The sequence below is a fragment of the Lutra lutra genome, chromosome 4 (assembly GCF_902655055.1).
Source record: "Lutra lutra chromosome 4, mLutLut1.2, whole genome shotgun sequence".
In the NCBI taxonomy this organism is placed as follows: domain Eukaryota; kingdom Metazoa; phylum Chordata; class Mammalia; order Carnivora; family Mustelidae; genus Lutra; species Lutra lutra.
The window spans coordinates 76,938,766-77,227,123 of NC_062281.1; the positions used below are offsets into that span (position 1 = coordinate 76,938,766).

At 41.2% G+C, this 288,358-nt stretch overlaps 5 protein-coding genes and 1 non-coding gene across 9 annotated transcripts; 4 read left to right on the plus strand and 2 right to left on the minus strand.

The window, feature by feature from the left end:
* The first annotated feature begins 16,861 nt into the window (after positions 1 to 16,861).
* MOS (MOS proto-oncogene, serine/threonine kinase) lies at positions 16,862 to 17,908 on the plus strand. The gene has a single exon (XM_047724883.1). The coding sequence runs from the start codon at positions 16,862 to 16,864 to the stop codon at positions 17,906 to 17,908; it is 1,047 nt and encodes a 348-aa protein (XP_047580839.1).
* A 42,116-nt stretch (positions 17,909 to 60,024) lies between these two features.
* On the plus strand, positions 60,025 to 61,434 carry RPS20 (ribosomal protein S20). Its single transcript, XM_047728154.1, has 4 exons — positions 60,025 to 60,216; positions 60,424 to 60,523; positions 60,825 to 60,898; positions 61,216 to 61,434. Exons 1-4 carry the CDS (start codon positions 60,214 to 60,216, stop codon positions 61,396 to 61,398), a joined length of 360 nt encoding a protein of 119 aa, XP_047584110.1. The 5' UTR covers positions 60,025 to 60,213; the 3' UTR covers positions 61,399 to 61,434.
* Positions 60,691 to 60,757, plus strand: LOC125099587 (small nucleolar RNA U54). Its single transcript, XR_007127294.1, has one exon. It is a non-coding gene; the product is annotated as a small nucleolar RNA U54 (small nucleolar RNA).
* Positions 61,435 to 107,274: 45,840 nt separating the features above from the next.
* Positions 107,275 to 233,115, minus strand: LYN (LYN proto-oncogene, Src family tyrosine kinase). Of its 4 annotated transcripts, none has more exons than XM_047724277.1 (13): positions 232,979 to 233,115; positions 176,111 to 176,184; positions 173,275 to 173,320; positions 172,396 to 172,501; positions 170,776 to 170,874; positions 170,550 to 170,653; positions 169,869 to 170,018; positions 168,879 to 169,031; positions 153,875 to 154,057; positions 151,749 to 151,825; positions 127,107 to 127,260; positions 124,135 to 124,266; positions 107,275 to 108,753 (listed from the first exon to the last, which is right to left on the minus strand). In XM_047724277.1, the coding sequence occupies exons 2-13, from the start codon at positions 176,177 to 176,179 to the stop codon at positions 108,551 to 108,553; spliced, it is 1,476 nt and encodes a 491-aa protein (XP_047580233.1). In that variant the 5' UTR covers positions 176,180 to 176,184; positions 232,979 to 233,115; the 3' UTR covers positions 107,275 to 108,550. The 4 variants fall into 4 exon arrangements, with proteins under 4 accessions (XP_047580233.1, XP_047580230.1, XP_047580234.1 ...); XM_047724274.1 differs by having other exon boundaries at positions 176,048 to 176,184; XM_047724278.1 differs by lacking the exon at positions 232,979 to 233,115 and adding an exon at positions 199,584 to 199,719.
* On the minus strand, positions 226,383 to 226,997 carry LOC125096999 (60S ribosomal protein L17-like). Its single transcript, XM_047724279.1, has one exon. The coding sequence runs from the start codon at positions 226,957 to 226,959 to the stop codon at positions 226,405 to 226,407; it is 555 nt and encodes a 184-aa protein (XP_047580235.1). The 5' UTR covers positions 226,960 to 226,997; the 3' UTR covers positions 226,383 to 226,404.
* LOC125097285 (translation initiation factor IF-2-like) lies at positions 228,080 to 234,287 on the plus strand. The gene is made up of 5 exons (XM_047724884.1): positions 228,080 to 228,134; positions 231,630 to 231,740; positions 232,369 to 232,703; positions 232,765 to 233,478; positions 233,794 to 234,287. The coding sequence occupies exons 1-5, from the start codon at positions 228,080 to 228,082 to the stop codon at positions 233,839 to 233,841; spliced, it is 1,263 nt and encodes a 420-aa protein (XP_047580840.1). The 3' UTR covers positions 233,842 to 234,287.
* The last annotated feature ends 54,071 nt before the right edge of the window (positions 234,288 to 288,358 follow it).

Sequence of the window (288,358 nt, forward strand, 5' to 3'; positions counted from 1 at the left end):
CAAGCAGGGGGAGTGGGAGAGAGAGAAGCAACTCCCTTGCTGAGCAGGGAGCCTGATACAGGGCTTGATCCCAGGAGCCTAGAATCAAGACCTGAGCCAAAGGCAGACGCTTAATGACTGAGCCACCCAGGTGCCCTGAAAATCTATTTCAATATACAATTTGGGCCAGCCAAATCATTAATCACAGGTCAGGATAAAATATATTATCAGAAATGTAGGGACTGAAGAAAATGGATCTCTTGCATACCCTTTCTCAGGAAGTGAGATGTGTTCCACCAAAACAAGAAAATAAACCAGACAAGAGAAACGTGGGGAATGCAAGAAAAAGTGGATCTAAACCAAGAGAGAGGCAAAGATTCTCTTTGCCAAGAGTAGAAATAAAGGGCCAACCCAGGGGCGCCTGGGTGGCTCAGTGGGTTAAAGCCTCTGCCTTCGGCTCGGGTCATGATCCCAGGGCCCTGGATTAGAGCCCCGCATCGAGCCCCGCATCGAACCCCATATTGAGCTCTCTGCTCAGCAGGAAGCCTGCTTCCTCCTCTCTGTCTCTGCCTGCCTCTCTGCCTACTTGTGATCTCTACCTGTCAAATAAATAAATAAAAATCTTTAAAAAAAAAAGGTGGGGGGGAACCCAGAATGGGAAGCTAGTAATAAACTAGAACAACTGCCCACTTGGAAATAGGAAAGCGGCAGAAGTGTGTGCAAGAATAGGTAAATACCCAGATAAACAGCTTGCAAAGTTGGAAGGGGTTGTGTCTGGGTAACAGGTATGAAAGACTAGTGAGCATGGCTCGAATCTCACCAACCTGTAGGGAAATTCTATCTCAATTAGCAGGGGGAATTCCTCACATCCACCATTTCCCCAAAGGTAGCTTATTTACTGCATCATGTAATTTGATGTGTCCAATGCATCTTGCTTCATGCAGAATTAGTTCTAAGAATTCGAACACTGTTACTACATCTGCATCTCTGACCATATCTTTGCTCTGCTTTATTCTGCATTCATTTCTCTCTCAGGTAGAAACTTGTGCTAAAGGTACTAGTTCTTCATTGGTCTAGAAAATTCCTGGAACTGTGACTCATTGAACCAGTCATTTTGGCCAAGAGAAAGAGGATATGATACGATTAGCTAGGCCCAAAGTTCATAATAAGTGTAAAGCCCCCTTTCACCACTGGAACTCATGGAGAAGTGAGAGTCCAAAATGACTTAGTTGTGCAAACATTTCAAGTGGGCCAGACAGGCCTGGTGATACTGTGTTAGTTTTTTCCTTTTCAAGTGTACCATATGGATGCCAAGATTCTCAACAAGATCCTAGCTAATAGGATCCAACAGTACATTAAAAAGGTTACCCACCATCACCAGGTGGGATTTATCCCTGGGATGCAAGGGTGGTTCAACCTTCACAAATCAATCAATGTGATAGAACAAATCAATAAGAGAAGAGAGAAGAACCAAATGGTCCTCTCAATTGATGCAGAAAAAGCTTTTGACAAAATACAGCATCCAATCCTGATTAAAACTCTTTAAAGTATAGTGAAAGAGGGAACATTCTTCAACTTCATAAAATCTAACTATGAAAAACCCACAGCAAATATCATTCTCAATGGGGAAAAGCTGACAGGCTTCTCTTTGAGATCAGGAACATGACAAGGATGCCCACTCTTGCCGCTGTTGTTCAACATAGTACTAGAAGTCCTAGCAACAGCAATCAGACAACAAAAAGAAATAAAAGGTATTCAAACTGGCAAACAAGAAGTCAAACTCTCTCTCTTCACAGATGACATGACACTTTATATGGAAAACTCAAAAGTCTCCACCCCTAAACTACTAGAACTCATACAGCAATTCAGTAATGTGGTAGGATACAAAATCAATGTACAGAAATCAGTTGCTTTCTTATACACTAACAATGAAAATATAGAAAAGGAAATTAGAGAATTGACTCCATTTACTATAGCACCAAGAATCATAAGATACCTAGGAATAAACCTAACCAAAGAGGTAAAGGATCTATACTGAGGAACTACAGAACACTCATGAAAGAAACTGAAGACAGAAAAAGATGGAAAAGCATTCCATGCTAGGGATTGGAAGAATAAACATTGTTAAAATGTCTTTACTACCTAGATCCATCTATACTTTTAATGCCATCCCAATCAAAATTCCATCAGCATTCTTCAAAGTACTGGAACAATCTTAAAATTTGTATGGAAACAGAAAAGACCCCAAATTGCTAAGGAAATGTTGAAAAAGAAAAACAAAACTGGGGGCATCATGTTGCCTGATTTCAAGCTTTACTACAAAGCTGTGATCACCAAGATAGCATGGTACTGGCACAAAAACAGACACATAGATCAGTGGAACAGAGTAGAGAGCCCAGATATGGACCCTCAACTCTATGGTCAAATAATCTTCAACAAAGCAGGAAAAAATATGGAAAACAGCTTTTGGCTGTGCAGCGGAAAACAGACAGTCTCTTCAATAAATGGTTCTGGGAAAGTTGGACAGTTATGTGTAGAAGAATGAAACTTGACCATTTTCTCACATCATACACAAAGATAAACTCGAAATGGATAAAAGACTCAATGTGAGGCAGGAATCTATCAAAATCCTAGAGAACATAAACAGTAACCTCTTTGATATTGGTCACAGCAACTTCTTTCAAGACATGTCTCCAAAGATAAAGGAAACAAAAGCAAAAATGAACTTTTGGGACTTCATCAAAATCAATAGCTTCCGCACAGCAAAGGAAACAGTCAACAAAACAAAGAGGCAACCCATGGAATGGGGGAAGATATTTGCAAATGACACTACAGACAAAGAGCTGATGTCCAAGATCTATAAAGAACTCCTCAAACTCAACACTCAAAAAAACAGATAATCACATCAAAAAATGTACAGAAGACATGAACAGACACTTCTCCAGTGAAGACATAAAAATGGCTAACAGACACATGAAAAAATGTTTATCATCATTAGCCATCAGGGAGATTCAAATCAAAACCACATTGAGATACCACCTTACATCAGTTAGAGTGGCCAAAATTAACAGGACAGTAAACAAATGTTGGAGAGGATGCAAGAAAGGGGAACCCTTTTATACTGTTGGTGGGAATGCAAGTTGGTGCAGCCACTTTGGAAAACAGTGTTTTCCAGTTTTTAAAGATTCCTTAAAAAAATAAAAATAGAGCTACCCTATGATCCTGCAATTGCACTATTGGGTATTTACCCCAAAGATAAAGATACAGTAAAAAGAAGGGCCATATGTACCCCAATGTTCATAGTAGCAATGGCCATAATTGCCAAACTGTGGAAAGATGGAAAGAGCCATGATGCCCTTCAACAGACAAATGGATAAAGAAGATGTGGTCCATATATACAGTGGAATATTAGCCATCAGAAAGGATTAATACTCAACTTTTCTATCAACATGGATGGGACTAGAGGAGATATGCTGAGTGAAGTAAGTCAAGCAGAAAGTCAATTATCATATGGTTTCACTTACTTATGGGGCATAAGGAATAACATGGAGGGCATTAGGAGAAGGAAAGGAAAAGTGAATTGGGGGAAATCGGAGTGGGAGATGAAGGATGAAAGACTGTGGATTCTGAGAAACAAACTGAGAGTTTTGGAATGGAGGAGGGTTGAGGGATAGGTGAGCCTGGTGGTGTGTATTAAGGAGGGCATGTATTGCATGGAGCACTGGGTGTGGTGCATAAACAATGAATCTTGGAACACTGAAAAAATAAAATGAAAAAAAAAGAGAAAGAAAAATATGAAAACACACACACAGAAAAAAAAAAGAGTAGCATAAGAATTGATTTATTATGGTCCTAAAAAAAGGAAACTATCCTTGAAAAGTTTGAATGTGTGGAGAGCACGTTTGAAAGGTACTGATTATGAGGACATGCAAAGCAGGAGTCTTTGGAATCCTCTACCACCACCCAAACTATAAACCTGAAATAGCATGAGGGTTCTTGAGGATGAAAAATCATCACAGCTGAATGCAGGAATTAGAGGCACTCTGGTAGTTCATACCACCACATCCCCCTTAATACCTTGGTTTTTGCCAGAGATCCATCCCCTGGTGAGTATAGAATGTATTTGTCACCTTTTGGCTACAAAATATCCAGTCCTTCTCTACACACTTTGGCTTCCTTTTGAAAAACTGCTTCTCCCCCAATGTTTCATGGTCCTGTTGAAATAGTATATCCAGGCATCTGCTTGCTTCCCACAAATGAAGCCAAAGGGTCATGTCCTCTCTTTCCCTATGCTGGTACAACCAGGAGGACAGAAAAGTGAACCAGATTGACCTTTGTCCTATTCCATCATAAGGCTAAAGAAATGGCTGGGGGACATTCAGTCCAGTGGTTGTGTCCTGGTCATACTTTTCTATCCAGCCTGTTACAGTGGTTCGTGCTTCCTAGTTCTGAACAAATGTCTTGGTTCTTATTCACTTCTGAGGTTCTTCAAACTCCCACTGAGTCTGTGAACCTATAAAATATTTCCAATAAATTTCTTTGTTTAAGGTTGTTTTAGTTGGTTTCTACCATTTTTGGGGGGGGGGGCTAAGAAACCTAACATAATGGTTAACTATGGATTACAGTAAATTTAACGAGGCTGCTCTTGCTGTGTCAATGCTATCCCTAATTTTGTTTCTATATTGAAAGATCACCTTAAAGCCCCCTAATTTTTATAAGCTTTTATGAATCAAGCTAGTGTAGTCTTCCACGTACTTATAACACCTACAAGCAATAATTTGATTTATACACTCCCCAGTTTGTGCCATAATGCAATGCTATGGGATTTAAACTTTTGGCCTAACCTAGATTCAAGAATTTATAATCATCCATTGCATTGATAATACATTGATTAGGGTGGGGGGAGGATGCAAACATGGAAGACAACCCATAGGTTAATAATGCAAAACACAAACCAAACAGTAAAGAAGTGTAAGTTGAGAGCACCGGAAACACAAAGCCATTCAAAATGAAAATTTATAGTTATCTCATATCCTCTAATATGCTTCCCTGACCCGGCTTTCTGACTATAATTGTTGTTGTTTGAAGTTGGAACCACAATTCTGCTTCACCTGGACTAAAGCTTTTACTAATGTGCTAACTCAACACTATTCCTTTCTGTGGAAAAATGACACAAGCTACAGACTGGCTTCCATGGGGTCATCTGGGACAAATTATTGTGTAGCCAACCCCCTTCCTTGGGTTCAGCTGCATGCAGGGACCTATACAGACTCAAATTATTAATAACATCTGGTTACATAATTAAACATTGTCCGTAGGAGAGCTGGGTCATTAGGGATTACACTCAATTGTGGAAGAGACTAAGCTGTTAAGCTGTTCTTTTTTGGTAATTAGTAAATTAAACATTTTTCAAATGTGTCAATAATAATTGGGATCTATGCACCCCAAATCAACCTCCAGTTGACAGGCCTACAGATATAGTTAAAAATTATACAGTAGTAATTTAATAAGTACAAAGCCTAAATCAAATGTTTCTGTGAATAAGGGGATATATATTTCACAAGCGTCCATTGGTCTCCTAGTTCATGCTCCATGGGATCAAAGATTCTACTTATCCCTCCCAGAAGCACCTGCAGCTCCCATATGACATAAGGTTCCTTTCCCACATGCCTCACAGGAGACATGTGGGAAATGTGGGTCTTTACAGGAGACCCTTGTGTGTGTACACGTGCACACACACACACACAAATTCTAAGATGTTCTCAAGTTGCTTAGGTAAATAGGTTGCTGATGTTGCTAAATGTGTTCCATAAAAAAATGATTAAAAGAGCAAATAAAACTTAAAGATTCAAAGACAACCAGGAGGTTAAACCATTGATATGTGTATGCTTTTCTATTTCTTCCTTCTGTGTACAGGTTAGTTTTAAATGACAGAGTCAATTTAAAGTTTGCAGGACACCTGGGTGGCTCAATGGGTTAAAGCCTCTGCCTTCAGCTCAGGTCATGATCTCAGGGTCCTGGGATTAAGCACTGCATCGGGCTCTCTGCTCAGCAGGGAGCCTGTTTCTCCCTCTCTCTGCCTGCTGCTCTACTTGTGATCTCTGTCAAATAAATAAATAAATAAACTCTTTTTTTTTAATTTATTTGTCAGAGAGAGAGAGAGAGAGAGCGCGAGCACACAGGCAGATAGAGTGGCAGGCAGAGGCAGAGGGAGAAGCAGGTTCCCTGCCGAGCAAGGAGACCGATGTGGGACTCAATCCCCGGACGCTGGGATCATGACCTGAGCTGAAGGCAGCTGCTTAACCAACTGAGCCACCCAGGCATCCCAATAAATAAAATCTTTAAAAAAATATTTTCGAGTTTGAGACCATGATTTTTATCTCTGTAAGAATTTGTCATGGTCTGCAGAATCTGTTGCAATAGGGAACCTCAGCTCAGCAAAGGAAGCTGCAGAATCATTCACTTGATGTTTATAAGCCCCTTATTTTCCCCTCTTCATTTGCCCTTTGTTATCCTGTGTTGCCGTGTTTGGACTCCAGTACTCAACTCTGTTTCAGCAACCTCTAGTTTCAGGTAGGAATCAAACATTAAATCTTTTTGCCAAGCCTCTGTTTCTCAAACACACACACACACACACACACACACACACACACACACACTCTCTCTCTCTCTCTCTCTTACTCTCACTCACTCTCTCTCTCTCCTTGTATCTTTCCTGTAACAGCAAATACAAGGATTTAATGGGATTTAATGTCCTGCTTTCTTCCCTAGGCTAGAATGACAAAGCACGGCTACCACCATGTCTAAATGTCAGGAAGGCATGTCCAGCTTTCCTCAGTTACTACTAGACCATTACAGTACATGGTCTGTAAACTGCAATAGGTGTAGTAGAGATGACCCCAAATTTCAATTTCTCCTTTATGAATCCTGGGACTATGATATCTTGAAACATCTGAAGGAAAACCAGGGTAATCACCATGCCAACCAGATTGATTCATGGTGTGTATGGAAGAGGAAATGAGGATCTGACACAAGTTGCCAAGAAAGCAGCTAAAACATCTTTAAAGATGTTGAGAGAAAAACTGAGGGGAACCCCACCAGAAGGTTCTCTTTCCATTGCCTGCCCAAGTATGAGCCACTGAGACTATACCCCAGCCTCCCATCTCAACGACAGCTAAAAGCCTTCTAATAATGAGTTCCTCCTCCTCCACAATCATCCAAAATCTGTGTGGAGTTCCAACAAGTATCCTGATGTTCCGTTTCCAAAGATGTGAGCCAGGGATGCCAGGAACTTCACTATAAAATGCTTTTTAATTTCATGCAAGATTAAGCCTTAAAGTATTAGCACTGAAATCCTCAGCTGGCAAGGAGACACACTCTAGAAATAATTAGAATATTTTTTTGCCCATTAAAGGTAGAACATATGAGTACTTGAGAAGAGATGAAAATGACATAAATCTCTCCTTAGATTAAGTTCAGATTGCCAAAGGCCAGGCGAGAAATGAATTGTTTGTATTTCAAATTTAAAAAGCCTCAGTCTAACTAGAGACATTAAGAAGATATACTATATAGACATAGGTTTTTTTTTTTTTTTTTAAGATTTTATTTATTTATTTGACAGAGAGAAATCACAAGTAAGCAGAGAGGCAGGCAGAGAGAGAGGAGGAAGCAGGCTCCCCGCTGAGCAGAAAGCCCGATGTGGGGCTCGAACCCAGGACCTGGGATCATGACCTGAGCCGAAGGCAGCGGCTCAACCCACTGAGCCACCCAGGCGCCCCAGGTTTTTTTTTTTCTTTTAAGATTTTCTTTTTTGTTTATTTGACAGACATAGATCACAAGTAGGCAGAGAGGCAGGCAGAGAGAGGGAAGCAGGCTCCCCGCTGAGCAGAGAGCCCAATGTGGGGCTCGATCCCAGGACACTGGGATCATGACCTGAGCCAAAGGCAGAGGCTTTAACCCACTGAGCCATCCAGGCGCCCCTAGACATAGGTTTAAGTCTTAAATTTTACAAGTCAAGTAAGGCAATTTTTTAATCAATAAAAGGAGAACTACTAATAGTTCTATATGCAACCTATCTATCCAGACACACGCATAAAACAATTCTCTTTATACCAATTTTAAAAAAAATGCCTCACTTCCAAAAAGCACTAGGGGTGCTGTAATTGTCAAGTGGTCTGCTTGAAAATTTCTAAGGGTTCTGTTGCTTTGATTATATATACAACTTTGTGTTTACTTCTTTGGTTGAACATGTATAAGTATATCTGTATTTGTATAAAGCTAAAATAAGAATGGGCTTTAAGCAAATATAGCTATTTTTTAAAGCATAGCCTTAACCTCAAAAAGAAATATAACTTATCCAAAGGCTTCTTAAAAACTGGAATTCTACACTGTAATTAAAAATTAGGATAATAATAACTATTATGTACAATGTGACATCAGAAACATGACCCAAATAGAGAGGCTCTCAGACAAAATCTTTAAAACTTGTATTTTATTCATGGTGGCCATGAAAATGTGTCTCTCAGATCCCTGAATGCAGAAGGTATGACTGGCCAGTGGCCCCAGAGTAAGCTGTGCTTTTTCCAGAATCCACTATGATGTCTATACTAAATGAAGTCATGTTTCCCTGCACTGCTCCCAGCCAGTAACTCTGTGCAGCAGGGACACAAAAGCCAGTCCATTCCCAGGAGACATGGGATTCCTCTAATGGACAACTTTGACTTGAGGACTCATCCATCACAATGAACCTTCTTTGGACTATACTACAGGGACTACACTGTGGGCTAAAACTCTCCTACCCCGCCTTCCTTTTCTCCCTTCTCTCCTTCACATCATGGGTTAACAGCTCTCCAGCTGCCTCCAGCTCCCTCCTCATTTGTCTTCAGAGATGTTCCCCCTAAGAAGTCTCTTGCACAGCTAATCCTGTCTTGTTATCTGTTCCTCAGAATAGATTTCTCAATAATTTCTTAATTATTTCTAATTTTTCTAAATATTCTAATTAGAAATATTATTTCTTATTATTCTAATCTAAAATTATTTCCAATTATTCTAATCTAAAAATGCTAAGAAAGAATTTCTTAGTTCTTTCTAATTTCTTAATAATATAGAATTCTAAGAAACTATGTACCCATTAAAATCTTCCTAAAGGAAAGTTTTTTTTTTAAAGACTTTATTTATTTATTTGACAGAGATCAAAAGTAGGCAGAGAGGCAGGCAGTCAGAGAGAGAGAGGGGGAAGCAGGCTCCCTGTTGAGCAGAGAGCCCGATGTGGGGCTCAATCCCAGGACCCTGGGATCATGACCTGAGCCAAAGGCAGAGGCTTAACTCACTGAGCCACCCAGGCACCCCATGAAGGAAAGATTTTAAAAGAAGATTAAAATCTTCCTGGACCAAAGATTTTGGTACTGGCTTGTGATAAAACTAAACTAGGGAATCATTTGGATTCTATACATTGTAAGTTTGTGTATAATGTGATATTGAGTTGAAAAATGATGGAAAATTGTTACTTTTTGGAAAATTGGTAGAACAATGTTACCTTTTCTATAAGGAAGCTAAGAAAGAATAATGAATTGTAAAGGTTTTAATATCATCTCATATTTACTAAATTAAATATTAATGGGATATATGAAAACATGTAGGTTCTAATATTGCCAGAAAGTGAACAGAAGACAGAATTAAGCTGCCCAACCAGAACTTGGATGCGTATAATATTACATTTGGTAATATTTAGCCAGTAGCTAAAAGGAACTCTCATACAGAATTTGGGAAATTCATTTGCTTGATTCGCCCTTTACTCCTCATTTATAAGGTTTCTACCATCCTCCAGGGTTTGAAATCACAGAAGAAAACGTCTTGGCCAAAAACTACCACTTTCAAAGAAAATTGCTGATAAACTTCCAGAACTGAAAGCAAATTAAATCATACTAATCACATATTATTCATATATATATATATGTGTGTGTGTGTGTGTGTTATATATATGATATATATTATATATGATACATGCAATTACAAATACATATATCTATTATATATATATGATAGATATATATTATATATGATACATGCAATTACAAAGGCTCAGAATGAATTATTATGAATGACTCTGCCAGAAAATAATTGGGCTGCACATCCTTAGTGGCATTAAGTATAAGGATAAAAATAACTGCAAAAAAAAATCTTAAACTTTATTTAATATTTTTGTAAGACAACATTAGTAAATATATTAATTTTGTTTAGAATCAAGATTTTAAATATAAGGGAAAGGGTAAGGAAATTATCAAAATGTTTTACCTTTTTAAGGACTTTTTATTTATTTATTTGAGAGAGAGAAAGAGAGAAAGAGGACACAAGCAGGGGGAGAGGGAGAAGCAGACTCCCAGCTGAGCAGAAAACCTGACATGGGACTTGATTACTAGGACCCTAGGACCCCATAACCTGAGCCAAAGGCAGACCAACTGAGCCACCTAGGTGCCCCTAATATCTAAATATTTTAATTAGGAACTATAATGTTAGAGCTGAATTAGAAATATCAATAACTGCAAAAAAATTTAAACTTTATTTAATAGTTTTGTCAGATATTAGTAATTATATTAATTTTGTTTGGAATCAAGATTTTAAGTATAAGAGAAAGGGGAAGGATATTATAAAATCAAATGTTTTAATTAGGAACTCTAATGTTAGAACTGAGTTAGAAACATCAATACGAACCCAGGCTTCAAAAAAAAAAAAAAAATGTTTCCCAATTCTGTCAGCTAAAATGAGCTGGGAAGAAAGGCCCAAGAGAATGAAGCTAATGTGTAAACTTCACTATTATGATTTCTATTCCCATCTTTCTAGGATACCCTGGAGAAATGGCTGAATCCATGACTGGGGTAGGGTAGTGTATAAGTCTGGGGCAATTTGTTGTACTAATAGACAAGAAATAATGCAGATCAATGGGATTGTGTCAAAAGAACACAAGTGTTGTAATACCCAGGGGTGCCTCAATTTGAACAATTAAAGACAATAACTGTTGCAGTTGGTTAAATCACACTGAATCCCTGAAAAGTCATGAATCCATAATGATATACAGGAGAAAAACTAGCAAAAAGCTGAATAAAGGTGGTGAAAGGAATAGCCTGTATTACTTTTGAATCCTTTATTCAAATATGATGTTATTTTTATTTGTTTACTTTAGTAATGAAAAATATAGAATTTAATAAATATTAAATACATTAAATTAAATACATTAAAAAGTGTTTTCTGGCTTAAGGGAGGATGCCAATTGAATGCTCCCATAAGTTGTGACTGTAAGTTGGACAAAGACATTCAAGTTCACCAAATCTCAATCAGGTACCATTTCAAATATCCATAAGTGTTTTATGGTCTTAAGAATATGGAAAAATTGCAAGATACCATTAAACTCAGTGATCTTTCAAACCAGTTTGAAAGGCATTTGCAAGGGTCTTAAAATCCTATTAAGTTAAAAAGTAGAGAAGTTAGAAGTTAAGCATTACAGAAGTAAAATATATTTATGTATCTTAAGAGTCAAAATACAAATTCCAAGTACTCGGCCCAGATAAAAGCCACCAACCTCTGTGAATGGACAGAAGCAGGTAGTGTGTGCAGATTTCCACCCAAGGACATGGTCCATGAGATCAACAGCATTACTCTCTGACAAGCGGAACCTGTGTGTATTTCAGATTTTATACACTTGTAACACGTAAGAGAATTTGGCCTATTAGAGTGCTGACTTGTATCTCCAGTTTAAAATGTATAATTCAATAACTTGTTTAGATAGGTGATTTTAAATTAAGATATGGCCATGTACAGTATTCAAACTACTATTAGAAAAAAACAAACAAACAAACAAACTTGAGAGGGTACCTGGGTGCTCAGATGGTTAAGCATCTGCCTTCCACTCAGGTCATGATCTCAGGGTCATGATCTCAGGGTCCTGATTTCAGAGTCCCGTAATCAAGCCCCTCATCCGGCTCCCTGATCAGCAGGGAGTCTGCTTATCCCTCTGCCCCTCACAATGCTCATGCTCTCTCTCTCAGATAAATAAATAGATAATATTTTTTTAAAAAACTTAAGATTCATCCCTTTCATTGTTTAGTTTACTAAATTTATAAGTATTTAATAGTCAGGATAGATTAGGGAGAAAGTAGTGACAGCTTAGCATATATTTAATAAAGCCCATGAACTTTTATTACTGACCCAAATTATGAGAGGCTATATCATAGTCAAATAACCCCTATATGTTCCTTTATTTTCATTTGTATTCTTATACTGTTTTAAGGAAGCAATTTTACAAACAAAAAATACATAAGGTGATAAGTACTACTACTGACCCAAGTTTGTATATGAATGGAAGTATACATAAATATAAAATTAACTAAATCTCTCCACATAGAAGTTTGGCCAAGTTAGTATGGTACTAACCAAGCAATGAATGATGCCCAGTGCAAATGAATGTCCTTTAATCTTTGTGTTAACGAAAAGCTAAATACTAACAGTAAAAATCTGGAGGTCACACCAAATTTTCCGAGGAACGATGTACAGACCCACATATTTCAGCAAAAATAAGATAACGGCCAAATATTTTAGAGAAGTGGCAGTTGTTTTGACTTGCCTTCATCACCAGAACTAAATACCTCATCTTATTCTATGGGATGTGCTGTTTGACTGATACTGAATAGAATTAAATATAAGCAACTTCTCCCTAGTGCTCTACACTCTTACAAATTTTGGATTGATTTAATTTTCCATAAAATAAATCCATAATACTTAAAAAAAATTGCTTGTGCTGATATCAGTTGAAGTTCTACCTCAAATCAATTTTGACAGATTCCTTGTCACATGAAGAAGTATTTTTAAAAAAGGGTATCACCCCCAAATGCAGGGGAATGCAGTATATATATGTGCTGGATATTTTATTCATTAATAAAACTGTTATTTCTCTGAATTTTGTGATGACTCATGTTGTTAGCTTTCCAAAATGTGTAATTTGTTGCGACTGCTCATCTAAGAAATATTCAATTCCATATCTAATTTTTAAATCTTTTTCTTAAAAGGGGTCCCTCTATTTCTGTAAGTTGTAAGCCCCACAAAACCTGGATCTGCCCCTGACCATATTATTTTAGAAAACCCAAGGTAGCTCTCTATGCTTCTGTAATGACACGGAAACAAGTCCATGATAAACTGCTAAGCATAAAATTCAAACTTCGGAATAATATCAATAGTATAATCCCACTTAAATTTTAAAAAAAAATTCAGGTCTGACTCTATAATCTTTATTTTTTAGCAAAGCACGTCTTCGCTTACTAGTTTTTTACTTCAAAAAAAAGCAAAAGTGAATTTTCCACCTTAATTCATGCTTGTAAACCCCAAAACACTTCAACTACTTCCAAACGCCCATTCCTTCCCATTTTAGCATTCTGAAATTGGATTGTAACCTGAGATCGCTGGGAAGCCGTGGTCACGCGGCGCGCATGCGCAGACATGGCCGTGGCCGTTCCGACGTGGTCGTCATCAGTGGGGCTGTGTGCGTAGTCGGTACGACCTTGAGTTTAACGGCCTTTTAAAAATGCCTTCCAGAAGATTACGTGATGATTCTGAATTGAAGTGAAAATGAAATTCGGTGTAGGCAGAGGGGCAGGGAAACACAGCCGCGGGGCGCGCACTCGACCCCGGGCAGCGAGCCGCCTCGGGCGTGACGGCCTGGTCCACGTGCTTCTGGGCACCCCAGGAAGCGCCCTGGCCGACGCAGCCGCGCTGCGGTGCCTGAGGGGCTGCGCGCTGACTTCAGGGCCGGGGAGGCCTCGGGATCGTACGTGGTGGAGGGGAGGCGCTGACGTCGTCGTCCCGGCTGCCTGCACGCGAGCCGCGCGGGGAGAGCGCCCTCCGGAGCCCAGGGCCTGGGAGGGGAGGCGCTGCGGGACGCCGGCGCTGCCCGAGGAGGGCCCGGCCTCGCCACCGGCGCTGACACCCTTTAGGAAGGGAAACCTTACGCGAGCCGCGAGAATCTCTCTCGCGGTCGGGGCCCCTCAGTCTCTCCGACTGAAATCGAATTCAGGGTGCCTTCCAATTCCGCTGTCGGTTGTCACAGCTGGTGATGAGTACGCTGTTGTTTGCCTGATACCGAAGCAGCTCTAAACAGAAATGCTTAGATCGGAGCGGAAAATGTAAAGCCTTTACTCTAAAAATTTGAAAGCTCCTCAGTGGGTGCACCCAGTGTCTTTCTCTCCTTTGTTTCGTTTGCACTTCTAAGGTAGACAGTGTCTACCGTGTTTCAACAAATGTTATTCTTTGCCTTTATTTGGGATGGCAAGATTATTGCATTTGATCAAATTAATGTTAAAGCTCTGCATTTTTAGTATATAACAGTAAGGCAATATGCTCTCATATCTTCAACCTCAAATAAAATTTAAGTTGGAAAAACAGTCAAACTTTAGATTGGTTTAGCTTATAATGAGTTACTTCAGCCCTGGCAGGGTGCATTTTAAACCAATATTAACCGATCTGTTTCTTACTGGCATGAACCCATACACACTTTTTAAAAATGAGTTTCATAAATAATTCGCAATTAGGTATTACTTATCAGGTCCTGATCTAAGTATCTGGAATTCGGTCAGTCCTGACAGTAGTCCTGAGGTAGTCAGATTTCCCTCAACTTGCAGATGAGGAAACTGAGGGACAGTAAGAAACCCAGGCCTTCTGGCCCCAGCGGCTGTTTAAAAATCGATATTCACTGAAATACTCTCTTGAGCGGATTGGAGATGATGGATATAATGAACTTGGGGCTTGTGAATGTAAAGTACCACATTTTCATTGATACCTTATATTCTATGTAAGGAATAAAATCAGCCTTTGGAAAATAAATGGTCTATGCTCTTATCTTTTTAAAAAATATTTTACTTATTTATTTGACAGAGATCACAAGTAGGCAGAGAGGCAGGCAGAGAGAGAGAGAGAGGAGGAGGAAGCAGGCTCCCTGCCAAGCAGAGAGCCCGATGCAGGACTCTATCCCAGGACCCTGAGATCATGACCTGAGCGGATGGCAGAGACTTAACCCGCTGAGCCACCCAGGTGTCCCTTTATGCTCTTATCTTAAAAATAAAGATGATATAATAACAAATCACATCATTTTGCCAAGAAGGTTATGGCATTCTATTATTTGACTAATACTCATTCACAGCATTCCTAATACCACAAAAGTTTCAGAAACCTAAATTATACTGCCATGTGATGACTACTAAATAAATTTTGCAGTATAGACTTACTGTAGAATATAATCTTATTTCTTATTTTACTCTTTTCACTGCTATCCTTTTATATTTTGAGTTTGATTCAACTGCCTTCTACTAAAATGTTTCATAGTGTACATTTTTTAGACTTTAGTTATTCATTTGTATAGGGCTCCCCAACTTCTATTCCAAAATTTAAAAAGCTTAATAATTATTATCCTAATTTCTTAAGTGAAAAAACTGATGCTCAAACAGGTTAAATATTATACACAATATCACATACTAAGGCAGATGGGTAGTATAGACTAGAAATCCTATCCTAGGGCTCAACAGACTTCTAATAGTTTATGTAAATGGCTTGTGTTTATTCACATATCTTCTCAGAACCAATATATCTCAGAAGCATAGACCTATCATGATAAAAATGTGGTTAAACATCACTTATGTACTCTAAGTACAATTCGGAACAGAACTTTACCATTCAATTTTTTTAAAGACATAGATCCTAACACTTTATATGTTTTTTTAATCAACAGGTTAATATTATTGATCTTTCCCCCAAAGATATGGAATGAAAATGAGTGGGAGGTTGGGGAGTTTGTTGTTATAAAAACCAGAAAGGGGAAACTTACAGCTGGATAGCAAGACCCTGACTTAATTTGAACATCTGGTTTTCCATTATATATAGGCAGTGGTGATTCTGTGCCATTTTTATTCAGATTTTTCCTCTCCTAGGATGCTCTCATCTTTGTTATTATCTATAACTCTGATTGTAGCTCTGAATCTGTTTTTTTTCTCCCCCAACTCTGTTTCAAAACTTCTGTAATTCATTTGCTGTGCAGTCTAGACTCTCTCTTGCAAGTGAGCTTACTGGGTGGGCCAACCAGGATTGTTAGGAAGTCAATAGGTTGCTAAGAAGTCTTGCTAATTTGCTATATAAGCTGAATGGAGTGTCAGAGAATTTTCCTTTCCCCTGATGAACTTAGGAGGTGTATGTTTTGACCTGTATCAGTGATTGTATTTGGATCAATTACTTTAAGATTACAATTTTTTATCCATATATGAATGTTGCACCTAATTATCCCTGTAATCAGTTAAACAAATGTCAGCTGTTCGCATTTCAACTTTCTGCCAATAACTGCTGGAAGTGATTTAATGCAGCTGGAGAATAACACTGACAATCATTATAGCCTGCAAAGTGTGAAATAATTTCATTGCACTACTGCGGTCTCTTTGGTGTGAGGACGGATCATGTTCAGGGTATGACACTTGGTGGTGGGGAGCCAGTTTTATTATAATTAAGGAAATAATGGAAAAGGGGGGGTGAGTCTCTGGGTAGCTCAGTGTTGTTTATCTGGTGAACTCTTCTCCGTGGAGGGTTTGTTTTTATAAGTCACTTTAAGTGTTGAAGGGAAATATTTTCATCTAAACAGGAGGATTGTGCTTCATTCAGATTACTTCCCCTCATCTGATAAAAAACCTTGCTGAGTAACAGCACAGATGTGGCTTATTTGGAGGAAAATGAAGGAAGAGGAGAAAAACGCTGGGTGGAGCAAAGGACTAGTCAGCGACTTCCCTTTTTTGCGGGCCCTTTTCTTTTCTTTTCTTTTTTCACTTACCTGAGCCACTCTGGGGTCCACTTTGAAGGCGCGATGCCCTCCCCTCTTCCCTGGTGCAGTTACCTCCCAAGCAAGTTTTCTCCCTCGCTGGACTCTCGGCCCTGCAGCAGCCCTTTGGAGCTCCCAGGTAAGGCAGGGAAGATCTTCCTGGGCACTCCCCCCAGGGCCCCACGGCTACCACGCCGGCTGGCCTGGTGCTCCATCGACTGGGAACAGGTGTGCCTCCTGCAGAGGCTGGGAGCTGGCGGGTTTGGCTCCGTGTACAAGGCGACTTACCATGGTGTGCTGGTGGCCATAAAGCAAGTGAAAAAGTGCACCAAGAACCGACTGGCATCCCAACGCAGTTTCTGGGCTGAGCTCAACGTCGCAGGGCTTCACCATGATAACATCGTGCGGGTGGTGGCTGCCAGCACACACACACCTGCGGGCTTTAACAGCCTAGGCACCATAATCATGGAGTTTGGTGGCAGTGTCACCTTACACCAAGCCATATACGGTGCGGCCAGCTGCCCCGACGAGGAGGATGTGCAGCCTCACTGCTGTGCCGGAGAGCAATTAAATCTGGAAAAGTGTCTCAGGTATTCCCTAGATATTATGAATGGCCTGCTCTTCCTTCACTCGCAAAACATTGTACACTTGGATCTGAAGCCGGCTAACATTCTGATCAGTGAGCAGGGTGTCTGCAAAATTGGTGACTTTGGTTGCTCGGAGAAGCTGGAAGATCTGCTGTGCTTCCGGACTCCTCCTTACCCCCTAGGGGGCACCTACACCCACCGAGCCCCAGAGCTCCTGAAAGGAGAGACCCTAACGCCTAAAGCTGACATCTATTCCTTTGCCATCACTCTCTGGCAAATGGTGACCAAGGAAGCCCCTTACTCAGGGGAGAAGCACTACGTGCTCTACGCCGTGGTGGCCTATAATCTCCGGCCGTCTCTGTCAGCAGCTGTCTTCACTGACTCCATCTCTGGGAAGAGACTTGAAAAGATCATCCAGTGCTGCTGGAGGGCCAGTCCTTTGCAGCGGCCAAGTGCAGAACTCCTCCTGGTTGACCTTAGCTCTTTAAGTGCTGAATTTGACTGACTATTAATCTGTATCGACATAAGCTTTGTCTTTATTTTTATTCGTTTTTAAATTAGTGACTGTGTAGGAAAAAAACATATTTGCAGGACGGATTTTTAGAAAATAAAGTTATTAAAAACTCCTTTTGGTCTAAATACTTTCTCTAAGGCAAATAGCACGGCTACAAATCTAGTAGACAGCTTAATATTGTTAGTAAGTAAACTTATGCCCTCACAGAGTTAAAGGCTTTGCTTTCGCTGCAAGTGTGCTTACTTCAACAGTTCTCTAGTATTGCACTTGTTCTGATTTGTTATTGATGAAGCCAGCTTGTCCAAGACAGAACTGAATTGTAAAATGCCAAGATGTTCTATAAACTCAAATAATAGGCTCCAAACCCACCACCTAAATGTAAACTATCAACAGTTTACTTATTCCCAAACCAAAAAAGTAAAAATTTTTTGAAAAATACTAATTTTTTTTCTGCCCCTCCACCCAAAACTTGTTTGTAATGACCCTCAGACGTAAAATTTACCAACTGAGGTACATTTATTTTTAAAGGAATAATATCTTAAATGATTTCTTGTGATATTTTGAACTTGTACATGCCATGAATAGAAAAATTGTATGCTTCTAAACTGGGTCTCTTTTTCTTATTATTTGGACTCAGAAGTAGATGACAAAGGAAAGACTTATGATATGTGAGGAAAAAAATGACAACCCTGAGGAACAGTAAAATTTAACATTTGGATGGAGATCAGACAAGTAAAACCAGACTCCCCATTCTAGAAAGCAAGACAATGGCTGCCAGTACATAAGATTTAAAAGAATGAGGTGACTGGATTTTGCCATTAGGACCACTGTGACTTCCATTTAGCAACAGTAATTTCTGTGAGTGGTGGAGGGCAAAGCCATTGCAATGGACCAGACTGTTACAGCAAGGACTTGCTGTTGAGGAAAAAGGGGGGAGCAGAAACTTTTAAAAGGGATAAGATACACATGTTCTTGGATTTGGGGTTTGGTTTTGTTGTCTTGGGGTGAAGGAAATGAGTTTATTTGAGTGTGAAGCAAGAAGAGACAAAGATAACTGATAAAATTTAAAAAGTTATAAAAGAAATGAAAAGAAATACCCAGGATAAGAGGCTATAGCTTCACAAGGAAAGAGCATCTCTCCCTAGATGTGAGCATTGGAAGATGGGACAACTGCCATGGAAGATAAGTTTTTACTTAAGAAAAAGAGACACTGGGGAGGTTCACATCTGTGGACTTCTATTTTTTCTGTTAAGAGTGGTTGAGAGTAGGAGGTCTACATGGAAATCATGGTTTGGAACTGTTCTTGAGGGAAGCAAACGGGAGCTGTCCATGGCTACATAAAATACTGGTTCAGTGATGCTAGCTCTGTCCGTGCAGCTTAGAGAACAAACCACCCATATACCAATGACTAATTTCCTCCTCTGTTCATTGTAACAACAGGAGTTCGTGTTGGAAAGTTTAAGATACAATGGCTCACAAACAAAATTACAACAAATCCGTTTGTTCCACCAAGTGTGGTGAAATGAGATTCTAATTCTGATACCTCATAAACAGACTGTCAGTGAGCTACATGAGGATCCTCTATGAAAAGCATTAAGGTCCAGAATTCACTTCCAGAATGAACATGGCCACAGCTTAGATTCAAATATTTTCCCTTCTCCTGAATACCAAAGTGGGAGGTGCTCTGTAAACTCCATAATTGGTGACATGAGAAGAGAGAGAAAGTGTACAGACTCTCTGACATGTATGCAGTGATGCCAGATGACTGGACAGAGCCTGTAAGAAAAGAGTGCACAGAGCAGTGAGAGATAGCTCAGGGGAGGACCTGTCAGTGGCAGATCTCAGAAACTCTTGGCAAACTTAGATGTCCTGATGAACAGATAGACACTGAAGTGCCAAAGGTGAGGAAAAAACTCTTTGAGGACTGGGCTGAGGTCAAACTGAGCAGAGCTTATAGGAGTTGATACAGAAAGAAGGAACAGAGAGTGTTGAGGAGCATCTAGCCAGGACAGAGCTCAGAAAGTGGAGCAAATAGCCCCTTCTGGGAGCTCCTGGGTGGCTCAGTCCTTAAGCGTCTGCCTTCAGCTCCGATCATGATCACAGGGTCCTGGGATGGAGCTCTACATCGGGCTCCCTGCTCACCGAGGAGCCTGCTTCTCCCTCTCCTCCCCACTGATGCTCTCTCTTGCTATCTCTGTCACTGTCTCAAAGAAACAAATAAAATTTAAAAGAAAGAAAGAAAGAAAGAAAGAAAGAAAGAAAGAAAGAAAGAAAAGCTCCTTCTACACAGGAGACAGTCAGTCTGTGGGTGGGGCCAGGCAACGTGAGACAGGCACAGAAGCCTCCTAAGAGAGAGAAAAAGGTGTGGTTGCCTGAAGAAACCCACAGAAACGCCATACTTGAAGGAAACAAATATGGTCTTTGGGGTCACAGAGAAAGGAAGTCTTTGAGCTGTGGGAAGACTGCTCTGATGGGAGGTAGAGTAAGCACGTGGGCTGCTTCACCTGTAATAGTTAATAGTCAAAGGCAATTATTTAAAGTAGACAAATCAAGTCAGAGGTAAAGGCATATTTAATAGTACAAAGATAAGTATTAAATATATACTATGGACTTAAATTGGGGCAGAGGAGGAGAGAGGAAAAGGGATATAAGCTGTCAATATTATTTATTCATAGAAGTAAACTCATAGATATCATCTAGGATTAAGGAAATTATATACAGTTAAATAATTGTACAAAGATTCAAAGACACCCTTCCTCAAAATCAGAATTACCAAAACAAAATAAAAAGGCTAAAGAACCAAGCACAGAATGCAAGACAACAACATACACTATAGAAACAAAATAACATAAAATATGAGAGTTAAGATCAAACTCATCTGTCATTATCAATAAATATGAGTGGCTTCTCACCTTTTAAAGAAAATCTTTGTCCTGTAAGATATAGTTCTTTTTTTAAAGTATGGACAAAAATAAGCAACTAAATGCAAGCCAAAAATAGGAGCCAAAATTTTACGAGAGAAAATGGAATTGAAGCCAAAGAAGGATATTGAACAATGTCAAAGAATATAATTCACACTAAAGAAACAAAAGTTACAAATAACTGTGAACCAAATATCTGTTTTCACAGACCAGAAATAACAAGCAGTGTAAGAACAAATTGAAACATTATCCATAGAAGACTAACAGATTAGATGGGCACAAAATAAGGTATGATGTAGAAGGCATTGAGGATTAATAGAATACATTTGGTTGTAACACTGACATTCAAGACCGTAAAAAATAAAGATATCTCTTTTAAAGTACCTGTGGAAAACTAATCTATACCATTTAGTACAAATTCCAAAACCTAAAAATAGTAAAGTCAAATAAAATTGAATTTTTTTTTTGAGAGAGAGAATGAGTGAGAGAGAGAGAGAGAGAGCATGAGAGGGGAAAGGAGAGGGTTAGAGGGAGAAGCAGACCCCCGCTGAGCAGGGAACCCAATGCAGGACTCAATCCCAGGACTCTGGGATTATTACCTGAGATGAAGGCAGTCATTTAACCAACTGGGCCCCCCAGGCACCCTTAAAATTGAAATTTTAACAAAATTTAAAATGCTCCTTTTTCTAGAAATTTTAATACTCTTAAGTAACTGTGCATCTGAAAGAAATGCTAGTCAAAATTTCAGGAACTCCAGAGAGCAACAATAATGAAAACACATATATTAGAACCAAAGGAAAACAATAAAGTCAAAGAAAATTTGTAGTCTCAAGTAGTTAAATTATAATGCCCAGAAGAATATACAATATTTTAGAAAACTACAATTTACCAAATCTGACACCAGTGAAGATAGAAAATCTAAACAGGTCAATTTCTACAGAATAGAGAAGGTTGTCCAATCATTCCCCTCCCCACCCCACAAGGCATAAGACCCAAAGTCCACTGACTTCTAGAAAACCTTAAGAACCAGGTAATCTTGATGAAACTTAAATTAGAAGAAAAACTTCCAAATTCTTTTTGAGAATAACACACTGAAGCCTGATAAAGATTGCTTTAAAAAGAAACAGACCAACCTCATTTATAACTAGCAGTGTAAAGGTTCTAAATTAAAACATTAGCAAACAGAATCCAACAGCTAATTTTATTTGTATTTATTTATTTGGGAGGAGGGGACAGAGGGAAAAGGAGAGAAAAAGATTTTAATCAGGCTCCATGCCCAGGGCAGAGCCTGATGTGGGTCTCAATCTCACAATCCTGAGATCATGACCTGAGCTGAAATCCAGAGGCAGATGCTTAACCAACTGAGCCACCCAGGCACCCCAACAACAGTTAATTTTAAAAACCATGCACATACACATGATAAACATACATGATAAATAAACATAGATTTATTCCAAGATGGAAGGATGGCTCAATATTTAAAAATCTATTAATTCATTATATTCATTGGTCAAAAGAAAAAAAAAAGTATACTGAGAAGACATTTGACAAAATTAGATGTTCATTCCCAATTTTTTTTTAAGATTTTATTTATTTATTTGACAGAGAGAAATCACAAGTAAGCAGAGAGGCAGGCAGAGAGAGAGGAGGAAGCAGGCTCCCTGCTGAGCAGAAAGCCCGATGTGGGGCTCGAACCCAGGACCTGGGATCATGACCTGAGCCGAAGGCAGCGGCTTAACCCACTGAGCCACCCAGGCGCCCCTCATTCCCAATTTTTAAAAAGAGACTAAAAAAAGAGGACTCCTTAATATTTTTAAAAACACTCTACATACCAATGTTAATTTCTTAGTGTTTATAAATGTATCATGGTTACATAACATGTTAACATTAAGGGAGGCTGGGTGAAGGGCATACAAGAATTGTCTGTACTATCTTTGAAACTTCTATATTTCTAAACTTATTTCAAAAGAAAGAGTTAAATATCATAAAACACACACACACACACACTTCAGCCCAAGCGTCATTGTCTTAAGGTGGAGGCATTCCCACTAAAGTCAAGAATAGGGGTGCCTGGGAGGCTCAGTTGGTTAAGCAGGTCATGATCCTGGGGTCCTGAGCTCAAGCCTCGCATTGGGCTCCCTGCTCAGTGGGAAGCCGGCTTCTCCGTCTCCCACTACTCCACTTGTGTTCCCTCTCTCTCGCTGCCTCTCTCATTATGTATATCATTACCCTACTATTTAACACTCTATTTGTCAATTAAATTAGAAAAATGCAGGAAACTTAGGGTTTAATAATTGTAAAGACAGAAGGAAAACTAACTCTGTTTACAGATTCTATTTTCAGGATGTGTAACTGAAAATAAAAAGAATTAACAGAAAAACTTATAAGCAATGAAAATACTGTGTATAGTAGCACTATATAAAATTACCATGAAGTATGTCAACTGTATTTCAATAATAAAAAAATTAACATGAGTCAATAGACTTCAAATACGTAAACAGTTAAAAAAATACCAGAATTTATAGAAGAGGATTCCTTTTTCAATAGCAATGAAAAAGAGAAAATATCCTTTCTGACACTTCCATGGCCTGCTTGGTTGGTGATACTAGGACCAGAAGTTGGGTTATTTGGCCAGTATGGGAGGAATATTAGTTGTATACCTGGGGGCTGAAGAAGTAAACATATTGAAGATAATGGGAATCATGCTTCACAACTGTTGGAGAAGGGGGCTATAGGTACAGAAAGGAGGAAGTCTGTAATAAATTGTATTCTGCTGGATTGAAATAAGAGGTATCAGTGTGAACTCACTTGTTAATATAGATAGATGGATACAGAAATAGACAAATGTGTATATGTGTTATATGCACATACATGTATTTCCTAGCTCTGTCCTTTGAGAGGATCTAAAATAATGATTTTTTGAAGCAGACTTTAGCACCAGATCTTATTTTGTGAATTCTGAGTTTTAGTTTTTAACTTCTTAATTATTCACAATAGAAGGAATCCAGGGCTTCTTAGAAAAATGACTGATTCTAGAGCAGGAAAACACAAAATGGACCTAGAACATCTTACGCCCCAAATAAGAAAGTGCTCCGGGAATGAGAGGTACATGTCAAAAGGACACAGGACAGGTCTCCACTGGCCAAACCTAAGGCTATGTGAGCATTAAAAAAACAATAGCAAGAAAAGCAGGAACAAATAATCATAGTGAATGAAATAGGATTTCATACTAATATGAATAATTAACTAAATAAGGGAGAAAGTAAAGTCCTACCTTTCAACAGAATTGCTAATTAGTATAAAATACTTATTATTATTATTTTTTTTTATTTATTTGTCAGAGAGAGAGGGAGAGAGAGCTAGCACAGGCGGACAGAATGGCAGGCAGAGGCAGAGGGAGAAGCAGGCTCCCCGCCAAGCAAGGAGCCCGATGTGGGACTCGATCCCAGGACGCTGGGATCATGACCTGAGCCAAAGGCAGCTGCTTAACCAACTGAGCCACCCAGGCGTCCCTAAAATACTTATTTTTTTAAATTTTTAAATTTATTTTCAGCGTAACAGTATTCATTGTTTTTGCACCACACCCAGTGCTCCATGCAATCCATGCCCTCTCCAATACCCACCACCTGGTTCCCCCAACTCCCACCCCCACCCCTTCAAAACCCTTAGATTGTTTTTCAGAGTCCATAGTCTCTCATGGTTCACCTCCCCTTCCAATTTCCCTCAACTCCCTTCTCTTCTCTAACTCCCCTTGTCCTCCATGCTATTTGTTATGCTCCACAAATAAGTGAAACCATATGATAATTGACTCTCTCTGCTTGACCTATTTCACTCAGCATAATCTCTTCCAGTCCTGTCCATGTTGCTACAAAAGTTGGGTATTCATCCTTTTTGATGGAGGCATAATACTCCATAGTGTATATGGACCACATCTTCCTTATCCATTCATCCGTTGAAGAGCATCTTGGTTCTTTCCACATTTTGGCGACCGTGGCCATTGCTGCTATAAACATTGGGGTACAGATGGCCCTTCTTTTCACTACATCTGTATCATACTTATTAATTACTACCCTTAGAGTGGAGAAGACCTGCTGACACTATTTTACAAGTGATATAGATAGATATAAGCTACTTTAATCAAGTTAATATCACCAGCAATGGGATAAATTGACATTATGTGCCTCCTGATATGGTGCACAGAAAAAAGCATAGTACCATATCTGTGATATTCCTGAGAAAGATATATAACCTGATTCAAATCAAGGAACAACATACAAACCCAAACTGGCCAGTGTAGTTCAAAACTATCAAGCAGAAACTGAGAAGGACATGACAATCCAATATAACACATAATCTTGAATTGGATTATGGTCCCATAAAGGACATTATTAGGACAATTGGCAAAATTTGAATGGAGTCTCTGGATTAGATGCTCGTGTCATATCAATTCCTTGATTTCCATGGTTATACTGCAGTTATATTAGAGTGTGTCCTTGTTTTTAGGAAATACTTGCTGAGATACTAAAAGGGTAATGAGGTGTCCATGTCTATAACTTACTCTCAATTGGTTCAGAATAAAAAACAATTGTTTCAGAATAAAGAGAATGATAAGGTAAATGTGCAAATTTAACAATTGGGGGAATGTTGGTTGAAGAGAATTTGGGAGGCTTTTGTGTCATTCTTGCAATTTTTCTGTAAGTTAGAATTATTTCAAAATAAAACAATTAAAATAAAGGGGAAAATGTAGGTGTAAGTTTAATAAAAATTGTGCAAAATCTTTATGGGGAAGACTTTAAAACACTTAACATAAGAGGCATCCAACAAAATGAAGACTTACTACGAAGGTGGCTATTCTTCCTAAATTAACTTATAATATTAAAATGATTCCAAATTTCAATATATGTGTGTGTTTATCTCCAACTGAAAATCAGACAAGCTGACTGTAAAATTTATATAAAAAATAAAAAAACAAAAAGAGCCAGAAAAATTCAGAAATAGATAAACAATAAGGAAGAACTAACCCCACTAAACATTAATATCTAGTATAAAATCTAAGTAATAAAAATATTGTGGTACGATGTATGAATACACAGATCATTCAAACAGAAAGAATGTCCAAACACCTATGGGAATTTGATACACGATAAAGATGGTTTTTTAAATCTGTGGAGAAAAGATGAACTTTTCAATGAAATTATGTTGGGACACCTATGTGGCCAACTGAAACCAAAATTAGGACTAGATCTCACAACAAGCAGATACATTTTCAATGAGTCAAAGCTTTAGAGTGAAAAATGAACTAATGAGAACTATGGGGCGGTGGGGGAGGGGGTGAGTAAATTTCTTTATAACATTAGAATAAGAAAGTCTTTCCAAAGTCATGAAAGGAATAGATGGCATTCTCAACTACAAAAAGAAGGAACATATCTACATGGGAAAAAATCAACAATATAGATAAGGTCAAAAGAGAAATAACAAACTGGGGGAAAAGTATTTGTACTTCAAATCACAGCAAAGAGCTAATCTCCCTAACATAAAAGATGTGCTTAGAATTTGATAAGGAAAAAAACAAAACAAACAAACGATGAACAATCAGTTCACAGAAATAGAAACATGAATAGTCCTTAAACATATGAGAATTCCTAATTAAAGCTACTCTGAGATACCATTTTCCGTTACAGAAATTGAAAATAGATCACTATGATGTAAAAAATTGGCAAGTATCGTTGGTGAGGCATAGGGAACTAGGTCCTCTTAGCTATTGCTAGTGGAAGTACAAATTGCAATAAACTGTGGAAAGTAATTTGGTTACATCTATTAAAATTACAAAATCATTTCCCTATGATCCAGTAATCCTACTCCTGGAAATGTATCCTGTTGATATACTCATAGATATATGAACAAACTTATTCATTATAGGATTTTTATAATAGCAAAAGATTAGAAGCAAGTCAAGCCCCTTTCAATAAGAACTGGTTAGATTATGATACATCCATATACTAAAACACTCTGCTTGTGAACAAAAAGAATAAACCTTTTACTGTTACTGAGAAATCTGCATAGTGTATTTTTAAATTCAAAGCAAGGTGTAAGACACTAACAAAGGCAATATGGCATGCTATGCTTCCTTTTGTGAAAGAAAGAAGGAAAATAAGAATACATATTCATATTTCTTTGTAATTAGAACTCTAGAAGGAAAAACAAAATAAAAGTTATTCTCTGTGGTAGGAAAAGAGATGGATGGAGCAAGAATGGTAATGAGAGTTTTTGCTGCAATTCCATTCTATTAATTTAATATTTGAACTATATGAATGCATTGCCTATTCAAAAATAGTACCACTTAATAGTAACAATAAACTTTATTTTTTTTTAAGATTTTTTTTACTTTATTTTGTCAGAGAGAGAGAGAAAGAGAGAGAGTGAGAGCGCACAGGCAGAGTGGCAGGCAGAGGCAGAGAGAGGCAGGCTTCCCGCCAAGCAAGGAGCCTGATGTGGGACTCGATCCCAGGACGCTGAGATCATGACCTGAGCCAAAGGCAGCCACTCAACCAACTGAGCCACCCAGGCGTCCCAACAATAAACTTTAAAAATAAAGTCAAACGTTAATCTGTACAAGTTTGCCTTAAACCACCTTGAATCCTCTCACCTAATTGCTCCCTTCATCCAGCTTCCCTTGAGCCAATGAAATCATGGTAAACATGCTTTTAAGTGTATCAGGAAATTCATTTCTTTCTGACCTTTCTCAGATTCAAAGCAGACAGCAGCTTCCAGGGCCACGGCCTCTGAAGGAAAAAGACTAAAGCTCACCCAGGTGAAGTTACATCCTCTGATAAACATTCCCATCACACTCTGCATCTCCACAGCACCCACCACTCTTATAATTACTATCTTTACGGCTCAGAAGAATCATCAACATCAGAGCTAAACTCTATTGAGAGCATTATGTATCAGGAACTGTAAAGTGCTTTACATAGATATCAAATTAAATCCTCACAACTACTCTTAACATATTTACTACTATTATTTCCTATATTTACTGCTATTTTCTTGTTAAATATTGAGGAGACAGACACAGAGAGATTAAGAACTTATCTAGGGTCATACAGCTAAAGGACAGGGCCAGAAGCCATGTCCTTAACCATTTCACTCCAGCACCTGGGATGGCGGTAGGGGCAGGAAATACCCTACTCTTCGTGTCATTATCTCAAATGTTTCAACAATTTGTTTTATCTAATTCACAGAAATCAACCAAGAAAATTACTATTTAAGGCATTCCTTTGTACAAATAGTAGAACAGTGCACTTGAGGATAATTTTTAAAAGGAAACAGAAAAGACATCTAGAAGTATATGGTGCCCAAGGTTGAAGAAAAGAAAAGAAAATGGTTATAGTCTGTACTTATTCCTTTCCTTCACATAAATCTGCTCATAAAAATCATTCTTACCCATGTATTCACATATTCAGCAAGGCTATATTTCATCATCCAAAATATCCTAGCAGGCACTGCATGAGAAAACCCAGGCACAAAGACAGACGCAGGATTTGATATTATGTTCCAGCTGAAGAGGTCATGCAACACTATATTTAAATTAAGATTTTTGTGGATACTGACTTCATTATTGGTATATTAAACACATTTCCAAAATTTAAAACTGCCTGACCATCCTGGAAATTTTGGAACTTCCAATGAATGATAAAGGGCAAAACATACTCATTTATCTCTCTCTTCTCCTTCCTAGAGCAACGAATTGGCAGCCGATGAATTTTTTAAAGAATGAGTTCATAAGGGCAAAGAGAATGAGAGAACAAATTACAGAAACAAAATCTTGGAAGCTGGAAAGTTCAGTATGCCCCAGAAAGCTTAATCCTGAGCCATTAGGAGAGGAAACTGAGATACAACCTGAGTTGTAGCATAGAATGCCCAAAGGTCTTAGCACTGGTTAAGTTCGCAGAATCTGGCAACTGAGCTAATACTCCGTAGGCAAAGAAATATGAATAATCCAACAGTGGAGGTTCCCCAGTAAAACAGCCAGAATAACCTATGGTGAGGCTTTCATTCTTAAAGGTCCATCCACATGTACAGAGTTACCAGGCAGCTTTTTGGTGCCCTACTATTAAATAGGAGAAGATAGTTCAGCATTTTTTTTTCTTGGAAGCTCAGCTTATTTTTAAAAAGAGTCTTGAATATAAAAGAGTAATATCAAAAAACCTTAACTATCCTCAAAAACATATATATAAAAGAAGCTATTAGAAAAATTAAAAAAAAATTAGGGTTTTATTTAAAAAAAAACCTGGAAAATAGTAAAGAGTGCTTGGAAGTTAAAACTATGTTAACATAAATGAAAAATTCACTAGAAAAACTGATACACAAAGATAAGGAAATCTTTCAGAAAATACAGAAAAACATTAAAAATAGAAAGACAAGACAATGGAGGGTCAGCCTGGAAAGTCTAATATCCAAATAATAGACATCCCAAGAAGAGAAAATATGGAAAACAGGAGAAGATTATCAACACACAATTTAGGAAACAAAAGTTTCCAGACTGAAAAGATGCAGGATTGACTGCCAATACAAGTGAAAACAAACTAAAAAAGGCATATTACCATAGAATTTTAGAACAGTAAGAGCAATGAGAAAGTCCTAAAAGTAACCCCCCACACAAAAATCACATATAAAAGATAAGGGTCCTAAAAGATAACAGAGGCTGCCACCTCCAAACTTCTGATGGAAAACCATTTCCAACTTGGAAATCTATACCCAGCCAAAATATCGAGTGACTGTGCATCTGACTGAAATCCTTTCCAGGCAAGCAAGACCTCAAAAATTTACGCCTGTGTACCCTTTCTCAGGAAACTACTCAAGGAGGTATTCCACCAAAGCACAAGTATAAACTAAAAAAGAAAATATGGGATCCAAGAAATAGTTACAGCCCAGTAGACAAAGGGAATCTCCAAAGATGGTGCTGACTGGAGATCACAAGCTGTCTTGCGATGCAGTGATGCAGATTAGAGCAGATCCAAAGACTCAAGAAGATGAAACTAATGAATATCCGAAAGAACAGTTCCACAGTTTGAGGAGAGTTGGGCGTTAACTGATGAGTATGGAGAAAACAAAGCAAATGAAATGAAAAATTTATTAACCAACACAGGTAGTTGGGCAATACAAGAAAAGCAAATATGGCATAACAAATGGTTCGATTCAAAATAGCCTTATGTAGCTATAATAATGCAACACTCTATGTTGATCTAACCGAAGTTAAAATAATAAAGGAAGGGCCAGTGGAGGGGAATTGGGGAAAACACTAAATCCTGATCTTCTGAAGACAGAAGTCAATAGGTATTTCCTTAAACTAAGGGGAAAAAAATCAAGAAATGTCCACATAAGTACACTACTTCCAGGCACAGACACAGATGCCAAAACCAACACCAAAAGGGAGTCGAAAATGGTTGCAAGACTCCAAGAGTTGGTGTGGCATCCTACAGGCCTTTTTAAAAATTTTTCGCAATGATTTTAGTGCAACTGTTTGACTCTTTAACTGATGTTCATGTATAACTGATGAAAAGTAAAACTAAATTTGAGAAAGAAAAAGAAAATAAGTCTGTGAGTGTGTCTCAGGAAAATGTGGATGATAGGGAAATATTTTACCATGTTTTTCTTATAAACTGAATTTTAAGAAACAAAAAGTAAGCTAAATATTCTCCTTGATTACTTTGATACATGTGAATCAACTTAACTATGTGAAATCCATACTTTCCTTATAATAGCATGATGAAATAGTACAGGCTCCCTCAAAAGGGAAAAAGCCTAAAAAAAGGAACAAGCCACCCATTCAGCTAAGGAAAGCAGAAGCAGCAGACTAAAGTAAAGCAAGACAGCTTCCTGAACACTGCTGAATAGGGCATCAAATTACAAAGAGGGAAAACCTAAAGGTCTATGGAATAATAGAGTACAGCCAGAAGAAATTTAAAGGGAAAGGAGAGAAAAACTTGACAGTATAATGGCAGCCAATGCCAGAAGCAAGTCCCCTTACAGCGGAGTCAAGTTACAGAATTTCCCTGGCTTCAGAACTGGAAGTAGATTTCCCCCCTTTCAGGAATAGTGAATCATATTAGAACACACTGTACAGTCAGTCTGACCAAACATTTGTCAAACATTGAGTAATCTTTACTGAAGTCCTTAAGAAATTGTGATGATGCCACAATCTGAAGAATAAACCACTGGGGAAAAAAAGACAAGAAAATAACCTGTTTTCTCTCCTATCTCTCAAATGAATCTCATGACAGGATCACGCCAGTCTACTATAAGTAGATCACTCATTAATTGTCTACTGAATTTATTGTCCCGTAATTATTTCAGAAATTCCTGCTATTAATTTGAATGAGAATTACCCATCACAAGGACAATTATGTTTCTGTGATAGAGTCGGCTGACTGAATTCAGGCTTGAGTATGTAACTCGCGGATTGTTCAGGATCTGTCTTCTGGATTTCTTGCTGTCTGTATTTTGGCCATTCTGGCACTCCTTAGCACCCTGACTAGGGTGTAAGAGAGAAAATGATGGAAATACATTCTATGTTTTGTTTTTCCTAACAGGTTCTGTTATCCAGCATTGGTTTTAATTAGATTTGAGGACTACTTGTGGATTTCATTTATTTGTATCCTCACCACCTCCTTATTTTATGGATTCCTCCTTAGGCAACAAAAATTCAATTTTAAAGAGTTGGTTGCTCTGGGTTTTGGGATTTTGTTTTTGTTTTTGTTTTTTTAACTCTTTAATGGGATCCCAGAGTCAGATCTGTAGTTGGAACTCACAACTGCAGACATCGGTGAAGGCAAGGGAAGGGCCAGACTGGGATTTTGTTGGTACAAAGCCTCAGAGTCTTCATGGAAGAGATCTCTAAGAAGTTAGGGCCAATAGCGGGTCCCCACCCACAATCCCTCCACCTCACCCTATCAAAAAGATAAAAAGACAACCAGGAAATAATAGTATCTCCTTAGTTGAGGAGGAGTTTGTTCAAATGGAAAAGAAATCTATTCTGAAAACAGTATCAGGGCAAGTAGGTTAGGCAACCTTAGGGACCGAGAAGAAGATCGTTTGAGGTGTCTTCCAGGAAAAATTACCCGTGGGGAGGGTGGACGGTTCTATGAAAAATTGAAATCAGAACAATTAAAATAAAAATGGGCGCTAGGGGGCGATGCTGGCTAACAGCTGGGGTAACCTTTTCCCTGATTATGGGAAGGTAGACTTTTGCAAGAGAGGACAGAGGCAGCAGCCCCTGGGGAGCTGTCATGACACCAGCCAAGGAGACAAGCAGTTGGCGTCTCTGACCAGAGGGAAGGAGGAGGGAACCCATTTTTCCTGACTGTAGCGTGGCTGCTGAAGCCAGAGGAAACAGAGGCTGTGTTTAGTGAGTCTTCTCTCTCGCAAAGTGGAGGAAACCAAAGAGTAAGTCATGCTTTCTGTTTTCAAGGAGCTTTTTAGCCTACCACCACTAGCTTTACTAAAAGTATATATATCTATTTATATATAGATACAGATATTTTAAAGATTTTATTTTATTTGAGAGCGAGACACAGAGAGAACATGAGAGGGCAAAAGGTCAGAGGGAGAAGCTGACACCCCGTGGAGCTGGGTGCCCGATGCAGGACTCTATCCCTGGACTTGATGAGCCGAAGGCAGTCGCTTAACCAACTGAGCCACCCAGGCGCCCCTAAAAGTATATATTTTTTTAAATAAATACTTTACATACCACACACCAAAATCACTTCCAGATGGACTGGAGAGCATCTGTAAGACTGGAGGAAGACAGAACTGAATTGTTAATACATATTCGAAGGAGGAAACAATCTCTAAACTTTTCTACAAGCAAGTGTAAAAACTATAGAGATTGCCACATTTAAATAATAAAAATGATAACTTCTGGATAGTAAAATAAAATAAATAAAATGCAAACAATGAGCTGAGAAAAATATTTGGTCAAAATGTGACTGACAACGGTTAATACTTTTTCTATAACAAACACATAAAAATAAAATGAAATATCACTATGTTCTAATAGGGAAATGTACAAATCTTGAAAAGTCGATTTACATTTAGGAGACAAATACGAAATACAGGAAAATGTTAATCTCACAAGTCCTTAAAGAAATGCAAAGGGGAAATAGGGTGTATTAAAAATAGACAATGCATGATATTTTTAATGGTAATGAAGTTGAAATAAAACAGAATCTTCTATACATTGCTGGTGAGTGTAGAGATTACTGAAATTTTCTGGAAAGCCCTTGCCGTTCACTGACTCACTAATAATGCTTCTGGAACTCCATCATAGCAAATGCTACAAAATAAGTATTTTAATTAATAAAATCTTCACTAAGAGCCATTTATTTTGAGCAAAATTTGAAACAAGGTAAATGTCCAAAATGGTTAAATAAATTACAATACAATAGTTGATTTAAAAATGTTACGGTGTTTATAGCAACATAAAAATAGCTATACTACAGTGTTAAGTGAATGGCGTGGGATAAAAAATTATCAGTTTTTTTATCACTTTTTAAATAAACAAATCATCTTCAAAACATGTAGAAAAAGAATGAAGTTTTTGTTTGGGGCTGGTTGTCTGGGGAACTGTGGCTTTCTCTTTTTTTATTTTTAAAAGCTTTTCTTATTTTCCAATTTCAAAATTCTTTATAATGAAATACTTATTTAAAAATAAATGGCCACCAGAAGATGGTGGAGAAGTAGCAGGCTGAGACTACTTCAGGTAGCGGGAGATCAGCTAGATAGCTTATCTAAAGATTACAAACACCTACAAATCCAACGGGAGATCGAAGAGAAGAAGAACAGCAACTCTAGAAACAGAAAATCAACCACTTTCTGCAAGGTAGGACTGGCAGAGAAGTGAATCCAAAGCAACGGGAAGATAGACCACGGGGGGAGGGGCCGGCTCCCGGCGAGCGGCGGAGCAACGGAGCACAAAATCAGTCTTTTAAAAGTCTGTTCCGCTGAGGGACATCGCTCCAGAGGCTTAACCGGGGTGAAGCCCGCGCGGGGTCAGCGTGGCCTCAGGTCCTGCAGGGTCACAGAAGGATCGGGGGGTGTCTGAGTGTCGCAGAGCTCACAGGTATTAGAACGGGGAAGCCAGCTACAGAGACAGAGCCGAGGAGTGACTCTCAGCTCGAGGTTACCTTGAACCGGTCGCAGGCTCGGTCAGCTCGGAGCGCGGCCAGAGGCCAGGGTGGCGGGAGTCATTGGGCGCTGTTCTCTGGGGGCGCACTGAGAGTGGGGCTCCAGGCTCTTGACTCCTCTGGGCCGGAGACCGGGAGGCCGCCATCTTCATTCCCGCCCTCCGGAACTCTACGGAAAGCGCTCAGGGAACAAAAGCTCCCGAAAGCAAACCCGAGCGGATTACTCAGCCCGCCCCCAGGTAAGGGCGGTGCAACTCTGCCTGGGGCAAAGACGCTTGAGAATCACTACAACAGGCCCCTCCCCCAGAAGATCAACAAGAAACCCAGCCAGGACCAAGTTCACCTACCAAGAAGTGTAGTTTCAATACCAAGGAGAGCGGCGGAATTCCAGAGGAGGAGAAAGCAAAGCACAGAACTCATGGCTTTCTCCCCATGATTCTTTAGCTTTGCAGTTAAATTAATTTTTTTTTCTTTTCTTTTTCAATTTTTTTTTCTTCTTCTGCTAAATTTTTTTAACTTTTACCCTTTTCTTTTTTAACATTTTTTAACTAGTTTATCTAATATATATATATATATATATATATATATATTTTTTTTTTTCCTTTTTATACTTTTTTTTATTGGTTTTCTTTTTTAAATTTTTTTCTTTCTTTCTTTCTGAACCTCTTTTTATCCCCTTTCTCGCCACCCCCCGCGATTTGGGATCTCTTCTGATTTGGCTAAAGCATATTTTCCTGGGACTGTTGCCACCCTTTTAGTATTTTACTTGCTCCTTCATATACTCTTATCTGGACAAAATGACGAGGCGGAAAAATTCACCACAAAAAAAAGAACAAGAGGCAGTACCAAAGGCTAGGGACCTAATCAATACAGACATTGGTAATATGTCAGATCCAGAGTTCAGAATGACGATTCTCAAGGTTCTAGCCGGGCTCGAAAAAGGCATGGAAGATATTAGAGAAACCATCTCGGGAGACATAAAAGCCCTTTCTGGAGAAATAAAAGAACGAAAATCTAACCAAGTTGAAATCAAAAAAGCTATTAATGAGGTGCAAACAAAAATGGAGGCTCTGACGGCTAGGATAAATGAGGCAGAAGAAAGAATTAGCGATATAGAAGACCAAATGACAGAGAATAAAGAAGCTGAACAAAAGAGGGACAAACAGCTACTGGATCACGAGGGGAGAATTCGAGAGATAAGTGACACCATAAGACGAAACAACATTAGAATAATTGGGATTCCAGAAGAAGAGGAAACAGAGAGGGGAGCAGAAGGTGTATTGGAGAGAATTATGGGAGAGAATTTCCCCAATATGGCAAAGGGAACAAGCATCAAAATCCAGGAGGTTCAGAGAACCCCCCTCAAGATCAATAAGAATAGGTCCACACCCCGTCACCTAATAGTAAAATTGACAAGCCTTAGTGACAAAGAGAAGATCCTGAAAGCAGCCAGGGAAAAGAAGTCTGTAACGTACAATGGTAAAAATATTAGATTGGCAGCAGACTTATCTACAGAGACCTGGCAGGCCAGAAAGAGCTGGCATGATATATTCAGAGTACTAAACGAGAAAAACATGCAGCCAAGAATACTATATCCAGCTAGGCTATCATTGAAAATAGAAGGAGAGATTAAAAGCTTCCAGGACAAACAAAAACTGAAAGAATTTGCAAACACCAAACCAGCTCTACAGGAAATATTGAAAGGGGTCCTCTAAGCAAAGAGAAACCCTAAAAGTAGTAGATCAGAAAGAAACAGAGACAATATACAGTAACAGTCACCTTACAGGCAATACAATGGCACAAAATTCATATCTCTCAATACTTACCCTGAATGTTAATGGGCTAAATGCCCCAATCAAAAGACACAGGGTATCAGAATGGATATAAAAGCCAAACCCATCTATATGTTGCCCACAAGAAACTCATTTTAGACCCGAAGACACCTCCAGATTTAAAGTGAGGGGGTGGAAAAGAATTTATCATGCTAATGGACATCAGAAGAAAGCTGGGGTGGCAATCCTTATATCAGATCAATTAGATTTTAAGCCAAAGACTACAATAAGAGATGAGGAAGGACACTATATCATACTCAAAGGAACTATCCAACAAGAAGATCTAACAATTTTAAATATCTATGCCCCTAACGTGGGAGCAGCCAACTATATAAACCAATTAATAACAAAATCAAAGAAACATATTGACAATAATACAATAATAGTAGGGGACTTTAACACTCCCCTCACTGAAATGGACAGATCATCCAAGCAAAAGATCAACAAGGAAATAAAGGCCTTAAATGACACACTGGACCAGATGGACATCACAGATATATTCAGAACATTTCATCCCAAAGCAACAGAATACACATTCTTCTCTAGTGCACATGGAACATTCTCCAGAATAGATCACATTCTTGGTCCTAAATCAGGTCTCAACCGTTATCAAAAGGTTGGAATCATTCCCTGCACATGTTCAGACCACAATGCTCTGAAGCTAGAACTCAATCACAAGAGGAAATTTGGAAAGAACCCAAATACATGGAGACTAAACCGCATCCTTCTAAAGAATGAATGGGTCAACCAGGAAATTAAAGAAGAATTGAAAAAATTCATGGAAACAAATGATAATGAAAACACAACGGTTCAAAATCTGTGGGACACAACAAAGGCAGTCCTGAGAGGAAAATCTATAGTGGTACAAGCCTTTCTCAAGAAACAAGAAAGGTCTCAGGTACACAACCTAACCCTATACCTAAAGGAGCTGGAGAAAGAACAAGAAAGAAACCCTAAACCCAGCAGGAGAAGAGAAATCATTAAGATCAGAGCAGAAATCAATGAAATAGAAACCAAAAAAAACAATAGAACAAATCAACGAAACTAGGAGCTGGTTCTTTGAAAGAATTAATAAGATTGATAAACCCCTGGCCAGACTTATCAAAAAGAAAAGAGAAAGGACCCAAATAAATAAAATCATGAATGAAAGAGGAGAGATCACAACGAACACCAAAGAAATACAGACAATTATAAGAACATACTATGAGCAACTCTACGCCAACAAATTTGACAATCTGGAAGAAATGGATTTATTCCTAGAGACATATAAACTACCACAACTGAACCAGGAAGAAATAGAAAGCCTCAACAGACCCATAAGCAGTAAGGAGATTGAAACAGTCATCAAAAATCTCCAAACAAACAAAAGCCCAGGGCCAGATGGCTTCCCGGGGGAATTCTACCAAACATTTAAAGAAGAACTAATCCCTGTTATCCTGAAACTGTTCCAAAAAATAGAAATGGAAGGAAAACTTCCAAACTCATTTTATGAGGCCAGCATCACCTTGATCCCAAAACCAGACAAGGATCCCATCAAAAAAGAGAACTACAGACCAATATCCTTGATGAACACAGATGCAAAAATTCTTGCCAAAATACTAGTCAATAGGATTCATCAGTACATTAAAAGGATTATTCACCACGACCAAGTGGGATTTATTCCAGGGCTGCAAGGTTGGTTCAACATCCACAAATCAATCAATGTGATACAACACATTAATAAAAGAAAGAACAAGAACCATATGATACTCTCCATAGATGCTGAAAAAGCATTTGACAAAGTACAGCATCCCTTCCTGATCAAAACTCTTCAAAGTGTAGGGACAGAGGGCACATACCTCAATACTATCAAAGCCATCTATGAAAAACCCACCGCAAATATCATTCTCAATGGAGAAAAACGGAAAGCTTTTCCGCTAAGGTCAGGAACACGGCAGGGATGTCCATTATCACCACTGCTATTCAACATAGTACTCGAAGTCCTAGCCTCAGCAATCAGACAACAAAAGGAAATTAAAGGCATCCAAATCAGCAAAGAAGAAGTCAAACTATCACTCTTCGCACATGATAGGATACTATATGTGGAAAACCCAAAAGACTCCACTCCAAAACTGCTAGAACTTGTACAGGAATTCAGTAAAGTGTCAGGATATAAAATCAATGCACAGAAATCAGTTGCATTTCTCTACACCAACAACAAGACAGAAGAAAGAGAAATTAAGGAGTCCATCCCATTTACAATTGCACCCAAAACTATAAGATACCTAGGAATAAACCTAACCAAAGAGACTAAGAATCTATACACAGAAAACTATAAAGTACTCATGAAAGAAATTGAGGAAGACACAAAGAAATGGAAAAATGTTCCATGCTCATGGATTGGAAGAATAAATATTGTGAAAATGTCTATGGTACCTAACGCAATCTACACATTTAATGCAATTCCTATCAAAGTACCATCCATTTTTTTCAAAGAAATGGAACAAATCATCCTAAAATTTATATGGAACCAGAAAAGACCTCGAATAGCCAAAGGAATATTGAAAAAGAAAGCCAAAGTCGGTGGCATCACAGTTCCGGACTTCAAGCTCTACTACAAAGCTGTCATCATCAAGACAGCATGGTACTTTCACAAAAACAGACACATAGATCAATGGAACAGAATAGAGAGCCCAGAAATAGACCCTCAACTCTATGGTCAACTAATCTTTGACAAAGCAGGAAAGAATGTCCAATGGAAAAAAGACAGCCTCTTCAATAAATGGTGTTGGGAAAATTGGACAGCCACATGCAGAAAAATGAGATTGGACCATTTCCTTACACCACACACGAAAATAGACTCAAAATGGATGAAGGACCTCAATGTGAGTCAGGAATGCATCAAAATCCTTGAGGAGATGACAGGCAGCAACCTCTTTGACCTCAGCCGCAACATCTTCCTAGGAACATCGCCAAAGGCAAGGGAAGCAAGGGCAAAAATGAACTATTGGGATTTTATCAAGATCAAAAGCTTTTGCACAGCAAAGGAAACAGTTAACAAAACCAAAAGACAACTGACAGAATGGGAGAAGATATATGCAAATGACATATCAGATAAAGGGCTAGTGTCCAAAATCTATAAAGAACTTAGCAAACTCAACACCCAAAGAACAAATAATCCAATCAAGAAATGGGCAGAGGACATAAACAGACATTTCTGCAAAGAAGACATCCAGATGGCCAACAGACACATGAAAAAGTGCTCCATATCACTCGGCATCAGGGAAATACAAATCAAAACCACCATGAGATATCACCTCACACCAGTCAGAATGGCTAAAATTAACAAGTGAGGAAATGACAGATGCTGGCAAGGATGCGGAGAAAGGGGAACCCTCCTACACTGTTGGTGGGAATGCAAGCTGGTGCAACCACTCTGGAAAACAGCATGGAGGTTCCTCAAAATGTTGAAAATAGAACTACCCTATGACCCAGCAATTGCACGGCTGGGTATTTACCCTAAAGATACAAACGTTGATCCGAAGGGGCACGTGCACCCGAATGTTTATAGCAGCAATGTCTACAATAGCCAAACTATGGAAAGAACCTAGATGTCCATCAACAGATGAATGGATAAAGAAGATGTGGTATATATACACAATGGAATACTATGCAGCCATCAAAAGAAATGAAATCTTGCCATTTGCGACGACGTGGATGGAACTAGAGGGTATCATGCTTAGCGAAATAAGTCAATCGGAGAAAGACAACTATCATATGATCTCCCTGATATGAGGGATAGGAGATGCAACATGGGGGGTTAAGGGGGTAGGAGAAGAGTAAATGAAACAAGATGGAATTGGGAGGGAGACAAACCATAAGTGACTCTTAATCTCACAAAACAAACTGAGGGTTGGTGGGGGGAGGCTGGTTGGGAGGGGGGTGGGATTATGGACACTAGGGAGGGTATGTGCTATGGTGAGTGCTGTTAAGTGTGTAAACCTGGTGATTCACAGACCTGTACCCCTGGGGATAAAAATATATTATATGTTTATAAAAAATAAAATTAATAAAAAAAATAAAAATAAATGGCCACCAAAATCACTTGCATGTGTATATATTAACAATGAACAATATGGAAAGGAAATTAAGAAAACCATTCCAATTTACAATGGTATCAAAAAGAAAATAGGAATAAATCTAGCCAAGGAGGTGAAAGGTTTGTACACTGAAAATGACAAAATAGTGCTGAAAGAAATTAAGGAATAAATAAATGGAAAGACATCTTCTGTTCATTAATTGGAAGACTTTAATATTTTTATGACTGTCCATAGTACCCAAAGCAATCTACAAATTCAGCACAATCCCTATCAAAATCCCAGTGATAATTTTCAGAAAGGGAAAAATTCATTCTAACATTCATATAGAATTTCGAGGGACCCCAAATAACCCAAACAATTTTGATTAAAGCAGAACAAAGTTGAAGGCCTCACAACTTTCTGATTCAAAATGTTTTACAAAGCCACAATAATCCACATCATGCTAATGGCATAGATCGACAAATAGACCAATAGAATAAAATAGCCCAGAACCCTCCCATATATGGTCAAATGATCTTTGACAAGAGTGCCAAGACCACTCAATGAGACAAGAACAATCTCTTCAACAAATGATTTTGAGCAAACTGGATATGCAAAAGAATGAAACTAGACTCTTACCTTACTCTTATGCAAATATTAACTTAAAATGGATTAAGGACCTAAACATAAGACCTAGAAGTATAAAACAAGGAGGAGAAAAGCTTCATAACATTGAACTTGGCAATGATTTCTTGCATATGACACCAAAGGCACAGGCAACAAGAGTAAAAATGGACAAATGAGACTACATCAAACTTAAAAGGACTTGTTAATAAGTACAGAATTTCAAATTTTCAAGATGAAAAAGTTCTGGAGATCCTTTCCTAACAATGTGAATACACATAACACTACTGAACTGTACACTTAATGCTTTAAATGGTAAATTTTATGTTTTTATCACAAAAATTAAGTCAAAAAATATAATAAAATGAAATAAATGGTTTCTGTACCCACATGCTTCCATTTAAAGTAAAAGTTTTTCAAAGAGCAGTCCCCACTTCAAAACTCACTAATACTGTCTTGAAATATCTTGTTATCAAGGTCATGCCACTGCTTCCACTTTGAGAAATCAATGGTCCATTTTCTATCTTGTTTTTTAAAACCAGCCTTGTTAAGATATAATTCACATATACAATTCACCTATTTAAAGTACATAATTAAATGGTTTTGAGTATATTCACAAACATCATCATAAACAATGCGAGAATATTTTCAACATCCCCATACCCATTAGCAGTCACTCCACTTTTCTTCCCCTCTCAAACCTCAGATGAATACTAATCTACTTTCTATCTCTACAAACTTGCTTAATCTTAACATTTCATGTAAGTGGAATCATATACAATGTGGTCTTTTTGACTGGGTTCTTTCGCTTGGCCTCATGTTTTCGAGGTAAATTCCTTTGTAATATGTAACAATACTTAATTTCATTTTATTGCCAAATAACATTATATATATTATACATATACTGCTATATATTATGTTAAAATAACATTATAGACACACACACCATTTTATGTATCTGTTCATCTGTTGTTTCCACTTATTGGCTCTTATGAATGATCCTGCTATGAACATTCACATGCAAGTTTTTGCATGGATATGTTTTCATTTATTTAGGGTATAGATCTAGGAGTGTAATTGCTAAGTCAGATAGTAAATAACCTTTTGAGGAACTGACACACTGTCCTCCAAAGTAGCTGAGCCATTTCACATTCCCACCAGCAGTGTAAGAGGCTCCCAATTTCTCCACATCTTCACTAATACTTGTTATCAATTGTCTTCTTAATTCTTATGTAATTTCATTGATGGCTAATTATGTTGAGCATCTTCATATATTTTTATTGGCCATTTGTATATCTTTAAGAACTTTCTATTCATATTTCAATTGGGTTATTTGTCTTGTATTATTGAATTATAAGATTTCTTTGTACATTCTATATATACCTCCCTTATCAGATTTATGATTTGCAAATATTTTCTCACATTACATTAGGTTATCTTTTCACTTTTTCATAGTGTTCTCTGACGTGCAAGAGTCTTTAATTTTGATGAAGTGTAATTTATCTTTTTTTCCTCTTGTTGAATGTGCTTTTGCTATCATATCTCTGAAACCATTGTCAAATCCAGGGTCACAGACATTTATGTTTTCTTCTAAGAGTTTTAAAGTTTAATCTCTTACATTTTGGCCTTAGATACATTTTGAATTAATTTTCTTGCACATGGTATGAGTAGGGGTCCAATTTCATTCTTTTGCATATGAGTACCCAGCTGTCCCCACACCATTTGTGAAAAGACTATTCCTTCTCCCCATTGAATTGAAAGTCCTCTTTTCCTCCTTCCCCAGCCCTTATTAATCATATTCTAATTTCTATTTCAAAAATCAATTTTCTAATAAGTGAGAGCTTTTTCCCAGATTCTCAATTCTATTCCACTGGGTTATATGTCAGTCCTTATGCCAATACTACACTATCTTGATTACTATCGCTTTGAAGCAAGTTTTTAAATCAAGAAGTGCGAGTCCCCCAACTTTGTTTTGCTTTTTCAAGATATTTTCAAATTTTCATGTGAGTGTCAGGATCAGCCTGACAATTTCTGCAAAGAAGCCAACTGGGATTTTAATAGGAATTACATTGATTTTATATACTGATTTGAGAAGTATTGATGTCCTGATAATATTATCTATTCCAACTCATGAACACTGGATGTATTTACACTTACTTAGGCCTTCCTTAATTTCCTTCAACAATGTTTAAAATTTTCAGATTATAAGTTTTTGACTTCTTTTGTTAAATTTATTTCTGAAAATTTATCCTTTTTCATACAATTAGAAATGGAATCTTTTTGAAATTTCATTTTTGGATTATTTATTGCTTCAGTTTAGAAATACAATTGATTTTCTTATTTTTTTTAATATTTATTTTTATTTTATTTTTTTATAAACATATAATATATTTTTATCCCCAGGGATACAGGTCTGTGAATTGCCAGGTTTACACACTTCACAGCACTCACCATAGCACATACCCTCCCCAATGTCCATAACCCCCCCTACTCTAACCCCCCTCCCCCTAGCAATCCTAGGTTTGTTTTGTGAGATTAAGAGTCATTTATGGTTTGTCTCCTTCCCAATCCCATCTTGTTTCATTTATTCTTCTCCTACCCCCTTAACCCCACATGTTGCATCTCCACTTCCTCACATCAGGGACATCATAAGATAGTTGTCTTTCTCCGATTGACTTATTTCGCTAAGCATGATACCCTCTAGTTCCATCCACGTCGTCGCAAATGGCAAGATTTCATTTCTTTTGATGGCTGCATAGTATTCCATTGTGTATATATACCACATCTTCTTTATCCATTCATCTGGTGATGGACATCTAGGTTCTTTCCATAGTTTGGCTATTGTAGACAATGCTGCTATAAACATTCGGGTGCATGTGCCCCTTCAGATCAACGTTTGTATCTTTAGGGTAAATACCCAGTAGTGCAATTGCTGGGTCATAGGGTAGTTCTATTTTCAACATTTTGAGGAACCTCCATGCTGTTTTCCAGAGTGGTTGCACCAGCTTGCATTCGCACCAACAGTGAAGGAGGGTTCCTCTTTCTCTGCATCCTCACCAGCATCTGTCATTTCCTGACTTGTTAATTTTAGCCATTCTGACTGGTGTGAGGTGATATCTCATGGTGGTTTTGATTTGTATTTCCCTGATGTCGAGTGATATGGAGCACTTTTTCATGTGTCTGTTGGCCATCTGGATGTCTTCTTTGCAGAAATGTCTGTTCATGTCTTCTGCCCATTTCTTGATTGGATTATTTGTTCTTTGGGTGTTGAGTTTGCTAAGTTCTTTATAGATTTTGGACACTAGCCCTTTATCTGATATGTCATTTGCATATATCTTCTCTCATTCTGTCAGTTGTCTTTTGGTTTTGTTAACTGTTTCCTTTGCTGTGCAAAAGCTTTTGATCTTGATAAAATCCCAATAGTTCATTTTTGCCCTTGCTTCCCTTGCCTTTGGCGATGTTCCTAGGAAGATGTTGCGGCTGAGGTCAAAGAGGTTGCTGCCTGTCATCTCCTCAAGGATTTTGATGCATTCCTGACTCACATTGAGGTCCTTCATCCATTTTGAGTCTATTTTCGTGTGTGGTGTAAGGAAATGGTCCAATCTCATTTTTCTGCATGTGGCTGTCCAATTTTCCCAACACCATTTATTGAAGAGGCTGTCTTTTTTCCATTGGACATTCTTTCCTGCTTTGTCAAAGATTAGTTGACCATAGAGTTGAGGGTCTATTTCTGGGCTCTCTATTCTGTTCCATTGATCTATGTGTCTGTTTTTGTGAAAGTACCATGCTGTCTTGATGATGACAGCTTTGTAGTAGAGCTTGAAGTCCGGAACTGTGATGCCACCGACTTTGGCTTTCTTTTTCAATATTCCTTTGGCTATTCGAGGTCTTTTCTGGTTCCATATAAATTTTAGGATGATTTGTTCCATTTCTTTGAAAAAAATGGATGGTACTTTGATAGGAATTGCATTAAATGTGTAGATTGCGTTAGGTACCATAGACATTTTCACAATATTTATTCTTCCAATCCATGAGCATGGAACATTTTTCCATTTCTTTGTGTCTTCCTCAATTTCTTTCATGAGTACTTTATAGTTTTCTGTGTATAGATTCTTAGTCTCTTTGGTTAGGTTTATTCCTAGGTATCTTATAGTTTTGGGTGCAATTGTAAATGGGATGGACTCCTTAATTTCTCTTTCTTCTGTCTTGTTGTTGGTGTAGAGAAATGCAACTGATTTCTGTGCATTGATTTTATATCCTGACACTTTACTGAATTCCTGTACAAGTTCTAGCAGTTTTGGAGTGGAGTCTTTTGGGTTTTCCACATATAGTATCCTATCATGTGCGAAGAGTGATAGTTTGACTTCTCCTTTGCTGATTTGGATGCCTTTATTTTTCCTTTTGTTGTCTGATTGCTGAGGCTAGGACTTCGAGTACTATGTTGAATAGCAGTGGTGATAATGGACATCCCTGCCGTGTTCCTGACCTTAGCGGAAAAGCTTTCCGTTTTTCTCCATTGAGAATGATATTTGCGGTGGGTTTTTCATAGATGGCTTTGATAGTATTGAGGTATGTGCCCTCTGTCCCTACACTTTGAAGAGTTTTGATCAGGAAGGGATGCTGTACTTTGTCAAATGCTTTTTCAGCATCTATGGAGAGTATCATATGGTTCTTGTTCTTTCTTTTATTAATGTGTTGTATCACATTGATTGATTTGTGGATGTTGAACCAACCTTGCAGCCCTGGAATAAATCCCACTTGGTCGTGGTGAATAATCCTTTTAATGTACTGATGAATCCTATTGACTAGTATTTTGGTGAGAATTTTTGCATCTGTGTTCATCAAGGATATTGGTCTGTAGTTCTCTTTTTTGATGGGATCCTTGTCTGGTTTTGGGATCAAGGTGATGCTGGCCTCATAAAATGAGTTTGGAAGTTTTCCTTCCATTTCTATTTTTTGGAACAGTTTCAGGAGACTAGGAATTAGTTCTTCTTTAAATGTTTAGGAGAATTCCCCCAGGAAGCCATCTGGCCCTGGGCTTTTGTTTGGAGATTTTTGATGACTGTTTCAATCTCTTTACTGCTTATGGGTCTGTTGAGGCTTTCTATTTCTTCCTGGTTCAGTTGTGGTAATTTATATGTCTCTAGGAATGCATCCATTTCTTCCAGATTGTCAAATTTGCTGACGTATAGTTGCTCATAATATGTTCTTAAAATTGTTTGTATTTCTTTGGTGTTGGTTGTGATCTCTCCTCTTTCTTTCATGATTTTATTAATTTGGGTCCTTTCTCTTTTCTTTTTGGTAAGTCTGGCCAGGGGTTTATCAATCTTATTAATTTTTTCAAACAACCAGCTCCTAGTTTCATTAACTTGTTCTATTGTTTTTTTGGTTTCTATTTCATTGATTTCTGCTCTGATCTTAATGATTTCTCTTCTCCTGCTGGGTTTAGGGTTTCTTTCTTGTTCTTTCTCCAGCTCCTTTAGGTGTAGGGTTAGGTTGTGTACCTGAGACCTTTCTTGTTTCTTGAGAAAGGCTTGTACCACTATAGATTTTCCTCTCAGGACTGCCTTTGTTGTGTCCCACAGATTTTGAACCGTTGTGTTTTCATTATCATTTGTTTCCATGAATTTTTTCAATTCTTCTTTAATTTCCTGGTTGACCCATTCATTCTTTAGAAGGATGCTGTTTAGTCTCCATGTATTTGGGTTCTTTCCAAATTTCCTCTTGTGATTGAGTTCTAGCTTCAGAGCATTGTGGTCTGAACATGTGCAGGGAATGATTCCAACCTTTTGATAACGGTTGAGACCTGATTTAGGACCGAGGATGTGATCTATTCTGGAGAATGTTCCATGTGCACTAGAGAAGAATGTGTATTTTGTTGCTTTGGGATGAAATGTTCTTCATATATCTGTGATGTCCATCTGGTCCAGTGTGTCATTTAAGGCCTTTATTTCCTTGTTGATCTTTTGCTTGGATGATCTATCCATTTCAGTGAGGGGAGTTAAAGTCCCCTACAATTATTGTATTATTGTTGATGTGTTTCTTTGATTTTGTTATTAATTGGTTTATATAGTTGGCTGCTCCCACGTTAGGGGCATAGATATTTAAAATTGTTAGATCTTCTTGTTGGACAGATCCTTTGAGTATGATATAGTGTCCTTCCTCATCTCTTATTACAGTGTTTGGCTTAAAATCTAATTGATCTGATATAAGGATTGCCACTCCTGCTTTCTTCTGATGTCCATTAGCATGGTAAATTCTTTTCCACCCCCTCACTTTAAATCTGGAGGTGTCTTCGGGTTTAAGATGAGTTTCTTGTAGGCAACATATAGATGGTTTTTTTTTTTTATCCATTCTGATACCCTGTGTCTTTTGATTGGGGCATTTAGCCCATTAACATTCAGGGTAAGTATTGAGAGATATGAATTTAGTGCCATTGTATTGCCTGTAAGGTGACTGTTACTGTATATTGTCTCTGTTCCTTTCTGATCTACTACTTTTAGGGTCTCTCTTTGCTTAGGGGACCCCTTTTAATATTTCCTGTAAAGCTGGTTTGGTGTTTGCAAATTCTTTCAGTTTTTGTTTGTCCTGGAAGCTTTTAATCTCTCCTTCTATTTTCAATGATAGCCTAGCTGGATATAGTATTCTTGGCTGCATGTTTTTCTCGTTTAGTGCTCTGAATATATCATGCCAGCTCTTTCTGGCCTGCCAGGTCTCTGTGGATAAGTCTGCTGCCAATCTAATATTTTTATCATTGTACGTTACAGACTTCTTTTCCCTGGCTGCTTTCAGGATCTTCTCTTTGTCACTAAGGCTTGTCAATTTTACTATTAGGTGATGGGGTGTGGACCTATTCTTATTGATCTTTAGGGGGGGTTCTCTGAACCTCCTTGATTTTGATGCTTCTTCCCTCTGCCATAATTGGGAAATTCTCTCCAATAATTCTCTCCAATATACCTTCTGCTTCCCTCTCTGTTTCCTCTTCTTCTGGAATCCCAATTATTCTAATGTTGTTTCGTCTTATGGTGTCACTTATCTCTCAAATTCTCCCCTCGTGGTCCAGTAGCTGTTTGTCCCTCTTTTGTTCAGCTTCTTTATTCTCTGTTATTTGGTCTTCTATATTGACAATTCTTATATCTGCCTCATTTATCCTAGCAGTGAGAGCCTCCATTTTTGATTGCACCTCATTAATAGCTTTTTTGATTTCAACTTGGTTAGATTTTCGTTCTTTTATTTCTCCAGAAAGGGCTTTTATATCTCCCAAGAGGGTTTCTCTAATATCTTCCATGCCTTTTTCGAGCCCGGCTAGAACCTTGAGAATCGTCATTCTGAACTCTAGATCTGACATATTACCAATGTCTGTATTGATTAGTACTGCCTCTTGTTCTTTTTTTTGTGGTGAATTTTTCCGCCTTGTCATTTTGTCCAGATATGAGTATATGAAAGATCAATTAAAATACTAAAAGGGTGGCAACAACCCCAGGAAAATATGCTTTAACCAATTCAGAAGAGACCCCAAATCGTGAGGGGGGAGAAAGGGGATAAAAAGAGGTTCAGAAAGAAAAAAAAAAAAAAAAGAAACAATTGAAAAAAGAAAAGGAATAAAGAAAAAATATAAAAAAGACAAGAATATATATATATATATATATTAGATAAACTAGCTTAAAATGTTAAAAAAGAAAAGGGTAAAAGTTAAAAAAAATTAGGAGAAGAGAGAAAAAAATTGAAAAAAAAAAAAAAAACAAATTAACTGCAAGACTAAAGAATCATGGGGAGAAAGCCATGAGTTCCGTGCTTTGCTTTCTCCTCCTCTGGAATTCCGATGCTCTCCTTGGTATTGAAACTGCACTCCTTGGAAGGTGAACTTGGTCCTGGCTGGGGTTCTTGTTGATCTTCTGGGGGAGCGGCCTGTTGTAGTGATTCTCAAGTGTCTTTGCCCCAGGCGGAATTGCACCGCCCTTACCAGGGGCCGGGATGAGTAATCCGCTTGGGTTTGCTTTGGGGAGCTCTTGTTCCCTGAGCACTTTCCGTAGAGTTCCGGAGGAGCCGAGAGTCGGGGCCCCACTCCTCAGTGCGCCCTCAGTGAACAGCGCCCATTTACTTCTGTCTGCCTGGTCTCCGGCCGCGCTCCAAGCTCATCGAGCCTGAGACCGGTTCAGGGTAACCCCGAGCTGTGAGCTCACTCCTCGGCTCTGTCTCTGTAGCCGGCTTCCCCGTTCTAATACCTGCAAGCTCTGCGACACTCAGCCACCCCCGATCCTTCTGTGACCCTGAGGGACCTGAGGCCACGCTGACCCACGCTTCACCCTGGTTTAGCCTCTGGAGCGATGTCCTTCAGCGGAACAGACTTTTAAAAGTCCTGATTTTGTGCTCCGTTGCTCCGCCGCTTGCTGGGAGCCAGCCCCTCCCCCCGCAGTCTATCTTCCCATCGCTTTGGATTCACTTCTCTGCCAGTCCTACGTTTCAGAAAGTGGTTGATTTTCTGTTTCTAGAATTGCTGTTCTTCTTCTCTTCAATCTCCCATTGGATTTGTAGGTGTTTGCAATCTTTAGATAAACTATCTAGCTGATCTCCTGCTACCTGAAATAGTCTCAGCCTGCTACTTCTCCGCCATCTTCGATTTTCTTATATTAATCTTGTATTCTGCAATCCTGTTTGTCTTTCATCATTAGGTAGGATGTTGGTTGTGGGTTTTCCATAGAGGTCCTTTATTATGTTGAGTAAGTTACATTCTAGTCCTAGTTTGTTGAGTGTTTTTATCATTAAGGTATGTTGAACTTTGGGCACCTGGGTGGCTCAGTCCTTAAGTCTCTGCTTTTGGCTCAGGTTATGATCCCAGGGTCCTGGGATGGGGTCCGAGCATCGCACTCCCTGCTCAGCGGGAAGCCTGCTTCTCCCTCTCCTGCTTCCACTCCTTGTGTTCCCTCTCTCGCTGTGTCTCTGTCAAATAAATAAATATTAAAAAAAAAAAGTTATGTTGAACGTTGTCATATTTTTCTTCCATTTCTGTTGAAATGATCATGTGGTTTTTGTCCTTTATTCTAGTGATATAATGTAATAGATACATTGATTGATTTTTGGATTCTCTCTCCATTCCTACTTGATCTCCAAGCAACATTAACACAGTTTGAGCACTGCTTTATGAAATACTCTAATTTCTCTTGACTTCATTATTCTATTTTTCTCCTACTTCACAGATTCCTTTCCCTCCGTCCTATTCTAAATGCTGAGTGTCTAGGGCTTTGTCCTGAGCCCTCTTCTCTTCTGTTTGCCTCCTCCTTGCATGATTTTTCCAGAACCATGATCATCTCCAAGCTTATGGCCCCCAATTTATATTTCCAGCCTTGATCCCTTTTTTGAGTTCAGAGCAAGATCCTACTTCCTCCTTCATGTCTTCATTTTCTATTAATGATGCAAACTTGATTTGATTAAAACAAAGTGATTATTTTCCACTGCTTTCCAAGTCTCCTTTAGCTCAGTTAAGGTTTCCAAAATGCACCTATTTGCTAGCCAAGAACTAGAAGTTGTCTTAATTCTTTTTCTCCTCCATCTTCCAAACCCAATCTAGTCATGTCTACTTCAAAATATGTCTCAAATTCAATGACTTCTCATCATCTGTATTGCTAAGGCCCAGTCCAAACCACTAATATCTCTTCTCTGGACAACTATATAGGCTTCCTAATATCTTGCATTCCTATTGTCAATTCTCTATGCAGCAGCCTTGTTTAGGTTTTAAAAGCCTAAATCATATCATACCACGTCCTTACTTAAAAATTTACATTGCCTTCCCATTCCTTCACATAGCTTAAGAGATCCAACATGAACTGGGCCTTGACTACATCTCAAACTTCACTTTTCACCCTTCTCCCATATTTACCATGCCTAGACACAGCATCTTTCATTCTGTCGTGTAATATACTAAGTATCTTCCTGCCTGAAGGAATGGCTAGTTCTTTGTCATCATTCAGAATTCGGCTTAAATGTTTTCTACCTTGAATATTCTATCCATTTTTAAAGATTTTATTTATTTATTTTAGAGAGAGAATGAGAAACAGGATGAGAGCGTAGGTCAGAGGGAGAAGCAGCCTCCCAATGGAGCTGGGAGCCTGAAGCAGGATTTAATCCTGGGACTCTGGGAACATGACCTGAGCTGAACGCAGTCACTTAACCAACTGAGCCACACAGGCACCCTTGAATGTTCTATCTTAAGAAGAAACAGTCACAACTTACTCCCTAGTCACTTCCTACTCTATACCGTTTAACTTTTATTTTCTTTAGGAAAAATAATTATTCTATGAAACCATCCTTTTTATTTGCTTACCTTTCAAAAAATAATCCATCCTCCTTCACTATGTAATCTAATGAATGTAGGCTCCAGGAGAGAAAATGTGACCTCAATAATATCTGCCCTCAAACAGTATCTGACACACAGTAGGTGATCAATTAATATTTGTTGAAAAAATGAATAGGATATGTGAAAGATACAAAAACCATAAAGACAGAGCACCTTTCCCAAAATAACTTGCAGTTTAGACAAAGAAATGTGTATTTACTCATTAAAAGTAGTTCTGAATTCTATTATGTTCAAAACCAGGCATTTTGCTAGGAGTTGGGAACACAAAGCTGTCCCACTATCTTTATCTTAGTTTGGTCCTCATCATTACTTGCTTTAACTTCTAAAATAATCTCAAAATGTTTTTTAATAAACATTTTCAAGCATATACAAAAGTAGAGGGACCAGTATAATCAATCTTCAGACTTAACAATTACCACAGCTTTGCTGAACATGCTTCACTTAGTTATTTTTTCCTACATTTTCTTTGAAGTATCTTAAAGCAAACACAAAAGTCATGTCATTCCATGCCTACATCCTTCAGTAGCATCTCTAAATATATGAACGTTTCTTACATAGCCATATTGCCATTATCACCTTTAATTAATAACTCCTCACAAATATCAAATAATCTGTCAATAATCAAGTTTTCCTAATTGCCTCAAAAATATGTCTTATGATTGTTTTATTTGAATCAGGAATTAAATAAGGTGTAACATTGCATTTAGGTATTCTTTAATCTAGAGAGCCCACCCTCCTTGTTTGTGTATTTTCAGAAACAGGTCAGAGACATTCAATAGAATGTCTCACATACCAGATTTGCCTTGTGGCTTCCTTGTGGTGTCTCTCTCTGCTGTCCTTCATATTGTTTGTAAGTGGAATTTAGTTTTAGAGCCTTACCTAAATTCAGGTTCAAATTCTTGAGGAGGAATACTTCCTATTTGGTGTTGTGTACCTTACCCCAGGAGAAGCACATTACTTTTTCCACCTTTAGAGATTCTAAAATGAATAAGTGGGTTCAGTAAACCTCTCCATTGTGAAGTTCCCCTTGACATTTCTCTCCTGTAATAATTCCATCCATTATATGCTGCCTGATTCAATTATTAAATTTGGAATTTTAAAATGATGCTATCCTAATTTTATCATTTCTATCCTACTTATTACTTGAAAGTTCTGTTTGAAAATAGAACTATTTGGTGGAAATACAGTATGTATAAGAAAGTCAAAATAAATGCTTAATTTTTGTTCCTAATATCCAATTTTCACATGGCATTAGCACCTTCGTTACTTACTAGGCATTCAGTGAGTTCTTAGAGTTGTTTTTCTCTTTTCTGCCCATATGGTCTTGTTCTTTCTCTTTCTCTCTCTCTGTATCTCTCTCTTTCTCTCTCTCTCTCTCTCTCTCTCTCTCTCTCACACACACACACACACACACACACACACACTTTCTTGTTCTCTCTCTTTTGGTATCACTGTACATCTATTTTTCTTTATATATTTCATGTCTATCAACTCTAGTCATTATTATTCTGATGCTCAAATCGCCACATAACTGACTTAATGGAAGCCTCTCCATATTGGCCCTTGTTCTTTTAACGTAATCCATTAATCTTCCTTGCTTTGTGACACAAGTTGTCCCAAGTTCATCTTATAAATTCCTGCCATGTCTAGAATCAGGCATTCCTGCAATGAGCCAGGGATTATTGTAGTGGGGGATGGTATTTAAACATCACAACACAGGCATTAGTTGTGTTCATGGTTATTGGATTGTCATTGCCGGAAATGAGTATTTTTGAAATTAAGAAAAAATTAGTAAACATATGCAGTTTACTGTATGTTAGTTACACGTTAACAAACCTGTTAAAATGAAAAAAAAATGCACATCAATAGGCTTTATTTCCACTGTCTAAGTCTCAACATTGGTAAGATAGAGATAAAAGTACATAGCACATGGCACACTGCTATATACCATTCACAGTTCAGCAAATGAGTGTTAACAAATTATTTTCCATACAAGATGTCTACAACAGAGATCAAGAAATACTAAGTTTATTTAAGTGCAACAACTAAGTACATCTGGAAAAATAATAAATTCACCTAATATCTTAGATCAGAAAAATCTCAGAACGATCAAAGAAATAAACAATGAAACCTCAGAACCATCATTAAAAAGGCATGGGAATTTTTAAAAAGGAAGTTGTGAGAGATAAATATGACCCCAAATCCAAAGGAATAAAAGTGTAATTAATTTGACAACAAAAAATAACATGTCTACATGGTAAAAACCATTATTAGCCAAATTAGAAGACAAATGACAAGCTGAAACATAGTATCTGCAACTCAGATCACAGATGAAGAGCTAATTTGCATAAGAGAGCTCAGACCAAATATCTGAATAAAAATCAATAACCTAATAGAAAATGTGAGTACAGGAAATGAACAGACTATTCACAGAAAATAAAATACTCTAAATGGCTCTAAAATATATGAATTAGGCTTAATTCACCCAAGGCAAAAACAAAAACAAAAACAAAAAAACAAAAAAACCCCACAATTTTAGATGAATGCTAAAAAAGCAAGTAATACCAAAAAATCTTACTAAATCTCTAAATCTTGATCCTTTCCTTTTAATATTCTGTGTGATCAAATTGGAAGTTGACAGAAAGAAAAACCCACTGAGGCATGATGTCTGTTTTGAGGAAAAGCTTGTGAGATTGAATCTCAGCCAGCCTCTTTCTTCATCAAACATCATTTTTACTGGGGAAAAAAAAAAAAAAAAAAAAAAAACAACTTGAAAAACAAACTGTGGTTATGCAGACATGTGTATTTGTTAGACATCTCCTGAGAGATGAACAAAGTGATCCTGTCACTTAAAGGAGAACCATAAACAGCCAATTGCCAATGATAAAATTTGAGATTTTGAGAAAAAATTAGGATTTTGGAAAATTTGTGTCTGCCACCATGGAGTTCAGACCTTCCTAATACTTAAAGGACTTTTCTGACAAACTGAGTAGTGATGATAAATATAATTTTTAAAGTATTATATAGTAGAATATGTCAACATTAGAAGGTCTGCATAAGTCCGTGAACCAATATTTCCCAAATGATGAATGCATGATGTTATAAAATCATGTATGAGTAGGGGTAAAAAAAGTACAAGAAAGACAAATAGATTTTATTATAAGAGTGTACAAAAAGGCCACTGATATGGTTTCAGAGTCTCATTTTACCTAATCTTAAGAAACTCCTACTTAGCCAGTGTAAGTGTATCAAAGAAGAATATCCACAAATATCTAAACAGGTTATTAAAATCCTCTCCCTTTTCCAACTTCTTATCTGTTCTCACACAGAATGTCTACACATACTTCAATGACAACAACATATTGTGACAGATTGAGTCCAGAAGCAGATATGAAAATTGATCTTTCTTCTATTAAGTCAGACATTAAAGAGATTTGTGAACATATAAAAGTAATAAAAATAGCTATTTTAACAAAATATGTTAACAATGAATAAGTTTGTTACTATTTTTAAATATTAACAAATGTTTTCAAACTTCTCATTTTTAGCCTCTAATACAGCAAATACCAATAGACACAGGGTCACACAAACAAAAGCTCTTTGGGTTCTTCAAATACTTTTAAGCATGTAAAGAGTCACTACGAATGAAAAGTTTGAGAATCACTGTTCTAAAGAATTATAAATTGCTAAAATTGATCCCAGAACAGAGATATTAAGGCAAATTAATTACTATTGAAGAAATTATAGTTTATAGTTACCTCTCAATAAGACATACATTCTACTAAGTCTAAGACACACATAACCACTCTACTGTATAAACTTTTCACAGCATGAAGGAAAGCTTCCAAATTTGTTTCTTTGATGCCAGCCCATTAATACACATACAGAGACACAAACATACACACACACACACACATCTTTAAAACAATCTAACTGAGGGGCACCTGGGTGGCTCAGTTGGTTAAGCATCTGCCTGTGGCTCAGGTCATGATCCCAGGGTCCTAGGCTTGAGCCCCATGTCAGGCTCTCTGCTCAGCATGGAGTCTGCTCCCTCTCTCTCTGTCCCTCTCCCTCTGCTTGTCCTCTCTCATATAAATAAAATCTTTTTTAAAAATATGTTTTAAAAAAGTCATTTGTAATATATTTGTCAAGAGATTTTTTTCCAGAAATACAAAAAAGGCTCAATATTAAGAAATTTATTCACCATATTAATAGATTTTTAAAAATCATATGAACACCCACTTAGTTATTACTGCAAAGGCATTTGATAAAATTCTAAATTCATTCCAAAATGAATTCAGAAATTACTAAAAGAAACCATAGGACAATCTAGAAAAATAATTTCAGAACATGGAGGGTCCTTCTTAGCAATCAGTTAACTTTTGATGAGCCCCATCCAGTGGGATATAAACATGGAAAAGTTTTTTCTTCTAAAATTACTGGTTTCAACTACATTGTGTCATTCATCTTTTCCCACCCCTTAATTAAAATCTAGGAAAGAGTCAATGACTTTCCAGTAACTTCAGGTTATTAAAACTCAGTTTAACTCAGTTTGAAACCCTAAATTGATCCAATTCAAAGCTTTGTCCTCGCTATCATCAGGTAGACTTGTGCTTGAGTAAAGAAACTATAACATTTATAATCCAAACTGGAGCACTCTTGAGTGAAAGTTAGCACTAGTAATAATAACATCTTGGTTATGTACTGAGGCTATCATGGCTAAATCAGATGAATGGCCACCTGAGATCAAAGTACTTGAAATGGGGAGAGGGGAGTCTCCTCTGCTATTTCAAGCCTCCTCCCCTGTAGATTCTATAGCTTCTTCGGTGTTGGGGAGCAGAAAGGAGAGACAAAGGAGGCAGAAGCCATCTTGAATGTCTGGTAATATGTTGGTGGTAAAGAGATATTCTTGGATTTGTTTTATTTTTTATCTGTTTATTCTTTCGAAGTGGGAAGATCACATAGTCCAGCACCCTCTTTTTACAATTAGAAAAGTAATGCTCATGTAGATGGGATGACTTCTGAGAGGTGGCCAACCTAGCAGTGGACTTGAGCATGTCCTCACAACCCCCATCAGTGTCCTCTTTGCTGCACTACAGCTGCCTCTCCTACATGTGCCCATCAGAGCCAGGAACAGGTTGCAAGGCCTTGGGAGGTACTCACCTCGGATGTAATATTTAAGGAGTGCCAGTGCTGAGGTATCGTCTGAAAACTCAACCAAGTAGACATCTGCTTCCAAAGTCACATGGTTGTTGGTAGAATTTCAGTTCTTTGGGGGCTGTTGGACTGAAAGCCTCAATTCATGCTGGGTGTTGGCCACAGGTTACCCTCATTTCCTTGGTCCTCTCCCTATAGCAGCTCCCAATATGGCAGCTTGCTTTATCAAAACTAGCAAGGTGGAGGGGCACCTGGATGGCTCAGTTCGTTGGTTAAGCCACTGCCTTCAGCTCAGGTCATGATCCCAGAGTCCTGGAATAGAGTCCCATATTGGGCTTCCCTTGCTCTGCAAGGAGCCTGTTTCTCCCTCTCCCTCTGCCTGGCCACTCCCCCTGCTTGTGCTCTTTCCCTGTCTCTCTCTCTCTCTGTCAAATAAATGAATAAAATCTTAAAAAAAAAAACTAGCAAGGGAGAGAGTCTGCTATAGAATCTTATTTAATCTATTCATGGAAGTGAATTGCAGCACATTTGCCAAATTCTAGCATTTACAGCAAGTCGCACATTTCCACATTCAAGAGAAGACCCCACAGGAGCATGAATAACAGGTAGTGGAGATCACTGTGGGCCATATTTGAGGCTGTCCACCACACAAGCAATGCAGCAGAATTAGTGTGTGGTGAAAGCCATAGTTTCCATTAAGGGAGGCAAATGGTATTTTCTAAAAAGTGATACCAATTCTATATAACATGAAAAGCACAACCTCAGGGAAAAAAATAATTGATGGGTAAATCTATCCCTGGCTCCTTTACATGATATCAGGATCACAAATGTGTGACTATGGGAGTCCTCTGCTAAAACTAGGAAATGGCACTATGTGACAGAAGTAGACTAATTTGTCAGATTGCATTTCAAGAAATGTTAGAATCTCTAGGCCTGCAGGCCTGAGAACAGGAGAAGGAAAGGGGGAAAAGAAGTACTATGAGGTCTAGTGGATAAAACATTCAGTCTCTACCCCTATAGAGAATTCTGTGAGCTCTGCAGTTAAACATGATTGAAAATTACCAACTCAAGGCAAGTTCTATAGGAATCATTCTCAATGAAAAGATCTGTGTCCCCAATTCTGTTCCATTGCTCACTTCAGTTTAACGATTTTAATGAGCAAATAGAGTTAACTGGCCTTGAGTATCTACAGAGCTTCAAACCAAAAAAAGGAAAGAGTTAAAAAATAAGTCCATTTTACAATGGACACATATTAGTAGCTCAATAAAATTTCTAACTTCAACTAAAGTAAAATAGAGAGTGCCCTGCTATGCTATGTTATTTCACAGAATAGGATTTTTTATATCGCGGGTAAGTACAGCTACTAATGATAATGGTAAGACCAAATATATAGTGAGAGACACCATAGGAGAGAGAGTAAGAGTGCAAACTCTGGAGTTAGACTGCAGAGCTTCAAACACCAGCTCTTCCTGTGACATTGGGCAGGCCACCTAACCTCAGTCTTCCCATGCACAAAATACGAATAACAGCACTTACATTCCAGGGTAGATGTGAGGATCAAAAAAATTGATATTAGTACAGTGCTGGCTAATGTTATGTACCCAGTACTGTTCTAAGTCCTCGTATGTAATTCTTGTAAACCACCAGGAATTGCCTCCACATTTCACTTTCCTACCAGTACAACATGAGTAACCATGACAGTAAGTTTTAAACTTCCTGGTTTTTATCCTTAAATTTCAGACTTTATTCTTAAATTTAAACACAGTTATTTAGATCAAAAATTCTGCTAATAAAACTGTGTCTAAACAGACACTTAACACATTCATTTTCTTTACTGTTTTACCAATAGTGTGTACCATGAATTAGGTAGTTTTAAACTTCTGTTAATTTCCTTTTGTAAGTAGTACGATGACACTGTCATTGCAGCAAGAGACCAGTAGATGGCTGTCCACAGACAGGAACAAACACCTATAGTAAGAGTCTACAAGATCATTTTGAAAGAGCTACAAAAATCAGTAAAGGAAGGCTATGGATAGATATGTTGAAAACACAAAGTTTGCAATGGTCCTAAGAATTTTTTTTTTATTTTAAAATGAAACGGATATTTAATTCCACCTTTTCACAGTAAAATCTTCATTAAACTGCTAGAGGAAATACCTATTTGGGTATAACGTTCCCAAAGACCAACTTGGTTAATACCAAAGTACTTATAATCTTATAATATGCATAATTGATCTAAGGCATTAAGGATGGCAACCTGTATTTTCTTCTTTTGGATAAATTGTCAATTTTTACTTTTTCTCCAATATCTTACATTATGTTAGAACATTACCTTTCTAATGAAAACATGGGGCCTACAGGAGCAGTTAACTTTCAAGAGAAAAATAAAAAACAAAATGTCTCAACTAAACACAAATTTGAAAAATAGGCTTTCGTGACATTTTTCTGTTATCTCAACCAGCTGTTTCCTGAGTTCTGGTTACATCTACAATTCTTCCCTTACATGCTGGGCCACAATTAGCCTTTTTCTATACTGAAATTCTTTTCTAAGGTCAAGGAAGTTAATTTGTTCACCATTTTCTCAAGTACTTGAAGGGGACGGGAAACCTAAGAATAAATGTACCAGATTTGTTCCTTTAAAAAAAAAAAAATCACAAACAGTTCTCAAGCATTCCTACTGGTAGCCATAGCAGTAAGCTAAAGCCCTGAGTTATGAAGTCTCATTTAGGTTACACCTAGTAAACTAAGACCACAGATTTTCAGATTTGTTTGCTGCAAATTCTCCCAATAATGGTTTTTACAGTCAGATGACACTTTAGAATAACTGAACTAGAAATACACAAACTTTAATATTTAAATTAACTGGTAAATGGCAGAAAAATCTATATACATATATTTATGAGCCAAAGAAAGCCAGCTATTAGCTATGCCCAATTATCACCAAACAAATAAATTTGTGCTATTAGTTGATAAAAGCTTTAAGTATGATTTCCCTCCAAGGAACAGAAGGGAAAGGCTCAAGAAGGAGCCCTAATGGGAGGGGTCAGAGGTCTGTCCTTCACCAGTTCTGTGTGTCTGAGCACATTTAACTCTTCTGCATTCAGCAGTTCACATGTAAGATAATGAGGTTATTTATTCTTCCTTCTGCCCTGTACCAAAACCAGTCTTACCTATTTCCTTCCACTTAACCACTCTGTCATCCTTAAGTATATGTGTCCTCCTTACGCTCTCTCCTGGCTACCCAAGACAGTTGACCGCTCTTGGTTTTTCCACTGTACTTTGTCCCATAAACTCAGTATAACGGAGATCTTGAAGGGTCTTATCCGATATTACCTTATCCGAACAGAGAGGCGATAGCATGTTTTAGAGTTCGGGAGACGGCCTAGGTCTCCAGGGTGGGCCTCCGGATGCACAGGATAATCCCGGCAGCCAGGCATTTTTGCCCTCAATTTCCTCCGAGGGAAAGAACCCAAGTTCAGTGCTTTCTAGAAACGGATTAGATGGATCTGCCGCTCTGGGAAGCCAGAAGGCGAAATATCCCGAAAATGTGTTTCAGGCTATGAAAAAGGTTTGAAACAACACGACCAGGTGGTCAGTCATTTTCCCCAATATCTACGTGAGTTAAACTCAGAGTAAGTTACCCACCTGCTCATAGAAAGAGTGCTTCGGTTTGTATAGGAAGCAACATTTGCAGTGTAAAAACTACACGAGTCTTTGCAGAGGCCAGGGGTAGGTGCACCAGGAAGAGGAGTTTCTCGGGTTTTAGGTCATAGTCTCCCTGTCATCTCTTCCAGGTGGCCTGAGGACCGTGGTAACTGCAGGGGCGGGGACGCCGCCTCCCGGGGCTCTAAGTCCTCCCGGCCGAAAGGGGGCACCCACAGCCACGCCTTTCCCGCCAACTCCTCGAGTGCTCTAGCCCCGACTCGCGCAGCCGCCTCGAGAGCCCTCAGGGCAATTCCTCTTCCGGGGCAGCGCGGAGGCGCATGCGGGACCCGGATGCAGACGGGAGGGCAGCTATATAAGCGCCACGCAGGCCTCACGGCTTCCTTTTTGAGGAAGACGCGGTCGCAGGTCAAGCGGTGCTTTGGACGCCCCGCTTGTGCTCCTGACTCACCGCTGTTCGCTCTCACCGAGGAACAAGTCGGTCAGGAAGCCGCGCCGCAGTCATGGTGAGGCGGGGGTCGGCACCGCGCGGTTGGGGACGCGGAGGGACACGGTCCCTTCTGGGGACGGATTCTGGGATGGGAGGAAGCGGTGGGAATACGAGCCCCACTTACTCTGTGGAGGAGGTCGTGAGATGGTAGAGGAGCCTGGGAAGTCCCTTTAAGGTCGTTTCCAGGCTTTTAAGAAATCTGTCTTTATTTGTGTAATGATAGGCTTTTAAAGACACTGGGAAGACACCTGTGGAACCGGAGGTGGCGATTCACCGAATTAGAATTACTCTCACCAGCCGCAACGTAAAATCTTTGGAAAAGGGTCAGTATGGTATCTTCACGTTGAGACCTGTGGGCAAAAAATAGAACGAATTTGTTTTTGTTGCTGTACAGGATTGACTCAGGACTCAAGTGACAAGTTGCTTAACTTAGAAAAGGCAAAGGAGAAGGATCTATGCTTAACTGTTCATGTGTTTCTTAAACCCTTGTTGGCGATGAGGAGACGATTACTGTGTTGAACGATGATGATAGTTTTATACGCTATTCTGAGCCAGCATCAGCTAAAATTACTAACGCTCTGACTGTTTTGAAAGAACTGAAAAGATGCTTTTATTTTTCTGTAGTATGTGCTGATTTGATCAGAGGCGCAAAAGAAAAGAATCTCAAAGTGAAAGGACCAGTTCGGATGCCTACCAAGGTGAAGTAAATTGGGGGGGAAGGGAGGAACACAAACTAAAAGAAAAATAGTTGGTAAAACTTGGTTCATGTCCAGTGCCTGATTTTCACAGCTAACTGTGAAACTGTTTCTCTTGGGTGGGGTATGGTGCTTTCATAAGGGCACTGTCTTGGCTGAGGAGAACTAATTTGCGGTCATAAATAGATGGTGATTTCGGTAAAAAGGAATGATGCTCTGGGAAGTATTTACAAATGAAATAAAGAAGTACTAGTTTTGTAGGTGTCCTAGGAATAAGCATAAAACCATAAATGCTTGGTTTCCTTTGTCTTTTGTTGCAGACTCTGAGAATCACTACGAGAAAAACTCCTTGTGGTGAAGGCTCTAAGACTTGGGATCGTTTTCAGATGAGGATCCACAAGCGGCTCATTGATTTGCACAGTCCTTCTGAGATTGTGAAGCAGATTACATCCATCAGTATTGAGCCAGGAGTTGAGGTTGAAGTCACCATTGCAGATGCTTAAATCAACCTTTTTAATAAATTGATAATCCGTTGTTAAGGCTTGTTGACTTTTTCCCTAAGTACCCACGTATTTTAGGAGTACAGAGTTGCACTACAAAATCCTTGTCCACCTTTTGCATAGTGAAAATTAGGTTAATATTCTAGGGATGGGTGGTCTGTCCTGTTTTCATTGTATCTTAAGAGGCCACTAAAGCAATTGGTTCTTGACATCACCTGAAAACTAAGTTGTATTAACTAAATACATGGAGACCTTAGCATTGATGAATGTATACAATGTGGTGGTTCATAACTGGCTGCGTATTAGAGCTTTTCCAAAAGACATCTGGGTTTTAATCCCAAAAATTCTGATTTGTAGGCAGGTAACTAACATGGGAAATACTAAGTTCTGCCAATTAATACATCCTTTCTCTTGACATTACGCTAGAGTTAACTTAGCAAATTGTTAAATATTTTGGAAATATTGGCCTTTATATTAAGCAGTTTTGCAGAGAAGTGTTTTAATTAACAGGTCAAAAAAAGACCCAGTATTTAGGTTATATTTATATAACTATATACAGGCCTTGGAGTTTCTTTTAATGTGGAGCTATACTAATGTGTAGTTTATATATAAACATTTAATAGATGTGTGTTAAGAGAAAAGCGTGTCATTAGTAGAGCAAATTTATTTAGGCGGACCGCTATGACACAGTAATGGATAACATTGTTTAGCTATTAGACTCTATGCTTTTTTTTATTTTTAAAAATTTAGAGAGCAGGACTGCTTGGGGGGCAGGGTAGGGGGAGAATCCCAAGCAGACCCCACTGAATGGAGTCTGACAGGGCTTAATCTTACAACCCCAAGATCTTGACCCGAGGAAAATCAAGAGTCAGACGTTCAGTCACCTGAGTCACCCAGGCAGTCCACTGTTTATGCTTTATTTTCTTAAATGCTGTTCTTGTGCAAATCTGGAAACTGGCTGTGAGGTTTGGCTTGCCTGATGACTGGAGCATTATTAGTAGCATAGATGAGATTTAAATGGGCTCATGGAATGAACATCCTCTTGATGTCCCATAGAAGTATTGAAATTTTTGCTTTTTAGGTTGTATAATCCTCTGGATATCCTCAATAGGCCTAATTCTCTACTAGAGAAAATTTTGTAGAAAAAACAAAATTTTTGCAAATTACAAAGTTGACCAGAAAAAGTCATTGTGATTAGAATTAAGTCATGAAACGCCTTTTTCCTGGGTTTGGACTTAGATCTTCACTTCTCTGTACTATGTTGTCCCCTGTCCTCAGTTACCATGTGTGTTCAGACTTCAGCTGAGATTGCTCTGTACATCTGCTTGTGTACTAGACAGCCTGCACCTCAAGCAGTTCAAACCTGACATTAAGATGAAAATCCTCTTCCCTCCTGCAAACTTGGGTTCTTTCTCAATCCATGGTCAACCACACAGCCACATGGGTCACTCAAACATTGATTTCACATCTATCCAAGTCCTTGATTCTACTTGTTTTAGACTTCAAAAAATAATTCAGACATCAGGGATTTGAGTGGGACTGAATCTGGAAAGAACTATGCCAAGTTGATAAAATCTCAGGTATTTTTTAACTAATTAATTATAATTTAATGAACCAATTAGCTTGGGAAACTAAAAGATTTTACTGTAACCGTTCAATAAACATTGCCATAAGCATAGTACTTGAAAAATTCCACAATATGAGTCTAGTTAAGGTAAGCATATAGATAACCTGTATGAGGTAAGCAGTGATCCATTCTTAGAAGCTAGTGTTCTTGGTTTACACATGAAAGAATTATTAATCAGAAGCCAGGTAGTGAGCTACTGGCCTGTTTTCCAGTTTTCTAGGCTGAAGAGAGCTGTTCAGGTAGTGTTAAAATCATTTTAAAACAAGTACCTGGTATGTGGCCCCCAGATAGAAGTACTTACAAGCTTGTTTTGATGATCCAAATGTACTCCAACACAGAAATCTGGAATACACTCAGTACCCAGAGAACTGCTTGGGAAAATGCCAGTCCTACGAAAACATGGCCACTTAGGACTAAAGAGTAGGGAAAGGGGTGCCTCAGTAAATCAGAAAATGTTGAAGTTTTGTGGCCTTAATAACACTTGTGAATTTTAGCTGATATGTGCCAAAGTAACTAATATATCAGCAATTGTAATTTTCCCCTTCAGATTGTTGGAGTTGTATTTAAGCTATAGGTAATATTTAGAGCTTGTAATAAACCCAAAATATAACACTTAAAATATTAAAACTACTATTTTTGATTCTTCAAACATTTAAGAACTACTTGGAAACAAAAGCCCTGCAGGATCTTGGGATACATAGAAACCAACTAAAGGTAGGTTAAATAGTGCTAATGGTGCCAGTGATTCAGAGTTAGAGGCCAGCTTTTATGGATTAGAGATGTAAAGAAATATTGGAAGTGGGAGGTCTCCAGTCCTCCCCATGGCTGTGCCATTTGCTGATCCCATTTCCTCACCTGACAGGGATACCTAAGTGCAAATGTGCAAGCGCTAGATACAGAGCGAACAGGCAAGAGAAGTAAAAATTCATGGCCATGCTGTCAGATCTGCTCAAAAGGTTATTTGGGTATGTGAGCTTGATACAATACTTCTTTGGGCCTCAGTTCTCCTGTGTAAAATAAAAGTATCTGAGTATATATGCGTGTTCCTTTGTCTGTCTCTGGGACATATTCCTACCAAACCAAGACTAGCTTGCTAGGCATAGGTTTCTCACACCAGGACCTCAGTTCCCACAGGGAAGGGTACACTGCTGGCCGGTGGTATTAGGTCAAATGACATTTGCAGAAGTATACATGAATCCTTGGGGGCATGGCCTTTCTGTGTCCTTCACCCAAAAACTGACCATGTAGGTCTAACTATGCTGGAGAACCTGGCAAAGCCAGTTTTATCTTTTTTTTTTTTCTTAGATTTTATTTATCCATTCGACAGAGATCACAAGCAGACAGAGAGGCAGGCAGAGAGAGAGAGAGGGAAGCAGGCTGCCCGCTGAGCAGAGAGCCCGATGCGGGACTCGATCCCAGGACCCTGAGATCATGACCTGAGCCGAAGGCAGCGGCCCAACCCACTGAGCCACCCAGGTGCCCCGCCAGTTTTATCTTTTGAAAGTAAGTTGAATTATTTCCTTCCTCCTAGGAATAGTATATTTCACTTTTATAGCAAGTTAAACTCTGAGAGAAGTGAATCCTTCCATATATTTTGTTCTATAAACTTTTTCTTTACATAGAACCCAACCTAAGAAATAGTTAATATTGTATTATTTGAAACTTCATATACATAAAAGTAATTATAGTCTTCCTTTAGCTATATGAAATTTGTATCTTTTTAAATATAATTGAGAATATTCATTTTGTAAATTATTTTTATCATTATGTATCTGGGAGATATTTTTATATTTGCACACACTTCATTTCTTTCAGTGAATCTTACATTATATGGATATACTTGATTTAAATAACCAGAATTTATTTAGTAATTAGTTAATTTCAAGAATTAGTCATTTATTTAAGAACATTTACTATATGCAGCTCTTATTCTAGGGTAGATAGAAGAGATTTCATAGAATATCAATTTTCAATTTTAAGATACTAAAATTGATGCCTTACATATTTCTGCCCATTTATATTCCTACCAGTAATGAAAGTGCAATAACATCCATCTGATAAAAAATATTTTATCCCTGCCCTCCATTTGTTTATTTTCTCTTTCTGGTGCTCCTATTGATTGGATGACCTGGAGGTCCTGTATGTCTCTTAGCTTTCTTTCACATGCTCTTTTAGTCTTTTTTCATTATCGAATGTGGGATATTTCCTTGAATTTCTCATCTAGCTCTTTTATTGATTTAATTTTTCATTTTGATACCCTTTTCTATTTTAACTCCATTCTGGAAAATTTCAAACACACCTAGTTGTAGAAGGGATGGTATAATGAACCCACTCAACTTTAAGAATTGTCAACTGATGCCAGTTGACCCAACTTTCACCCTCCCCCCCCAAACAACCTTCAGATTATTTTGAAGTTAATCCCAGACATCATAATATTTCATACACAAATTTTTCAGTGTCTAAATTGAAAAAAAGATAGGACTCTATTTTTTTTTCAGTTTAGTAGTGTTAAGTATGTTCACATTGCTGTGCAACAGATCTCTAGAAATTTTCCATCTTACTTAATAAAATCTATATCCATTGAAAAACTCCTCATTCTCCCCTCCCCCCAGCCCTTGGCAACCACCATTCTAGTTCCTAAAAGTTTGTTTTAAATTTTTAGGAAACTTTTAACAAAGTTTGTTCCTAAACTTTGACAACTTTAGGTACCTCATATAAGTGGAGTCATAGAGTATTTCTTTTTGTGACTGACTGGCTTATTTCATTTAGCATAATGTCCTTACGCTTCATCCTCGTCCCATATAAGATTTCTTTCTTCTTTTTTTTTTTTTTTTTTTTTTAAAGATTTTTTTATTTATTTATCAGAGAGAGAGGGAGAGAGAGCAAGCACAGGCAGACAGAATGGCAGGCAGAGGCAGAGGGAGAAGCAGGCTCCCCGCCAAGCAAGGAGCCCAATGTGGGACTCGATCCCAGGACGCTGGGATCATGACCTGAGCCGAAGGCAGCTGCTTAACCAACTGAGCCACCCAGGCGTCCCAGATTTCTTTCTTCTTGAAGTCTGAATAATATTTCATGTATATGCTACATTTATTCATTCTTTATTCATTTATCCCTCCATGAACATTTGAGTGGCTTCTACCTCTTGACTATTGTGAACAATACTGCAGTGAACCACAGGAGTACTACTATCTCTCAAGACCCAGCTTTCAAATTCTTTTAGGTAAACACCCAGAAGTGGGATTGCTGGATCATATGGTATAACTGTATTTTTAATTTTTTGACTTTTCCATAGTGGCAGCACTATTTTACATTCCCACAAGCATTCCAAAGTTTCTGCCTCCTCAACAACACATTTACTGGGTTTTTTGTTTGTTTTTTTTTGATAGTAAACATCCTAATGAATGTGAGGCAGTATTACATTATGTTTTGATTTGCATTTCTCTAATGATTAGCGAAGTTGAGCACCTTTTCTTAGACTTGTTAGCCATTTCTGTATCTTTTTTGGAGAAATGTCTGTACAAGTTCTTTGCCCATGTTTTCGTCAGGTTATTTTGTTCTTGTTGGGTAGTAGGAGTTCTTTCTATATTCTGAATATTTAACTCATTATTAGATATGTAATTTGCAAATATTTTCTCCCATTCTGTAGGTTGCCTTATCACTGTTGATTGTTTCCTTTGATGCACAGGCTTTTTTAAGTTTGATATAGTCCCATTTGTCTATTTTTGCTTTTGTTTCCTATACTTTTGGTGTCATATCCAAGAAATCATTGCCAAATCCTATGCCATGAAGCTTTTCATTGGTGTTTTCTTCTGGGATTTTTGTTGTTTAGGCATTAGTTTAAGTCTGATCAATTTTGAGTTAGTTTTTGTAAAAAGATATAAGGAAATTTTTGTATATGGCTTCATTCTTTTGCATTTGGTATCCAGTTTTTCCACCACCATTTGTTAAGGAGGCTCTCCTTTCCCCTACTGAAGGGTCTTGGCACCCTGATTGAAAACCATTTGACCCAATATGTGAGGGTCGAGGCATCTTTGCATTCCAGGAAAAAAATCCCACTTTGTCATAGTGTATAATTCTTTTCATGTGCTGATGAACTTGTATTTTGCTGAGGTTTTTGCTGAGGAATTTTGCCAGGTATTGATTCAATTCTGTATAGAGTCTATAGTTTTCTTACAGTGTTTTTAGCTTTGGTATTGGGATGATTCTGTCCTCACAGAAGGAGTCTGGAAGTGTTCAATTCTCCAGTTTTTTAGAGGAGTTTAAGAAGGATTGGTGTTAATTCTTTAAATGTTTGGTAGCATTCCCCAGTGAAGCCGTCTGATCCTGGGGTTTTGTTTGTTGGCAGATTTTTTATTACAGATTCAGTCTCTTTACTAGTCTGTTCAAATTTTTTATTTCTTCATGATTCAGTCTTAGCAGGTTGTATATTTCTAGGAATTGATCCATTTCTTATAGTTCATTCAATTTGTTGGCATATAAGTGTTTGTAGTATTCTCTTACAATCCTTTTCATTTCTGTGGGATTAGTTGTAATGTCCCATATTTCAATTCTAATTTTAGTATTTGAAGTAGTCTCTTTTTTTTCAAGTGATCTAGCTCAGGGTTTTTCAATTTCGTTGATCATTTCAACCATCCAACTTTTAGTTTTATTGATATCCCTATTGTTTTTTTTTTTTTTTCTGTTCTCTATTTTGTTTATTCTCTGATCTTTGGTATTATTTTCCTCATGCTAACTTTGAGTTTCTTCTTCTTTCTCTAGTTGATATAAAATTAGGATACTGATATGAGACTTTCTTATTTCTAAATGTAAGCATTTACACCTATAATATTCCCTGTGGTACTGCATTCACTTCATCTCATAACTTTTGACTTACCGTTTTCCCATTCTCCTTTGTCTCACAATAGTTTCTAATTTCCCCTGTGAATTCCTTGACCAAAGAATTTGGCCAAATTGGTTTTTCTGAATTCCAGAAAGTTGTTGAACTCACAAGTCTGTTTCCATTTTCTATTTTGTTATTTATTTATTCCTTGGTTTTCCTCTATGATAATTTTAGTGAGGTCTCTAGGCAGAGTTGAAGCAACTCTCTTTGCTCAGTCTGCAGTCCTGGCTGAGAGTTAACTGATTCTTAAACTTTCTTGAACATCTATTTTATATAGATAACCCATCTAGGATAGTTCTCGTTAAGAAGAAAGAATAGCGTTGTGCCGAAGGGTAGGGGCTCCTGAACCAGATCATCTGGGTTCCAAATTTGGCTGTGCTCTTTTCTAACTGAGATTTTGAGTATGTTACTTACACTCTTGTATCTTAATTTTCTCATCAGTCAAATGAGAATAAAAATAATAAATGCCTCACACAGTTATTGGAAGGTGAAATGAGTTAATATTATTAATGTGCTTAGGTCAGTGCTTGACATAGCTATTTCAATATTTGGAAATTAATAAATTTGAATTTCAGAAAATGAAATGTATCTGAAAATGTGGCCCCTTGAATTTGTCTCACTCATATCTGCTGCAGAGTACCCTGAATACAATTGCATTTAAAAAAAATTTTTTTCCTGCTTAGGAATCGACTAAAATTCAGTGACCACTTTCACAGTTAAGTAGATAGTTAATAAAAAGCAAATATATAAGTTTAAATGACTGTGTGTATGCCTGACAAGATACACAGGCATCATAGTCACAAGTGAAATAAATTCGTAGAAAGTCCAACTCTTGCCTTAGAGGCAAGAGGAACAACTTGGCAAAAGAAACACTCAAGGAAACAGATTCCAAACATTTGTTTCCTTTTATTTTTATTAATTATTGCATTCTCACAGCAAAGCTTGAGGAGAGTAAGAACTCTACCTAGTTAAAGCCCAACCAAAAGACCATAATAAATAGTGAAAAATATAGTTCTACAAAATTGCAGTATTTTTTAGAAAGAACTTTTGACATTGTTTTCCTATAAGCATTTTGACAGGTGTTTTTAATCATATAATATTCATTATCTGTTCACTTAAAATTTAGCACATTGTACATTATCAAGTCTCAAGTGTTTTCATTTCTTCAAGAGTCAACACCGTGAGCTTAAGTGTTTTCCAAAGGCAAATCCCATTAAACTTTCCTTTAAAGAAAATGAGGGAAGGCCCACAAGAGCAGAAAGTATTTTTGTCTCTTAAAACTGAGAAAGAAGGGGGCACCTGGGTGGCTCAGTGGGTTAAAGCCTCTGCCTTCAGCTCGGGTCATGATCCCGGCGTCTTGGGATCGAGCCCCACGTCGGGCTCTCTGCTCCGAAGGGAGCCTGCTTCCTCCTCTCTCTCTGCCTGCCTCTCTGCCTACTTGTGATCTCTGTCAAATAAATAAATAAAATCTTAAAAAAAAAAAAAAAACTGAGAAAGAAGGAAACCAGTACACTGAAACCAGTAAGCCTGATTTATCACAGTTTAGTCAATAGCTGCCATAATGCCAGAAAATGAGGTGGACATATGATTCCTCGTCTTGTTTTTCTTTTGAAATAATCTCAAACTTACATAAAAGCTACAAGAACAGTACAAAGACCATTTTGCCAACCATTTGGGTAAAAGTCAACAGGACACTCCATCACCCCCAAACATTTCAATGTATTATTTCCCACACAAAAACGCATTCTCCAACACAATCATAATATACCCATCAAAATTAGGATATTCACACTGATACATTAGTTCCATCTAATCCTCATATCTCATTCAAATTTTGTCAGTTGTCCAAGTTTTACAAGGATCCAGAAGAGAATCAGGCACCTCCTCGAGTAAACAGGTCTTGTTAGTCTCATTTAGACCATGACAGTTCCTTGGTGTTCCCTTGACCTTCATGACCTTGATGTTTCTGAAAGTTACAGGCGCTGAAATTTGGATACCTTTCTTACCCAACTCAGCGTACAGCACCACATGCAGAGCTGACTCTACTGAGGACCTCGCACTTGGGCTAGATGCCCTAAGTTGTGCCACTGTTGCCACTGCCACCACAGTGACATTACCTCATCCTGCTTAGGCTTCAACACCCTTGCACTGGGCCCCCCACCCATGCAGGCACCCCTCTCACTCTACTGAGACACTAGTACCTTGCACTTGGATGTCCCACTACAGATACCCACCTCACCCTGCTCAGGCACTGGTACCCTGCAATGGGAGCGTTGCAGCTCCCAATCCCCTGGGTGGGGTGGTCTCACACAAAGACTGAATTGTTCAGGGAGAGAGGGATAATGGGAAAAAGAAGAGGACAGCTTTAGACAGTGTTAAGAAACATGTTTTAGTATCTGTCTAAACGTGTATTGTAGCAGACAAAAATCTGAACCAGTTGATGAGCTGAAGTCATTTTACTAAGCAGAAATCACAAATTTTAAACAAAAATCTTTTAGTTTATATCAGGAATCCCAAAGGATTATTTTGGGATATTAAAATGAGTGGTTACATTTGACTACAATTATTGTAAAAACATGCACAGAGAATTCACTCAGCCTTAAACATTTTACGTGTATACACAAAAAATGATATTCAATCTACTTCGCTCAAACTAAAAAATGAAACCAATAAAAATTATTACATAAAACATTTAAATTAGTATGATATAAAATTTGGTTTCTTATTTTATAATGACATGTTAGTGTTCTCTAGAGAAACAGAACAATAACATATATATTTGAAATTTATTGAAATATATGAAATTTACTGTAAGGAATTGGCTCATGTTATTATGAATGCTAAGAAGTCCCAAGATCTGCTATGTGAGTCAGCAAGCACAGACCCAGGAGAGCCAATGGTTTAGTTCTAGTCTCAGTTCAAAGGCCTGAGAACCAGGAGATTCTATGGTATTAGTTCCAGTCTGTAGGCCAACAGGTTCGAAAATAAGCCAGGAAGAGGCTCAAGTCTGAAGGCAGGAAGAAGACAATGTCCCTGCTCAAAAGCAGTGAGGAGGGAGGAGGTCCTTCTTACTCCCAGGAAGGTCAGCATTTTTGTTCTATTTGGGCATTCCACTGTTGGATGAGGCCCACATATATTGGGGTGAGGGGCAATCTGTTTTACTCAGTGTACTGATTTAAATGTTAATCTCGTTCAAAAACAGCCTTGTAGGGGCGCCTGGGTGGCTCAGTGGGTTAAAGCTTCTGCCTTTGGCTCAGGTCATGATCTCAGGGTCCTGGGATGGAGCCCCACATCGGGCTTTCTGCTCAGCGGGGAGCCTGCTTCCCCCTTTCTCTCTGCCTGCCTCTCTGTCTACTTGTGATCTCTCTGTCAAATAAATAAATAAATGAATAAATAAATAAATAAATAAATAAAATCTTTAAAAACAAGACAAAACAAAACAAAACAAAAAAACAGCCTCGTAGAAGCACCCAGAATAATATTAAGCCAAGTATCTGGGCCCCTCATGGTCCAGTCAAGTTGACATATGAAATTAGCCATCACAGGAACACCTGCTTGTTTCAGTCTGACTCTTGATTTCGGTTCAGTCCCAGTCTCAGGGTTGCAAGATCAAAATTAACCATTAGAAATGGCAACCTGAATGTTCCTACTGGAAGCCCTCTTTCCTACAGGAAACTGCTAGTCCATGCCACCATCACTTCTTTTTTTTTCTCTTGCACCTACAACATAAAATTTAACATCTTCACTGCTTTTAAGTGTACAGCTCAGTAGTGTCAAATATATGCACATTGTGGGGAAGCAGATCTCCAGAACTGTCATTCTGCAAAACTGAAATTCTACACTCCTTAAACAACTCCCCTTTCCCCTACCCCTAACCTCTTGATCACCATGCTACTTTCTGTTGCTCAGAGTATAACGATGTCACATACCTCACAGTAGTGGAATCATAATACTATTTGTCATTTTGTGACTGGCTTATGTCACTTAACAGAATGTCCTCGAGGTCCACCCATGTTGTAGTATTTGACAGGATTTTCTTTCTTGTTAAGACTGGGTAATATTCCACTGCATACATACCACATTTTCCTTATCTGTTTATCTATTAATGGACATTTAGGTTGTTTCCACCTCTTGGCTATGAACATGCATGTTCAAAACCCTACTTTCAATTCTTTGGGGTAAATTTTCAGAAGTGGGATTGCTGGATTGTGTGGTCTATCGTCACTTCTTACCTAGGCTATTGCAAGAGCCTCCCTGCTTTCCCTTTGCCCCAGGCTCATTCTATTTTTTTTCCATATGTGCTAAAATTATCTTTCAAATATTTAAATCAGGTCATGTCATTTTTTTCTGTTTAAATTTCTCCAACAGAGACATCTAGTTTCTGCTTAGAATGTACAGAACTAGAAGAAGTGCCACTCCCAATCTTACAACAATAACAAAGAAAAAAACCTCAAGTTCATGGCTTTTATTGAACTCATGAAGCTGCTGAGGTCTTAACACAACCAGTTATCTAAGGAGAGACAGGCATTTTCTGGGAGAGACCAGATGCAAGCATTTGCTTATCTGGGGGAAGACACAGCTGCTAAGAAGAATCAAATGTTTTTCATCCTTTGTAACTTATCAGTTTCAGAAAAATCTCCTTTAGGGAATATTACATTCTGAAAAATAATTTTACAGATAATTAAAATGTAATGCTTAAGTTATTTTTAAAGATTTTATTTATTTATTTGACAGAGAGAGACAGCCAGAGAGGAGGAAACACAAGGAAGGGAAGTGGGAGAGGAAGAAGCAGGCTTTCTTCCTTCCCGATGCGGGGGGCTGGATCCCAGGACCCTGGGATCATGACCTGAGCCAAAGGCAGATGCTTAACGACTGAGCCACCCAGGCGCCCCTAATGCTTGAATTTCTAAAGCTCTTCTTTTATCCATTTGCAATGAAACCTTTCTAAAATGTGCTCTACTTTACCCCGCTTTATTAAATAGAGTATACATACCATTATCGGTCTTTTTTTAGGCTAGAGGATCACTCTGAAACTCAGCTGTTACATTGTGTCATGTTCTCAAGGTCCATCACATCAGGAGAGGCCCTTGAGTTCATTTAAAGAGATGCTCCTCTAACTGATTTTCTATTCCTTCAGGAAAGTCCTTCAAGGCTGTCCTTTCCACTGGCATAATGCCTACTGAAAAACCTTCTCTTTGGAAAGAGCAAGGCAAATGTCCAATTACCTTAGCTCTCAGATGAAAGCTACCAGTAGACCCAATAGGAATGGAGTGGACTGGAATCTATCTAGGTCCCTAGTCAGTCTTATACCCATATGATTGAACTCACCTGCCCTTTCAAAGCTGTGAGAACATATCTGAGGAGCAACATGCCCACTAAACTCGAGAGTGTGCAAGCCTATCCAGATCTAGTTATAATGCTTTACTAGAATTCACACGAGTTATAATGCTCCCCACACAGTGTCCTTCACCTTTCTTTTCTTCACTAGTATATCATGGGCATCATTTTAGACATTTTATTTTTGTGTTTATGGAACTACACTAATCTTTTTAATGATTATGTGGGATTCTGCTGTGTACCTATACCACAATTTACTTATCTGGCACCCCTTTGATAGATACTTAGATTTTTTTATTCTAGTTTTTGCTGCTGCTGCTGTTGTTGTGAACAATGCAGCACTGTATATCTTTGTACTTTTGACTTTGCATAATGTACCGCAGTGCCTTTTTACTCATTCCCCTCTTACACAGGGCATTCTTATTATCTTTGGGGCATTTTCCAGAATGAAAGGTGAAAATTGTATCTTGTACTTTTGCTTTTTATTTATTCCCTTAAAGATTTCCATATATTTATGGAGTATTTTTATTTGTTTTTCCATGAAATATATGTTTCCATTTACCTCAATAAATATATATTTACAGTCTTAAGTGTTATAAAAGTGAGAAGCCCAGAGTGCTAAGGGCTACAGCCCCTACCCGCCAATGGATATGTAATTTGATCCTACTCTAGAATAAATTACTCATGTCTCTATTTTCACTCCTCAATTTTTTTTTTAAGATTTATTTGAGACAGAGTACACAGGCAAATAAGTGGGGTGGGGGAAGGGCAGGGGAGAGGTAGAGAGAATCTCAAGCGAACTCCCCACCAAGTGCAGAACTTGACGGCAGGACCCCATCTTACAACCCCAAGATCGTGACCTGAGCTGAAATCAAAAGTTGGATGCTCAACCATCTGAGCCACCCAGGTGCCCCCCTTTTCAATTATTTTTTGCAGGATCAGTTAAGGGTAGCTAGAAATCTGATAGAAAAGTCATTGCCAAAAAAGTAATGAGGCACTGGATGCACTGAGTAAATGTGTATTAATATCCAAGGTGACATTTCCGGATATACTGGGAACAGAGGAAATTAGGAGATAAAAATTTCTATAACATGACTTCAACTTAAGTATGAGCCTACTTAAGGAAATATTCATAGTGGTTGCCTATTTCTGTTTTCTTTTTTTAAGGCAAAGAATGCTTTCTTGTACACTTTCATCATTATCTATAGAAAAATAATTTTATGTCCTACACTGAAAACTTACAAAACTTGGAAAAGGTTGTGATTTTTAAATGTAAACTTTGAAGTTTTATTCTTGAGGTAATCTTTCTGCAAGTTTTTGGCAGTTGTACTATTTAATATTTTACTTGATTCTTTGAGAGTATATTAAGAATGTGGCTCCATATGCAGGAGACAGTCAAGCTCTGTGATGAAGGCAATGCTCAGTAGATCATGTTTTTCTGAGAATTTCAATATGGTTTTGATAAAATCATGGTTTCGATTCAAGGAGTATTTGTTTTATTATCTGCACAGCTCTAAGCTAGATGTTTCACCTAACTCACTTGGAGTTTGCCAAGGACGCATTACCAATGCGAAATATAAGTAGGAATATATTACATAGAGGGCCTAGAGGTGGGGCCAAGGAGGTGCCAAGGAAGAGGAATTAAACAGGTAAAGGAGTGTTCTAGGCAGAAGGACCAGCTCATAGGTGAGAAAGAGCCTAGCATGTGAAAGGGTCTGAGAGAAGTTGAGAGTAGATGAAATATCTAGCCAGGGATTCATGTGAGAAGAGAGAGAGAGGGCTGGAGGGGTAAGACAGGTCGGGTCATGCAGGGGCTTTATTCTGTGCTAAGGACTATGGACTATCTTCAGAGAAAGAAGAGAGCATAAGAGGGATCTGGTCAGAGAAGTAAGATGATGAGATACCGTATAAAAATGGATTGGAGGGGAGGGAGAAGCCCAAAGACTGGAAGGCCATTTCAAGAGCCCAGATGAGACATGATTGCAACTTTAACTAAAATAGTGGAAATTGGAATGGAGAGAGTTCTATCACTGTGAGAAGTTTTCAGAAGGTAAAATCTACCATATTTGTAAATAGGGTGAATAGGAGGAAGAAGGTAAGTGAAGAGCGATGTGGAGTCTCCAGCATCAGAGAGCTGATAGAGCTTTTACAAAGAATACTAGAGAAGGCTTGGAGGGCTGAACTGACAGGTTTGAGGCGGCTATGTGACATCCATGTGCAGATACTCGGTAGAGGCTAGATAAAGTGGATTGGAAGATTAACAGAGAAATCTGGAGCGGAGATCAGACATTGGAGCATCAACGCAAAGATAACTGCAGTCATAGAAACAGATAAGATAGCCCAGGGCATGTGTCAAGTGAGATAAGATGGGTTGGATGGAACCCTGGAGATGCCAAATCCTGATCAAGAAAACCAAGGGACTGTGGAATAAGGGAAGCCAAGGAAACACTGTAAGAATGAGGGAGATACCAACTGGGTCAAATAAGATACAAGTCAAATGAGATGAGTCCATTAGATTTAGCAGAAACTTACACAACAATAGCTTCAAAAAGCTAGTGGAAATGGGAGGGAGGTTGGGGGTGGAGGATGAGAAGTGGGAGGAGGGTGAGACAATGGTGGCAGTGAGCACAAATAGTTCTGGAAAGTCTGAACGTAATGGTGATAAAGGTCTAGAGGCCAGCAGCATGTGGTTGAGCAGGCTTTGTGTTCTTCAGGTGAACTTAGGTGTGTTTAAAGACCAATGGGAAGAGAGACAAGAGTTGAACACATGAGAGAAAGAGGCGGCAAGTGAAGGAGAAAGCGGTAAAGGATGACATCATCATGGGAGAAGGCGATGGTGGAGTTCGTGAGAAGGTGGGAGGGATGGAATCCAGAGACAGGTAGAGGGATTAGCTTGAAGAAGAGGAGGGGCACCTTACCCTTTTCTATTGTAAGTAGAAGGAAAGAGGTAAGGACAAGGCCTATTGGCTGCTAAGGGCATTTGTTCAGTACCTGAAGTTCAGTAATTGCTCATACATCAATTCCTAGTGACTCTGGGAATAACAGAAAGAGTCATGAGCACATAAGAAGGAAACTGTGGAATCTAAGACTTGAAGAGAGTGAGGAAAGTATGAGAAAGCTTAAAGGAGACCAGGAGAGAGAGAGAGCCTATCAGAAAACAGAATCTGGACATGGTAAAGCTGATTTTGTAATGGCACCAATTCAAGCCCATTTTATTACTTTTTCTGTAGTTGCATCCTCAAGATTTAGAAATGGGGAAAGCAAATGGTTGTGCTGATCCAGGATTAGGATTTTCCAGAACACAACAATGGTGGGAGATATGACAAGAGACTGGAGAATATTATCAAGAAAATTACCAATAGTAAAAGCACCCCAAAAAATTCCATTAAAAAATAAGCCAAGAACTTAAATAGACATTTTTCCAAAGAGTACATGATCAGCAGGTATATGAAAATATACTCAACATCCTTAATCATCTGGGAAATGTAAGTTAAAACCACAGTAAGATATTATCTCATATCTGTTAGGATGGCTAATGATCAAAAATATCAAAGACACCAGTGTTGGTGAGAGTGTGGAGAATTGATACCTTCATGCACTATTGGTGGGAATGCAAACAGGGAAAGCCACTATGAAAAACAGTATGGAAGCATCTCAAAAAATTAAAAATAGGATTACCATATGATCCAGCAATCCCACTTCTTGATATTTATCTAAAAGAATTGAAATCAGGATCTCAAAGAGATATTGGTACTTACATGTTCATTGTAGCACTGCTTGTAGTAGCCAAGATGAGGAAACATCCTAAATTTTCTTGATGATGAGTGAATGGATTTTTTAAAATGCAGTATATGTACACACAATGGAATATTATTCAGCCTTAAAAAAGAAGGAAATCCTGGGATACGTGACAACATAGATGAATCTTGAGGACGCTGTGCTAAGTGAAATAAGCCAGTCACAGAAGGATAAATACTGTATGATTTCACTTATCCCACACAGTCAAACTTGTTAACAGATACATGAAAAAGTGTTCAAGTTCATTAATCATCAGGGAAATATAAATCAAAACTACAATGAGCTATCACCTCACACCTGTCAGAATGGCAAAAATCAAAAACACAAGGAACAAACAAGTGTTGACAAGGATGTGGAGAAAAGGGAACCCTCGTGCACTGTTGGTGGGAATAGGAACTGGTGCAATTACTGTGAAAAACAGTATGGAGTTTCCTCAAAAAGTCAAAAAATGGAGCCACCTTATGATCCAGCACTCACACTACTGGATATTTACCTAAAAAATCTACAGGAACACTAATTCAAAGGTACCTGCACCCTTTTGTTTAAAGCAGCATTATTTATAATAGGCAAGATAGGGAAGCAGCCCATTAACAAATGGATAAAGAAGATGCAGTATATAAATAATGGAATATTATTTAGCCATAAAAGCATAAAATCTTGCCATTTACAAGGACATGGATGGAGTTAGAGAGTATAATGCTAAGTGAAATAAGTCAGAGAAAGACAACATATGATTTAACTCTGTGGAATTTAAGAAACAAAACAATCAGCAAAGGAAAATAGAGAGAAAGACAAACCAAGCAACAGAATCTTAACTATTGGAGAACAAACTGATGGTTACCAGAGGGGAGGAGGTGGGGGGATGGGGTGAATATGTGATGGGGATTAAAGAGGGTGCTTGTGATGAGCACTGGTGATGTCTGGAAGTGGTGAATCACTATATATTATACGTGAAACTAATATAACACCATATTTTTGTTTGTTTGTTTGTTCTTTAAAGATTTTATTTATTTATTTGACAGAGAGACCACAAGTAGGCAGAGAGAGGAAGGGAAGCAGGCTCCCTGCCGAGCAGAGAGTCTGATGTGGGGCTCGATCCCAGGACCCTGAGATCATGACTTGAGCCGAAGGCAGAGGCTTTAACCCACTGAGCCACCCAGGTGCCCCCACCATATGTTAACTATATTAGAATTAAAATAAAAACTTTAAAAAATTTTAAAAAGGGAAATGCAAATTAAAACCACATAATCTGTCACCTAACACCTGTTAGAATGGCTGTTATCAAAAAGACAAGAAATAACAAGTGTTGGCAAGGTTGTTAGAGCAAAAGAATCCTCATACACTGTTGATGGGAATGTAAATTGGTGTAGCTATTATTCAAAAAATTAAAAATAGAACTACCATATTACCCAGCAATTCCACTTCTGGGTATTTATTCCAAGAGTGCAAAAACATTGAGATGGGAACATGTGCACACCCCCACGTTCACTGCAGCATTATCTACAATAGTCAAGACATGGGAACAGCCTAAATTTCCACTGATGGATGAAAGGATCCTTTCATCCATCAGTGGAAATTTAGGCATATGTTTCCATATATGGAATATATATATATGGAAATTTATATATATGACATATATAATATATATAAGCTATATATAGCTTTTATTTTATTTTATATATATATAATATGTATATACATATTATATATATATACATTCCACAATTGAATATTATTCAGCCATTAAAAAGAATGAAATCTTGGCATTTGGGATAAAATGGACAGAACTTGAGGGCATTATGCTAAGTGAAATAAGTCAGACAGAGAAAGATAAATACCATATGATCTTATTTATATGTGAACATAAGAAACAAAGAAGCAAACAAAAACAAAAACCAAACCTACAGATACAGAGAATAGATTGCTGGTTGCCAGAGGCAGGGGTAGGGAGTGGGCAAAATGGATGAAGTGGTCAAAAGGTACAAACTTCGAGCTATAAAATAAACAAGTCCTGTGAATGTCATGAGCAGCATGTGACTATAGTTAACAAAACTCTATTGTATATTTGAAAGTTGCTAAGAGAGTAGAACTTGCAAGTTCGAATCACAAGAAAAAAAAATTCTTAACTATGTATGATGATGGATATTAATAAGACTTGCTGTGATTAGTTTGAGATATTTACATATATTGAATAATTGTTTCATACACCTGAAACTAATATAATGTTATAGGTTAATTATATGTCAGTGAAAAAAGAAAATACTTTTGGAATAAAATCGACAAATTCAATTAAACCTTACACTTCATCTGTAGAAGGACTTCTAAAATTTTGCCTTCACAAGTCACATGGTTTGTTTTTACATATGCAAAGTTACATATCAAGTCACAAACATCCCATGTGAGGAAATAATTAGTGAAAAATTCTGTTAGAAGAATAAATGGATTTTCATATTTATAGAGGTGACAAAAGAAATAACATCTGAAGAATACAGTGGTTTAAAATGGAGAAGCTAAAAAATGATAAAAATAAAATAAAAAATAAATAAAAATAAAATGGAGCAGCTAGGAGCGCCTGGGTGGCTCAGTCAGTTAAGCGGGGTCCCGGCTCAGTGAAGAGCCTCCTTCTCCCTTGCCCTCTCCTTTTGCAGCTCCTCTGCTTGTGCTCTCTTAAATAAATAAATAAACAAACAAACAAATAAATACAATTTAAAAATGGAAACACTATTCACTCCGCTGAGTAAGAAAGGAGCTCTCTGACCCTTCTTCCTCCCCTGAAACCCTAACCTGCTCTTCTTTCCAAACACCAGTCCCTTACCACCACCCACCCGATCTGTCTCAATAGCCACACATACAAACATACATGCTTCTCCTCTGTGGCAAGTGAGGTCTCAGCTAGGATTCAACTAGGATAGAGGGGGCGGTCTCTCCAGTAGTTTATTTTCATCCACTGCTAAGATGTACCACTAAGGTGGGGGAAGGAGAACCCCATCCAAAATCCAGAGCTGGTGCCAGAGAAAAATGATTTTTAAGTACGGCACAGAATTTGATGCTAAGATTCTCAACTGCCCAGCTTCCTCAAACACCTGGAGTGCAGTGAAAAGGGAGATTGCTATAAAAAGCTGAAGAGAAATCTCAGTAGGACATTAAGAACAAAGGGAAGCCTTGTTTCCTAAAACAGATAACCATTGGGAGTGAGGCGTGCTCCCCACTTGAGGATACAGCTGCCTTAGTGGCAAGCGAGTCCTGCCCATGTGGGTGCCTCTGATTGGCAGCAGCAGCCTTGGCTGTTGCTCAGCACCTGTGCCAAGTTCTGCAGCATCTGCTTACTCACCTGGCGGCACCAGAGGAGGGAAGAATTTGAAAGCACTGCAGGTTGTACAACAGTTGATTGGGAGGACAAAAACATATCTATTATTTTGTTATTGTTGTTTTCATCCTATTTTTTTTTTTCCTGGGCTGGTATATTCTAGGGAACTATGGATTATAAGAACTTCAGACGCCATCCCTTCTATTTCTTTCTCCATGTCACTGCTCAAGACTTCTTGAGCTGTCATTTGGACTATTGCAGTAGCGTCCCAACTGGTCTGCCTGCCTCCCCCATTTCTAACCCACCAAATGCACCTTCACCAGATTGTCTTCCTGACAAATCAGTGTCGCCATGTCACCACATGATCAGATTAAGTACAAACAGCTCCCTGTCTCTCCCTGGTAATTTGGTTGCAGCCCACCTCTCCGCCTTGAGCTCTGAATAAACAGCCTCTTTACCAGGCTCCATGTATCCTACCCCTAAGTCGCTGCCTCTTCCCCATCTGGTTGCATTATGATCCTGATACTTCTTCAAGGTTTGTCTCAAAGAGCACCATGGAGCTCTTCCCAACTCCCAGCATTGCTCTGTTCTCACCCGCTTGCGTCCCCATAGCACATTGCTCACACCTCTCCTCTAGCAATGAGAATTTATAGAGCATCCCCTCTGTGCCAGGCAAGATTGGATAGGAATGACCTCGAGGAGGTTGTGTCTAGAAAAGGAGACAGACACTGCGACAGACGTTATGTATAATGATCTGGTAACTGATGCATCAGAACTGAAACACACTTTTTTTCTTTTTTAAAGATTTTATTTATTTATTTGTCAGAGAAAGAGAGAGGGAGAGAGCAGCTTGGCAGGGTGCCTGAGGCAGGACTCGATTGCCCGACCCCAGGATCACAACCTGAGCTGAAGGCAGATGCCCAACTGACTGAGCCACCCAGACACCGCTGAAACAAACTTTTATCAACACCTGATAACACTTTTAGGTAAATGGCAAATTTAGTCTGGTACTGAGTTATCTGTGTATCTCCCACACCTCCCATCACCAATTGATTGCACTTTGCCTAAGAAGGTTTCTTACTCTGTCTAGATCCAGAGAAGTAATTCATAACTCCTGGCATACAGACATTTTTTTCCCCCATCCAGATGAATTTCAATTTGAAAGAAGAAGCAGAAAGTCTTGTTCATCTCCAGTCCACATCTTTCCGTCATCCTCAATGGATCAGGCCTGGGATACTTACATTCACCTTACTCTCCCAGCAGAAGAAACAATAGAGTTTGACCATTTACAGGGGTACTGAGTAACCTCAACCCCCAACTACATCCCTGCCTAAATTTGAAAAGCCATTATCAAAATCTTCCCTGGAAAGTATTTTCCCCAGTCTCCAATATCTTCAAGGTCTTTGAAATAGGAACAAGAAGCAAAACATAAAACATAGCAAACAAGAAACAAAACTAAATAATTACATCAGAGACAGAACATAACCTATTTAAATTCCAGTGCTGGTATTAAGTAAAATAAGAGGATTATAAAAAAGAGTTAAAATAGTCAAGGTCATGGGAGCAGAGAATTTTGGTAGCTAGGGATGGGAGGATGGGGAAATACAGAATTGCTAATCAATGGGTATAAAAGTTCATTTACACAAGGTAAGTTAGTTCTAGATATCTGTTGTACAACATTGTGTCTATCAATAACAATACTGTGTTGTGCACTTTAAAATCTGATAAGAGGGTTGATCTCATGTTAAGTGCTTTCACTATAATTAAAAGAAATTACCAAGAGCTACATTATGAAATCCATGAATGAAAGGAAAAGTATTAAACAAAAGCAGATTCTGATAATTACATTCTGGCAGAAAGAAAGAAAGTCAAAGTATGGCTGATAATCTCACAGCAGCATTCAAGTTATACACACATGTACACATACACACAGTGTACAGTTGAAAAGGGTACTGGACTCGATGTCAGAAGATGTGGATTCCAATTCCTGTTTGTCCCTCTTTCTTGACCTTGAGCAAGGAATCTGACCTCTCTGGGATTCAGATACCTTCTGTATAAAGGTTTAGACTAAAATGAGCTTAGAAGTCCCCTTCAGCTTTGAAATTCTAGAATTCTGGGATTATATTGAAAAGAAATTATTTTCCCATGATTCTACATGGATGTGATGCTAACTTCCAGCTATGGCTATAAACCACAACTAGTAGGAATGATGTTACACTCCACAATCACTAGAGGACTTTTTGTTGTTTAATTATTTTTTTAAGATTTTATTTATTTATTTGACAGATCACAAGTAGGCGGAGAGACAGGCAGAGAGAGTGGGGGAAGCAGGCTCACTGCTGAGCCGAGAGCCAGATGGGGGGCTCGATCCCAGGACCCTGAGATCATGACCTGAGCCAAAGGTAGAGGCTTAACCCACTGAGCCACCTGGAGCCCCTTTCTGTTGTTTTAATTCAGACTAGAGATCTGAGAATACTGGCATGACAAGTTTAGAGAAGTATGAGGATTTTTATTTTAAAGTGGCTATAGCAAAGACTCTAGTAACATTCCATAACACAAAGTTTTTTGTTCGAAAGGAGTGCTACAAAATAATAACTGCTAACTCATTTTTCATTTTTAAATAAATGCATGCGTCACTGCAAATCCAAGGAGATACGCAAAACTATAAACATAATAAGAAGTCAATGTGAAGAGAAAAAGTAATTATTTTAAACTGATCTCCTGACCTCTATTGTCTTTTATGATATGACTGTGGCTGTTAATAAGGTTATGCATATATCATAGTTTGTCTGGGACAGTCCTGGTTTATATTTTTGTTCTTATGTAATTCAGGGTATTTCTCCCTTTTACTCTCGAAAAAGTCCTAGTTTGGATACCAAGTTACAAGGTCACCCTATTATTAGTAGATTTGTTTCTGCTTTGCTTAATTCCTAAAACCACTTCAAAGATATTCTTCATCTGGTTCTCAAATGTTTCTTCAGATCGGCCTTATGAAAACTGATTGCAGCCAGAAGAGTTGGTTTTCCCCTTTCTTTTTCATTTCCTCACTGCAGCATTATGAAGAGCCACATTTGTCACAGTGATTTAAATTGCTGATGTTATAATGATTTCTCTCTGACATATAAAGAGCTCAGAAGTCATTGCTCCTTGTCTTATGACAAGAAAAAGCTGGTCAAACTGAAAATCAAAGAATTTTCTTGTACCCATCAGAGAACTGAGGTCACAGGGCAAACCACCTCCCTTAAATCTGGAAAGTCATTAACAGCCAGAAAGATACCTGGAGCAGGAGCTGCCAGATGCCAAGCTGGTCAGAATATTTAAACAATAATTTTGGCAAATTTACTGGAGGCTGAGAATAGACTAGCAAGGCAGTGAAAAAACTCCTGGGGCTGCAGTTGTGGAGTGGGGCCCACACACTCACAGGCCTCTCCTCCAGGGACCCCACCAGGTTCTCACAAACAGGATTCCAAAAAGCCCCAAGTGAATTATTAGGAGTAGAGAAAGAGTTGCCACAATGAAACCCTCTCAGGTTCTTCTCCTTGACAAAAGACTGACCTCCAAAGGAAGGACTGAAAAGACAATTCTGAAACCTTATCCTCACTGAAGAAGGAAACGAGCCACTCCCACCTACTGCAGCCTTTCGGTCTCACCTAAGGAAAAACAGGCACAAAAACCCATAGTCAAAAGGGCAGAGGATTTCATGGAAAGTATGGAGATGCTGAAGCCAAGAAAAGAACAGGGGGCAAAGAAGGGGGAGAGCTCGGCTTGGGAGAAAGGAAAGAAACACTTCTGAGTTGCTCCTGAGCTGAGACAACTAAAACATGGAGACTTAATTACAAAATTAGAGAATGCCCTCTTCCCCACAGCCTCTTATGATGTTAACAGCAATAGTAACTGTAGTCATAATGTAGCTGAGAGAGCTTCAGGACATAGCAGGTCAAAAGAAACCCCCAAAAGCAAGAAGGGAGGAAAAGACAAACCCACTAGCAGAATGTGAAACCTCTAGTGTTTATAACTGAAACAAACATTAAACCCCGTCTAAATCCTAGCCAGAGTAACATAGATCCTTACCCAAATAGCCTTTACCTCAGTTCTTATTACCAGATAAAACATACCTAACTTACAAAAAATTTTTTTGAAGATGTGCCAAAAGACAAGAAAAACAGGTATAGAGACAAAGCAAGCATCAGAATCAGACTCAGATAGGACCAATTTTCATAAGGGTAAATAAAAATAATTATGATGAATATGTGAAATGCTCAATAGAAAAAGTAGATAACATGTATGAATGGATGGGTAATGTAGACAGAGATATGGAAACTCTAATGAAAAATCAAAAGGAGGTACCAGAAGTCAAAAGCACAGAAACATAAATAAAGAATGTCTTTGATGGGCTCATTAGTGGACTAAATACAGCTGAGGGAAGAGTGACCTTGCAGGTAGGTCAATGAATAATTCTTAAGCTGAAATTCAAAGAGAAAAAAAAAAAGAAAGAAAAAATAGAGCAGAACATCCAAGAACCATGGGGAAATTGTAAAAGGTGTAAGTAACATGCATAATTGGAATATCAGAGATAAAATTAAAGAGTGGAGTAGAAGAGATATTTGAGGGAATGTCTGACAATTTTCCAAAATTACTGACAGACACCAAAGCACAAATCCAATAATTTCAGGAGACACCGTGTCAGTTAAATACCAAGAAAGACATTTCAGGTATTAGGAAGACATTATCATACTCAAACTGTAGAAAACCAAAAACGAAGAGAAAACTGGAAGACATCATAGTAAGGATAAACGTTTTGCCTCTGGAAGAATAAAGATAAGAATGACAGCTGAGGGACACGTGTGTGGCTCAGTCAGTTAAGCATCTGCCTTTGGCTCAGGTCATGATCCCAGGGTCCTGGGATTGGGCCCCACTTCAGGCTCCCTACTTAACAGGGAGTCTGCTTCTCCCTTTCCCTTTGCAGCTTCCCCTGCTTGTGCTCTCTCTCTCTGTCCAATAAATAAATAGGATCTTTTAAAAAATTAAAGAAAAAAAGAATGACAGCTGACTTCTCCTCAGAAACCATGCAAGCAAGAAGAGAGTGGAGCAAAATCTTTAAAGTGCTGAAGATTGGATTCTACATCCAGAATATGCAAGAATTCTATATCTAGTAAGATTAGCCTTCAAAAATGAAGGAGAAATAAAGACTTGAAGACGAAGAAAAAATGAGGGAACTCACTGCCAACAGGCCTACCCTGTAAAGTCTTCAGGCAGAAGGAAAATGATATAAGTCAGAAACTCAGATCAACAAAAGAAAGGAAGAATATTAGAAAAGGTATAAATAAAGGTAAATAAATCTTTACTTTTTCTTATTTTTAACTGGTCTAAAAAGGAACTGTTTAAAGGAGTTAAAACAACAAGGTGTTGGTTGTTTATAACATATAGATAAGTAAGCTGAATGCTGGTGATGTCATAGGGATGGAGAAAGGACTTGGAATATTCTAATATAAGGTAACCACATTACATGAGGCGATAGAGTATTATATGAGGGTGGACTTAGAGTAATTGTGGGGTTTGTTGCAAAGTCTAGAACCACCACTAAAATGTGTTTAAAAGAGGTATAAATGATATAAGAGATAAAATGGGATCAAATAAAGTACTCAATTAAAACCAGAGAAGGTAAAAAGTGGAAGGGAGAAAAAAAAAGTATAAATGCAGCAAATAGAAAATGTTTACAAAGATGGGAGATTTTCACCCAGCTAAATATTGACAATCAATTTAAATGGGACTGGCCTAAACATACCAGTTAAAAACCAGAGATTGTCAGATTGGATTAAAAAAAAATAAAAAGATCCAACTCAGTTTAAAAATTAGGACTCAGTATATTAACCATGTTTCTAGCTTCAGTAAACTCTGTGTTTTAACATCTGTTCTACATATATATGTTGACATGTCTTTTTCTAGGCAACCCAGTAATACGCTTTAGTTCCTTTCCTTGACTTCCTGCCTCCCACATTGCCCTCTCCCCAGTGGAGTGTGCTTTTCTTTCTTTTGTTTTCTTTCTTTGTTGTTGTTGTTTAAGATTTTGTTTATTTATTTGAGAGAGAGACAGAGAGAGAGAAACAGAGAGAGAGAGAGAGCACAAGCAGGAGAAAGGGAGAAGCAGACTCGAGTCTGATGTGGGGGTTAGTCCCAGGATCTTAGGATCATGACCTGAGCCAAAGGCAGATGCTTAACCAACTGAGTGATCCTGGCATCCCTGGAGTGTGCTTTTCAAATACAAGCTAATCAATCCAGAGTCTATACTCCCAACCACACTGAGTCATTATCCTCTGGCTCGAAACTACCAGAGCTGGGTGCTCCCATGCCTGGGAGCCCACTGGAATTACACAAACTAGCCAACCCTAAGCCTACTTGTCTTTCCTTTTCCATCCTGAAGAAAGCACAATAAAGACTCTTGCCAACAGTTGCCCTCTCTCTCTGCCTCTTGACTGACCCTGATGCTTCCCCATGTGGCCCCCTGTGGCATGGTGTGTCTCCACCTCTTAGAAACTGTGAATAATAAACTATCTTTTTAACGACAATCATCTCCTGATTACTGACCTTACTATACCTCAGGTTTTCTATCAATGCATTATACCTGAAACAATCAGATACAGAAAAAGATGGAGAAAGGTATATCATACTAACACTAATTTTGAAAAAGCTGGAATTACTATAGGAATTTTAGACAAATTGTAGTTACCTTGCAATACAATGACGTTTTCCTAAGCCATTGCACAAGTGCCACAATGTGGCAAGATTTCTGTAATCCCTTGTTATTAAAAAAAAAAAAAAAAAAAAAAAAAACCTTTGTCATTTAAGGTGTCTATCACCAGCATAAGGCATTAGGCTGAAAAGATAATGTGATTCTATTTTGCATTTGGATCTGACAAATGTGCCACACACAGAAGTGTTAAGGGTGAGTGAAGACAGAGACATTTTGTGGACTTGCTCAGAGACTAATGGGCTCTGGAGGACTAATGATGAGAAAGAACAACAGCTGGAGAAAGGTGGGCACCCAACAAATGGATGGCCTGCTGGGCTGGATGGGAACATACTTACTTTCATGTGGAAATAGCTGGTAAAAGCAATCCGCACCTCACCACTTCCACGAACAATGATACAGATATAGAAACAGGATTGGGGATCAGCACCATCATTTCTGTGCTGTTTTATTGTCCTGAAATGCTATTTGACATCAGGCAGGAATCTGAGCCAGGTTAAGAGGATGTCAAAGAAGAAATATTCTCTTTTGGTGGAAGCTACATATAGAGGGAAGTTTTATGACTTAGAACCCAGGAGTTCTGAATCCTTTATAGAAGATCTGTATCTTGGTGCGCCTGGGTGGCTCAGTCATTAGGCATCTGCCTTTAGCTCAGGTCATGATCCCAGGGTGCTGGGATCAAGCCCCGAATCAGGCTCCCTGCTCAGCAGGAAGTCTGCTTCTCCCTCTCCCACTCTCCCTGCTTGTATTCCCTCTCACTGTCTCTCTCTCTCTCTCTTTCTCTATCAAATAAAATATAAAATCTTCAAAAAAAATTATAGAAGGTCTATCCTCTGGACCGGTCCACAAATAACCATGCCATTTGTGATCCATTCCAGTGAGAATAAGAAACTAAACATTTTATATAGTGGGTTGTCAAAAAGAAGATTATGTATGTTATGTACAAGGATACCAGCTGTTGCAATTAATTATTATTCCCATGAAAAATGAGTATTAACCAATGTCTTGACTCCTTACTCCCTTTCCCTTGCATGTGAAGACCCTCAGACTTCTCAGATCTCTCTTTTCTTGACTTGTTTGGCTTTCTCTGCCTCTCTCTTTGATTGACAATGACTAGCTCGGCCACTCTTTGACATGTTTCTATTTTTTTTTTCTACAATTACCCTGAAAAAACTCAATCTTCCTTGAATTGGATCTAAAAATTCTATCATTCATCAGTGGATCCTACTGAATTAATTTGGCCAACACATAGAGGGGCATCAGCACATACTTGCCCTGATAATCTGTAAACTCTATATATGTATAAACACTTAGCATTTTTCATTCTCTTCTTACTCTTCTGTTACTTTTCTTTAAAATATCCCTTTTCTTTTCATTCCCATGTCAGCTTCTCCCTTTTTAAAAAAGACTGGAAAAAAAGTTTATAATTTGTTCTTTCTTTTTCATGAGAACATGGATCTAAAGCACTGAACATGGTACCCGACACTGAATGGATGGACGAGAAACACTGACTTTCATGTCCTTCCCTAGGAAAGAGTCAAACAAACACCCTCTTACTTTCTGGCTTTCTTTATTGATGCCTTATTGGAAGAAGGTGCATCTGTAGGAGTCTGAATGATCTGATTTAATCAAGGGAACCTTCTCTCTCTCTTTTTTTTAGGCCTTCATGTAGTTCCTTACCTTCAGCCCCCAGGTTGAACCCATCTCAGCCCAGGGATGTTTTGTTCTTTTCTGAGGACCCAAGCAGTGGTGCTGAGTATGGGGCCTACGCTGGCTGAGTCTGAAGAAATACTCTTGTTCAGATGACATCACTCTTCTCCTCTCCCCCAGTAGCCCCTCACAGACTTAGTCCTAAGGAAGAATTTTCCTTCCACTCTTTTGGTCCAGGACAAGTCTTTGAAAAAGTGTATTATTTGAAGAAAATTCAAGCTGACATGGGATTTGGGGGAAAACAAACAAATAAACCCAATTTATGTGGTGGGATTTTATTCTCTGCCCTACCACATACACACACCATAATCTCAACCTTATCATGGCTTTCAGTGTCTCTTCCCACCAGTGGCAGACACTTGTGTCAGGACTCTCCCTCCTCATGCTTGGTTGGAAAGGGAGACCTTTAAAAGGCATGATGAAGAAATGTCCAAGTTATGCTATGATAGTCCTAGAAACTCTTCTAGTTGCTTCCTTCTGACAAATATGCAAGACCCCCGTCTACTTTCTGGTGCACAGTAAGGGTACATTACTGACCTTGCAAGATGGTCAGCTGTCAACCTGACCAGAAGGCTTTTGCAGCCACATAGGTGGAGTTGCCAGAAACCCAGTGACTACTGAGGGCAAAAGGGAACCAGGGAGGGACAGGTTAGCCCACAAGATAATTCATCTTCTGAAAGCAAAACAAAAAGTCTTTATGCCACATGATTCCATTTATATGAGATGGTAGAAAGGGTGAACCTATGGTGACAGAAGGTACACTGACAGTTGACTGGGACAGGGGTAGGCGCTGAGGTGCAAAGGAACATGAGGGAACTTTCTGAGATGACAGACATGTTCTACATATTGATTGTGGTGGTAGTTAGATGACGTGTCAAAGCTCATTGAAGTGTACCTTTGAAATTACACTGCAATAAGAAGCTAATAAAAAAAAATATTGTAAGATACCCTCATTTAAAATGGGTGAGAAGGCCAAAGGTACAAGCTAAACCAGTACCCTCCATTCCTTTCTTCCCCGTATCTCCCAGGGGACCTCCTCCATTGGAGATCCATGGTCTGCATGTCCTGATTATTGTCCTGTAGAGAAGGAGCCCCACCAAGTGGTACAGATTACCTTACTTATTTTCTCTTTCTCATTCTCCTTGAGGCTCCAAGGGTACTGTGGTGGATGATGGCAGTACATGGTGATAATGAAATAAATCTGGAGTCATGTTCAAATCTTTTCCCCTCCTAACTGGACCTTCTTGAGAACCCAGGGTAATCATGCCTAAATCCCCAGCTTCTATTTCTTCATGTCCATCTCGAGGTGCTATAGCGTTCCTTCTTTGTCGTTATGCTGGTACTGAAGAATATGGCGTTTCCTCTGATACTGCCTGATCCTTTGTAGAAAGTGGTACCATTAGACCAGCTCTCAAGACCCTCTTCAGCCTCTAATGCCCAGCTCTTTTCTTTAAGAATGTCTCTTCAGTTCTTCAGGAAGTTCCAGAACTCACAGCATAATATATGTCTATATGGTTTTATTAATCCCAGGGACTCAGGATTAGGCTGAAATTTATAAGAGAAAATTTAAATCATTGCACAATTTAACCGCAACTTTGAAGAAATTCCTGAGGGACATTTATTTTAACTTTTACTTGAAAATTTAATGAAATAACCCCTTGGTCATTAATCTGCCTGGGTAGTTTGTGGGGAATGTGTTCACACATGCAGTGACATATACTCCAGACTTCACTCAATTATAAATCTCTGTGACCTCTCACTGAAAGTCATTAAAATATTTTAAATCCACTCAAGCCCAAGGGATATCTTTGTATTACAGTTATGTATACAATTTTGTGAAGTAGGTGAAAAATTCTGAAGTCGCTATCCAACAAACATCAAAATGGTGAAGAGGTGCATTAAAACTGAAATCCTATTTCCTTCAATCAATAAGGAAATGCATTTATTGCCTATAACTTTTATTTCTTTTTAATTAAATTTATAACCATTATGAAAAAACATTTCTCAAAGAAAATCCTACCAAATCTAGCATCTCTTTTGATATTAAGGGTGGGCATGGTTATTTACCGAAACCTCACTCCCTCAGAAGAAACTGAAGGGAGAGCAGGAGCCCATTGGGGCTTCTATTTGTTGAGTCAGGTTTTGGATGCTAGAGGACCAGGTGCCAGTATGGCTGGACTTTGTGACTTCTTATCTCATAATGTCTGTTTCTCTCTGAAAAATTCTTAAAGTGGAAGGGGCTTATATTCATCTTTGAAGAGAGCAAGAAAGCGAGAACTGAAGAGAATCCTGTTTTGGAGACAAAAATCCCAACAGATAGGGCCAGCGGTGGCTGCCATTGAGAGGAAAGCATCCTTGGGACCCTCAGCAAAGAAGAAAGGAGTGTATGGGAGCTGGCTTGCCTCTAAGGTAACAGGAGTAGAAAGTGACCCCCATGCCATGGCCTGAGGGCTCCTGGTTGTCCCATAGGGGAGTGGGGGAAGTCTTATGTCACTTGGTGGTAGCCCCACCCAATACCTGGAATATGCCTATCGAATGCCCAGCATTTCTTTTTTTTTTTTTTTTTTTTTTTTTAAGATTTTATTTATTTGGCAGAGACAGAGAGAGATCACAGGTAGGCAGAGAGGAAGGGATGGGGGGAAGCAGGCTCCCTGCTGAGCAGAGAGCCCGATCCGGGGCTTGATCCCAGGACCCTGAAATCATGACCTGAGCTGAAGGCAGAGGCTTAACCCACTGAGCCACCCAGATGCCCCGAATGCCCAGCATTTCTAACTTGCAAGTATTCTTAATGTTATTTTTGAGATATGAAAAATAAAATCATTATTGAGTACTCATTCTGTGTCAGACACTGTGGTAAACATCTTCATGCATATCGACTCATTGATTCTTAAATATAGCCTCGTGAAGCAGATGGCGTTACCCTCAGTTTACAGATGGTGTTTGACTAATGAAGTCCAGTAGGAACAACTGTCATTTCACCTTCATTGACAGCAGGGGGAGAGTCCACAGAGTCTGCAGGTCACTGTAGCTGAGCCCCCTTCCACCAGGGGCTTGTTCCCATGACTCATCCTGATGGGGCAGCTCTCCTGGCTCTTTGTGGGTGCTCCTCTGCTGTCTAGGGGATGAATTCTGCCTTCCTCAGCCAAGGACATATTAATGTTCATGAGAACATATCAGCACAGAAGAAAGCTATTGCTTCCCAGCACTACTAGATTCCACCCCCTCCTCATAAGGTTCTGGCTAGTGATTTGTTTTGTTTTCTATTTTTGTTGGAATTAGTGGTGGCATATCGCTTCTCCTCGTGGTGCTTTGTCTTTGGTAAAACTGCCTCTCCTTCACATGCCTTGGAGGCTAGTTGCCTGTTCTCCTTTCCAAGTACCAATACATTGTGCTAAGAGATCTGAAGATAAAGCTCTAAGTCTGTGAAAACTATCACAATACAGAACATTTATGATACAGACTTGGAAAGAAACGTACCATGTCCCAAGCTTTTTAGACTGATAACAATAATTCCATTCTTTGTCATGTCCTAGATTTTGAGAGGAAAAAAAGTAACATTTGCAGAATCATAAAACCTTCACTGCTGTAAAATAAAAATCTGTCTGTCTTTGGTCATCGTAAAATGCAGGCTTTTCTTCTTCCAGAGCACAGAGGGTCATGTAAGCGATCTCTTGAAACACAGGCTAGTTTCTGTCTATGCTGAACATTTGCTCTAGTTGGTCCTTGCTCTGCTTCAGCTCAGGAAGGAAAGCAACATAATTATCCTGGTAAGCTCATGTTGTGAAAGAGAAAATATTTCCAGAGTATCTGACATAATTGTGCCCAGTATATGTTGGCAGGAGGAAGACCCTAGCTAGTTGTCCTGAGGACCTCTCCAACCTTGTACCTGACCACTCTGTTGTAGATCATCTACTTCTTGTGCACATCTTCTACAGAAGTTTCCCCATTGTTTAGAGCCTTGAGAGCAAAGGCTTATGAACTGCTGCTTCTTATTCCCGAAGATTCCTAGCACAGATGAGAGGCACTGTCGGATGACTGTTGACTCTGTCCCAAACTCTTATTTTTCTGTTCCAGTGTCATCGTTTCCTTAGATGATTTCTGTTTGTTTTTATCACCAGAAAGAGTACGTGGTTTTTTCTCGCTGTACCGGGGCAAACCAATTCTGTTTTATCTCCTAAGCGTCACTATTGGTAAGAGGCGACCTGGGAACAACAAAGCATGGCTGAGCCGGGACTGCTGGACAATGGAAAGGCACCTGGCTTATGCCTCTTTGCAGCCATGATTCCAGGTTAGAGCTGCACAGGGCAAGTGTGGTGGTGAATGTGGGGAGGGAGTCACCTGCTCCAGGGAAGAAGGGGTAACCATTTCTGGTTACCACAATGCCTATTGTCAGAATCAATTTTTTCCAAATTCTTGTGCTGTGGTTTATTACCACATAGTTCTCTTGAGGCTAACCCTTGTAGGAGAAAATACTCTACACCTCTCTGTTTTGTGTCTTACATTTCAGACATTTTCTGTTTTCTAGCTGTCACTGCTTTGTTTTATAGCTGGGCAGTTTTGGTATTTCCAGAGCAAAGATGTCAACCAATAAAATGGGGTGAATCCTCTGTAGGCACATCGTAACTCAGATATCATCATTGAAGTTGGATAATAATTTGCTTGCATTCAGGAAAACTTTGAAGGCCCAAACCTAAGAGAAGTTCTTATATGAAAAAGCAAACCAAAGCACTAGAAAAAAATTCTCACCTAGCTAAGTTGTTATCAGTGCTTTATGCTTTCTACTAACTATGAAGTCTGAAAAACAAAACCCAGAACCAATCTTACCTGAGAGGTGACTTCTTCTTACAAGGACACACCTCTTAATTCAAGGGATGTTGGAGATAATTGCTTTTTAGGCCTATCTTAATTGTTTCCATGGCTAGAAGAGAATAAGAAGCATCATTCAAATTAATAACTTGAGTGGGATTTTGCCCCCCACCTATCCTATATGTCAAGCACAGAGGAAATTAGGGGTGGAAAGTAAATTTTTGCCACTTATATAATAGACAACCTATCTTTTAGGTTATTTGCAATTGGAAGGTGCCAGTTATTTCAGCTGTGTTCCTTTCTTTTTGTGACACATTTTGAAAAATCATTCAGGCTCAAAAACAATATATACTAACTAATCATTTGAGTCTTTTCACTTGAGACATTTAAGACCTTAATTGATCCCATTTTTCCTTTTTTTACTGCTTATTCTTAATTAAGACATAACCATATGAAAAACAGTCTCATTAAAATAGGCATGGACTTATTAAGCAAGGGGACTTGATGTAAGGGTTGGATTAAAGTTAACACAATAGGAATTTGTCACAGCTTTGCAGTTTTTAGAACTAACAGCTAGAAAGGAGACCTGTTGTTTTATAAGGCATAAGTCATTTTATAACTTTTATTTTTTTTTAAGATTTTATTTATTTATTTGACAGAGAGAGATCACAAGTAGACAGAGAGGCAGGCAGAGAGAGAGAGAGAGAGGGAAGCAGGCTCCCCGCTGAGCAGAGAGCCCGATGCGGGCCTCGATCCCAGGACCCTGAGATCATGACCTGAGCAGAAGGCAGCGGCTTAACCCACTGAGCCACCCAGGCGCCCCATTTTATAACTTTTAAACAGTGAATACATTATTAGACACTTTCATTAGTTTGTACTTCTGATAAAATCTCTTTCATACACATTATTTTTGGACTGTCTGGAAATAGCTGTACACATTTTATAAACTGAAAGATTCAAGGCTGAAGTTGTAAATGTAACCAGGTTATTTCAGTTGGATTACTCAGGTCATCTGAGCTTATGAACACTCTCTGGGGGTGTGGGGTAGAAATATATTTCCAGTTCATTGTTCCTTTCAGCTTTGAAATAGGACTTAAAGTTAATGTATAGCCTCCCACAGAGAAAGAACCAGAACCACGATTGGTTCATTTATATAACTAAACACTAGATGGCGCTGTCCTCCGAAGGAATTAACTGGAATAGTAATTTTTTAAAAAGTCTACACTCTTAGGGGTTGGTTTGTTATTTTGTTTTCCAGAAGTCAGATAAAAATATTCTCTTTCCTTTTTGTTCTTAATGAAGCTTTAACTTTATGAATAAGCATCTACACTTGAAACAAACATGGACTTCTTGAGCAATGGAACTCTAAGTAAGGTGTTAGATATAGGTACATGACAGGATGGTAACTCTTACAGCTTCATGGGACCAATAACACACTCAAGGAAATTACTTATCTTTCTGTTGATGTTATTAACAAACTTTAAAAAAAATTAAAAATTTTATTTACTTGAGAGAGAGCATGAGCAGGGTGAGGGGCAGAGGGAAAAACAGACTCTCCTCTGAGTGGGGAGCCAGACGGGGACCTCTATCCCAGGACCCTTTGAATCATGACCTGAGACCGAGGCAGATGCTTAACTGACTGAGCCACCCAGACACACCACAAACTTCATTTGTAGAACAGTTTTAGATTTACAGAAAAATTTCGTAGTTAGTACAACAATGGGTTCCCATATTCCTTGCATCCAGTTTCCCCTACTATGGTACATTAGTTACAACTAATGAATTGATATTGACACATCATTATTAAGCTGAGTCCGCACTTTATTCAGATTTCCTTAGTTTTTATGTAATGTCCTTTTTCTGCTCCAGGATCCCATTCAGGATACCGTGTTAGATTTAGACCTCATGTCTCCGTAGGCTCCTTGGCTGTGACAGTTTCTCCGGCTGTCTTCATTTTTGATGACCATGAAATTTTGAAATGTTACTGGTTGGGTATAAGATGCCCCTGCATTGGAATGTGCCCGATGTTTCCTAAAGATTAGTTTGGAGTGATGTTTTGGGGAGGAAGACCACAGACGTTAAGTGCTATTTTATCCTATCAAGGATACATACTATCAAAGAGACTAATCGCTGTTGCTAATGTTGACTTTATCACCTGGCTGAGGCAGTCTTTGTCAGGTTTCTTCACTCTCAAATTACCTTTTCCCTCTCTTTCTATACTGTTCTCCTTGGAAGGAAGTTGTTTTGTACAGTGGCCACTTAAAGAGTGAGGTGCGATGCCTCACCTCTTTGAAGGTGAAATAGTTATATAAATTATTTGGAATTCTTCTGCATGGGAAAATTTTCTCTTCTCCACTTATTTGTTGAATTGTTTATTTATCCCAGTGTAGACTCATGAAGTTTTATTTTACCATCTGGTTTATAATCCAATATTTCTTGATTTATTTGGTTACTCAAATTGTTCCAGCATCGACCCCTGGGGAGCTCTTTCAGTTGGCTCCTGTGTCCCTTTAACATGTCCCCATTCCTGTGGGTTTTGTTTTGTTTTGTTTTTAAGCAATCAGTTTGCTTTTTAATAGATTTTGTTTGGTCTACAAATAGTATTTAGCTCCATTATTCTTTGAGCATTTCTCTCTCCCATTATTAAAATAATAGATGATAATGAAAATTGAGAGGTAAAAGAAAAAACAAAGCACAATTCAATCTTTATTACTTGAGTGTATTCTCCTGAAGAGCCTTCTTTTCCTTCTTTCTTACTTTATATACCTTTCACCATTTCTTTTATTACAAATAGGTCTAATCATTCTTTGTAAATAATTCATCCTTAGGTTATTTCTAGTTGACAATACATTACGAACATTTTCTTGCCTCATTAATATATATCACTTAAAGTGTTCTACATAGATCAATTAACCTTTCTTTTTAATTGATTAAAATTGGCCCATAAATATCCTCAGTGTATTGCATAATTCTGGATACATAGCAGGTCTTTAATACATGGGGACTGAATAAATTAGCTCTTTAGAGAGTTTCGATACTTTTGAACTATAAATAGTGCTGAAAGGAGTGTGTTTGAGTCTACGAGTTACTTAAGTACTTTTACATATTTAAGATTTCTAGAAGTGGAGCTTAGTCCAATCATAGCATCAATATTTTTGAAGCTCTTAATTCACCATTAGATTTTGCAAATTGGGCAAATTGCATGAGGCTAATCATTCAAAGAAAGGGGAAAATATTGTCAAGACCATCCCAATAAGCAAGGGGTCACTGGTTGAGAATCTCAACATAACGGGCTGACTAATGAGACAGAAGACTTAGCATGTCTATGATGTCTAATTCAGAGTCCGGGAGCTGCCCTTTTCTACACATACTCTCATTGCTATGCTGAAACTCAGGGAAGTTGTGTAATCAGTTTTTTTTTCAACTTTCAGCAGAAGGCAGTAGGAGAGGAATCCATATCCTGGATAGCACTGGCCACGTAACCCTCTCAGCACACTCGTAAGTGGGCAGACCACTGAGAATTTGTATTTCTCCTTAAGGTCTCTACTTATACACTATGGTGCTACCCACAGTGTTCATTAAGAAGTTAACACAGTAGCCTGAAAACCCCAGAAAATACCAGAAGCCAGACTCTTACATTTGATCCATTAAAAGAATGAAATGAGATTTCCTTCTGTCCTTTTAAAAAATTTTTACAATTATTATTTTTATTCCCACAGGACAAAGTTTAATCCTTGTTTTGCATCACTGGGTGCAATAACATGGGAGTTTCTTTGTGGGGTTGCACATTCAATTTTTTTTTTTTTAAGATCTTATTTATTTATTTGAGAGAGAGAGACTAGGGAGGAGCAGAGGGAGAGGGACAAGCTGACTCTTCACTGAGTGCAGAGCCCAATGTAGGGCTTGATCCCAGAAGCCTGAGATCATGATCTGAGCTGAAAACCAGAGTCGGACACTTCACTGACTGAGTCACCCGGATGCCCCTGCACACTCAGGTTTTAAGCCTCATGCCTATTGTTGAATGTTGGTTTGGGGATATGTGTCTGGTGTGGATTCACCATTTTCAAGTTCTGCTCTGTGAGGAGCCTGAGGTGCTCTCACATCTTCCTTTGCTGCGAGTTTAGTCTTCTGGACAGAGAACGTTATTTTCTAATCCACAGCACGCCTCCCAGAGGCTTGCATAGGGGGGAATTCTCTCCTTAAAGGGATCTCTTTGTTACATTATTAATAAAGACGGAAAGTCTTTCTTTCTTTTTTTTTTTTTTAAGATTTTATTTATCCATTTGACAGAGATCACAAGTAGGCAGAGAGGCAGGCAGAGAGAGAGGGGGAAGCAGGCTCTCCGCTGAGCAGAGAGCCTGATGTAGGGATCGAACCCAGGACCCTGGGATCATGACCTGAGCCGAAGGCAGAGGCTTTAACCCACTGAGCCACCCAGGCACCCCAAGTCTTTCTTTTTTATCTGACTCTTTGGAGTTGAAAGTTTTAAGCTGATTCTTAAGTTTTTCATTCTCTTTTCTTCATCTCCTCCCACAGCCCGAGCAGCTCTCTGCAATATGGTTTGGCTATTTTTAAAGCTGTTGACAGATGGGAAGCTGCTGTTGAGAGAGATAAGTGATAACAGAATCGCTCTGGGGTGTGTGTGTGCACGTGTGTGTGTGCAATGGGGGTGAGGTGTGTGTCTAGGTGTTCTTTAATATGAACTACACTCTAGCTAGTCCAGCACCTAGCATGGCCTGTGATCCATAATATTAGTGGTTGGAATACATGGGTGAACAGCTGGTATTTTATTGTTACACATTTCCCATAGTTGAGATCAACTCCTATTTCTTAACTGCAAGTTCTGGTTTCTTTAGGGATAAACGTCATTTAAAATGACATTGACAACAAAATACCACAACCGTTGAAGATTCTGGCAAGTAATAATAGGAAAGCATTCTGTCTCTGAAATAATTTTATGTTTAAAAACATCAAAGCTTGGCACACGTACATGTCCCTTGGAATAAAGATACGGTGGAAGATGATCGCCACTGATGATGATTACCACCCGTGCACGCGTGCGTGTGCCTACCCCGGACTGTGGTTGCAATCACACCGCCCAACATGTTTTCCCATCCTAAGAATCAGAGATTACTCTGGCCTACTGCTGCTCCAGAGCTCTCCATCCAGTGCAATCCCCCTTCTGGTGCAGCCTTCAGAACCTTGGGGTGGGGGTGTTGAGAGTAGGGAGTTGGTCCCAGGGGCAGGTTCAGCAAGGCCATTGCTCTGTGTGCCCGGTGGGGCACTCCTTTGCAGCCCTGACAAGTCATTGAAGCATGGCAGCTTTTCACTGCTTATGCTCCAATTCTCGCCTCTCCTTTTTCTCTCTGGCTCCCACTGTCCTTCTTTTAAGCACCACCCAGCCACCATTTGGAAACCACACCCTCACCTCATGTCTCAGTAAACTCAGCTTCCAGCACGAGGTCTGTTTCTGCACAAGGCAGCCTTCCCCACCTCCCAGCCCGGGTCATCTGCTGCAGACAGGGAGGCACTTCCAAATAAATTTCTTCCCTGATTACTTAACCACCCTGTGCACCGGGCACAGGAGGCTTGGGCAAATTAAGGTTGGGGAGGTTCAAAGGGTCTTAGGGTGGGGCAAGCCAAGGCCTGGCCCACGGAGTGGGGCCCCTGTCTGGAGCCCTGAGGCTGCAAGAAGGGGCCGGAAGCAGTGTGTGGGCTTTGATGCTTTCTCTAAGGGAACAGGGACATCGTAACTGCTCTCCGCCCTTGATGCAGCTTGATGTCATCTGGTTACCTCCTTACTCCATATTCTCCATGAACAGACTGAGTGTTGCAGTTGAATTGTGTCCCCCTCAAAGTACATTGACTATAACCTCCAGTAACTCAAAACCGGAGTGTTATTGGAGAGAAGGTCTTTACCGAAGAAATTAAGGTATGATGAGCTCATGAGGTGGGCCCTATTCCAATATAACTAGTATCTTTATAAGAAAAGGAGATTGGGTCACAGACGCATGCAGAGGGAAGACTGCTTAAGGACACAGGGAGAAGGCGGGCATCTGCCAGCCAAGGAGAGGGGCCTCAGAAGGAACCAGACCTACCAACACCTTGATTTTGGATGTTTAGCCTCCAGAATGGTGAGCCATAAATTTCTGTTGCTTAAGCCCCCAGTTGGTGGTGCTTTGTGATGGCAGCTCTCGCGGACTCATGCATACAGCTTTAACAACAGTCCTCGGTTGCTTTGCATTCTTTAGACCAGAAGCATACCTTGGGCTGGAGCAGGAGCTCTGTCTTGGAGGTGGAGCAGAGCACAGCAGCCAGGCTCCGAGGGGCAGGTGGCTCAGAGCTCTGCGGGGTTTTCTCCCGGGTGAGCCAGGATGCATGGCGACTCTGTAGGGCAGGACATCCTCTCGGCCCTCTCCTTCTTTGCACTCACCTCAGCTCTTCTGAACCCTGCTTACTGTCTTCATCGCTCACTTGCATCAGCCAGGACATTGCACTGCTGCCTCTTCGGCTGGATTAACCAAGCCATGAGCTCGGCCCCCACCACATGCCCCAGCCACTTCACCCTCTGTCTCCTTCCCTGTTAGCTCATGGGGAACATCCTTTCACCCCCTTCTCTTTTAACTCTTTGCAATCCTTTCTCCCCCACCACTTTCCAGATGCAGCTGGAGTTTAAAAGGGCTCTTCTGGGCACTCGGGATGGGGTACCAGTGAGGCACGAGTCTTGACTCAGGGAGCTTCTGCTCCTGTTGAGACAAAACACCTACCTGCTCTGCCCTCTTTTTTATCTTCCTCCATTTAAAAAAAAAAAAAAGATATATTTATTTATTTGATAGAGAGAGCGAGAGTGTGAGAATGTGTGAGTTGGGGGAGGGGCAGAGGGGAAGAATCTCAAGCAGATTCTGCACTGAATGTGGAGCCTGACATGGGGCTCGATCTCACATCCCTGAGCAGAAACCCAGAGTTGACGCTCAACTGACTGAGACCCCACCCCAACTATCTTTTCAATGGCAATTGTCTCCTCATCTGTTGGCCTCACTACGCTGGAGTACACTAACTAAAAAACCTACATTTTGAAACAAACTGCTGCTGGGTTTCTGGACTCTGGATGACTTACCAGGTTAGCTCTCCTACTTCCTGCCTTAGCAGACACTTCTTTGTCTGGTTTGCTGGCCTAGCTCTCCTCTCCCTGACTGCAGATTCTCCCCATTTGTGTTTTCCACAGTTTTCCCTTTTATCAGACACTCTTATAATTTCACAAGACTGATACATTAATTTTCTAGGGTTGTGATAACAAGGGGCCACAGACTGGGTTTCGACAAGAGAAATGTATCACCTCCCAGTGCTGGAGGTCAGAATTCTGAGATTAAGGTGTTGGCAGGTGGGTACCTTCAGACAGTGTGAGGGGAGGAGCTGTTCCAGGCCTCTCTCCTGGGCTTCTGGATGGTCTTATCCCCCAGGCTGCTAACATAATCCTCCCTCTATGTGTGATCTATTTCTTCCCGGGATGTTCTTTTTGTAAGGATGGCTATTCTATTGATTTAGGGACCTACCGATAAAGCCCTCTTGGCTTGACTAACTATGTCTGTAACAACCCTATTTTTGAATCAGATCGGGTTCTGAGGTACTGGAGGTTAGGACTTCGACACACCAGTTTGGAAGGACACAATTCGATCCGTAACAGTTACCACCTCCAAAATCTAACTCCCTACTTGAGTTGATCAAGGTTATAATTTGAATACTGAAATCAGATCTCACAGTTGAGGGAGGTTGTTAAAAAACAAGAGCCACATGAACAGATCTCTGCACCCCATTCCACATCAGAAACCCAGTCTCGGGGTGCCAGGCAAGGCCCTCAGAGGGTCTGCATCTGCATTGTCTTCCAAAGCACACCAGTCATAGCCAGCGAGCTTTATTCCCCACAACTGGGACAGCCATATCAGCCTCCTCGTTGGTTTCCCATCCACCCGTCCCCCACTGGATTTCATGCTCTGCTTTTCTGACATTGCATTTTATTTAACATTTTTTTTTAAAAATTATTATTTATTTGAGAGAGAAAGCAGAACAAGCAAGAGAGAACAGGAGTGTGGGGGAGGGGGAGAGGGACAAGCAGACTCCCTGCAGAGCAGGGAGACTGATGAAGATGTGGGACTCGATCCCAGGATTCAGGGATCATGACCTGAGCTAAAGGCAGATGTTTAACTGACTGAGCCACCCAGGCGCCCCTTTATTTAATGTCTTGATCACCAACCATCTTGATTTCATATTGTATTTTCACAAACATATCGGCTTGACTCGGTGCCTCACTCATAAAGAAATATTACAACATTTATTCCCCATAACAACCCTACACAATAAACAGAGCTGGGCTAGGAAGCCAGGCAATGTGGCTCCGCGGTCTCTGGGCCACCGGCTCCGTGCTGCTCTGCCTCCCGTGAGCTCCCCCAAATGTGTAGGGCAGCCACAAGCATGCTCAAATAAAAGCCATACTCCTCACCTGGGACTCCGAATGTTCTCCACATTGTGGCCTCATCCTGATTCACGAGGTTTCCCAGCAGCTGAGAACCTGCATTTCCAGTGGGTCTCAAAGAGTGGTCCAGACCCAGGTAGATCAGCTGCTGTTCTTGGGTCCCTCTCCAGACCTACCTAGACCCCAGAATCAGAAACTCAGGGCAGAGGGCAGTGATCTGTTATGGGGAACCTTCCAGGTGACTCTGATGCAATCTCAAGTTTGAGTATGAGCTCCCAACTGTTACCAGGCCGGGGGGCCCCTGTCATTTGCTGCTTCCCACGCTGCTCTCGCCCTGCTGCACCCTCTCTCTGAAACTTCTCCCTGCAGACTCTTTTCCACCTGCTGGCACCCTGCAGCACTCTCCACAAAGCCCCTCTCAGAGGTTGCTTATTTAAAGAACGAAGGCTTCTTTTCTTTACCTTCATGCCTGTTCCTGTAACCAGTTTTGCCATCTCTCCTCAGAATGATCCTCTTCCTATTCTGAACCTATTTTTCCCTCTTATGATGGTTTTCTTGCACTCCCTGTATCATCCCTGTACTTGCCCCCTTAAAGCTGTCAATCTGAGACTAACAGTCCGTGTCCCTCGCACGTCTACTACCTTCTCTGTCCTCAGGGAAGTATTCAGTAAAGTGCTGTATTGAATGACTATTAACCCACAGAACATCTTACTTAAGGTGAAGTACGTTGACAGAAAAGAGAGGAGGAGTGATGAGCCCCTTTCAGAATGTCTTCCAAAGTAGGATTCAAAATATAATTCTTGGACAGAGCAAATGTTTTAAAATGATTCCATTTCTCTCTCCCATCAAAACATCTGTGCTGTGGCTTCCCCTCCCCCGACTGCCCGAAGACTTCCACACTGACATGCTCCCAGTTCTTTCACGCATACCCCTTCGCCCACATCAAAGTGACTTTTCCAGAGCAGTGAGGATTTGAGAATTTGCCATCAGGCATTCAGAATTGAATGTAATGCTTCCACATGGTCTCAGTTGTGTGTGATGAAGAAAGAACATCTTTCTTTTTTTGTTGTTTGGAGCTCTTTTTGAGCTCCCAACAGAACTCACTCCTACACTCCTTAACTAGTTTAGCCACCACACCACCTTTGGTAGCTCTTGTGGTCAACTAAAACCACTAGGTATTTTTCCTCACTGGAACTGCTAAGTGTCAGACCTCCCTGAGGTGAATTGGAGCAGAGATTATTTTCATAACTGTGTTGTTTCAAAGAGACTCAAAATTATGCTGCATCTTGGAACATGGCTGCAGGAAATGGGCTCTGAGTACCCACAGTCCCAAAGTCCTCCATCCAAATGGGACACACCACTGATACTCAAAGGTCCTGTGGTTTTGTACATTCTTTAAGATCTCAGAGTACAGGACTATCCCCTACCTACAATTCAAAGTCCAAAAAACTCTGAAAACCAAATTAGTTCTTTTTGTTTTTGTTGTTTGATTTTCTTTTCTTAAGAAATCATTTGATGGCAGAACTTGACCTGAAGCTATTTACAGTCTATATTCTTCCCACCTAGTGTGAGTTCAGGCATTTTTCTGCAGAAATGTTTTATTTGACTAAAGGTTTTTTTCTCCAATGTTCATTGAAGGTTTACTGCCAAATATTCAATCTGTTTATTGCAGTAAACTTTTTTAAAAGGTTTTATTTATTTGAGAGAGAGAGCATGAGAGAGACAGATATCTTGAGCAGGGGGGAAGGGTAGAGGGAGAAGCAGGGAGCCCAATGTGGTACTCAACCCCAGGACTCCTGGTTCATGATCTGTGCTGAAGGCAGATACTTAACTGACTGAGCCACCCAGGTGCCCCATTGCATTAACCTTTTAAATAAAAAAACAAAATCAAATCTGAAATCAGAAACACATCTGACCTTAAGGGTAGCAGATGAGGGATTAAGAACTTTTGTCCAAGCCCTACAATAAATGTGAAAATAAAACAAAACAAAACAATTTGGGTATTGTTTTTCTGTTTTGTGACATGGTATCTACTTTGAGTGCTGTAAATAAAGCCACCTTTGATAGGAGAAGTCTTGTGTTAACACTGAACACTGCCAATCCCGATTATTTCTAACTAATCTTTCCAATGACCTAGAGACGGAGGCCACCAAGAGTGCCCCTATTATTTCCACATGTAAGTGAAATCCCCAAGATCACGTTGTGGCCATCTTGGGAACCTGGTGACACTTCTGGCACTCACTTCCACCTAAAGTATTTAGATTCATAAAAACACAGGAAATTAAATTAGAAGGCTTTCCTCTTATACATCTGTCACATTAGAACTTTCTGGAATAAAATTTTACCCGTTTAATACAACTTCATGTTATAAAATGAAGCATAAATGATATCAAAGCCTTTTTATTCTAAAGTGTGGTCTCAGGGGGCCTGGCTGGTTCAGGTGGTATAGCATGCAATCTTGATCTCAGGGTCATCAGTTTGAGCTCCACATTGGGCACAGAGATTACTTAAAAAAAAGAAAAAGAAAAGAAAAGAGGAAAAAAGGTATAGTCTCTACAAATTGTCTTTTTATTTTTTATTTTTAAATTATTTGACAGAGTGAGAGAGAGGGAGAGAGAGAGTGCAAGAGCACACAAGTGGGGCAGAGAGAGAGGGAGAAGCGACTCACCACTGAGCAGGGAGCCCAAGGTAGGGCTTGATCCCAGGACTCTGGGAGCATGACCTGAGCTGAAAGCAGACGCTGAACTGACTGAGCCACCCAGGTGGCCCTATACATTGTCTTTTTAAAATGTGTGAGTGGTGAGTTGAATTCTTGCATGACTTTTTTTCCAAAATTAAAATTATATCTGATTTTTCAGCCATGAAATAGTCGTAGCACTGTCCATACCTTCAAGGGTTGTGGTGTGCATTACAGTTTCAGTTTTTTTTAAGATTTTTTTTTTTAATTTGACAGAGAGAGAGAGATCACAAGTAGGTAGAGAGGCGGGCAGAGAGGGAGGGGGAAGCAGGCTCCCTGCTGAGCAGAAAGCCTGATGCGCGACTCGACCCCAGGACTCTGAGATCATGACCTGAGCCGAAGGCAGAGGCTTAACCCACTGAGTCACCCGGCGCCCCTACAGGTTCAGTTTTATAAAGTGCAGAAGTGCAAAAGAGAGCACTGAGCAAATGGTGGGTGTGTAGTTGGCTTTATGTATTTATAACCACCGGTTCCATCAGGAAAAATGTCAAGGCTCTTCTCTTAACCTAGTAACTTCAGGTAGTCAAAATGTAGTTAATAGAGAACTGGAACCTCCATCCAACCAGGCAGAAGTAGAAAACAAAGACACAGAGAGGAGAGGTGGGACGCAGGAAGCTAACTGGCCATGGAGGGTTGCCATTATAATGGTGAAGGTTGCCTGAGCTCGGCGAGGGGAGGAGAATCTGCTTTACTTCCATCCAGAGTACCAGATGCTGGTGTTTCAGGGCTGACTGCTTTTCCAGCAGCTACTTCCCCAATGAGGCAGTTCCAGCAAAGAGAACTGCCTTTGGCAACATTGGAAAGGAGTTTATACTTAGATTTCAGTGCCCTTAATCTGTCCCACTGTGTAAGTAAATAAATACAGTCCCTTCTTCTATTGACCTCTTTTATGTTTTGGGGACAGGAATTGAGGTTTTTGCAGTATAATATCTTCCATAGGAGAAGGCCTGGACTTTCTCGGTGTGATTCTGACAGAACTCAGGGAAGTCTGCATAGAGGGGCTGTGGAGTGTCCCTCCTACTGAGGACACCTTGTCAAGCCTATGAGTTTTACCTCAGATTTAGTGAGCTTCATGGTTGTAAGAAAGGAAAAAGGCAACTTTTCTCCTTTTCCTTCCTCCTGGACTCTTCCACCTTCCAGTGGCAACCAAACCATCTGAGGAAAGAGAGGACTGGCCTTCCCTTGAGTAGTTAACTTTGCAATGTTGGGTCAAAGCGAGGGAGTGACTCTCAAGCCTGGGCACACAGTATATCCATGGGAAAGCTTTTTTTAGTGACACAAACACCTCACAGTAGAACCACAAAGGCAGGGTCTGAGAGGGTAGAGGAGCAGCCATTCTACCTTTCAACTCCTCCATAATGATCAGGGATGTGACGATATCAAGCATTCTGCACTCCACCGGCGACCCTGTTGTGACACAAACACCTACCCAGCCTCTCACTCTGCCCACCAGTCATGAGGAAGCTGGAATCCTCCTGATGAGGAAAGAGACTGAGCTTGCTGTCCATTGGGTATGACGTGGCTGGAGCACTTCCTGGGAGTGACGAGGCCCAAGGTGACAGAGGAAAGGCTCACAGATTTGAGAGGAAAAGCTGAATGAAAATGGCAGGGGCGCCTGGGTGGCTCAGTGGGTTAAGCCTCTGCCTTCGGCTTAGGTCCTAGGATCTGCTCAGTGGTGAGCCTGCTTCCCCCTCTCTCTGCCTGCCTCTCTGCCTACTTGTGATCTCTCTCTCTCTCTGTGTCAAAATAAATAAATAAATAAATAAATAAATAAATAAATGAAAACGGCAAAAGAAAGCAGAATTGAGAGAAGAAAAACAAGGTGAAGATAAACTAACTAATTTTCTAGAGACTTCTTAGGGACTCTTTACACTCTCCACATAACATGCTGGGTCATATGCGTGATTCTGAAATGAAATGTGAGCAGGTGGGTGTGTGCAGAAGACTGACTGTTGTGAATCAAGTTAGCAGCTGTGCAGACATCATATGGTGATAATATTACACCTTCGTGAGCGTGGCACTTGTGAATCAAGAACTTCAGAATATTTTAAGGAAGGGCATTTTAAAAAATGCACAGGAAAATAGGTGAAAATCTAGGGAACAGTAGAATATTTTATCCCTTCCTCTAGGTACCCACACCTAGGCAACACACATAAAATGAAATCCTAATGACGCCTGCTAAGCCTATTTGAAAACAAACCCTATTTGGCCCTATTAAGGGATATTCAGGCTGTCAACTCCTGGTTTTCATTTTTTTTCTTCTTTCTTCCTTCCTTCCTTCCTTTCTTTCTTTCTTTTTTTTTTTTTTTTTGATCAAAGGATGGAGGTAGAACTTGTACAAGTTCTTTAAACAGTGTAACAGTGTAACTATATGGAATCCCCTCCCATTTCCCCCCAAACGATATTCATTTTTATGATGATGATAACTGAAAATGTTAAAAACAAGGAAAAAGCTCGAGATGTTATTGGGCCAGGTGTATTAAAATAAAATCAAAAAATAGAAATATTAGGCATATACACAAGAGCATAAGTGAAACATGAGGTGACATAGCATTTTCTATTCAAAACTTACAGTAGAAAACTTTAGTAAACAGAACCTCTCGTATCCTGTGTTACGGGAGCTCTTTCCAGCCTCATTAGTCACTTATTCTGCTTTCATATCTTTGTATAAATAATCTCACACATGCCTTACACAATTTAGAAAAGATTGCTGAATCACAAAAATAGACCCAAAGATCACATTTTTACTTTTCTCAAGTACAACTAAAATTAACATTTCATCATTAAAATAACGTTCAAATCATTGGAAGCAATAAAGAAAATTCTTACATTTTTAAGGACCCAAGAGGCCCAGCAGAGATTAGAATCTTATTACTCTCCCAAAGTAAACTGTCAAGAAAGTGTCTATATAAGAAATTGTGGAATTGAAAAGGTGGACTGTTAAAGATATTCCTTCTTAGGGTAGAGCCGTTCCCGAGGCCCTGGTCCCTGTCCTGAGAGATCTGGGCCAGCCCTGGCCGTCGGCGGGGTCCACGCTGGGACACACAGCAGCTCTGCATGCTCACAAGGGACATTTCTACAAGGACAGACCAGAAAGAGCCCTGTGGCTGTTCTGCTTCATGTGTGGGGGTCCTGAGCAGTCTCCACGGAAGGAAAATGTTTAACAGTCTCAGATTTCAGGGAGAGGGGACCTCGCCGAAATCTGGGAGAGACCATTTTAAGGTTCGGACTTCACCTGTAAAATTAACAGATTGGATTAGTAATTTTTTTAACAGATAAGCCAAAGCATAGAGAAAATGCAAAGAAGGGTCATGATTTGCATCTGGTTATTTGACTTTTATAAATGAGTTTAAGTCTGTTACTATTTGAGATTCACTGCAATGGCCTCTGAACCTCGGAGTCACACATTGAGCTGTAAACAAGAGGCCAGAGTGGGTGCATTTTGGACAGAACAAGTGTTTTCTTCTCAGAAGGCTGTCTACAGATGTGGTCGAGAAAAGCAAGATTGCCAGCTGGGACAGGTCCAAGTGGCAATCAGTGGGCATCAGCCAATGAGAACGAGAATACTTTTCTTCCATGTCGAGAGTGTCCTTCCTGAGTAACCTAGCCTCACTTTCAGGAAGCAGGGACGGTGGGTGGTCCTCTTGCATGAGATCCTAGCGCAACCAGGGATTGTCCTGTCTTCTTTTTGTAGGAGGCAGCCGTCCCAGTGAATGGCCATGAGTCTTCCTGTGCTTTAAGGCTGCTGCTGATACTGCCCTTCCGTGGCGGTGTAGAAATCATCCAGGACACTCTGCAAGTAATCGAATGTTGGCCTCTCTTCTGCCTTTTCCTTCCAGCACATTTTCATGATGTCATAGAGCTCGTCTGGGCAGTTCTCCATGCGGGGCATCCTGTAGCCCTGGGACAGGGCGGTCATCACATCGGCATTAGTTCTCCCTAAAGCAAAAGAAATGTACCATTGAGAAATCTGACCCAGGGTCAGAGCGTTGCAGTGGGCTTTCTGATCCTCACATCCCGAATTCATTTTTTTTTTTTTTTAATTTTACTTATTTGAGAGAGAGCGAGAGTGAGCACAGAAGGAGAAGCAGACTCCCTGAGGAGGGACTCAATCCCGGGACCCTGAGATCAGGGCCAAAGCTGACAGCAGACGTGGTTATGGGCTGAATGGTGCTCTGCCCCCCATAAATTCATATGTTGGGAGTCCTCAGAACTGTGAACTCCTCAGTCCTCAGCCTTGGAGCATGACTGCCTGTAGAGATAGGGTTTTTAAAGAGGTAATCAAGTTAAAATGAGGCCTTGAGGGTGGACCCTAACCCAATCTGACTGATGTCCATAGAAGAAGAGATTAGGACACGGAGACCTGGGATGTGTGGGCATTGTGTGGGCACCAAGGAAATGCCCGTGTGAAGACACAGACAGAAGGTGGCCATCTATAGGCCAACAAGGAGCCTCAGGAAAAGCCAAACTTGCCAACAACTTGTCGCAGATGTCTGGCCTCCAAAACTGTGAGAAAATTAATTTGAACTTTTCAGTCTGTGGTATTTTGTTAGGACAGCCCTCACAAATGGATAGGGAGGCTAAGGAGACATCTGTGAGCAACTAAATAATGTAAATTTTAGTATGAAGGGGATCAAGACAGTATTGTTTGTCTGAGTGAGAACAGGCCGAATGGGAAGTAGAAGACAGAGCAGGTTCGTAATGGCAGAAGCATAATGAATTGACTGACTCTCAGATGAACTACTCAAACCCAATCCTAACCCTCAATCTAATTCCTTTTGTAGTATTGTTTCCAGCTTCTACCTGCAATACATACACCAAAAAATCATCTTCACATACGTTATCTCATACTAATATATATATATTTTAAATCAGCTTCTCCCTGTAAGTTTACTAGAAGAAGTCAAAATCTTTAAATCAGCTAGTCTAATGGATTATGTCCCAATCATTAAACTGTCCCCTACAAAACAAACAAACAAACAAACAACAAAAAAAAACCTGTCCCCTACAAAGTCTTCAATACAGGCCAGAGTCAGAGCTCACACTGATTCTGGATATGAGTGTTCTCAACACCCAGTGAGGGAAGTGGGGTGTTCATTATTCTTACTGAGCTCTACAAGAGGACTGGTAATGAAGGGCAGCTTTCAATATGGCCAAATGACTCAGGGTAGTTCAGAAGCTGAAATGTCCACCTTTGATATCAAGAACAGGTTTAAGGGGAAAAAAAGATCATTTTCCTCCATGATTAAAATGGGACAGAGGAATATGCTCATTTAGTGGTTCAGCAGGACCTACCCACATCTGCATGTTTTGTGTGTTTTGTGGATACCTTATTCTGTAGGGAAAAAGGTATTACATGCAGCGTATTTTCAGGCAGAATATGTCTGATGACTGGCACATGGAGAATTCCATTTATCACAATCAATTTCCTTTCCACAGCCATAGATTTTTACCACTGGTGGTCACTGGGAAGATTCTAAAAGATAGCTATTTTACTAGATTTGAAACAGAGCCTTCTTTTGAATTTATCCTCTAATCTGTGTTTCTCAAATTGTGGGTCACTACCCATTTGAGATCAACAAATTGATTTTTTAGACAGCTACCAGTATTCTTAAAAATAAATCAAAACAAAATGAAATAGCAAAGACCAGAATGCACCACACATAGTGAGAGTTAGTGAGATTTTGTGAAACTTTTATTCTATTTGTGGAGTGGGGTTTCTGTTTATTTCTTAACCATGGGGCATGATCAGTGACCTTTGAACTCCTCTGCCCTTAACTAAGGTTTCTTTTTCTAAGAACAGTGACTGAAGGCCCTGACTAGATTTAAACCCTTGAAAGAAGACCTGATTACTTCTGTCTTGGAAGAGTCCTTCTTTTTTGAAATGGAAAGTTCCAAGCAAACTTGATAAATGAGGAAATCTCTTGAAAGTTGTTTACATGGCGAATTAATTTTGCTGAAGTCTTCTGAACCACAATCTTCAGATATTTGTGTAACTGGAATGTTCTAACGAAAAGACTTCAATTTATTCTCATTGCTTGAAGCCAAGAGACTGATTTGCAGCCCTTTCTTCATTTGGGGTTCCAGTCTCCAGAAAGTATGTGGTTTCAGCATAGCTCTGGCTCTTGCCATGAACCCTGCTCACTTGGATAAATGTCAGGTGAAATCTCTCTATTTGCTTTTACATGGGCACTGGGTGAAGCTCTGGGATCCTGGGAGGAGGACTAACATTCAAGATGACAGAAAATGGCAGCTCGATGGCCAACTTCTGGAATATCTCTTTCACTTTCCGCCTGGAGAACCCCCAGCTGAGATGATTTTTCTAGTCCCACCCCGGCCTTGTCCCACTGCAGATTTCTCCTTCCTCGTTCTCATATGTTTTCCTAACTCTGCAGGACTCTCCATGGTGAAGATAAAGGCCAGGTGTGCTCCATCCTGTCTGGGGGAATCTGACTTGGTAAGAGGACTAGGAAGAAAGAAATCCGAATGCCTGAGTAAATAAGGCTATTAAGTGACAAGTCTTATGGAAGAAAGAAAGAGAAGGGGAGGGAGACCTCAACCAAACCCTAAGATTAAACCTGATACTTGGTCATTGCTCTGTTGCTAGATTAAAAAAAAGCAAACACCCACTGGCTGGTGATCAGAAAAGCAAGCAGTTTCATGTTCTAGCCCCCATTCTCTCCACAAGCATTTCCTGAGCGCTTACTATGGGACACAGGCTAACACTAAGCTCTGACAGATACAAAGACGATGAAGACTGAGCATTTGTCCACAAATGGCTCACAGTCCAATAGGGGAGATACCCCAGAAGAGGGAGGTCGGTGGGGAGCAGGAAGTGAAATCTGGAGTGGATAGGAATTAGCAGAGACTAGAAGTTGGTGACGGAACACAGGGAGGAGAAAAGTGCAGTACGGCAGAGAAGAGAAAAGAAAGAGAGTGAGCAACTCTCCTCTGGATGGGAATCCAGCAGCTCCAGAAAGAAAGTCTTTAGAGACAAGGGGCCTTTTTGTGTGTGAGAGCAAGAAGTAGGGGCTGCCATGAGACATAGTCTCCCATCCGGTAGTACTTCCAAAAAGGCGATTTTTTCAATGTTGTTTTGAGTACTGCCTGTGATCAAAGTAAGCACTTACAGAAGATGAGTTCCCTGATTCCAATTTACACGTGTTACTAAGATGCTGGACACGTCTGGGAAGAAACAGCCAGAGAAGACATGAAGCTTCAGAAAATTGTGTCACTTTCAAGCCTCCTTTTTCTCTGTAAGAGCAAAGTAAACCCCCAACCACAAAGATCCCCTCTATATTCCTCAGAAAATTCATATATGGACATTATCATAGTTTGCTCTTAAGCTAGTGAGGTAAGGATCTTTGGCCTCCCCTCCTTTTTCCCCTTTAATTCATCCTAAAACAATGAGAACAAAAATCAAAAACTTAAACTCCATCTTTGGTGTCATGCAGAGGGAGAAGTGGGTTGAGCCAAGAAGAGGAACGTGAAACTGAAGTGCCATCAAGAGAGGAACCCCAGCAACAGGCCGCATGTTTCACCCTGCCCTGGGAAGGGTCCCCATGGAGCCACACCATGGAGTGAAGGGAGAGGTTGGTGGCTGCAGACAGACTGTACCCAGAACCCACCTGGTAGGTGCCCCAGGTTAACGCCGGGGAACCTGCAGGAGACGAACCCCACCCCCCACCCCACCCCCGCTCAGGAATGCCAGTGGAGGTGGAGTCAAGTGTGGGATGGAAAAAAGTCAAGTGTGGGATGGAGAAAGGCAGAACATGGGAAAAATGAGACCCTTCTAACACACGCCACAACCTGAATGAACCTTGAGGACACCACCTTCAGGGACAGAAGTCAGACACGAAAGGACAAATACTGTATGATTCCACTTAGAGGAGCTGCCTAGAGTTGTCAAATTCACAGACGCAAAAAATAAAATAGAAGGTACCAGCGGCTGGAGGGTAGAGGAATGGGGAATAATTGATTTATGGTTATAGTTTAAGGTTGTGATGATGAGAAAGTTGGGGAAACTAGGGGTGAGGATGGTTGTGTACCAATATGAGTATGTTTACTGCTACTGAACCATACATTTTACTCTGTGTATATTTTACAATAAAAAAATACAATGACAACAACGAAAGACACCGACGCCCCCTCCCTAGTGCACCTCCAGATTGCTGACAGCCAGGTTCGTCCCCCACAGGCAGGACCTAGAAGACGCTGACCCAGGAGGGTGCTAACAAGGATGCCGGGGACCACCACAGACCCTCATTCCCATAAAACATCTCATCAAAGGAAGGGTGAGGAGATAAGCCTTCGAGCAGTACTAAAGGCAGAGTGAGAGAAACAGAAGAGCAGACAGGAGACTCAGAGCGGCTTCCACCTTCCAGCATGGGACTCAGAGAACAGAAAACGGAGAAGAAGATATCTTCAAACTTCCCAGAATTCATGGCTACAGGTTTCCAAATAGAAGGGACAAAACAAGTACCCAGCCTAACATAACAATGACCAGTGAAAGTTCAGGCATAAAGAGAGATGCTGAGTTCTTCCACAGAAGAAACAGGATCCAAGACACAGGACAGGATTCAGAAGCCATCCACTTTGGCCCAGCTGCACAAGAAGCCAGATCCAGGGCAGGAATTTGTTTAAAATTCTAGGCGAAAGGTTGGTGTACTAGTATTCACAACATAAGCAAAATTGATAATGGTACCTACTTAGCAATTTAATTTTATCTAGGTCATGAGTCTCTCAAGAAAAAGTCCTATTTGGACAAAGTCCCAAGTATGAATTAGAAGCAGAATACTAACTCTGATGCCTCAAATTTTCATGAGGACCAACTCCAAAGTCATGTATAGCAGCAACCATGATGAACTGTCTTTACTCATTCTGTGCTCACTTATCAATGAGAACAAGAGAAGCCTTAAGAATAGGATTCCTGAGGAGGAGCAGTCAAGATGGCGGAGAAGTAGCAGGCTGAGACTACTTCAGGTAGCAGGAGATCAGCTAGATAGCTTATCTAAAGATTACAAACACCTACAAATCCAACGGGAGATCGAAGAGAAGAAGAACAGCAACTCTAGAAACAGAAAATCAACCACTTTCTGCAAGGTAGGACTAGCGGAGAAGTGAATCCAAAGCGACTGGAAGATAGACCGCGGGGGGAGGGGCCAGTTCATGGCAAGCAGTGGAGTAACAGAGCACAAAATCAAGAATTTTCAAAGTCGTTCCGCTGAGGAACATCGCTCCAGAGGCTTAACCGGGGTGAAGCCCATGCGGGGTCAGCGTGGCCTCAGGTTCCGCAGGGTCACAGAAGGATCGGGGGTGTCTGAGTGTCACAGAGCTCACAGGTATTAGAACGGGGAAGCCGGCTACAGAGACAGAGCCGAGGAGTGACTCTCAGCTCGGGGTTACCTTGAACCGGTCACAGGCTCGGAGAGCTCGGAGCACGGCCGGAGGCCAGGGTGGCGGGAGTCATTGGGCGCTGTTCTCTGGGGGCGCACTGAGGAGTGGGGCCCTGGGCTCTCGGCTCCTCTGGGCCAGAGACCGGGAGGCTGCCATCTTCATTCCCGCCCTCCGGTACTCTACTGAAAGCGCTCAGGGAACAAAAGCTCCCGAAAGCAAACCCGAGCAGATTACTCAGCCCAGCCCCAGGTAAGGGCGGTGCAACTCTGCCTGGGACAAAGACGCTTGAGAATCACTACAACAGGCCCCTCCCCCAGAAGATCAACAAGAAACCCAGCCAGGACCAAGTTCACCTACCAAGGAGTGTAGTTTCAATACCAAGGAGAGCGGCGGAATTCCAGAGGAGGAGAAAGCAAAGCACGGAATTCATGGCTTTCTCCCCATGATTCTCTAGCCTTGCAGTTAAATTAATTTTTTTTCTTTTCTTTTTCAATTTTTTTTCTTCTTCTGCTAAATTTTTTTTAATTTTTACCCTTTTCTTTTTTAACATTTTTTAACTAGTTTATCTAATATATATATATATATATATACATATATATATATATATATATATTTCCTTTTTATACTTTTTCTTTATTGGTTTTCTTTTTTTAATTTTTTTTTCTTTCTTTCTGAACCTCTTTTTATCCCCTTTCTCCCCCCGCCCACGATTTGGGATCTCTTCTGATTTGGCTAAAGCATATTTTCCTGGGATTGTTGCCACCCTTTTAGTATTTTACTTGCTCCTTCATATACTCTTATCTGGACAAAATGACAAGGCGGAAAAATTCACCACAAAAAAAAAGAACAAGAGGCAGTACCAAAGGCTAGGGACCTAATCAATACAGACATTGGTAATATGTCAGATCCAGAGTTCAGAATGACGATTCTCAAGGTTCTAGCCGGGCTCAAAAAAGGCATAGAAGATATTAGAGAAACCCTCTCGGGAGATATAAAAGCCCTTTCTGGAGAAATAAAAGAACTAAAATCTAACCAAGTTGAAATCAAAAAAGCTATTAATGAGGTGCAAACAAAAATGGAGGCTCTGACGGCTAGGATAAATGAGGCAGAAGAAAGAATTAGCGATATAGAAGACCAAATGACAGAGAATAAAGAAGCTGAGCAAAAGAGGGACAAACAGCTACTGGATCACGAGGGGAGAATTCGAGAGATAAGTGACACCATAAGACGAAACAACATTAGAATAATTGGAATTCCAGAAGAAGAGGAAACAGAGAGGGGAGCAGAAGGTGTATTGGAGAGAATTATGGGAGAGAATTTCCCCAATATGGCAAAGGGAACAAGCATCAAAATCCAGGAGGTTCAGAGAACCCCCCTCAAGATCAATAAGAATAGGTCCACACCCCGTCACCTAATAGTAAAATTTACAAGTCTTAGTGACAAAGAAAAGATCCTGAAAGCAGCCAGGGAAAAGAAGTCTGTAACGTACAATGGTAAAAATATTAGATTGGCAGCAGACTTATCCACAGAGACCTGGCAGGCCAGAAAGAGCTGGCATGATATATTCAGAGTACTAAACGAGAAAAACATGCAGCCAAGAATACTATATCCAGCTAGGCTATCATTGAAAATAGAAGGAGAGATTAAAAGCTTCCAGGACAAACAAAAACTGAAAGAATTTGCAAACACCAAACCAGCTCTACAGGAAATATTGAAAGGGGTCCTCTAAGCAAAGAGAAACCCTAAAAGTAGTAGATCAGAAGGAAACAGAGACAATATACAATAACAGTCACCTTACAGGCAATACAATGGCACTAAATTCATATCTCTCAATACTTACCCTGAATGTTAATGGGCTAAATGCCCCAATCAAAAGACACAGGGTATCAGAATGGATGAAAAAACAAAACCCATCTATATGTTGCCTACAAGAAACTCATCTTAATCCCGAAGACACCTCCAGATTTAAAGTGAGGGGGTGGAAAAGAATTTACCATGCTAATGGACATCAGAAGAAAGCAGGAGTGGCAATCCTTATATCAGATCAATTAGATTTTAAGCCAAAGACTACAATAAGAGATGAGGAAGGACACTATATCATACTCAAAGGAACTATCCAACAAGAAGATCTAACAATTTTAAATATCTATGCCCCTAACGTGGGAGCAGCCAACTATATAAACCAATTAATAACAAAATCAAAGAAACATATTGACAATAATACAATAATAGTAGGGGACTTTAACACCCCCCTCACTGAAATGGACAGATCATCCAAGCAAAAGATCAACAAGGAAATCAAGGCCTTAAATGACACACTGGACCAGATGGACATCACAGATATATTCAGAACATTTCATCCCAAAGCAACAGAATACACATTCTTCTCTAGTGCACATGGAACATTCTCCAGAATAGATCACATTCTTGGTCCTAAATCAGGTCTCAACCGTTATCAAAAGGTTGGAATCATTCCCTGAATATATTCAGACCACAATGCTCTGAAGCTAGAACTCAATCACAAGACGAAATTTGGAAAGAACCCAAATACATGGAGACTAAACAGCATCCTTCTAAAGAATGAATGGGTCAACCAGGAAATTAAAGAAGAATTGAAAAAATTCATGGAAACAAATGATAATGAAAACACAATGGTTCAAAATCTGTGGGACACAACAAAGGCAGTCCTGAGAGGAAAATCTATAGCGGTACAAGCCTTTCTCAAGAAACAAGAAAGGTCTCAGGTACACAACCTAACCCTACACCTAAAGGAGCTGGAGAAAGAACAAGAAAGAAACCCTACACCCAGCAGGAGAAGAGAAATCATAAAGATCAGAGCAGAAATCAATGAAATAGAAACCAAAAAAAACAATAGAACAAATCAACGAAACTAGGAGCTGGTTCTTTGAAAGAATTAATAAGATTGATAAACCCCTGGCCAGACTTATCAAAAAGAAAAGAGAAAGGACCCAAATAAATAAAATCATGAATGAAAGAGGAGAGATTACAACGAACACCAAAGAAATACAGACAATTATAAGAACATACTATGAGCAACTCTACGCCAACAAATTTGACAATCTGGAAGAAATGGATTTATTCCTAGAGACATATAAACTACCACAACTGAACCAGGAAGAAATAGAAAGCCTCAACAGACCCATAAGCAGTAGGGAGATTGAAACAGTCATCAAAAATCTCCAAACAAACAAAAGCCCAGGGCCAGATGGCTTCCCGGGGGAATTCTACCAAACATTTAAAGAAGAACTAATTCCTATTCTCCTGAAACTGTTCCAAAAAATAGAAATGGAAGGAAAACTTCCAAACTCATTTTATGAGGCCAGCATCACCTTGATCCCAAAACCAGACAAGGATCCCATCAAAAAAGAGAACTACAGACCAATATCCTTGATGAACACAGATGCAAAAATTCTTGCCAAAATACTAGCCAAAAGGATTAGTCACCACGACCAAGTGGGATTTATTCCAGGGCTGCAAGGCTGGTTCAACATCCGCAAATCAATCAATGTGATACAACACATTAATAAAAGAAAGAACAAGAACCATATGATCCTCTCCATAGATGCTGAAAAAGCATTTGACAAAGTACAGCATCCCTTCCTGATCAAAACTCTTCAAAGTGTAGGGATAGAGGGCACATACCTCAATATTATCAAAGCCATCTATGAAAAACCCACTGCAAATATCATTATCTCAAATATCAAATATCTCAATGGAGAAAAACGGAAAGCTTTTCCGCTAAGGTCAGGAACACGGCAGGGATGTCCGTTATCACCACTGCTATTCAACATAGTACTAGAAGTCCTAGCCTCAGCAATCAGACAACAAAAGGAAATTAAAGGCATCCAAATCGGCAAAGAAGAAGTCAAACTATCACTCTTCGCAGATGATAGGATACTATATGTGGAAAACCCAAAAGACTCCACTCCAAAACTGCTAGAACTTGTACAGGAATTCAGTAAAGTGCCAGGATATAAAATCAATGCACAGAAATCAGTTGCATTTCTCTACACCAACAACAAGACAGAAGAAAGAGAAATTAAGGAGTCCATCCCATTTACAATTGCACCCAAAACTATAAGATACCTAGGAATAAACCTAACCAAAGAGACTAAGAATCTATACACAGAAAACTGTAAAGTACTCATGAAAGAAATTGAGGAAGACACAAAGAAATGGAAAAATGTTCCATGCTCCTGGATTGGAAGAATAAATATTGTGAAAATGTCTATGCTACCTAAAGCAATCTACACATTTAATGCAATTCCTATCAAAGTACCATCCATTTTTTTCAAAGAAATGGAACAAATCATCCTAAAATTTATATGGAACCAGAAAAGACCTCGAATAGCCAAAGGAATATTGAAAAAGAAAGCCAAAGTTGGTGGCATCACAATTCCGGACTTCAAGCTCTATTCCAAAGCTGTCATCATCAAGACAGCATGGTACTGGCACAAAAACAGACACATAGATCAATGGAACAGAATAGAGAGCCCAGAAATAGACCCTCAACTCTATGGTCAACTCATCTTCGACAAAGCAGGAAAGAATGTCCAATGGAAAAAAGACAGCCTCTTCAATAAATGGTGTTGGGAAAATTGGACAGCCACATGCAGAAAAATGAGATTGGATCATCTCCTTACACCACACACGAAAATAGACTCAAAATGGATGAAGGACCTCAGGGTGAGAAAAGAATCCATCCAAATCCTTGAGGAGAACACAGGCAGCAACCTCTTCAACCTCAGCCGCAGCAACTTCTTCCTAGGAACATCGCCAAAGGCAACGGAAGCAAGGGCAAAAACAAACTATTGGGATTTTATCAAGATCAAAAGCTTTTGCACAGCAAAGGAAACAGTGAACAAAACCAAAAGACAACTGACAGAATGGGAGAAGATATTTGCAAACGACATATCAGATAAAGGGCTAGTGTCCAAAATCTATAAAGAACTTAGCAAACTCAACACCCAAAGAACAAATAATCCAATCAAGAAATGGGCAGAGGACATGAACAGACATTTCTGCAAAGAAGACATCCAGATGGCCAACAGACACATGAAAAAGTGCTCCACATCACTCGGCATCAGGGAAATACAAATCAAACCCACAATGAGATATCACCTCACACCAGTCAGAATGGCTAACATTAACAAGTCAGGAAATGACAGATGCTGGCGAGGATGCGGAGAAAGGGGAACCCTCCTACACTGTTGGTGGGAATGCAAGCTGGTGCAACCACTCTGGAAAACAGCATGGAGGTTCCTCAAAATGTTGAAAATAGAACTACCCTATGACCCAGCAATTGCACTGCTGGGTATTTACCCTAAAGATACAAACGTTGATCCGAAGGGGCATGTGCACCCGAATGTTTATAGCAGCAATGTCTACAATAGCCAAACTATGGAAGGAACCTAGATGTCCATCAACAGACGAATGGATAAAGAAGATGTGGTATATATACACAATGGAATACTATGCAGCCATCAAAAGAAATGAAATCTTGCCATTTGCGACGACGTGGATGGAACTAGAGGGTATCATGTTTAGCGAAATAAGTCAATCGGAGAAAGACAACTATCATATGATCTCCCTGATATGAGGGAGAGGAGATGCAACGTGGGGGTTTAAGGGGGTAGGAGAAGAGTAAATGAAACAAGATGGGATTGGGAGGGAGACAAACCATAAGTGACTCTTAATCTCACAAAACAAACTGAGGGTTGATGGGGGGAGGGGGTTGGGAGGGGGGTTGGATTATGGACACTGGGGAGGGTATGTGCTATGGTGAGTGCTGTGAAGTGTGTAAACCTGGTGATTCACAGACCTGTACCCCTGGGGATAAAAATATATTATATGTTTATAAAAAATAAAATTAAAAAAAAAAAAAGAATAGGATTCCTCATAGCTTTGAGCCTGGGTGGGGGGAAACTAAAGATTTTAAAACTCAACAGAAAATTATTGAAATTGACTACAGTAGTTGAAAACAAAGCATTTGCCCAAATTATGATTGATAGGTACAGGACTCTTTCTAAAAAATGTGTTAAGAAAAAGACTTCTCCTGAATTACATTTGGTGTGTACAGAAGCTCAGGATATTAGATGTACCTGTTTGACTAATCTATTTCAATACAGAGGACTGCAAATGGGAAATGACACTCCTACCCTCTACTGTCCCATATTTAGTATTTGACTACTAGAATTTTGACAGGTAACTTTCACTGACAAAATTGTGTATTTTACTCTCTTATTCCCAGAAGTTTGCTCTCCATTGGAGATATCAGTTTTGGCAACCAGCCAACATGTGTATTTGGTATTCCTCTAGTTGTGCCTCCATGGATATTTCTAGAATGTTTCTGTTCAATTCGCCATAAAGTGATAATAAGGGTTCCAATGGGGGCAAGGGGAGGAGGGGTGAGTGAAGATGAGGAATAAAAGACACACCACTTCCACCATATATTTCTTTGTATCTCTTGAATTAGAACCATGGGATCATACTCTTAATGATACATAAAATGGGAAATTTTTTTACTTAAGAGATAATAGTATAATGTTTTGAATTCTGAGCAACAAATATTAAAACAAATAACTAAAATTCCTGAAAGTAAATGCCTTTGAGGAGCATGAAGCCAGGGAGGCAATTTTTCATTAAAAGTAATTTCGTACTACCTGATTTTTTTGAAGCATGTATATTACTTAAAGATGAATTGGAATATTTAATAAAGATAATTTTTTAAAAATTAGAAAAAAATTAAAACTGGAAACTTCAGAAGCTTATCAAAAAGAAAATTAATAAAACCTATCATCTTATTGCCCAAGGATAGTAACATCTTGGTATATTTCATCTTTTAGTCTTTTATTTCCTTTAAAAAATACATGTTCACTGGGGCGCCTGGGTGGCTCAGTGGGTTAAGCCGCTGCCTTCAGCTCAGGTCATGATCTCAGGGTCCTAGGATCGAGCCCCGCATCGGGCTCTCTGCTCAGCAGGGAGCCTGCTTCCCTTCCTCTCTCTCTACCTGCCTCTCTGCCTGCTTGTGATCTCTCTCTGTCAAATAAATAAATAAAATCTTTAAAAAAAAAATACATGTTCACTTTATATTTGCTTTCCTTATTTCCTCTTTGTTTTGTCCCCTCCTCTCTCTTATTTCCATTATTTTGCAAAGCTAGGCATATGGTTTCTAAACCACTTAAAAAAAAACAAACCCAAACTTAACATATCCAGCACTCTTCTGGGTAAAGAAAATATGCCCAGATAACTCAATTATCAGTGGGGTCTCTCCCACTTGCAGCTTTCTAACTGATGGAAATGGCCTGTGTTGGCATCATTCACCAATTTCTGTGGTACTTATGAATCAAATCCTCTGATATTTATGTAAGTAGGATTGTTCAGTTCTGTTTGCATCTCCTAATGCTACAGGCTTTTCTCATGACCAGAATACATCACCAATCTACAGCTCCCGATGATATCTTAAAGGACAAGCTACAAGGGTAGCTAGTAGATTGTATTACTTATTACGTTATGTTAGTCACCATACAGTACATCATTAGTTTTTTTTTAAAGATTTTGTTTATTTATTGGAGAGAGAGAGAGATCACAAGTTGGCAGAGAGGCAGACAGAGAGGGGGGAAGCAGGCTTCCCCTGAGCAGAGAGCCCAACGCGGGGCTCAATCCCAGGACCCTGAGATCATGACCTGAGCCAAAGGCAGAGGCTTAACCCACTGAGCCACCTAGGTGCCCCCTATCATTAGTTTTTGATGTAGTGTACCATGATTCATTGTTTACTTATAACACCCAGTGCTCCACGCAATACGTGCCCTCAACACCCATCACTAGGTTCACTCACCCCCCATCCCCCAAAAACCCTCAGTTTGTTTCTCAGAGTCAATAGTCTCCAATGCTTCATCTCCCCCTCTGATTTCCCTCCCTTCACTTTTCCCTTCCTTCTCCTAATTGTCCTCCACGTTATTCCTTATGTCCCACAAATAAGTGAAACCGTATGATAACTGACTTTCTCTGCTTGACTATTTCACTCAGCATAATCTCCTCCAGTCCCATCCATGTTGATGTAAAAGTTGGGCATTCATCCTTTCTGATGGCTGAATAATATTCCACTGTATATATGGACCACATCTTCTTTTCCCATTTTATTTTATTTTATTTTATTTTTTTATCATTTTTCTACTGCTTTTTTCTTTTTTTAAGCAATTTTTTTTTATCCTAAACATTTTTAAATCCTGGATATTGAGCACAGTGGATGAGAATAAGGTTTTTGGGAGGCACAAGGGCCTGGGGTTCAGAAGCAGCTCTGCCAGGAGCTAGTGGTTTTCAGTTCTGGGCAAGAGTCTCCTTCTCTGAGCCTCATGGGTATCATTTGTGTGTCGTTCTGGAGCATGTCAGAAATATCACAGATCATCTGATGAAGTTAAATGGTTATCTGATCCAATATCGGATTATATATGTAATCTGAACAGACAATCATTGTAGACAGATATAGGTCATAGACATAGATGCATAATATCAGGTATCAGGACTGATCAAGAAATATTTTCCCTATTTTACAGATAGAGATTATAGATATAGATATATAATGTCAGATTCATCAGGACTGATGAAGAAAGTATTTCTTTTTCCTGATTTTCCCTATTTTCCAGTAATGTTTCCATTCATTTCAGCATCCAGAGAAGAGTGGCAGTCAGATTATGAAGTGTTGGCACAAGGGGGATTTCAAGGCACAGTTGACTCACTGTGTAGGTGCCACCCAAAGGCTCTCCCCTCCCCGCTGGCCCCTGGTCCCCTACTTCCCTATGGCTCCTCCCCAAACAGCACTGAGGGTGATCAGGGGCATGAAGGCCACACTGAGGCTCTCTCCACAAGTTTTTAACCACATCATTCATTCATCCAGCAAATTCTCATCGAGACCCAAACCACGGGGCCTTGGGATCCCATACAGTGGCTGTTTCCTCTACGGGACGCTCAGCTCCCCAGACAGCCCTGTGGCTCTCTCCTCAAACCTACTGCTGCCAGGATCACAGCAGAAAACCAGCAACCCCCCCCCCCTCCTTGTTAATCTTTAACCCACTCGATAGGGCGCTGTGCCATCTCATAGCCTGTCGCCTCACTGTTACCAGCCTCCTCCTACTCTTTAGAATATCAGCTCTCAAAGGCAGCAGCTGGGATCCCTTGGAGGTGCCCGGCAACCTCAGATATTTTTCGAAATAGAGAATGAGTTGGCCATTAAAGATTTAATTTTAAATTCATCATGTCCATCAATTTAGTAAAAAGCCTAACATTAACGAGAAGACTTTGGGAGGAATCCTCCTTCTTGCAAATTGAGGCACAGAACCCGGTGAAAGGGAGGGCTGGTGCAATCTGGCTCCAAGGGCTCTCGGTGTTTGAAATCTAGAGACACTGAATGGATGTCCTCGCATTTGTTAAGTAAGGGATGGGAAAGACCTTTCACTGATTAACAGAGGTGGTTATTTCCCAAAGAGGCAGAGGTTCCAAAGTACTTTGTATAAAACTCAGTTTCAAAACTAATCCAAAAGCACTGGGAATCCTCATTTCTGTGTCTGTTTCCTCCCTCATCAGGTGCCCTGCTTTGGAGAAGCACCTGTGTCTAACCTTGAAATCCTGCCTCGTATATGCAACACCTATGACGGGGCCAGGCACCTTCTGGGCACTAAGAGGTGGAATTTGTTAGGGGAGGAAAAAGAAGATGCACTCAATCAAATAAAAAGGCAGAGAAATGTCTAAGCATTTTTAGAACACTTTCCACTCAAGACGGTCTTTTGGAACAAAGGGCTTATTACTCTTAGCTTTTGGATATGGGTTTATGTCTTTAAGCCTCCTGCCACTTTCCTTTTTTTCTCCTGCAGACCTCTTGAATGGAAATAGGTAAGAAAACAGTACCTGGGTAGGGAATTTTCCCATAGGTGACGATTTCATACAGGAGAATTCCGAAGGACCACACATCGGACTTAATCGTGAAACATCCAAAGTTGATGGCTTCTGGAGCTGTCCACTTAATGGGGAATTTGGCACCTAAGGGAGAAGACATGTCTTACTTGGGCCTCTGAGCCGAACCAAAAAAGTCATGGGCATGTGGGTTTCATACTTTCTTTCTTTTGGGGAAAATTTTAACTATTTCTTTCGAATAGGTAGTGCACACACATAACACAGAACAGAGATGGCACAAAAATGCCATACTGAAAATAGTTGCCTCCCTCCCCTGTTTCCTTTTGGGCATTCCCCCTATGAGAAGCAAAGTTTCTTATGTATCCTCCCAGAGACATCATAATGCGCCCACTTTAAACAAAAGAATATGGCACAGAATGTAAAGGCATTTGTTCTTAGCTTGTGTATTTGTCCCTCAGCAGCAGCCCCTAAAACATGTATCTCAGTGTTCAAATGTTCTCCAATGAGCCCATACTATGTTTATATGGAATATAAATTATCTCTTGATGCACACATTCTTTCAGACATCTCTGTAAGCCCATACCAATAGGAAATTTAGATACTACTTCACAGGTTAAGGTATCTCCTGCTTTCACTTGCTGAGCCCAGACATTACTACTTTTAGGAATTGGGTAGCATCATGATCTGCACAGAGAGAGAGAGTGATGACACCAAGATTCACACGAGAAGCTGGGGCTAAGGGACAAACCTGGCTCAGTGGTAACTTGCAGGGACACCTTGAGGAAGGGACTCAGGCACAGAATGCCATCCCTATATACTGGAAAGGTTAGGCTCCCACCAACCATTTTTAAAGATTTTAAACACACTTGCCTTTATTAGGTCTTTGCTTTAGAATTTCTTGTGGTGTTAGACCCAAACTGGAAATCTGAACAAGATCAATAAGGACAGCAGACAGCCTCATGGACCTGCTAGGTACAGCATGTAGGGTACTCACTGTTGCACAATCTGGGGATTGACCCTGCATGGGTGGGTGGCAGCAGGGGGCAGGGTGGGGAGATGGGGCAGGGTGGCTCCTTGGTGGCCCTAGTTGGGGGGGGGTGTGGTCACACAACTTGGTGTGAACCTGGCAGGCCACTTACTACTGTCTCTGGGGGTTCTCGGCACCTTCATCTATAAAACGTGGAGACATAACTTCCCTAAGGTTGGTGCCAGAGTTAAGTGGGTTTGCCTGCATGCGTGGCAGGGGTAAATACCAACATAAGGTAATTATTATGGTGGGCCTGAAATGGCTACTATTTAATTCTAGAACCCAGGATCTCTGCACTAAGCCACCTGTCTCATCCAAGAAGAGTTAGTTATGGGGTGCCTGGGCAGCTCAGTCAGTTGGGTGTCTGCCTTCGGCTCAGGTCATGATCCCAGGGTCCTAGGATGGAGCCCTGCATCAGGCTTCCTGCTCAGCAGAGAGCCTGCTTCTTCCTCTTCCTCTGTCTGTGCTCACTCTGCCTACTTGTGCTCTCTCTGTGTGTCAAGTAACTAAATAGAATCTTCAGAAAAAAAAGAATAGTCAAGTTATTTTTGTGAGGCACCAGGCTTCTCTAATTCAACAGAGCCAGTGGACTATGTTCCAGCTGGTGAACTTTGAGGCTACATCTCCTGGGTTTGGTTCTTGGCTCTCCCTCTTACTATCAGACCTTAGAAGCCGCTGAACATCTCTGTGGCCTCACCTATAAGGTGGGAATGATAATAATAATAGCAACAACAATAGGGCTTATTACATAGGGTTATTGTAAACATAAATGAGATAACGTATAAAAACCACTTAGAGGGGCGCCTGGGTGGCGCAGTCAGTTAAGCATCTGACTCCTGATTTTGGCTCAAGGCATGATTTCAGGGTCCTGGGATCAAGCCCCATGTTGGGTTCCACGATTAGTGGGCAGCCTGCTTGAGATTCTCTCTCTCCCTCTCCCTCTGCCCCTCCCTGCTTTGTGCTCTCTCCCTCTGTCTAAAATAAATAAATAAATCTTTAAAATTAAAAAGAGAGAAAGAAAAGCACTTACTGCACATACTGCGACTACTCACTACATTTTAGCTATTATTTTTCACTCCCCCTCCTCAAACTGTTTTTCTTCACCTGCCTTTTTGCTGAGAACAAGCTGTCACCCACCTAAGAGGATGCAATCTTGAGGCAGGAGGAGAACTGCCTGAAACATGATGGGCACAAGAGATGCTAAATAAATCAAAATGATGTTCTCAAGCTGCCATCTTATTTATTTATATTTTAGTCACTTATTTGTCAGAGAGCAAGAGAGAGGTCACAAGCAGGGGGAGCAGCAGGGGGAGAAGCCAACTCCCTGCTGAGCAGGGAGCCCGACGTGGGACTCAATCCCAGGACCCTGGGATCATGACCTGAACCGAAGGCAGACGCCCAACCTACTGAGCCACCCAGGCACCTCTCTGTGTGTTTTAATATGTGTGGAATATGGAACATGGTTAAATAAATGAGTGCATTACATTTACTTCTCTGTATGTGATAATTTCCGAGTTTTAATTTGCAATAAAAAGGTCAGAATACAGGATACAGAATTATTGTTGCAAATGTCTTCTCTATAGTTAGGAACAGTGTACTTCATTGTTTGGGTAAAAAGCTTGAACATACAATATAAACAAAGAATTCTGAACTTGCCAAATCTCTTTTTGTTTTCCTTTGCTTAAGTGAAATACAAATGACAACATCTGTAAACTTTACAAACAGTATGTGGAGTTAATCAGGAGAGTAATTTCTAAGAACAGATATGAGAACAAACCCACAAACAGCAACTATGGTCCATTGTGAACATTTTGCCAAATGAGTTCTTTTTAAGGATGACTACTGTAACTGCTTTGTAAAAAAAACAAAAAAGAACAGACAAAAACAAAACTAAGTAACAAAACATGTCAAGATAGTAAAGACGGTGAGGACACCATACCTTCCCTTGCTGTGTACTCATTGTCTTCGATTACTCGAGCAAGGCCAAAATCTGCAATTTTGCACATGAGTGACTCAGAGACCAGAACGTTAGCCGCTCGTAGGTCTCGGTGAATGTAGTTCTTCCTCTCGATGTATGCCATTCCCTCTGCAATCTGAAACCAGAAAGAGGCTCTCATTTTCAGTTTAGGGTCGGCTATCACGGAGGACCATCAAGGAAAACAAAAATATGTACGAGTTCCTGAAACCTTTCATGGATTGTTCATCCCAAGTTTTAAGCACAGTAGGTACATTACAATTAATATTTTGAGTCCTTTTTAAAAGAGCTGCCCCCACCCCAAATCTCCAATATAGGGGTTACATCTCAATGTGATTTTTCACACAGCTGCATGCCTTGACATTTTCTAACTGAGGGGGCTCTTTTTAAGACCCTACTAAATTCTTGCACGGAGATACACAGGTATCATGATCCCAGTGTTTCAAATGAGAAAACAGAGCTGGAGAAGGCGACATGCTAATATGAATTAAGTGACTGGGGTATCAAGAACAGGATGTCCTTGGTCAGCAGCATCCATGTGGGCTGGTTAATCAACAGCAGCCCGCAGAACCGGTTCTCTGAGTTCTCCCTGCTCCATGTTCCAGAAGGAACAGATTCACCCTGACCACAAAGCAGGACAGCAGGAAAGCATCCAAGATTTAAACAGAACCATAAAGTAGGGGAGGTGAGACTCCTCCTTCATTGCGTGCTAGAAAATTGGGTTTTTAAGGAAATCAAAAAGCGATGTTTAGGGAGCACATTACCCAATTATAAAGATAAAGATCTGGAAGGAAGGAAGGAAAGAATGATGTCCCCAGCTCTGGTGAGCAGTGACAAGGCAGCTCTAATTAGGATTCTGTCACAGAGGAATGAGTGTATTCATCTGGATTCTACCTCAAATTCCAGCAGTCTCAGCTCAGAGGACCTGACTTCCCCCACTGGTGCCCTCCTTTCACACCCCCTTTCAGTGAGGCCCTGCTGCTTTGCTTCGTAGGGAGCTCTGCTTCCTGGCTGTGCTTCTCCTGGACCCTCCCCCAGACCGCCTTTCTCACCTCCCCTTGGCCAATCCCTACATTTACCTTCTGCCCACAAGGCCTTCCCTGAACTCCTCTTGGCTGATTTCTCTTCGCTCTCTGCCCACCCTCAATGGTGGATTCGTAAGAAAACCATCCGCCCCTACTGATCAGAGTCCCGTCGTATTTTCCTGCTGTTCCGCAGGCTCACTGCTGTCATGCCTGCCTCCAGGGCAGAGGCTGCCGCTTGGACCTTGTCAGTCTTCACGTGTACCTATCGGAACCCTCAACCTTGTCACCAGACTGCTTCTCAGAAAGTTCTTCGGGAAATGCGCTGGGTTTTCAGTGCTACCAGAGTACTAGGTTGCCAGCACACTGGCTGCAGGAATTGGGCAGATGGGATTTTCACGGCCACAAAAGTCTGGCGTGTAATAATCAGCACACACGAGGGCAGTCTCTCAGTGTCCCTTCAGCCCGGCAGCTTGCATCTGACCGACCCCGAGGAACACCGTTTTGAACCGAGGAAATCGTACATCAGGAAGAACAACAACAGAGGTCAGATCTTTTGTTTCTGCAGAATGACAATTTAATAACGTACGGTGTTTCCAAGCAAAAGTAGCACGCGTGGCCCTTGAACAGTGCTGGTCAAGTGCAGAAGACCCAGGCTGTGTGACCCCGACCAGTGATGCTGGAGTCGGGTCCCTGCCCTCATCCTGGGCCATGGCATCCCTCGGCAAGAATACTTTAATCCTCTGTGCGAGTCCCACCATGTCACTCCCTGCTTAAAACTAGCTTCAAGATAAGTCTGAACCTTTTTTAAATGATTTTACTTAATTATTTGTAGAGAGAGAGAGTGAGCACAAGCAGGGGAAGCTGGAGAGGGAGAAGCAGAGCAGGGAGCCCCACCTGGGGCTTGGTCCCAGGACCCTGGGATCACAACCTGAGTCAAAGGCAGACGCTTAATTGACTGAGCCACCAGGCATCCAGCGTCTGAACTCATTACCACTGCTCAGCAGCCCTGTGTGACCCGGCCCCTGCTCAGCCCTCCCGCCTCCTCCCCGGTGACCAGCTCCTGTCCTGTATCCTGTAACCTGGTTCCAGAGCTGCCTCTGCTTGGAACATTCACTCTTGACCCTTGGGCTGGGCCAACTCATTCTGTAGGCCTCAGTGGAGATGTCACTTCCTCCAGGGAGCCTTCCTAGACACCCCTCCACTAATCTGCCTGGTCCCAGAAACCACCCCCCCCCCGCCCCCACTCTTCCTGTTTACCTGCAGGAATGTAAATCCCTCAGAGCAGGTGTAATGCGTGCACATTCCTGTCCTTGGGCCCTTAGGTCACATTCCAATAGCTATATATAGACGGGGGCAGGAACCCCAAAGAGCCAAAGCTGGCCGCCATCTCAGGTGGGGCCTGCACTTGCATTTGGCTGTAGCCGTGAGCGACCTGTGCTGGGCCCCTCTCTATGGATGCAGACTGACCCACACAGATGCGTGCTGGTGGCACGGACGGAGCCTCTAGGACACGGCACCAACTATCCACGTCTTACTTATTCTTGCTGGTGGATTTTAATGACCTACCTATTATATCTGTCATTCCTCTCAGAACTCTGAAGAGGCTGAAAGGAAATTTCTTTCCCAGAGTCACACCACAGGTTAGTGCAGTGGTTTGAAGTCAGCTGAATTTCCCTTCTGTGCATTTAGCAGTTAAGTCTCAATCCTATGCTAGTATTTCTTAACTTTGGCTCACCTAGGCCTCACTCTCACTCAATTAAACCTGAACTATGGGAGTGGGGTCTCCCCAGGTGATTTCAACAGACAACCCAGGTGCAGAACCGCCCTAGACCCTTGTGATACAAAGTGTGGCCTTCGGGCCAGGAGCAGCCTTAACATCAAGTGGGAGCTTGGCAGAAGTGTGGCATTTTGGACTTGGACCCAGATGTGTTCATTCAGAATCCGAATTTTAACAAGATTCCTAGGTGATGTGCCTGCACATTAAAGTTTCAGAAGCACCACACTAGATCATACGCTTTTAAACTTAAGCTATTTTATGATTCAAAGTTCTACATAGGGGGACGCCTGGATGGTTCAGTCAGGTAAGTATCTGCCTTTGGCTCAGGTCATGATCCCTGGGTTCTGGCATCAAGCCCTGCATCAGACTCCCTGCTCAGTGGGGAGCCTGCTTCTCCCTCTACCCTGCTTATGTTCTTTTTCGCTCTCTCTTTTAAGATCTAAAAGAAAAAAAAAATTCTACTTACACTGGAAGGAGCTCTTGGTCTCAACACATTACCTACAACCTCATAATGTCTGGGAAAGGAAGCTCACACAACTCAGCTTAAGCCACAGAATGAGCAGGGTGAGCACAGATGGCAGTAAGGAGCTTGGGCCAGGAGGGAGCAGGCTAAGGTTCGGGGCCTGATGACAGAGGTGCTGGGAATGCCCTGGCTGAAGACCTAGTCCATCAACAGCTCAACATGGGTGTCTTGAGCCTCTGTGTTTCCTATCACTCAGGGAGAGACTCCTCCAGTCTACGGCTTGGGGACAGGGGACCGTGGCCTCCCTCTCTCTGCTTCTGGGGCTGGGCCATTACCTCGAGGACTTGGGAATGATTTGATCTTCATGTTTTGAATCATATGAAGAGATGCTCTTCATCCTGGACCACAGCGGCCTCACACGACCAGGCCCGGAGAGGTACAAACTCGAGAAGACCTCAACTCTTGTAAACTCCCTGTTGAGGCTACCGAAGGAATGAAACAAGTCTCTCATGATCGTATGCTCATTCCTAACTCTGTAGGAGAGAGTCTGCGTGTGATGCTACTGGAAAGTTGAAATAAAAAGTGCCCCCCCACCCCATTACTCAAGACAAGAGCACTCGTGTAAGACAACGTTAGTGATGTTTTCCGACTCCGGGTTTAAAGCTGATTTACGTTTAGGTGTGCTTTGCATTTCTCAGGTCCTTCAGCTCACAGACATGGCGAATGTACATTTCCTAGTTCCTCTTTTTGCCTCTTCAGTGGAATATATGATGAGGACATTTCTCCCTTGGGGGTGTGTGTGTGTGTGTGTGTGTTGTGTTCTGCCATCCTGGGAGGGCCGAGAGGAATTATTAAGATGGTGTCCCTGAGCCAGTAACCCCACATGGGTTCTGGTGAACTTTTAGGCATCTACTACCTGGTGCAAGTTCTAGGCACAGGGGCCATATTAAAAACGCTACTCCCCAAGATAAAGGATAGTCTTCTTGTCAGGGGCTCCAGGAGCAGACTTCCAGGCCCATGCACTGCAAGTTTTTCAGAGGCCGTTTGGATGCTGTGTCAGAAGAAAAGGAATTGCTCATCTGGTCCCAGCAGATGTATTCTCCATGGCTCACAACAAGGTCGAGGGTGCCATGTCCTCTGGGGGTGGGGAGTGACCCAGCTGTCTTGGCTGGTGGGATAGCTGGATCAGGGGAGGATTTCAGACCCTCCTCAGCCTCTCAGAGGGCCCCTACCGGCACACTCCACACGGTAGTGTTGCCAGCATGTGTCTATTTCCTGATATATTCGTATCTACAGATGCTATTTTACACACACGCAAATACGTAGATGTACACGGCCAGCTTTCAGAACGCCAACATTCTGTAAAGCACTGAGGCCTCTGCGTCCTCTGCTTATCATGTTTGACGACACAAACATGCATACACCCATCACGCCTGTGTGCACGCTGACAATGCCCAAAGTAGGGACAGAACACAAAATCTAGAGTTCTATTTACTTTGCAAATACATTTCTTTCCCCAGAGTACAAGGTGAGAAATCAGACCAAAGTTTTCAGACGCATGTGAGCTGAACTAACAAATTTGAATTCCTTCTCCCGCATGAACGTTCAGATGGAAGGTCTGTGTTCCTCTTCCTAAAATGAGGAGTAAACATGGCGGGCAGCTCCGCAGACCCACTTCACACATCCCTGCCTGGGCTGCTCTGAGGAAGGCAACAGGGCTCCCGCTCTCTGAGTGACATACAGCTTCCCTTGTCAAATACGTTGACTGAGAAGTGAGTTGCCAGTGGCCAACTGGGCACCTCAGTACAGTTCTGGTTGGGGCAGGAAATACCTAAGGACTCCAGCTTCTGGATAAATGCCCAATGGGCTTATTTTATGGGGAATACAACTCTAGAGGGGAAAAAATCTCAGTTATGTTTTTACATACCAAAGCAGAGCTCAAATAATTCTCCTCGCAAGTGACCTTCCTTGCTAGCAATGACCACAGAGGTCACTCATCTCTTCCTGTTTTTCTCAAAGGACCAATCAGAAGTGTATAAACCCAGCATCTCACACAGTGCACACGATCCAGTTTCCAGCAGGCTCTCTCCCATTCAGATGCTCGGGCTCTGAGCCTTCAGTGGCCTGTCCCAAGCCTGTGCTCTGTGGATGGGTTGCTTGGCACCCACACTGGGTTGCTTTCCCCAGAGAATCTGAGTGATGATTTGGACAAATAACAAAATGTTTGTGTGGACTGCCTTGCTCTGGAAGTCTTGCTCTGGTGTTCTTATGATTCATCCTAATTACTATCACTTTTCTGAGAAATTGGCAAATAACAAGCTATCTTGCTTAGTGAGTTATTTATTATTTTAATGAGCAGAAGCCCACATTTGAGTCAGACGACGGAGGGAATAAAGGAATGAAAAGAACCTAATTGAGGGACTCAATGTGATCTCTCAAGCAAAGCTAAAATATGCCCCAGGAAATTCCAGCCTAAATGAGAATCTGGAACTGAAAATACAACCTGTCTTAGAATTGGCTGGTTGGAAAACATTTGTCATCTCGACAAGCAATGAGAGAAGTTAAACAAGAAAAGCGCCAAAAGGCAGGAAAGAATAAAAATCTGGTTTAATTGCTTTACCTGTTCTAGTAGGCATCAATAACTTTATTCTTTAGATATGTATTACCTTCCTACACTTTGGAAAAATAGAATTTAAATACTTAATCCCTTTCAAAAGTCCTAGGAAGCGTGTGAAATAATGATAATGATAATATTAGTAAGCTGGAATGGGACCAATGAAAAGAAATTGGGTAAAACCTACAGTCTATGTGAAGGACCCTTTGTATCAGGGAGCCCCCTGGGGTCAGTCTGACCTAAAGACCATTTAATGACCACAGTAAAATAGAATGTAAAGACAATAGGGAACTTTCAAAAAAAAAAGCCTAAGTAAGAACACATCTCCTCTGTACTACAAATACGACAGCATTTGTTTTATAGCCCTTGATAGTTTTTGCAGAAACACTTTTCTATTTATATTCATTGATCTTTCCGTACTGGAGTCCTACGCTCTTCAATCTGTAATTTGGTAGAGGAAGGGATGGGACAGAGAGCTCATTCCTTGCTGTGTTTGGGGTGAAAATTCCTTAGAAATGTTTTAGCTTTATTTGGTTATTATGTTTTTCTTTACTCTTCTCTTTCAAGTGAAACTGCTAAGAAGCAGTGAAGTGTATCACTTTGATTGGGGTGGTGACAGTGATGATTATAGCTAGCACCCTAACTCTGCCCAGGCATTTATAATCCCTAAAACAAGCCTATGAGTCAGGCAATATTCACAGATAAGGAAGCTGAGTCTTGGAGAAGGTAATTTTTTTTTCCTGGATAAACTTGGACTTGAATCCAAGTTTGGCTGGTCTCACCATCTGTGTTCTTAACCATTCATCCAAACTGGCTTCTTTCTTTACAAAGAGGTACGAACAGTGGAATGCTCACAGGAAGGTACAAGGAGGGAAAAGAGAAATTAAGTAACAGGATAATTTATAGAGTGGCCAAGTTAAAGTTTGCAGTCTGTCAGACTACCTTCAAAGCTCAAAAATGAGGGCAGTTTCCTATATGCAAACTTAGGGCTGGTGAGGTTCCTGTGACTGGTCAACATTTAATTCATCCAACAGTATGCAAGAATGTCTCAGGGGGACACTGACAGTATTAATGAATATCATATTCAAATCAGTAAGTTTCCATGAGGGAAACTTCTTTTGCTTCTTTAGCAAAAAAGGAAAACACGTTTTCAACTAATATCCATAGATGTTCTCTTACGGAAACTTGTTGGAGTCCTTCACACACATTAGGATGGCTATTACAAAGACAAACAAACAAGCAAAAAACAAACAAAAAAGCAGAAAATAAGTGTTGGTGAGTATGTGGAGAAACTGGAACCCTTGTGTAATGCTGGTGAGAATGTAAAATGGTGCAGCCATACGGAAGTCAGAATGGGTATTCTTTAAAAAAATTACCATACAAACATGGAATTACCCTGTGATCCATCAATTCCACTTCTGGGTATATCCCCCCCACCACCAAAATTAAAAGCAGGTGTTTGTATAATATGTAACAGATATTTGTACACCTCTGTTCATAGTAGCATTTTTCACAAAAGCCAAAAGGTGGAAACAACCTAAGTATCCACTGATGAAAGAATGGATAACCAAAATGTGATCTATTATTATTTAGCTTTAAAAAGGAACAAAATGTTATTTAGCCTTAAAAAGAAATGGAACTTTGACATGTGCATGGATGAAAATTAAGGACATTATATTAAAGGAAATAAGCCAGTCACAAAATGGCAAATACTGTACGATCCACTCATAGTACATATTTCGAGCAATAAAATTCATAGAAACAGAAGAGAATGGTTGTCAAAGGGCAGTGGGAGGGAGAATGGGAAGGTGTTTAGTGGGTATAGAGTTTTATTTTTGCCAGATGAAGAGAATTCTGGAGATGGACGATGGTAATGATTGCACAACAACGTGAATGTACTTATTGCCATTGAACTGGGCCCCTAAAAATGATGAAAATGGTGAATTTTATGCCCCCCTCCCCTCTCAAACACACACACATAAAACTGTCCTGGAAGCCTCCCACTGTAGGAAAGCAGGATGAGCACCCAGCAAAGGCTCTTTGCCTTTGGCAGCTCATGGTGGCACACCAGATGGGCACACGCATGGACACTGGGGTGGGACCAGACCAAAGTGCGAAGCAGCCACAGCTCCTCCCATGTCACTTCTTTCCCCTTGGCAGTTCCTCAGTCCAGCCTCAGCCAAACCTGGCTACAATGAGGATTCGTAACTAGGGATTGGCAGGAAGCAGAGGGATTACCGATGATGCCTCAGGAGAGTGGGACAGTTGTGATGAGGGTTCTGAAACCTTAGAATGACTCAGCTTGGGTTTATATAAAACAGGGGTGAGTTTCTTCTTGAAGCCTCAAGCTTTCCACCCTGTAAAATGGTGCTAATAGTAGCAACCTGGTAAAGCCCAGATGAGAATGACAAGGAGTATGGAAAAATGCTCGATGAGAGATTATTACTCTCATGACTACTCCTGCTGCTAATCTTAATCACAGAAAGATCCAAATCCAGATTTCGCTCATAATGGTGGACTGACAAACAGTAGAGCTGATCTTGATCTTGGAGGGCCACGGGGCCAGTGGCAGGAAGCTGCCAGCACGGTACGCCCAGGGCAGCCCTGAGCACGCCAGCTGGCAGTCCTCTGCCGGCCAGCTCCCTCTGGCTGAGAGGCTGCCACCAACCTTGGCAAAAGCTGACTTCTGGACTCTGCGTGACCAGCTAGCTCCCTTCTATCAAATGCCAGAGAAGGTAAAGGGATGACCTGCCAAAGATCACAACCTGCCCTAGCCTTTGTGAAAGAGACTCACCAGTTCTGTACAATGGATAAATGGCATGCGGGGATTGGAAATAGCCTTTGCTTATTGTCCCCTCTGCTGCATTAATTTTGCTGTTACTACGATAATCTAAGTGAACTATTCCTTGATCTGTGGCTAATGAGCCACGCTACTGCTCATCACCTTGAAAAGAGAAGGAACCAAATAGTTCACGACTTCTCCCACTGAGGGAGGAAAAGAAAGAGAGAAAAAAAAATTGCTCTGCTCTCATTTCTGAGCTTGAATGTGGATAGCCTCTGAGGTGGAATGTGAACCAACCCAGATATTTCTCCCCCAAAATCTCAAACTGAGAAACAATTCACTCCACTCACATGCCAAATTTTGCTCAGTGAAAACAAGTTGGGAATATGAAGAGACTTACAAACATTCATGTTCTGATCTGGTTATCTGGTTACTGGGGGCAGGGAAAGGACGGGGGAAATAAAATAAAGTAAATTTGTACTAGTGAACACTGGAGACTCTTCTTATGTTATCTGTAAGGGACTGTTAAGGAAATCACAATACAATCACAGGAGTAGAATAGTGTACTATAAAGATACAGACGTATTAGTGAAGGATTTTTCATAACATGAAAAATTATAATATTCAGTCCAATACATATAAAACAGCACATACAGAACAAATCGAATGTGTAATTAGAAATACTTAAAATGGATGGTGATGAGCTAACTGAAAAAGTGAGCAAAAGTTTAAAGAAAGAGTTTCCAGAAAAACGAACTGCAAAGAATAAATATAGAAAAAGCTGTCTGACCTCATCTATGTTAAATAAACACAAGTTGTAATAAAGACTGCTAAATCTGACTTATCGGACTGGATCAGAAATACTAACAAAACCCAGTTTGGGCAAGGGGATGAAGCTAAAGATACCCTCATGTTTTTGGAAAGATGTTCAGAGATAACTATTAAAGCTGAAAATGTATACACACTTTTGGCAGATCTACAACCTACAACTTATCATCCAAGCACACTTGCACAAGTATACAAACATGCAGAGAAGGCTCTTCCCCATATACATTTTCCTACAGTAAAAACAAAAACAAGAAAGCCCCAGAAAATAACACAAATGTCCATCAATAAGGCAATAGTTAAATAAATCACAGGACATCTAGAGAGGAACAGAAATAAGTGGCTTTAAAAGAATGAGAGGGATCATTCTACACTGATACAAAAAAAATATTTCAGATATGTTACAGAACTGCAGCATGGTACATATGGTGGATTTCCATGGGGGCTGGGGAGGAATGGCCATAATCTATGTGGGTACCTGGAAAGATGCATTTGAGTTGTTAAAATTAGGACCAAGGAATCGGGGTATAAGGCTTTTAGTTTCTAAGCTATAGTATAATTCGACTTTTGTTTTTTAACCCACTATCGGTATGATATTTAAGAAGTCATTGAACAAATAAAACAAAACTGAAATATAGCGTAAGAACACACAAAAATGCTTACAAGAGAATAATAAGATCTGAACACTATTTTTTCATTTTTTTCAATAATTCTATCATAAGTACGTATTGACTTAAAAAAAAAAGATTTTATTTATTTATTTGAGAGAGGAGAAGAGTGAGAGAGATCACAGGGAGAGAGGGGAGAAGAGATTCACCACTGAGCAGAGAGCTCAATGTGGAACTTGATCCCAGGACCCTGAGATCATGACCTGAGCAGAAGGCAGACAGATGCTTAACCCGCTGAGCCACCCAAGCACCCCTGCATTGACTTCTAAAAGGAAAAAAACCTCTATGTAAAAAGAAAAAAAAAAAGAGATCTGATATAGATCACATTTTCTCAGAATATCCCAGAACATAAATACTTGTTTTGTGATATAGGAACCTTGAAAGACCTCCAGGGTTATTCACTAAGTACGTATTCATTTATATGATCATGTCATACATACAGATGCCACAAGTTGACAGAGAGCAGCTAGGGGTGTAACTGAGTGTCTAGTCACTTGTAGCTTCACAGGACACTCTTAGTATGTTAAAAGACTGAAGATCACTGTCATTCTGAGGCAGGGTCTTCCATTAGACAATCTTGAGACCAACTTCCATTTATTTGCACCCTGTCCAGGCTGCCCTCTGGGAGCCTCATCCTGTTCCAGGTGCCGTGGGCAACTGAATATAGCCCCTAATCTCGTGGAGTTGACTTCCCAGTGGGGCCAACAGAGATACCCTATGTCCGACAGCCAAGAACTGAAGAAAATATATAGTCATAGGTGCCTTATTTCAACTCCAACAAAATACTTAAGAGAACTTGTGTTTCACTGGGTGGAAAGAACTCCTAGCTCTGAAATTAATCCCTGACTTATTTTTCCTGTGACCCATTTAAAGAAGTCCACCATGAGATCTGATAAATTCCAATATACCTGAGACAGATTTGCCATAATCTTTGTGTTTCAACCCTCTTGAAATAAGTTTCCAAAATATCATGCGTTTATGAACAGAACCCATGAAGGTTGCCTCTCATGTCGTCTTCCCTTTCCTGAGGGTATGGGAGCAGGAGGGGAAGCCGGAATGGATGAATCTGGGGGAAAAGCACTGTCAAGTATTTTGTTTACCAGGTAGAATTCCTCTGTGCCTAATGACTGGAGGAAAGAGTCACTTGTCTTCATGATCTCAAAGGAGGGAGAGAAATTCAATCCTCCCCACTGGCTACAGGAAAAGCTGCAGTACATTTTACCCTTGAATAGCACAGGTTCTAATTGCATGGGATCATATATGAATTTCTGTGGATAAATACAAGACAGTACTACAAATATATCCTCAGTATGATTTTCTTTTAAAAAAAAAAAAGATTTATTTATTTATTTATTTATTTATTTATTATGTCAGAGAGAGAGAGAGGGACAGAGCGAGCACAGGCAGACAGAGTGGCAGGCAGAGGCAGAGGGAGAAGCAGGCTCCCTGCTGAGCAAGGAGCCTGATGTGGGACTCGATCCCAGGACGCTGGGATCATGACCTGAGCCGAAGGCAGCCGCTTAACCAACTGAGCCACCCAGGTGTCCCTATTTATTTATTTATTTATTTAAGAGAGTGAGCACACAGAGGGAGAGGGAGTGGGGGAAACAGGCCTCCCCCTTGAGCAGGGAGCCAGATGTGGGACTCTATCCCAAGACCCTGGGATCGTGACTTGAGTTGAAGGGAGATGCTTAACTGACTGAGTCACCCAGCTGTCCCCTCCTTATGATTTTCTTAATAACATTTTTTTTTCTCTTTAGCTTACTTTATCATAATACAGTATGTAATATGTATAACATAACAAAATATGTGTTAATCAACTTTATGTTATCAGTAAGGCTTTGATCTAGTAGTTACATCTGGGGGGAGTCACAAGTTATACACCGATTTTCAGGGGCCTGGGGGGTCGTCAGTGGCCATAATGCCTGTGTTGTCCAAGGGTCAACTTTTCAAGATGTATGACCCCGAAAAACGATCACTCATTTAGTTCAGCAAATTCTCAGGGGCAACGCTTTCTAGACATATCCAAGCCCCCAAGACATCTACAGCTTGTCCTGGGCCCTGCTTCTTAATTACTGATCTCAAAGAGAAGGACCCAGAAACCTACAGATTTTAAACAAGGGCCCAAGGGAGTCTTACACTAAGGCAAGTCCAGGAAGGCCTGTCACACAGACTTCCACACAAATAAAAGAATAAAACATTTATTAAATGATGGAACTTCTGAAAGACAGTCTATGGCAAGACTACCACTGCAGGCAGATAGCCACTGTGGGGTCTTCGGCCCATTTTCCAGTGAGGCAAAGAGCAACTGGAGGCTGAGAAGAGGAGGATGTTGATCTGATTTAGGTTTTGAGGGCAGTGCTCTGGCTGCCGCATCACATGTGGGCTCTGGAGGAAGCAAGAGCTGAAGCACAAGACCAATCAAGCAGCTCCTCAGTAATTTGTTTTGAGAGAGAGCGTGGGACTTGGGTCAGTGTAACAGCGGTGGAGGAGTTAGGAATATGAATCTGTGGTAAAGGTAGAATCACCCAATTTGCAGAAGGATTGGATGTGCAAGGTAGGAGAAGAGGGTCAACAATGACTTCAAGTCTGGGCCCTAGAAGGATGAAGTTACCTCCACCAGAAGGGAAGAAAGCTCTGGATGGGTAGGTTCTGGAGGGGGAAAGACAGGTGCTCAGTTCAGGCTGTGCTGAGTTGGACATGCCTGATACACATCCAAGTGGAGATGCTGAGTAAGCACTCAGCTTGGGGAGCAGATCGAGCTAGAGAGGAGCGCTTCAGAGTGCTCAGAGTATAGCCAACTGTATTGGGTCAGGTAGAGCTCCCCCCTCAAATTCATGACCACCTGGGCCCTCGGAACATGATTTACTTGGCAACAGAGTCTTTGTGGATTCAATCAGTTAAGGATCTCACCATGGAGTCCCACCCTGGGTTTAGAGCAGGTCCTAAATCCAATGACTGGTGTCCAAGACCGGTGTCTTACAAGGTAATGGCAGAGGGGGATTTGAGACACGGATGCAGAGAACCAGGCCTGTGAGGAAAGAGACAGACTGAAGCACTATTGCCACAAGCCAGGGAGCACAAGGAACCAGGAGGTGGACAGGCAAGGAAGGGTTCTCCCCTAGAACCTTCAGAGTGAGTGGAGTCGGACCGACATCTTTATTTACAACTTCTGGTGCTCAGAACTGTGAGAGAATAAATTTCTTATGTTTTAGGCCACCCGGTGGGGGGACTTAGTTATGGAGGCTCCAGGAAAGTAACACAACACTTTCAGTGAGATCACTTGGAAGGTCAATATGGAGAAAAAGAAGGTCCTAGGGCTGAGCTCTGGGACCCTCCCATGTTTAAATGTTGGGAGATGAGGAAGAAATGGCTAGTGGGAATGGCATCCCAAAAGCCAAATGAAGAGAGCATGTCTGGGAGGAGGGAAGGACCAGCTGCACCAACCACTGCCAATGGGCCACAAGAGAAGAGGCAGAGGAATGCCCTTGAACTCAGTCTGGTGGGATCACCTACGCCTTGCCAGGACCTGTTTGGTTGAACGGTGCTGAGTTCAAGAGTAGGGCGAAGGAAAAGAATTGGGGGAAATGAGTACGACCTTCCAGGGCTTTTGATCCTACAAAAAGGGAGGAGAAAAACGGAAGTGGAGCTAGCTGGAGAGAGAGATGGAGGAAAGGGAGAACTTCTTTCAATTCCCTGAGAATGGCACAGAAATGAGGTGGAAATGCTAATGCAGAATTTCTAGAACAATGTCTTGAAATGGCAAGAGGGGATGGGACCTGGTGCCTGATGCAGGGTGTTGTCACACCAGGAAGGAGGAGTTGGGGGCGGCTTTCTGCTGCTGGTGACAAAGACAGCAAGGAAATCCACTGAGGGAGGGAAGGGGTTGGAGGTAAGGCTTGGGGGTGGAGGAGAAGGAGAAGGTGAGAAACAGTTGTCTAGAAGCCCGAGGAGGCACCTCCATCACTGGCCTTGAATTACACATGTGAAAAGCCAGCATGTCACATCAGGCTGGTGACAGCTGTGACATATGGGGCCAAAACAGGTAAAGAGTTGGACTTACAGCACATATGACAAAGGGAGAGGCCTAAGTGGGTCTACAGAAGCCAGCTCAGGACAGAAGAGATACACGAGGGTAATGGAGATGTGGGGAAGAGTTAGAGGCTCTGACGGGCCAGGAGTGCTGGGAAGCGATTGCTGGAGGTGGAGTCCCAGTGGGTCAGGGTGGGGAGCCAGATCGGGGCTGGTGAACCAGTTGGGACTTGGTCATCAGCATGGAGTGGGCTGCATGGGACAGTGGAGGAGAGAGGACAGAGTCCTGGAGGAGAAAAGTCAAGAGACAGAGAGGCCTGAGTCTGAAGGCCTAGATTCCTACAAACAATGGCAGGGTCTCCAGGGGCTGGAGCGAGAAAGTGCTGAAGCATGGCAGTGACAAGTGTCCAGGGGTCCGAGGACAGCTACAATGAGGAGGGAGGGTGGACCTCAAAGCTGGGGTCCTGGCAGTGGGTGGGGGTGGTGAGGGCAGGGAGATAGAAGACCTAGATCTTCCATAGGGAGAAGGTATGAAAATGATTTTCATTAGCAAATGTGCAAGCAGTCGGTTCTGTAACATAAAGCCTCGCCTAGACAATTATGTTCTGGACATGGGAGGAGATGTGGATAGAATGCTTAACAGGAGCTGGGAGTCCTGATGTTGGAAGAAGAATCAGCCAGCTCCACTGCCACTTGAATTCCAGCATACTCACCTCTGCCAGCTGCTGCAGGCACAGACACCGGGCTCTCCCCAGCCCCAGGGAAGGCCACCAAAGACCCAAAAGGCACCTTGGGAGGAAAGCCTTACTCGGTGTTCCCCCTCCCCAACTTAAACGCATCTGCCTCTGCACTACTGGCTTCAGTGTTAAACGTTTCACTGATACTTCTCATTCCTCCTGGCATTCTTCTCTATTCCACCGACAAGGAGAAACAAAGCAGCTCTTTGTCTTTGCATCAAGGCCCAGATATTTGTATTTTACTTCCTTCTTTTCTCACTTCTATTTAGGCCAACAAGGTAAGTCTTGGGCAGGAAAGTAAACATACTTGGAGGAAGAGGAAGAATAAATGTATCAGGAAAATATTTTATGGTTAAATACACCTGCATCGAGACCCAGAGCTTATAAAGCAGAGAATAAAGAGTTAATTGTCTTCAGCTGATTAGAGGCAGTCCCCACTTGGGTCGATATAGTCATTCAACATGTATTACTGAGCACCTACTACTTACATGGCACCAAGTGCTGCGGATACAAAAGGTAAACGTGAACTTATCAAAACATTCAAATTGCTGTAAGTGTTCTGAAAATTCCAAGATGGAGAAGAATGGAGTGAGCAGGGGCTTGGGATGGAATTGTTTTAGGAGGGATGGTTGGGGAAGGTGTCCTTGAACAGGAGGTGGGGGGAGGCATGGAGCAGAAGGGGTAGCTTCTGGGAGGGGGCCTTGGAGAGGCAATGAGATAGGACAGAGCATGGTGGGTGCCCGGTGGGAGTAAGGCAAAATGCTAGGGAGCTGAGCTCATAGGCCATCAGGACATTTTACAAATGGGATGGGAATCCATGGAAAGTGTGAAGCAGGGATGCAAAATCATCATACTGGTGAGACCCCTCAAATGGTCTACTGCATAGGGACAGAGAAGAAACAGGTGGGGAGAGAAGGCAATGGGGAGTCAGTGTTTAATGGGTGGGGACTTCCAGTTCATGAAGATGGGGATAGATACTGGGAGCAGATGCCTAACAGTGTGGAAGCATTTCATGCCACTGAACTGTACACTTCAAAATGGTTAAAATGGTAAAATTTTATGTTATGTGTATCTGACCGCAAAACAAAATGCACACATACCCGTTTATCTAACTGGCCTTGCCTCCTCTGTGCAGCTTGGGAGGAGGAAGCCAGAAAGACCTTGAGAAGAGGTTGCCAGGTAAAATACAAAGGGAACACTGCTCCTAAAACATTGTTCCTTATTTACCAGAAAGTCACATGTCCCCAGGAGCCCTACATTTCTACTCGTTCAGTCCAGCAACACAGTTAACAGGCAATCACCATTGTTCAGAAGAGACTTGATAGTGAGTGTGGGGGAGGGAGGTACATTTCAGAAGAAGGAATGAGAGGGTTTGTTTACCAGCTGTCAAGCAGGGCAGGGGTGGAAAGAAAAGAGGCTCCAGGAGTTGCCCCCAGAGTGAGGGAGGTATGGCGGGAAGAAGCCTGGCTGGCTGGGAGGCCCCTGCAGGCCCACATCCTGGGGACTGCAACCTCGCGGCTGCCTGAGGGCAGGAGTTCTGGGGGCTGCAGGAGGGGGACAGCAAGGGGTTTCCTAGAAAGGGGTGTCCTCCTGAGATGAGGGTGAGACCACACAGCGGCACCTGCGGCTCAGCTGCCCTCTAGAGGCCCCTTGCTTGCTCTGGCATCCTGGGCTCTGTTCCTGGGGCAGAAACTCAGTCCTGCTTCTGAGCTGCACCAGGGGCATCAGGATTGCGGTTTCCTGGGTGGGAGACAGCGAATCAGGCTTCTGGTTTTGCTGGCCAGAGGCTGTGAAGCCACCACAATGAAACTGGGGAAATGCATTCCAGCTGCCAAACTGACCGTAGAATCAACTCTGAAGACACCAAACCGTTCTTAAGTTGGGGAGGGGGGATGACTTTTGATGACACAATTTAAAACAATTTTTATATTTTACGAAACCCCATGAGCAATGTTAACAGTCTTAAGGCCCACATTCCAAGGATAGGGGAAGAAAGGTTTTTGTTTTTTTTGTTTTGTTTTTTTGGTATAGTACCCTACAAAAGCATTTTTTTTTTAATAAAAAGATCAATCATTTAAAAATCTCTCTTTAAGTAATTTTATTTCCTCTTTTTTACCTTCATAGAAAAAAATCAGTAGGAACTTACTTTTGAAAATAAGGACTATCCAACTGCTTTGAAGTAATGACAGAAGTTGGCTGTTTCTAGAGTGTGGCTGGGGAATGGTGGGGGAGGACTGAGAGAGAAGGGTGAGAGGGTGACGAGCCAATCAAGTTGTGAGAGGAAGCTGTAGAGACAAAGGAAAGGATGCAAAGAACTGGGAGCTGTGGGGGAGAAGCAGGAATAGAGAGGGGTGATGAGGCCAGGCTTCTGGCTTCCACCTAAACTGCTATACTCACAGGGTGCAACCAAGTTCCAAGTTCTCCAAGGACTTCCTCTTTGCAAAATCCAATGGAAGTCCCCCCACCACCCCTTACAGGGCTGTCTCCCAGGACGACGCTCCTGCTGTCCCCAGGCTGGACTCTGCTGTCTCCCTGGGGCTTGGCTCCCTTCACCCATTCTCCCTGGAAGTCATCAAATCCCCATTGAAAGGCTGGTCTCCAGCTCCTGTCCATCCTCCAGCTCCCGGCTACAGCAAGCGCCTTGAGGACATGTGGGTAGTGGGTGTGGAGGCACAAATATATCTTTCTAGAGTCAGCCAGAAAACAGTTAACTGTGCCTCCTATGTAACTCAAGAGAGGACGGTACTTCCAGTCTCTCTCAGCTCTGTGCCCCCTCTCCCATTCTTACCACACACCCCATTTGTACCCCCTCATGCCCCTTTTCTGTGTCCTTGTGCATCAAATTCCCTCAAAGACGCCTCCCTGCATCCAACCCCTTCCAGGCTAGCAGGACCAACCCTGGCTCTTAGGGTCACCTCCTCCAGGAAGCCTATCTCTTCCTGCGACCTTGTCCCCTGGGTTCCATTCTGTTGCACGTGCTCTGAAAGCAGCCTGTGGTGCCCATCCCAGAAAGCCCTGTCCTATTCCTTGTGCAGTGATCTGCCAGGCTGCTCTCTCTACATGCTCATGGGTGAAAAAGGGGGGAGGTGTCCCAAGAGGGTGAGGGGAACATGCAGAAAGCAAGCCAAGGGCTTCTGACAAACATCAACTGGAATTCACACTCTGCAGCTCCTTTCAAAGTGCTCCCGTCTCCATTTTTAAATTGTGAGCAGCTGGTAATAAACTCTGCCCTCTTCTAAACTACTTCAATTTAATTCTGGCCTTGCAGGCTTCTGAGATGAGTCCCTAAAGAGGAAATTATTCTGTAACTTACAGTAGCACTGACCAGAAATTGCCACTCCTGGACAAAATATCTGAGCTAAGAGGAAGATCTGGCATGCAGACCAGAAGTAGCATTTACATTAGCTTAATGCTTGTCACTGCTGCTAGAAAGTCTTCCAATCAAAATTGAAACAAGAGGGGTGCCTGGGTGGCTCAGTGGGTTAAAGCCTCTGCCTTCGGCTCAGGTCATGATCCCAGGGTCCTTGGATCGAGCCCCACAGCGGGCTTTCTTCTCAGCAGGGAGCCTGCTCCCCCCCCCCCCCCGCCTGCCTCTCTGCCTAATTGTGATATCTGTCAAATAAATAAATAAAATCTTTAAAAAAAATTGAAACAAGAGTAACGTTGTCTGCCTTCCTTGCTATTTTGAACAACCAGTCATATAGTTCCTCCATGTAAAGCCACCAAACATCCCCACCCCCACCTAGCAAAGTGGGGAAAAAAGGGCGTTCTCGTTTTATACTATTTTTAAATGACAGTTTCCCATTCTTTCAGCTTTTTCAGAAGGAAACTGCATACGGTCCAGTTTTGCAATTCTCACAGGACCTCTGGTTTCATTTGCCCACTTTGCAAGTTTTCTTTTTTTTTTTCCCCAAAGATTCTTATTTATTTATTTGATACACACACACACACACACACACAGAGAGAGAGAGAGAGAGCACAAATGGGAGCAGCAGGCAGAGGGAGAACAGGCTTCCCACTGAGCAGGGAGTCTGATTCAGGGCTCATCCCTGGGATCATGACCTGAGACGAAGGCAGACACTTAAGTGACTAAGCCACCCTGGTGTCCCTTTGTAAGTTTTCATAGTCAAAGTTTAAGTCTCAGACATAAAACTCACAATGAAAAACAGATACAGAGCATTTGCAGGCCCCAGAGTACTATATCCCTGTGATACATTCATCGTCCTTTATGTACAGCCATGTCAAAATCTTACACCAGTGTCATCTGAACACACCCAAAAATCATTCATTTCACTTTGGGTCATGATTCACACAGATAGTCTCCGTAGATTTTCTTAGTTGTGGAATTTTAGAGTTGGAGCATCAGGCTGTGGGAGACCTAACCTGTGCCTCTCATTTTAGAGATGAGGGCCAGGCCTATGAAATGACTCCCCCAGGCAGCAGCAAGTTCCCCAACCCTCCGCTTAATGCCTTCCTCTCTATTCACATCATTTCACATCATCGTCAGCTCCATTTACAAAATGAGAGCGATGCTTCTCCTATTCAGTACAAAGAGTTAGCCACCATCTCCATATTTTGTCTTGGGATTTACACTCTAAGCCATGGTTCCTTGGGAAGGCCTCCCGGGTGACAACCATGCCCCGTCAGCCAGTGCAGCGTGATGCTCAGATTATTTTGTAGAGTTAATGATCTCTTCCATACCAGCCTTTCCCCGCCGAGGAGACTTCTGTGCTAAAGAACCGGCAACGTGGGGCCTCAATGCGGAGTCACGCAGGAAAATCCCAGGATAACAAAGGGAGACCAAATACAGAGTGGAAAGGACATCTGGACTCCCGGATGCCGGGCGAAACAAGTCTGTGACCTGAGGCTTTCCCTTGCCCCTGGATCTGATTCATTATCTCCATACAATTTTTCTTCTAGTTTAAGTAAATTAAATGGGATGACACTATCAATCAGGGGTTGATTAATAAAGGTTTGGGAAATAAAGTAGTTGCTTCCTTATATTTCGTGGGGGGAGAGGGGGTGGAGGGTAGCCATGCGCTGCAGAATGAGAACCTATCTTTTAGGTTCTTAATGAAGAGGGAAAATGAGCAGACACATTACCTGTTGGTATTGGCAAATACTCTACAAACTTCTGGGCAAATTCCCTCCAGACACTCCAGACACCCAACAGACGGGTAGGTCCCAACCCAGAGTTACTGCAAGGGATTCCAGTCTATGTCTCGTTTTCTCAGTCAGCAGACATTATAATGAGCAGGTACTTAAAAAGCTCTGATGGCGAGTGGCCTTCTTTCTCAAAAAGGTTGAGATTTACACGGACAGAGATTTCCAACCTTCCTCAGTTTACCAAATTCCAACTTAAAATGTGTGTTAAATGTAATGTAGGAGGAAATATAGTTGAGCATAATTACTATGTGAAAGAAAGATCTATGTTTGGCAATAGAGATTTTTTGGGGGTGGGGGAGGAGCTAGATATACTTAATTCTGACAAGCAAAACCCATCAAGGGGTAAAAATGTGTTATCAGCACGGTGTCAGGTACAAAACGATCCTAGGAGCAACTCCAACCTTGGAATACAAAGTGTGAAACAGGGCAGAGGAAAGAACAAGTTATCTGAAGTCAGAAGACCCAGGACTGAGTGCAGCAATTCCAGCCACTAGCTCTGTAAGCTTAGACAAACCCAAGGTCACCTCCTCATTTGTAAAATGTAGTAAATAAAGACGTAAATGCTTTCAAAGTAGTCGGGCTCAAATTAGATAATGGACGGAGAAGTGCTTTGTCAACTGGAAGGAGTTAAAGAAAGGGTACTTGTTATCAAGGTTGTAATAAAAACTGACTTTTCTGTTTCTACTGCAGTTTTACTCACACACAATTGTCCATTGCATTTCTGGTAACTCTTGCCCTTCAGTGATGTTGCCACCAAAGAGCAAGAAAACGTTTTGGTTCACTTGGCAGGAATTACAAGATGATTTCTCCGACCATCCATCTTGCAACTGTGAATTTCCCCCTTCTGTCCTCTCAGTTGTACAAGTCTATGATTCCACTTCCACTTCCCTTGAAGGGAATTCCCACAGATGTCAACCCCTGGCCTTTACAAGTTCATTTTTCTTCTCCTGCAGGAGGCAAAGGCTAGGAGGGAATGAGGTGGTCTCTCTGCTCTCAAAGTATCAGACTTCCTCCACAAAGGGGTAATTTTCCGATTTTAGCATGAAGAGCACAATATTGCTTCATCTCACACCAGAAGGAAAGGACTGGTAAAACTACTTTAGTTGGGATATCTTCATCTCCACTAAATGCCCAGGAAGGTGAGTGAGCTGAGAGACAGGGTGCACAGAGTGAATTACACTTGGGCTCAGAAGACCTTTTTAGGACTCATCCTGAGACAGGAAGTGATGAAATCAGCTCTCACATGAACTGAGAGGCTGTCATGTGCACTCACCCACTTCCTGTCTCGACTGGTGTAAGAGGAGGATGGTGAGGGGAAAGCAGAGCTTGGGGAAGTAGGTTGTGGGGAGAGGGAAGAAGAGGCTGATGAGAGGCTGTGGGAAAAGTCCCAGTGCTGTCCCTTACCCCTGTTCCCTCATCCTTCTGGGGCTGTGATAAGTAAGCTGGTTTCTTTCTACTCTCCACCCCTTATTGTGAAAAGCAGCTGAGTTGAATTATATCCTCTTGTGCTACTGAAAATGCTAACAGAAGAAAGTATGAACTACAGCCTGCTTGTTTTTTAGTTTAGAGTTCAAGTGTGGACGTTTACGAATCTTCTGCTTTACCCTAAGTCCACTCCAAAGAGTCAAGCGGAAGAAGGTATAGAAAAGACAGATGATTCCAGTAGGCGGGCTCCAGGTTTCCTCTATCTCCCTGGGCCAATGTTATTAATAGTTATTATTCTCATCTCATCCATTAGGGAGAAGTGACAGAGTTAACGGAGAGATAATTTCAGAGGAATGTTGGTAGTACTGTCCCAAAGGGAACGGACCGTATCACAGTGGGAATGCGTATTGGGTGTGATCAACAGGAAGCCAATGTGTAAGGTACATGATTTCAGGCCTGTAGGCCCTACTCATTCTTGCCAAGGTTCAGGCCCTCTTCTTGTGGTATCAATATCATAACAAGAAAAGCCACAAGCAAACGAAGCAAATGGTAAGCAAAGGTGGGGGACATGGGGTCTCAGGAGGGAAGGATTGGGGAAGAGTCTGGGTGAGATTTGCACCGTGAACAAAGATGGACTCAAAAGGAGATTCTATTTGGTTGCAAAAAAATTTTGAATTTTGTGAAGAACCACGTGCTTAGTGACATCCTGGGTGATGCTGACCGGCTGACCCTCCCACTGTCACTTCACCCCCTGTGCACTTCGGATGTCCCACCAGTCCTACCCAGTGGCCACTGCTGGGAAAGAGACCCTGGCAGGGAAACAAGAGCTTATCCAGCAGGAGCTGGATTTGGAACACTGGTTTGGTGGTGGCCTTGATTATCCCAGGCCCCTCCTGTCACTGCCAGAGGTGTGTGCTCAGCCCCACCACAATTGACAGAGGAGTCAATTGAAGCCACCTGGAACCTACAATTTGAAAGTCATGGTCAATGCCAGGCTCTGGGATAATCTTCCTGGCAAACTACAAAATTTTAGAAAGCAACTTTTTTCCCCAACTCATTTATAAGTTAGACAAAGTTACTTTTTTTTAGCACAGTAGTAAAGTAGAAAGTTAAAGAATAGATACAGAGACCCCAAGTTGGACCTTAAAAACTTGGGACAATGTCAAGATAAGGCTTTATGAGGTAAGCTACGCAAAATCAAATAAAAAATACCCATGTGACAAATTAAAGTCCTTCTCCAGGTATGGTACACACCCCGATGGGCATAATTTCCATATAACCATAGACCCTATACAATGCTATAGAACTGCAGGCACACACAGATCCGACCCTCCGCCGCACTTGAACTAGGACCACTCAGGCTTCCAGGCCACATGGCCCACTTTTCCATATTTCTGTCAGCCCCCTTCCCTTTCTGAGAAGTGGATACAACCAACCTTCACTACATTCCTCAAGTGTCTCATCCATGGGGGATGCCGAACTTGCCGCCCCAATCAAGGGCCTTCTTGATCAATGTCAAGTGTGACAATTTCTGCTTTCTCCATTTCTGACCCCCTATCTACATAGGATCTAGAGCTGCATCCATCCAAGTAATCATCCTCTTACCATAGAGCAGTGGTTTTCAAACTATGGTCTTGGAACACTTGGAGTCTACAGATCTCCTCAGGGCCAGTGTAGAGAGTCTGAATAAAGTCAGGGCTGTTGGACTCTTTCCGTTCCCCCAGTTCTACCATAGCAATCTTATTTCATTCCACATTAGAGGTTGGGGTTCCAGACCACCTTTGAATTTCTCACTCAGATAAGGAACCTATGAAAGCTGGCCAGGTTTAGGTAGATGAGCTGGGGGCTGAGCTGGGGGACTTCATCACACACCTTTACCAGAATGATAAAGGTGGGGACTGTCATCCCCAAGATTCCCTCGGCTTCCACCAAGAGGCTCTGAAGTGCTTGTGTCCATGCCAGTTTGAGATCAGATTAGACCCCCAACAACATCTCCTAAAAACAGGAATTACCATTCCAATATTTGATGTGTGAATAAACGGACTTCCTAAGTGGTTATGGCTATCAAGTCAGAGCCACGAGCCACGACACAACGCCAGTTTTCGGACACTGATCCCCAACTCAGCCCAAGATACGTTACTGTAGAACATGGGTTCTGATCCTCTCTTTCTTGAAGAACTTTACCGCAGACTAATTCTTTCTTTGAGCTCATCTTCTCAAGAGGGCCTTATCAATTTCCCAACTTAAAGAGGGTCTGAGGGAAGAAATGGGAGTAAGATATGAAGATCATAAAGGCAACCCTTTCCTGGAACTTCTGGAAATCTCTTGGGCCACTTCAGGCTTTATAGCACATGGCCTTCCCAACATGAGCTACCCATGGCCAGTATCGAGGAACAAAACAAGCAAATTACTGAAAATGACTAACAGATACAATTAGACTATGAATATTCAGTAGCTGGCATCATTCAAATGCACATTTCTTTGACACACCAGGTAAATTGCTGGGTTTCTGGGTAACTTCCCTCTGCCCTTAAATGTGCTTCAGGAAATGTGTGGTTCCAAATGAAACAAACTTGCAACTTCTGGGCTAGTACTAGAAATATTATAAATGAATATTTCTTAGAACCCAAAAGACGTATCCAGCAAGAAGAATAAGGGAAAGAATATAGTTCCTCTGTTTTCAAGAATACTAAGGACTTAAAAGCACCTGTACCTTAGGTTAGTAACTTACTACTGCATGTGCATCACTTAGAATGTGCTGTGCTCAGACCGCTTGGGACTGCATCTCCAAAAAGCAGCAACAAGTGACCCCTTCCCTCGCACTGTCTCTCTAGCTGGTGCAGGCGTGAACCTAAGAGACTGCCTTGTTTTAGGGAAGGTGACACCCAAGCCAGAGCCGGACACACGCACACACATGTGCCTTCAGTGTGAAACATCCATCATTCTCTCCAAGGAAGTGCACTTTGCAAGGCCTTTTTCTGGGAACCACTACTGGGAAACAGCCAGTACAAATGCCTTCTCCCTGGAACAGCGTGACTCGGAAGCGGGAGTCTCCGCGAACTTACATGCACCCTGGGTTTTTAATACTTCACCTGGGCAGAAAAGTCAATTAGCTTGGGAAGCAGCACCTTGCCCCCTTCGTCACTCTTCAGGAAATCCAGCAAACTGCCTGTTGGTAGAGGAGGGACCGTGAGTGTAGTTCAAACACACAAGACCAAAATCCGAACAAAAGTCAAAGGACCATGACTATTAGTGAGGGAGCGCACACAATGATTGCCTTTGTGATTCTGTATGTCCATAGTGCCTTTTCCTGAAGTTGGTCAAATCCAGGCCCCTCTAACCTGTTACCTTCGACCTGATGTGAAATGTAGCATGTGGGCCAGGTAAGAAAGGGTGACGGCGGTGGGGTGGGGGAACAGTGTTTCTCTAGCTCTGCATTTCAGGGCACTTTGCACCTGCCACCACAATCCACCTAGAGCAGCTGTCTGATCTTCAGAGCTGCCCAGAGACAGAAACCAGCAGGTCCTCCCAAGGAGCCTGCCTGGAGCGGCACTGGGAGTGGCTCTCTCCTATCTGTGTCCGTCCAGCCAAAGCACAGAAGCTAGCGCCTGCGACAGGGGCTCAATGAGTAGCTGGTAAGCATACTGTGCTTTGTACCTAAAAGAAAGTGTGTCGATAAACCCTCCTACTTCCTAAGGCTTCATTGCTAAAACAAGCCCTGCTTTTTCTCCTAGAATTTAAAGTGTCAACCTCGGACAAGCTGCTTAGCCATAATGCCTTAGTCCCTGTAAAGAGGGCATGTCCTACCAGCTATTGTCAGAGGTCTTGTGAGGACAGATTTAAAAAGCATGCGCCATGGTGCCTGGCGAGTGGTTAAGTACCCAGTAAATGTTCTTCTCCTTCATCCTCAACACAGAACAATGGCACTTAGCTCTGAGACTGCTAAGAAGATTAAGAGATATCACCCAAGGAACACATCAAGAACGCTCTGGTATACAGTAAGTACTCAGTAAAGGCTAAGTGATGTTATGAGGAGAAATTTGTATTTACATTTATGATTCAAATACTTCCAGCCGTTTAATTCAACAAGTACTTACTGAACCACAAAGTTCAGTTTCTGGGTTATGGCAACCTAAGCCACAGGGGTAGTTTTTTTGTTTGTTTTTAAACAACATCCTTTTTTTGGAAGGACTCTCAGTGACTGATACACTGAATGGGTATGGGTAAGCAGCTTGTCCTTTCAAAATATATTAAATAAGAAAATGTTATATTCATCTTTCTAATCTACTCAGCGGAGACATCACAGTATGATCTCCATGATGCAGGATTCTTAATTTGGTACTATTGTTTATGTTTTTTTTTTTCCCCCTTTCTTCCTTCATTCCTTCTAAAGAATTTTAAAGAACCATTTAGTAGTTTGGTAGTATGTCTAACTGATCTGGAGGAAGAAGGGTAGTAATTCACACCCTGTTATCTGAAGGTAGTATCAGCCAGAAAAAACATGGTTGCTGGACACCTCTTGGTTAGTGATTCTGATTACAGAGGAATATAACCTCCAACAGTTTCAAAAATGTTCCCATTTTAAAGTGACACCCTGAACACGTAGATAATATTAGAGAGGGAAATGAATGCATTTTAGGATCCTGAGAACTCCCATTTTAAAGATATAACAAAAATATTCTTATTTGAGATACATATTTTTTGGACAAGTATTTATTAGGGGGCTTCTATATTTTACATGCAATTCTTATGGCTAATATGACTAAGAAGACAAACACAGAGAATATAGAAAGATCATGTATTATTTCTATAATATAGATAACACTTAACAATATTTCTGGTGAGGTGGTTTATTAAAATGCTTGGTTTCCCCATGGGTTCTGATTTTTCACTAGTGAGCATGCTGTTTTGGAATTAAAATTATTGGAATATTCTGTGAACATTTAAACTTTTTACTTTGGGACACCGGAGTGGCTAGGTCTGTTAAGCATCTGCTTTTGGCTCCGGTCAGGATCCCAGGGTCCTGGGATCGAGGCCCACATGGGGCTCTCTGCTTAGCAGGGAGTCTGCTTCTCCTTCTACTCCTCCCCTCGCCCCCTGTTCGTGATCTCTCTCTCTCTCAAATAAATAAAGATCTTTAAAAAAATTTAAAAAATAAACATTTTACTTTTGGAGCCTGAAGACTTTCAAAAGCCCTGGGTTTGGGGGATGTGCTTACCCTTGGCCATGTACTCAGTGATGATGTAGATAGGCTCTTCTCTGGTAACCACGGCATAGAGCCTCACCAGCTTGTCGTGCTGAAGGGTTTTCATGAGGTTGGCTTCCTCCAGGAATGCTTGCACAGACATAGTGCCCGGTTTCAGGGTTTTCACAGCCACTTTGGTACTATTGTTATAGTAACCTAGCAAGACAGCAGAAGAGAGGGCATGTTTGATCCAACTGAAAACCAAAAAGTTCATGCAGGGTTAAAAGATAGAGAAAAAAACTGACATAAAACTCTAGACAGTGTTAACATGAGGGGAGGCCAAGTCAAGAGTGTATGAGAATTCTCTGTACCATCTCTACAAAAAAATCTAAAATTATTGCAAAATCAACAAGGTTTCATAAAGCATTATTTTGGAGAAATAAAACCCCACAAGCTTCTGTATGCAATCCATCATGGGGACAAAGATTTTCCTCTAATGAATAAAATGTTCTTTATCCAAAAACAAACAAACAAAAAAAATGCATAGCACAGCTCTCTTACACACACACACACACACACACACACTCACAGGTCTGGAAGAAAACACTAAAATATGCAAAGTGCCAGCTATCTCCAGTGGCACAATTAGAGTGACTTCATTTGTGTTCACGATACTTTTAACTCCCAAATTTTCTACATTGAATATGTATTATTTTTGTAATCAGGAAAAAAAATGGTTTGCATTTTAAGAAATTGTATATACTAACTTTGAAGTATAATATACTAGAGTCAAATAAGTGTCTCCTCAAGCTTCCCAAGAGAACTGGACTTGGGTGACTCTCCATGAGCAAAGGCTTCTGTATCAAAATGTCTGGGACCCACCGCTTGCCACCCCCTCCCATGCCCAGAAGCAGAGAGTCCTGCAGTAAAGAAACCTGTCAGCCCTGGCTAACCTTAGTGCTTTCCACACCTTCTTGACCACAGGACAAACTGTCATGTACCTTTTCACACCCTGCGAAATGCACTTTGGGAAATACTAACACCTTCATATAGTTTCCCCAAGGTCCCTTTTTCTGGAACCTGTGTGCTTAATTCTGAACCTCATTTTCTCCTGGAGCCCCCTATTCTCAGTGGTTTGACAAAGCAGAAATAGAGATAATCACATTCCCCTTTCCTTTCCTCTCTTTCTGTACTTCTCTTGGAAGTGCAAGAAAAAGGTGAGGGGGGAGTGGCAGCAGGTTTCCTGCGGGTTGTTCTACCCCTATTACAGTTTTTGTTTTGTTTAACTTGCCCTACGAAATGGTGATGTCTAGGGTCTAGTGTCTAGTCTCTTTGTTAGATCATATAACTATCTGTGTCTGTAAAGAGCACACAGATGACTGGAAGCATGTTCAATAAAACATCAACAGTGATGAGGATCACTGGGTGGCAGAAATTGGAGTGACTTTTACTTTCTTTTGTTCTGTTCCATTTTGATTCATTTTGTGAATGAGTATGTATCTTTCCTTACAAAGGGAATTTTTTTTTAAGGAAATTACGTCTCTATTTCCACACTTCCAAATGTGTCAGAAAAAGTATTAGTTTACAGCTAACAGTTGACCATACTTACTAACTTTTCTTCCGATCATTGATACTTATTACTCCATTAAAACTTTTCCCTTGATATTTTACTTTGATTTGTATTTAATAGTAGCTTATAGTGTTGTACAGGAAAATGAAAAAATGTAATATGTGAAGTAAAGTATGTGTTAGAATTATGGAGAAGCCAGTAATAGAAAGCTGACAAAATAGAAAACTGTACTAGGTTATTTTCAAAAGCCACAACCTATAAAAAATAATGGAATCATGAATCTGTTAAATTGATTTTCCATTTAAATGCATAATTACACACAATGTGATCTTTCTTACAGATCTTAAGTGTAAATTTAGAGTAAATGCCACCAATAAAAGTCCTTTAACATTGCATTTGAACCAAGAAAAGTCATTATCTCAAAACTACAATAAGATTCACCTCACACTTGTCAGAATGGCTAAAAGAAAAAAGAAAAAACATCAAGCGTTGGCCAGGATGTGGGGAAAAGGGAACCCTATTGGACAGTTGGTGGGAATGTAAACTGGTGTAGCCACTGTGGAAAATGGTATGGGGGTCCCTCAAAAAAAAAAAAATTAAAAATGAAACTACCCCATGATCCAGGAATTGCACTATTGGGCATCTACCCCTAAAATATAAAAACACTAATTCAAAGGGAAACATGCACCCCTATGTCCATGCAGCATTATTTAAACAGCCAAACAATGGAAGCAGCCCAAGTGTCCATTGATAGATTAATGGATAAAGAAGATATGAGATATCTTCTTTATACACACACACACGCACACACACACACACACGCACAATGGAATACTATTCAGTCGTAAAAAAGAATGCAATCTTGCCATCTGCAACAACATGGTTGGAGCTAGAGGGTATAATGCTAACTGAAATAAGTCAGAGAGAGACAAATAGCGTATGATTTCACTCATATGTGGAATTTAGGAAACAAAACAAACAAGCAAAGAAAAAAAAGAGAGAGAGAGACAAACCAAGAAATAGACTCTTAACTGTTGAGAACAAACTGAGGGTTTCCAGAGGGGAGAGGGATGGTGGGAAGGGTGAAATAGGTGATGGGGATTAAGAGCACACTCATCATAAAAAAAATTAAAAATTAAAAAAATTAAAATAAAAAAGGTTCATTATAAATTTAAAGGTCCATACGCAGGTATTCAGTTACAGGAATAAATCTAATAAATGAATTTAGGAAGTCAGAGGATACAAAGTTAATAAACAGAAATCTGTTGTATCTCTATATACTAATAGTGAAGTAGCAGGAAGAGTAGTTAAGGAAACAATCCCATTTATAATTGTACCAAAAAGAATAAAATATCTAGGAATAAATTTAACCAAGGAGGTAAAAGACCTATACTCTGAATACTATAAAACACTGATGAAAGAAATTAAAGATGATATAAACCAGCAGAAAGATACACTGTGCTCATGGATTGGAAGAATTAATATTGTTAAAATGAACTTACTATGCAAAGCAATCTATAGATTCAATGTAATCTCAATCAAAATGCCAGTAGCATTTTTTACAGAACTAGAACAAATAACTTGAAAATTTGTATGGAACCACAAAAGACCCTGAATAGCCAAAGCAATACAGCTGAAAGCATCACAATCCCAGGTTTCAAGGTATAGCACGAAGTTATAGTAATCAAAACAGTATGGTACTGGCACAAAAACAGACATACACATCAAGAGAACAGAATAGAGAGCCCAGAAATAAACTCATACTTGGATGGTCAATTAATCTATGACAAGGCAAGAATATATACAATGGGGAAAAGATAGTTTTTATAATAAATGGAGTTAAGAGAATTGGACAGCTACAGGCAAAACAATGAAACTGGACTACTTTCTTATACCATACACAAAAATAAACTCAGAATGGATTAAAGACTTAGATATAAGACCTAAAACTATAAAACTCCTAAAAGAAAACATAGCCAGTAAACACTTGGACATCAGCCTTCACAACATATTTATAAATATGTCTCCTCAGGGAAGGAAAACAAAAGCAAAACTAATCTACTGGGACTACATTAAAATAAACAGCTTTTGCATAGCAAAGGAAACCGTCAACAAAATGAAAAGACAACTACTCAGTGGGAGAAGATATTTGCAAGTGATATATCCAATAAGGGGTTAATATTCAAATATATAAGGAACTTCTATAGCTCAACACCAGAAAAACCAAATAATCTGATTAAAAATGGGTAGGGGACCTGAACAGACATTTTTCCAAAGAAGACTTACAGACATATGAAAAGATGCTCAACATCACTAATTATCAGGAAAATGCAAATCAAAACTACAGTGAGATCTCACTTCACACTTGTCAGAATAACTAGTATCAAAAAGACAAGAAACAATAAGTGTTGGTGAGGATGTGGAGAAAAAGGAACCCTCATGCACTGTTGGTAGGGATGTAAATTTGTGCAGCCACTGTGGAAAACAGTATGGAGGTTTCTCAAAAAATTAAAAATAGAAATACCATATGATCCAGCAATTCCACTTTTGGGTATTTACCCAGAGAAAATGAAACACGAATTGTGAAAGATAAATGCATGCCTATGTTTCCTATAGCATTATTTACAATAGCCAAGATATGGAAGCAACCTAAGTGTCCATCAGTAGATGAATAGATTAGGAAGTGGTAGACACACGTACACACACACGTACACACACATACGAATTTACTCTGCCATAAAAAAGATGAGATCTTGCCATCAGCGACAGCATGAATGGACCTAGAGAGCATTATGCTAAGTGAAATATGTCAGACAAAGAAAGACAAATACTATATGATTTCACTTAGATGTGGAATCTAAAAAAAACCAAAACAAATGAACAAACAGCAACAACAAAAAATAGACTCAACAGAGAACAAACTGATGGTTGCCAGAGGGGAAGGGGGTGTGAGGAAGGGCAAAATAAGTGTAGAGAATAAAGAGGTACAACGTCCAGTTATAAAATAACTCATGGAGATGAAAAGGAGAGTACAGGGAATATTGTCAATAATATTGTAATTACATTACATGGTGACAGATGGTGACTGCACTTACCAGGGTGAGCAGTGAGTAATACACAGAATGGTCAAATCACTATTTTGTGCATCTAAAAGCAATATAACACTGTGTGCCAACTATCCTCCAATAACAAATACAAGAAATAAATTACATAAAATGCAAAAAAAAAAAAAAAAAAAAAAAGGTTTATACATAGATCCTCAGTTACATGATTGTACCAGTGGCAAAACAGCAAGAAAATACATTCTTTGACACATGTAAATGACAAAGGACTAGTGTCCAGAATATATAAAGAATTCCTATAAATCAATAAGAAAAACTGGAAAATAGGCAAAGACTTGCATAGACATTTTAAAAAGAAGTCCACTGGGTGATGGACCTTAAGTAGGGCAAGTGATGTAATGGACACTGGCTGTTATATAAGACTGATGAATCATGAACTCTACCTCTGCAACTAACAACACACTATATGTTAATTAATTGAATTTAAATTAAAAAAAAAAAGAAGTCCCAATGGCTAAGAAACATGTAAAAAGAACTCAGTCTTATTAGTAATCAGAGACATACAAACAAAGCCATAGGAAGACACAGCACCACCCAGATATCAACCACTGACAATGTGAGTGCTGGTGAGCACACGACCCTAGTGGGGAAACTGGGACAGCTCCCCAAGGCCGCCTTCATCTGTGCTCTTCTCTGAACATCAGTGAAATTCAGCTGGTAAGCTTTTATTTTTACCAACATTCCCAGGGGCCCATGACGGATGTTGACAGAGCAGCCTTCTTTCAAGTGCAATTACCTTGAGTGACACCACACACACACACACACACACACACACCAAAGGCTGTGCTGACCTGCAGCCCACCTCCTTCTAGATACAATTCTGTTGATCAGGAAATGGCACACTGAGATCTCTTGTACATTTTGCTGGGACAAGCACTTTGGAAACAGAGTTGGCAGTATTTAGGAGAGCTGAAGATTCATACTCCCATGACCCAGCAAAAGAACTCCTGGCCACCCTAGAGAAAACCACGTACCCTCGCACCAGTACGAAAATGTTCCTGGCAGAATTGTTCATAGAGGCTTAAAACTGGGAACATGTCCAGTTCCATCAATAAACAGTGAAATCAATGGATAAGCCATCGTACCATGTATGTACAGATATAACACAGCCCTATAGAACAATGAAGTTAAATGAACTCTAGCGACACCCTCAAAACATGGATGAATCTCATAAGGATAATGCTGAACATAAGAGGCACGACTAATACAAGAGTCCATTTGGTAAGATTCATTCACATCAAGTTTAAAAACAGGCAAAACTAAACTACATTGTTTGAGGATGCACACTCCCACATACAAAAGTAGCAGAAGTGTAAAGAAAAGGAAATTACCACAAAAGTCAGAATGGCAGCTGCCTTTGGGGGATGGTGAGGTTGGGGTTGGGAAGGGGTTGGGAAGGGATAAGTGGGGTCTTTTGGGTGCTGGCAAGTTTCCAGCATGTGATCTCAGTCAGTATCTACTGCACCAGTTTTCCTTTTGTGATTATTTGTGATATTGAGTATTTGTATTGTATACACTTTCCAGTCTGCTTGTTATATTACACAGCAATAAAAGTGAAAGAAACAAAACTGTTCTCTCTCTCGCTCTCTCTGTCATCAAACAATGGAATTCACCGAGACTTTTGCATCATATAAAATTATGGGTAAAGGATGAAGGAAAAAATGTGTTCCAAGGGTAGGGGAAAAGTTATCAGGAAACAGGGGCGCCTGGGTGGCTCAGTGGGTTAAAGCCTCTGCCTTCAGCTCAGGTCATGGTCCCAGGGTTCTGGGATCGAGCCCCATATGGGGCTCTCTGCTCCGCGGGGAGCCTGCTTCCTCCTCTCTCTCTGCCTGCCTCTCTGCCTACTTGTGATTTCTATCTGTCAAATAAATAAATAAAATCTTTAAAAAAAAAAGTTATCAGGAAACAGCACTGCTGCTAAAGATATTAAAAGTGCTGATAAGGAATTTGAGATGAACAGTGACTAAAACAGCTGTGTCAAGCTGAGCTCAAGAATGGCAACAGCTCCCCTTTACTGGTGTCTTGGGGCTGTGGGATTTAAACAACAGGGCAGGTTTCCAACTTGCACTAAAGGTATGATTTTTATTTGGCGCTACGGATTGAGTCGTATTTTACCAAGATATTCTCCAGTAGGGTGTAGGTTCAATTAACCTAGTCATGGAGATTTGGGTTGGCATTACAGATTGCAAATTTTTTTTTTAAATCATTTGAAAGTAAAGAATATCTTGAAGAGTGCCCCTTTGGCACAGTTGAAGAAAGTTGGGGTGACAATTTGAGAAAGCTCTCAAATTTTCGGGGGTCACTAATTTGCTAAAGAGCACCTGAGTACCACAAAATGGAAGCTGGTTTTTAAAAAAGATGCACAGGGTTGATTTTGCAAGTTGGCTGGTGATTAATTTCAACGTAGTTGGTTCAAATGACAATATATCAAGCAAAATTCAATTGAAAACAAGTTCCCTTTCTTCTATAAAGTCTCTTCATAGACCAAGTGGTAACAGGAAACATCATCCTTGGCTTCACTGACCAGTCAGTTCCCTTGGAATCCAATAATCCACGGGGGGAAAAACGTGTCTCCAAGCCAGATGTCAAGAGGATCACACGAACAAGAGGAAACAGCTTGAGGGAGAAACTCCTTTCTTTTATCCCCACCCTCCTCCCCCAGAACAGGTCACTTCCTAGTATTTTTCACTGCATTTCAGACCAAAAAAATCTGGACCATAAATGTGACTGGTGGTCTATGAACCATTCCTTCACAAAAACATTAATTTACTTGGTTAACAGGAATATCATTTTTAATTTGTTCTTCTTTTTCTATCATTGAGAAAAACTGTCCTGCCCATCTCTTGAGAAATAAAACAGAGAAATAAAAACAAAGTTCAGGCAGTTCTAAATGGCAGACTTTGCTATTACACCAGCCCTCACACAGCTGGACTGAGACACACAGACACACCTAGAAGAGGGGGCATCTTTGACCTCTGATGCATAATATAATGTCACCAGTCATTATTCTTTTGGTTTTATTCCCAGTATTCTTCTGCTAAATGCACTCAACATATTGACGCTATTTCAAGAGCTAAGGAAGAGCTCCCTGACAGCCAAATTCCCAGAACTGTATCTATAAAACAGCCCAGATCAAAATTTCTGTTTTGTTCTTTTCTTTCTTTTCCTTTCTTCCTTTTTTCCTTCCTTACTGCCCCACCCTGTTATTACCTCCTCTTCCTTCCTTTCTTTCTAGTACAAGACTAGAAAGAGAAAAGCACAACTAAAAAATAATCATCAATGTCAGTACCCTGGCTATGATATCATACTGCAGTTTTGCAAGATGTTAGTACTGGGGAAACTGGATAAAGGTTTACAAGGGATCTCTCTTTATCATATATATACATAATATATATATGAAAGCTTTGTTGAAATATAATCCATATACCATACCTCTGGCCCGTTTAAGTTATATAATTCATTGGTTTCCATATATTCAGAGTTGTGAGCCCAAGAGCACAATTATTGAAACATTTGCATCACCCCCAAAAGAAACCCCATATCCACTGACAGTCACACCCCCATCCTTCCAGCCTCTCACTTGAGGCAACCACTCATTTCCTTTGTCTTTACAGATTTGCCTATTGGCAACATTTCACATACATGGAATCACACAATATGTGGTCCTCTGTGTCTGTCTGGCCTCTGTCATCCAACATAGTGTTTTCAAGGGTTATCCACATTGTAGCACGTGTCAGTACTTTATTTCTTTTTATTGCTGAATAATATACCATGGTATGGATACATCACATTTTGTCTATCCATTCAACTGATGGACATGTGGGTTGTTTACATTTTTTTTTTTTTAAGATTTTATTTACTTGACAGAGATCACAAGTAGGCAGAAAGGCAGGCAGGGGGGTGGGGTGGAGAACAGGAACCCTACTGAGCAGGGGACCCCCCCCCCCAACGTAGGACTCGATCCCAGGGATCAGGACCTGAGCCGAAGGCAGAGGCTTAACCCACTGAGCCACCCAGGCACCCCTTTTTACACTCCTTAACTATTATGAATAATAATGTTCTCACAAATATTCATGTAAAGGTATTTGAATGGATCTGTTTTAGTTTCTGTATCATTTCTTATAATTGCATATAAATCTACAATTATCTCAAAATAAAAAGTTAAATTAAAAAACCCCAAGAAACAGGGGTGCCTGGGTTGCTCAGTCAGTTAAATGTCCGACTCTTGGTTTCAGCTCAGGTTAAGATCTCTTTCGTTGTGTGATTGAGCCCTACATCGGGCTCCACACTCAACAGGGAGTCTGCTTGAAGATTCTCTCCCACTACCTCTCCCCACACTTGTGCACACATACATGCATGTGTGAGCTTGCTCTCTCTCTCAAATAAATAAATAAATCTTTAAAAAAACAAACAAACAAGAAACTTTGTTGAGTGAGGAAATCCTGGGTAATCTTTCCTATTTCAGTCTTTGCACTAATGTTACCATACTTTCTTTATTAAAAAATTCAGTATTTAATAATAACAATAGTTCTCTGAGTGCTGTTGACTAAGCGCTTACCTGAATCACCTCATTTGATCCTCACATGATACCTACAAAAGCTAGGTTGTATTATAACCTTTTAGATGAGCTTCTGCTGCCTGTCTTGTAAAACATTATTAGCAAATCAAACAACCCGACTGAAACCTGAGCAAAGGACTTGAAAAGATATTTCACCAAAGATCTATAAATGGCCAGTAAACACATGAAAAGATAAACACATATGCTCAACATAACTAATCACTAGGGAAATGCAAATCAAAACCACAATAAGATACAACCCAACTCCCATTAGGATGGCTACTTTAGAAAAGAAGGAAGGAGGGAGGGAAGGAAGGAAGGGAAAGAGAGAGAGAGAAGTAAAGGGTAAGTGCTGGTGAGGGTGTGGAGAGATCAGAATCCTTGTGCACTGCTGGTAGGAATGTAAAGTGTAGCCACCATGGAAAACAGTATGGCAGTTCCTCAAAAAAATTAAATACAGAATTTCCCTGTGATCCAGCGATCCCACTCCTGGGTATATACCCAAAAGAATTGGGAGCAGGGTCTCAAAGAGACATTTGTGCATGCATGTACATAGCAGCATTATTCACAATAGCCAAAAAGGTGGAATCAACCCCGTGTCTACCAGTGGATGAACGCATCAACAAAACATGGCATATACAACAGTGGAATGTAAGTCAGCTTTAGAATGGAAAGAAATTCTGTCACAGGCTACAACATGGATGAACGTGGAGGACGTGCTAAGTGAAAGAAGCCAGTCACACGAAATACATGCTTTATGATTCTGCTTATTTGAGTTACTGAGGCTGGTCATATTTATAAAGACAGAAAGTAGAATGGTGGTTGACAGGGTCTGTGAAGAGCATTAAGGGGAACTGTTGTTTAAAGAGTAAAGAAGCTCAATTTTGCAAGATAAAAAGAGCTTTGGAAATTGGCTGTCTAATGGGAAAGTCCGTAACAGTACTGAAATTGTACACTTAAAAATGACTGAGATGGAAATTTTTATATTATATGCATTTTACCACACACACACACACACACACACACACACACACACACACACACAATTAGTAATCTATTCAAATGATGATTTTTCACCAGATATTTACCTCTTTCAAACAGTTTAAATCCAAATAACACTCTGGAGAGAACAATTACGTATTTTCCAATGCCACATTTCTCCTCTCCTCTAAAGTTCAGTTTCTCCCACCACCTGGGCACATGCTAAAAAATGTTCTCTAAAATCGGTGTCAAGATTTAGCAGGTGGCCAGTGGAAGCGCAGGAACAGGAAAAGGAAAGAAACGGGCAGGAGGATCTAGTATATCTGGAATTGGACATTGAGGTTTTTCCTAATCTCAGAAGGACAAATGAGCTTGATCTGTAGGTGATGATGCTTGGGCCACTCAGGACAGAAATGTACTGTGAGCCGGTGACTCAGGCTCGTGCCCTCCCTCACCCCCATGCTATGCTAGCTCACCCCCTCATCAGTTTCCCTGGCTGAGCTGGGCTGGCAAATGTCACCTGTGACCACCACCATGGCAAAGGTGGCAAACAGATTACCATTGTACTTGCTAGTAGCGCTCAAGAAAATTTTAAGAAGGGGCGCCTGGTTGGCTCAGTGGGTTATGCATCTGCCTTCGGCTCAGGTCGTGATCCCAGGGTCCTGGGACTGAGTCCCGAGTGCAGGGGGTGAAGGTGGGGGGTGGTCCTTGCTCAGCAGGGAGTCTGCTTCTCCCTCTGCCTGCCACTCCCTCTGCTTGTGCTTTCTCTCTCTCTCTCTGAGAAATAAATAAAAATAAGATCTTTAATATTTAAAAAAGAAGAAAAATTTAAGAAAACACAAAAGGACTAGCATAATCTCTTCCCCTCAAAGCAATAACTTCCCAGACTAGCAGTTCTTATCCTTATCTCTCCAGTGCAAATAGCGTGTAGTTTGATGCCTTTATCCTAGCTTCACAGCTGAACACGAGGAGGTTGGAACAAAACTCCAAACCATCATTTCATATGCAGGGTTACTGTTTTACAGCAGATGAATATACCCCCTTAAGTTCCCTCTACTTTTCTCTTCATGACAGGTATGCAATTCTTTTGCTGGCAAATATTCACAGGAAGGTCTAACTGGGTTATTCATAGTTTCAACTCATGACTGAAATTGGGGAAAATCCACTGAAATATAGCTTCCAGTGACTATGGTCAAATACAGTAAAATAAAGAAAATAAAACTAGAGTGCACAGAACCATATTGTATAAGAAACACAACAGCTATATAAATCTCATTCTCTTTTCAGCAACTGAGAAGATGGCTGCTTACCCATTTTACTATGAGGAAAGTGATGAGGTCAAATTAATTTGTGTAAATAGCTTATTAGCAAGCGAGAGAGTCCGGGTCTCTGGGATGCCAAAGCAGCCGGCTTCTTCACTGCCTTGAATGACTTTGGGCAAGACACCTGTCTGAATCTAGAGTCCTTGCTTATCAAATGATGACAATAATTCCTATCTCTCAGTGTTACTGTGATGACTATGAGAGATAATCGATGAGTATGTACCTAGAAGGGGGCCAGTGAACACTGTACAGCTTGGATATTCCTTCCTCTTCTCCTCCTGTCCTTCTTCCTCGTCCCCCACTTCATCACCTCCTCCCACTCAAAGTCATGGTAAATACAGGGAGGAAAGAGCACTCAGATGGCCAGAGGGAGAAGGCAGGTATCTGGTTCCCTCAGTGAGCCAGTGGGCTGGAGAAGACATGTTTGGGGGGAGAATGAAGAAACACAGAGGCAGCTTCACCTTAGAGAAGTGATAGCATCTAAGAAGAAAGAGAACTCAACATGAGCAGATAATGCTGAAACCATTTGATGAAAGTTCTTTTGGAGCAGAGGATATTTATATGATCTTAAACGATCTCCCCACAGGCAATTAATCATGAAAAGGAATTAAAAAGTAATATATACAATGGAGAAATCTGGCAGACCTCCTTAAAACCAAACAGACCATGAGCAATAATGGGACCAACTAATATTTCGTGCCTCCTGGTAGATGCCCTGAGAACAGAGCATCGCTTACTACTCAGATACTAATCATACACAAAGGCATCGCCTGAGCCAAACCATGGAGAAATCCAAACGAGGAACATTCTACAGAGCAACTGACCCATGTTCTGCAAAATGTCAGTGTCATAAAGGATGAAGAAGGACCGAGGAACTGTTCCAGATTAGAGGATAGAGAAGACATGTCAACTCGATGCAAATACATGATACTAGGAGCTCAGGGGCATTACTGTGACAACTAAAGGAATTCTAGACTCTGTATTGGTAATAGTATGTATCCATGTTAGATTGCTAAATGTGGCCATGCATCGTCTAAGATAATGGTCCTGCTCTTAGGAGACACATATTTCAGTATTTAGGGGTGAAAAGTTATCACATCTGCAACTCGCTCTCAAGTGGTTCAACAACAATGAGAAAAATAAAATACGTGTGTGTATGTGTGTGTATGTAGAAAAGAGAAAAAGCAAATAGAGCAAACTACTAACTGGTGAATTCAGGTGAAGGGTCTGCAATGTTTATTACACAATTCCAACCCCTCCCCTGTGGATTTGCAAAAAAAAAATAAAATAAATAAAGAAAGAAATACAAATACCTCAGAGGAATAAAGAAGGTGGCTTTTTTTTTTTAATGAGCAGATAACAGCTTGATGATCCCTCAAAAATTTAATGATAGAATTACTGTATGACTCAGCAATTTCACTTCTACAAGAACATATATACCCAAGAGAAATAAAACCATTTGTCTACACAACTTGTACATGAATATTTGCAGCAGCACTATTCACAATAGCCAAAAGGTAGAAACAACCCAAATATCCAATGGCAGATAAATAAAGAAAGTGTGGTGTAGCCATATGGTAGGACATTATTCAGCCATAAAAAAGGATGAAATTCTGACATATGCTACAACATGGATGAGCCTCGAGGATATTCTGTTAAGTGACATAAACCAGTCACAAGAAGGGCAAATGAAGTATGATTCCACTTACATGAGGGACCTAGACTAGTCAAGTTCATTGAGACAGAAAGTAGAACGGTGGTTGCCAGGGTCTGGGGGGAGCGGGGGAGGGAAGATGGGGAATAACTGCTTCATGGGTACAGTGCTTCCTTTTGGGGCGATGAACGTATTCTGGAACTAGATGGAGGTGGTGGTCACACAACCATGCGAATGTAGTAAATGTCACTGAATCGTTTACTTTAAAATTACTGATTTTATGTGACACAAATGTTACCTCAATAAAAAGCAAAAGAGCAGGCAGGTAAAGGGGGAGTTTGATTCTATGACCTGGGCCACAGAGTGTGAATGAGAAGCGGCCGAGTCCGGAGCGCACACTCACACCGACGAATCTGCTGACTGGGATGGAAATGGTGTGCCTGACGGGGGCTACTGACTGGTTCTGGAATATGCCTAGCAAAATGACGACTGTCCGATTGTGTAATAATCATTTACCTGAATTCCATAGCAAGTTCACAGAACGACAGTGCGGCGAGAACTCATTCTCGTCTGGGTCAGTATCTGCCATATTTAAAAGATGCTTCAGCTAAAGCAACAGCAACAGGACAAAGGAGGCAATACGGCAATCCCAGAGGCAAACATGTTAGAGGAGAAACCTCTCCCTCGACAGACCCCTGGATGCAGGTGCCTACATGGTCACAGCAGGCTGAGTCTCTAGCTTCTTTTGGCTGGGACTGCACAGGGTTAAAAGCTGCTACCCCTTCATCTCTCTGGAAATCACAGCTGCTTTTCACTCAAAGCTGGCACAGAAAAGGTGATCCAGTAAGATGTGTGCAACCCCACAGGTTATCCTTCACAAGAGCAACGGCATTTTCAGTTAGAACCTCGAGGAGAGCATGACTTTTTAAAAAAGGGTTTTAAAAATTCCATCACAAAAGAAAAAGAAAATCACATTCACTATAAAAACTTTAGAAAAGGCACGGGGGGAAAAATCCCCTGGAGAAGTCACTGCTCTAATTTCGTTGTTACCTCTCGTCAGCCTGAGAAGGCAGGACTTAACGTAAGGAATGATTCATTAACGGCGGCACCTGGAGCATCTTTAGAAGCTTTCTTGGTGAGAAAGTGCAATAAATTGATGCTTCCTATTATGCCCACTAGTAAGGACAATCCTCAACCCGAATATAATTTTCCCTGAGGTGGAAACCAATTTCCTGTCCTTAAAATATGTGTACCAGGAATCTGGTGATGAGATAATCATGAACAAGTAGACAGAACATCAGGATAAAAGCCCACTGTCCTCTTCCTTATAAACATTCATTTTAAAAGAGCTACTATGGCGGGGGGTAGGCAGGGAGGAGAAGTGAAGCAGCAGACAGGGAGAAAGAGGTATGAACATCCAGTTATAAAACAATTAAGTTCCGGGGATGAAAAGTACAGCACGGAAGACAGAGTCAATAATACTGTAATAATGTCATATGGTGACAGATGGCTACTACACTTCTTGGGGTGAGCAAAGCACAACATACAGAATTGTCAAATCACTGTTATACATCTGAAACGAATATAACATTGTGTGTCAACTGTAATTCACTAAAAATTTTAAAAAGTTGTTTTAAAAAATTTTTTAAGAGGAGAGTTACAAGGAAGAGAGTCTGATCAAACCATTTTGCAGCCCTTGGTGCCACGTGGGCAGAGCAAAACAAAAGAAGTGATGCTTCTGACATGGTTTGATGTTTGGCTGAGAACATGGACGGACATTGGCTTGAGCCCTTATTTCTCTGGTTGCCTTCTCCAGAGCCCCACACTCACCCATCCAGACTTCCCCAAATTGCCCGGCACCAAGCCTTTTCACCAACTTGATGGAATCCCGTGGGATCTCCCAGGCATCTTTGTCCCATGGCTTTTGTGGTTTGGGGCTAATGCATGCCTTTTCCAATCTTCTGCATAAGCCATCTGACTGCTCTAATGTGAAAGAGGGGGGAAAAAAAGGTTACAAAATGTCCTACTTTGTAATTTACCAGTATCTATGAAGAAATTTTGGCTACTAATGGGATCATTTCCAGCTCAATGTAGTCTGTGAACCTAAATTCTATGGGGGTATCTTTTGTATAATCATGATTTTGGAAACAGTTACCTGAAAGACAATTCTGAACATACTTGATTTTATCCATTAGTACTGTTTGCAAACCTACAGTGTGTATCCCTTCAGAGTGGGTGGCAGAAGTAAACAGTAGCAGCAGCTACCCACCACAACCGACTTCAATCACACAGGGAATGAACCTAAAGGCCAACCATGGGTTGGCTTCACAGGGCTAACTGAGAGGTGCTGGAGACATAGGACCACTGACTTGCTACTTCTAAATATTTTCCTGTCATTGTTATTTGTTTTCTTTTACCCAGACTATGGATTACTTTTACACACATATACACACACACATATATATAAAGACACAGATCTGCAAATCTGCATTCTGATTCCAAATATTTAAAGATGTGTTATAAAAATATGCACTACATGAAAAGAATATTCATATTTCTCTTCTCAGTTTTGGAACATTAACTGTCAAACAGCACGGATTGGGTGGGAAGAACTGGGATAATTATTCACTAAGATCCATTCTGATTTCACATGCATATGTAATTATAGATTAATTTAGAATCAATTACAGAATACGATCCTCCAACTTCATCCAAAAGAAATGTAAGGTAGAAGAATTTTAATATAAAAAAGTGTTTGAACCCTGCATTTCATAATAAATCTGTTTTGTCTTGTCCGACCTTTAGTTTTTACTTACTTACTTTGGTAATGTTTAATCATGTCACTGATACAAGGGAAAGTGATTCGTGGAGAAATGTAATACCCTCCATTGTCCAGACTTCTAATTTTGTAGTGCTTAATAACATCACCATGCACAGGGTCATAATCTCTGACAGAAAGAGAGTAGCTTCCTGTGGGGGAAAGCACAAGGAAAGATTATGCTTATATTTTACAAGTAAGATCTGCCTTATAAACTCCATGGTACACAACTTGTAATAAAATATGCAAAATGTAAATTAAGTATGTGTATAGTGCATAATTTAAGTCCTATAAGAAGTCTACTTGACAAATGAAGCTACCATTTTGTTGCTATGAGGCTTACCAACACACCGTTTTCCTTCTTCGTGCTAGTTTTTTTTTTTATTATTTCACTGAATTGAAAAGTCATTTTGATTTTCTTTCTCTTAAAATTTCAAGATTTACTCTCAATCATAATGGAAGAGGCTCCGCAAACAAACTTAAAGCTTGGTGAGAAGTGGCCATAATTATGTCTGCTATGGTACTTTTCATAGCAAAACTATTGAGTTTATTTGTTATCAAACCATTAAAGTTTCACTACTAGAATATAATATATATTTTTCTTTAAAAAAGATATATTATGCTAGTTTCTAAGAATGAATTTCTAAATAGTGATTTAGAGGGGGACTTAAACCACTTCCTACCTTTTAAGGTTTCACTTTCTCTGATAAGAAAAGCTCCAGGACCATTCCCTGGTGCCAGCAGCTGCCTTTCTGCATCCTTCCTGGTTATGTCCTTGAAAAACCACCTGAGAAGACATTGTTACATTTCATGGATGTTATGCTCCAGGGAAGGAAAAGGGTATGAATGCATTAAGAAAGCCCAGGCAACAAGCAAAACCATCCAAGATGGCAACGGGTAAAGACTCACTCTTCTGTTTCCAGGGTGTTGACTTTGGCGACGTAGTTGCTGGGGATGAACCCTTCTCTCTTCGTTGAAAGGGATTTAGCTTTCCACCATTCTCCATGCCTGGAAGAGAAACAGACATCAAAAAGCGTTTGTATCCAGGGGCACCGGGCTGGCTTTATTGGTAAAGCATGGGACTCTTGTCCTTGGGCTTGTGGGTAGATTACTTTTTTTTTTTAAGTTTTTAAAGAAATAAGTGTGTGTATCCGATGAGTCCAGAACTGCAATAGCAATTGTCTGAAGGTGTCTGTTTTGGGGGGTGAGGGAAGATGGGAAGATCCCTGGAACCCCAGAATCCAGCAGAAAAATTCACTCCTTTTGCTGAAATAAAACTATGTTTAGAGACTAAGGCAAAGGAAAACAGCCTCACAACTGAGTCCCTGTGCTCAGTGCTGCACACACAAGAGTTGGTAAAAATGGTTCCTATCTTGCAGAAGCAACATGTTTGTAATTTCCCCCAGGATCTCTAAGAAATTCTGTGGGATCCTTATAGAAACGGGATTCAAGGGAACAATGAAGCATAGCTCTCATATTATAAACTCCTTTGTTAAAACATCTAATTTCAATAGAGAGATGCTATGAAGAAAAGAAATGGAAAGCCAAAAATAATCCCAAGCAGGTAGGCTCATCCCCACGTTCTTGCCCTCAGCATGGAGCTGAGGAGGAGGCTGGGGCTGAGGCAGGAGGCAGGAATGGAAGGTCCCCATGAGCCTCAACTATGATGTTCAAATTCCCACAGACAGTCGGGCTTCTCGTTTGCAAGACGTGAAGGACAGCCACACGGACACAGAGCTGCTGCCTAAGTGAAAAAATGAAGGCACAGAGCTGAAGTGACTTGTCAAGGTCACACAGCTATCAAGAGGCAGGGCCAGGATTAGGCCGGAGTTCACACTCACCAGTAAGCATCAACTGCTCTTAACCACTTAGTACCTTGTACTTATTAAGGAGTCTCCCTCCTCCAACCCTGGCTGGTGGGGTCAGTATGACAACGTATGCAAGATTAGGGGGAAATACTCGGGTGGCGCCAGTGTGACAACGTATGCAAGATTAGGGGGAAATACTTGGGAAACCCTTGTTCTGAGTACCAAGTCCCTGTGGTCTGAGCCACAGATCTATGAGTCAGTAAGGCAGGGGGAAGGGTGGACCAAGGACATGACGATATCTAAGTGTCTTGCAGAACGACTACAACTGCTGAGTAGGGGCTTTTCCAAAATGACAGCTGCTTCAGCACAGTGCCCTTAAAAATAAAACTTAGTCAGACCCATAAACCCAGTCTGAATTTGAGCAATATAACTAGATAAGCATGGCATTAAAATAACACGCAAATTCCCACAGACACAAACTTCTTAAGCTGGCACAGATGGATAAAGAAAGAAACCAGTGTCTCTATTCAAAGGGAAAACTGGAGAATGTAAGAGAAGATTCCCATGGTGGCCCCACTCCTTGCACTCCCAAAGCACTGCTATCAGCAAGAGGCTGGGAGGCTACTTGTTGCTGCTATGCTGCTGGGAGCAGAAGGAAGGGGCCAGGACTCAGGAGCCCAAGTAAAGGGCCAGCAGGCACAGGGTGTGTGGGCGTACTTACTCCTCCAGGACCTTCATCTTCTCTCCTTTCTTGAAAGACAAGTCGTCTGGGTGGATGCCATCATAGGGGTACAAGGCTATCACGATGTCTCCTTGCTCCTCCGGATCTATAAAGAAGGACGAAAGGGAAGACCTTCAAGAATCCATCAATGGAAATGTTTTAACAAGTCTTACCTGGCACAAAAGATGGATGATGACTTGTGTCTACACATGGTCTACATGGTCTACAGTAAGCAACATATTATCCACACTGGATACAGTTTATGTTATCCCCAGTCATATAGACCTACAGCAATAATTAATTCCCCCCATTCCCCGGTATTTCAGAAATGATATGGCCATGTTCAGAGCAGCATTATTTTCAAGAGCTGAAAGGAAAAGTCCAAATGTTCAGTGACAAATGAGGATAAGCAAAATATGGTGTGTCCACACAACAGGATATTATTCAACATGGGTAAACCCTGAAGACATTATGAGGAGTGAAATACACCAGACACGAAAGGACAAACACTTTATGAATCCACTTATTTGAGGTACCTAAAGTGGCCAAACGCATTGAGACGGAAAGTGGAATGGTGGCTGGCAGGGGCTGACGGGAGTAGGGGGATGGGGAGTTCATGTTAAACTTGGACAGAGTTTCAGCTCAGGGAGATGAAGAAGTTGGAGATGGATGGGGAGATGGATGGGGGTGCTGGCTGTCCAGTAACGGTAATGTACTTAACTACTCAACTGGACACGTAAAAATGGTTACAATGATAAATTTTATATTCCATGTATTTTTTGGCAATGAAAGTATAAATAAAAACACCCAAGCTGACTCCCTTATAGCATCTGTTAACAGTAAAGAAAGGAAAACTACCATGTTGCTATGGAAACATACCTTTAGTCTGAAACCTCTGTCCTGGTAAAAGCTGAGATTCTGGAACCTAGGAGAGAATATTGGTTAGGAAAAGGATTTTGACGTTTAGCTTTTCTTACTCACAGTCATGTTGTGTGTTATATCATTTTTCTCACAGTAGCAAATGAGGTTTAGAATGGCTAATTTAGGAAGTTGGAAAGAAGAGAAGAACTGAGAAAACATTTTGCAGAGCTATGTCCCATCCTACACAGCTCAGCAGAACAGCTCTCCCTTCTAAAAAGCAGTCATTTGTTGGTGGTAGCAGGAAGTGAACAGATGAAGGCTGGAGTCTCAGCATGGAAACCCAGAGCAAAATATGGAAATGGCTTGAGCCCCTGCTGGCTTGGTAGGACTTTGGCCAGAACTGCTGATCTCCGTGTTTCCCAGACTTGTTCAGAAAACGAGTCAGGGCTCTGTCACTAGACACTGAGAACAGGTCCTAACGGATCCAGGCTTCCTAAGGCTGACCCTGCTCCTGTCATGGGACAGATGGCGTCCAGTTACTTCAGCTTTGAGGTGGATTAGCAGGAAGGGTCTGTGGGACAAAAGGCACCTCAATGACCTTTCAAATCAAATTCCTTTTTCTCTCAGTGATCATGGGGAGGATAAGACCTCGTGGGCCCTTTTTCAGGAAAGTACTGTCCAAGGCCTATATCCACAAATCATGCAACTTTTCCCTTTGATTCAGTGGCTCAAAGGAATGGACCTTTGCACTGAAATTTAAATTTTTTTTTAAATTTAAATTTCGGGTGAAAGCCCATAAAATCTCCAATTATGAGGCTGGGCTAGTGGGGGAGGGAACATTACTTTGTGTCCTGCTATCTGAAAATCGGGGGTCCGTGTTATCCTTGAATACTTACTTTAAGAAGTCCTACACTGATTTTTTAATCATGGGGATTTGCATAATTAGGATTGCATGATCAATTATAAATGATTTAATGGAAATAATCAGAAGATGAGAAACTAATTAAATCACTTTGAAAGCAGCAAGCTGATTGTCAAATATCAAAGAGTCCTTAATTTATAAATGTTTTAATAGACTTTCTAGAAGACCAAAACACATATAGGCCAATTCATCTGCCATTTAACTCTTTCCTTAAAATGTCTTTTCCTCGGGGCATTGCTGAATTTCATCAATTCCACCTCACCATCACAGTTTTTCTGTCACGGAGCCAGGGCATCCAATTTTGGCACATCTGGCCACACCTGGGACTGTTATCTATGGCCATGGGATAAGGCAACCCTCCGGGCTCAGGAAACAAGGGCAGCCAGAGAAGGCAACAGACTAACAGACAGAATCCAGGAGGGAATTGCCATATTGCAAACCTGTTTACTACTTCACCTTCCAACCCCATGTTTAACCTCCTTCACTCTTAGGAGGAGGAAAAATGGCACGTCTATATGATTTGCCTTTGTTTTTCTGAATCAAAGCATCTTCGTTGATCATTTCAAAAAGAGAACTTGGGTTCTAAGCAAGTAAAATACCTAGCACGTGATATCAGAAAAAGCCAGATTCTTTTCATGAAAGCTCATCAAGTCTATAATGAGGAAACTACCTGTGACTCCAATTCTTTCATTTGTTTTCTTTTCTATTAAGCATTTTTATGTAATATAGTCCTATACTTATACCGGTTTATATAATGTTATTAAATACTATATTTATATGTATATCACTAAATTATTAAAGCGATAGTCTTATACCTTTTGAGTTTCTTTCTATATAACATTAATTTATCTATCTAGAAACATCATGTACAATAATTAACAGCAATAATATATTCACTCTTCATCTCCACTGTTTGAGAATGCCAATAGTAACTTCTCAATTTCAGCAATGGCATGAGGCTTTGACAGACATCAAACCTACAGGATACTATGAAAATTCTTAATAAAGGCGTGTACATATATATCATATATACATACATACATATATATATATGTATATATATATGGGATGGGAAGGATAAAAGATCGGAAGTAAAGTGCATTTAACGTAGCAACTATCCAAAGCTCTGGTCCTCTTCTCCAAGAAATTAGAGTATTAGGTCTTCCTTGGCCAAGCAGTTCCCAACTGCATCGAATAGCACATCACTCATATGAAATTTCTGCTACAGATATTTGTCCAAGGTTAGGGGGCAGAATTAGCTGTGTACTTTTTTAATCGTTTAATTCTCTATAATAAGTCATGACAACTTCAGAATCTACTGTTTGGAGTTAACTGAAGAATGACAAGATATGGGATAAAATATGATACACTACAAGGGGCATATCAGCATTTATTTTAGCTTCTGACTCAAATCCAAAATTTCCTTTGCCTCCAGACCACTGCGCTAATCTCACTACCTATCCTAAGCCACAGAAGTTCGGATAGACAGATCAATTTAACTTTATATATAAAATATCTTTATATTTATCTCACTACCTATCCTAAGTCACAGAAGTTCAAATAGATCAATTTATCTTTATATATCTAAATATATAAACTGGATCTTTGCACCAGTGATATGAAAGATTATTTTCTTTACACATGAGAAGGTGATCAAAGGCCATTAATTGTACAACAAGTGGTCTGGTAAAATCTCTAAATGTTTACAAACTCTTTAAAAGATTAAGTTATAAAGCAAATCAAAAATTATTTGAGGCCCAAGTAATGGATGTGATTTTTTTGCATGCACATGTTACAGATTTGGTGTTTAAATTAAGCAGCCATGCGTTGATCCTGCTGTGGGAATTCTCCCTGAGACTATCTACTTACTGGCCTTTGCTGTTTATTGGACGTTGGATCTCTCACATAAATAGTTCGGTCAGTATTACGTACTGGTTGAGTCTTCAAATCTATTCCATCGTCATTCAGATTGTCTTTCCTTTTTGATTTTATACATCCCATATTTCCTGTGGGAATATAAAGGCAATGACATTGTTTTACCATTTTAGAAATGGCTTCAAGCGGCCAAAATATCTCCATTCACGAAGATTAAAAACAATACATTTTTATTTTTTATTATAGATAGCTTAACAAACTCAAATGTGAATACAGTTCACATACCCATTTGCTTGTTCATTCATTCATTCAACAACTATTAATTGAGCACCAATCTTATGTCAGAAGACATCATTCATGCCCTAAAGATGCTCCTATTCTCGTGACAGAGATTCGAGAATTAAAATTATAGTAGAGTCAATGACAAAGGATGCACAGGGCCTAGGAAAGAGTACCTAACTCAGGCAAGTGGAAAAAGAGGTAGTGAGGGGAAATGTCCCCAAGAAAATCTCTGTAAGTCACAATGGGAGGGAAGTCAGTCCAGCGCAGAGGCAGTAAAGGGATTCCAGGAAGAAGGAACTTCATATGCAAAATACTGACCCAGAGATAAGAAGGCTCATTCAGGGAACTAGTTCATCACAGGCCTATGGGGAACTGGTTCATCTCACTTCTTTGGGGAACAGGTTCAAGCTGATCCCTTCAGGGAACTAGGTCTATGATGAGAAACCCTGAGCAGCTAGGGAAGGCCAAGAGCTGGGATGGAAACAGAAGCACACCTTGTGTGCCATGCTGGGGAGCTGTTTTTCTTACTTTGTCATTTCACGAGGACACAATGGACAAGATCAAGTGAGGGGGCTGAGGCGTCAAAAGCAAGCATGACTAAGAGCTAGATGGCGCAGAACCTGCCTCCAAATGAATGTGGCTTGGGGCCTAGGAAAATGGTAGTGGTCCTCCACCAAGACTGGAAATAAACGAGGAGATGCCGATGTGGGAGAGATGATGCCTGGAGGAACATTCAGCTGACCAGCTCCCGTGGGCTTCCCAGTAAGGTATGTGACTGTGGAACCCGGGAGAGATGATGGAGCTAGAGGCACAAATGAAGGCATCAGCACACCGTGACTGTGCCTAATACCCCAGAGGAAGAACCGTGGACAGCAGGGGCTGGCGCCTGACCAGGGCAGAACAACATAACCGTGCTTCCGAATGTTAAACTCCTTTATTTGTTTCTCCGGTTAATACTAGGACGGGTAGAGCACTGCACCAAGCACTCTGGGGACTAAAGAGATGAATTTAAAAACTAAAATCAGGTTATGAATCTTGCCTTACAGCATAGTCTCATGGTTAAATCTATACATTAAAAACAAAAAATCTGTTTGAGCTCCATTGGAAGATCTCACAAGGCAGAGGTTCTAAAAGCTGAAGGAACACCAGGATCACCAAACTCAACAGATTTCCTGGATGCATTCCAGTTAATTCCTTGGGGCCCAATCATGTCCCCTCTCCCTGGGAGGGGCGTAATCTGTGGAATTCCAAAGCACTGCCACTGGGGGACCACTGCTTAGAACTTTAGAGGAGGGAGAGATGATTCGGACTTTGGGGATGCGGTGGTGGGAATCAAGAAATAACTCCCGGAGGAGGAATTGTTCTAGGAAACCTCAAGATCTCCAAACTGTCAAACTGTCAACCACAGGCCACAGCTGGATTCTGCACCTTGTCCTGCAGGATTCCAGGGGGCCTGCAGCCTTCAACTTGTTTATCATCTCATCACGGAGATATGCTGCCTCTGAAGGACAGTCACACCTCTTTCCGAAACTAGCAAGCTGCAGTTCCCAAAATAAAGGGGAAGCAAGTACTTCTTTGATTCAAAACAGCCTTTTTTTTTTTTTTTCTTAAATAGGCTAAAGTTTCTGCAATGGAGAAGGGCTTTAAGTTGATCTGTAAATAAGCAAGATGGGCTTTAGAGCTGATCTGTAACTAAACAGACAAGCTCTTTTTCACTAGTCTCAACCCCCACCCACTCCCCAAACAGCTGTGTTTCACTGATCATTCAAGAAGATGGTGCTGTTCAAGAAGGGAAAACGGAACTCGCTGCTGTGCGCACAGCCGGCTCCAAGAGGAGGCCCTGGAGGGTCCACCTGACCGCCCCTGCTCTTTGGTCTTCACAGTACCCTGCCTCCCCCTCACACTGATGCACCCCCACTCTGGGGGCTCACTCTCTTGTCGCCTGGCCGGCTGCCCCATTGCAGAGCACACTCCGTATCTCTCTTTCTTTGTCTCCATCTCTCTGTCTCTCTCTGTGTCTCTGTCTCTTCCTGTCTCTCTCTCCTTCTTTCCCTCTCAGTGTCTGTCTGTCTGTCTCTGCATCTCTGTCCCTCTCTCTCACCCTCATCTAGATACAATGTTATTTTCCCAGACTGGTCTTCACTAAGGATCCTACTGAAAAGATCACCCCTCTGCCCATGCTGCAGGCTTTTCACTCTTCTTTTTCTAATTGTGACTGACATCCCATAACATTTTGGCTAAATCCTGGTCAGTCCCTACCAGAATTGAGGCAGATGGGGAGACCCCCCAGCCTGGTTCTTCTGGGCAGTATTCCCAGCAACTGCATAGCGCCCGCGGAGAGCAGGTGCTCAGGGGACATGCGGGGCGAGAATGAAGGGATGGACCCGCTCTGGCCGCTGCCCTCCGCCTTCCCACATGCTCTTCCTGAGCCCCCCTTGCAAAACGTGGACAAGAAAAAGGAAAGGCGGTGAAACCCACCTTAGTTGTTTTAAAAGACACAGAAAACTCTAGAACTAACTTCTAGTTTATAGGAAACACGGAGGTCAGAGGAACAAAATCATCAGACAAGTCCATAATGTGTAACTAGTCTGGATACTTTGAAAAGGGGGTTGGGGGTTAGGACAGAACTATTCAAAATTAAGAGATTAAAGAAACACAGTGGGCGAACCTTGGATGAATCCTGGACGGGGGTGGGGTGGGGGTAGAGGAGGACACAAGTTGGGATAATTGGGGACATCTGAATATATTTGAACATGGTGTTAGGGAATTGCTGGGTTTCACAGGTGATATGATGATAGATCGCACTGTGGTTATACAGAAGAATGTCCTTATTTTAGGAGATGCCTACAGTCGTGTGCAGGGATGGAGTCTCATGGTGTCTGCCAGTTACAACACTTTGGCCAAAGATGAAAAAAGACAAGGGAGTGGGGAGACAAAAGTGGCATAACATTAAAAAAATCAGTGAATCAAAAAAAAAAAAAAATCAGTGAATCTAGGTGAGGATGTTCTTTCATCTCTGTCCCCCACCCCAACCGGGGCTTTGTTATTTTCAAAATAAAATGTTGGAGTGGGGAGAAAATAAAGAAATATACTACTTTTTTTCATAAAATTGTTCAAAATGTTAGAAACCCCTGCAGTGTGCGTGTGTGTGTATGTGCATGTGCATGGGTACACAGGGACACAGGGGATGAGGTAAGAAAAGTACTCTGGGGCGCCTGGGTGGCTCAGTGGGTTGGGCTGCTGCCTCCGGCTCGGGTCATGATCTCAGGGTCCTGGGATCGAGCTCCGCATCGGGCTCTCTGCTCAGCGGGGAGCCTGCTTCCCTCTCTCTCTCTTTGCCTGCCTCTCTGTCTACTTGTGATCTCTCTCTGTGTAATAAATAAATAAAATCTTAAAAAAAAAAGAAAAGAAAAGTACTCTGAGGGGTGTTATTTCTAGATCATGCCAAGGAGTGCAGACTTTATTTCAGTAGGAAGCCGTGGAGAGTTTGTTACCCAGGGAAATGATACAATGAGATCACTCCTTCCCAGAGAGAACTCTGTAAGAGCAAGAGGGGAGAAGAGAACTGGATGGGGACATCTGCGACCCAGACCTCTGAGAGAACTAGAAAAAGAGACAGTGGTCACTGTCCAAGGGCAGGGTCCTTGGGAAGAAGACTAAAGACAGAAATAGAAAGCAGGTAGATGTGTGAGGGGTGGAGACAGTCCATGGATTATCATTTCTTTATGCTTATTTCATATTTCCCCTTCCCCACCACCATGGATCTCTGAGAACGAATGCATGGGCCATAGACGGAAATAATTATAACACAGCTCCACGTGGAGAACTCCACATGGAGAAACCGTCCTTGGTTGCTCAGGCTGAGCCACTCTCTGCTGACTGCCCACCCAGCAGGGAGCTCTGGGTTGGGGCCCTACAGTTGCTCACAATACAGCAAGAAAGCTCACAGAGCTCCTTGCTGTGACACAGGGATGAACTCAGACCAGGTTTACCAATGCCTTCTACTCTGGGAAGGTACCAGAAAGAAAATGCACCCCCAACAAAAAAACAAGAAAGTGGTTACACCTTTGCAAATGATATGAGCTACAATGTACAATGTACAATGACTCGCTATTTAGTATTTTTTTAATTAGACATTAATCATTTTCTAAGCACTTCATTTATGGCCACAGCACTGGGGAATGCTGGCTCTGGGACTCACATACAGCTTTAGCTCAAAGTCCATGCTCCACCCTCCATTTTGCCATATGATGGCTATTTTGAAACTTGTGCTTTATCTGTGTACTAACGATGTTCAATGAAGGGGTTATTTTTGTGGCTTGCTTCTTTCTCAAAAGGACTTGAAATGCTTTCACCAAAAAAGGACAATAATGAGTTTTTTAAAAATGAAAACAGAAAAAACTGAGCCCAGGAAAAGAAGAGAATGGAGATGGGGTAACATGGTGGGCACCAGATTTGCTAGAATAGGTTTCCTGTCAGGAACAGCTAGAGTGCAGGGTGGGTGAGGTGCTTTCATGAAGGGAAGAGGAAGTGGACCTGAGCTTGTCAGAGGAGGGCAAGGCCCCGGCACAAATGCTTAAGGTTTCTTATGACGGGCTTTACATCAAGTCCTTCAGATGTAAATATCTTCAAGTCCTATGGCAAGATCTTCAATTTTTTTAGCAGTAAATGAAGGCGCATTTCCCATGTGGAGATATTCATTTAATAACGACAATAACAGGGGGTTTGACATGCAAATACAGTCCTGTGATATTCATTTCATGAGCTCCAATACACTGCCTGGAGAGACACAAACAGCTGGGCAACCATTCGCTCACAAAGGGACTTCCACCCACACATCTAGGAAATGGGAGGAGGGTAACTTTTCGTGCCCAAAAATGTCTGTTGGTCACTGGAACAAATATCCACTGGGTGGCTTACCCTCACAGAAGGGCCTTAGAATACCAAAATCCTTAATTAAAAAAAAAAAAAGATTTTGGAGAAAAGACTAAGTATGGGTCTTCATTCATCACCCCAGCTGCCTGTGGTCAGATCCAATAATGCCTTACAATTACCCACGTGCTCATAAAAGGAGGAACGGTCCACTCAGAATTCTACTTCCGGGGATCGATTTGTTCTTTTTTTTCCCCTCCAGCTTTATGGAGATAAAACTGACACATGACTTTGTGTAAGTTTAAGGTACACGACATGATTTCGTAAACTGTGTATTGTGAAGTGCTGGCCACAATAAAGTTAGCTAACACATTCATCACTTCATGCGATTGAGGTTTAGTTTATTTGTTTTACGGTAAGGAGTTTTAAAGGTTTTGTTCTTGAGATACATTTGAATAGGGCACAAGGATGTCCACATGAATGTTATTTGTATTACACAGAGAGACAATCTAGACATCCATAAATAGGGGAGAGTTCATTAGATTGGGTCAAACTGACATATTCTATTCTGAGACCAGGGTGAATTAAAAAGAGATTTGTATAATTTGGGCATTCTTGACCATTAATCATTATTGTTTGGAAAAATGCACATATACATAGTTACACACACATATCCACATGAAAGCAATCCACATATCCACAGAAAAAGATAGGATTCCCACCACCCTGGTGGTTAGGTTCTAAAGTCCACTTATAAGCCACAAGATCCTATACAGAAATTTTCTCTTAAAAACTGCTAAGGAGGGGCACCTGGGTGGCTCAGTGGGTTAAAGCCTCTGCCTTCAACTCAGGTCATGATCTCAGAGTCCTGGGATCGAGCCCCACATCGGGCTCTCTGCTTAGCATGGAGCCTGCTTCCTCCTCTCTCTCTGCCTGCTTCTCTGCCTACGTGTGATCTCCGTCTGTCAAATAAATAAATAAAATCTTAAAAAAAAAAACTGCTAAGGAAGACACTACAATTTACAACGTATTTTGGAGTAAGGTCTATAGATCCTGGGTCCATCAATCATTAACTGTATGATCTTTGGCAAATTGCCAAACCTCTCCCTCTCTCAATATCCTTCTGAACAATGGAGATGACTTTATCTGGCTTGTTGCGTTGTTATGATGATTAAATGAATTAAATTAGCTGATATTTGTAAAGTGCTTAAAAGTACGCTTTAAACAGAACACAGTAAGTGCTATGTACATGTTTGTTAAACACATAAATAAACAAGGTCTAAGTACTAGTTTTCCCTCCAACATTGCAAGAGAAACACTCCCATTGTTGAGAAGCACACATATAACCCCATCCCACCCCAAAGAGGGAACAGTAGGAGCACATCTCCCATCCCACCCTCAGAGGGGCACCCAGGCCACTTGGACCATCTAAAGGGAAGTTTTCTTCCACCTCCCCCCCAACCCCCCTCCCTCCCTCCTCACTTCTGGGCGGGCACTTGCTACTCTGTTGTATACTTTGGTATTGCAGGATGACCTGAATGTGAATGTATGCATTACTCTGTAACTGAAATGGGGGTGGGAAGCTGTGCATGAGAGAGGTTCCTGAGTTCCTATATTATATACATTTTGGGTAATACTTTGTCATAGATTTCCTAAGCTTGAAAAGTATTACATCCCACCGTATGCCTCCTCCCCCTATGAAAGCTGAATCCGTGTGTTGACAATTCCACACAATCATAGATCTTAAAATTTAAAAACAAAGTTACTAGAATTTAACCTCTCAGAACCTCAATTTCTAGCCTTTACAAAATGCTACAAAGAAAATGTGTTGGTATCATATTTGGTTCTTCTTATGACTTGTAAATTTTCTCTTTATTCTAGCAGCCACCAAAAAGAAACTAGAAACTTTTTTTTGGCTTTGAATGTCACCACCACTTCCCAAACTAACGGCTTCAATTTGCATTGAGTTTGCCGGCAACAAGCCAATTACTCATCCAAAGACTCACTGGGAGCTCTGAAATCTTTCTCTTGTTAGCGACTTTTTGCCTGACCTTGCAATATCAAGTGTTCCTTCTGGAGTTACTGGAAATATCTATGCGGGTAGGGAAAAAAGAGAAGAACATGCACTTACTTACTTTGGCCCTGCCATTGCCCAGATGAGATAAGCAAGCCCTGATGTGAACCTGTGCCAGGTTATCACAGGTCTTAGGTAAAAGTGAAACTTGATCCATCAGCTTCTTCTTCTTCTTCTTTTTTTTTTAAAAAGATTATATTTATTTATTTGTCAGAGAGTGCACAAGCAGGGTGAGCAGCAGGCAGAGGGAGAAGCAGACTCCCTGCTGAGCAAGGAGCCCTATGCATGCTCCATCCCAGGACCCTGGGATCATGACCTGAGCCGAAGGCGGACACATAACCAACTGAGCCACCAAGCATTCCCAAAGCTGCATTTCTTTACTCACCCAAAGCTTTGCAACCTCTCCATGGAGTGAGTTTTATCTCGGAATTAGGGAGCTTAGAAAAACAGGAGCAAGGGAAAGGAAATCCCAAGGACTTAGAGATGGGTGATAACAATCCCAAACAAAAGTGATCTTGAGCTTCCAAAATAGGCTGAGTTTGGTTCAAGGGTCCTTCTGAGGAATGTATCCCTAAAACAATGTCCACACCTCATGCTTGCATTCCAAGACCAGCTAACTAACTTAAGAGCCTACTTTGCCTGCCCAAATAGAAGCCTTTTCAACACCCTTTGATTGTTTTCCTTCTTTCTTTACTTTCAAGAAAGAGACCTCAGAGAAGCAAAGTCTAGTATGGAAGAGTTGCAATGTTTCTCCAAATAACCTATCAGGGAGGAAAGGGGTCTGAGAAGCCTCAGAAGCAGCCTCAGGACAGCAGAGAAGGAGAAAACTCCAGAACTAAACTCCACAATCAATTCCCTCGGTTCCTGCCTTAAGTGACTTTTTTTTCTTTTGCCCAATTTCCTAAATATTTTTTTTTTTATGAAAAAGATAAAACTGAAAAGGGTATTGCCAGGCTCTCTATACTTAGACAACTAAGATTTCTCTCCTGTGTATGTCATGGTAATCATTTTCAAATGTTCTTGGTCTTCTTCTTCTGTGAAATCTCCCAGAAAACCATTGTGGACACAGTTAGTAAGCTGATAACCCAGGTCCACCTGGGTCCAGACCCTGGCTTTGACCAGCCTCCAACATGATGTCCCTAAGGTTTAAATACCATATGTAACAGGAACAGTATCTTGGGGGCAATTAAGTCAATGTCATTTTGGTATCTGGTAATCCTAGCTCCGGGTGTTCCTCTGGGTTCCATATTAAGAGCAAATCCTTGACAACTCAGATTCCGGGGCTCCTCTATGGTGCGGATATCATCTCTAGTCTGAGAGGAAGGTTGGGTGCCCCCAGAAGGGAGGGTGGTGTGCTTTACAAGTACTTCTTGAGTTAGAAAATGTGACCAAGAGGAGCCCGAAGGAGCATTAGAAAGAGCATGAATGGATAGAATGTGTGTCCAAGGGTGCCACCCCCAACAACGTTGAATAGGAAGTGCCAATTGGGAAAGTGAGGGTGGGGTGGGAAGTGGCTTGAAGAACATTTATTTACTAGTTTTAGGTCCACACACCTAGACCCAGCCAGCAGGAGGCTATAGATAAATCTCAAAGAGTCGCTGCCTCCCTCTTTGCTTCCCACATGGAGTGAAGCAAACAGGGCGGCTGTCTCCAGGCTCCCCTCACTCAGCGTATTCAATGTATACGGGGCCTCTGGAACTTTCCAAGTGTCCTGATGTGATCCGTTGGCTTTGGGGGCGCTGTTAGGGTAACACTCTCCACAATCAGCAGTGCCCAGTCATATGTCAGCAGACATATAAAGAACATGGAGAGAATCTGTGGCTTTTTCTCTGCAAACAGCACAACAGAATCCCTTTATCTACTTAGGTACCATCTTAGAGGGGAGCAGAAGACACGTGAAGGATGAAGCTCCTAGGTTAAAGAAGCGGTGGCATGATGGAAAAAAGATTAAATGGGAAAAAATTCAAACCCTGTTGGCAAACTTAAGACTGTTTTCCCACCTGCCGCTATTCAGAGGGATGAAGAGAGATGGAAGAATGTGAAAGCTTTTTTCACCTTTGTTTTTGCACAGCTGAATTGCAGTGTGTACATTCTGCAAGCACGCTCCACACGAGATGCAGAGGATTGTGGAATTAGAGAGTGGTGATGGTGTTACAACCGTGTGAGTACACTAAAACCCACTGAACTGTACACTTTGAAAGCATGAATTTATGGCATGTATATGAATAAAAAATTAATTCAAAAATATGCTCCCTCCCCCCACCCCTCAGAGAGATGTAGTGCAGTAAGGCTGGCTTCCTCCTCATTACATTTTGTTTTTGTGATCTGATCAGGTGAATCTGATACATTTTAATTTACCTTATGTTTGCCAATGTCTTTACCTGGTTTGAAAGCATTTTTTTTTTTCTCTATTATATGCTGTAGGACATATGCATAACAGCAGGAAGACCTAGGTACTATGCACTTAGCTGTAACAGGAATGTGTAGCATAACTAATGCTAAGCCGATACTGAGATATTCTGAAATAATGATGCATAAAAAGAACAAACTGACTGCATTTATCAGCACCCTAATAAGCCAGTACAGTTTTAGTCATGGATTTTATTACAGTGAGTCCGAAAAAGACAATTAAGAGGTAGGTGAGGGTTCAAATACCTGACCGTTTGGAATGTAGAGCACAGAAGTTGAAGGGTAATTTGACTCCTGCTTGGAAAAAGGCAGTGGATAATGACAGATGCAGCAAATTAGGAATTGGGAAGCAGGGCTTCTAGGTCCAGCACGACAGTCCTATAATTATGGACAAAACCACTTTCTTCTCTCGGCTCTAATTTCCTCACCATAAAATGAAATGATTGAGCTTGGCATGAGAGAATAAATGACACTATCTTTAACTTGACAATACATGACAATACATATTAAAGTCCTTTAACATGTGTGCACTTCTTAACATTTCACTTCTAGCAATACATTGTTTCTACAAAAATAACTGGTCAGTTACACAAAGCTCTGTAGAAAAGGGTATTTATTGTGGGACTGCTTATGTTTACAACTGTATATTAGTTGAAGTGGTTTAATAGCTTAAGGATATAACAATTCTTATCAAATGTAATTGTTTTAAAAGCTTTTGAAAGTTTCTATGATGCCTTTTTAAAAAAATTTTATTTATTTATTTGACAGAGAGAGAGAGAGATCACAAGTAGCAGAGAGGCAGGCAGAGGGAAAGGGGGAATCAGGCTCCCTGCTGAGCAGAGAGCAGGATGGGCTCGATCCCAGGACCTTGAGACCATGACCTGAGCCCAAGGCAGAGGCTTAACCCATTGAGCCACCCAGGTGTTCCATCTCTGATGCCTTTTAAGAAATGTTCTTTTTTTTTTTTTTTTTTTAAGGAGGAGAGAGGCAGAGGAAGAAGGAAAGAGAATGTTCAGCAGGCTTCATGCCCAGCGCAGACCCTGACTCGGGGCTCAATCTCCCAACCCTGAGATCATGACCTGAGCTGAAATCAAAAGTTGGATGTTTAACTGACTAAGCCACCCAGGCACCTCAAAATGTCCTGTTTTTAAAAACAAGACTGTTGAATCTTCTTAGGACTATATTAATATTAGTTGATAGTAATAAGTATCTTAATTATTAAAAATAACTCGAAGATAACTGGATAAACTAGATCATTTACTGGCTACTTGATGATAAGGAATTATTATCACTTTTATGTTTAATATATTGGTATTAAATTTATATTTAAAATGAGCTTTTCTTTTAGAGATTAAAATGAAAATATTTATAGACATAATTGTTCAAATTTTAACAAGTAGCTTAAGTGTCTTCTGAGATATGGTTGTTTCTTTAGTTTCTTAGTTCATTCCTTACTTTACTCATCCTTACATTTTTAGGATTTTAAACTAATTTCTAAAAATTCATCAACCCTGGTGACATGTTTTTGTTATATCTGAGGTGCAAATCTCCTGCTTCCGTCTAGAAATTCCTCTACACATCCTCACTTTTCCTTCCACATCTCAGGACAGTGTTATCCTTCTGTGTCAAATGGTTTTGCAAACAGTTTCTGGGTCAACACATCCTAATTTCTTTTTAGAAACTACAGCGTTAGCATGTCATATGTGGTTGGAATGTTTTGGTCACTTGTAATTTCTTTCGAATGCTTCTAAATTTAAATTTAAGCTTAAAATAAAATTTTATGGGGCGCCTGGGTGGCTCAGTGGGTTAAGTCGCTGCCTTCGGCTCAGGTCATGATCCCAGGTCCTGGGTTCGAGCCCCACATCGGGCTTTCTGCTCAGCAGGGAGCCTGCTTCCTCCTCTCTCTCTCTGCCTGCCTCTCTGCCTACTTGTGATTTCTCTCTGTCAAATAAATAAATAAAATCTTTAAAAAAAAAAAATAAAAAAAAATAAAATTTTATTCTTTTAAGTACAGAAACAACAAGGTAGATATGCCATTTGAAAACTAGCAAGAGAAACATTAAAAAATGAATATACTTTTTTAAAAAATGGACATCATATTCGAGAAGTTAAAAAAACAAGTCTTTTGGTAAATTGGAAAATATGATAAGTATATCAGACTGGCCTTTAGGCAACTGACTTTTGGAAAACTGACCTAGAAGATGGTACATTAACACAAAAGAATACTATGTAGTTATTAAAATAATCTGTGTGTGTGTACAGGCAGGGGGAGAGAGAAAGACAAAAAGATATTCACATTACGGTGCACTTGGGTGGTGGGTGGTGCAGTTGGTTAAGAGCCTGACTCTGGCTCAGGTCATTCTAGCCTTGCCTCGGATTCTGAGCTCAGCTTGGAGTCTGCTTAAGACTCTCTCTCTCTCCCTGGGGCCTCTGGGTGGCTCAGTGGGTTAAAGCCTCTGCCTTCAGCTCAGGTCATGATCCCAGGGTCCTGGGATTGAGCCCCACATTGGGCTCTCTGTTCGGCAGGGATCCTGCTTCCCCCTCTCTCTCTGCCTGCCTCTCTGCCTATTTGTGATCTCTGTCTGTCAAATAAATAAAAATCTTAAAAAAAAAAAAAAGGACTCTTTCTGCCTCTCCCTCTCCTCTGTGCGCACTCTCTCTCTCTCTCAAATAAATGAATCTTTAAAAAAAGGATATTCGCATATATACAGCATGACAGCATTTTTGTTGGGGGAAATTGAGCAGAAAATTCTAGGAAGAAATACCTTAAAATATCACAATGTTCCCAATGATAGGACTGCAATCATTTTTGGTTTTGCCTTTCCAAGTTTTAAATTTTATATACACACACACACACACACACAAAATATGATTTTCCAAATATATATACATATATATGAGTTTGAAGGACCTTAGGTCATGTATTCAGTTACCCTTATTCAAAAATTTTTAAAGCTGTTTCTGTTTTATATAAATTATATATATATAATTATATATATATACCCAATGCATTTTTATTATGCATATATGTGTATTTTTATATTTTTATTATACATCTATAATATGTAATATATGTACATATATAAACTTGTACAAAAATGGAAAATATTTTTTAGAAATTTAAAACAAAATACACATAGGTCAATGGAACAGAGCAGAGAGCCCAGAAATAAAGCCCAGAAATAAACCCATGCTTATATGGTCAATTTATCTATGACAAAGAAGGCAAGAAAATACAATGAAGAAAATACAGTCTCTTCAACAAATGCTGTTGGGAAAACTGGACAGCTATGTGCAGAAGAATAAAATTGGACCCCTTTCCTACCCCATGCACAAAAATAAACTCAAAATGAATTAGAGACCTAAATGTAAGACTTGAAACCTTACAAAACTTCTAAGAGAAAACATAGGCAATAAACTCTTGGACATCAGAATTAGCATTATTTTTCTGTCTTTCCAAGGAAGTGAAACGAAAGCAAAAATAAACAATTGGGACTGCACAAAGCTAAAAAGTTTTGGTACAGTGAAAGAAATCATCAACAAAATGAAAAGGCAACCTACTGAATGGAAGAAGTATTTGTAAATAATATATCCAGTGAGGGTTTAATATCTAAAATACATAAAGAATTCCTACAACTCAACACCAAAAAAATAAACAATCTGATTTAAAAAGGGGCAGGGGACTAGACATTTTTCCAAAGAAGACATCCAGATGGCTAACAACAGACACATGAAAAGATGCTCAACATCACTCATAATATCAGGGGAATGGAAATCAGAAGCCCAACGAGATATCACCTTATACCAGTCAGAATGGCTAAAATCAAAAATGCAAGAAATAACAAGTGTTGGTGAGGATGTTGAGAAAAAGGAATGCTTGTGTACTATTGGTGGAATGTAAATTTGTGGAGCCTCTGTGGAAAACAGTATGGGAATTCCTCAAATAATTTAAAATAGAAATACCATATGATCCAACAATTCCTCTTCTGGATATTTACCCAAAGAAAATGAAAACACTAATTCAAAAAGATACATGCATCCCTCTGTTTACTGCTTCATTATTTACAATAGCCAAGATATGAAAGCAACTGAAATGTCCATCAGTGAATAAATGGATAAAGAAGTGGTGCGCGCGCACACACACACACACACACACACACACACACACACACACACACACACACAGGAATATTACTCAGCCATAAAAAAGAATGAGACCTTGCTATTCGCAACAGCATAGATGGACCTAGAAGGTTATGTTAAGCGAAGTAAGTCAGACAGAAAGACGAATACCATATGACTTCACTTACATCTGGATTCTAAAATATAAAACAAATGAACAAACAGATACAGACTCATAAATTCAGAAAACTGGTGGTTAACAGAGAAGGGGGGTTGGGGGATAGGCAAAATAAGTGAAGAAGGTTAACAGGTACAAAATTCCAATTATAATTTGCATAAGCCACAGGGATGAAAAGTACAGCATAGGAAATAAACAGATGAACAAACAAGAGAATCTGAACCCCTGGCCTAAGATCTTTCAAACTCTGAAAATCTGTGGGAATAAAGAATTTGGAGAGGTTGCAGCTGGAGTCACAGTCTTTGCTAAGAATTCAAACAGAAATAATCTATCAATCATGAAGATTTTTACTAGACATAAAGAAAACTGCTCAACGTCCAGGAGATGCACCTAAGTGGGCCCTGAAGAGACAGCAAGGGCTCTCTCAGGTGTCTCAAGAGGTGACAGCCACTCAGGCCCCCATGTAAACAGAAGAAGCAATGCCCCTTCTCTTTGACTTCTAGCAAAGTTGGGAGGTCTCGGAGAAGGGAGCTGGAGGCCATGCAAAGGTCTTGTGGCTGGAATGAGGTGAGGTGCAGAAAAGGAAGCTGGTATGGCTGTAGGGAAGCAAGCAAGGGGCTGAGTGGTCAGAGGGAATGCCTGGGTCCTGATCCTCTTATGACCAGTGTGTGGCTGATGGCAAATACACAGAGACTGGTGACATTCCCCTGGATCAATGTACACTAAGAAGCCTCACTTACAGGGCTCATCCCGATTTGCATAACTCTTAGTTGAGCAATTTCACACAAAGGAAGGCAACAGGGGATTGCTGAAACAATGGGGTTTTTGGTTTTGTTTCTCTTAACAATAAAAGGGAACACACTGAAAACAAGATGAGCTAATGGAAACTTATGTATCATAGAAACTTATGTATCAAAAGTGTCATTTAAAGGACCAGAAGAGGAAATGAGAAGCAGAGTCTGAATTATGTATGTACAACCAACTAAGAAGCAGTATAAACATCAACTTTGTGTCTAGCATCAGATTTCTGTGATCAAGAATTCTGCCACATATATTCAAAATTATATAAAATTACGTATTTATATTCCACTTTCAGAGTTAAGGCAGCTTTATGTAAATGCATGCAACATAATGCGGGCTACTATGAAATCAGAAAAAAAGTGAAACTAAGCCCAAGACACCTGAAGGCAGCTGAATGCTACAGCACACCATTAAGTTTTGGGACAACTGTAAATCTACAAAAATGTAGGTTTTCTAGAGGTTAATGCAAAGAAAACATGCCACGGATATAAATAAATCAGCTACTCTTCAACAGAATTTCTCAACCGCGGCACTACTGACATTTTGAGCCCAGAAAATTATTTGTTGTGGGGTCTGTCCTGTGCCCTGTAGGGCAGTTCTCCTCATCCTTGGCCTCTACCCAAGAAGCTAGTAACACCCTTCTCCCCCACCTCCTCACGAGCGGCGAGAACCAAAAATGTCTCCAGACATTGCCAAATGTCCCCAATGAAAGCTGCATGGACAGGAAATCAGATGTTTTAATTACTGGCAATGACCTTAAGTATATTTTCTGTTACAGATTGAGGTAGAACAAAATGCTTTGTTAGTCAACAGTGCAAGACAGGTTTAACAACCCATTATAAAACTTCAGGGGCATCCCCAGAAATCTTGTGCAGTTCATGTCTGTCACTCGGCCTAGACACACAGACAAAGACATACACACACAGATGTGGAGTTTGTTGGAACTGACCCAGAAACTTTTTACAAGAAAATCACTGGCCTGATTCTGTACTTCAATGGAAACTAGTCTCATGAGATAAAGCTAGAACAATAAGTATGACCTATTCTACCTACCCCCCTCTTATGAAAATGTATTTTATTTTCACTGAAGTTAACACAAAACGTCCTTTAAAAGTTTACTGTGAACAGAATAGAGAGTCCAGAAATAGACCTACAGATATATGGTCAACTGATCTTTAACAGAGGGACACATACAATTCAATGGAGAAATGAACCTTTTCAGAAAATGGTGTTGAACAACTGGACATCTGCATGAAAAAGAAATTAACCTACACCTAGATCTTAAATCTTTTACAAAAATTAGCTCAACATGAATAACAGAACTAAATGTAAAATGAAAAAGCATCAGACTCCTTAGATGATAACACAGGAGAAAATCTAGATGACCTTGGGTTTGGTGATGACTTTTAGATACAACACCCAAAGCACAATCCATGAAAAAAAAAATGTTAAGTTGGATTTCTTTAAATTTAAAACTTCTGCTCTGTAAAAGACATGGGAGAAAATAAAAAGGCAAACTACAGACTGGGAGGAAATCTTTGCAAAATGCAAACAAAGAACTGGTAGCCAAAAGTTACAAAAACTCTTAAAACTCAATAATAAGAAAACAAAAAATCCAATTTAAAAACATGCAAATGATCTGAATAGACATATTGAAGCAGATATAGTCAATAAGCATCTGAAAAGATGCTGAACACCACACATCATGAAGGAATTGCAAATTAAAACAATAATGATATGTACCAACACACACCTATTCAAATGGCAAAAATCCAAAAGACTGACAACACCAAATGCTGTTGAAGATGTGAAGTGACAGGAACTCTCACTCACAGCTGGGGGAATGTAAAATGGTACAACCATTTACAAAACTAAAAATTTTCTCTTAACATATGATTCAATAATTGTACTTCTTTGCATTTACCCAAATGAATTGAAAACTTAAGTTCACACAAGAAATTGCACATGGATGGTTAAAGCAACTTTATTCACAATTGCCAAGCAGGAATGATGCAACTAGGAAGTACTTCATTGTGGGAATGGATAAAGAAACGATGGTACATCCATGCAGAAAATATTACTCATAAATTAAAAGAAATGGACCATCAAACCACAAAAAGACATGGAGAAATGGTAAACGCATATTGATACACAAAAGAAGCCGATCTGAAAAGGCTACATATTGCATGATTGCAGCTATACAACATTCTGAAAAAGGCAAAACAGCACTGTTTACTGGAAATAGGAAGATCAGTGCTTACCCAGAGTTAAGAGGGAGGAAGGAATAACTAGGTGGACCACAGGGGATTTTTAGGGCAGTGAACTATGCCATACAGTGCTGTAATGATGGATACATGTCATTAGATATTGGTCAAAACCCACAGAACGCACAATGCAAAGAACGAACCTAATGAAAACTAGACTTTCATTAATAACAATGTATCAATATTGGCTCATTATTTGTAATAAACGTACCACACAAATGCAAGATGTTCATAATTTGGGGAAGCTGGGGAGTGGTGAGTGCTATATGGGAAAGTCTCTGTACTTTCCATTCAATAAACCACTCTGTAAGTCTAAAACTGCCTGAAAAAAAGTAATCTATTAATTTGTTAAGTATATTGTAACAGAATAGGTACCATTTTGAGTCAGTATTTCAGGAAACAGATCCTCAATTTTGAAAAGATGATTGCCTTAAAATATGGAAGTCTAGTTGAGAAAATGTGCACATATCCATATACTATGCTCCTTCCTAACACCCCAAATTTTTCAATTACCAAGGGCAGGCTGTTACCTGCTTAATAAGTATGGTGTAAAATGCAATAGAATTTCATTAAATCTTCTCAGCTGAATTCCTAAACTCCTACATTAACTTGGGAAAATAACTGGTAAAAGATGGGAGCTCTGATGTTTAATAACAAAGCCGTGAATCCTAACAACATGCCTATGGCCAGTGATGATAAATGAAAGGTGAAACTGAGTTAGGCTTATAAAAAAGACAGGGCAAAGTACATATGATAATGTATGTACATATGATATGAGTTTACCCATATACATTTGCACAGTGAACAGGATTTTATCAGCAATTAGTAATCCTGAAGAATCACTGTCAATTGATAGTTCAGTAAGTCAAAAAAAGTAAAAATGGGCCAGGTAGCAGGTACATAAATGATGTGGTCCATTTAAGGCACTATTACAGAGCCACTGAAATTGAGGACAAGAAAATGGTTGGATCTATCCAGTAAAACTGGATCGGGGACGTTAGGAAGGTGGGGTAGGAGTCTGCGTTTTTTGTTAAAGCTTTTTAGCCATTTTGGTTTTCAAACTATATGCAAGTATCACCTTGATAGTGATTTCAGAATTTTTTTAGGATAGTTAAAGAATTATGTACCTAAACTAAAAAAAAATTGTTTATAATGTAACTTTTTTAAAAAGCAAGATTGGTGTTATATACATTACAATTTCATATGTAGAAAAAAGTTTGGAAAGAATATTAAAATCAAATTAAAATAGAACTAAAAACACTTTAACGCTTCTATGGTTGATCAGTTTTTAATCTTCTCTTTCTCCTTTGACAAAATGTCTACAAAAAGCTAGCGTTGGGCTGCCTGAGTGGTGCAGTCAGTTAAGCATCAACTTTTGATTTCCGTTGAGGTCATGATCTCAGGGTTGTGGGATCGAGCCCCTCATAGGCTCTGTGCTCAGTGGGGAGTCTGCTTACTATTTTCTCTCTCCCTCTGCCCCTCTTCCACCCCCACTCATGTGTGCTCTCTCTCTAAAATAAATTAATAAACATCTTAATTAGGGGCGCCTGGGTGGCTCAGTGGGTTAAGCCGCTGCCTTCAGCTCGGGTCGTGGTTGCAGGGTCCTGGGATCGAGTCCCGCATTGGGCTCTCTGCTCGGCAGGGAGCCTGCTTCCCTCTCTCTCTCTTTGCCTGCCTCTCTGTCTACTTGTGATCTCTCTTTGTCAAATAAATAAATAAAATCTTTAAAAAAAATAAACATCTTAATTAAAAAAAAAAAAAAAGAAGCTACAGTGGGGACACCTGGGTGGCTCCGTCGGTTAAGCATCTGCCCTCGGCTCCCAGGTCATGATCCCAGGGTCCTGGGATGGAGTTCCGCATCCGGCTCCTTGCTCAGCAGGGAGTGTGCTTCTCCCTCTGTCTGCCACTCCCCTGGCTTGTGCTTGATCTCTCTCTCTCTCTCTGACAAATAAATAAAATCTTAAAAAAAAAACCAAAAACACTACAGAGTTCTACTTTTATAAAAATAAAGCTGTAAAATTAAAAATAAAACATGGCGAGCCACTCATCTGTACTAGTTACCTCCACCCAGAGTGACCTCTGGGGCTTTCTCATTACCTGGGAGACAAGCAACATCCATATGATGTTCTGTCCTGCTGCAATGCCTTGATGTCAGCCTGCCTCAGTTTCCTCAGATAGGAATGGACTGGTAATGGCACTCACCACGGCGTTGTGGTGGACTCTCAATGTTTTCAAGAGAGCTAAAGGTACTAGAAGCCCATCTTCCCTATGGCCTGGCACCCATGTGAGCCTGTGGTCAGTAGAGTATGATGGTTTAAAGCCAGGCTTTTATGAATCATGGTTAAAAGAATTGGTTTAAAGCCATGATTCTAAGCCAGAAAACCAGAGGTCACAAGGTCATGATTTTATTTACAAAAGATGTGAGGAAGAATTGGAAACAATTCCTTGGACTAAACTTGAAGACAAAGCAATGACTTATCAAGTGTGGTGTAAGATACCAGGAATGGACTAGAGAGAGTGACTTTAAGCTCACACCTAGAGTCTGCAAGTGAAAAAGAGGAGATGAGGCCATGGCTGGGTCTAAAGTTCTTTCTTGGGCATCTGGGTGGCTCAGTTGGTTAAGCAACTGCCTTCGGCTCAGGTCATGATCCTGGAGTCCCAGGATCGAGTCCCACATCGGGCTCCCTGCTTGGCAGGGAGTCTGCTTCTCCCATTTACCTCTCTCCTTTCATGCTCTCTCTCTCATTCTGTCTCTCTCTCTTTCTCTCTCTCAAATAAATAAATAAAATCTTAAAAAAAATAAATAAAGTTACTTTCTTAATTAAAATGGATATGGCCAAGAAGTGTCATAAGGGTGGGGAAAAGATAAAGAGATGCTAGAGAACAGGCCTGTACCACAGTTCCCAAACTGTGTGCCAAAGCACCCAGGGTGGTAGCAAATTCAAGGGGTGTCTGGGGATACTTCAAATTTTCAAGGGAAACATAATGACATCTATTGGACACCAGGAGAGCTAATAGCTCAAGGTAGCTCACTTTCAACACTAGATTGTACTGTATTCCTTTCAACAACTTTGTATCTGTGTGAAACAGGGTTTTCTGTGGTTACTGTGATAAAAGGAAGTATCACATGGAACAGAAATATGAAGATAAACATGGAACAGAAAGTAAGGGTGGTGGTGTCCAAATATATTTCCAAAACTTGAGAGGCTACACGACACAGGTAAACACATTTTTTTTTTTTTTAGGTATACACATCTTAAACGAGCACACACTTGTGTTCATTTAAGAATAACATAAAAATAATATTTTTTGCTTTCAGTGTGTGTACTGTTTTTTCAAATGGTACTAAGTTGTTACAACAAATACGTATTAAGTTCTTTAGACCCAACAACCCAACAAATGGAACTCTGGGGTGTTTCTTCTGCTCTAGGATGGCCATGTAAAAATTACCATCAGTCAGGGTCAGTAATCTTTAAAACGTGAGCAGCAACAGAGGCGGGTTAAGACAGACTAGGTGGGTGGCGACGGGCTGAGCAGCGAGGCAGAAAGACAGCTGAGGGTGGGGCGGCTGGCCAGGCGCACCGGGGAGGAGAGGCAAGGTCTCCTGGCACAGGAACCCACCACCTTGAACTTCATCTTGCCTACCCCGTTATAAGGAGAAGCCACTGACTCTTAGTTTGAATACACCAGAGGATGCCCCAATTAATCTCATAAATTTTCAAATCGTGGAAACAGCATGACAGATATTCTGTTGAATTTCCATTTTCCTTAATGAAATCTCCTTTTTCTGTGCATCCTATTCACCCAGGCTCAGAACCTCTATCATCGTTGTGACCTCCATGTCACACTTTATGCAGCAGAAACAACTCCCCACCAAGCCCTGTCCCTTTTGCAATATACATTGTGCTTGGTTTCAAAGCTTAGGAAAAGGCGTGGATCAGAAAAACCGTGTATTCCGGTGGTTTTTCCTACATGAGTCTTCTTTCTCTATGAAAACCTACATGATGTTAATTACTAACATCACAGCATTTTAGGGAAAACTGACTAATCCCTACAGCATCAGTCCGTCCCCTACTCCCTGCTCATCTTTGCAAATGACATCATCTTTGTGTCCCTCTCTATTCAACGTTCCTCAGACCACCTTCTAACATTTCACCATTTCAATGAGTTAATACATATCTGCAGGGCTCAGTTTTACAATGGCGATGTCCTATCAGTCATCCCCACCCTGCCCACTTCCCCATTTCCGTTTGTCTGCAGCATTATTACAAGAATTCAGATTACAAGATCTATTTTATCATCTGTCTCTCCTCTCAGGAGAGCAGGGATTTTTATTAATTCTGGACACTGGCATATTGCCAGAACAGAGAACAGGGCTGGGCACTTGGAAGTGTTCTATAAATGTTCATTTGTTGAATAGAGCACCCCACAGAACAAACACTCAACAAATGTTAGATGTGGGTTTACAGTTACTGGTGGTACACCATCACCTCTAATACTGCCATCAGCCCCACTGCCAACGCCAACAAGATAAAATCTCAAATATTTAATTTGCCACGCAGCCCCCCACAGCCTGGCAAAAATATACCTTGCCAGCACCTGTGTTACTCCCAACAGAAGGCTCCCTGATGGACACAGGTATGTATTGGCATGGCAGCCTGAGCCTGCCTTGATTGGCATCTTGGCTCTTACCCATATGAGCAAATCCTGTGTACCCTCCAAACCCTAACTCACGCCCCATCTTGCCTGATCCCCTCAGAACACATCCTTCTCTTCCTCTTCCAGTTTGGAACTTAGGCGCAAGCCCCAAGACATCTCTTATAGTACTATTTGATATTGTTACCTAACTCTTAAATTGCCTGTCTGTGAATGTGTGTAGAGCTCTCCTTGCTAGACTGGAGACTCCTTGAGGGCAGAAACTCCATATTCTGTTGTAGACACCTTGCTTCCACCACCCAAACTCACACAGAACCACTACCCAGTTACTGAGTGAGCAATAAAACACCATTTACTGAATTAAAACTGAACTTAGAAATCCCAATCAGAAGCAGTTCTCTAAGTAAGACTAATTACCCGTATTTTTTTTTAGTTTTTAATAGGTGATCAGTAAATGTTAGTCCCCAAAACTGTTCCAATTTCAGACCTATCTAGACCGTGAAAACAATCAAAATGCTCTCATTAACTGGGAGTCTGTAACCATTCAAAGAATTTGGACTGTAAATCTCTCCATTAAAAAAAGAATTTTTCTGAAGTGAAGTAGCAAAGGGCTTTGGGATGAGGAAACCTGGGTCCAATCTGGTTCCTCTATTTATTAATAGCCATATAAACATCAGCAAGTTACTCAATTTTTTTTTTTTTTTAAGATTTTACTTACTTATTTGACAGACAGATCACAAGTAGGCAGAGAGGCAGGCAGAGAGAGAGAGAGGAGGAAGCAGGCTCCCTGCTGAGCGGAAAGCCCAATGCGGGGCTTGATCCCAGAACCCTGGGATCATGACCTGAGCTGAAGGCAGAGGCTTTAACCCACTGAGCCTCCCAGGTGCCCCAAGTTACTCAATTTTTAAACTTCATTTTCACTTTACTCGTCTATAAAATGTAAATAATATTCCTCCTTCAAGGGTTGCTGTGAGGATTAAACGAAATAGCATCTGTTGAATGCTTCTCCCAAAACAAGTAAACAATGTGTTACTTCCCGTTTTCCCTCCCTGTCCCCTAAAACAAGGAGGGCCAGATTATAGTGACATTATCATACTTAAGCGAAGAACACCTCCTGCAACCTTTGGCACAAACAAAATTGTTTTTTTTTTTTTTTTTAAAGATTTTATTTATTTATTTGACAGACAGATCACAAGTAGGCAGAGAGGCAGGCAGAGAGAGAGAGGAGGAAGCAGGCTCCCTGCCGAGCAGAGAGCCCGATGCGGGGCTCGATCCCAGGACCCCGGGATCATGACCTGAGCCGAAGGCAGAGGCTTTAACCCACTGAGCCACCCAGGCACCCCGGCACAAACAAAATTGTTAAATAAAAATTGCTCCGGAGTCTTCCTGAGTGTGGATTCCACTCACAACTAAAGCCACTCCAAGGTTCACAGTACCCCAGATAACTTCTCAAGAACCCCTCATCTCCACCTCAATTCTTACCCTCCGTGTGCTTTACTGAAATCTAAGTGGCCCAGACTGCAGACCTGTCCCCAGCTCACACGGGGCTCCCCTCAATTAACCTGCTAAATGGCTTTACTGGACCTAACAGCACACACTGACATATTTGGCAGGAAAATGAGTTCTGTGTTAGCGGATATTTCTTCTTCACTTGGCCTTGGCTCTTCTTGGATTTTGTCACCAAGCAAGTAAGAAATGAAGAATTCGATTTTTCGGCTTCAAGGTGTGTTAGACGGAAGGGCAGAAGAGGCAGGGGAGCAAAGAGGGGGCACTCAGCCGTCACTCAAGTCCTTCATTCCCCCAGCAGCACACAGAGTTAGAAGGGCGCCTCTCACCAGTTTCTTTGCCTTGAGAACCGCGTTCCAAACCTACCTCTCAGCCAAAGTGTATTCAGTTACTTATCCAAGCTGGCGAGCGCTCTCTCCTCACTCCCCGTTGCCTCTTGGATGCCTCCCCAACCAGCCTCATGCTGAGCAGGAAAGGGACTCATGACAGGCAGATTAGGGTTTTCAAGCAGCCCCAGGAGGAGGAAGTTACTTGTTCCCACGGGCCTGGGTTTTTCTTTTTGTGGGTGTGTTTTCTCTTTCTGAAACCAGGAAGCTAAATTTGCCTAATGGTTAAACCCAAAAGGATTACAGATTCTTTCTTCAAGAACCCTCAGAGGCCTGTTGTCCATCCCTGGGTGTTAAAAGCAGTCCATTTCCAAATCACCCAGGCAGAGGGGAGGCTGTCTAGCCTCTCCAGTGAAGTCTCTTCTATTCCGTTATTTTTATGACAGGCACTATAGCAACAGACCATTCATATTTATGTTTCCCATTCTCCTCACCAAACACTATACAACATCTCAATTTCCTAAAAAGGACAAAATTCAAAATTTCATCCCCCCACCCCACCCTCACGACTTCTTTCTCTTCTTTGAACTAAACTACTTTTAGGTTCAGGCTCTCCCTCACTCACATTCTTCACATCTCCGTTAATGAGCCTTGAACGCCCAGCATGTTCTGCTTTTCTTGCAATAATTGAGATCCTCTTTCTCGCCTAGCATTTTTACTAAAGATGTGTTCTCCCTTGACAACGTATCCCAACACTCAGCCACCGTCCTGTCAGAGATGTGTCATGGTTGGCTGTTTGAACCTCCAGACGGGTGGAGGATCCTCACCACCGCCCCTGTGTGGTCCCACAGGGGAACGCAGGAGAGAGGCCCTCAGGATCTCGGCGCTCTCAGCATAATGGTCGCCTTTGTCCAAGAACTGTGGGTACAGGCTGAGCTTGAATCCCAAGCTACTGGTCGACCTTGGGACATTCTTCAACCCCTCGGTCTCCATTCAGTCATTTGGAAAATGAGAATATTGCCACTGTAGGTAAGGCCACTGTTAAGGACCACCTAGCAGGCACTCAGGAGGAGAGGGCTCTTGTCAATTTCATTCATGTGTGGTTATCTACAAGTAACTCCCTCGCTATTCCTTAATAATCCTTAATTCTTTTAAGCATATTTTCAGCAGCAGTGGTTAGTTAGGGCAACAAAGACAGGTTAGAGCACTCTGTCTTTGGTCTAGAAATGCGTTAAGGCCACGATTCTTATTAACCTTGTCTGTGCCTTAGAACACAATGTGGGGGCTTTAAAACATAAGTGCCCAGATCAGGTATGTCAGAATCTTTGGGGGTTAGGCCTGGGCATCAGTATCTGAAAATCTCCAAAGGCAGACATGTAAATGGAAGACTGGTAGGTGATGGTACATACAGTGAAGAAAAGACAGGGTCACAGGAGAGTGAGAGTTGGGATGGTTGGTCAGCAAGGCCCATGTGAGCAGACCACGCTCAAGGTGAGGCCAGCCTTGTGAAGTCTCACATCTGGATCAGAGGCAGAGGAGTGGCCAGGGAGCAGGGCTGAGGCAGCAGCAGCAGGAGATCATGAGCTGGGCTGTCCAGAGGCCACCCAGGTTCCTTCCCACTGCAGCTCTGTTTGCTCAGCGTTTCCTTCGCTTCTGGGCAATTTGGGGCAATGTCTCTCAGCTTCCTTCCAATAATTCCCCATTTCTGCTTAAGCCAGCCAAAGGAGGTCTCCATGGAAACCATGGAAACCCAACAAACTTCTACTAAGACAACAGGTTATTCAGTTTAAGTCAGTCTTTTTTATGTAACCATCTCTGACAAACATGGAACTTCAAATAAAGATATTTGGGAGGAATTCATTAAAGTCTCGACCACTGAGCATCTCAAATACATTCCTTAACTGTTTCTGGACCTACACCATCTCCTCATTTGTAAAACACATGGGTCAAACAAAATAGCCATCTCTTCTAGCTCGAGTTTTACCCATCCATGAATCTGGTATCTTTTTCATTTGTTGAACACATTAGAAGAGAGACACTGGAGGCATAAATATTGTAAGACATGGCCATCTCCTAGGAGTCGAGTACATCTTCATATTAATGGAGGGTAATTACCCAGTGTGTGCATACTTAGGAAACTCCTTTCCTTTCCTTCTTTCTTTAGTTCACATCATCAGCCCATTAACACCAGCTTCTCCTTTCTCACTCCCGCAACTTCGCATGTTTGACAAAATGTTATTATTAGTGTTTCCGGCATATCAAACGTTTAAAAGAGCAGTTTCAAAATAACAACTCTCCCTGACCTTAACCATCACCCCAAGTTAAATTTTTATTTTTAAATTTTCTCTGATAATTTGTAAGTCTTCTCTCTGATATAACACACACACACACACGTGCCTGCACACATACCGCCTGAGGCCGCATTTAATCATTCTGCACAGTCTCCAGAAGGGTCATTATACCCACATTCCTAGGATAGAGCCAGAGAGAGGTCGGTCTGTGCTCTTCTCTCAAGGGTGGGGCATTGGGAAATTCAGCACATGATGAGGGATTTATATCTTCCTTCACATCTGGTGCTCAGGAATCATCATCAAAGACAGGATACCCATCCAGAACAATTGTTCCAGGGTAAGAGTCTACATCATTGTTGCCGTGATGTAAATACAGGTCTCCACTGCTCTGTGATCTACATTTTGCCTACATCCTTCCACACTGGTCTTATGTTTGGAAATCAGGTCTTGTGTTTGGAAATCTTGTGTTTGGAAATCAAATTCACCCAAAGTAATCTGATGAAGTCTAGAAGAAATAGATTTAGCCTTAGAAGCACTATTTTTAAATGAAATAGGACTGTTTCATAGTATACATTGGAAACATAGCCTCATCAGCTGCAATTTACTGATATTAAAAGCACATTAATGTTCAACACACCCAATATTTCTCTCCAACATTTTCCCTTTCTGCCCTCAAAAACCAAAATAAAATGTTTCTTTAAAACCAGTACTTCTTTAGCCAATGATTGACTCGATAAAATCTTTTCTCAAGACTTAGCTAACAAATGGGACTATCACAGAAATAATTTCCATAAAATAGAATTACCAAATTGATTTGCTCAAAGTGTTATGTTTTCCTGAACCTAAAACACTGTTGATTTTTACATCATTATATTATGTACTGTTAAAAAAAACAAAATAGGGGCACCTGAGTTGCTCAGTTTGGTAAGCATCTGACTCTTGATTTCGGCTCAGGTCATGATGTCAGGGTTGTGGGATCGAGCCCCGTGTGAGGCTCCACACTTCCTGTGGAGTCTGCTTGAGATTCTCTCTCTCCCTCGCCCTCTGCTCCTCCCCCTGCTTGTGTGGTCTCTCTCTCCCTCCCTCTCAAAATAAATAAAATCTTAAAAAACAAAACAAAACAGAATGGCTACCCTTCAAATTATTAATATGCCTTTAACTGAGATTTCAGAGGTATTAAAATGTAAAAATATGCTTGCCTTAGAGCTTGTGAGATATAGTAAGTACGTGCTTACTGAATATCCACTTATTTTAGAAATCATAATCCATGTTCTGCTTTACCCTTACATTTTTCTGGTAGTGCTGCTTCACATTCTTTTTAAGTACAGAGAATTTAATTATTATTAAAGTAAATTTTAATAAACTTAAGCAAGAAGGTCTCTTTTTTTCCCATTTAATGGTGAAATGAGTAGTATTTCAAAAGCCTGCTGCCTGGTTCATGCAGGGTAATCGTATTATCATCATCTCCAATCCATGAGGAACTTGTTTTCCCACCTAAACATTGCTGCTGACCACACCTGAGAAAAGTTAACATCTATCTAACGCTTGCTAGGTACCTGGTACTGCGTCAAGCACTTTACGTGGATTGTTTCACTCAATCCTTAGAACAATCCTGCGGATACTATTATTCATCCCATTTAACAGATGAGAAAGTTGCAGCTCAGAGAGGTAAAGAGACTTTTTCAAGGTGACCAAAACAGTGAGCTACGGAGCCAGAGTTGAGACGTGAGCTGTTACGTAAGCACCATCTGCTCTCCGGGGTGTACTTCAGACTACAGAAGTGAGGGCCACTGGGTGCCACCATCCTCCCCAGGATGGCTGCACACTGTGAATATGGTGTGCCTTAGACTCTGGGTGCTGATAGGTAAAGGGTATTTTAGGGGCTGGAGGGAGCTGTTGGAGCAGAGACCCAGGGCCCCAGGCCTGTGACTGGCAGACGTCTGCAGGAGAAAGAAGGAGAAATTAGAGAAAACACCCGTGAAGTTGAGGGCAGAAATGGGAAGACACCATCACCCATTTGAGAAATGTTACCAGGCCCCACTTGATGCTTTATAGAGGAAAACAGAATCAAAATTCTTGAGCTGGAGAAGACCTCTGAAAGGTCAGTCGAGACCAGCAAGCTCAGGACCTCCTGGGAATGGGCAAAAAATGCAAATACTCTGGCCCAACTGGGACCTTTGGAATCAGACTCTCTGGGTGGAGCCACAATCTGGGCTGGGAAGCCCGGGTGGCTCAGTCATTAATCCGCCTTCGGCTCGGCTCAGGATCCCAGGGCCCAGGGATCGAGCCCCTCATCGAGCCCCACATCAGGCTCCCTGCTCAGTGGGGAGCATGTGTCTCCCTCTCCCACTCCCCTTGCTTGTGCTCCCTCTCTCGCTCTGTCAAATAAATAAATAAAATCTAAAAAAAAAAAAGGGGGGGGGCCCTGAGGACATCTGGAATCACAGAGTGAAACTTCACAAAAGATCCAGCAAAGACCCTAAGAGTTACAGCACCCAATTCTAGAATGCCAGAGACTACACAGCCCCAACACAGCGTGATAGAAATTAAATAAGACACAGACAGAAGGACAGCTAATAGATAGTGCTTTAAGACAGGATATGGTCTCAGCCATCAACCTGCGGTTAGCATAAGTATCATAAAGTATAATTTTTTTATTATCTAATTAACAAACCCATTAGTACTCTCCCAGTCTAATTGGACTTTATTAAATTATCCTAATTCAAAGCAGGTGAAACCTCAGGCATACAAGCAGATGGCGAAGAGCCCACGTTAAGTTTAACTGGCCCTGATCCCACTGGAAACAAAACCATTAGCATTGTTCACCTTTTCTGCATTTGTTTGAAACTTGGCTTCACTGTTACAAACAAAATGAACAGGGATGGGGGAGTTCACAGAATAGCAACTTCCTGGATTCTTCTTATTTTACCAAGTAGGTCAGTCTACCGGATTTTGTTCTGAAACAGTGTATCCTTGTGTCTGGAACGGTAGACTGAGGCTGACAGGAAGGAGGTACAAGGAACACAACTGCTATGATGATTCCATTGTCTGGATGGCCACCAAAAGTCCTGGCAACCTCAAGTTAAGGTCCCAGAGCTCAGGCTACTCCTGGGAGTGCATGCAGATAGCTGGAAGGGCAGCCGTCTCCCCAGGGCCAGCTGGGGACAGCGGATGGGGCCTGATCCACCCATGCAGTCAGTCCCTCCCTGAACTCCAAGGAACTGAGCACATCTTACATCAGGAAATCAGAACATTCCCGCCTTTGCTTTCTCACTCTCATCTTAAGGAAACACTTGTACCCAAAAGTTTGGGGTCATCTCAGCATACTTCACGTTAAATACATAAAATGCTCATGGAGGCAGCAGGGTTGCCTGTGAGCACACACAGGGTTCCCCCAATCCCATTAGAATGAGTGCCTGAATCCTGTTGGCTTACTTCAGGACCCCCTTTGACGTCACACAACCGTACTAAAAACTCTCCGACCTAGCTTTCCTTCCTCCTGCATTCCCATTCCTGTTCTCCCCAGTGCCCCTCCACACACGCGCTGCGCGCGGGTGCACACTCCATCATCACCACCTTCCATTCCCCACACTACATGCTCCTGGGCTGCCCCAAGCATCTTTCCAAAAACAACTACAATTCTTTCCCACCCCTCTGCCTCCTCGTTCCTCAGAGCCTGGCAAGAAGCTCCTTCCACAGTGACCTACCTTCCTGGTTTTACAGGGCACTCTTCCCCTTCTCATCCGTTCCACTCACCAGCCACCTCCAGTACCCTGCAGCCTTTGATCCCTTGTCCTCCTCCACTTCCTCCTCCGTGCCTGGGCACCTGCCCCTCCTTGCAGTACCACCCTCTACAAACAACCTCCTTCTTGTTACCATGCACCCGTCTCAAGCACACGTCCTGCGGGAAACACTGACTTCAACCTTTAGGCCGAAGGGCACCTCTGTCCTTCCCTCTCCCCGGCCATCGCAGCCCCAGCCCTCGCTTCACTGTTCATTCCACCGGAGTGTCCTCAGTGCCCAAGATACTGCCAAGCCTATGAGAAGACATGGATAAACTTGGCTGAACCCTATAACTAATGAAATCATTTGGGTCCAATTATTTCTCCTCCAGCCTCTCCAAAGGCTTCTCCACTCATACCTCTACCCTAGCTGGAATTCAACTGTGACACCTGTAATCCCCTCATGCAAGCCAGTGCATTCCAGACTTGCCTGTTCACAGGAATGACTGGCACATTGGTGAGAAAGATTCGTGGGCCCTGCACTCGACAGACCATGGAAGTAGCATCCGTAGGGGGGTTGAGGGCATAGGTAGCAAACAATACAGGTAATTCTTACAGTGATTTGACTTAGGTGATACTGAGTCCCCTACTAAAATGTGAGATTCTTTAGAAAGAGAATGACATAGTAAACTTCATTAACTCTTTGTACTTTAATGTGAATTTTTGGTAAAATTCCTACCTAAAAGATTTAAGTAGAAGGGGTAGGGGGAAAAAAAGAGAGACAAAGAGAGAAAAGAATGGATAGGGAAAAAAGAAAAAGTCATGGAATACATCCAATTTTGATTTAAAACATTCTCTGGGGGCGCCTGGGTGGCTCAGTCGGTTAAGTCTCTGCCTTCAGCTCATGTCATGATCGTGGGGTCCTGGGATGGGGCCAGGCTTTGGACTCCCTGCTCAGCAGGGAGTCTGCTTGAGGCTCCCACTCTGCTCAAATAAATAAAGAAAAAAATTCTTAAAAAAAAAACAAAAACAAAGCATTCTCTGGATACAAAGCCATCTTACATCCAAATCCTCTCTAATAAAATGCTTATATGCTAAAGTGCTATTATACTATATAAGAATAAAGTCAAGGGGTGCCTGGGTGGCTCAGTGGGTTAGGCCTCTGCCTTCGGCTCAGGTCATGGTCCCAGGTCCTGGGATCGAGCCCCGCACAGAAAAAAAAAATAATAATAGTAATAATAAAGTCAAGGTCAATGAACTTTTTACAACGGCCACGTTAAAGGAAATTATAATATTTATAGTCCATTTTTTCAAAAGATATTTTTTATCAGGAAATTCAATTTTCCAGCTGTGCTTATGAACTCTTGCTTTTTATTCCAAATGAAAGAATTTCTTATTTGAGCTACAGTTTCAGAAAGTACTTAAGTGCAACCATGGTCGGGTCTATTTGTAATGCTGGATTTTGTAAATGTTGTAACTCAGACACTTTGAGCCTGGTTTATCTTCTCTGTCTTTCACCGCCCACATGACCTCTTTGTTGCAAAAATCATTTTCCTTCATTAAGCCTATCAAGGTATCCATAAAGGTACATGACAAAAGAGGCACACAGAAATCTGTTACACAATGAAACAGAAATATTCTTTAGGCTCCTATGAGGTGCACTGACTTTTCCCATTTTGGGGTTCATTTAGGAAGTGGCTTGTGCCCGTCACACTATTCTCTGAATAGAAATAGATGGGGAGAGGGAAGAGAGGATGCTGGAGGAGATGAGGACGTACGGGGAACAAATCACAATGACATTCAGTTCACTCAGAATCAGGCTTCCGTGTCTCCACTTCCTGTTTGCTATACCCTTAAATAAGACATGTCCTCATCACACACACACAAGACCACTCCCACCATCTCCATCTCAGTGAAGGGCACCCTCAGCTCTTGAGGATGAAAACCAAGTCACCCTGGTTCTTCTTTTTCTCACTCCCCAAACCCAACTCAGCGGCAAGGTTTTGACATAGACAAGCATAAACTGTCCCCGGTCTGACCCTCCTCGGCTCCAAGGACATAGGTGCCCCAACCACCAGATAAAACACAAGACACCCAGTGACATCGGAATTTCACAGATACGGTAATTCATTTTTGCACGGGACACACTTACACTAAAAAATGATTCATCGTTTACCTGATATGTAAATTGAATCTGGCATCCTGTATTTTTCTTTGCTCAACCACCCATCGCTGTCTGCCCCTGTCTTCCCCACATAGCCAAATCTTTACAGATTAAAACCCTCCCACAGCTTTCTTCAGAATTTAGAATAAAAACTAAGTTCTTTACCAAAGTCTTGAAGGCCTGTGATCAGAGAAGGTGGGAGTGTTTGGAGAGGGCCCTCTGCTTGCCTCTCCAAAGTCTCCCACCCCCTGGCTTCAGCCATAGGAGACGTCCTTCTTCCCTGCAGACACTCAAGTTCATCCGCACCTCAGGACCTTTGCACTTGCCATCCCCCCTGTCTAAAATCCTCTTCCTCTCCTTGTCTTCCATATCATGCAGATCACAACTCAAAAGAGATCCTCCCCCCACCAACCTAGCTAAACTAGTGCCCCTCTCAACATGCCCTCTGTCACATTACCCAGTCTTATTTTCCTCAGAGCCCCTTCATCCAGCCTGAAAGCATTTATTAGCATACTGTCTTTCCATCCTATTGGCAATGTATGCATCATTGGAGCCGAGCCCTATGTCTTTTGTTCACTGTCTCCAGATCACCTAGAGCTGAACCTGGCATTTAACAATCTCTCTTTATGTATTTGCTGATGAATAAATAAATGAGTTGAATAAACGAGATGAAATAAATGAGATGAATAAATAAATGAAATAAAATTTCCTTAAATTCCAAATGATCTTCACTTTCACATGTTCAACGTCTATGGTAAAATGGTGGCATCCCTGAATGACCTTTCCTGCACCAAATGTGGACTTTCTCCTAATAACCAGCAAATACGCCTTTCCACCAATGATTGCACAGTGGTGCTGCCCACTGGTCCAAGTTCAGAGTCATCAGGAGCAGTGTCTTACTCAGTACACGATGATAGTGGATGCAGGGACTGGAGTGTTTCATTTTAAATCTATAATTCAAAAAATTTAGGAGCAAGCCAAAAGACCCAAGTGTTGATATGAATGCTATAAAAAGCAGAGATGCCGTAAGCCTAATTCAAAGGGAACAAGATGAAAATCACAAGATAGGTTGAAAACAAGGACCCTCTGAGCCCTAAGCAAATCACTTTTTTTAAATCTAAGCTGATAGCCTTATTGTGAAGAAAATGCATAAAATTGGAGACCAAGGATAAAATGCTGAATCTATATTGAAAATTATATCCAAATGGGAATGCACAATTAGAAATGGTACAAGTTGTTCAGCTGTCTGGGGATGGAAGTCCTTATCACATTTAACCCTATTTTTGGCTTTCAGGCTCAGAAGAGGAAGAAGGGGCTGCCAGTGGACCATCTGTGGCACAGCCCAAAAGCACTGAGGCCGTGGCCTTAAACAGCAGTGTATGGTTACCCTCCCACGAGTTTATGCTCCTCCTTATTCCTGGGAAATTGTAGAGTTTCTAAAGAAGAAAAACCTTAAGTTTTAGTTTCAACTCTTCTGAGCTGCTAGGAGGATAAAATATTTTCAGTGGTCGCTCAGGCTCTTTTGTGTTGTTTAGATAGAAGATTTGGAGGCTGGACAGGAAACCACAGGGCATAGGAGAAAGGGAAGTTCCTAAGTCATGGTGTTGGGTGTGGGAGTCCAGAAGCAGACTCCAGCAAGAAGGAAGAAAAGAGATAAAACACACATGTTAAACAGAATCAAGCAGTTCCAGGAAGTCCTACTAAATGTTCCCCATTTCTAAACTCTAAATTCTCACAGTTTCTTTAACCATTTTACAGAGCGAGTTGTGGAAAATACAGGCTAGTATTTTCTTTAAGAAGAGCGTGGAGAGGGCACCTGTGTGGCTCAGTCGGTTAAGCGTCTGCCTTTGGCTCAGGTCAGGATCTCAGGTCCTGGGATCAAAGCCCTGCGTTGGGCTCCCTGCTCAATGGAGAGCCTGTTTCTCCCTCTCCCTCTGCCTGCCACTCCATCTGCTTGTGCTCTCTCTCTCTGCCTGTCAAATAAGTAAATAAAATCTTAAAAAGAAGAAGAAGAGAGTGGAAGCGTACCAAGCCGAAATCTGACATTGGGACCATTTGGCGTTCAGCACACTTTCAGGAAAACCTCACTTACGTGGATGCCGGGGAAAAGAGGATGAGCAAGACACTCTCCACCCTCGGAAATTCAGGGACCAGCAGGAGAAACAGGCAAATCAATGCTAATGCTGGTAAAATATGACAGGTACCACAGCAGACATACGTTCGACATGCTTCGGGGCCACAGACAAAAGTAGCGTCAGTCAGGGTTGGCTTCACCCATGCACCAGGTTAATACCTCAGTTAGAGCTTAATTGGACCTAACCACATGACGTTATCTTTAGTTTGCTTTTCTTATTGAAGCAAAATGTATTCATATCATGTTCTGGAGATGAACGGTGGTGATGGGTGCCCAAGAGTATGAATGTACTTAATGCCACAGCACACTTAAAAATGGTCATGATGCTAAATGTTACATTATGTATATTCTACCACAATTGTAAAAAATCAAGAAAAATAAATTCTGATGATCCACCCAAACAAGTATGTATATCTAATGAAATGCACAGTTCTTCAATGCTATCTGAGATTGATATCAGTGTATGTCCACATCCACCTACCCAGCTTCCAAAACAAGATACAAAACGTTCCTATCTCCTCAGACAGTCCCCTCTGTCCTTTCCAAAGTCACACTCTCCCTGGGAGCACTTCTCTTGAACTTCACGCAAATGAAATCATCCAGGATGTGCATTTCTTTCCCTTAACATGTTTGTAAGCCTCACCCAGTTCTTGCATGTGTCTGTATCTTTTTTTTTTTTTTTGTCTAGTCGTACGCCATGTTATGAGTCTGCAATCCAAATGTATTGAACCACTCTTCTGATGATGGGTATTCAAGACATTTCCAGGGTTTTGGTTTTTTTAGATATATTATGAAAAAGGGTGCTATATACGTCTTTGCACATGTCATTTTGCGGACGTATGTTTTCATTCCTCCTGCATAAATACCTAGGCGTGGAAATGCTGGATTGTGAGGCAGATGGATGTTGAATTTTATATGAAGCTGCCAAAGGGTGTCTGGCAGTAGCTGTCCCATTTTTTACTATTCTGTCCCCACATCCTTGCTAGCATTTTGGTATGGTCTTTTTTTTTTTTTTTTTTTTTTTTTTAATGGACACCGATGGCTCACTGAACCACCACAAATGCTACAGAAAGAGGAAAGTACCTCTTGGACAGGGTTACTGGTTTCCCAGAGGACTGTTCCTTCTCTCTCAGGCAGGAGGTTTCTTACCACAGCTCAGCTGGAGATTAAATAGGATTTATTTCATTCCTTACTTTTTCAACAAAGCGCTTTCATATACTCTTTCAGAATGAATCCTGAGGGGCGCCTGGGTGGCTCAGTTGGTAGGGTGTCTGCCTTCAGCTCAGGTCATGATCCTGGGGTCTGGGGACTGAGTCCCACATCGGGATCCCTGCTCATCACAGAGTCTGTTTCTCCCTCTACCCCTCCCCCTGGTCATGCTCTCTCTCTCTCTCTCTCTCTCAAATAAATAAATAAAATCTTAAAACAAAAACAAAAATGAATCTTGATAATGAATTCTAACATCTGACAAAAGAGGAGCTCTGAGATGGGGTAATGTGCCCTGGGTTCACAGGGCAGACCCTGCCATCCCAGCCCTCTGACTAAACAGGTTCCCTATTTCTGAGCCCATCAGTCAACCTGTTGCATGTGGAAAGAGAAGAAAAAAAAAATCCTACTGAATGATGATTTCTGATGGAACTACGCTGTTGTAGTTTCCTACACATACTCTCTTCTCACTCATGGGTCACTATGACAGAAGTCAAGACCAGTGGACAACCTTCAGGACTGATGGAGCCATGTCCTGGGGAAAGGGGAGCGAGCCCCTGGCACATGGGAGACATTCCATGCCTGAATGTGAGGTCCCTGAGTTACAGAAGCTCTGTGGACTCCATACACCTTAAAACACAGCAAGACAAAGCTGTTTTGGTGAATAAGATTGTCCCAGCAGGTGGTATGTCCCTGTCCCATTCCAGATGCTTCTAAGTGTATGGGGGAGATAGTGGAACAACCACTCTGAACCCTGGAAACTGTCCACCCTCCTAACTGGTGCCCACTGCAGTTACTTTCCGCGAAGGGGGAACTCCTAGCTAGGCAGCTTTCCTGGGCATGTCTCCACACTCCAGGACATTTGCCATTCATCTGGAAAATAACCAGGTATTAACAGTTCCACCTTAATTCATTGATCTGAATTGTTTTCTTACAATAGCCCAAAAATTCCATGATGGCTAGATCTAGTGAAATGGTTCTCAACCTTGATACGTAAGCAGAATCTTGAGGAGAGCTCTCAAAAGGACTGAACCTGGGTTTCCCACGATTCCCATTTAATTGGAGGTCCAGCTTGGCATGGGAAGGTTTAAATGCTTTCCCACTGATTCCCATGAGCAGCCAGGATTGAGAACTAACTACAAAAACCGCACACTACAACCTCACTTGCTTTTTGTTTTTAAATCTTATTTATTTATTTGACAGAGAGAGAGATCACAGGTAGGCAGAGAGAGAGGGGGGAAGCAGGCTCCCTGCTGAGCAGAGAGCCCCATGCGGGGGCTTGATCCCAGGACCCTGAGATCATGACTTGAGCAGAAGGCAGAGGCGTAACCCACTGAGCCACCCAGGCACCCCCATCACCTGCTTTTGAAAAGAAAGGCACCATCCAATTTTGTTAGGAACTTTAGCAAATCCTGAACTCCATGCCAGGATTGAAATCACAGCAATGGGAATGCCATGGATGATTTAATTTCAGTTGCCCTGCCGGTTAACTACAACAGTAACGATCCCAAGTGGCATTACAATTCCCTGTGCTTATTCAGGAATGGGGATTAGGATTTTTCTACCGCCAGTCTGACCCCATACCTGAATGCAAAACAGAAAAACAGTGCTCAGGAAAGAAAGTAAAGCTCTAATTGATCTACAGCGTCCATAATTGTGATGTATTTGCTGGTATGCTGGAGAGTTGTCTTTCGTATCATATTTTTGCTGCTGTGAACTTTATCTCTGTTCTTATAAACCTGACAGCCAACAGTAAGGTTACACTATAGCCATTAAAAAAAAAAAATGGTAGAATTTACAAAGGATTAGCTTTGGGGTACATTTTAGGAAAAACAGAAGTTTTATACTTATCTCAGATCTATCTATTATAAAACTATTGCTATCATTTTCCTTTATGTCAAGAATCATTCAACCTATTGTTTATAATCAGTCAGAGAACAAATACTTTTACAACTGATAAAAAAAAGCCACTTCATGTTTGGGACCTCAAAATCTGTGTAAAGGATAAAACACTCTACATTCTACATAAGCAAACAATGGGCTAATCATAAATAGGTAGAAATCATTTTCAAAGGGGAGGGTCTCAATAAACCCCAATGTCCTTACATTAAAACTATCAACACAGAAATAAAAAGAAGCTTCCAGGGAAATAACTTCTCCCCTGACCTTAAAAATAAAATGTAGAACAGTAGAAAATTTCCAACCTGTTCATTTCCTGAAGCACTGGCAGTCAAAAGCAGAAGTAATTCAGTGCATCATTGTTCTCTTGTTAGTTTACTTCATCTTTTTCAACTTTGTCCCACAAGTCTTGCATGCAGAAGCTTTACCATTTTCACTCTTTGCCACAAGGTCACTTAGTTCTTCCGACGGCTTGAAAGAAATACCTCAAAGTAGGGCTCTATTTTTCTCTTTGCTCCGATGTGAAGACACCTTCCTATTCATATCAATACAAGATACTTTTTTTTTAAAGATTTTATTTATTTATGACAGAGAGAGAGATCACAAGTAGGCAGAGAGGCAGGCAGAGAGAGAGGAGGAAGCAGACTCCCTGCTGAGCAGAGAGCCCGATGCGGGGCTCGATCCCAGGACCCTGAGATCATGACCTGAGCCGAAGGCAGAGACTTTAACCCACTGAGCCACCCAGGTGCCCCTACAAGATACTTTTTAAATCACGATATGTAATCAGTGACTCATCTGGCTTTTCTAACCCCAGATTCCCCGCTGTGTCTGTCCTGGAATGAATCCGTCATTGCCCGGGGAAGCATATTAACCCAAATCACAGTCTTCGTGCCTGTTTTGGCTTTGGCTGTTCTCATCTGTTGTCTTGGTTGAGTCAGGAACCCAGATAAGGACTCAGCACGAGCTATTAGGCTGGGAGCTCCCTCCTTGCTGTCTCCAACTCAGGTTCAGGATGGCGCAGTGGTTTTACGGCCGGAAGGTGCCAGAAGGTTCCCGAAGGTCCAGCAGGGATTCCGAACCGTCAGTCGACGGAGTTTATTTAAATGTATGCCCTGTGTTTCTTCTGTATTGGCATGAAAAATGTTGGCGCAAGACTCCCTCTGCAACACCTTCATCCCACAGAAAACAAGCATAACATGGCACCTTTACTCAACATCAAGCCCGAAGCTGCTATATTTAGAGACTGTTAGTCCAGGGAAATCACCAGAAGTGTTTCCGGTTAGCCACAAGGTGTACCAAGAAAGGATCCTGCATGAGTCCAAGAATGAGCACAAGGGCTGGCCTTGAGAGTTAAGAGCTCCGCTTCTGTTAAAGTCAATGTCAAAGCACTTCTACTTAGACCGACTTCCTCAAGACAAGAGAAATCTGGGGTTTACTCAAAGAACCAGCTGACACCCCAGCAGTGAAAGAAAGCAAAGAGAGTCTAATAAGTTTTCCTTTTTTAAAGGAAAAGGAAGTCTTATCCATATTTATTAACTTCTTTTCAGAGAGCCACCATTCAGAAATGGAAAAAGCCATGTAGGGGACAGTCCACCATGGTGTGCCCAAGTGATGAGCAAATGTACTGGCCCTTTAGTTCACACAGCCTCCCAGGGAATAAAGCAGCTTGGCTCAAGCATCTAGACCCATGGCATAAATGCCACAAAGAAAAACGAAGGGGAACGAGCTGGAGATGGCCGTATAACTCCCTTCGTCTGAAGTTCTCTATTATCCCACCCATTGCCACTAGTAATCTATTAACTACAGTCTTAACCTTCCTAACTGTGAGGATTTGCAGCAGCATTTCCAGGTATAGAGTTAGCAAGTAAGTGTATGATACTGAAGAGTTACTGCTTAATGGGAAGAAAAATGCAAGCTACGGAAGTAATTAGCAAAAGAAAAATGTGAGCTAAGTACTGAAGAAAAGCCTTAATCCAATCATGGTTCAACAAATTATTTGCTTTGCTTTGGTGGAAGAGGAAAATTATTCTTTCCCAGCAAAGGGTGGCAACTCTAATAGATCTGACTGAGTCGCCAGCTGAAGTTAATGTGGATAAATTTGACTGGCTTAATCTTGATGGAGCTTTTTTTTCTTAATTTTTTATTCATGTATTTGACAGAGATCACAAGTAGGCAGAGAGAAGGGGAAGCAGGCTCCCTGCTGAGCAGAGAGCCCTGATGCGGGGTCTTGATCCCAGGACCCTGAGATCATGACCTGAGCTGAAGGCAGAGGCTTTAACCCACTGAGCCACCCAGGCGCCCCCTGATGGAGCTTTAAACTCCTAATGTGATGTTCATATAAAGTTTCAGTGCAATTTCAACACATTTTTTGCTCTTCGTCATTTCAAGCAGTGGCCATAGTAAAAGCCACACCAGACTGGCAGAACTGGGGTGGGGGGGGGCTCTCTCTTGCTCTGGCTGGTTTCTAGTGTCCAGGCTTCTGTCTTCTGCAAGACCAAATAGTTAGACGTTAGATTCAGACGCAGCGCTGAGCTTGACAGCCAGACTTTCTGGGTTCAAGTTCCAGCTCCAGCCGGCAGAGCCATGTGACGCTGTGGTTAATTAATCTTTATTTGTCTGCAAAAACGGGATGATAACTGTACTGATTTCAAAAGGTTGTTGTGAGGATTAAATGAAGAAGAACTTAGCAAGTGTTAATGACACACCGTGTGTGCTCAAAAAATGTCTGCCATGTCATTTTTATTATTAATCTCTCAGGAGCAATCATGTTCCTCTATTTTCATTTAAGTAAATGTATAAAATCCCTTGATAAGCTAAAGTGAACATTACCTTCTACATGTTATAGTCACGATTTAAAAAAAAAAATAACCTTTCAGGCGTGCCGGGGTGGCTCAGTTAAGCATCTGCCTTTGGCTCAAGCAATGATCCCAGGGCTGCCCGGCTCCCTGCTCAGCAGGGAGTCTGCTTCTCCCTCTCTCTCTCTCTCTGACTAAATAAATAAAATCTTTAAAAAATAAATAAATAAAAATAAACTTTCAAAGTTAAATACAGGTATCTTATTTTACTGCACTTTGCTTTTTTCCGACATTTGCTGATTCCATGCCCCTGTGTCACACTTTGGTAATTCTCACAATATTTTAAACTTTTTCATTATGATTATACCTGTTAGGGCAATCTGTGAGCAGTGATTATAACTCACTGAAAGCTCAGATGATGGTTAGCATTTTTTAACAATAAGTATTCTTTCACTAAGGTATGTACATTCTTTTTAGACATATGCTATTACACGGTATAATGTGAACAGAACTTTTTTATGCACTGGGAAACCAAAAAATTCATTTGACTCTCTTGATTGCGATTTGCGCTTTATTGCGGTGGTTGGGAACTGAACTTGGAGTATCTCCGAGGTACACCTGCGAAACATACCAACTTGGGAGTCAAGCTGGCTCAGGTTCCATTTACTTAGTAGCTAAAGGAGCTAACAAAGATAATTTGTTATCTTTGAGCCTTGGTTTCCTTATCAATAACAAGAATATCAATAATACACCTTGTAAGGAATCAGTCACCTAAAAGAGGACACATTGTCAATAAAATTGCTATTTCCATTATATTTTCTGTGAAAGGCAAATATTGTTTGATACAAAAGTAAACAAGTCATAACTGTGCTGGCATAATTATAAAACTCTTGCAATTAAGAACGCTTCTGCACCAAAACTAATCATTTCCAACTCCTTTTCCTCCCTGATTCTGATAGGTCAGTCTTTTGTCTAAAAAAAACTATTGCAAATTGGATCCTGTGTCTCATCATTAGCTCTTGTTCAGTAAGACAGTCTGGATTTGAAGACCTAAAGGCCACAAAGTTCCTTTTGCTCCCTACAGACACAAGCAATGCATGGAAAACTTTAAGTCATCCTGGTATGGGTTTCTCCTTTGTCCATCGTTCATCCAAACATTCTTTCCCTTTTGGCAACACACTGTGCTTCTAAGCTTCAACAAACATTTCAAAACGCAGTGCTGGCTCAAGTCCAAGCATGCATCTAAGTTCAGACTGCCACGGCCTTTGCAAAATCTTTTCAGTAATTTACATAGAGTTGCAAGGAATAAGCTCCCTGAAGACTCTGATGGCCAAAAATAATTACTTTACTAAAAGAAAAGTAATATTAAATATTGTTACAACTCTATTATGTTTTGAGTATATCCACATAAATGATCACAGCTAAACTTCCAAAGACCATCTATAATTAATCGTCACAGAACAGATGGCCACATGGAGATGACCAGAAGTCAAGTGCCTTGCCCAAGATTATACCTCCCACAGTGAGAATTTATACCTGCAAATGTAGAGCCAGGTCATGTGACCGGGTCCTCTGTCTCCTGTCCCTACATGACATTACCTCTCACTAAGAAGCATTGGCTCAAATGATCGTATTTCACTTGATGCTTCTGAGAGTCTGTGAGAAGCGACCGTCATGGCCATTCTCCAGGTGGGCGAGCTGGGGCTTCCAGAGACCACCTCCCCACAAAGTAAACCTGGTAGTTAAAAGCATCGCCATCGCCCTCGGGCAGCAGGGAGGGCTGGACAGCAGAATGCGGCAGGGCAAAATGCCCAGTTTACCCTCAGAATTTAAAGCTCAGCTTTCCAGGATTCCCTCCCAAATGATTTATGTTCCAGTGTTAATAACACTGCCCTTTACAATCTTAGAGTCTTCTCTTGGAGAGGAACTTTATTTATTTTAGGTTGAAGATCTAAAAGGGAAAAAACTACTGTGAGTATCCTTCTTGATAAAAGACAGAATAAATCTTCTCACCCAGCTAACAATGTTGAGCTTTATAGAAACTGCATTATGAATTACACCTAGAAATTCTGCAATGTTAAATTAATAAAACTGGAAACAGTTCAGTCTGGGAAACATCAAAAGCCATGCACAAAATATCATTAAAAACAGTTGCCTGGAATCTATATGAAAAGAAAGTGGATGAGCGGTGGCTGGCTGCCCAGAACAAGGGAGGTTCGGGGGGTTGCGGGGAAATGGACAGTGACTGTTCGTGGGTACAGTATTTCTCTAAGGTGTTATCAAAATGTTCTTCAGTCGACTGTGGTAATGGTTACTCACTTCTGTGAATGAATTAAAACTCCCTGAATTGCATACCTTAAATGGGTAAATTATACGGTACATGAATTATATCTCAATAAGGCCATACTGTAAAAAAGGCCACAGACATTAGGATTCTATTTCTATTACATTCTGAAAAAGGCAAAACAGTGACAGAGGGCAGATCAACAGTTGCCAGATGCCGGGGGCTGATAGAACATTCCGCATCCTTATTAAGATGGTGGTTGAATGAATCTATACATTTATTTAAAATCACAGAACTGTACAGCAAAATTTTAAAAGTCAACTTAAAAAAAAAACAACAACAAAAGAACTTCAATTGTTTCTTAAAAGCAAATCTACTTTCATTTAAATTTGTTACTCTTAAAAAAATGTTTATTGATCTTAAAAGTTATTCTGATGGCTTAGAGTGCTGTATCTCTCTACCAAAGGGATTTTTGAAATATTCTGGAGCACATATTAAGTAGTACATTTTTTATTACATGGAGAGAAAGCCAAAGTAGTAAGGTGGGGTGGGGGATTACCAGCCCTCCTACTGTTAGAACTGGAGGGTCCCATGCAGTCAAACCCCTCCTGAATGCCACAGGTGAACTCAGAGGTCTGCTTAGCATCTGAGAAGCTTATTCCTGATCTCAAAGTGTTTTTAATTCAGCAAAATGTCAAGCATCATGTAACCTATTATTAGAAAGAGAAAAAGTATCTTTTAAGGTACAATAGAGAAGACCATTTTCCTTAGCCTAAAATCTGGATTTTCATTTATATGGCATGATAGGAGTCACATGAATCAAGGCCAATGTACTAACACTTGTCCCTCATCTCCTTGTCAGGAGGGAATAGGTCAAGGTTGCTCCAAGGTCAGTGAGAAGGTTTGCATGGAGGGAGAGCCTGCATGGAACCCCCTCTCCGGCCAGGGCACAGAGCTCCCTGGAAATACTCAGACCAATGATTTCACTGGGGTCCTGCAACCAGGGCATTTAAATTGAGATGAGGGAGCCTAAGGACGAACCTCGACCATATTTGGCAAGGTTTTCATTCCCTGTTTCTTTACCCATAAAACTAGCTCTTTTTTTTTTTTTTAACTGTTTTACTTCCCATGCTTAAGGACAACCTAATAATAAAAGAAAATGTTTTCCCTTTGCTTTTTGCCAGAAAGAAAGAAAGAAAGAAAGAAAAGGCCAGGGGTAGTGAAGTTGAGCCCTGAACAACAGCCAGAAGTATGTGGTGAGTTAGATTTAGCCCAGGCCTTTCAGGTCTATTACCCCATTTCATCTCTGCAACAATGGGCTGGAGTAGGAGATAAGCCTATCATTACTGACTTGGGAATGGAAAGGGGTTTCAGCTCCGGCCTTGAGCCAAGAACAGAAGATCTATGGATTAGAGCCCAAGTCCTGATTCCTGAATCCATGAAACCATGACATCACCCTGTTCCTCAGACACACCAAAGTTCATGCCATGGCCACCCCATTCCTCGCAAGTGACCATACTTCCACTGTTGCACATCCCTAGTTCTTCAGTTGGCTAAGTAAGGAATCCTGTTACATTGCTTCTCCACTTTTTTGTCCTCAACTGAAGAACACACGACTCACCCAAAAATGGTCCTGCTGTGGTCAGACGCCTGGGCCTAGCCCTGCCCTCCCTCCGTTTCCAGGCTCAGTCTGTCTTCAAATCTTCTGTAGTGCCCGCAGTTGCCAAGAGATGTACATGGTGAGAGCACTGAGAGGCCATGCTCAGACGCTGTGGCCAAAGGCTGTGGGCTGCAGGCAGTCAAACCTTGGGCTCCTCCTGCCCTCCCGGTGTGTGGTTCCCCTGGACCTCGACCTGGACCACAGCTTGTGACCTTCTCACAGGAAGACCTCACTTCAGTACCGCACGTGTTCTTCCTTTTTCACATGAACTAGAAACTTGTACTCCTCACTCTAGTTTTTAAAATATTTGTACTTCTTGCATCTATATGGCACAATTCTGCCATTTAGAGCAAAATGGATGTGACCATGGGTCATATGCTTACATACCCATGAGTGCTGAATGTCTAAGAACTGTTTTCTGAATGATGAATAAACGAAGCATTCCTTCATGGGTTAATATATTCCACAGGTCAAATCTTGGCTCTCTCTCCCCTCCAACAAAAATAAATGTCAAAACTACGTGAGCCAGAACAGTCAGTAATAAGGGTACTGTGCACCTTCATGTCAGAAAAAGAAGTCCTATTTTCCTGAGGAATAGCATCATGGAATTCCCAAAACTATTTCCAATGTCTGTGCACAGGTTGGCTTTGTGGCACACAGCAGGATGTTTGATTACATGAGAGTCACTGGAAACCACGTTTATCACACCCACATATACATCTTTGCATTTATAAATTCTCTTAGCTGGGCAGAGATGGGCAGAAAAGCAAGCTGTACGTGGCTAGGGCCGCCTAATTTTACTAGCTAATGGTTGAATAAAAAGGTCTTTAAATGAGGCTCTGATCAAACTCCCTTGTGAGAATTTTTGCAGCTGAATAGCCAGGGTCTGAAACAGGACGAGGACTTGCTCTCTGATTGAACTGCAGTCATTCCACACACAGGGGAGAGAGGCCAGTGCCTGCCAAACCCACAGCTTGAAAATCTGTTTATCTGCCAAACCAAATGGCTTTGTACCGCTTTTCAGTTGCTTACACCTTATTGTTTAAAAGCCGACACTGGAAACTAAATTAAAACTAGGAGCGGGACGAGAGATGCCTTTGAGGGAAGCGAGTATTGTCTGGGGGTCCTACAGGAAGACGCTGGGCTGGGCACCGATCTGCTTTTTGAGCTGGGGTGTGGGGTTGGTTACACAAGGGTTGGTTTAAGCTGCTTTGCTACATGTATGTTAATCTCCAATTAAAAGAAAAAGACCACTCCTGCTTGGGGAAAACTTTTAAAAAAGCTCCCCTTTGAACCTAGGAGGAAAAATTCCATCAGCAATAGTCCTCCCTACAATATGGCATCGGTGAGTACGTGGCCAGAAATAAACAGCATGATCAAATCAGAAAGCACCTTTTAAAGCCATCTAGTCCAACCTGTTCTAAAAGGTCCTGCAGGGGACCCAATGAGGGTCCTGGATGGCTCAGTCGGGTAACGGTCTACCTTCTGTTCAGGCCATGATCCCAGAGTTTCAGGATCAAGCCCTGTGTTGGGCTCCCCGCTCCCCAGAGAGTCTGCTTCTCCCTCAGACCCTCTCCCCTCTTGTGCTCTCTCTCTCTCAAATACATAAATAAAAGATCTTTAAAAAATTTTGTTCATTTTTTAAATTGTGATAAAATACACACATTGACATCTTAACAGTTCTTGAGTATACAATTCAGCAGCATTAAGTTCATTCCTCTCATGTTACTATCACCACCATCCACTTCCAGAACTCTTTTCATCTTGCAAAACTAAAACTCTAAAGCTGTTAAACATGTACTCCTGTGTCCTCCTCCCCCAGCCTCTGAGAACCACCATTCTACTTTCTGTCTCTATGAATCTGACTTCTCCAGGAGGACCTCAGGTGAGCGAAATCATACATTACAACTGGTCCCTGACCTATGATTTTTTTTACTCTACAATGGTGCAAAAATGATATGCATTCAGTAGAAACTGCACCTGGAATCGTGAACTGGGATCCTTTCACAGGCTAGCAACAAGCAGTACATTATTCAATACATTACATGAGATATTCAACACCTTATTATGAAAGAGACTTTCATTAGATGATATCAGCCAACGTTAAGTGTTCAGAGTACATTTCAGGCAGGCGAAGCTCAGCTCCGACATTCAGCAGGTTAGTGCATATGAAATGCATGGGTTTATTTGGATGTAACTCCAACTTAAGTCAGAGAAATCTGTCTTTGTCCTTTTGTGACTGCCTCTTACCCTCTCTTACCCTCCTATTCTATTCTCGAAAGGTTCATCCACCATTTAGCACGTGTCAGAATGTTCTTTTTAAGGCTGAATAATATTCCAGTGTCTGTACATCCCACATTTCGTTTGTCCACGCATCTGCTGATGGACACTTGTGTTGCTTCCACCCCTCAGCTCTTGAGAATAATGCTGCTATGAACACAGGTGTACAAATAATCCTTTGAGCCCCTGCTTTCAATTTTGGGGGGGATATACCAAAATAGAATTGCTGGATCATATGGTAATTCTATGTTTAATTTTTTGAGGAACTGCCGCCATGTTTTCCACAGTGGCTGCACCGACCCACATTCCCACTAGCAGTGCACAAGAGTTCCAGTTTTTCCACATCCTCACCGACACTTGCTATCTTCTGGTTTCTGTTTTTGTTGTTCTGATAGCAGCTAGGTAATTTCTTTTGATACTAACGATTTCACAACAACCACTGGCTCTGTGCTTCACGTGTAGCTAGTCCTGAATCCATTGCATCTTGGAATCCTCACAACCAGGGGGGGCCCTGGAGTTAACAAGGCCAGCAGCTTGTCAGCAGTCCCACAGCTAGGAAGGGACAGAACTGGAATTTGAGCCCAAAGGTGATAATTCCACATCCTGTGTTCTATCCACCTCATATGCTGCCTTCTTTCTTCCCAAAAGTAGTGGTTTCTGGGCACTGATTAAGATGCCCAGGGACCTCCTGAGCAAGGTTCCTGTCTTGCCTTATGGCATATTAATTTGTCAGCCTTGTGATCAGTGAACAAGCCAGAGAGAAAAGAGTACAATAAACTCTTAAGGATAGGAATTTCACACATCCAATGTTTGTTTTCCCCAGAGCACCCACTAAAATGTTCAACACACAATACTCAATAAATAGACATTTGAAAAATAAATTGTAGTTACAGAAACCCAGTAATTACTAATAATCCCATGCCAATCTGTGTGACTAGAGAAAAAAAGAATACAGAGTGGACAACCACATAGTGTGCACATTACAAAATAGTAATCAAGATAACTTACAGTATTTTTCTTCCAATTTCTTGACTCTCGCATGAGGTTTATTTTGTTTCTTTATTCCCCATTTATCTCTCACTTCTCTTCTCTTCACCCCTTCCACTCCTTTTCTATTTGTATCTTGGGACCATCTATGGAATATTACTTTGCTTTACTGATTTTATCCAAGCCAAAGTATACCCATTTATGAACCAACCAGAGTAGGAGCCTCCGACCAGTTAGGGCCACCCTATCAATGGGGACGGAGAAAACTTCTGCTGAGCCTTCCACAGAGAAGATGGATCCTGAAACAATCCGGGTTCTGTTAGTAAGAGAGGTAGAGTGATGGCGCTGGGTGGATAGGCAATTGATAACGTCCTTCCATATCCCAAAGTGACAGCCACAGCTTCAAATGTATCAAAACAGTGCTAGAAAGCAGAACTAGAAGCAGAAGGCAGAAATTATGGAGATGAAATATTATAGCATGATAGAGAGAGCTTTCTAATACCCACAGCTGTCCACAAATGAAATGGGCCACTTTGAGCACCTTATCCTGGTCCTGGTGCTTCTCATTATTTGGCTTCCACCACCTGCATTAGGATAAACCTGGGAAGAAACTAACATTTGAGACCTTAGGTTCAAGGGAAAGTGACTACTTGCTAAGGGTTATCTTAAGACACACCACCAGAATCTCCTCCTTCTACAAGATTCTATGATTCAACTATCAAATACCAAGGCAGAGTGGTGGCGTCAAGAGCCCAAGGGTTGACATGTGACACCAGGTGGGCCATATGTCATTTGTTTAATCGTATAGTCCTATCTTTGCTGAAGACTTATAACCATAGCAACAAAGTAACATTTGAGGGTCATTCACAAAAGTATTCAGAAAGTTTTTTTCTACTAGACTTTAGAAAGATTATCCACATGTAAACAAATTTAAGGAAAATTATAATTCTCATTTAGTGGTTATATTAATTCATTTGGTAATATATTCTTAATAATTCATTTAAAACTTTAAAAAATAACTGAACTCCATAAAGTAAAAGATACACAGGCAGTTAGGAGATTTAACTTGTTAGAGTTTCTTTTATATATATATATATTTTAATCCATTAAGTTTGGAACAATTCAAAAAGCCAATGTGGCCCATTATCCAGAGAGACAACACCCAGGCTTTTGTTTAGAGAGACAAAAACCAACTCTTACAGTGCTCATTTGATTATATTGATAACCATGAACTCCGTATTAAAATTTCATTTGAAGCCAGGGACTGTGTCTATAATGCTGTATGTCTGTCACTCTCTCATGAAGCCTCTCATTATTTAAGGAGGCAGTCCCTTTTATTCTGTACCTACTGTGTACCAGAAACAGCATTAAGAGATTAGAGCTCTGCCAATCACCACCACAGACTTGGGTATTACTAAATGGTAAGCTTAAGTAACTTACCTAAAGTCATAAGCAGGGGAACCAAGACAGGCACTCAGATCTGTTTAACTTGGAAGCCCATTTTCTTTTTACCATTTTATATTATATCCTGTCAAATTAATCATCCCTCAAAGGCACTGAATACAACAGATGATCAGTCTGACCTATCTGATTATGCAAGGTAGTTGCTGGCATCATTGCCAAATCATGCCATTCGACCAAATACTGCCATGCCTAGTTACGGTAATTCTTTCGATAAACTAATTTATGTATCATAAACATGATCCCAATACCAAGCTGCTGCTTTACAACATATTCTCCTTTTAAATACCACAGAAACTTAGACCTTAACTCCAAATTAACTGCTTATTTCTTTTCTTCAACAGTGCTACCATTACCAAGAGTATGTTGGGTAAGAAGACTATTTAGGACAGGGATCAAGTACCTACGTGTTAGTGACTATAAGCTTAAGCCTTCCGATGTCATGTAAAGCAACAATAAATGTTACTTTTCAACCCCAAATTAATCTCTGTGGAAGCGCCTGTTAGCTCCTGGGCAAATCATCCACCTAATTCCGAGCAGTCAACAAGTGCTTACTATCTCTTCATCATTTGGCAGTACCATATGCAGCCAAGAGTTTGGCAGTAAGTTGATTGTGATGGAAACAAAATTGGCTTCTCGCCAAAAGGCTCCAATGAGTCTCCCTTTTACACAATAAAATCCAACATTTCGTATTCTAGGCAATAATTTTCCACGCCATCCGCCACCTTACTAGAACAAGTTCTTGGACCTTGGAATGATTCCTGCACAAGTTACTCAAGAACTAAGTTCCATACTAAATATAACTAAACATAAGAAGTGGACATTCCCTTAAGAAAATGTTATATCTGGGGCACCTGGGTGGCTCAGTGGGTTAGGTGTCTGCCATCAGCTCAGGTAGTGATCTAGGGATGGAGCCCCACCTCTCCCTCTCCCTCTGCTCCATTATGCGCACACACTCTTTCTTTGTTTCAAATAAATAAATAAAATCTTTTTAAAAAGTAAGAAAGAAAAAGAAAATATTGTATCTATTTACAACATTCATAGTGCATAAATTCCTCCAGGGGCAGGTCTGCTTACAATTATATCCACACAAGGGCCATAACGGCCACTTTTGCCCCAGTGTTTTCTGATTGCTCTTCCCTTTCCCTTGCACTCACACTGGCTTCGTGTCATCACTCATTATACTGCTATTTTCAAATCATGTAAGTGATTCTCTTTTTAAAAAAATAAAGATGTGGGCACCTGGGTGGCTCACTCAGTTAAGTGGATGCCTTCAGCTCAGGTCATGGTCCCAGGATGCTGGGGTCTTGGGGTCAAGCCTTGCATCAGGCTCCCTTTTCCCTCTTTCTGTTCCTGCCCCCACTCGTGCTCTCTCTCTCTGTCTGAAATACATACATACATACATAAAATATTTTTTAAAATAAATATTTTAAAAATTTAAAAAATTTAAAAATAAAGATGTACAAAGGCAAAAAAAAAAAGCATTCACCCATAATGCAGAAATAATCACTATTAAAACTTTAGTATAGGGGCGCCTGGGTGGCTCAGTGGGTTAAAGCCTCTGCTTTCAGCCCAGGTCATGATCCCAGGGTCCTGGGATCAAGCCCCACATCGGGCTCTCTGCTCCGCAGAGAGCCTGCTTTCGTCCTCTCTCTCCCTGCCTGCCTCTCTTGCCTACTTGTAATCTCTGTCAAATAAATAAATAAAATCTTAAAAAAAAAACAAACTTTAGTATAATTACTGATATACATAGCTTACAGATTAGTGTCCCACCAATGCATATTTTATTTCAGAAATAGTATCATAGTTACCTACACATATGTGTTAAACCTTTTATTTTTTTTAATTTGTCAATTTGTTTATTTTTATTTTTTAAATTTTAATTCTAGTAGAGTTAACATACAATGTTATATTAGTTTCTGGTATACAATATAGTGATTCAACTTTTTTTTTTTTTTTGCATTTATTCTGTGCAAATTTACTCCCGGGCCATAAGTTTTTGTTTCTTCAGTTTCTTCTGGGATATCTTTCTCTTCTGTGCAACCTCCTCTTCTGGTTTAGGAACAATCTGCTCTTTTTCAGTAAGGATCATCTCGATGTGGCAGGGAGAGCTCATGTATGGGTTAATGCGACCATGAGCCCTGTAAGTCCTACGCCACATCTTGGGGGCTTTGTTCACCTGAATGTGCTCAATGACCAGAGAATCGACATCTAAACCCTTAAGTTCAGCATTACTCTCTGCGTTTTTAAGCATGTGCAGTAAAAATTCAGCCCTCTTCTTGGGCCACCGACCTTGTGTCCAGCCCCACTGTTTGGCCTGGGCACACCTACCAACTCCACCATTGTAGCGACGGAATGGCACACACTGCTTCTGCAAAGTGACGTCTTTCAGATACTTGGTGGATTTTCGGATATGCATACCCTTGATGGCCTGGGCAGTTTCACGTGTGTTCTTAAAGTGAACACGGAGATTTGAACCTCTTGACTTGCATGATTTCGTAGGGTTTTCCGGGTCAAGCGAATAGCGAACCATGTTCAGAGGTCACTCACCCCAGGCCGCTGAGAGGAAGAGTGATTCAACTTTTTAAAAATACCTTTCATTTTATGAAACAAGATGGGATTGGGAAGGAGAGAAACCATAAGTGACTCTTAATCTCACAAAACAAACTGAGGGTTGATGGGGGGAGGGGGGCTGGGGGGGGGGTAGGGTTATGGATATTGGGGAGAGTATGTGCTATGGTGAGTGCTGTGAAGTGTGTAAACCTGGCGATTCGCAGACCTGTACCCCTGGGGATAAAAATATATGTTTATAAAATTAAAAAAAAAAGAAATAAAAAAAATACCTTTCATTTTAGTAATGTAATTTAATACTATGTTTAAAGATATATTCAAGGTGTTCCATTGTTATGGATGTATCTTAATTTGTATTTGCTTAATAAGCCTCCTATCAGACAGGAGCTTGTGGAATTCTGGGCTCCCCCATGGGTTTATTTATTTATTTTTCAAAGATTTTATTTATTTATTAGAGACAGGCAGAGAGAGAGGGGAAGCAGGCTCCCTGCTGAGCAGAGAGCCCACAGGATGCAGGGCTCCATCCCAGAACCCTGAGATCATGACGTGAGAGGAAGGCAGAGGCTTAACCCACTGAAACACCCAGGCGCCCCTCCCCCATGGTTTTTAAACTCTAATAGACTCTTCCATGCTGCTGGTCTCAAAGGGACTGCTCTGGGTCATACTACCCAATGAGCTAGAAGGAGACATTTATACCAAATTGTGTTTCTTTTTTCCTCTTTTCTTCTTTGCATTCAGGCACAAGATAAAACATATTTTTTGATGTGGGGTGTGGTCAAAGAAGCATGAAAGTCACTGTTCTATCCCCAAAAATTAGAGGATAGAGCTTAAATAATTTTAAAAATAGAACTGAACCATTATAACTAGATTAAGAAATTATTTTATTGCCTGAACATTAAAAGATTTCAAAACACCCACTAAGATTTTCACAATGGTTTCCATGATGATGAATATCAAAAGGTACATCTTTCTGATGTTGAAAAATCAAGTATGGCCACCATGGGCTTCACCTCAGAAGGCTCTCCAGTGATGACTACATTCATTCTTTTCCTCCCTCCCCCTCTCTCAGGGGCAAACTGAAAATGAACAGAGTAGAAGGTGGTAGAAAGAACCCTGAGGAAAAAGCCGTGTTCTATGGTAAGGAAGGTGGGGCTACAGGCAAATGACTGGGTCTGGGGCCTTTGAAGCAGGAGGAAGTATCACTTCCTTGCCGGCCCCCTCCCTCGGGCCTCCTGTCAGGCCACTGGCTACAGTTCTGCTCTCCGTGACACAGCTTCCCCGTGGAAAGCAGAAGTGGTCCTCCCTCTCCAGAGGGTCTCTCTGAGACGAGCTTCTCTGTTCCCCTCACCCCCGTGGGGGTTAACATTTACAGGAAGAGCAGAGGCACCCCGAAGGCCCAAAAGCCAAGAAGACGTCATTGCATTAGTTGGAGGCAGAATGGATGCAGATCACCTCACCAGTGCTGAAAAGTGGGCCCAAGGAAGTCGTGACAGCTCCCCACCAGATGTTGTACCAACAGGCAGAGGAAGGAGGGCTGGAGCAACATGTTGGCAAAGACCTTTCAATCAGCCTGGCTTGGGATCAAGAGTGAGTTCAGATGTTCACGGAATGGTGGGAGTGTGGGCACACACTGCATTATTTGACTTGCCTGAGGTGTGAATTGTCAAAAGGAGAGAAGACAGATTTAAAAGACCCTCTGAACTACAGGAATAGCTCAGACTTCTGCCCAGTGTTCTACAAGCCAATGGGGGCAGAGCCTAGAACGTTAAGAAACACCCTCTCAAGTGGATTCTGTAAAGGTATCCTTATTCATATAATTTTACTGGACATCATTTATATAAGTCAGCATTACAAGAAATGAACAGTTACAACAACACAAACCAATAATCTCTTCCCATAAATGCTCAGCTCCTATTGTGTCAACTCATTGTTTGGGGACCTTGAAAGGGGACAGGCAGAGAGCTGACGAGATGGGCCAGAGAAGGGAGACTGGGAATATGTGAAGGTTAACAAAGACAGTCAAATAATAAAACTCTGAAAGAATTCTACATAAATGAAAATGACATCCCGATGGCAAATAGAACTTTCAAAAAATAGTTTTGTGACAGGTAAGGAACGTTGACAGTACTAAGAGAAAGTGAAGCACAGAACAAGGTTGAGGAAAAAGTCCAAGAATAAAGAACAAAGGCTATATTCTCTGGCCCTGCAACTTGTCAGCATGGACGTACCTTTTTAACACATCATCCCAAGTCATTATTTGAACTTGCTCTTCTAAATTATGAGACAGCCCTTCCAGTTAATTTAAGCCAAAAGAAGGTCCAAGTCTTGAAATGGGGCTGTTCCAAAAATTCTAATTCCTCAACTGGCAGATTCCCATACATTGTCTACACTTGGGCTTCTCCCCTAAATGGGAACTTACTCAAAATAAATTTCAGAAATGATGATAGAGTCAACTCAACATTTCACAATTTAAGTATCAGGAAACTGGACAGCTGTAAGAAATCTTTCAATAGTTCTGACTGGGAAAAAAAAAAAGAAACTTCCTCTTGTATGTCCTTTTCTTCATCACCAATCTTTAGAGATGGTAGACAATGTGTGTCCATTGTAAAAGTGTGGGCTTTGAGGGGCGCCTGGCTCATAGCAGGTGCTCAGTAAAGGAGTGCATATTTTAATGAGCATCTTATGGATCCTGTCTCCCCTACTTTATATTTTCACTGCAAATGATGCTCTCACTGTTCTAACAACCACACAAGGAGGCTTGTATGGTTCAGGGAAGGAACTTCTAGTAGCGGCTGCAGGTAACCCTTTGGTAAAGTGTTACCTGGGTGTTTCTTTTTGAACCTATAAGCCCCGATAGCCCCAAGACAGTCACTAGAGCTGTTTGGGCAACAGCCCATATAGCTGTCACCTTGACCTTTACCAGGGCTACCCCCTCCCCAAGCAGGAAGTAGTGCTGAAAGGCACAGAAACTCACCTCCCTGAGTATGCCTTTAAGTGCCCTGCTTGATGGTACAATTACCAAGTCATAGAAGAAAATTACCTTGTGGCTCCCTGTTTAAAAGTGTTTATTAAGTGATAATTTCTTTTATGTAATTGAGTACCTACTACAGAAGCAAAGGCAGAAAAGTGGGGAACACTCTAAAGTTAGAGCCAGAAAACATACCTACTCTGCCCAGTGGTGCCACTTAACCAAGTCTGTAACCTTGGACATGACATCAAACCTCTTTTTTTTTGTACCTGTCCCTGCCTACCCTGGGATCCATGGGAGGTTCAAATGAAATCAGAGCTCAGTAAGGCTTTTGACACTGGAATCAGCAATTCTCAGGAATTGCTTCCGACAAGCAAAAGGTGTGAGCACAGTCCCTGCCGGGTAGAGCCCAAGAGTGATCTGAGGCCACCTCTGTCATCAATGAGTCATTGGTCAGTGTCCCAACTAATAACTGTAGTGACCTTTCAATGTTAATACTATCCACGCCTGAGGACATGGAGGTCATTGGGATCAGCAGTGTGAGCAAGATGTAACAACTTTTCATACTGTAAACATGTGCACATTGTATTCTTATTTATACTGATTTACATTTGTATGGGTTTATGGACAATATCCTTGAAGGTTGTTAAATTACATCTCTGTGTATTCATTTGAAACAAATGACATCTCAGATGTTTTGGTGACTTATTTTTTAATACAAATAGAATGGAAATAAGGGGGCTTAGAGAGTCATAGCTTCACAAAACTGTGGACCACTTTTCTACTAACAACAACAACAACAACAATAACACCCTGGTGTTTGGTGGTGGGACAATATTGCAAAGTCTTCATATATCTTGGCAACATCTATGACTCTAAAAAAAGTCTTTTTGATTGGATGAACTACTTTTGCAAGCTACATATCACCACTCCCGGTCAAGCCCTTGGCCCCAGGAAAACAGCAGAGTAAATTGTCCTGTGTAGAGATTCCCACTTAGAACACTGACACTGGGTTAACTAGACAGTCAAAAATCCCTGTTTTAGAAACCAGAAGAGAGGCCAGAGGGCCTCAAATGCCTAAGGAACCAGCCTTGTTCCTTGGCCTTGCACAGAGCCAAACTCAGAGCCAACCTTCATTCCCTCTTCCAAGTAATCCTGACTGCATGATAGGCATTGGGGTTAGCTAGTGTTTTGGACAAGACAGAGCTGTTTGCAGAGAGCTTTCACTGCAGTGGTGAAAACAGACTAGACACACACAGACAAATCTGTAACTCTGGTTACTGCTGTGAAAGAAATGTTGGCTGCATAAATGACCCAAGTCATTAACCCAACTTATTCCATATCACAGCTCTGGTCAATGATGGGAGAGACCCAAATTTAGGTTTTCCAGCCCCTGTTTTCTCTTTCCTTACATGGGCTGACCTCTACCCTTCACTCAGGAAGAGGGTTTTACCCTACTCTGCATCCAAAGAGGCCTGGTCACCAAAAGTCCCTTGGGATCAAATTAAATTTCTTCAAGCCTCAAGACATTTATCTCCTTACCTCAAAAGAAAAATCCAGGACTAACTAAATCCCACCCTTTTTCCAGCAAAGTTAGCTTACTCAGGAAGGACTTCTGGCGACTTAGGAAATTCCTATACTCCTTCAGTGCCTGTTCCCCTTAGCTTTCACCTATACAGGGACAAATAGGCCTGCCCTCCTAAACCCTACAGGCAGCGTGGGAGCAGCCAACAAATCAGAAGAAAGCCAAACATCCTTAAGAGCTAGTGCTCAGGGTGAGTGAGATTCCCAGAGGTAGCTTCGCAGACAGCAAATCTCTGGTGTATTTATTAAGCAGCTTTACTAGGAAGGTCAGATGGCTGAATCAGACATGAAGTTCCAGCTTTAAAATCAACAAACTGCAAAGAACCAGGGAACCCTGCTTAAATGGACAGAATTATTGGCAATGTATTAATAACAGCGCCATTTATGGAAAGCCTGTGTATGCGCTTGGGGCATTACATGCAATAAACAGCTCCGAAGGTAAACATGTTCTCCCAGAGATGAAAAAAACCCACAAAGGTAATTTCAATAATAGGCCCAAGTTGACGCGCAGTTAGGAAACTGCAAGGCCCAGACTCAACTGGGGTTTCTGGCAAAGAAGCTGAGTGGGTTTGGGATAATTCAAACACACACACATACACACACTCAAGGAAATACAACCAGACGACCACGTCAGCTATTAGTAGGAACGTTACAAACGCACAGCTTGGAGAAGATGCCGCACTGGGCCGAGATAACGCCGGAAAGCGGGAACTGACGCTTACACCCTTCCCCCAGGACGAAGGAAAGGCAACCCCTGAATTCTTAAAATAACTCCCGCTTCCTCTCCGCGGGCTAAGGCACGGGACTGCTGGTCTGCAGGCCGGGAGGCGCCGGGCTCAGCAGGAGGGTGCGCACCAGCCTTTGCCGCAATCCCTCGACGTCACGCTCCCGCCCGGGGCTCCCGAGGAGTGCAGCTGCCCGCGGGCCTGGCAGACAGCCCGAGCCGAGTCCCATCCCTCATCTCGGGGAGCCCGGGGCCCAGCGGGGAGACCGGATTGTGCAACCCGAGGAGTCCCCGCCAGGGTCCCCGCCAGGATCCCCGCCGCGCGCCCGCTCTGCGCCGAGATGGACTTCCCCGAGGCGCACCGATAGTGGCCAGAACTGGGACCGCAACCAGCCCTCTGGTCGGCGCCCACACCTTCTACCGCCCCCGAGTGCGTCGCCGCGGGAAGAACACCTGCGGAGCTGCCCGCCCCCGTGTCCCCCGCTCCCCAGGGCCCGGCCACCCATAGGCTGGAGGCACCTGGGTGCCCTCACCGCCCGGCCCCGCGCCCTTGCTGCCAGAAGGCGGCGCGCGCCGCCAGCCACCCCCAACCCCCGGCCCAGGGCCGCCCGGGCACTCGGGACTCCGGCCAGTGGCACGGCCGCCGCTCCCACCCGCCCCGCCCCGGCGCCGGCGCCCACCCCAGGGCTTGCCCTTGGAACTCACCAGCTCCGGGTGAAAGTTGGGGGCGGCGGCGGCGGCGGCGCTCCACGGTGACTCGAGTTCAGAGCGGGGGGCGCGACGGGGCGGCCCCGTGGGGCCCGCGCAGGGCAGGCTGCGGGGTCGGGGCCCTGGGTGGCGCGGCCGCCCTGCCTGCCGCGGGCTGGAGGCTGCAGCGCGTCGGGCCCAGAGGCGCCACGGCAGGGGATCGAGCGGTGGACTGCCCGGAGCGGCGGGAGAGGAACTGGCTGTCGCTGGGCTCGGCCGAGAGGTCCCAGCTACTTCCTGGTGCTCGGATTTGCATACTGAGCCGGGAGGGCGGGGAAGTGACCGTTTGGCCCCTGCCCAAGGTTTGGGTCTTTGGTGTGGCCGTCGCGCGAGCTTTGATGGCAGAGAAACTTAGCCTCTCATCGCGGTGCTCGAGAATGTGGAGCCGCTGGGGCCCCGCATCCTCCTGTGACGGGGACAGAAGGATCTTCCAAGGAGATCTCCGGAGCCTGGAAGTGGTAGCCTGGCGAGAAAACCTCTCGCGTCTCCTTTGCTTCTTTTCCATCCAACTCCGTATTGTCAGGAAGTGAGGTGGCCCTGGCAGCAGAGGGGGCGCGCTCTGATCCCCCGCATCTGGAGTTCTCAAGCAAGAGGGATGAGTTGTGCCGAATGGGTGTTCAGGGTCTCACTGAGTTCTTAGTAATCAGTACAGAATAAGCTCCTTAAGGTTGTGCACGGGGATGTTCCGCGTGTAGAGTTGGGGCGGAGGGTGACTATGGAGTTGAATGGCTTGTCAAATTACTCAGTTCCTCAAAACTTCGATGTCCTCCCAGGAAAATGGAGATGAGGGTGCCTACCTCAGAGGGCCACTGGGAGGATGAAATGCCTTGTGTAAAGGGTTCTCACTGTGCCTAGAACACAGTGATGGTAGCTGTTACCCGTTCATTCCTGCCCTCTCTCCCTCCCGGCATGGAGCACAGTGCTTGGCACACAGCAAGCGCATAATCAATGTTTGTGGAAAGAATGATTACATCGTCAAGCCCATGTTCCAACTCGGTAAATGCCACATAGAAATCCAAAATTATAATATTAGTCCCAGTCACAGCAGATGACCAATTGTTGTAAGCGAGATTCACTAGGATCCCAACATTACACTGCAGTGTAGAATTTGCAGGGAAATAAACAGTGCCCTGTAGGAGATTTCCTCTTTGTATTAATAACAGCAAACACACAGGGCCTATCAGGTGCCAGACATTTCGCTAAGCCCTTAAGATTGATTACCTTTCATTAATATGTTCTTTCTTTAAATTATTATTCTTTTAAATCAAAGTATAGGGGCGCCTGGGTGGCCAAGTCGGTTAAGTGTCTGCCTTCAGCTGGGGTCTTGATCCCAGGGTCCTGGGATTGAGCCCCTCCTAGGGCTCCCTGCTCAGCGGGGAATCCGCTTCTTCCTCTCCCCGCTGCCCCTCCCCCCTGCTTGTGCGCCACACACCTGCAGGCGTGCTCTCTCTGTCTCAAATAATTGAATAAATAATCTTAAAAATTTTGTTAAATTAAAAATCAAACTGTAGTTGACACACAATGTTACATTAATGGTAATTCAACAAGTCTATATGTTAATGCTATGCTCACCACTAGTGTAGTTACAATCTGCTGTCATACAACACTATTACAATATCATTGACTATATTCCCTATGCTGTACTTTTCATTCCCATGACTTAATTCATTCCATAACTTGAAGCCTGTTAGTTCCCACTCCCCTTCACCTCTTTTGCCCAACACCACCCCATCTCCTCTGGCAACCATCAGTTTGTCCTCTGTGTTTAGGGGTATGTTTCTGCTTTGTTTGTTCATTTGTTTTATTTTTTAGATTCCACATATAAGTGAAATCATATGGTATTTGTCTTTCTCAGTCTGACTTATTTCACTTAGCACAATGCCCTATAGATCCATCCATGTTGTCACAAATGACAAGATCTTATCCTATTTTTATGGCTGAATAATGTTCTATTGTGTGTGTGCACACACAAACTATTTTTAATTTTTTGAGGAACCTCCATACTGTTTTCCACAGTGGGTACATCAGTTTACATTCCCACCAACAGTGTATGAAGGTTCCTTTTTCTCCACATCCTCACCAACATCTGTTATTTCTTGCTTTTTTTATTTTAGCCATTCTTACAGGTGTGAGGTGCTCTCGTTGGGGTTTTAATTTTATTTCCCCGAAGATTAGTGATGTTGAGCATCTTTTCATGTGTCTGCTGGCCATCTGTATGTCTTCTTTGGAAAAATACCTGTTCTGGTTTCCTGTCCATTTTTTAAAATTTTTACTTTTTCAGTGTTCCAAGATTCATTGTTTATGTACGATACCCAGTGCTCCATGCAATACACGCCCTCCTTAATACCCACCACCAGGCTCACCCCTGCTCATTTTTTAATCAGATCATTTGGGGTGTTTCTGTTTTGTTTTGTTTTGTTTTGTTTTGGGTTTTTTTGGTGTTGAGTTGTATAAGTTCTTTATATATTTTGAATCAGATATATCATCTGCAAATATCCTTTTCTATTCAAGAGGTTGCCTTTTCATCATGATGATGGTTTCCTTTGCTGTGCAGAGGTTTTTTATTTTGATGAAGTCCCAATAGTTTATTTTTGCTTCTGTTTCCCTTGCCTCAGAAGACATATCTAGAAAAACAGCTCTAGGTGATGTCCAAGAGTTTACTGCCTATGTTTTCTCCTAGGAGTTTTATGGTTTCAGGTCTTACATTTAGGTCTTTAATCCATTTGAGTGTATTTTTGTGTATGATGTAAGAAAGTGGACCAGTTTCATTCTTTTGCATGTAGCTGGGTTTTTTCCCAGCACAATTTATTGAAGAGACTGTCTTTTCCCGCAACGGATATTTTTACCCTCTTTACTGTAGATTAACTGATCATTTAAGTGTGGGTTATTAACAACATTCTTAGGAGACTTGTTCCCCCCGAGGCTAAGGCCATGGTCACGTAACCACCATAACAGAATCCTCTACAGCAGTAGTTGATTACTGGTAACAGACAGCGAAGGTTTGCAAAGCATTGTCTCAGGCAACAAGAAGAGGTAGGATGGTTTATACCTGTGATGTTCACTAGTATGTAGCTGCTTAGTTTTTTGCTAAAGAGGAGGGGGTGGGTTACGTGTTGGAAAGTATTGAATGTGTGAATGAAATCTGTTACGGATCCTATGGAGTAATGCACTACCTGAGACCCCATTTCTTGGACCTTTCTTCAGGATGACCTCTCAAATATATTGGCCCTAAATTAAAATAGCTACTATTACCAATGAGTCCTTGAGATCCTGACAAAAGACATGTGACTGGGACACAAAATATTTGGTGCTGGTTCATCCATCTGGAGTGTCCTGTCAGTGGTTTTGGGAATGTCTGACAGAACAAGTAACAAAGCATCATCAGGCAGAGCTGGGCTTACACTCAACTCTATCACTTCTAACTCCTTACATCAAGCATATATGTAGGTTCCTGTTCCTAGGTTCCTGTCATTATTCTTATTTGGGGTGGGGGGAGAAATCAATATCCATTCCCACTTCTCGGGCTGCATTCATATATCCTGAAAATTTCCCCACCTACCCTCCATATTTGTCTTTCTTAAGTCCCATGAAAGTTCTAGGGGCTCCTGGGTTGTTCAGATGGTCAGGCGTCTGCCTTCAGCTCAGATCATGATCTCAGGGTCCTGGGATCGAGTCCTGCATCGGGTTCCCTGCTCAGCGGGAGTCTGCTCCTTCTCCCTCTGGTGTTCTCCCTGCTTGTGCTCTCTCTCTCTCTGTCAAATAAATAAAATATATATATTTTTAAAAGTACCATGAAAGTTCCATGTCTTGGAAAAGCTTTATTTAAAGACCTCATTGGTATCTTTCTTTTCTAGACATCTAGAGCACCTGTAGTGTGCAACATTCACTGTAAACTAGACAAAGGTCCTTTCTGACATGGTTTGCCTTTGTTTCACATGGTAACTTTCTCTCCTCAACTGCTAGTAAAAAGCAGACCTCTCCTTGGAAGTCATTGCTTCTTGTATTTATCTTCCTCCCACCACACTTCTCAAAAGTTCTATTAGGGAATTTAGGGGATGCCTGGCTGGCTCAGACAGTAAAGTATGCGACTGTTGTTCTCGGAATTGTGAGCTCAAGCCTCACATCAGGTGTAGAGATTACTTAAAAATAAAATCTTGAAACAGAAAAGTTCTGTTGGGTGCTTTAAAATACTTCATTAGTATCGGTTGGTTCAGTGACTGACAGACTGAGTTTTCTCTAGGGTATTCTCAGATGGGAATTGAACACAGGCAAATGATCAGAGGAAGGTTGTAAATCAACAAAGATTCCTCTTGGCGGGGAAAGCAGACTTTTGAAGAAAGTGAGGGATATGACTGAGCAGGACAAGAGGAGGATGTAGTGGAAATGGCACCAAGTATGGATAGGCAATCCTCGTTCTTTCAAATTCCATATCTGCAAATTCACCCACTCACGAACACTCAAGCATAACCCCAAAATCAATACTCCCAGTGCTCTCACAGCCAGGCATGGACATGAGCACAGCAGTGAGAATCTGCATCTCCTCATGCACACGTACCCCGCAGAAGTCAAAGAAGGCGATGCTCTGCCTTCTTGTTCAAGCTCTTGTACCATAAACCCATATCCTCTGAGGATTTGTTTAGTGCCAGGTTTTTTGCATTTTTGCACTTTGTGTTGATTTCACTGTTTAAAATGTCTCCTGAGGGTAGTGCTGAAATGCTGTCTAGTGTTCTGAGCACAAGAAAGCTGGGATGTACCTTATGGACGAAAGGCATGTGTTAGGTAAGCTTTATTCGGGCGTGAGTTATCATGCTGTTGGCCATGAGTTCAATGTCAGTGAGTCAACAGTATACATTAAATAAAGTGTCTTTAAACAGAACCACACAAAACGAGGTTATTTATCTATCAATTGATGAACATGCGATGGCCAGAGGCTCTCAGCAACTGAACCCTGTCTTCCTCCCAGGAACAGTGGTTCAATATTAGCTAAATCACTGTGTGTGGCAACTTTATAGACTGTGATTACCACAAACAATGAGAATCGACTATGCATAACCCAGTGATAGGAAAATGAAATGTCTGACTTCAAGGAAATGTTCCTCCAACACAATCTTCATCTTCATGTGCCTGATCGTGGCACTTAAGGGCTGATGAGGAATGACTATCTCAGCCCATACCCTCATGCCATCCTACCCATCCTGCCATCTGACCTGCCGCTCATCCCATTGCCATGGCGTGGACTGTCCCAATGCACCTTTTACTTTTCTGGGAGCTGCCCTCCAGGAGCTCAGACTCCTCCCAACAACTCAGGGAGTCTTACCGATTTTCTCCACAAGCCCCCTCCCCGGTTGGCTTTGCAGAGAGGAACAGAGTGGAGGCTAAGACTCATCATCTGACTCTCGCAAAGATGGCCACAGACTGAGGCCCAAGTTGCAAATCATACAGAGCAGTGGTCCCTCACCCTGGTGGCACATGAGAATCACCTACCCAGGCCCTACTCAGATAACTGAATCAAAGTCCCGGGATGGAGTGAGAGGGACTCGATCATCAGAGCTCCCCAGCTTATGCTGATGAGCAGCAAAGATGAAGAACCACTGGGAAGGAGCCCAGTCAACACCCTTGGTGAATACGGGGTACTTGTACATGCCAAAAAAATGGTTTCTACCTACCAGCAGGGTTCCTAATAAAATACATCAGAAGTCCTTTCATCTAATGTGGACTAAGGGACTAATTAGTCTAAGGGACTAATGAATCAAAAAGCTGTTTAAAGGGGGGGAAATAAAAAAAAAGTGATGTAAATGTGCCTTAGATATTTGACTTGAACTTCAACCTAAAATTGCATTCACATTCCTTCCCTCACTGCCCATCTCTCAGGTGATGCCAGGAGATTGCCCCTGAGTATGAATCCCCAGCTTGGCCTTCTGTGTCATCTTTCTTACTTAAATCACACCCATGAGCCCTCCTCTCTGATTTACAGTTATAGCTTTGTGGAAGCAGAGGAAGGGTTCCCAAAGCCATCTCTCCCACAGTCTCTGACCAGAGCCTCTTCACCCCCACCTAAATAATTCCTAAATCAGCAGAATTATTATTTTTACCATTTTACCTGTGACTCTCTCCAAATATTCAGCTTAGTTTACATAGAAACAACTCTTTCACTCATTTTTCTAAGTTTCTTTTTATTTAATTAAACTGTCTATTTATTGTATCAGGCATCCACCTAAAAACAGCTGGAAAGGTTGCAGGCTGGAGAGGGTTCACTTTGTTGGAGGGTTCCTGCAGGTGTTTACAGAGGCAAGCTTGAGTGCTGACTCATCCAGAGTTCGCTGGGAAGAGGGTGATTTCCAGGCATTTCTGTCACAACTACCAGTGAAGAACCGGACAGGTTGGGTTGTTTTATGTTAACGCTTACCTACCAGTCCTCACAACAACTGGGCTTTCTTTTCTGTGTTTGATAGATAAGAAGAGAGCCTCAAAAAAGGAAAATGACCCACCCAACTTCACCTTGAAGTGGTACACACTGGATTTGAACCCCATTCTCTCCACCTGACATCATAGCTCAAGCTCCAACCCTTGGCTTACAATGCCTTCTGGAAAGTCCCAGCTTCTCAGCCTGGAATACCACAGAAGCAATGCAATGTGCCTGAGCTGAATCCTCATCAATCCTTGGACGTTGTAAAGGAATAACCAAACTACCTGAACGAGCAGTTATTTAAAAAACTCAGTTAAATAATAATGGCAAGCATACCAATAACCTAATTGAGGTTGGAATCTTGTCAAATTTATAATAAAATTATTTGTCACTTGATGATACACAAGATTGTGATACATGACAATTAGACCACAATAGTAAACTATGTGTACAAAAAAGTCTTGTGTGGTCAGATTGGGGGTCTGGGAGTTTACTGGGGAATGTCCAGAAGGTAAGAGGGAAAATTGCCTGTGACTTCATTTCTGTTTTCTCTTGGAGGGTGGAGGCTCCAGTGCCACATTCCCCTCCTTCCAGACCTTTGATCTTTAGGAAGGGTGCCTAGCCCCTCAAACCAAGCTGGTCTCCCAATCTGGGATATGCCCTGTCCCCAGTTCTCATTCTAGAAGGCCAAACTTCCTTTCTAGGTGCTCTTATGGTATCTAGGTACTCGTCTATTTAGCTTTTCATAACCGCAGACTTAAAGAAAAGTTCCAAAATGAGCACAAAGAATCACGATCTGTCCTTCAGTCAGATTCTCAAGTGATTTGTGCTCTTTATCAATCAGTAAGTTTTTCTGAACTGTTGTTTGAGAGTAAGTTACAGACCTGATGCCCTTTTACTCCTAAATCCTTTGGTGGGTATTTCCTTAAAATATTCTCTTATCAGGAAACTAACATTGATACGACACTATTAATTAATCTGCAGCCATTCAAATCTCAGCAATTGCCCCACAAATACACTTCATAGCAAAAGAACATCCCGGATCACACTTTGTTTTGGATTTATGTGGTATTTCCTCATAATTAGGTTCAGGCTATGCATATCTGGCAGAAGCATCCCTCAAATGAAGTGCTGCTTGTTCTTGTCAGTGCAGCTATCGGGAGTCACAGAGGGCCCATTTCTGTCCTTGCCAGTAAGGTGAAGTTTGGTCACTTAGTTAAGGTGGTATCTGCCTAGTTTTTCCACTCTAAAGTCACTATTTTTCCCTTTATAATGAGTCAGTATCTTGTAGGGAAATACCTTGATAATCGTATGAATTTCCTATTTTTCATCAAACTTTTACCCACTAGCTTAGCATCACCCATTGATGATTCTTGCCTGAGTCAGTAACTGTTGTGATGGTTGCCAAATGATGGAACTTATGACTTTCGAACAGAAAGAACTTTCTGAAATTGGATTGTGTCTGTCAAAGGAGGTAGAGAGCTTTGAAAAATAAGCAGCAAGTATCAAACAAAAAAGCATAAAAACCACTTAATTTTCAGAGCAGCCTCATGAGGTAGTTTGTTTATTTACTTATTTATTTGTTTGTTTGTTTATTTTTGGTAATCTCTACACTTGGTGTGGGGCTTGAACTTACAACCCCGAGATCAAGAGTCACATGCTCTACCGACTGAGCCAACCAAGGTACCCCATGATGTAGTTGAATCAGAAAGTTCTTAGGATGTTTTGGGCATTAAGCCTGACAGTTTGGATGAAGGTGGTGGTGGGAGGACAGATGGTAAGGGGTCACATGGCGCCCAGGACATCATGCAGGAAGAGGTGGGCTTTGAGGGAAGAAGAGTCTAGAAGCAGGGCTGGAGCCTGGGGGAGGTGCTGGGTAGGAAAGAGCTGCAGAAAGAGACTCCCTCTCCCCAACCTCATGACCCAGGGCAAATGTGGCCTGTCGCTTTGGAAGTCCAGGGGAGCAACATAGAGATACCGAGCTTGAAAGCTTGGTTTTATAATTTAATTTCCTCTGGAAGATCCAGCTCTCCTAATCACCTTTAATGTTAGAGCAACAAACAAGCCAGTTACAAAGGGGGCAGAGGTTGGGGTGCTGGTCTCAAAGGGCGAGTAGAGGCCAGCAAGCCCACTGTCAGAAACTGGGCAGCATCCAGCTCAAGTGGGTTGAGCTGTGGGTACAGACAAGGTGTAGCAGTCAGCTGCGGTGCTTTTAGGCCCTCCCACTGTTTCTACACCATCTTCTTTTAAGTTCTTCTCCTCATCCAGAAAGCACAGGCTACCTGAGTGGGGTTGGGTACCACCATGACGTGAGTGTGTCTGAAAGAGGGGTTGCCCGGTAGGCTGGATTCCGGCCCCAGAACTGTGGGTGTAGGCTTTGGTCCAGGCTTAGGACCTGAATTTTCCTCCTTCCTTGATTCACGGCTCTGCCCGTTCCATCCCTTCTCCCTTTGTCTCTTCTCTATGTCTCAGAGGTTCACTTCTATTCTTGTAGTGGGCTCCACCATGCTCCCCATCTGAAAACAGGCCATCCTCATAGCAACAACTTCACCCAGGGCTACCCCTACCCCAGCACCTCCATCTGTAACAGAATTGCTTGTATACATAAAAATGGGTGAGTAAAATGGTAAGCTTTAAAAAAAAATCAAGCCTGTGTTACCAGGAAAAAAAGAAAAAGAAGAAGAAGTGACTTTAGCACAAATGCTTCTTAATAAAAAGGGAATTAATAAAGAAAAAAGAAAAATAATAAAAACCCTTTCAGGTTTCAAAAAATTTTCATAAAATATTGTTTATGCGTAAATTACCACAAAGCAGAATATCTCAAACTGTTCATCAAATATTAATAGGTGTTACATGTAGAAAGTTGTCATGATTAAATTATCTGGGGGATCTTGAGATGAACCCAGCCTCACAGGCTGCAAGTAGCACAGTGATGTCACTGTGGGTCTCTCGGAAGGGGCCCAAGTGTGCCTGTGTCCCAACTCATGGGCATAGGGGATGCGTGTGCTAAGTGCACTTGGGACCAGCTGTCAGAGAGAACACAGCTGCTCCTGATCATCAAGAGCCCTCACTGTCACCTGGTGCGAGCAGCACAATGTGTCTGAGGCAGGACCCTGGGACTATACTGCGGCCTTGCCCACAGTCATAGACATGACAGTGAACTAGTTTAAATCGTGAGCATGAATGACATGCCTGTGGATATTTGCACTCCTTTCGCAGTATGAAAACAAACCCAGCCTTCTTCCCAGAACTCTATGTCACTCTGTGTTGACAGAATTGTCCCTCAGAAACTTCGATGATGTGCTGGTCCCCCGGGGTCTAGCTATTGCTATCACCTGTCATTCATCCCCCTACCGTTTCAGTCCCCTCCGATATTTCTGTTCACCAAGTACTCATCATGGACCAGAAAGAAGACATATGCTGAATACAATTCCCCCCAAAGGGCTGTCATGCGAAGACATAGGCAGATGAAGATGTTTGTGTCAAGTTGATTGTGATTTCATATTCTGGTTACATTCTTTATCTGCATTGACCAATGTTGTGTCATTTTTATGGAAATTATGGATGTAGTTTGGTGACCGCCTTGGATGTTGTCTCTCTGTCTGTGCTGCCTTTGAATGAATTTAGTTCCAAAGGCTACTTCTGTTCTTCGCCCTGATAGGAGGCATCAGCTGAGTCCTCCTAGCTCTCTGGAGAGCCTGCCTGATAACATGATTTGGTTATTACCACTGCTGTGAGAAGGGAAGTATTTCAGAGGACTCTAAAAGATTCTAACTATGTGGAAAGAGGTGTTGGTGTGCTTTATTTTTTATTTGTTTGGTGTTTTTTAGAAATGATTTTATTAATTTATTTGACAGAGAGAGAGAGAGCAAGAGCATGAGTGGGGTGGGGGCAGAGGGAGAGGCAGAAGCAGGGTCCCCACTGAACAGGGAGATCAACGTGGAGCTTGATCCCAAGACCCTGAGATCATGACCTAAGCTGAAGACAGACACTTAACCAACTGAGCCACCCAGGCACCCCTATTGGTGTGCTTTAATTTAAACCCCATTGACTTGTCTTCATAGAACAGCACAGACCAACAAGCTAGTGATAGCTGAAGTGTTATGGGGGACCTCCATGGCCTCACTGTGGTCATTACTCAACTGCACCTCCAGAAATGTCCACAAAATGCAGAAGATTCCTACAGGTCCCTCGGGAAAATCTCAGCCACCCTCTAAAGGTAGAGTTCATTCCAGGGTGGGTTTATGATTTTCTCTGACACTGGGTGTGACTTTTTGTTGATCTAAATAGTTTATGTGTGTCTGTTCCTCTCAAGTCCTGTTTATTTTGATTCACTATTGTTAAGCTCTGAGAATACCACTACCCTAAAAATATACTGTCCTATGAAATATAATATTTGGTTCTTACTTAAGGATTCTTCAGATCTAATTGTAGATAAGATTCAAAGTCATAAGAGAAAAAAAATCACATTAATTCAGGATTTAAGAGTATATGTATTTGTCTTACTACCCAGTGGGAGAGTTTTGATTAAAAGATATGATTCTGAGCCTGAATTGCTCATTTACATGACCCAAGGATATCAAAAGAGGTCCTTTGTGATTACTGGGTAGACTATACTTAATTTGATTTGGTTTGCACAACTATAAAGTGAGTCATATCTAACTCATCTAGGTCCTGTGAAGGCTGGCAAATGACTCGATTTTCCTAGTCTCTGCATAAAGTGATGGTATGAGGGGAAGAGGTGGGAAGGAGGAACAGAAGCCCAACTAATACTTTAAGTACACAAGATACTGAGGATATTTTTATGTCACACTCACATACAACTTTATGTCCTCCTTTTCACGTGTTGCCTTTTCCCTCCATCTTTACCTGGCCAATTTATAAACCATCTTTCAAGGACCAGTTCACATGCCACCTCATCAAAAATTCCCTAAAGCTTCTTTAGATTCATTGCATCTTTTCAGACCTTAGAATCCTATAGGAAGTCACCTCTAGCTCTGTTGACACTTGTCACTTTATGCCTTTCTTCTAATATTGTTATTTATCTACATATAGAAGCTCCTACACCAGAAGGTGAGCTCCTGATGGAGGGTCCAGGTCTGTTTCTTGTTTTTTGATTTTGTGTGCTGTTACCCTTAGCACTGAGCACAGTGCATAGAAGCAGCAGGTCTTGAGAGCGAGTTTGCCAAATGAAGAGTTAATATGGCAGGAGAGACTACCGCTGCTCTGTTGGAACCCAGAGAAGCAGTATTTTACTTTGGCTCATAGGTAACAGCTGCTAGTAGTTGTTGTTCTGGGTTGAATTATGTCCTCCAAAAGATGTTGAAGTCCTTATCTCCAGTGCCCATGGGTGTGATGTTATTTGGAAACAGGATCTTTGCAGATAATCAAGTTAAGAGAGGTCCCTAGGATGGGCCCTAATTCAATATGACTGTCCTTATAATTAAAAAAAAAAAAAAAAAAAGGAAAATGTGAATAGATAGCCATGCCTGCACACAGGGAGAATGCGGCATAAAGATGAAGCCAAGGATCGCCAGATGTTGCCAGGAAGCCAGCAGAAGCTAGGAAGGAGGCACCGTGCAGACTCTTTCTCATAGCCTCAGAAGGAATCAAGGATCAACACCTTGATCTTGGACTTCTGGCCTCCAGAACTGTGAGCCAGCAGATTTCTGCTATTTAAGCCACTAGTTTGTAGGCCTTTGTCACAGCAGCCCTAGCAAAGTATCTAGTTCTTCAGTCCCTACTCTGCTTCAGGACCTGGGCAAGTCACTTACAGATATCGCATATGTAGTTTTCACAGCAATCTTTGAGACCCACGTTGTTTCCTCTGTCTTCTACGTGATGAAAATGATGCCACAGAGGAGTTACAAGCCATTTTCCAAGATCACGTGGATCATTCACTCACACCTTGTGGATAATAGAAGCAAAATTTGGCTCTAGGTTTAATTAGCCAAGTCTATGGCCTTTCCACTGCACCCTACTACTTCTTCCTATTGCCTTCTTTCCTTGATTCTTCTGTAGATTTAATGTCAAGGTTTGACCTTCTGGTAGCAATGGGGATCTATACAGCACTTGCTGCACTTAGCTAAAGCACACATATTTAGGACCTCTGTATTCACAATGTGGGAACTGCAGACATATTCAGGCTCAGCCCTAATATTTGTGGGACCATTTGTGAGCAGCCCAAATAATACATGTCTAATATATCTAGTCTCTATAAATTCAGTACTGGATAAAATATGATCTATCCTCTTACCTTGAAAAGTAAACCTTCGTATTAGATATTTCAGAGAAACAGAATCAATATCATATAGTATGAGAGCAGAAGAGAGAAATTTATTTTAGGGAAATCAGCTCATGCAGTTATGGAAGATAGCAAGTCCCAAATCTCCAGTTGCAGCTCAAGTTCAAAGGCAGTGTAGGAGCAGAATTCCTCCTTTCTAAGGAGACCACAGTCTTTGCCGTTAAGGACTTCAACTGCTTGGATAAGGCCCACCCATGGCAGAAAGGGTAATCTACTTTACTCAAAATCCACTAAAATCTTAAAAATGCCCTCACAGCAACATCTACACTGGTGTGTAACCAGATATCTGGATACATGGCCTAGCCAAGTTCACACATGAGAACCTTCAGAAGGACTTAGGACATTAGAATTCTCAGACCCCTAGAAGGAGTGCATCAGAGTGTGGCAGTACCAGGGCTGGCTGAAGGCCCTTCCTGTGAGCTGCCACCCACCCCTGCTCCTCTCCCCTCTGGCCCTCACTCTGGGCAGTCTTCATGTAGCAGTGTGGTCTTTCTAACCCACACATCCACATGCCATCTGCATCTCCGCAGACAATGATCTCAGCCACCTCTCCACATAGGGCAGTGCGTGCTGCCATGATCTGTTCCCTGGGGGTGGAGATCTGAGCAGGGACTCTGTGGTTTGTGGTACTTGGAACATGGGTTGGGAGGAGGCACAAGCTCCAGGAAGGCATGAACTCACAGACTCCTCTTGGGAGGGACAAGGTGTGCCAGGGGCAGGGCCTCTACCACGTAGGGCATCGGGCCAGGCTCTTCTTGCCCAACTCTAAGAAATAGGCAGAGCCATGCATTCAAGGTTTCTTCTGCTGGGTGTGAGGACCTGTGATTCAGAGAGCTTCCATGATATGCCTCAGGGATTCAACTCATCCAGTGCATGGCAGGCACTTCTACCTGCATATCCTAATTCCCAACTAGTACAACCTCCATTATTCCACTTAGCATTCCACTCTAGACACTGGGCTTAGTTTCATCCCAAATGGATTGCTTGGGAGATCCCTATAAGCTGCCCTCAGGTATGTGTTATGAAACCATCTTATAGCTAAATGTTTATCAAGGGAGAGTCTTTCTTTTTAAAGATTTTATTTATTTATTTGAGAGAGAAAGCATAAGCCGGCAGAGGGGCAGAGGGTGAGAAAGAAACAGACTCTCCACCGAGCAGGGAACCTGATGTGGGACCTGATCCCAGAATCCTGAGATCATGACCTGAGCCAAAGGCAGACACTCAACTGACTGAGCCACCTAGGCACCCCAAGAGAGAGTCTTTCTAATATTCCTATGATCACTGCTCTTAAATAAATATTGGGTTTGAGGGGCCCCTGGGTGGCTCAGTGGGTTAAGCCTCTGCCTTCAGCTCAAGTCATGATCTCAGTGTCCTGGGATGGAGCCCCACTTCCGGCTCTCTGCTCAGCAGGGAGTCTGCTTCCCCCTCTCTCTGCCTGTCTCTCTGCTTACTTGTGATCTCTCTCTCTGTCAAATAAATAAATAAAATCTTAAAAAAAAATTGGGTTTGACCACATGAAACTGCCATTTTTACATATCCAAACATGGTTGAATATTGGCAATTTTACATGGTTCAACACATTTCAAAAGTATTAATATCTTTATTAATCCTTAATATCTTATTATCCTTAATATATTTATGACAAATATAGATTAGTCTTTCAGTAAACTCCACAGAGATAAAACAAAAAACAAGAACAAAATCTTGATACCATCAAAGACTGGAATTACCACCTAAATTCTCTGGGAGCTTAGTGAATGCAAAAGTAACTTTGAACCAATAGCAATGAGGTCAGGCACACAGAAACACAACTTCTTCCTTAAATTATTCTCTCCTTATTCTGGTCTTTGTGGTTTTTGGAAGGTGGACAGATGGATTTTGGTTAAGTGGTTGGAATGCTTGAATTGGAAAGAAACAAGGAGTAAGTTAACAGTCATGATACTATTGGGGTAAAAGAAACATAACAATAATATTTTACAAATTATTTTGGAACACATTGTTTCATTCAACTTAAAAATAGAGAGAGGCTAACCATAAGAGACTCTTAACTATAAGGAACAAACTGAGGTTTTTTGGGGGGCGGTACGTGGAGGGTTGGGTTAACTGGGTGATGGGCATTAAGGAGGGCATTTGATGTGATGAGCACTGGGCGTTAAATGCAACTGATGAATCACTAAATTTTACCTCTGAAACTAATAATACGCTATATGTTAACTAACTTGAAATTTTAAAAAAATCTTTCAAGTACAGAAGGTAGATGTGATTTCTACATCTGCTTTTCAACAACAGGGAATGTAAGTAACAATTATTGAGTTCAAGGTACATTGCATGTATTATATCATTTAGCCCTCAAAATCACTCTGGCTACTCTGACCCTTATTCTACAAATGAAGGAAGTGTGACACAGAAAGATTAAAGAGTCTTGTTCCAAGTTGTGTAACTCATGAATGGGAGACTGGGACTCAACTCATGTCTTCTAAACCAGAACAGGGTGAATTCCATTGCTTTCCATGATCCACTAGTCTTTAATGACAACCTACCTTACCTGTCTGTTTCCAGCTTCAAATGCAGATGGACGTGAACATCCCAAGTCGTATATCCCAACAGGTATATCCAGGAGGACCCTGAGCTTCTTTCAGTTGAGGACAGTGTCTTCCAAACCTTTCTGTCCCCGTGCCTGGTGCAATGCCAGACATGTGAGGCTGCTCAATGAATAGCTCTTAGATATGATTTTTCCAGTGTATTAAAAATTAATTTTATAAACAAAATAATTTTATGTTTCTGTGTATCAATAAATCCCAAGTTCTCTGGGATTTAAGCTGGTGATAAAAATAACCTGTCTTTGAGTGCCTGGGTGGCTCAGTTGGTTAAGTGCCTGTCTTTGGCTCATGTCATGATCTGGGGTCTTGGGATAGAGTCTTGCATCAGGCTCCTTGCTCAGTGGGGAATCTGCTTCTCCCTCTCCCTCTGCCCCCAAGCCCCCTACTCCTGCACACTCTCTCTCATAAATAAATTTTAAAATCTTAAAAAAAATAACCTTTCTTTGAAAGAAAGGGCATTGCATAGGACTTGTAAGATTTCTGTTTCAGCTCTGGTTTCACCATTCATTAGCTATGAAACCTTGGTTTCCTCACTTAAGCTAAGAGGCTGGTCTGCATGGCATCTGTAGGAACTTCCAGGTTTCAGAGTCTATGCCTCTGATAGCAAGACGTGGTCAGAGGACTTCTCTTGCCTGTTCAGGGCATTATTCCCTGAGAAGATAATTCCGGGAGACCAACCTGCAGCAATTATGTGAGCAGCATAAAACCCCATTTTTGCCTAGGCCAATCAGAAGCAGCTTTTTGCTTCAATAAGGAAAATCATTTGAGGGGCATCTGCACGCAAAAGAGGTGGTAAGAAGATCACTTGTATTAGGGAGAGTAAATCTTCACTAACTATTATGAATTCGTATAAACTAGTCCACCTAGATGCTTCTGTTAAATGGAAACAAAGAAAACCTTACGGGATGACTGGAAAACTAAGGCTACATCTCCTCAAGTTCCTTTACATGTGAATGTTTTTGTGATCTGAACTTGAAAGTTTAGAATACTGCTCAAGTACATGGTTGATTAGGGCATATTCCCAAGAGAACAAAAATGACAAGAGATCAGGCTTAATGTTTACTTATTCCTTCGTCAGTATGCCTGGCTTTCATCCCTGAGAGAAGGGGGCTGCAAAGAAACAGGCTCAGGAAATGATTGAGAACCAATCAAGCTAGAGCCATCAAGTATGTTAGGCTAACAGACAGATGGCAAGGTGGAATTCAAATTTTAGGACTATTTATTAAATGAGGTTTAAGAGACTGTAAGTGTATATCTGCGTACATATGTGTGTACGGCCTGTATTATGACATATGTGCGGTATAAGACTGGAAACAGAAATAAGAAATGCCCCACAAACCCCCATTTCCCACCCTGACCCCCAGGAAAAGTTTCCATTGGAAGTGGCCAGAAGGTTCAGCCGGTCTTAAGTCTAAGACCCTCATTGACACAACTCTGTTGGAAGTGAGAAATTCAAGGATGTGATGAGATTTCTGAAAACTGGAGTCTGTTTCCAGACTTTTTTACTTACTTTTTTTTTCTTTTTAAGATTTTATTTATTTATTTGACAGAGAGAGAGAGAGAGAGAGAGAGAGAGAGCGCACACATGCATGCACAGAAGGAGAAGCAGGCTGCCCGCTGAGCAAGAAGCCTGATGAGGGACTTGATCCCAGGACCCAGGAATCATGACCTGAGCCGAAGGCAGATGCTTAACTGACTGAGCCACCCAGGCATGCCGGTTTCCAGCTTTAGAATCAGTGTATACATCTTGCACCCCTCACATTGCACTAACCAGGGAATAGCGACCCAATTCACATAAGTGAGGCTAAGTCCGTTAAATGAGCTAGCTATGGGATCAGTGGTGGCGTGGATGCGCAAGCCATAACTACCGTTCCCTTTCGCTAGGGTGATTGTTCTGCATTTGCCACACACATCCTCTCAGGCAGCTCTGAGATGCCACCTATTTTCCACACAGGTTTCATTTGTGTAAAACTGTGATCTGTCTCGGGGAATACCGCCATTCTTACAGTCTGAAATCACCTATATACGCTGACGACGCTACTTATTTCCTCTTCTCAGTAGAAATCTGTCAAGCTTTTTGCTATTGTCCCCTTGAATTTTATAGTAAATAGTCAGAGAGCCAGGAGGGATCAGGAAATGGAATCCGGTAGCTGCCTACCAACGGCCAGCCAGCTGTACGCAGGGGACTTCACGTGTTCGTTTTTGTTTCATCTCAACGTAAGAAAGCTGGGAGTCAGGAAAGAGAAAATCCTTGCCCAGTATCAAACTTGTAAATTGGTGGTTCCTGGCCAGAACACAGGTTTTCTCTGACTCCAGAACTTGCTGGTCATTTGACCTGCCGTGATTGCTTTGTTTTCATTCTGTGCTAAGCAGGACACATGCTGGATGTTATTTTATTTATCTCTCAAAGCAATGATTTGCTGTTGGTATTGTTAATCCCTAGGTTGCCCAGTGGGAAAGTAAGGCTCAGAGAAGCTAAGTAACTTACCCACTATCCCACAGCCAGTAAATGTCAGAAAGAATAATTATCAAAGTCATGTTGTACTTAAGTATAAATATGTTAATATTTATAGTTAAATGTTGCATGAAGCTCAACTAATTGCATGTTTATCTTTTGGGTTAGATTGATGATTATCACTTTTTTTTTTTAAAAGATTTTATTTATTTATTTGACAGAGAGAAATCACAAGTAGGCAGAGAGGCAGGCAGAGAGAGAGGAGGAAGCAGGCTCCCTGCTGAGCAGAAAGCCCGATGTGGGGCTCGAACCCAGGACCTGGGATCATGACCTGAGCCGAAGGCAGCGGCTTAACCCACTGAGCCACCCAGGCACCCCAGATTATCACTTTTTGATATGAAATAAAATACTTCAGATATTTGAGGACATTTGCAAAAACCAAATACAATTCAATTTGTTAATGTTTACTAAGGGTCATTCTTGCTAAAGAAACCCCAAAGTTTATTCTTTAAGGAAAACCTAAATAATAAACTTATTAATTTCCTAATTGTTCATCTTGTTTATACGTATTAGCTGGCTTTTGTTCTATTCTGGTGAAGCCTACACCATTTTCATTGGTGGCCCATGGTCTACTGTCTACTTGATCTGAGGAGTCTGTCAGCATTCTTTTGGGAAGAAATGTAAAATCATTTCAAAGTAGATGTGAGAACTCTGTAGAAAACAGCATGTTACCAAAACAAAATTATATCCCCTTTAGCCTTTTAGAGAAGTCTTTTATTTTTTAGTAAAAACCAAACCAAACCAAAACAAAACAAAAAGGTAGCCAATACCAAGCACATGGGAAGGCAAGAGTAGAAGTAAGGGTAGAAAAAGTACAAATGAATAAACATCACCAGAAAGAGGATTTGTGCTCCAAAATAAAAATCTACTTTGCAGAGATGTTATCAAACACAAAGTCCTTCCAGAGTATCTTTACAATTCTTTCTTTTTGTACATAATTGCAGCTATCACTATCACATATTTTAGTATTCGGTTAAATTTGGGTTGCCTTTGTGTCTCATGCAGAGCCAGAAAAAAAAAAAATAAGGAAAGAAAAGAAAAGGAAAAAAGAAAAACTTAGAAGAATTGGAAAAACTGCATGGTGCCTACAGGATGTCCTGTTAACATTTATCTGGTTAGACAGACCCATGACTCACTATAAAACTTGACACATCGGAAATGGTTTTATTGTGCAGAGTTCTTTTCTCCTCATAAATATTAATACATAGATTTGAGGATAACGGAGTATATTTGTCCTAATATAAAAGTATCTACTCTAATTCTTTTACAAATGAAAGAAATTGAACCTCACACATACAGTTGATGAGAACCCAGAATGTATAAAGAGCATGAAGTCAAGCCTGCTGTCTGAACTTTCGAAAGCTCTCATAGTTCTACCTCTGTGAATGGTTGATAGTAAGTGGTCTGAGGAAGATATCTCTCAATGGAATCTCTGTGTTTCATCATTGCTTTGCAAAGCTAGGATAGCACTTGCTGTACTAAAAAAACTACTTAATCCTGGAGCCATACGAAAGTGACATATTGCAAAAACTCATCAGTAACTGAATAAGAAGAAAAGCAGCCTCACATCATAAGGAATGGCAATACTTTCTCATTGTGATGAAGAAGAACAAATTCTATATACTATTCAGCCATCGAAAAGAAAGAAATCTTGTCATATCAACCATATGGATAGACTTAGAGAGAATTATGCTAAGGGAAATAACTCAGTCAGAGAAAGACAAAATACCACGTGATTTCACTTACATGTGAAATTTAAGAAACAAAATGGATGAACATTCCCGGAGGGGGACAAAGAGAATGAGAGGGAAATAAATCACAGGGGACTCTTAACTATAAAGAATAAACTGGGGGTATGCTGGAGGGGAGGTGGGCAGGGAGATGGGCTAGATGGGTGATGGGCATTAAGAATGGCGCTTGTCCGCTGCCTTCGGCTCGGGTCATGATCTCAGGGTCCTGGAATCGAGCCCCGCATCGGGCTCTCTGCTCAGCAGGGAGCCTACTTCCTCCTCTCTCTCTGCCTGCCTCTCTGCCTGCTTGTGATCTCTCTCTCTGTCAAATAAATAAATAAAATCTTTAAAAAAAAAAAAAAGAAGGGCGCTTGTGATGATGAACACTGGATGTTATATGTAAATGATGAAACACTGAACTCTACTCCTGAAACCAAAATTGAACTATATGTCAACTAACTAGAATTTAAATTAAAAAAAAAATAAATAAAATGAAGAAATTTTACATATTTTATTTATTAATTTATTTAAGAGAAAGAAAAAGAATGGGGGGAAGAACAGAGGAAGAGAGACAAGCAGACTCCATGTTAAGCCTGGAGCCTGATGTGGGGCTCGATCTCACGATCCTGAGATCATGACCTGAGCAGAAATCATGAGTGAGATGCTTAACCAACTGAGCCACCCAGGCATCCCAAAATAAAATTTTAAATTAAAAAATTCAGTTCCATAATCTTTTTAAAAAGAAAAACAAAATGAAGACATACAAAGGTGTCTTCTTCTTCCTCTTTTTTAAAATGCAGTTATTTACACCATCTTACTTAGGTGGCCTAAAATGTCTCCACTGCACAAAAACTTCTTGACTACATTCCCTGAAGTGATCTTTCTCCTCTTAGTATATATTAATTGCCAAATAACACTATGAAAATAATTTAACAAAGAGAGAAAATTTCCCTTAGTCCCATCATTGGAAATGTAAATGATAACATGTAACCCTAGTTTCTTCCACTTCCATCTGTTTTCAGATAGTGGCCAAGTGCATGTATGTGTGTCGGGTGTCTATGTGCTTGCAAGTACATGTGTGTTTATAGAGTATGTATTTAGGTGTATGTGTATGGGAATGCTATTTGTATGTGTATAAGGGTGTGTGTATGCAGGGGAAAGTGTGTGTACAGAGGAATGCATGTACATAGATGAGTGTGCAAGGTGTGAGTATGTGCAAAGACATTTGTGTGTGTAGGATGTCTGTTGTGCTTAGGGGTGTGTGGGTAAGGACGTGTATGTAAGAGTGTGTTGTAAGGATGTCTGTGTGTGTTTATGTAGGAGTACACACACGTACACAGATGTGTGTGTATGGTGTGTTATATTGCATTGTATGTTTGCATGCATGTATATACATGCATACATGTGTGTGTGTATGGAGTGTCATATCTGGGGAAGAAATATTGAAATGTGGGTCCACCATGGGGAGGCATTGAGGGGAGTTTGAGGGATGGTTGAGGTCTGATTACGCTGTCTTGAATACTAAGGCAAGGAGTTGTGACTTCATTTAGTGGACAGTAGAGAGTCACTGACCAATGCTAGGAAGATAGGGAGGGGATGACATAAAGCAGCTTTGGGAATTACTGCAGCCCTGATGCTTCTTATGGGTTAAGGGGCTGGAATTTTTTTTTTTTTTAAAGATTTTATTTATTTATTTGACAGAGAGATCACAAGCAGGCAGAGAGAGAGGAGGAAGCAGGCTCCCTGCTGAGCAGAGAGCCCGATGCAGGGCTCGCTCCCAGGACTCTGAGATCATGACCTGAGCCGAAGGCAGCGGCTTAACCCACTGAGCCACCCAGGCGCCCCAAGGGGCTGGAATTTGATGGCAGGGTTGGGAAGCTAGAGTGAAGGAAGGTGGACACTGCTCATCGTATCTGAGTGCTCACATCATGGGGGGGCAGGGGCAGGGGCTCTGTTATGTCTCAGCCAGAACTCAAGCTTGGGAACCTTTGAACTCGCTAAACTTCAGTATCTTTTGTATTTTGGCTCATGGGAAATTCTCAGTAGATGATCTCAAAAGAGAAGGAGAAGAGGTAGAAGAGGAAGAAGAAATTTCAGGGAAATGCAAGGAATGTTTTATTTTGGTACCGAAAGGGGAACAGTTCTGTTTTCAACCTTTCAAACTCTTTCTGCTGTGTCTAATTCAGAGTCCATGGATGAATGGCTCCAGATCATGGGGAGGAAAACTTACAACATAGCTCAGATAGGAGTTACCGGCGAAGGGTAGGAGAACGGGGGGAGTTCAGTGCACTTTTATTCACGCAGGAAGGTGCACACTGGCCATTCTGGGGGAGCGTGTCCCCCAAAATACTTCTTACTGGTGTGGCAGGGTAGATGTGACTCACAAGGGAATTAGTAGGAACTGGAAATGCATCTCCAGGAGCAAGAGCTGGATCTGAAGACTAGATGTCTGTCCAGTGTGTGAAATAGAATAAAAGAAAAGGGTGAAGGTTTGTTTAATCTACCCAATCAATATAAAGATACAGGAGGGCTTATCTAAAGAAAATGAGTTGCAGTTCCCCTAATTTTTGACTGACGTTCTTCTGCACCGATTACTTCATTCTTCATCCTATAGATCTACCGATAGAAATAATTAAACTTGCCCTGTATTTCTCTTTTTCTACTGCCTTTTTTCTAGATTCTTCTCTTGGGCTAAGAAGTACTGTTGCAGAGGATTTTGCACACATTATCTCTTTTACATTCCCACATTTGTTCGACGTCATTGTCGAGCATTTTCCATGTGCAAGGAGCCCTACTGATAGTGGCAATGATCCCATTTTACAGCAGAGGATACCGACTCTTAACATGATCATTGAGTCTTGCCCCAAATGGTCCAGCTGGAAGGTGGGGGAGCCCAGCTCTGCTGCCTGAGCCCTAACACTGTACACTCATCCTCCCCGAGCTTGTTCAATGGAGCCTGACACTGAGAAGCTTTCTGAAAATCCCTTGTGAAAAACATACATTACTGTTGGCCAGAGGAAGATCAGGTAACACACCAGTGATATCCAGCATAAAATGCCTATGGGTGTGGGGACCACTCTAGACAACCCCCTCACTACCTTTATTTCCCACCCTCTGTGCCAAATGCTGCCTGATTAGAAAACTGAAACCCAAGTGGGAGGGAATATCCTCTGGTCTTTTTCAAACATCGTGCCACATGAAGGAAAAAAGAGACTGGGAAAGAAAAGGAACAAACAATGTAGTTAACCAGAAAATCAAGTTTTAAATTCATTGTAAGATGAAATTACTTTTTTCCCTAAAAATCACATTCTGGTTGACTTTGAGGTTGCTGGCACATTTTAGATTAATGAATACTAGTTTGTGAAAAAAGTAAGATGGAAATAAGTAGAGAAGAAATCTGTTTCTGCTCTAATCCAGTTTAGATGTTAAGAAAAAAAGTGGATTCTTTAAAAAGATTTTATTTCTTTATTTATTTGAGAGAGAGAGAGAGAGAGAGAGAGACCACAAGTAGGCAGAGCAGCAGAGGGAGAGAGAGAAACAGGCTCTCTGCTGAGCAGGGAACCTGTTGTGGGGCTCAATCACAGGATGCTGGGATCATGACCTGAGCCAAGGGCAGCCGCTCAACTGAGCCACCCAGGCATCCCCCCAGAAGTGGATCTTTTGGCTAAATGTAGAACCAATGCTACTGTAAAACAAAGAATGGGATTTTTGAGAAAGAGGAAGATCTCAATGTTGTTTTTGCTTAGCTTGAGAGTCAACCTTATAAAAACAACTTTTTAACAAATTAGCAAACTCTAAAAGGACTTTTTTTTTCAGGGCATTACAAGTAAAATTAAAATTAAAAATTGAATATAACTGCATGACAGATATTATGAAGAATAGAGCCCCCACAGGCCTATGGGAAGGGCCTAAAAGGAAAGGTCATTAACTGAGGGCAGATGTGGACCATTGCAATTTAGACAGTCTTTCCACTAAAGAGGGGGACCTTTGATGTTTTTTATTATTTTTAAAAATCTTCATTACTGTTTGTTTTGTTTAAGCTTGATTTCTCTAGATTTAGAACATACAGACCTTTGCCAAGTTGCATGCTGATTTTTCTGGCAAATTAACTTTTATAGGGTAAATTGAATCCCTTCCCCCTCAAATTCATATGTTGAGCCCAAACTGTTAGTACCTCAGAATGTGACTGTATTTGGGGATAGGGTCCTTAAAGAGGTATTTAAGTTAAAATAAAGTTATGGGGGTGGGCCTTCATCTGATTTATAAGAGGATTAGGACACAGACACTCACAGAGGGAAAACCAAGTGAGGACACAGGAGAAGGCTGCCATTTTCTAGCCAGGGAGAGAGGTCTTGGAGAAACCAACCCTGCCAACACCTTGATCTCAGACTTTAGCCTCCACAACTGTGAGAACATAAAATGCCATTGTAGAAACCACCCAGTCTGTGGTATTTTGTTATGGTAGCCCAAACAGATTAGTATACCAACCAACAAATATACAAACGAAAACCAGGAAAGAACCAAATTTTCAGGATCCCACACCTTTTGGCAGCATCCACCCTATCACATCCTTCACCAAAGATAGAACCTCAGGTTAGAGACATATGGAGAGAGAAACAATTTATAAACATAGTGTGTGTGTGTGTGTGTGTGTGTGTGCATATGCACATATGTACACGTGCATTTAGACACCTCACAATGCTTCCTATTCTGCTCACCAAGAAGGCCTAGGAGCAGCAACACCCCCATAAAAATTAACACATCCAGTGCCAAGATTTTGACTTCTAAATACCATTATCCTCTAAAAAGATATGGGACTCCTCAGAAAGAAGGTCAACTTCTGGGCTGGGGCAAGGGAAGTACAAGACAGGGCTGGAATATCATGTTGAGAGAGCAAGCCAGGAAGTACTGGAAACAATTATGGGGGCATGGCAAATGGATATTGAGGCCACTTTTTAAAAGCACACACTTGCTACATTTCGGTCAATCTGTATATAAAATGAATAATGAGAGTAACAAGTTATAATGGACTTGAGGTATAAATTATAACCTATTAAATAAAATAGAAAGCAAGAGTTTGTGCAGATATGTAAATGGGAAGTTTGATGAGGAACAGGATATTTACATAGTTTCAAAGTTTTTTTCTCCACAAAATACTGATTAATTATAAAGGGAAGAAGAGTAACTGTTTCATGGAAAAGCCTGGCAGACACCAGTTTCATCAAGTGACCAATGTCATCGGGCAAGCTGAGGCTGTCTTGACCCTGCTGGGACACGCTGAGGACATGGCATTACTTCTGTGATATTTCACCAGAGATGCAGACCCTGAGTCTAGTCGGGAGGACAAACAGCTGATAGGTCCAAAGGAAGGACTTCCTATAAAATAACTGGCCTGTAATCTTCTAAAAGGTCAAAGTCATGAAAGCCAATGAAAGAATGAGGAACTGCCCTGGTCTAAATGATACTAAAGAGGCCTGATAACTAAATGTGACGTCTGATTCTGGTCTGGATCCTTTGGCTCTAAAGGACATGACTGGAATGACTGGCAAAACACCTCAAAAGGAGTCTGAAGATTAGATGGTAGTAATGTTATCGATGTTAAATTCAAAATTTTAAGTGTAGCTTTGGGGGCGCCTGGGTGGCTCAATCAGTTAAGCATCTGCCTTTGGCTCAGGTCATGATCCCAGGGTCCTGGGACTGAGCTGGACATCAGGTTCCCTGGTCAGCAGGGAGTCTGCTTTTCCCTCTCCCTCTACCACCCCCCGCCCCACTCATGCTCTCTTCCCCTCTCTCTCTCTCACTTGCTCTCTCTCAAATAAATAAATAAAATCTTTTTAAATAAAAAAGTAGTTTTGTAATTATATAGGAATTATACACAAAGTATTCACAGATGATTGTGGTTTAATAGGTTTTATTATTATTATTTAAGTATGGTAACAGTAACAATCAGGAAATGACTGCCATTGAAAAGATAGTTTGTTACCATTTCCAGAAGGCCGGGCTGCCACACCACATAGGCCCACAGGAGAAGGACCCCAGGGTGTAAGGTGCAAAGGGGAAATGTCAGCAAAAGGTTTTAATGTGGTTTCCATGGGTAAAACAGGTAAGGAAGGGCAAGCAGTTGTGGGATTGGCTATTTTGAATTATTTTAGTGGGCTCCAGGGCATAGGAGAAGTCCTTGCTTGTCTAGTACCTGCCCTGGGGAGATCAGGGTAGGTGTTTAGTGGCCCAGAGTGTAGGAGTTGTGGGTGTGGAGTCTGGCTTGGTTGGTTTGCATTGAAAAGCATGCTGGATGGCAAGTTGTTTGTTATCTTGAGGAAGGAGGCTACCCTGATAGGACCAGTCCCTCCAAGGTCAGCAAGACCCCAGCTGTCAAAACATCAGAATACATAGGGCACCTGTGTGGCTCAGTGGGTTAAGCCTCTGCCTTCGGCTCAGGGCATGGTCTCAGGGTCTTGGGATCAAGCCCTGCATTGGGCTCTCTGCTCAGTGGGAAGCCTGCTTCCCCCTCTCTCTCTGCCTGCCTCTCTGCCTACTTGTGATCTCTCTCTCTCTGTCAAATAAATAAATAAAATCTTTAAAAAGAAAAACACATCAGAATACAGAAGATAAGAGACATGGTTATTACGGATGGGACAACAGATCAGCAACTTAGTGTAAACCAATGGAAGAAAAATGTCTTCCTATGGTACCTGAAACATTTCTGTAAGGTTCCAATTATTTTGAAATTAAAAAAAGAGAGAGAGAGAGAGAAAGAAAATGATGTACAGATGTGTCCACCTTCTCTACTGTGAACTTTTGGAGGGCAAAAGAAATGTTTTATTGACTTTGCATTCCCAAGGTGCCCAGAACAGTCTAGCAGTTAGCCAGCGTTCAACAAAAGAGTAGATGCACTAATGAATGAAACAAAAAGGTCTTGACACTTCCCTTTGTGTGTTCCCTCCTCTGATGCCTCACATTAAATAATCTGTCCTCTTCATTTAGGTGGAGGACAGTTTGAAGTTAAAAATTGTGCTTGCCTCCAAAATCAAAGTCTACCACTTTCTTAAGATTCTCAAGCAAGGACAAGAATGCAAATGTAAAATCATTGCACCTTAACTTTGTTACTCCCTCCTTCTTCTTTTGCTCAACATTTACTTAAACCCTTAAAAGTATAAAATCAGAATTACTCTTACAGGTGCTAACAACAGGCTTCCATTATTTTCTGTACTAGACAAGTGGTTGTATTTTCTCAAAGGGGAGTTAGGTCTTGGCAAACAGAAAATTTTAAATTAGAACTTTCTGGAAAATCTGTTCATTGTATTTACATGAGATGGAGACAATTTTCTGGCATAATTTATAGAACAGTCACTGTGGAAAAAGGGACATTAGGGACAGAGATGCTGTGACATGCCAACTTTGAGGCTGAGAGAAGGCAGAAGGGAAGGTGATTGGTGGAGGACCAACCATCTTACCTTTGCACTGACCTCCCCTCTGCTGGTCCTGAGGATGGCCATGGACTCAGAGAGAAGGGGGAGAAGGAGGAAGAGGCACTCCAAGATGCTGAGAAAGGGAAGGAAACAAAGTCCTGTGGTCATCAAGCTACCCGATTGGAACCCCACTCCCTGGTCTATTACTGTTTAAAGATGATGATGGGTTGGGACCTGGAAGTCAGAGGCCACCAGAGCTAATAGGGTACCATAGCGCCACCTCTGGAGATACCAGGGATGAAAGAAACCAATGAACAGTGTCTTTTTCTGTGAAGTGAGGAATATGAACAGGCGACTTTTCTCACTGTAGGTACATTTGTGGGAGATAAAAACCATAATGAGATATGCAGGGAGTTAGAGTTTGGTGTGGGTGGTTCTTTGAAGGAGACACTAAAGCTGGATTATTCAATAGGCAGACTATATGGGTGCAGGGACACCAACAAAGTGGGGCGGGGCAGTGTCAAGAAGGAAGAAAGATAGGGAGGAAAGGGAGGAGAGAGGAAGGGAGGGAGGGAGGGAGGAAGGGGGAAGGGAAAATTTACTCCAAATTTGACAATAGAGAAATTTAGAATGAAGCAATTTGTTTTAGCATACACGTATTTTTGTTTGTATGGCTTACTTATCTCTTGTTGTTTTGCATGACATGTGAAGTGTGAGCTGAACTTTCTGGTGCCGAGGGATGTGGAGACAGGAGGAGGTGAATGCCAGAGCCCTTCGAGGCGTGGCCAAGGATGGGGGAGGTCAGATGTCCCACTGGTGTGACCTGGAGAAGCAAGCTTACATTTACGAAAATAACTCTGGCCTTTCAAGCATTTAGAATGAAAACTTCCCACTTAGGTTTGAAAAGATCTGAACTTTGCTTTCCTCAAGCCTTCGGAAAATTAAAGTTACTTGCCATGCGTTGTCATTCTTGTCCAGTTCATCTTGAACCATCACTCCTGGGCCTGTCTGCTCACATACTCTTAATACGAGACTATTCTTTGAAACATGTGCTTGGGAAAAGATACAGTCCTCTGGTCCTGAAAACAGACAGCAAGGCAACATGTCCCAGTTTCCCAGACACAGGGACCATGGAGGCCTGACAGAGGCCCAGCAGACCTCTGCCACCTTGGAGGCCCCTGAGATTCATCCCTCAGAGGTGCGAGAATCCTTGGAGCTCTGAGCCCTTCTCTTGCCATCAGCTTGGGGTGTCCAGGGACGTCTGGGGTATCATGGCCGTGCTGGAATTCTGCCTCATTGGCTGTGCTCTCCATGTCTGGCCAACTGAAGCTTCTCCCAGAACCTCCACAAAGGGTTTGCTCTATGCTGTGCTCCTGAAATAACACTCTTGGCCACCGGGAAGAAAGATGGCCAGTTATCAGGAGCCCTCCGTGTGTGGGTGTTGCCATCCATTTCCTCCAACGTCTGTAATCAGGGACGGCCCCGGACTGCGCTGCATTATCAGTGGTTGGTGTAAATCTAGTGTCCTCCAGCTTTCTCTGATAACTTGCTCATGTTCATAAATCTACAGCTGTCTTTATGCCAGGCCCGTACATTTGAATGAGAAGTTCAAACACTTCATCTGTTGGTCAGATTTTTTAGCATAATAACACCGACCATAATAACACAAACTGTGGTGTTCTCACGGTCCAGCTGTTTGGTATCATGTGGCTGCATCCTAAGATCTTATTGTTTCCGTCTGTCTTTCATCATTTACCAGGTACTGTAACCCCTACGAGGTAGGGAGAATCTTATCCCATGGGAAAGAGGATTGCTCTTTATGCATCAAAATGATGCAAAGTCTGTTGTCCTCTTTTATAGGCACCAAAGGAATATGAAGCAGATAGAAATCTAGACAAGATTTGAGCCAAGAGACTGGTTGGTGGAGTCCGTGTTTCTTTTCCTCAGCCCTAGGGTGCTGGGCAAGCCACAGATCCATTGGTCAAAGGAAAGTTTATGCCATGAGATCTGTGATTCTTCTGGGTAGAAATGGTCAGATGCAAAGACCGACTCAGGGAAGTGGGGCTCTTACCTGTTTAGCAATAAATACTCATTCTGGATATTACATTATCTTTGGAAAAGACCTGAGATAGATGTGAAGTTACAATGGAGGGAGATAATATTATTCTCATGATAAGGCCTGAAACTATTATTGCATAGTGAAGTTGGCAAGTCCATTCCTCCTCGCTATAGGAGAGGGTCCTATCTGACTACGATGGACCGTTTGGTTGGCTGTGGATGAAGTAGGTGACTGATTCAGACTGAAGAGCAGATTGAATGGGAGGAATATGGGAGGTGAGAGACTCAGAGAACTTTTGTCCCAGACTGGTGCAAGGAGGTAAGCAAGTCCCCTGGAGAAGGCTCCTGCAAGGCAGGAGAGAAGGCCGTTATTTGAGAAGCCACATCTAATGGAAATACAATGGTGGTCACACACATCATCGTGAATGTTCTAATAGCCACCTTAAGGAAGGCACAAAGAAGCAGGTGAAATTAATTTTAACCATATATTTTGGTTATCTTCAAATATCCAAAATATTATCATTAAACATGTAATTAATATAAAAAAAGTATTTATATATTTTGGATTCTTTTTTGGTACTGTTTCAAAATCATGTGGGTATCTTCCACTCAGAGTTCTGATCACCCACATTTTCTCATTGTCCTCAGCCACGTGCATACCGGACAGGGAAGCACTGCAGACTTGCACAAAGCTGAGTTAGTGACCCTGGGAACCTGTGCTTGTCCCTTGGAAGCAGAGACTATATCATCGCCACTTTCAGCAGTCTGGGCGTTGGTGGTTTTGTTTGTTTGTTTGTTTGTTTGTTCTTGGTAGTTATTCCTACTTTGGTCATCCTTCCCTTTGTTTTCAAAATGCCAGGCTGCTGTGTTACACTAAGTAGAATTCTGAAAATTCATCTGTTTGAGACCCCAATGGGAATATTTAAGATAATGTAAAGAGAAGGAAAGAGAAGTGGGTGAGGAGGGAGTCACAGAGATGCCCTGCTTTTCCTGGTCACTAGGAGCTCTTCCCGAATTTTCTGCGGTTGTGGCCAGGACAGCAGCGGAACCGGTGCTTTGCTAGGGGTCCGTTAACTGGGGTCTGGAAATAGATGAAGATGGCAGGAAGAGAGCGCGAAATAAAAGGTCGCAGATGGAAGATACAGATACAGAAACATCAAGCTGTGGGCTGTGACTCGAAGCCACATGCTGGAACTGCCCTGCCCATGGCACAAATAATACAGTGTGTGTTGTTAGCCTTTGGGAAATAAGGAGAAGAACAGACCCATCGTTACAACAGAAGATCCCATCTTGGGTCAGCGCAGGCAGGAGCAGCCCCGGGTGCCTTTCATCAGCCATTCAGCATGAGAGCATCTGGGCGGGGGGATTAAAGCCAGAAGGATTATCATTGTCAGTAATAAAGGGAATAATTATAGGACTCAGCTGGTTTGGGGCAAGACTTTTGACATGCCTCTGGTAATCCAAAATAGTATCATGGGCAATTGAATGGATAGAATACAAACAATGACAAAATACAATCCCGTTGAGAAAGAAAATCCTTTTCATCCAAACTTCACTGCAGCCAGGTAGTTTTTTAAAAAACGTCTTGAGCCACATAAGCAGTCATTTAAAGTGCTCCTGGGGAGCAGGTCTTGGGATTAGAATGCTTCTTAGCAAACCAGCTTGTTAGGGCTGAGGCTCCTCCTGGAGAAGTTCCGCTCCCACCTAGAGCCCTCCCGTGGCTGGTGCGCGGACACTTGCGGACAGGTGGCCTCAGACAGTGCCCATACGCCTTTCAGAGAAGCCAGTGTGTGTGTGTGTGTGTGTGTGTGTGTGTGTGTGTGTGTGTGTGTGTGTGTGTGTAGAGTCCAGTGAGGTCCTGCCGCTGGCGCAGAGAAGGTCCCCTGGCTGTGCCAAGTACTCCCTCTCCGGAGTTCACATTCTTGGGGAACAACAGAGCCTTGTTGGGCGGGTCACAATGGGGAGCTTGTAGGGATGACAGGGATACCGTTGACACCTCATTGGGGTTTCCCTTTGAAATCCCTCTAGGATCATAGTCTGAAAGTGAAACTGCAAGATGGTGGGGTAGGGGTGGGGTGTAAGGGGGAGGCTTAGGTGGGCACACGAGGGTGCCACAGGGGAGGCTTTCGGAAAGCCAAGCTTATCTTCACTGGCCTCCACCCTCTCCCTGGAAGCCCGTGTGAGTGGCAGTTGGAGCCACTGTCTTCCCCTGTACTATCTCTCCATCCCTGCCCTGGATGCTTCTCTACTCCGCCTGAGGCTGTGAGATTAACACTATGAACTGGGCTATTACCCCTGCCTTTAAAGTGCATTTTTGCATATTTCAGATATGTGTGCAGAGAAAGGCAGATCATAGAGACAGATGCTGAGTGGGAAGGGCCTATGGTAGCTGCTGCTGTTTTTTGTTTGTTTGTTTTTTTAACAACCTCCCTTTCCGTCCCAGCCATACTTCACACAGAAATCTTGCTCAGACTTCATTCATTCAGCAGCCTTTCAGGAGATCGACCTTATTGGAGGGACTAGGCCTGTGCTAGGCTTTGGGGACACAAAGACACCCGCTAGCCCTACCTGGAGGGGAGCCAGCTCTTCTCTGAATAAAGTCTCCACGAGTGACAGGACTCAAGGTGCTTGTGCGTTACGGTAGACATGCAGTCCTCACGCTGCGCTATTACAGGTGCAATGTCATAGCTGTGCAACATATTTTTGGTGGGTGACTACGTTAGGAAAATAAAGGTAGAGCCCTAATTATGGAACAGAGTGGAAGTGTTCAGCTGGAAGTTCCACAGTGTTGGACTTTTATTTATTTATTTATTTTTTCTAAAGATTTTATTTATTTGACAGAGAGAGATCACAAGTAGAGAGAGAGAGAGAGAGGAGGAAGCAGGCTTCCTGCCTAGCAGAGAGCCCGATGTGGGACTCGATCCCAGGACCCCGAGATCATGACCTGAGCTGAAGGCAGAGGCTTAACCCCCTGAGCCACCCAGGCAGCCCCTGGACCTTTACTTTTAAGAAACTTGCAAGGCCCTTCATATTAGATCCTAGAGACAGAAGGCTGCAATGGGAAATGTAATTTATTGATAAACTACATGCCTTCATCCAAATTAGGAACACACCCAAGAAGTCAAGGCTGGGGAGGGGGAGGGCATTGACTGTGATAATCTTGAAGAGCATGGGAGCCTTCCTGGAGTTCCCTGCCTGTTCCTCAAGGCTTGCATTCTACATCTCCAGGAGTGGGGAGGGCATGAGACATTAGGTTTTCTCAGCACCTTGGGCGGCTCTGAGGTCTCCCTCACTCCACAACCTGGGGCAGAGATCTAATTTTCATTCATTTTCCCAAACAGTTCACTAATATTTGGAGGAACACCAGTCTCCTCCACCAGCGTGTCAGTCCTTCCCTGCTGCACGCGTTTAGCAGCTTCTGGCCATCTGTTTACAGTTTGTGATGGGAGGAAAGCTTGCCGCCAAGCAGAAAGGGTGGACAGACCCGCAGGAGCCAGGGGCCTCGGTGCCTTCCCACCATCCCAGAGGTAGAGCATCATTAAGTCGGATAAGGCCTCCTGCCCGGAGGGCCTTATCAGGTCGACAGAGAAAGGGCCAGCTGTTAGCCAGCTGGTCAGCCAGGAGGAAGCCCAGTGAATGGAGAAGTGAGAAGTTTCAGCGCTGTAACTAAGGGCACAGCTCCTCTGACCGTGGCCGGAAAACCACAAATGGAAAAAGAAAAACTGCCCTGAGAAAACTTTGAGAACTTGCACGAAGTGCGCACCAGCAGTGCCTGGGCTGCATTTCCTTACCAGAATCCAACCAGGCAACCACACACTTTTCTTTTGGACTGCGGAGACCCCTCTGCCTGCCTAGTCCCAGCTTCTGAATCATCCGACAATGGGCTTCCATGAGAAGAACCGGACTTGTGGGTCTTCCTCAGTTCGGTTCCCAGGAGGGCCTCGGGGTGTTCGGGCCTGTGGCTTAGCTGAGGCCCTGACTGGGACCCTCCAGCTCTGTGCTGGAGACCGGCTGCCCCTCCAGGCCCCCAGCCCCCCAGCCCCCTGTTTTTTTGTGACCTGCCAAGTTCTGTGCCAGCTCTGGGAGCTCAGTTTCCTCGTCTGTGGAGCGTAGCTGCTGCTGGTGCTTCTGGCCCAGGCTGTTGTGAAGAGTACAGGAGATTAGGTCCAAGAAAATCATTTTGGAAAGCCTTAAAGCAGGATTTCAATCTTTGGGTTAACTATTACACTAAACGAATCACTCACTTAGAAATGTCAGTGTCTACCCCAAACTAACTTTCCCCACTCTTTTTTCACTTCTTCTTTTTCATAGAATCGTTATACATTTTGTTATTAGATGAAGTCAGTAAACATCTACTGAGTTCTGCAAGGACACTGGGCTATATAGGTTTGGTTGAAGTGCCCCTCAAGAACCTTACCGTCTAGTTGGGAAAAAACACAAACACCCTAGAATTTTTATTTTTTTTTTTAAAGATTTTATTTATTTATTTGACAGATCACAAGTGGGCAGAGAGGCAGGGGGAGACAGAAATGGGGGAGGCAGGCTCCCCACTGAGCAGGGAGCCCGAAGCGGGGCTCGATCCCAGGACCCTGGGATCATGACTTGAACTGAAGGCAGAGGCTTTAACCCACTGGGCCACCCAGGTGCCCCCACACTAGATGTTTTAAATGGTAGTCATGACCAATTACATAAAAACGGGTAAAATGTAAAAAATATACTAAAATTATGTTTTTTAAAAACTCCCTAATGCATGATGAATTAGTCTATTAGTTTGCTAGAGCTGTCATAACCAAAGTACTGGGGGGCTTTGAGACTACAGAAATTAATTTTCTCTTGGTGCCGGAGGTTAGAAGTCCAAGGTTTAAGTGTTGGCAGTTTCTTCTGAGGCCTCTCTCCTTGGCTTGTAGATGACTTTCTTCTCCTTGTGTCTTCACCTGCTCTGTCATCTGTGTGTGTCTATGCCCTAATCTTTTCATGTAAGGACACTAGTCTTCTGAAATTAGGGCCCACCCTAATGATCTCATGGCTACTTAATTACCACTTTAAAGACCCTATCTCCAAATACAGTCACAGTCTGAGGTACTGGGGACTAGTATTTCAAAATAACGATTGTGGGGACACAGTTTAGGTTATAGCAATAGCTAAGTAAATGGTGTAAACGAGAGAACCAGATGCTACCAGGGGAGTCTCAATGAGCCACAAATGGACTTCTGACAGCAAGCGCGGACAGACCCAAATGCACAAACCCTTCTTTGGTTCTCTTGGTGATAGGCTGCCTGCAAATTAGTGCTATTGAAATAAATTGCTGTCTTCTAGTTCAATATGTTTGATAAAATTTGTAATGTATTTTTATCTCTACAAAATATTGTATCAAATATTCAAATCCAAGGAGGAAGTTCAAATAATCATTTGAATACATGACTTTGCTTGTGGAAAACAGTAAATAAGTTTATTGCAATATAATTATTTTTGTCTCCCCCCCCTTGTCCTTTTTCTTTTAAAGATTTATTTATTTATTTGAGAGAGAGAAAGAGTGAGCACAGAGAGAGGTGCAGAGGGAGAGAGGGAGAGTTTCAAGCAGACTCCCTGGCGAGTGCAGAGCTTGAAATGGGGCTTGATCTCACGACTCTGAGATCATGACCTGAGCTAAAAGCAAGAGTCAGATCTTGGCTTAACTGGCTGGGCCACCCAGGGACCCTCTCCCTTATTCCTTGGAATGAGGATGGTCCACAGGCTGTGGAGACTTTTCTGGAAGCAAGCCATGGTTACAAAGGTGGCAGGCAGTAAAACCAATGTGGGGCAGGAGAGATCTGGGGAAATTCAGTGGAGGAGTGGAAGCCTCCTTATAGAGGAGGTAGCCCTGACCTGGGGACCGGAGGTGACCCATATATCAGTAGATCCCGTTCCACCAGCTTGTCACAAGGTGGCACAGAACTTCTCTACCAAGTTTTACAGACTACTCCTACAATAGCTCTACATGGTTCTAAATTGTGTTTTTCTATGTGTATGTACCACGATCTATTTAAAAATTCACCGTTTTTTAGATTTTTTTTTTGATATCTAAACTGTTTTCAACTGTTTACTCAGAAGATCACTGCAGTAAATGTCTACATGATGAGTTTGATTTGCATTTAAATTCTTACTCTCATGTAGCCGGACTTTTTTGTTAGTACAAGCAAAGTTTTCTGTTCTCTGGACCTATGATGGCTTGCTTCTGGTACTGAGTCATCAAGGGTATACTCAGTTACTGAGCTGGTGTGGCTCTTACACTCTTTTCTCTCCTGATACACACACACACACACGCGCGTGCACGTGCGCATGCACACACACTTCACTGACTACTTTCTTCTGCAGGGGAACACAAGGAGAAGGAAGGAACAGCAAAATCAAGGCTAAAGTCTCCACCCCAGAGACTGGAGCACTGCTGTAAGCCCCAGGAGACTTGTAAAGGAAAGGCTTTGAAAGTCTAGATTAGATTTAATAATCAACTGTAGTCTGCAATAAGGCTTGCCTTGCCACCAAAGTAAAATAGAGAATTAAGGGAATTATTTCAGCAGCTGCTAAAATCTTAAATAACTTAGCCAAAGCCCCTAATTTCAAAAGCATCCATTTCAGCTTAATGTCTATCCTAGAACAATTGTTTTGTTTTGTTTTGTTTTTTGTTTTGTTTTTGCATAAGTATTTCAGAGACAACCATGGGATAGCGTATGCATGTTTGGCACTTGGGTTAGAGAATAAAGATTACATACGATACTTTTTGACACAGTTTCCCCCTTTGTTTGAGCCAGTTCCTAAATATTTCTAGATTAAAGTCTGAAATTAATTTCTAACTTCTAGCACTACTAGAAAACCAGAATTTGTCATATCCAAAGGCAAGTATTTCTTGTTTTACTCATTCATGCTGTTTTTGTTCAACTAAAATGTAATGGGAACTTCCCGACTAATAGAGCTCTGCCCCTGTAGTGTGAAAAGTTCTCATAAACAGCGTGTAAATGAATGGTTTGTGTTCCAATAAAACTTTAGACACTGCAGTTTGAATTTCATTTCATTTTCATTTGTCATGAAATAAAATACTCTTCTCCTTTAAGAACTCATTTATAAATGTAAAAACTATTCTTCTCTGACAAGCCTTACAAAAAAAGGTGCTGGGCCAGATTTGGCTGATGGAGCATAGTTTGCTGACCTCTGACCTAGAAGAACCGAGAAATTTCGAATATTCACTACTGTCCTTTGGTTAGTTATAGGAAATATTGAAGGACGGTTGCTGTAAGATAAGTGAGATGAGGTGTATGAGCCAGGGAGTGAAGTTTCTTGCTTTCAGTATTTCTAGAGACTGTCTAGAGCCCTAGGAAGTCCACAGTTGTCATGTCCCTCCCAGGCTGCACTGGTTACTTGTTGCATGGTAGCTCTCAACAAGGGCCACAACATGTTTTGAATGAAAAAACACCTGCTTACAATGCTAACCAGACTCAAAGGCAGAAAGCATAGCAAATGAAATTTTTCCATCCAAGCAGGCTTTTCCGGTAGTGAAACTAAAAGTGCAGCAGCAGATACTGGTGAATCTGTTTTCACATTTGTACTTGAGGGCACAACACGGTGACCCCACCTGGGAACTCTGCTGTTCTGAGTGGCTGTGCAGTAGAAACTGCCAGACTTCCCAAACAGGGAAACTAGCTCAAGAATGTATCATGTGGTGGGCCCACAATTGACTTGAACCTTGAATCTTTTTTAAACGGGATTTTAAGTTGCGTTACTTTAGGAAGTAACAGAAATAATAACCTGTACTTTCTTAGCACCTTCACAACACACAGCATCATTTCATCAATATCCCCCTAACAGTTCTGATGTTTTGAGACAATACTGTTTGTGGAGCAGTTATGTGCTGAGCCCTCCACCACCTATGAGAACCTCTGAAGCCAAGAGCCTTCAGTAAGACCCTGGGCTGTAAATACATGTACGAATGACTCTATGATCTTAGCCACTCTGTGACACCATCTCTTCATTTCTTCTCCCAATTATTTTACCAACCTGCAACTGTTAGTTCCACTTTAATATGTGAAGAGTCAGAGACACTGAATCGCTTGTCCAAACTGGATCACATTACCGTCTTATGACCTCAAGTCCAATATCATCACTTCTTTATGATTAAAACAATGTGATCAGGAAGGTGAGAGTTTTAGGTTAAAAAATGGGAAGCCCTAATGACCTTAATGTTCATGCCTCTAACTTTACTCATTTGCAAAAAGAAGAAAATTGAAATTTACAAAATTCTTAAGAAGGTAGTTTTCATGTAACAAAAATAAAAGTTTCTCATCAACATCCTGACAACCATTTTTTTTATATTGAGATATAACTGATATATAATATTGTATTAGGTGGACAACATGATGATCTGATAGATAAATATATTGCGAAATGATCACCAAAATGATTTCCATCGCCACACATGGATACTACTCTTTTCTTGTGACGAAACTTAAGTCTACTCTCTTAGCAACTTTTTTTTTTAGCATTTTGTTCTTTTCTTAAATTGAGATTTAATTGATATAGCCCATGATATTTATTTCAGGTACACAACATAATGATTTGATATTTGTATACATTGTGCAACGATCACAATGAGTCTCCTTACCATGTCACCATTGTTACAAAATTTTTTTTCCAGATTTATTCTCATAGTAATTTTCAAATATACAATATGGTATTGTTATCTATAGTCAATATACTGTACATTATTATATCTATGGGACTTCTTTATCTTACAACTGGAAGTTTGTACCTTTTGACCACCTTCCTCATTTTGCTCACCCCCTATCTCTGGCACAATCTGTTTTTGCATCTATGAGTTTGGTTTATTTTTAGATTGCACATATAAGCGACGAGCATATAGTTTTATCTTTTTCTGCATAATTTCACTTAGCATAATGCCCTCAAAGTTCATCCATATAAATGGCTGAATAATATGGCATTATCTATAGCTATCTATAGATATATATATCTAGCTATATCATCTAGCTATCTCACGCTTTTTTTGGTCCATTTATCTGTTGATGTATCCTTAGGTTGTTTCCATATCCTGGCTATTGTGAATAAAACTGCAATGAACCTGAGGGTACAGGTCTTTTTGATATGTTTGATATATCTACAGATAGATACCCAGAAGTAGAAAGGTTGGATCATATGTTAGTTCTACTCTAAAATTTCTGAGGAATCTCCATATTGTTTTCTAGATGTAATTGGTTGCTCCAATTTACATTCTCACAATGGTCCACAAGTGTTCCCTTTACTCCAAATCCTCACAGATACTTGCTAATTCTTGACTTTTTGATAATAGCCATTCTAACAGGTATGAAGTGATATCTCATTGTGGTTTTGATTTTCATTTCCCAGATGATTAGTGATGTTGAGCACAATTTCATGTACATGTTGGCCATTTGGATGTTTTCTTTGGAAAATATCTATTCAGATTCTTTGCTCATTTTCTTATTGGATTTCTTTTTCTTTGAGTTTTATGAGTTCTTTATATATTTGGATATCAAGCACTTACCAGAAATACACTTTGCAAATATTTTCTCCCATTCAGTGGGTTGCCTTTTCATTTTGTTGGTTTCCTTTGCTGTGCAGAAGCTTTTTGTTTTGTTGTAGTCCCTCCTGTATATTTTTGCTTTTGCCTCAGGTCCAAAAATCATTGCCAAGACCTGTCAGCAAACTTACCCTTATGTTTGTGTCTGCTTTTATGTTTTCAGGTCTTATGTTTAAGTCTTTAATCTGTTTTGAGTTGATTTTTGTGTACAATGTAAGAAAGTGATTTTGTTTAATTCTTTTTTTTTTTTTTTTGCATGTGGCTATCAAGTTTTACCAATCAAGCTTTCCCACTGTTTGAGAAGACTGTCTTTAGGATGCCTGGGTGTCTCAGTTGGTAGGGCATCAGGCTTTGGCTCAGGTCATGATCTCAGGGTTCTAGGATTGAGCCCTGCGCTGGGCTCCCTGCTCAGTGGAGAGCCTGTTTCTCTTTTTCCCTCTGCTACTGCCTTTGCTTGTGTGTTTGCACTCTCTCACTCTTTCTCTGTCAAATAAATAAATAAAAAATCTTTAAAAAAAAAAACTTTAAAAAAAGAAGAGACTGTCTTTCCCTGGTGTATATTCTTGGCTCCTTTGTTGTAAATAAATTGACCACATGTGTGGACTTCTTTCTGGGTTCTTATGCTGTTCCATTGATCTATGTATCTGTTTTTATGCCAATAACATACTGTTTTGACTACTATAACTTTATAGTATAGTTCAAAATCACAAAGTATGATGCCTCTAGCTCTGTTCTTCCTTCTCAGGATCGCTTTGGCTATTCAGGGTCATTTGTAGTTCCACCAAATTTTAGGATTGTTTGTTCTATTTCTGTGAAAAATGCCATTGAAATTTTGATAGGGATTGCATTCAATCTGTACATTGCTTTGAACAGTATGGACATTTTAATGGTATTAATTCTTCCGGTCCACAAGTATTTCCACTTATTTGTGTCTTCTTCATTTTCTTTCATCAGGCTCTTGTAGTTGTCAGTGTACAGTGTTTTACCTCCTTGCCTAATTTATTCCTAGGTATTTTATTCTTTTGATTCTTTTATTCTTTTTGATGTGCAAGTATAAATAAAATTGTTTTCTTGGTATTTCTTGGTATCTTCTGATATTTCCTTATTGGTATATAGAAATGCAACTGATTCTTGCATATTGATTTTGTATCTTGCAACTTTACTGAATTTATTAGTTCTAACAGTTTTTTAAGGGTTTTGGGGTTTTCTACATATGATAACATAATATCTACAAATAGAAACAGTTTCATTTCTTCCTTCCTGATTTGGATGTCTTTTATTTCTTCTCGTCAAATGCTCTGCCTGGATTTCCAGTAGTATGTTGAATAGAAGTGGCAAGAGTGGACATCCTTGTCATGTTCTTGATCTTAGAGGAAAAGTTTTCAGCACTTTATTGTTGAATATAATGTTCCTGTGGGCTTGTCGTATATGGCCTAATTTTGTTGAGGTACACTCTTTGTATACCCAGTTTGTTGAGAGTCTTTATCATGACAACCATCTTTGATTCCTAAATACATCTTTGATTTTTCCTTAAGAACAATGACTAATACTAGCTAGTCCTTACTGCATGTGAGACATACAGAGTACTTTACAAAGTCACGTCCATTAACTCATGTAATCTTCATGACAACTCTATGAGATAGGTGTCATTATTATCTGTTTTTCAGGTGGAGAAACCAAGGCACAGAGAAGGAAGGTCCATTTCTAGACACATCTCTGTATTTTTATAGGCCTGGGGCATAGAGAGATCCCTGGTTTGTTAAGTTTCATTTGAGCAGAAGAGTGTAGTAATTCTGGAGACAGAATACCTGGGTTTGAATTTCATCTACCTTGTTTACTAGTTCTCTGAATGTGGGAGAAGTTACTTAGTCTTCCAGTACTTTAGTTTCTTGATCTACAAAATGGGCATAATACTACCTATATCATAGAATTCTTATATGTGTTAATGAGTTAATATACACAGAGTTTTTACAAAGCTGTAATCATCAAGACAGTCTGGTACTGGCACAAAATCAGACACATAGGTCAATGGAACAGAACAGAAAACCCAGAAATGGACCCTCAATTTTATTTTCAACTAATCTTTGATAAAGCAGAAAATAATATCTAATGGAAAAAAGACAGTCTCTTCAATAAATGGTGTTGGGAAAATTGGACAGCCCCATGCAGAAGAATGAAACTGGACCATTTTTATTACACCATACACTAAAATAAATTAAAAATGGATGGAAGACCTAAATATGAGACAGAAGTCCATCAAAATCTTGAAGGAGAACACAGACAACAACTTCTTGCTAGACACATTTTCAAAAGCAAGGGAAACAAAAGCAAAAATGAACTATTGGGACTTCATCAAGATTAAAAGCTTTTGCATAGCAAAGGAAACAGTTGACAAAATTAAAAGACAACCTACTTAATAGGAGAAGATATTTGCAAATGTCTTATCAGATAAAGGGCCAGTATCCAGAATCTATAAAGAACTTATCAATCTCAATGCAAAAAAAAAAAATAATAATCCATCAAGAAATGGACAGAAGACAGGAACAGACATTTCTCTGGAGAAGACATATAAATGGCCCACAGACACATGAAAAAATGCTCAACATCAGTCGGCATCAGGGAAATATATATCAAAACCACTGTGTGATACCACCTGACATCAGTCAGAATGGCTGAAATTAACAAGTCAGGAGATGACAGGTGTTGGTGAGGATCCAGAGAAAGGGGAACCCTCTTACATTGCTGGTGGGAATACAAGGTAGTACAGTTACTCTGGAAAACAGTATAGAGGTTCCTCGAAGGTAAAAATAGAGCTATCCTGGAAAGAGCTCTGTTGTCTGTCGACAGATGGATGAAGAAGATATGGTGTATATATATACAACAAAATATTATTTAGCTATCAAAAAATGAAAATTTACCATTTGCAACAACATGGATGGAACTAGAGGGTATTATGTATGCTAAGCAAAATAAGTCAATCAGAGAAAGACAATTATTATATGATTTCACTCATATGTGGAATTTAAGAAACAAAATACAGGATCAAGAGGAAGGGAGGAAAAAATAAAGTAAGACAAAATCAGAAAGAGAAAGAAACCATAAGACATTCTTTACTATAGGAAATAAACTGAGAGTTGCTGGAAGGGAGGTGGGTGAGAGTATGGGGTAACTGGGTGATGGGCATTGAAGAGGGCACTTGGTGTAATGAGCACTGGGTGTTATATGCAACTGATGAGCCACTAAACTTTACCTCTGAAATTAATAATACAGTACATGTTAATTGAATTTAAATAATAATAGTAATATGGGGCGCCTAGGTCTCAGTAGGTTAAGCATCTGTCTTTGGCTCAGGTCATGATCCCAGGGTCCACCTTCCTGCTCAGCGGGGAGCCTGCTTCTCCCTCTCCATCTGCCTGCAGCTCCCCCTGCTTGCGCTCTTTCTGTCAAATAAATAAATAAAATCTTTAAAAATATATATATAAACACAGAGCTTTTGGAGCAGTCTCTGCCCATTGTGAGTACTGCATTATTTCCTTTACCACGGTAAGGGTTGGCTCTGTGGAGCTGTTTCCCAGCTCCCACAAGATGACTTGTGTTGATGTCATTTTTTTTTAATTAATTTTTTATTTTTTCAGCATAACAGTATTCATTATTTTTGCACCACACCCAGTGCTCCATGCAATCCGTGCCCTCTACAATACCCACCACCTGGTGCCCCCAACCTCCCACCCCCCACCCCTTCAAAATTCTCAGATCGTTTTTCAGAGTCCATAGTCTCTCATGGTTCACCTCCCCTTCCAATTTCCCTCAACTCCCTTCTCCTCTCCATCTCCCCTTGTCCTCCATGCTATTTGTTATGCTCCACAAATAAGTGAAACCATATGGTAATTGACTCTCTCTGCTTGACTTATTTCACTCAGCATAATCTCTTCCAGTCCCGTCCATGTTGCTACAAAACTTGGGTATTCATCCTTCTTTTTTCTTTTTCTTTTTTTTTTTACAGCTTTATAAACATATATTTTTATCCCCAGGGGTACAGGTCTGCGAATCGCCAGGTTTACACACTTCACAGCACTCACCATAGCACATACCTTCCCCAATATCCATAACCCCACCCCCCTCTCCCAACCCCCTCTGTTGATGTCATTTTGAGTCTGCTCTCTGGAATGATTGAGGGCTGGGCTGGCAAATAGCTTAATGAGGAAGTGAGATAGATAAAGCCACATTAAAAATGATAGTTATATAATTATGCAACAAATAGTACATATTTATGTATACATAATTACGTAATAAGCACCACATATTGATGTATGATATATATACACACAAACACACTTTTTCATTTTTTATTGTGGTAAAGTATACATAAAACTTACCATTTAAAATATGCAGTTCAGTGGCAATAAGTACATTCACATTGTTGTATAGTCAACACAATTGTCCATGTCCAGGTTTTTTTCCTCATCTCCATCATCCAGTATTTATATATAATATAAAGATAAATATATTACAGTATGTAATATAAATATACAGTATTTATAAACAGTAACTCTCCATTTCCTCCCTTCTCCTAGCCCCCAGTAACCATCATTCTACTTCCTGTCTCTATGAATTTGACTGCTCTAAGTGCCTCACATAAGTGGAATCATTCAATATTTTATATTTAGATACATAGATTGAGTACCAAGAACTGTGTACATGAGTTAGAGATTATCCATATGCTACACACCCATTTTTTTTCCTTTCTTCTTTTTCTTCCTCTTCTACATTGTAAAAATAAACCATCTTTCTTTTTTTGTGTGTGAAAAAAAGATCCCTCACATCTGGGGAGGAGACACATAGACTTTGGGGCAGGGAAACTGTGGCAGAGGAAAAACATGAGCCTCACAGAAGAGGAGGAACAGGAAATCATTGACATGAAAGTTATCCCTCTAAAAAGAGTAGTAACTCTCTAGAGTCTTACCTTTTCGCTGATTGAAGTGACTTAGACTGTGAGTCCACTTCCAATCCAGTTGTTGTGACAGGGCAGATGTGACCATAGTGATTTGCTTTGGCTACTCTCAGCCTACCCCTAGAACAAAAGCTGGGGCCATCTACCCAAATCTCATGACAGAGAAATTGTGGATCCTTTCAGAATGACTGGGAGGTTGGTAACCATTAATAAAATTCTTTATGATAGTTCATGGGTTATGAACATGAGACAGAGTGTATTATACTTCATAGGCCAATTTAGGGGATAAGAGCTTAAAATACCACAAGTCCAACTGGCCCTGTTTTGATTCAAGTGCTGACTTGAGATCCTTCCCTTGGCTATGATGTGACTCTGATAATTGAATGTTGGATCTGGTTTTAAAAGGTCCAGGTTGTGGCTCTAGTTCTTAATAACAAAACTGTTCTTTGAACCATTCCATAGCCCCCAAGCTTTTTTTTTTTTTAAGATTTTATTTATTTATTTGACAGAGAGAGATCACAAGCAGGCAGAGAGATAGGCAGAAGCAAGCTCCCTGCTGAGCAGAGAGCCCGATGCGGGGCTCGATCCCAGGACCCTGAGATCATGACCTGAGCCGAAGGTAGCGGCTTAACCCACTGAGCCACTCAGGCGCCCCATATAGCCCCCGAGCTTTAGAGACATCATATATCACCAACACCAAAAGACACACAGTATGTGGACCTCCACTGGTACTCTTGGCCTGGGTCCTGAAAATGGTAGTTGGGGCAAGCCATGAATTCACTGAAACTCTCTTGACTTATGCTCATGTGTAAGACAGGGATGATCGCAGCTGTCATACATCATCCCAGTTTGTCAGGCAGACCAACTGAGGCAGTAGCTATCTGGAGGTACATGATGAACTGTGAAAGCACTACACACAGATATGAATTGCTACAACATACAGTTGTTGCTATATTCTCTGGAAGGATATAGACTGCTTTACAGGTTTTGTTTTTTTCTGAGTGCCCAAATATTTAGTTTTGAATACAGATTTTTAAAAAAATGACTTATGGCTCACTTTTTCTGCTGGAGTTGGTTGCTTTCCTCTAAGGTGAGTGAGAGAGAAGCAATTTTTAAAACTTGTCACATTGCAGGCTTTCAAATTAAAAAGCTAAAAAATTATTTTAAAAAGAAATTAAAATAAAAAATGTTAATGTAAGTTTAAAATTATTTAAAAAGCAGCAAATAGTAAAATTTGATCTTTAAAACTCTCCTTTCATGTACGGATAGTAAATAAATCTGACAGAGCTAGGCTAGAAAGTACACTCAAAATTGACATTTAGTATCGATCACATGGTGATGTGAAAAAAAATCTAATTTTTTATTATCATTTTCATCAATAGAATAGAAAAAGTGAGTTTATCATTCAGATAAACTTGGATGGATATGAGTTTTCCAGATATGGTAAAAATGTTTATGTAAAGACTTCCGTGAACAAATGTATTTGGGGCATATGTAGTGTTTTGTAATGCTGGCTGGGTGTTGCCTTTCTCATAGGCAGAAAGGAGAAGTCAATGGATTTGAGTGCATGAGAGATAGAGGAAGTGTTCATAAGAGCTCAGGGCAGAAGTCAGAGATTCAAGAATTGTATGTGCTGTTCTTGATTTTGAAACTAACTGATCACGTGATTGTGGGTCAGTCTCAATTTCTATAAATGGAAAGATTAGATGATGCTATAAATCCTTACCATATATTGGATGCAGTAATTTGTAAGAAGAATTTTTTGCCATCTTCCCACAAAAGTAAAAGGACAATGACAACCTAACTATTTTAGCTGAGAACACAAAATTCTGTGATTAATATAGGGTTTTTTATGTCTTCGTAGAGGTTTTCTGCTCAATGCCTCAACCCAATCTGTCCTAGGAAAGTGCCAGGGGTCTGCAGTTGAGTAGGACAGAGAGTCACAGGAGCTCAGGGAAGGGACTTGTCCACAGAAGTGGCAAGAGGGGACTGGAAGGCCAGGGGATGACAAGGTAGGCCTCTGAGCTCAGAGAGCTCAGTTGACTTGGTTTTAGTCAGATGACTATTGTGTGTTGAGGGGATGTCTTAGCCGAAGGAATGGCCTGTGCAAAAGCTGGAACTGAACAGTAGGATCAGGGCTGGATGGTAGGGTGAGTGGAGAGTGAATGGTATGGCTGGGAGATAAGCAAGAGTGGGCTGGCCATGCTGGCCTTTAGGCCACAGGAAGGCATTTGAGCTTTATTCGGAGGGCAGCCCAAGGGAGGGTTCAGGAATGATACAGGGTTTTCTTTCGGATAGAATAGTCACTAAAGAGTTATAAGTTGATCAGATTTGGAATTTGGAAATCCTTGCTCTGGCTGCAGAGTTAAAAGACAGATGGATGGGAACAGCCCTGGATCCAGAAATAACTGTTAGGGGGCCATTGTAGAAGTTGATGCTAAAGATGAGGGTGGCCTGAACTAGGATATTTTTCGTGAGAATCAGTAGAGAAAAGGTGATTCACTGGTTATTTAGAAATTTGGAATTCTTGCTTATATGCCATGAACAAAAAGTCAAAAGGCATTTGGTCAACCACGTGGCCATAGCAGCCTTCATTGCTTGTTTACTGTGTTAGTATCTATCACCTTGTAACTAATTTTCCCAAACTCAGCAGGTTTAACCAACATACATATTTACCTCACAGTTTCTGTGGGCCGAGAAGCTGAGTGTAGCTGGCTGTCTCTGATTCAGGGTGTCTCCTGAGATCACAGTTAAGCCACAGGCTATGGCTGTGGTCTCACTGGAAGGCTCTGCTGGGGAAGGATGTGCTTCCAAGCTCACTCATGTACTTGTTGGCAGGCCTCAGTGGCTTGCCACAACCGCCTCTCAACATGGCTTCTGGTTTCTCTCAGGGTGAGCAAACCAAGAGTGAAAAACAGTGCCCAAATGCAAGCATGCTTTTTTTCAACCTAATCTTAGAAACAGATTTTTTCACTTCTGCCAAATTCTATTTATCCCCTCACACTAAAGGGGAGGGTATTTACACAAAGGTGTGAATGCCAGGCAGGGATCACTAGGAGGCCATCATAGAGGCTGCTTACTAGTTAGCAATTATACTTTACATTAAAGACATCACTTTAGGGGTGCCTGGGTGGTTTAGTCAGTTAAGTATGTGCCTTTGGCTCAGGTCATGATCCCAGGGTCCTTGCTCAGTGGGAAGCCTGTTTCTCCCTCTCCCTTTGCACCTCCTACCTTCTTGTTCTTTCTCTCTCTCTCTCTGTCAAATACATAAATAAAATCTTAAAAAGAATTAAGACATCATTTTAGGTTGTCCAACAGTAAAAATTTTAGAAGGCACTACTTTAAAATGATGCAAAATTCCAAAGGGAAGTAATTATGAAGATGCAAGTCAGTTTTTAATGTCTCATTATTGGTGTTACTAAGAAGCACTGATGATTATTTGATGACAGTGCAAAGCTCTACCCCTCATACCCTTTACAGCCTTTTATCTATGTTTTCTATGTCTTTTCCTGCTACACTGCTTGCCTGATTTATTATCATATGTTATAGTATAAAATCTCAGAACAGATGGTGTCTCAACTGTTATAGCTGTCTGGTAAAATGCAACTAGAAACCACTTTTCTCTAGAGAGAATCCTGATACCAAATGGTGAGACGGTCAGTAGAACCTGATGAACAGTTAAAAAAAAAAATTAAAAACTTTTTTGTGCAATTCCATCCTGAGGAAGTGCTTTAAGCTGTGCTTTCCATTTTCTCCAAGAGAAGAGCATGGGACTCTTCTGAGGAATGCTAACTTCTCTAGCCCAGGTGTTAACTTTGTGGATGTAAATCAATACATACAGTGGGGCACAGAGAATCCATGGTGTGGGGCACAGAGAGAAGAACAAATGGCCCAAATGGGCTTCAGTCCCAAAGAGTAGAACTTGAAATACCCTTTACAGCCCACTCTCAGTTCTCTAGGGCTTGTCTTGAGGTTGAACCAGAACAGAGCAAGACAATATAGTTGTGCTGGCTCCTGCGAGGCTGAGCAGACAGGACTCATGGGATCCACTCTGATCAATGGAGAGAGGGTAGCAAGACCTAAGAAGGGGGCCTCAAAGTGCATTATTTTTTGTTAGAGAGTATGCTGTAGAGAGTCTCTTGAGCTGTAAATGCATTTATGTACTTTCATAGTCTTAATAGGCATGGCGTCAATAACCATTCCTCTTTACGGAATATTTGGGTTGTTCTCAATTTTTTCCTTATATACAATGGACATCTTCATGTATATGTCTGCCCCCCACACCTCAAGTATTTATTTCCATAGGGCAGATCCTCAGGAATCTGGTAAGTGACAGAGGGAGTATATTCAGGCTAGACTGAGGGCTGAGGATGAAGAGGCCAGGATGGAGCGAGACCATGTCTTGACGTGAAATAGAAAGGAAGAACTGTGAGGCCAAGCAGAATCCAGGGATAAGCCATTGGATCCGAGGAACACAAGACGAGAAACTGTTATTTGAACTAGAGGTACCTGTGGGAACTTAAATTCTCAAGCTATAGCCACCAGGTTGGGTAGGCAGTTTACACTAATGGACTCTGAGTCATCTCAGATCCCATTCCGTCGCTTTTGCAAAAAGCGCTAATGATGAACAGTTATTGAATGAGTGAATTATTTATCATAACAAACTAGCATGGGATGCTACTACTTCTAAATAGCTTACTGATGAGATAAAATCTGGTATCTAAAGGTTTTTTATTTTTTTGCTTTCTTTTTTATTTATTTATTCATTTATTTCATTTTTTATAAAAATATAATATATTTTTATCCACAGGGGTACAGGTCTGTGAGTCGCCAGGTTTACACACTTCACAGCACTCACCATAGCACATACGCTCCCCAATGTCCATAACCCCACCCCCCTAACCCCCCTCCCCCCATCAACCCTCAGTTTGTTTTGTGAGATTAAGAGTCAGTTATGGTTTGTCTCCCTCCCAATCCCATCTTGTTTCATTTACTCTTCTCCTACCCCCTTAAACCCCCATGTTGAATCTCCTCTCCCTCATATCAGGGAGATCATATGATAGTTGTCTTTCTCCGATTGACTTATTTCGCTAAGCATGATACCCTCTAGTTCCACCCACGTCATTGCAAATGGCAAGATTTCATTTCTTTTGATGGCTGCATAGTATTCCATTGTGTATATATACCACCTCTTCTTTATCCATTCATCTGTTGATGGACATCTAGGTTCTTTCCATAGTTTGGCTATTGTAGACATTGCTGCTATAAACATTCGGGTGCACGTGCCCCTTCGGATCACTACGTTTGTATCTTTAGGGTAAATACCCAGTAGTACAAATGCTGGGTCATAGGGTAGTTCTATTTTTAACATTTTGAGGAACCTCCATGCTGTTTTCCAGAGTGGTTGCACCAGCTTGCATTCCCACCAACAGTGTAGGAGGGTTCCCCTTTCTCCGCATCCTCGCAAGCATCTGTCATTTCCTGACTTGTTAATTTTAGCCATTCTGACTGGCGTGAGGTGATATCTCATTGTGGTTTTGATTTGTATTTCCCTGATGCCGAGTGATGTGGAGCACTTTTTCATGTGTCTGTTGGCCATCTGGATGTCTTCTTTGCAGAAATGTCTGTTCATGTCTTCTGCCCATTTCTTGATTGGATTCTTTGTTCTTTGGGTGTTGAGTTTGCTAAGTTCTTTATAGATTTTGGACACTAGCCCTTTATCTGATATGTCGTTTGCAAATATCTTCTCCCATTCTGTCAGTTGTCTTTTGGTTTTGTTAACTGTTTCCTTTGCTGTGCAAAAGCTTTTGATCTTGATAAAATCCCAATAGTTTGTTTTTGCCCTTGCTTCCGTTGCCTTTGGTGATGTTCTAGGAAGAAGTTGCTGCGGCTGAGGTTGAAGAGGTTGCTGCCTGTGTTCTCCTCAAGGATTTGGATGGATTCTTTTCTCACCCTGAGGTCCTTCATCCATTTTGAGTCTATTTTCGTGTGTGGTGTAAGGAGATGATCCAATTTCATTTTTTCTGCATGTGGCTGTCCAATTTTCCCAACACCATTTATTGAAGAGGCTGTCTTTTTTCCATTGGACATTCTTTCCTGCTTTGTCGAAGATGAGTTGACCATAGAGTTGAGGGTCTATTTCTGGGCTCTCTATTCTGTTCCATTGATCTATGTGTCTGTTTTTGTGCCAGTACCATGCTGTCTTGATGATGACAGCTTTGTAATAGAGCTTGAAGTCCGGAATTGTGATGCCCCCAACTTTGGCTTTCTTTTTCAATATTCCTTTGGCTATTCGAGGTCTTTTCTGGTTCCATATGAATTTTAGGATTATTTGTTCCATTTCTTTGAAAAAAATGGATGGTATTTTGATAGGAATTGCATTAAATGTGTAGATTGCTTTAGGTAGCATAGACATTTTCACAATATTTATTCTTCCAATCCAGGAGCATGGAACATTTTTCCATTTCTTTGTGTCTTCCTCAATTTCTTTCATGAGTACTTTACAGTTTTCTGAGTATAGATTCTTAGCCTCTTTGGTTAGGTTTATTCCTAAGTATCTTATAATTTTGGGTGAAATTGTAAATGGGATTGACTCCTTAATTTCTCTTTCTTCTGTCTTGTTGTTGGTGTAGAGAAATGCAACTGATTTCTGTGCATTGATTTTATATCCTGGCACTTTACTGAATTCCTGTACAAGTTCTAGCAGTTTTGGAGTGGAGAGTTTTGGGTTTTCCACATATAGTATCATATCATCTGTGAAGAGTGATAGTTTGATTTCTTCTTTGCCGATTTGGATGCCTTTAATTTCCTTTTGTTGTCTGATTGCTGAGGCTAGGACTTCTAGTACTATGTTGAATAGCAGTGGTGATAACGGACATCCCTGCCGTGTTCCTGACCTTAGTGGAAAAGCTTTCAGTTTTTCTCTATTGAGAATGATATTTGAGGTGGGTTTTTCATAGATGGCTTTGATAATATTGAGGTATGTGCCCTCTATCCCTACACTTTGAAGAGTTTTGATCAGGAAGGGATGTTGTACTTTGTCAAATGGTTTTTCAGCATCTATGGAGAGTATCATATGGTTCTTGTTCTTTCTTTTATTAATATGTTGTATCACATTGATTGATTTGCGGATGTTGAACCAACCTTGCAGCCCTGGAATAAATCCCACTTGGTCGTGGTGAATAATCCTTTTAATGTACTGTTGAATCCTATTAGCTAGTATTTTGGTGAGAATTTTCGCATCTGTGTTCATCAAGGATATTGGTCCGTAGTTCTCTTTTTTGATGCGATCCTTGTCTGGTTTGGGGATCAAGGTGATGCTGGCCTCATAAAATGAGTTTGGAAGTTTTCCTTCCATTTCTATTTTTTGGAACAGTTTCAGGAGACTAGGAATTAGTTCTTCTTTAAATGTTTGGTAGAATTCCCCCAGGAAGCTCTCTGGCCCTGGGCTTTTGTTTGTTTGGAGATTTTTGATGACTGTTTCAATCTCCTTACTGGTTATGGGTCTGTTCAGGCTTTCTATTTCTTCCTGGTTCAGTTGTGGAAGTTTATATGTCTCTAGGAATGCATCCATTTCTTCCAGATTGTCAAATTTGTTGGCATAGAGTTGCTCATAGTATGTTCTTATAATTGTCTGTATTTCTTTGGTGTTAGTTGTATTCTCTCCTCTTTCATTCATGATTTTGTTTATTTGGGTCCTTTCTCTTTTCTTTTTGATAAGTCTGGCCAGGGGTTTATCAATCTTATTAATTTTTTCAAAGAATCAACTCCTAGTTCCATTGATTTATTCTATTTTTTTTTTTGGTTTCTATTTCATTGATTTCTGCTCGGATCTTTATGATTTCTCTTCTCCTGCTAGGTTTAGGGTTTCTTTCTTGTTCTTTCTCCAGCTCCTTTAGGTGTAGGGTTAGGTTGTGTACCTGAGACCTTTCTTGTTTCTTGAGAAAGGCTTGTACCACTATAGATTTTCCTCTCAGGACTGCCTTTGTTGTGTCCCACAGTTTTTGAACCATTGTGTTTTCATTATCATTTGTTTCCATGAATTTTTTCAATTCTTCTTTAATTTCCTGGTTGACCCATTCATTCTTTAGAAGGATGCTGTTTAGTCTCCATGTATTTGGATTCTTTCCAAATTTCCTCTTGTGATTGAGTTCTAGCTTCAGAGCATTTTGGTCTGAAAATATGCAGGGAATGATCCCAATCTTTTGATACCGGTTGAGACCTGATTTAGGACCTAGAATGTGATCTATTCTGGAGAATGTTCCATGTGCACTAGAGAAGAATGTGTATTCTGTTGCTTTGGGATGAAATGTTCTGAATATATCTGTGATGTCCATCTGGTCCAGTGTGTCATTTAAAGCCTTTATCTCCTTGTTGATCTTTTGCTTGGATGATCTGTCCATTTCAGTGAGGGGAGTGTTAAAGTCCCCTACTATTATTGTATTATTGTCAATATGTTTCTTTGATTTTGTTATTAATTGGTTTATATAGTTGGCTGCTCCCACGTTAGGGGCATAGATATTTAAAATTGTCAGATCTTCTTGTTGGACAGATCCTTTGAGTATGATATAGTGTCCTTCCTCATCTCTTATTATAGTCTTTGGCTTAAAATCTAATTGATCTGATATAAGGATTGCCACTCCTGCTTTCTTCTGATGTCCATTAGCATGGTAAATTCTTTTCCACCCCCTCACTTTAAATCTGGAGGTGTCTTCGGGTTTAAGATGAGTTTCTTGTAGGCAACATATAGATGGGTTTTGTTTCTTTAATCCATTCTGATACCCTGTGTCTTTTGATTGGGGCATTTAGCCCATTAACATTCAGGGTAAGTATTGAGAGATATGAATTTAGTGCCATTGTATTGCCTGTAAGGTGACTGTTATTGTATATTGTCTCTGTTCCTTTCTGATCTACTACTTTTAGGGTCTCTCTTTGCTTAGAGGACCCCTTTCAATATTTCCTGTAGAGCTGGTTTGGTGTTTGCAAATTCTTTCAGTTTTTGTTTGTCCTGGAAGCTTTTAATCTCTCTTTCTATTTTCAATGATAAGCTAGCTGGATATAGTATTCTTGGCTGCATGTTTTTCTCGTTTAGTGCTCTGAATATATCATGCCAGTTTTTCTGGCCTGCCAGGTCTCTGTGGATAAGTTTGTTGCCAATCTTAATATTTTTACCATTGTATGTTACAGACTTCTTTTCCTGGGCTGCTTTCAGGATTTTCTCTTTGTCACTAAGACTTGTAAATTTTACTATTAGGTGACGGGGTGTGGACCTATTCTTATTGATTTTGAGGGGGGTTCTCTGAACCTCCTGGATTTTGATGCTTCTTCCCTTTGCCATATTGGGGAAATTCTCTCCAATAATTCTCTCCAATATACCTTCTGCTCCCCTCTCTCTTTCTTCTTCTGGAATCCCAATTATTCTAATGTTGTTTCGTCTTATGGTGTCACTTATCTCTCCAATTCTCCCCTCGTGGTCCAGTAGCTGTTTGTCCCTCTTTTGTTCAGCTTCTTTATTCTCTGTCATTTGGTCTTCTATATCACTAATTCTTTCTTCTATCTCATTTATACCAGCAGTGAGAGCCTCCATTTTTTATTGCACCTCATTAATAGCTTTCTTGATTTCAACTTGGTTAAATTTTAGTTCTTTTATTTCTCCAGAAAGGGCTTTTATATCTCCCGAGAGGGTTTCTCTAATATCTTCCATGCCTTTTTCAAGCCCGGATAGAACCTTGAGAATCGTCATTCTGAACTCTAGATCTGACATATTACCAATGTCTGTATTGATTAGGTCCCTAGCCTTCGGTGCTGCCTCTTGTTCTTTTTTTTGTGGTGAATTTTTCCGCCTTGTCATTTTGTCCAGATAAGAGTATATGAAGGAGCAAGTAAAATACTAAAAGGGTGGCAACAACCCCAGGAAAATATGCTTTAACCCAATCAGAAGAGATCCCAAATCGTGAGGGGGGAGAAAGGGGATAAAAAGAGGTTCAGAAAGAAAAAAAAAAAAAAAAAAGAGAAACAATTAAAAAAAGAAAACGAGTAAGAAAAAATATAAAAAAGAAAAAATATATATATATTTGATAAACTAGTTAAAAAACGTTAAAAAAGAAAAGGGTAAAAGTTAAAAAAAATTTGGCAGAAGAAGAGAAAAAAAAATTGAAAAAGAAAAAAAAATTAAATTAACTGCAAGGCTAAAGAATCATGGGGAGAAAGCCATGAGTTCCGTGCTTTGCTTTCTCCTCCTCTGCAATTCCACAGCTCTCCTTGGTATTGAAACTGCACTCCTTGGTAGGTGAAGTTGGTCCTGGCTGGGTTTCTTGTTGCTCTTCTGGGGGAGGGGCCTGTTGTAGTGATTCTCAAGTGTCTTTGCCCCAGGCGGAGTTGCACCGCCCTTACCAGGGGCCGGGCTGAGTAATCCGCTCGGGTTGGCTTTTGGGAGCTTTTATTCCCTGAGCACTTTCCGTAGAGTTCCGGAGGACGGGAATGAAGATGGCGGCCTCCCAGTCTCCAGCCCAGAGGAACCGAGAGCCCAGGGCTCCACTCCTCAGTGGGCCTTCAGAGAACAGCGCCCAATTACTCCCGTCACCCTGGCCTCCAGCCGTGCTCCGAGCTGGCTGAGCCTGCGACTGGTTCAAGGTAACCCTGAGCTGAGAGCTCACTCCTCAGCTCTGTCTCTGTGGCCGGATTCCCCGTTCTAATACCTGTTAGCTCTGTGACACTCAGACACCCCTGATCCTTCTGTGACCCTGTGGGACCTGAGGCCACGCTGACCCCGCGTGGGCTTCACCCCGGTTTAGCCTCTAGAGCGATGTCCCTCAGCAGAACAGACTTTTATTTATTTATTTTTTATTTATTTTTTTTTTAAAGATTTTATTTATTTATTTGACAGATCACAAGCAGGCAGAGAGGCAGACAGAGAGAGAGGAGGAAGCAGGCTCCCCGCTGAGCAGAGAGCCCGATGCGGGGCTCGATCCCTGGACTCTGAGATCATGACCTGAGCCGAAAGCAGCGGCTTAACCCACTGAGCCACCCAGGCGCCCCAGAACAGACTTTTAAAAGTTCCGATTTTGTGCTGCGTTGCTCCGCCGCTTGCCGGGAGCCGGCCCCTCCCCCCGTGGTCTATCTTCCTGTCGCTTTGGATTAACTTCTCCGCCAGTCCTACCTTTCAGAAAGTGGTTGATTTTCTGTTTCTGGAATTGCTGTTCTTCTTCTCTTCGATCTCCCGTTGGATTTGTAGGTGTTTGCAATCTTTAGATAAGCTACCTAGCTGATCTCCTGCTACCTGAGTTAGTCTCAGCCCACTACTTCTCTGCCATCTTGACTCCCTCCCTTTTTTTTTTTAAAAGATTTTATTTATTTATTTGACAGAGAGAGATCACAAGTAGGCAGAGAGGCAGGCAGAGAGAGAGGAAGGGAAGCAGGCTCCCGGCTGAGCAGAGAGCCCGATGTGAGGCTCCATCCCAGGACCCTGGGATCATGACCTGAGCTGAAGGCAGAGGCTTTAACCCACCGAGCCACCCAGGCACCCCTCTAAAGGTTGTTTTACCTGGGATTGTGAGTTCCCAACATCTAGCAGTGCCTAGCATACTTATTTGTTTAACAGATGATTATTAGGGAGAAGTACATTTCTTGTGTTTGCATACAATTTGCATTTATTTCCTCATGTACATTCATGGTTAGTTGCTTTTTTTCTATTTATTTAATAGAAAGGTAATTTAAAGAAAATAGATTTGAATAAAGGGAGCATATGTCTTAAAACTTAGGAGTAAAATGCTTCTGTCTCTTG

Excerpts from the sequence above, each read along its gene's own strand:
- MOS (XM_047724883.1), top strand. The coding sequence starts at position 16,862 with ATGCCCTCCCCTCTTCCCTGGTGCAGTTACCTCCCAAGCAAGTTTTCT.
- RPS20 (XM_047728154.1), top strand. Across the intron at positions 60,524-60,824 it reads CGTAAAATCTTTGGAAAAGG|TATGTGCTGATTTGATCAGA; the intron begins GTCAGTATGGTA and ends ATTTTTCTGTAG. Across the intron at positions 60,899-61,215 it reads CAGTTCGGATGCCTACCAAG|ACTCTGAGAATCACTACGAG; the intron begins GTGAAGTAAATT and ends CTTTTGTTGCAG.
- LYN (XM_047724274.1), bottom strand. The coding sequence starts at position 176,179 with ATGGGATGTATAAAATCAAAAAGGAAAGACAATCTGAATGACGATGGA. Across the intron at positions 170,875-172,395 it reads AAGATGAAGGTCCTGGAGGA|GCATGGAGAATGGTGGAAAG; the intron begins GTAAGTACGCCC and ends TTTCTCTTCCAG. Across the intron at positions 124,267-127,106 it reads TGAGTACACAGCAAGGGAAG|GTGCCAAATTCCCCATTAAG; the intron begins GTATGGTGTCCT and ends CTTCTCCCTTAG.
- LOC125096999 (XM_047724279.1), bottom strand. The coding sequence starts at position 226,959 with ATGGTTCGCTATTCGCTTGACCCGGAAAACCCTACGAAATCATGCAAG.
- LOC125097285 (XM_047724884.1), top strand. The coding sequence starts at position 228,080 with ATGAACAGAGTAGAAGGTGGTAGAAAGAACCCTGAGGAAAAAGCCGTG. Across the intron at positions 231,741-232,368 it reads CTTAAGAGCTAGTGCTCAGG|GCCGGGAGGCGCCGGGCTCA; the intron begins GTGAGTGAGATT and ends GCTGGTCTGCAG. Across the intron at positions 233,479-233,793 it reads ATCTCCGGAGCCTGGAAGTG|GAAAATGGAGATGAGGGTGC; the intron begins GTAGCCTGGCGA and ends ATGTCCTCCCAG.